This window comes from Petromyzon marinus, chromosome 82, assembly GCF_048934315.1.
Source record: "Petromyzon marinus isolate PM22_M1 ecotype Great Lakes invasive population chromosome 82, UKy_Petmar_22M1.pri1.0, whole genome shotgun sequence".
NCBI classification, from domain to species: Eukaryota; Metazoa; Chordata; class Hyperoartia; order Petromyzontiformes; family Petromyzontidae; genus Petromyzon; species Petromyzon marinus.
Genome location: NC_133747.1, coordinates 3,781,316 through 4,069,673, shown reverse-complemented (window position 1 = coordinate 4,069,673; position 288,358 = coordinate 3,781,316). Strand labels below are relative to the sequence as shown.

Genomic DNA, 288,358 nt, shown 5'->3' with positions numbered 1-288,358 from the left:
GTGAGCTCATTGCATGTCACTTTCAAGTGATGAGCTCACTGCATGTCACATTCAAGTGTTGAGCTCACTGCATGTCACATTCAAGTGATGAGCGCACTGCATGACGTTCAAGTGGTCAGTGCACTACATGTCACATTCAAGTGTTGAGCTCACTGCATGTCACAATCAAGTGGTGAGCTCACTGCATGTCACATTCAAGTGGCGAACTCACTGCATGTCACATTCAAATGATGAGCGCACTGCATGTCACATTCAAGTGGTCAGTGCACTACATGTTACATTCAAGTGTTGAGCTCACTGCGTGTCACATTCAAGTGATGAGCTCACTGCATGTCCCATTCATTCATGTGATGAGCTCCCTGCATGTCACATTCAAGTGATGAGCTCACTGCATGTAACACTCAAGTGATGAGCGCACTGCATCTCACATTCAAGTGATAAGCTCATTGCTCGTCACATTCAAGTGGTGAGCTCACTGCTCGTCACATTCAAGTGATGAGCTCCTCCTCCTGCACGTAGCGTGGCAACCCATGGCACCTGTTGGGTCTGGGTTCCTGCGAGGAGGTGGGAGGTGGAGGAGGTTGAGGTGGAACTGGTGGTGGAGGAGGTGGACCCCTGACAAGGCCATTTTACCCCACCCTACCTGGCCATTATAACCCCACTCTCACTGGCCATTATAACCCCACCCTACCTGGCCATTATGAACTGACCCTCCCTAGCCATTATAACCCCACCCTACATGGCCATTATAAACCCACCCTACCAGCCTATTATAAACCCCAGTGACACGACAAATATGGACCCAGAACCCACACATCACTGACAATTATCACGATTGGTAATACCCCTAGACAACAAAGCTGAGCCTAATTAGCGTAATTGCATAAATTGACATAATTACCTAATTTTGTAAAATTACACCTTTTGCATTTTTCATTTCATTTTTATTATTTTTCAAGACAATATATATACAACAATCCTGACCCTGATGCCTGTTGTATATTTGGAGTTCGCATGTTTCTCTCACTCTCTCCTTCGTTGTGTGAATTTTTGTCCAGCTCCTGTTTGTCACTCCACATTTATAGTTGCTGATATAAATTGACACGTAAAATGCCACTTAATTGGGCAATCATATGTGGCCAGGTTACGTCTGAAAAAGAGATATATATTATGGGCCTTACCTGGTAAAATAAACAAATAAGCAGGTGGCTAGGTGAGTGATTGAATGAGAGAGTGGCTGAGTGATTGAGTGGTTGAGGGAGTGAGTGGCTGAGTTAGTGAGTGGCTGAGTGAGAGGCTGAATGAGTGAGTGGTTGAGTGAGTGGGTAGCAGAGTGACTAAGCAGCTGGGTGAGTGGCTGGGTGAGTGAGTGATTGATTGAGAGCTTGAGTACGTGAGTGGTTGAGTGAGTGGCTGGTGAGAGGCTGAGTGAGTGAGTGGCTGAGTGAGTGAGTGGCTGAGTGAGTGAGTGGCTGAGTGACTGAGTGGTTGAGTGAGTGGCTGAGTGGGTGGCTGAGTGAGTGGCTGAGTAAGTTAGTGTTTGAGTGGCTGAGTGAGTGAGTGGTTGAGTGAGTGGCTGAGTTGGTGACTGAGTGGTTGAGTGATTGACAGGTTGAATTAGTGGCTGAGTGAATGAGTGGCTGAGTGAATGAGTGGCTGGCTGAGTGAGTGGCTGCGTGAGTGAGTGGCTGTGTGAGTGAGTGGTTGAGTGAGTGGTTGAGTGAGTGGTTGAGTGAGTGAGAGGTTGAGTGAGAGGTTGAGTGAGTGGCTAAGTGAGTCAGTGGCTGGGTGATTGAGTGGCTGAGTGACTGAGTGGTTGAGTGGCTGATTGAGTCAGTGGCTGGTGATTGAGTGGCTGAGTGACTGAGTGGTTGAGTGAGTGGCTGAGTGGGTGGCTGAGTGAGTGAGACACAGGAAGCAAGAGGGAGACAGGGAGAGATAGAAGAGTGAGACACGGGGAGAGAAAGGAGACACGGGGAGAGAGAGGAGGGAGACAGGGGGAGGTTGGAGAGGGAAAAGCGGGGAGAGAGAAGAGACACGGGGAAAGATAGGAGGGAAACGCGGGGAGGGAGAGGAGAGAGACACGGCGACATAGAGGAAGGAGACACGGGGAGAGAGAGGAGGGAGACCCTGGGGAAAAGAGAAAGGGGGAGACACGGGGAGGAGGTGAGAGGTAGGAGGAGAGTGCGTGGAGGTGAGAGGGGAGAGATAGGAGGAGAGTGCGTAGAGGAGGCGAGGGCTCCTATAATGATGACTTCAAGGCATGCTGGGAGACAAGTTCATGTGACCCACATAGCACAGGGAGCCATCGCTGTTGGAACCGCATGGGCAGGGAACGTGGCCTCCAACCCACCACCTGCACCAGCCTCACCACCACAAACCAACAACCACAACTAGAACTACAAATTCAACCACAAATGTAACCACAAATGTAACCACAGCCACAACCATAACCAACAACCATAACCACTATAACCACAACTATAACCAAAACCAACTACAATTATAACCACACCCACAACTATAACCACAATTATAACCATATCTATAACCACAACTCTAAGCACTAAAACCAGACACAACTATAACCACAACCATAATATAACCACTACACCTATAACCGCATCTCCGGTTATCACAGGTGGCAACATATGGTTCGAAAGAAGTTCAACACACATACAACAACAAAAGACAAAAAATTATTCTATAGCCTATAACAGACTGTTGGGGCAAGTTCTGTTAGGGAGCACCTATGGAGGCCCGCAGTGTGGAACACAAGCAGGTGGGTGGCCAGCACTACACCCGACCGTCTTTGTCTCCCGAGTGGCGATGTTTATTACACACCACAACAGGTACTAATTTCAGGCAGAGTCGACGTAGCGGAAGCCCTGGACTGGTTCAGATGATCGTCACTGGTGTTGGCCGTGAGCGGGAATCGAACTTCCTCGGGTCCGTGGCGTGGCGTTCAACCGCTACTCTACCGCTCCCTACACATACAACAACCATGAAAGCCAACATAACCACCTTCACCACAACTATAACCACAAAAACATAACATAACCATCACAACTTTGACCACAATCACAATTATAACCACAACCCCAAGTATAACAACAACAATAACATAACCACAACTGTAACTATAACCATGAAAACCCCAACCCCCACGTACACAACTATAGCCACAAAAAATATACCCCCCACAACCGCAATTATTACCACAACCAAAAGGACCATAACAACTAACATAACCACCTACACCACAACTAAAACCTGAACCACCACTACAACCAGCGATACAACCACAACTATAACTGCAGCCACCACATCCAAAACCACCACAACCAACATCACCTCAACCACCACAACCATAACAAGCAACATAACCACAACAACCACATTGATGCTGATACTCTAACACCACCTACACAACCACTTTATCAAGGCTCTATGTATCCGTGTGTCCATGTGTCTCCGTGTGTCTCCACATGTCCCTGTGGGTGGGTGGATAGATGGGTTAGTGGGTGAGTTGGTGAGTGGGTAAGTGAGTGGGTGGGTGTGTGGGCGATGGAATCGAACCTGCACCTCTGCAGTGCAAGTCTAGTGAGCTAACGACCCGCATGTGGTGGGGTAAAGTGGGGGTACGCCCACCTTGCTCCAAAACGTGGAGATCAGCGTGGAAGAGTAGACCAAATACCCTAATTAGCGGCGTCTAGTGGAGGCCTCCTCCGCCAGCACGCGATTCGCCTCCTTCACAATAAACCCTTCCTTGCAAAGATGAAAAAGTATATTTGACTGATCCCATCAGCCTCTCATCAGCAGCAATGGCTCAACTCGAGCGCGACTCTGGGCCGCTTTCCACCTTCAGTGCCTCAGCAGCAGAGCCGGGCTCTGCTTGAACCGATGCCGTGAGCCCAGCAGCTGTTTAGAAGCCTAAGGCTGTGGGCCGCCTTTGTCTCTCCTCCACCACTGCTGAGGTGTCCACACCATGCGAAGTTCTCACCTTCAGGCTGAGTCGACCCAGAGGAGGCCCAGGCAGCAAACCGCTTCAGAAGTTGGGGCCACGTTCACCGGCGGAAGCGGAAGTAGAGAGAGCAGCAGAAGCATCGCGTGTGGGGAGCAGCTGAGGAGTGGATCAGAACTGTGTATTAGTGGTGGTGTGGTAGTGGTGGTGGTGTTAGTGGTGGTGGGGTTGTTAGTGGTGGGGTTGTTAGTGGTGGGGTTGTTAGTGGTGGGGTTGTTAGTGGTGGGGTTGTTAGTGGTGGGGTTGTTAGTGGTGGGGTTGTTAGTGGTGGGGTTGTTAGTGGTGGGGTTGTTATTAGTGGTGGGGTTGTTATTAGTGGTGGGGTTGTTATTGGTGGTGGGGTTGTTATTGGTGGTGTTGTTAGTGGTGGGGTTGTTGTTAGTAGTGCTCTGTTAAGGCTAAATACGCGGGAGCTTTGTCTTTGGTCGTGTTAGTGGGGGGAGCGGGCGTAGGGGGGGGGAAGGTGCTGGGGGGAAGGGGCTCACAGGATATTGCGTCACTGAGGGCGTGATCACCAAGCCCCGCCCCCACTTGCTTCTGCCGATCTTTTTTCTCACATGTGGCGGGAGAGAAGCACCGAGACGACAGAAGCAGCGACTCTTTGGAGGAACTGTAGGTGAGTGGTGATGTGAGTGGTGAGGACGTGTGTGTGTTTGTGTAGTGTACTGGCAGGAGGAGTGGTGGCGTTAGTGGTGTTACTGATAGTGGTGGTGGTGTGTTGTGAGTGAGCCGTGACGATGTGAATTCATGTCAGAATCAGAATATTTATACTGGAGTCAGATGAGCTATACAGCTCTTTCTCACAGATGTCCAGTGTTGTGGGTGAGTGGTAAAGATGTAACCTCGTGTTGATGTGAGTTTCTTATTAATGATGTGGGTCCGTGTTAATGATGTGGGTTTGTGATTTAAAGCTTTCGTGACTGCAGTAATTCATATTCTTAGTTCTTTCGGTAAAGTCACGTTGAAGGGAAACAATAAAATAATAAAATATATATAAAACAATAAAAATTCTCAAGACGTTTCGACCATAACACAAACGGTCGTCATCAGGTGTGTCGGTTTGCATAAATGTATTTATTTTTAAACGGTGTATTTATTTATTTATGAAAACGTTAGCGCCACGCGCAGCGATTTGGCAGTTTATTTAGAAGGACAAGTCCATCTATGTTCTGAAAAGAGGAGGGGGGAGACGAAAAATTTAATGTATGCTGTCTGAACGCCACTGTAAGCGTGAACAATCAATTAAGACCTGAAATGGTTTATCAAATCTTTCCAATGATTGCTAAGCCAGAATCCATCTTCTCGGTTGAAATTGTCTCTGTGCTTGTATATGTGGATAGCCTCATGAACGAATCTCTCATGGTAGCCAGATGGCTTACAAAGAACCTCTGTCTTGGAAAAGTCAATGTCATGTGAGCCTACTGAATTATAACAATGATCTGCCACGGCCGAGGTGTTGGTCCTACCGTGATTAAGGTCTGCTTTGTGTTCACGAATGCGGTCCGAGACATGGCGTTTGGTTTCTCCAATGTAAATACTACCACAGAGACAACTTAGTTTGTAGAAACTAGGGTATTGTATGTCTGGAATCACATCTTTTACAGACGGAACCAGATCACGGATTTTATGTAATGTGTTGAAATGGACCTGGATCTTGTGTTTATTCAAGATTTTGGAGATCTTTTTTGTGATCCCCGCAATATAGGGTAAAGTGATGGTTTTGAAAGGCTCCTCAAGAGGGTCCTTCTTCATGGTTTGAGTGATAGCTTTGCGGATTGTATAGTCGGAGTAACCATTAGCCTTAAGAGCTTGGTGTACGTGCTTGAGTTCACTGCCTATGTGTTCCTGGTCGGATATGCATTGGGCTCTATGATACAGAGTCTTGATGAGAGAATTCTTCTGTGATGGATGGTGGTGGGAATCCGGTTTCAGATAAGCATCCGTATGGGTAGCTTTCCTGTAGACAGAGTGGCTCATTGAACCATCAGGTCTCTTTTTAATTAGGACATCCAAAAAAGGTAGCTTGCCATCTTTTTCGACTTCCATGGTAAATCTGATGGCTGGGTGTATGGAATTGATGTGGTCGAAGAATTGGTCTAGAGCAGGCCGGCCATGTGGTCAGATGACAAAAGTGTCATCCACGTACCTCTTCCATAAGGTTGGGCGCAGAGTGGCAGTCTGGATGGCGTCAGTCTCAAATTTCTCAATGAAAATGTTAGCTATAACCGGAAATAGGGGGGAGCCCATTGGGATGCCCTCAGTTTGTTTGTAGAAAGTTCTATTCCAAGTGAAGGGCTATCCACATATACAAGCACAGAGACAATTTCAACCGAGAAGATGGATTCTGGCTTAGCATTGGAAAGATTTGATAAACCATATCAGGTGTTGTGAGTGAGTCGTGATGATGTGAGTTCATGTCAGAATCAAAATATTTATACTGGAGTCAGATGAGCTATACAGCTCTTTCTCACAGATTTCCAGTGTTGTGGGTGAGTGGTAAAGATGTAACCTCGTCTTGATGTGAGTTTCTTATTAATGATGTGGGTCCGTGTTAATGATGTGGGTTTGTGATTTAAAGCATTCGTGACTGCAGTAATTCATATTCTTAGTTCTTTCTGTAAAGTCACGTTGAAGGGAAACAATAAAATAATAAAATATATATAAAACAATAAAAATTCTCACGACGTTTCGACCATAACACAAACGGTCGTCATCAGGTGTGTCGGATTGCATAAATGTATTTATTTTTAAACGGTGTATTTATTTATTAAAAACGTTAGCGCCACGCGCAGCGATTTGGCAGTTTATTTAGAAGGACGAGTCTGATTTAAAGCTTTCGTGACTGCAATGATTCATCTTCTTTGGTTCTTTTGGTAAAGTCACGTAGAATGAGAATAAAATAATAAATTGATAAAATAAAATAACACAATAATATTCTCACGACGTTTCGGCCACAACACAAGCAGCCTTCATCAGGTGAAGGGACGAGACTGTCTGGTAGGACAGCGCTGGAGTGAAAAAGCCACGTTCAGATCACGACCTTTAAGCTGTGTGAGAGGAAACAAAGCGCCTTGACAAAGGAATTAGCATATAATTTAGCATTGAAATGGCTGAGTGATTAGCTTGTGACTGGTCACAGAAATGGCTATGTTAAAAGTTAAAGCATACACATCCGCAGAGGCACCCCTTGACAAAGGAATTAGCATAGAATTTAGCATTGAAATAGCTGAGTGATTAGCTTGTAACTGGTCACAGAAATAGCTATGTTAAAGTCAGAGCATACACATTCACCGAGGCACTTAGTACAAAACAAACAGGATAATTTATCATTGAAATAACTAGGCGAATTTAGCATTTAAATAACTGAGTGATTAGCTAGTGACTGGTCACAGAAATGGCTATGTTGAAGTCAAGGCCTACACATCTGAGCTATTCACAGTACTATATAGTGAACCAATAAAAAACTAAAATATAAATTACCTTAATGTTATCAATAAACTCTATATTCTCCAATCAGCTAAGCTACCAACAATAAGTCGTTATATATCACAATGCTATATGGCGAAAAAATGGGTGGATTCTTACCCTCAACTTTAGCAACACGGATAGCTACGGGCCCCGTTCAGACAGACGAGTTCATCCATGGTCGGAACAGAGGAGGGGGAGAGAGACAGCTGCGAGGCGCTATTATACTCCATGTTGTAAACCATACCATTTACCGTGGTGTGAGAGGTATTAAGAGTCAATGCTGGCGAAAGAGCTGCGGTCTGAAGGTCATCGTAAAATACAATTAATTAAGAACAGAAATGGTTTAAAACATCTTTCCAATGGTTACTAAGCCAGAATCCATCTTCTCGGTTGAAATTGTCTCTGTGCTTGTATATGTGAATGGCCTCATGAACGAATCTCTCATGGTAGCCGGTTGATTTGCAAAGAACCTCCGTCTTGGAGAAGTCAATGTCATGTGAGCCCAATGAATTATAACAGTGATCTGCCACGGCAGAGGAGTTCGTTCTACCGTGTTTCAAGTCTGCTTTATGTTCGCGGATGCGGTCCGAGATATGTCGTTTGGTTTCTCCAATGTAGCTTCTACCACAGAGGCACTTTAGTTTGTAAACGCCCAGGTACTGTATGTCTGGAACAGCATCTTTTACAGATGGAACCAGATCACGGATTTTATGTACTGTGTTGAATCGGACCTGGATCTTGTGTTTATTCAGGATTTTGGAGATCTTTTTAGTGACCCCTGCAATGTAGGGTAAGGTGATGGTTTTGAGTGGCTCCACAAGAGGATCCTTCTTCATGACTGGAGTGATGGCTTTGCGGATTGTGTAGTCGGAGTAACCATTAGCCCTGAGAGCCTGGTGTACGTGCTTGAGTTCACTGGTAATGTGTTCCTGGTCGGAAATGCATTGGGCGCTATGGTATAGAGTCTTGATGAGGGAGTTCTTCTGGGATGGATGGTGGTGGGAATCCGGTTTCAAGTAAGCATCTGTATGGGTAGCTTTCATGTAGACAGAGTGGCTCATTGAACCATCATGTCTCCTTTTAATTAAGACATCCAAAAAGGGTAGTTTGCCATCTTTTTCGACCTCCATGGTAAATCTGATGGCTGGGTGTATGGAATTGATGTGGTCGAAGAATTGGTCTAGAGCAGGCCGGCCATGTGGTCAGATGACAAAAGTGTCATCCACATACCTCTTCCATAAGGTTGGGCGCAGAGTGGCAGTCTGGATGGCGTCAGTCTCAAATTTCTCAATGAAAATGTTAGCTATAACCGGAGATAGGGGGGAGCCCATTGGGATGCCCTCAGTTTGTTTGTAGAAAGTTCCATTCCAAGTGAAGGGCTATCCACATATACAAGCACAGAGACAATTTCAACCGAGAAGATGGATTCTGGCTTAGCATTGGAAAGATTTGATAAACCATATCAGGTGTTGTGAGTGAGTCGTGATGATGTGAGTTCATGTCAGAATCAAAATATTTATACTGGAGTCAGATGAGCTATACAGCTCTTTCTCACAGATTTCCAGTGTTGTGGGTGAGTGGTAAAGATGTAACCTCGTCTTGATGTGAGTTTCTTATTAATGATGTGGGTCCGTGTTAATGATGTGGGTTTGTGATTTAAAGCTTTCGTGACTGCAGTAATTCATATTCTTAGTTCTTTCTGTAAAGTCACGTTGAAGGGAAACAATAAAATAATAAAATATATATAAAACAATAAAAATTCTCACGACGTTTCGACCATAACACAAACGGTCGTCATCAGGTGTGTCGGATTGCATAAATGTATTTATTTTTAAACGGTGTATTTATTTATTAAAAACGTTAGCGCCACGCGCAGCGATTTGGCAGTTTATTTAGAAGGACGAGTCCGATTTAAAGCTTTCGTGACTGCAATGATTCATCTTCTTTGGTTCTTTTGGTAAAGTCACGTAGAATGAGAATAAAATAATAAATTGATAAAATAAAATAACACAATAATATTCTCACGACGTTTCGGCCACAACACAAGCAGCCTTCATCAGGTGAAGGGACGAGACTGTCTGGTAGGACAGCGCTGGAGTGAAAAAGCCACGTTCAGATCACGACCTTTAAGCTGTGTGAGAGGAAACAAAGCGCCTTGACAAAGGAATTAGCATATAATTTAGCATTGAAATGGCTGAGTGATTAGCTTGTGACTGGTCACAGAAATGGCTATGTTAAAAGTTAAAGCATACACATCCGCAGAGGCACCCCTTGACAAAGGAATTAGCATAGAATTTAGCATTGAAATAGCTGAGTGATTAGCTTGTAACTGGTCACAGAAATAGCTATGTTAAAGTCAGAGCATACACATTCACCGAGGCACTTAGTACAAATCAAACAGGATAATTTATCATTGAAATAACTAGGCGAATTTAGCATTGAAAAAACTGAGTGATTAGCTAGTGACTGGTCACAGAAATGGCTATGTTGAAGTCAAGGCCTACACATCTGAGCTATTCACAGTACTATATAGTGAACCAATAAAAAACTAAAATATAAATTACCTTAATGTTATCAATAAACTCTATATTCTCCAATCAGCTAAGCTACCAACAATAAGTCGTTATATATCACAATGCTATATGGCGAAAACATGGGTGGATTCTTACCCTCAACTTTAGCAACACGGATAGCTACGGGCCCCGTTCAGACAGACGAGTTCATCCATGGTCGGAACAGAGGAGGGGGAGAGAGACAGCTGCGAGGCGCTATTATACTCCATGTTGTAAACCATACCATTTACCGTGGTGTGAGAGGTATTAAGAGTCAATGCTGGCGAAAGAGCTGCGGTCTGAAGGTCATCGTAAAATACAATTAATTAAGAACAGAAATGGTTTAAAACATCTTTCCAATGGTTACTAAGCCAGAATCCATCTTCTCGGTTGAAATTGTCTCTGTGCTTGTATATGTGAATGGCCTCATGAACGAATCTCTCATGGTAGCCGGTTGGTTTGCAAAGAACCTCCGTCTTGGAGAAGTCAATGTCATGTGAGCCCAATGAATTATAACAGTGATCTGCCACGGCAGAGGAGTTCGTTCTACCGTGTTTCAAGTCTGCTTTATGTTCGCGGATGCGGTCCGAGATATGTCGTTTGGTTTCTCCAATGTAGCTACTACCACAGAGGCACTTTAGTTTGTAAACGCCCAGATAGTGTATGTCTGGAACAGCATCTTTTACAGATGGAACCAGATCACGGATTTTATGTACTGTGTTGAATCGGACCTGGATCTTGTGTTTATTCAGGATTTTGGAGATCTTTTTAGTGACCCCTGCAATGTAGGGTAAGGTGATGGTTTTGAGTGGCTCCACAAGAGGATCCTTCTTCATGACTGGAGTGATGGCTTTGCGGATTGTGTAGTCGGAGTAACCATTAGCCCTGAGAGCCTGGTGTACGTGCTTGAGTTCACTGGTAATGTGTTCCTGGTCGGAAATGCATTGGGCACTATGGTATAGAGTCTTGATGAGGGAGTTCTTCTGGGATGGATGGTGGTGGGAATCCGGTTTCAAGTAAGCATCTGTATGGGTAGCTTTCCTGTAGACAGAGTGGCTCATTGAACCATCATGTCTCCTTTTAATTAAGACATCCAAAAAGGGTAGTTTGCCATCTTTTTCGACCTCCATGGTAAATCTGATGGCTGGGTGTATGGAATTGATGTGGTCGCGGAATTGGTCTAGAGCAGGCTGGCCATGTGGCCAGATGACAAAGGTGTCATCAACGTACCTCTTCCATAAGGTCGGGCATAGAGTGGCAGTCTGGATGGCGTCAGTTTCAAATTTTTCCATGAATACGTTGGCTACAACCGGAGATAGGGGGGAGCCCATTGGGGTGCCCTCAGTTTGTTTGTAGAAAGTTCCATTCCAGGTGAAGTATGTGTTGGTTGAGCAATGTCTCACCAAGGGGGGTACACCAGTATGCAGTCCTTGATGAACCAGGTTTTCAATGATAGCGATGGTGTCAGGTACCGGGACTTTGGTGAACAAGGACACCACATCAAAACTGACAAGCAGGTCGTCTGGGGACAGGGAAATGCCTTTGATTGTCGATACCAGGTGAGTAGAATTTAATACCGCAGAGGTGGTTTTTCCAGTGAAAGGTCGCAGTATATCAGCAAGAAAACGTGCCAGTTTGTAGGTGGGGGAGTTGATAGTAGAGACGATGGCACGAAGGGGTGTATCTTCTTTGTGTATCTTTGTAAGGCCATATAATCTTGGTGGTCTGGCAGCAGAGGGTTTCAACGAGAACTGTTTGATCTCATCAATTAATGCTGTTGAATCAGAGATGATTTTGTTCGTTTTGGTGACCAGGCTGTTGGTGGGATCTCTTTTTATTTTTGTATAGCTGCCATCGTTGAGTAGTTCTCAATTAAAAAAGAGGGATGATATTGTCGTCCTCTCAGCCGACAAGGGCAATGCCACTGTCATCATGGACAAAACAGAATATAACACATTGCCTTACTCGAGACTTTAGTTGTTATTTTTGCTGTGATCTGCTCCATTAACGGATGTAGAAAGTAAAATAACTTGTAGCGTGTTCAACTTCTTTCAACGTAGCCAACTGTGCTAATCGGAGTGTTGGGAGCAAGGGCAACACTAAAACACAAGCGCATGACTAAACAGTTTAACACGCAGGCTGTGCTATAAACTGTTTAACACGCAGGCTTTCGCGACAAATATTATCCATAATACACGTTTTTTTGGGTTAGATCACGTAAAATTGTACCAAAAAAACTGTATTATGTGCTATAAACCTGTATTGTGTGCTATAGACAATTACCTTTATGTTCCTGTTCAGGAAATGACGATACAGTACAGAAAATTACGAGCACGCGGTACACCACCAGTGGCTTCCGCGTCTACTACCGCGTGTGCAGGCGGTGCAACTGCACGGGCCCACACGAGCGGGGAGCGGCTGCATTGCCACGCCACGTGGAGGAGAGGGGGACATTGGCAGGCTCCATTTTCTTGTTCCTTGCACCAGGCCCAGAGACCCTCACACAGAGACCCAGACCCTCACACAGAGACCCAGAGACTCGCACAAAGACCCAGAAGAGACCCTTACAGATAGCCAGCGACTCGCACACAGAGTCACAAGAGACCGACAGACGCTGGACACGAGAGGCCCAGAGACCAATGCGGCAGCGACTCCGTGAGCAGGGATGGTGCGAGACCGCGCTTTGGGTGACACCACGTGGTGATGACACCACGTGGCGAGTGCGCGCGCCGAGTCACGTGGAGGCGGGCGGCCATCTTACCTGGGGACAGTGCTGTACTGTAACAGCGGAAGAGCGGTGGTGCAGCGGTTAGCGCGGTGCTGTGTGTAAACATCGCCACTAGGGAGAAAAAGGCGGCCGGGCGTGGTGCTGGCTGCACACCCCCTCGTGTGCCATGCATAGCTGCTCGCTAACAGCACTTGCCCCAAAAGTCTGTTCAGGATATACGGGGGATCTTTGTGTCAGTCTGTGTGTGTGTCTGGTTGAGTGTGTGAGTGAGTGTGTGAGCGGCAATATCTTTTCATCGGTTGCGTAACGCTGTGTGGAAGCTACCTGGTCTGTCGCTTCGCATTAAGCTTCAGGTCTTCTCGGCCACGGTCATTCCCTTCCTTCTCTACGCTTGCGAAACGTGGACCCCCCTAATGGAGCATCTTCGCAGGTTGGAAACATTTAGGCTGGCCTGCCTACGATCTATCCTGGGTTTAACCAGGCTGGATTGTGTGAAGAGCTCACAAATCCTTGAAAGATCTGGACAAGGTCCCATCGGTGAGCTCCTCCGGCAGGCAAGGCTGTGTTGGCTGGGTCATGTAGCCCGCATGCCCAGCCACCGCATGCCGAAACAGCTTTTGTTCGGCCGGATCGAGGGGGCTAAACAGGCGCGGCATGGGCTAGAGAAGAGATGGAGTGATGTGGTACAGGAGGACGTGGAGCTGAGTGGACTTGCCGATTACTGGTACCAGCGGTGTCAAGATCGGCCTCTGTGGAGGAGGCTCGTGAAGGACGCTACTGGGCAGTTGGAGGCAGTCGCCCTCCAACAACAACGGAGGGCGGAGGAGCGACGCTCACAACAACGAGCGGAGCGCCGGGTGACTAAGGCACAGCAGGTTGGCACAGTAGGGGGCACAGGTGGTGCATCAGCCAGTCATCTCAGTCGACCCGTGGCACCTGGGTCTGCCCCATGACCTCCTGCCAGCAGGCGTTCGACACTTCACATGGCCTCAAGGTGCACATGGCCTGGCACAAGCGTCGTGGTGACGTCACCGCCACTTAGTGGCGAATGGCGGTTGCTGTTGAGTGAGTCTGTGAGTGAGTCTGTCTGTGAGTGAGTCTGTGTGTGTGTGCGTAAGTCTATGTGTGTGTGCGTGCACGTGTGGATCGCCACACAAATTTGGAGAAACTCCTTCCCCGTGGTCGCTGAGGTCGCCATCTCCTGGCCTAGCCAGGGTCTGGGCAGCGCAGCAAGCGGAGACATTTCCAGCTCTCGGGGATTGAATGTTTCCCCCTCACACGCGTTGGTTCTCTCCCCTCACATGTATACTCGCTCTTGAATGGAGCTGGGCAAACATATGCCATGCAGTGGGGCCCATTGCCTGAAACATCGCCCATGATATATTTTCGTCTTAAGGCAGCCGTTGTATTAACGAATGAGTTCAGTGATTTGTGTTATTTGTGCACCACTGCCAACGCGGTATCGACAAATAATCCCAATGTAGGACCACAGAGCTTGGGGATATTGTTGGTCGCGCCGGTTTCTGGCTGGCTGCAACACCAATGCACAAAATACAGCACTAACATACATGTATGTTGAACTTCTATCGCACCGTACGTAGCCAACCGCGCTAATCGAAGGTGCTGGGGAAGGACAACAAACTAAGCACAAAAAGCGGTTCTAAAAAAATGAGTTGTCAAAGACATTTAAAAGTGCAGAGCTCCAATGGCTTCCAAATATCGGAAGGAAGAGCGTTCCAGATGGCCGCAGAAGCGCATCTGAAAGCAGCGCGTGATGCGGTGATTGCACCCCAGAGCCCCCCCCCCAACCCCCCTTGGACCCCCTCCGCGAAGACAGCGCAGAATGCCGCAGCTGCCTTGTGCCCAGGTGGCTTCTGAAAAAGAGCTACATGGATCAGTGGGCCTTCCCTGGTAAGTAAAAATAGTTTAGTTCGGGCCACCTCCCGCACCACGCTTGTGAGCATGGGGACACCGCGTGTTCACCTCCAGATCGCATCTCCAGCTCACATCACCAGCTTATACCTTGAGCTCATACCTTGAGCTCACGCCTTAAATGCGAACTTTCAGTTCACACCTCCGCCTCACCACCTGCTGAGCTCCACCAAGCACGCTCGTCTCAGGTTCTTTAATCACGAATACAGCAGCCGCGTTCTACAAAGACTCCACCGCCACTCAGGGACATCACCACTACTCAAGGACATCTCCGCCACTCACTGCAGGGGCAACGGACACCACCGTTGACATTTCACATATGTGATTGAGATGCTCAGCAGTGGTTTCAGGTGCATTTTGATGACTCCATGAGAACCGTTCTTGATCTGCTGAAGTAGCAGCCATAATCCTCGTGCCTCTTTTTTATTTCGTCCCAGAGCACCCTGCACCGACTGGGTCGTGGCAGTGACAGCAGCAGCAGCAGCGACATCACTGACACGGCTAAACACACATGAGCGGAGACGCTGTGGCGGCGGCAGGCAAAGCGCATCCCTCACATGAACACTAAATCAAGCTACACTCTAGCCCACAGATGTGTCAGTCAAAGACAAAGATCCCCCGTAAGACTTAACAGACTGTTGTGGCAAGCGCTGTTAGCGAGCGCCTTATGAAGGCTGACATGGCATGCGAGGTAGCCTAAGCTAAATGCGCACCAGGCACTAATTTGAGACTGAGTCGACCTAGGGGAGGCCTAGTACCGATTTGGATAATCATCACTGGTGTTGGCCATGAGTGGAAATTGAACTCGGGTCGCCGGGTTCGTAGCGCAGCACGCTAATCTTTACACTCCCGCTTACCACAGATCTGTCAGTCACAAGCACACACATTGGAAGCAATCATCAACATCGGGCATATAAATGGTTCTGTTTAAACAACTTTACCAGTCCATCCAACTGCTGGTGGTAAAGGTAGGTCCACACCTTCTTTTAGCCGAAAATATCACTCGTGTCCTTGAGCATGTGATTGAGTCACCAAGGTGCATGTCGGCAAGGCGAGGCAATCATCCAGAAATGACTGACAAAGGATCTACAATATCAGGGGTCTCAAACTCGCGGCCCGCGGGCCAATTGCGGCCCGCGGAACGATATTTTGTGCCCCCCTACTTGACATCAATTTTTAATTCATTTTTTTATTATATTTTTTTACCATAGCTCAGGCTCGTGACAGCTTCCGGTGTTTGTTGACAAGTTATCCAACGCGAATTAGCAACGTTAGTCACTTGGTTGAAACGTGATTCCGGAGTGACACCAAGTGGAAGGAATATATATCCTGTCACCCAGTGCAAGGTACAGAGGACTTAGGAAGTGGGCGGACTCAACAAGAGTAATCAGTGACCTAATAAAGACAACAGAGTGTTGCAATAGGAAAGGGAAAATAATTGCATGGATAGCAAGTAGCATGAGATGGGTGGCAAGAACAAAAGCCAAATGGTGGTTAGAACCTGAATATTATAAAGAAGAAGTTATAGATTATTATTACAAGAGAAACAAAGACAAGGAAAAAGGACAGATATGTGCAATCGCAAAAGAAAGTTAATTTACCAAGAACAATTTAATAAAAAAAAGAGCAAGAAATTAAAAGATATAAAACATGAGGCAATGCACTTGATGTTAAGAATTAAGACAGGTGGAGTAACATGGACACCAGAGTTAGCTCAATGGCATCCAGAGAGATTTGTTAGAGCAGAAGGATATGTAAGATGTAAACAAAAAGAAGAAAATCTAGATCACTTTATTTATGAATGTGAAAGGTATAAACACCTGAGAACACGATTGATAAATTTAATGATAAGAAAAACGAAGTGCTCAAAAAAAGCTATGAACAATGATAAAGTTTTCAAATACCTCAGAATATATAGAAAGGGCATACTAAATAAGATCCCAAATACTCAGGTATTGGGATAAAAAATGTAAATATATCACAATGGAAAGCCTGCCTTAAGGGTGACCAAAGCGCTGTAAAAGTGTATGGTAGGCAGAAGCCAAAGCATTGATAGTACCGTAATTTCCGGACAATTGAGTGCACCTGATTATAAGCCGCACCCACTAACTTTAAAAAGAAAGTTATACATATATAGGCCGCATTTGTCTATAAGCCGTAGGTGTCCACGTTGTAACATGATATATTTACACAGAAAATATTTTTTTTTACTTTTAATTAAATAGTACCGGTAACATACACAAATACGTACTGTAAATGCTTTTTTTTCCGCACCGTAGCCAACCAGGAACAGACCATCCATTTTCTATCCCCGCTTTGTCCTAATCAGGGTCGCGGGTGGGGGCTGCAGCCTATCCCATCTGCTTTTTTTACCTCTGAAAGCTTTTGTTGTCTTTTTTCATTGAGTCAGTTCTTCACGCTGCCATCTCCAACGTCTCACCATTGATTCATTGATGCCAAGTTTACGTGCAACAGCTCTATTTCCTTCTTTGACAGCCAGATCTACCGCCTTTAACTTAAAAGCTGCATCATATGCATTTCTTCGCGTGTTTTCCATGATGACGGTGTGTGCATGAAGCGCAAAATGACTGATCTGAAGAATTTAGTGTGAGTGCATTTGATTGGTCCACTGTGGCCTGTTCGGTAATTTAATTGGTCTGATGTGACGGTAAATGTTTTGGCGGCATGAAGCTTGTGTAAAAAACATAAATTAGCCGCATCATTGTTTAAGCCGCAGTGTTCAAAGTGTGTAAAAAAAAGTAGCGGCTTATAGTCCGGATATTACAGTAGTTTTTTATTAACTTTTTTCTATTTTCTTTGGTTCTTTCGGTAAAGTCACGTAGAATGAGAATAAAATAATAAATTGATAAAATAAAATAACAATAATATTCTCACGACGTTTTGGCCACAATACAAGCGGCCTTCATCAGGTGATTCAATGCTAAATTCTATGCTAATTTCTTTAACAAGGGGTGCCTCTGCGGATGTGTATGCTTTAACTTTTAACATAGCTATTTCTGTGACCAGTCACAAGCTAATCATTCAGCCATTTCAATGCTAAATTATATGCTAATTCCTTTGTCAAGGCGCTTTGTTCCTCTCACACAGCTTAAAGGCCATGATCTGAACGTGGCTCTTTCACTCCAGCGCTGTCCTACCAGACAGTCTCGTCCCTTCACCTGATGAAGGCCGCTTGTGTTGTGGCCGAAACGTCGTGAGAATATTATTGTTATTTTATTTTATCAATTTATGATTTTATTTTCATTCTACGTGACTTTACCGAAAGAACCAAAGAAGATGAATCATTGCAGTCACGAAAGCTTTAAATCGAAATTTTTTTTCTATTATTAAATGTTTTTTTTTGTCACCCAGCCCCAGTCATGTCTTTCTCAAAACTTGCCGTGAAGAGAAAGGTTGGCGACGAGCGCAGACAATTTCAGGAAAAGTGGGAGACGGAATGTTTTTGTTGAGCACAGGGGCACCCCGACGTGTCTTATATGCACAGAGAAAGTTGCGGTGCACAAGGAATACAACATCAGACGTCATTACTTAACTAGACATACTGAGGAGTATGCAAAATACCAGGGGGGTGAGAGAGGACTGGGTCGCCAATCTTAAACCATGTCTACTGAGGCAACAAGATTTTTTCAAGAAAGCAAGCAAAGAGAGTGATGCAGCAGTCGAAGCTAGCTACGTGGTGAGTGAGATTATCGCTAAGCCATTCAAAGACGGCGAGTTCATCAAAAAGTGCATGTTACAGGCTGCAAGTATAGTCTGTCCAGAAAAGAAGGGTCAGTTTAGCAACATCAGCCTTTCAGCCAACAGAGTGGCAGAGCGCATTTCTGACCTGTCGGGTAACATATACCATCAACTGCGTGAGAAAGCCAAACATTTCCGTGCATACTCAGTTGCTGTTGATGAGAGCACAGACATCACTGACACTGCGCAGCTCGCAATGTATGTCCGTGGTGTTGACGACAATTTTGAAGTGACGGAAGAGTTGCTCACAGTGAATCCAATGCATGGCCAGACCACCGCTCAGGAGATATTCTGACAGCTGTGTGATGCCATTGTGGATGCCGGTTTACCATGGAAGAGGTTTGCTGGAATATCAACCGACGGAGCGCCATCAATGACAGGGAGGAGACATGGACTGGTGGCACTTGTTCAAATAAATCTGGAAGAGGAGGGTGTGGAGGAGGCCATTGCTCTGCACTGCATTATCCATCAGCAGGCTCTTTGCAGCAAATGCCTGAAGTTTAACAATGTGATGTCTGTCGTTTAGAAATGCATCAACCATATCAGATCCAGGGGCTTAAAGCACCGGCAGTTCTGCGCCTTTTTAGAGGAAATAGAGTCAGTATATGAGGATGTGCTCTATTTCACCGAGGTACGTTGGCTCAGCAGGGGAAACGTCTTGAAGAGGTTTTTTGAGTTGAGAGCAGAAGTGAAAGCCTTCATGGAGAAGGATGGGATGGCTGTTCCTGTGCTAAGTGATCCCAAATGGCTCATGGACTTAGCTTTTCTTGTTGACATCACACAGGAGCTGAATGTACTGAACAAGAAGTTACAAGGCCAGGGGCAGCTTGTCAGTGCTGCCTATGACAAAGTCAGAGCATTCTCCACAAAACTTGTGTTATGGAAAGCCCAGCTCTCTCAGACAAACCTCTGCCATTTCCCAGCATGAAAGGCACTCATGGACGCGGGCACACCATTCAGTGGTGAGAAGTATGCTGATGCCATTGTAAAGCTACAGGAGGAATTTGATCACAGGTTTGCAGACTTCAAGACACACAGAGCCACTTTTCAAATTTTTGCTGACCCCTCCTTCGATTTGCAAGATGCCCCTCCTGTGCTTCAAATGGAGCTAATTGACCTGCAGTGCAATTCTGAACTCAAAGCCAAGTTCAGGGAGGTGAGTGCAAAAGCAGACAAGCTTGGAAATTTTTTGAAAGAATTGCCCCCCACCTTCCCTGAGCTTTCCAGGATGTTCAAGTGGACCATGTGCCTTTTTGGGAGTACATATCTGTGTGAAAAGCTCTTCTGCACCATGAACTTTAATAAGTCAAAGTACAGGTCCAAACTTACTGATGAGCATCTTCAAGCCATACTAAGGGTCTCAATTGCTTCCTCCTTCAAGCCAAATGTGGCTCAGCTGTGTAAGAAGAGGAAGCGCTGCCAGGTCTCTGGCAGCAAGGAGTAGGTAAGAGAAGCCTATGTTCTGAAGAACCGTTCATGTTCTGAACTGTTATTAATAAAGATTGAGAAGATTGGATCAGTTGTACTTTTTTTGGAATACTTGATGCGGCCCAGCCTCACCCAGACGTAGAGTCTGGAGGTAGACTCCAGCGGCCCCCAGGTAAGTTGAGTTTGAGACCCCTGATCTACATGAACCAACTTTTACAACTTTATTATGACTTCACTTAATACAAAACAATATTCTTAGTAACTATTATTCTTAATAAATAACAATAACTTATTTTAATGGATGACGCGTAAACAAAGGAGGGAACATGGAAAGGGTGCAGCGATGTTGGAATGTTATTTATTTTGTATTATTTCTTATTTGGGGTGGTGGTGGTAGTGTTGGTAGAGGTCAAGGTGTTTATAGAGTTGGCATTTGTAGGATAGGTAGCATTGATAGGGCTGTTGTTGGGAAGAGTGATGGTGTCGGTTGGGGTAGTCGTATTGGTAGGAGTCATTGTGTTGGTAGGATTGGTGCTGGTAGGGTTGGTGTTGGTAGGGTTGGTGTTGGTAGGGGGAGTGGTGTTGGTAGGAATAATGGTGTTGGTAGGGTTGGTGTTGGTAGGGTTGGCGTTGGTAGGGTTGGTTTTGGTAGGAGTGGTGGTGTTTGTCGGAGTAGTTGCGTTTGGTAAGGGTAGCGGTGTTGGGAGGGGTGGTGGTGTTGGTAGGTGAGCGGATTCTAAAGGTGGTGGAGTTGGTAGGAGTGGTGGAGCAGGCATTGATCCGGGCCATGAAGAGTGGTCTCTTTACCCTCATGATCACGAGGCGGGACTCACGCTCAGCTTGGGTGATGATGTGGGAAGGAGTGGTGGTGAGAGTAGAGGAAGTGATGTTGGTCAGGGTTGGGTTAGTAGAGGAGGGAGTGTTAGTAGGTGTGTGGTTGGTAAAGGTGGTGGAGTTGGTAGGAGTGGTGGAGTTGGTGATTGAGCTGGTAGGGGTAATGGAGCTTGTTGTAGTGCGGCGGGCATTGGTGCGGGCCATGATCATGAGGTGACACCACTCACGCTCAGCTGGGGTGATGGTGTTGATCCGGGTGGTGGTGAAGGTGGAGAAGATGTTGTTGGTAGGGTTTGTAGGGGTGGAAGGGGTGGTGGTGTTAGTCAGGATAGTATTGATAGAGGTGGTGCTATTTGAAAGTGTGATGGTGTTAGTCCAGATAGCGGTGTTTGTCGGGGTGGGGTTTGTCATGGTGCTGTTGGTAGGAGTGGTGGTGTTGGTAGGAGTGGTGCTGTTGGTGGGTGCGCTGGTAAGTGTTGGTGAGCGATTCATCATGGAGCAGCTATCCAGCTGAGTCTTGAAGGATCTGTGGGTCTTCTTGATTTTCATGGGGTGGCGCTTGCCCCAAGCCAATTTCCACATGGATCCTCTCATGTAGTGGCTTCGGTAAACTCGTCTGCGCTGCGATGACTTCTGTTTAAAACCGGAAACAAAATCATTATGAGAGGCAAGAAATTGCAGTCTCCTTCCCCTGTTGGTCACTCCACTCAAATATTTTTTTCACTTGCCATCTGCCACACCACCACCATTGATTGACCACGAGTGTTGTACCTGCCTTTCAGTGGCAAATATCGAACAACTATTTGTAATCCACAACATGAACAATGTGTGCTTGTAATAAATGTGTGCGACTTTGTCGAGAATGTGTGTGATTTTTTTTATAGTTTTTGTTGTAACGTTCTAACCTGCCTCTCCTGGACATATGTGAAAAATAGCTTAATAGCTCTTCGGATTCCTCCAGTATAAATATTCTGATTCTGATTTGTGTCATCTATGCATGTGAGATTATGACATTTGCCTGAGTGATCTATATCCATGATGCCTCTCTGGGTGTGGTGTCTCTGTGTGTGTCTATTGTGGTGTCCTGCTAATGTTCTATGTGACAGTGAAGCCAGCATACTCTCTCTCTCTCTTACCCGTTTATTCTTCAGCCAGACTCTTAGGCTGGTAATGGTGATCCCCGCCCACTGTGCAGCATCTTCATCAAGGTCGTCCACCTTGAGGGAGAGGGGTATTCTCCATCTTGGGAAACCGTCATCCAACAGCCTGAAGAGGAAGCTGCTTGAGGCACCCTCTCGACCAAGTTCGACCAAGCCTTTTGTTTCGGGAGTTTGGTGGTGTGGACGGCCATCGCTGGCATGGCAAGAGGTCGCGGACGCCATTGTTGAAAACATTGCACAAGTTTTTGTAATGTACAGCACGACAACAAGTATCTTTCCCTTTCTGTAGTTCAGCCTTGACCAACAGCTGGATTCTCGGCAATAAACAAAAGTCATTGGTCGCGTACCATGGCCCTGCGTAGTTTGATCCTCCGGGTTTTCCCTCCACATTTAGAAACATGTATTTCGATAATTTCGATTATTTTGCTGCTATGAATGTCCAAAGATATCACTTTGCTAAGCTATCATTTGTGACCAGGTTCCGTCTGAAAAATGAGTTAGTACCTCAGTGGACTTTGACTGGTATGGTGGGGGTGTTCTTGATTTGAAGCTTTCTTGACTGCAGGAATCCATACTCTTTGGTTCTTTCAGTAAAGTCACGTAGGTATAAAATTGAATAAATCAGTCTGCCTCAGCAGCAGACCATGCTTTCCCACCTCCACCCACCCCATGATACCCACCACACACAGCATGCACCCACCCACCCCGTGATACCCTCCACCCACCACACACATCCTGCACCCACCCACCCAGTGATACCCTCCACCCACCACCCACACTGTGCACCCACCCACCCTGTGACACCACCCACCCCGTGATACCCACCATCCACCACACACACGCTACACCCACCCACCCTGTGATACTCGCCACATACGCTGCAACCACCCACCTCATGATACACTCCACCCACCACACACACGCGACACCCACCCACCTCATGATACCCTCCACCCACCACACATACGCTGCACCCACCCACCCCGTGATACCCTCCACCCACCACCCACACCGTGCACCCACCCACCCCGTGATACCCACCACACACACGCTGCACCCACCCACCCCGTGATACCAACCACCAACCACACACACGCTGCACCCACCCACCCCGTGATACCCACCACCCACACTGTGCACCCACCCACCCTGTGATACCCACCACCCACCAAGCATACGCTGCACCCACCCACTCTATGATACACACCACCCACCAGCCATCACCCACACCCTGCACCCACCCAGTGATACCCTACACCCACCACACACACGCTGCACCCACCCACAGCGTGATACCCAGCACACACACACTGCACCCACCCCATCATACCAACCACACACCACACACACACTGCACCCACCCACCCTGTGATACCCACCACACACCCACCCACACCGTGAAACCCTCCATCCACTACACACACGCTGCATGCACACACCCTGTGATACCGACCACCCACCGCACACACCCTGCACCCACCCACCCTGTGAAACCCACCACCCACACACTGCACCCAGCCACCCTGTGATACCCACCACACATACGCTGCGCCCACCCACCCCATGATACCCACCACCCACACCCTGCACCCACCCACAGCGTGATACCCACCACACACACCCTGCACCCACCCACCCTGTGATACCCTCCATATACTACACACCCTGTACCCACCCACCCTGTGATACCCTCCATCTACCACACACATGCTGCAGCCAACCACCCCGTAATACCCACCACACACCCACCTACAGCGTGATACCCACCACACACACCCTGCACCCACCCACCCTGTGATACCCACCACATGCACACTGCACCTACCCACAGCGTGATACCCCCTACCCACCACACACACCCTGCACCGACCCACACCATAATGGCCACTACCCAACATACTCCACACAGAGGGTTAGAGGTATAGGGGTTTGGGTGCATAGGGGTTTAGAGGGTTATGGGTTTAGAGGGTTGGAAGTTTAGAGGGTTAGATATTTAGTGGACTAAGAGTTTAGGGTTTACAGGTTTAGAGGATGATGTGTTTAAGCGTTTAGAGGGAGGGTTTTAAAGTGTAAGGGGTTTAGAGGGTTAGGGTTTTAAGGGTAAAGATGTTTAGAGGTTTTAGGCTTTAGAGGGTGAGGGTTGTAAAGCAAAAGGGATTTGGAGGGTTATGTCTTGAGATTGTTATTGCTTTAGGGGATTGGGAACTTAAAGGGTTAGGGGTTCAGAGGGTTAGGGTTTTACGGGTTAAGGGTTTTATTTGTAGAGGTTTAGTGGTTCAGAGAGTTAGTAGTTTAGGGTTTTAGAGTTTTTGGGGTTTCTAGGGGATTAGGCTTTAGGCGGTTAGGGTTTTAGTGTCGGAAGTTTTAGGGGTATAAGGGTTTTGAGGGTTATAGCTTTAGAGGGTTAGGTATTTAGAGGGTTAGGTATTTAGAGGCTTAGGGCTTTACGGGTTTAGAGGTTAAGGTTTAGGGTTTTATGGTATCGGTGCGAAGAGGGTGAGGGGTTTAAAGGGTTAGGGGTTTAGAGGGTTAGGGGTTTATTGGGTTAGGGTTTAGAAGGTAGGGGTTTGGGGGTTTAGAGGGATAGGGGTTTAGAGGGTTAGGGCTTTAGAGTGTTAGAGTTTTAAGGGTAAAGGGGTTTAGAAGTTTAGGTTTTTAGAGGGTTAGGACGGTTAGGTGTTTTGAGAGTTAGGGTTTTGGCAGTTTATGGGTTAGGGTTATAGATGCTGAGGGGTTTAGACGGTTAGGGGTTTAGAGTGTTAGGTGTTTAGAGGTGTAGAGGGTTTATGGATTTCGATTGTTCGAGGCTTAGTGGTTTAGAGGGTTCAGAGTTGAGTAGTTTGTAAGGTTATGGGTTTATGAGTTTAGATATTTCGGGGTGTTTAGGTGATTAGGGATTTAGAAGATTATGGGTTTGAGGATTTTCAAGGGTTAAGGGTTTAACGGATTTTTTTAAAGGAGGGTTTAAAACATAAGCTTAATAATATTATCCGTAATAAAGTTTTTTTTTGGATTAGTCTCCAACACACTGGTGTCCTAAAGTAGAAACAAATTGGCACTTTTTGTTGACATGAAAAAAACTTTACTAATTGGCTGTGTCGGGTGGTGGCAGGTTTAGGACACATTTGACACTAGCGGTAAGTACCCGGCGTTACCCGGGTCAAAACAATATTTTAGAACTACTCTTAAAAACCTTACATATACATAAACAGATACTAAGGTATTGTGAAAGCCCGGTTGGTCATTTGTCCATTTCACCACCAACAAAATTATAAGAGGCTTGCACAAGTCCAAAAAGTAATAGAAAGTGTGGGGTAAATAGTTGATCTAAAAGGTTTCCAAAAATTGTGGACACCCCCCTCAAAAAATATATGTACCCCCGCATACGTATCTATACCTACACACCCTACACACAACAGAGTAAGTAGTATCTCTTGACTCTGTATTTGTATCTACTGACTGTACAGTAGTATCTACTGAGCCAGTAGTAGCTACTGATTGTGTAGTAGTATTTGCTGATTGTAGCAGTAACTACTGACCGTAGTAGTATTTACTGGGCCTACAGTATCTACCGACTCTATAGTAGTAACGTCTAACTGTATAGTAGTATCTCCTGACTATAGTAGTATCCACTGACTATAGTAGTAACTACTAACGCTATAGCAGTATCTACTCACTCTAGAGTAGTAGCTACTGACTGTAGTAGTATCTACTGACTGTGTAGTCGTATTTTCTGACTGTAGCAGTATTTACTGACCGTAGTGGTATATACTGACTGTTTTAGTATCTACTAACTCTATATAGCATGATCTACCAACTGAATAGCAGCATCTACTATGATCACAGCAGTTCATACTGACTGTGGTGGGACCAGCTATGATTACAGCAGTGCATATTGTGGTGGTACCTGCTATGATTACAGCAGTTCATACCGACTTTGGTGGTACCTATGATTACAGGAGTGCATACTGACTGTGGTGGTACCTGCTATGATTACAGCAGTGCATACTGACTGTAGTGGTACCTGCTATGATTGCAGCAGTGTATACTGATTGCGGTGGTACCTGCTATGACTACAGCAGTGCATACCTACTTTTGGTGGGACATGCTTTCCCTAGACCAGTGCATACTCACTGTGGTGGTACCTGCTATTACTAAAGCAGTGCATACTGATTGTGGCACCTGCTATGATTACAGCAGTGCACACTGACTGCAGTGGTACCTGCTTTCACTACAGCAGTGGAAACTGCTGTGGTGGTACGTGCTATCATTACAGCAGTGCATACTGACTGGTGATACCTGCTATGATTACAGCAGTGGATACTGTGGTGGAACCTGCTTTCACTACAGCAGTGGAAACTGCTGTGGTGGTACGTGCTATCATTACAGCAGTGCATACTGACTGGTGATACCTGCTATGATTACAGCAGTGGATACTGACTGTGGTGGTATTATATGACTACTGCTGTGCATACTGTGGTGGTACCTTCTATTACAGCAGTGTATACTGACTGTGGTGGTACCTGCTATGATTACAGCAGTGCATATTGTGGTGGTACCTGCTTTCACTACAGCATTGCATACTGCTGTGGTGGAACCTGCTGTAGTCATAGAATACCACCACTGCTGTGGTGGTACGTGTTATCATTACAGCAGTACATACTGACTGGTGATACCTGCTATGATTACAGAAGTGGATACTGACTGTGGTGGTATCCTATGACTACAGCTGTGCATACTGACTGTGGTGGTTCCTGCTATGATTGCAACAGTGCATACTGCTGTGGTGGTACCTGCTATGATTACAGCTGTGCATACTGTGGTGGTACATGCTATGATTACAGCAGTGCATACTGCTGTGGTGGTACCTGCTTTCACTACAGCAGTGCAAACCGACTGTGGTGGAACCTGCTATGATTACAGCAGTGCATACTGACTGTGGTGGTACCTGCTATGATTACAGCAGTACATATTTGGTGGTACCTGCTATGATAACAGCAGTTCATACTGTGGTGGTTACCTGCTATGATTACAGCAGTGCATACTGTGGTGGTACCTGCTATCACTAAAGAAGTGTATACCGACTGTGGTGGTACCTGCTATCACGACAGGAGTGTATACCGACTGTGGTGTTACCTGCTATCATGACATCAGTGTATACCGACTGTGGTGGTACCTGGTATGATTACAGCAGTGCATACTGCTGTGGTGGTACCTGCTATGATTACAGCAGTGCATACTGACTGTGGTGGTTCCTGCTATGATTACAGCAGTGCATACTGACTGTGGTGATATCCTGCTATGACTACAGCAGTCCATGCCGACTGTGGTGGTATCCTGTTATGACTACAGCAGATGCATACCTACTTTTGGTGGAACATGCTTTCCCTAGATCAGTGCATACTGACTGTGGTGGTACCTGCTTTCACTACAGCATTGCATGCTGTGGTGGTATCCTGCTATGACTACAGCAGTGCATACCTACTTTTGGTGGGACATGTTTTCCCTAGATCAGTGCATACTGACTGTGGTGGTACCTGCTTTCAGTACAGCAGTGGAAACTGCTGTGGTGGTACGTGCTATCAATACAGCAGTGCATACTGACTGGTGATACCTGCTATGATTACAGCAGTGGATACTGACTGTGGTGGTATCCTATGACTACAGCTGTGCATACTGACTGTGGTGGTTCCTGCTATGATTACAACAGTGCATACTGCTGTGCTGGTACCTGCTATGATTACAGCTGTGCATACTGTGGTGGTACCTGCTATGATTACAGCAGTGCATACTGCTGTGGTGGTACCTGCTTTCACTACGGTAGTGCAAACCAACTGTGGTGGAACCTGCTATGATTGCAGCAGTGCATACTGACTGCGGTGGTACCTGCTATGACTACAGCAGTGCATACCTACTTTTGGTGGGACATGCTTTCCCTAGACCAGTGCATACTCACTGTGGTGGTACCTGCTATTACTAAAGCAGTGCATGCTGATTGTGGTACCTGCTATGATTACAGCAGTGCATACTGACTACAGTGGTACCTGCTTTCACTACAGCAGTGGAAACTGCTGTGGTGGTACGTGCTATCATTACAGCAGTGCATACTGACTGGTGATACCTGCTATGATTACAGCAGTGGATACTGTGGTGGAACCTGCTTTCACTACAGCAGTTTAAACTGCTGTGGTGGTACGTGCTATCATTGCAGCAGTACATACTGACAGGTGATACCTGCTATGATTACAGCAGTGGATACTGACTGTGGTGGTATTCTATGACTACAGCTGTGCATACTGTGGTGGTACCTTCTATTACAGCAGTGCACACTGACTGTGGTGGTACCTGCTATGATTACAGCAGTGCATACTCCTGTGGTGGTACCTGCTTTCACTAAAACAGTGCAAACCGACTGTGGTGGAACCTGCTATGATTACAGCAGTGCATACTGACTGTTTTGGTACTTGCTATGATTACAGCAGTACATATTTGGTGGTACCTGCTATGATTACAGCAGTGCATACTGTGGTGGTACCTGCTATCACTAAAGACGTGTATACTGACTGTGGTGGTACCTGCTATGATTACAGCAGTACATATTGCGGTGGTACCTGCTTTCACTACAGCATTGCATACTGTTGTGGTGGAACCTGCTATTACAGCAGTGCATACTGACTGGTGGTACCTGCTATGATTACAGCAGTACATATTGGGGTGGTACCTATTATCACGACAGCATTGCATGCTGACTGTGGTGGTACCTGCTATGACCACAGCATTGCATGCTGACTGTGGTGGTATCCTATGATTGCAGCATTGCATGCTGACTGTGGTGGTATCCTGCTATGACTGCAGCAATGCATGCTGACTGTGGTGGTATCCTGCTATGACTACAGCAGTCCATGCCGACTGTGGTGGTATCCTGCTATGACTACAGCAGTGCATACCTACTTTTGGTGGGACATGCTTTCCCTAGATCAGTGCATACTGACTGTGGTGGTACCTGCTTTCAGTACAGCAGTGGAAACTTCTGTGGTGGTACGTGCTATCATTACAGCAGTGCATACTGACTGGTGATACCTGCTATGATTACAGCAGTGGATACTGACTGTGGTGGTATCCTATGACTACAGCTGTGCATACTGACTGTGGTGGTTCCTGCTATGATTACAACAGTGCATACTGCTGTGGTGGTACCTGCTATGATTACAGCTGTGCATACTGTGGTGGTACCTGCTATGATTACAGCAGTGCATACTGCTGTGGTGGTACCTGCTTTCACTACGGTAGTGCAAACCAACTGTGGTGGAACCTGCTATGATTGCAGCAGTGCATACTGACTGCGGTGGTACCTGCTATGACTACAGCAGTGCATACCTACTTTTGGTGGGATATGCCTTCCCTAGACCAGTGCATACTCACTGTGGTGGTACCTGCTATTACTAAAGCAGTGCATGCTGATTGTGGTAACTGCTATGATTACAGCAGTGCATACTGACTACAGTGGTACCTGCTTTCACTACAGCAGTGGAAACTGCTGTGGTGGTACGTGCTATCATTACAGCAGTGCATACTGACTGGTGATACCTGCTATGATTACAGCAGTGGATACTGTGGTGGAACCTGCTTTCACTACAGCAGTTTAAACTGCTGTGGTGGTACATGCTATCATTGCAGCAGTGCATACTGACTGGTGATACCTGCTATGATTACAGCAGTGGATACTGACTGTGGTGGTATTCTATGACTACAGCTGCGCATACTGTGGTGGTACCTTCTATTACAGCAGTGCACACTGACTGTGGTGGTACCTGCTATTATTACAGCAGTGCATACTCCTGTGGTGGTACCTGCTTTCACTAAAACAGTGCAAACCGACTGTGGTGGAAGCTGCTATTACAGCAGTGCATACTGACTGTGGTGGTACCTGCTATGATTACAGCAGTACATATTGCGGTGGTACCTGCTTTCACTACAGCATTGCATACTGTTGTGGTGGAACCTGCTATTACAGCAGTGCATACTGACTGGTGGTACCTGCTATGATTACAGCAGTACATATCGGGGTGGTACCTATTATCACGACAGCATTGCATGCTGACTGTGGTGGTACCTGCTATGACCACAGCATTGCATGCTGACTGTGGTGGTATCCTATGATTGCAGCATTGCATGCTGACTGTGGTGGTATCCTGCTATGACTGCAGCAATGCATGCTGACTGTGGTGGTATCCTGCTATGACTACAGCAGTCCATGCCGACTGTGGTGGTATCCTGCTATGACTACAGCAGTGCATACCTACTTTTGGTGGGACATGCTTTCCCTAGATCAGTGCATACTGACTGTGGTGGTACCTGCTTTCACTACAGCATTGCATGCTGTGGTGGTATCCTGCTATGACTACAGCAGTGCATACCTACTTTTGGTGGGACATGCTTTCCCTAGATCAGTGCATACTGACTGTGGTGGTACCTGCTTTCAGTACAGCAGTGGAAACTGCTGTGGTGGTACGTGCTATCATTACAGCAGTGCATACTGACTGGTGATACCTGCTATGATTACAGCAGTGGATACTGACTGTGGTGGTATCCTATGACTACAGCTGTGCATACTGACTGTGGTGGTTCCTGCTATGATTACAACAGTGCATACTGCTGTGGTGGTACCTGCTATGATTACAGCTGTGCATACTGTGGTGGTACCTGCTATGATTACAGCAGTGCATACTGCTGTGGTGGTATCTGCTTTCACTACAGCAGTGCAAACCGACTGTGGTGGAACCTGCTATGATTACAGCAGTGCATACTGACTGTGGTGGTACCTGCTATGATTACAGCAGTACATATTTGGTGGTACCTGCTATGATAACAGCAGTGCATACTGTGGTGGTTACCTGCTATGATTACAGCAGTGCATACTGTGGTGGTACCTGCTATCACTAAAGAAGTGTATACCGACTGTGGTGGTACCTGCTATCACGACAGGAGTGTATACCGACTGTGGTGGTACCTGGTATGATTACAGCAGTGCATACTGCTGTGGTGGTACCTGCTATGATTACAGCAGTGCATACTGACTGTGGTGGTTCCTGCTATGATTACAGCAGTGCATACTGACTGTGGTGATATCCTGCTATGACTACAGCAGTCCATGCCGACTGTGGTGGTATCCTGCTATGACTACAGCAGTGCATACCTACTTTTGGTGGGACATGCTTTCCCTAGATCAGTGCATACTGACTGTGGTGGTACCTGCTTTCACTACAGCATTGCATGCTGTGGTGGTATCCTGCTATGACTACAGCAGTGCATACCTACTTTTGGTGGGACATGCTTTCCCTAGATCAGTGCATACTGACTGTGGTGGTACCTGCTTTCAGTACAGCAGTGGAAACTGCTGTGGTGGTACGTGCTATCATTACAGCAGTGCATACTGACTGGTGATACCTGCTATGATTACAGCAGTGGATACTGACTGTGGTGGTATCCTATGACTACAGCTGTGCATACTGACTGTGGTGGTTCCTGCTATGATTACAACAGTGCATACTGCTGTGGTGGTACCTGCTATGATTACAGCTGTGCATACTGTGGTGGTACCTGCTATGATTACAGCAGTGCATACTGCTGTGGTGGTATCTGCTTTCACTACAGCAGTGCAAACCGACTGTGGTGGAACCTGCTATGATTACAGCAGTGCATACTGACTGTGGTGGTACCTGCTATGATTACAGCAGTACATATTTGGTGGTACCTGCTATGATAACAGCAGTGCATACTGTGGTGGTTACCTGCTATGATTACAGCAGTGCATACTGTGGTGGTACCTGCTATCACTAAAGAAGTGTATACCGACTGTGGTGGTACCTGCTATCACGACAGGAGTGTATACCGACTGTGGTGGTACCTGGTATGATTACAGCAGTGCATACTGCTGTGGTGGTACCTGCTATGATTACAGCAGTGCATACTGACTGTGGTGGTTCCTGCTATGATTACAGCAGTGCATACTGACTGTGGTGATATCCTGCTATGACTACAGCAGTCCATGCCGACTGTGGTGGTATCCTGCTATGACTACAGCAGTGCATACCTACTTTTGGTGGAACATGCTTTCCCTAGATCAGTGCATACTGACTATGGTGGTACCTGCTTTCACTACAGCATTGCATGCTGTGGTGGTATCCTGCTATGACTACAGCAGTGCATACCTACTTTTGATGGGACATGCTTTCCCTAGATCAGTGCATACTGACTGTGGTGGTACCTGCTTTCACTACAGCAGTGGAAACTGCTGTGATGGTAGTGCTATCATTACAGCAGTGCATACTGACTGGTGATACCTGCTATGATTACAGCAGTGGATACTGTGGTGGAACCTGCTTTCACTACAGCAGTGGAAACTGGTGTGGTGGTACATGCTATCATTGCAGCAGTGCATACTGACTGGTGATACGTGCTATGATTACAGCAGTGGATACTGACTGTGGTGGTATTCTATGACTACAGCTGCGCATACTGTGGTGGTACCTTCTATTACAGCAGTGCACACTGACTGTGGTGGTACCTGTATGATTACAGCAGTGCATACTCCTGTGGTGGTACCTGCTTTCACTACAACAGTGCAAACCGACTGTAGTGGAAGCTGCTATTACAGCAGTGCATACTGACTGTGGTGGTACCTGCTATGATTACAGCAGTACATATTGCGGTGGTACCTGCTTTCACTACAGCATTGCATACTGTTGTGGTGGAACCTGCTATTACAGCAGTGCATACTGACTGGTGGTACCTGCTATGATTACAGCAGTACATATTGGGGTGGTACCTATTATCACGACAGCATTGCATGCTGACTGTGGTGGTACCTGCTATGACTACAGCATTGCATGCTGACTGTGGTGGTATCCTATGACTGCAGCATTGCATGCTGACTGTGGTGGTATCCTGCTATGACTGCAGCAATGCATGCGGACTGTGGTGGTATCCTGCTATGACTACAGCAGTCCATGCCGACTGTGGTGGTATCCTGCTATGACTACAGCAGTGCATACCTACTTTTGGTGGGACATGCTTTCCCTAGATCAGTGCATACTGACTGTGGTGGTACCTGCTTTCACTACAGCATTGCATGCTGTGGTGGTATCCTGCTATGACTACAGCAGTGCATACCTACTTTTGGTGGGACATGCTTTCCCTAGATCAGTGCATACTGACTGTGGTGGTACCTGCTTTCAGTACAGCAGTGGAAACTGCTGTTGTGGTAGTGCTATCATTACAGCAGTGCATACTGACTGGTGATACGTGCTATGATTACAGCAGTGGATACTGACTGTGGTGGTATCCTATGACTACAGCTGTGCATACTGACTGTGGTGGTTCCTGCTATGATTACAACAGTGCATACTGCTGTGCTGGTACCTGCTATGATTACAGCTGTGCATACTGTGGTGGTACCTGCTATGATTACAGCAGTGCATACTGCTGTTGTGGTACCTGCTTTCACTACAGCAGTGCAAACCGACTGTGGTGGAACCTGCTATGATTACAGCAGTGCATACTGACTGTGGTGGTACCTGCTATGATTACAGCAGTACATGTTTGGTGGTACCTGCTATGATAACAGCAGTGCATACTGTGGTGGTTACCTGCTATGATTACAGCAGTGCATACTGTGGTGGTACCTGCTATCACTAAAGAAGTGTATACCGACTGTGGTGGTACCTGCCATCACGACAGCAGTGTATACCGACTGTGGTGTTACCTGCTATCATGACATCAGTGTATTCCGACTGTGGTGGTACCTGCTATGATTACAGCAGTACATATTGTGGTGGTACCTGCTTTCACTACAGCATTGCATACTGCTGTGGTGGAACCTGCTATTACAGCAGTGCATACTGACTGGTGGTACCTGCTATGATTACAGCAGTACATATTGGGGTGGTACCTATTATCACGACAGCATTGCATGCTGACTGTGGTGGTACCTGCTATGACTACAGCATTGCATGCTGACTGTGGTGGTATCCTGCTATGGCTGCAGCAATGCATGCTCACTGTGGTGGTATCCTGCTATGACTACAGCAGTCCATGCCGACTGTGGTGGTATCCTGCTATGACTACAGCAGTGCATACCTACTTTTGGTGGGACATGCTTTCCCTAGATCAGTGCATGCTGACTGTGGTGGTACCTGCTATGACTACAGCATTGCATGCTGACTGTGGTGGTATCCTGCTATGACTGCAGCATTGCATGCTGACTGTGGTGGTATCCTGCTATGACTACAGCAGTGCATACCTACTTTTGGTGGGACATGCTTTCCCTAGATCAGTGCATACTGACTGTGGTGGTACCTGCTTTCAATACAGCAGTGGAAACAGCTGTGGTGGTACGTGCTATCATTACAGCAGTGCATACTGACTGGTGATACCTGCTATGATTACAGCAGTGGATACTGACTGTGGTGGTATCCTATGACTACAGATGTGCATACTGACTGTGGTGGTTCCTGCTATGATTACAACAGTGCATACTGCTGTGGTGGTACTTGCTATGATTACAGCTGTGCATACTGTGGTGGTACATGCTATGATTACAGCAGTGCATACTGCTGTGGTGGTACCTGCTTTCACTACAGCAGTGCAAACCGACTGTGGTGGAACCTGCTATGATTACAGCAGTGCATACTGACTGTGGTGGTACCTGCTATGATTACAGCAGTACATATTTGGTGGTACCTGCTATGATAACAGCAGTGCATACTGTGGTGGTTACCTGCTATGATTACAGCAGTGCATACTGTGGTGGTACCTGCTATCACTAAATAAGTGTATACCGACTGTGGTGGTACCTGCTATCACGACAGTAGTGTATACCGACTGTGGTGTTACCTGCTATCATGACATCAGTGTATACCAACTGTGGTGGTACCTGGTATGATTACAGCAGTGCATACTGCTGTGGTGGTACCTGCTATGATTACAGCAGTGCATACTGACTGTGGTGGTTCCTGCTATGATTACAGCAGTGCATACTGACTGTGGTGATATCCTGCTATGACTACAGCAGTTCATGCCGACTGTGGTGGTATCCTGCTATGACTACAGCAGTGCATACCTACTTTTGGTGGAACATGCTTTCCCTAGATCAGTGCATACTGACTGTGGTGGTACCTGCTTTCACTACAGCATTGCATGCTGTGGTGGTATCCTGCTATGACTACAGCAGTGCATACCTACTTTTGGTGGGACATGCTTTCCTAAGATCAGTGCATACTGACTGTGGTGGTACCTGCTTTCAGTACAGCAGTGGAAACTGCTGTGGTGGTACGTGCTATCATTACAGCAGTGCATACTGACTGGTGATACCTGCTATGATTACAGCAGTGGATACTGACTGTGGTGGTATCCTATGACTACAGCTGTGCATACTGACTGTGGTGGTTCCTGCTATGATTACAACAGTGCATACTGCTGTGCTGGTACCTGCTATGATTACAGCTGTGCATACTGTGGTGGTACCTGCTATGATTACAGCAGTGCATACTGCTGTGGTGGTACCTTCTTTCACTACGGTAGTGCAAACCAACTGTGGTGGAACCTGCTATGATTGCAGCAGTGCATACTGACTGCGGTGGTACCTGCTATGACTACAGCAGTGCATACCTACTTTTGGTGGGACATGCTTTCCCTAGACCAGTGCATACTCACTGTGGTGGTACCTGCTATTACTAAAGCAGTGCATACTGATTGTGGTACCTGCTATGATTACAGCAGTGCATACTGACTACAGTGGTACCTGCTTTCACTACAGCAGTGGAAATTGCTGTGGTGGTACATGCTATCATTACAGCAGTGCATACTGACTGGTGATACCTGCTATGATTACAGCAGTGGATACTGTGGTGGAACCTGCTTTCACTACAGCAGTGGAAACTGCTGTGGTGGTACGTGCTATCATTGCAGCAGTGCATACTGACTGGTGATACCTGCTATGATTACAGCAGTGGATACTGACTGTGGTGGTATTCTATGACTACAGCTGTGCATACTGTGGTGGTACCTTCTATTACAGCAGTGCACACTGACTGTGGTGGTACCTGCTATGATTACAGCAGTGCATACTCCTGTGGTGGTACCTGCTTTCACTACAACAGTGCAAACCGACTGTGGTGGAAGCTGCTATTACAGCAGTGCATACTGACTGTGGTGGTACCTGCTATGATTACAGCAGTACATATTGCGGTGGTACCTGCTTTCACTACAGCATTGCATACTGTTGTGGTGGAACCTGCTATTACAGCAGTGCATACTGACTGGTGGTACCTGCTATGATTACAGCAGTACATATTGGGGTGGTACCTATTATCACGACAGCATTGCATGCTGACTGTGGTGGTACCTGCTATGACTACAGCATTGCATGCTGACAGTGGTGGTATCCTATGACTGCAGCATTGCATGCTGACTGTGGTGGTATCCTGCTATGACTGCAGCAATGCATGCTGACTGTGGTGGTATCCTGCTATGACTACAGCAGTCCATGCCGACTGTGGTGGTATCCTGCTATGACTACAGCAGTGCATACCTACTTTTGGTGGGACATGCTTTCCCTAGATCAGTGCATGCTGACTGTGGTGGTACCTGCTATGACTACAGCATTGCATGCTGACTGTGGTGGTATCGTGCTATGACTGCAGCATTGCATGCTGACTGTGGTGGTATCCTGCTATGACTACAGCAGTGCATACCTACTTTTGGTGGGACATGCTTTCCCTAGATCAGTGCATGCTGACTGTGGTGGTACCTGCTATGACTACAGCATTGCATGCTGACTGTGGTGGTATCCTGCTATGACTGCAGCATTGCATGCTGACTGTGGTGGTATCCTGCTATGACTACAGCAGTGCATACCTACTTTTGGTGGGACATGCTTTCCCTAGATCAGTGCATACTGACTGTGGTGGTACCTGCTTTCAATACAGCAGTGGAAACAGCTGTGGTGGTACGTGCTATCATTACAGCAGTGCATACTGACTGGTGATACCTGCTATGATTACAGCAGTGGATACTGACTGTGGTGGTATCCTATGACTACAGATGTGCATACTGACTGTGGTGGTTCCTGCTATGATTACAACAGTGCATACTGCTGTGGTGGTACTTGCTATGATTACAGCTGTGCATACTGTGGTGGTACATGCTATGATTACAGCAGTGCATACTGCTGTGGTGGTACCTGCTTTCACTACAGTAGTGCAAACCGACCGTGGTGGAACCTGCTATGATTACAGCAGTGCATACTGACTGTTTTGGTACTTGCTATGATTACAGCAGTACATATTTGGTGGTACCTGCTATGATTACAGCAGTGCATACTGTGGTGGTACCTGCTATCACTAAAGACGTGTATACTGACTGTGGTGGTACCTGCTATCACGACAGCAGTGGATACCGACTGTGGTGTTACCTGCTATCATGACATCAGTGTATACCGACTGTGGTGGTACCTGCTATGATTACAGCAGTGCATACTGCTGTGGTGGTACCTGCTATGATTATAGCAGTGCATACTGACTGTGGTGGTTCCTGCTATGATTACAGCAGTGCATACTGTGGTACCTATGATTACAGCAGTGCATACTGCTGTTGTGGTACCTGCTATGATTACAGCAGTGCATACTGATTGTGGTGGTACCTATGATTACAGCAGTGCATACTGACTCTGGTGGTACCTGCTATGATTACAGTAGTGCATACTGCTGTTGTGGTACCTGCTATGATTACAGTAGTGCATACTGCTGTGGTGGTACCTGCTATGATTACAGCAGTGCATACTCCTGTGGTGGTACCTGCTTTCACTACATCAGTGCAAACCGACTGTGGTGGAAGCTGCTATTACAGCAGTGCATACTGACTGTGGTGGTACCTGCTATGATTACAGCAGTACATATTGCGGTGGTACCTGCTTTCACTACAGCATTGCATACTGTTGTGGTGGAACCTGCTATTACAGCAGTGCATACTGACTGGTGGTACCTGCTATGATTACAGCAGTACATATTGGGGTGGTACCTATTATCACGACAGCATTGCATGCTGACTGTGGTGGTACCTGCTATGACTACAGCATTGCATGCTGACTGTGGTGGTATCCTATGACTGCAGCATTGCATGCTGACTGTGGTGGTATCCTGCTATGACTGCAGCAATGCATGCTGACTGTGGTGGTATCCTGCTATGACTACAGCAGTCCATGCCGACTGTGGTGGTATCCTGCTATGACTACAGCAGTGCATACCTACTTTTGGTGGGACATGCTTTCCCTAGATCAGTGCATGCTGACTGTGGTGGTACCTGCTATGACTACAGCAGTGCATACCTACTTTTGGTGGGACATGCTTTCCCTAGATCAGTGCATACTGACTGTGGTGGTACCTGCTTTCAATACAGCAGTGGAAACAGCTGTGGTGGTACGTGCTATCATTACATCAGTGCATACTGACTGGTGATACCTGCTATGATTACAGCAGTGGATACTGACTGTGGTGGTATCCTATGACTACAGATGTGCATACTGACTGTGGTGGTTCCTGCTATGATTACAACAGTGCACACTGCTGTGGTGGTACCTGCTATGATTACAGCTGTGCATACTGCTGTGGTGGTACCTGCTTTCACTACAGTAGTGCAAACCGACTGTGGTGGAACCTGCTATGATTACAGCAGTGCATACTTACTGTGGTGGTACTTGCTATGATTACAGCAGTACATATTTGGTGGTACCTGCTATAATTACAGCAGTGCATACTGTGGTGGTACCTGCTATCACTAATGACGTGTATACTGACTGTGGTGGTACCTGCTATCACGACAGCAGTGTATACTGACTGTGGTGTTACCTGCTATCATGACATCAGTGTATACCGACTGTGGTGGTACATGCTATGATTACAGCAGTGCATACTGCTGTGGTGGTACCTGCTATGATTATAGCAGTGCATACTGACTGTGGTGGTTCCTGCTATGATTACAGCAGTGCATACTGTGGTACCTATGATTACAGCAGTGCATACTGCTGTTGTGGTACCTGCTATGATTACAGCAGTGCATACTGATTGTGGTGGTACCTATGATTACAGCAATGCATACTGACTCTGGTGGTACCTGCTATGATTACAGTAGTGCATACTGCTGTGGTGGTACCTGCTATGATTACAGCAGTGCATACTGCTGTTGTGGTACCTGCTATGATTACAGTAGTGCATACTGCTGTGGTGGTACCTGCTATCACTACAGCAGTGTATACCGACTGTGGTGGTACCTGCTATGATTACAGCAGTGCATATTGACTCTGGTATTACCTGCTATGATTACAGTAGTGCATACTGCTGTGGTGGTACCTGCTATGATTACAGCAGTGTATACCGACTGTGGTGGTACCTGCTATGATTACAGCAGTGATCCTATGCTGAGTCACTCACACATCATGCACTGACTCATCATACGCTGAGTCACATCATACACTCACTCATGTGCCGCCATTTTGTTTTTAATTAGCCACGAGCGAAAGTGTAAAAAAATATAAACTAATAATGAATAAACTTACGTGACCTGTAACTATGTCCAGATGCACACAAATAAACCCGAATTAACATAATATCACTGACCAACCCCCGCACAGAGGGGGAAAGTGTGAATAAGCTGGAACCAAAGCATAACCAGATTTATTTATTTAAATAATAACAAAGTCTAAAAGGAGCAAATTTGGTATCGTTAATAAACACTGTGTAACAAAAATGTGATTATTTATTTAGTCCCTGCGTAGTGTTACTCTCCATATGCTTATGCCTCAAAAGTACCAAAAAGCTATAATTCCCCTCAAACTTAGCTTTTGTGTCAAGGACATATTTAGAAATGTAGCTATTTTCAATGATAATACGTGGTGTGCATTTGTGTCATTCCCTCACATGAAGGCCTGGTTACAAAAGCAATGTTTGTGGGGAATAATAAGACATTTTCCATAAATAGTAGGCTTAAGCAAATTAAAAATAACACTTACTACCCAGGGGGGGGAACGTGTTACATTGTGCACATGTACGATCATCAAACATTGCTCAACCTCTATCATCTGACCTAATAATTAAGAGTAATACAAATTAGTAAAGAGTAATATCTACGTTTTAACGGAGCTGTTTAATATGCGCGACTCACCTTGTAACGTGCCCACGGTAATGAAAATCGCCCCTCCACCGCGTGCGCGCGTTGCCAGGGGCAACCCCCGGTCAGCGTTTCGCGCATGCGCAAACGTGCGCTGTCGCGCGCTGAGCGGTAAAAAAATAAATAAAGATAATTCGCACTGAATCGTTAAACTACCTTATAGTTTAGGGACGGGTAAAACGGAATAGCCTATGCCAAGCAGGGGGCTTAGGGCATGCCGCCCGGCAATTTTTATTTCTCCGCGAACCCCGCGGTTAGAGAGCCAAATCCCTCGCAAGCGAGCGTCGTCACTTCAAGACGATTCTAAACAAATCTACAACCTTCGATTCCTTTGCACGATTTAAATAATCGATTCTTGGCGCGCTCGGGTTTTATTTTAATTTAACGAGTCATTTTTTCATTTGTATGTTATGTTTTTAAGTTTTCAGACGTTTTAAAAAATATATATATTTCCCCGCTAGTAGCAGTATATATTTTGACGTTATTAGCACAAAGTACTCGCCTGACAGATTGCCGTGACGAGGCCTGGTCGCGTGCAGAGCCTCCGGCCTCGCCTAGATTGCCCGGCCGGCCGACGCTGTGGGCTGGGCCGCTACCCCGCGCCCCCCCCCCCCCCCCCCGCGCTACAATAATCCTATTTAATTTTAGTATCTACCGAGCCTATAATAGTAAGTGCACACATTGGGGTGGAGGGGGAGAGAAGAGGACGTGACACTTTGATGAATTTACCTCAGCGTCGCGTGTAAATTTGTTTGCATTTTGAATGAGCAATGGCGTCCCCCCCTGCAGCGAAGGCGTCTGTGCGTTGCCAGGGGCAACAACTCGCGTCGGCGTTTCGCGCATGCGCAGCAGCGAGCCGGGCGGCAAAAATAAATAAATAAAGAGGTATCACACTCAATCATTAACTTAACTACTTTAAAGGTGACGGACGGAAAAAACGGAATAGCCAATGCCAAGCAGGGGGCTCGGGCACGTACCGCCCGGCAATTATTTTTCCACGCGAACCCCGCGGTCCGAGAGCCAAATCCCTCACAAGCGAGCGTACACAGACGGACAGACAGACAAAAAATGATGTTAGGGTCGTCGGCCCCCGGGATCTCTCCTGCCTGCGACCCTGTCCGCGAAGTACCGACGCCCCCAGACTCTCCACTAGTGTGGGAGCTGCCGCCGCTGCACTCCTCACCGGGCGGGGAAAGGTCGCCGCGCTCCTGTTCCCCCCCCTGTGCTGTCCCCCCCCGAGTCCGGGTTTCCTGCCGGTGAGGCATCACCCTCGACCGCCCTGGGACCCGCTAGCGCTTCGCCGGCACCCGAACGCGACGCTCCCCACCCGCGCAGTCCCACGCACCAATCACACGCGGGTAACAGGGGGTTAGAGGTCGGAGGGTAAGCGACGTCGTTCGTACCCACTCCGGCGATTGGGGGGATTGGATTAAATGGGTTTAAAGGGCTATGCGATGGGCATGCGTGCGAGATGGGTATCCGCTCGCAACGTGGGAGCCCGCAGCCGACGGTTTGTAGCGCACACACCCCACGCGGCGCCGCTCCACACACGCGGCGACCACCGCGAACAGCAAGCGCACCCACGCTTCCACTCTCTTTCCACACCCTCGCAAAAACCACACCAGTCCGTTATTTAATCGCCGACGATTTATTCCACCGGGTCGGCGAGCCCTTATTTAACTGAGTCAGTCGGGATCAGCGGGGCAGGACCAATCTATCTCTCGATAGTCGGCACTATACTCTACCTGTCCTTCTCCCCTTAACCCTCTCAGGATTTCTTTTTAAGCTAAGTCCCAACTCCCTCTTTCTCTCCCTCCCTTACTCACGGTTCATCGTCACTGTCGGCTGGTCCTCGCGGCGCGTCGATACGTCCCACGGACGTTTGCGCGACTGGACTCGGGAGTTGACGGGCCTGGGGTTGACTCGAGTAGCCAGAGACCCTTTTCCCTTCGCCCTGACCCGCTTTATTCTTTCTACATCAAAGGGGCTACCTGGTGCCGACTCGTGGGCCAATCAGCTCGCTGGGATCACCCGCCAATCGGTAGGCCCATCTGTATCCCAGCATCCCCCGGGCCGTTGCTTTCAGCGACGTCTGCATCTAATTTACCTGCTCAGTGGCCATCCAACCAGAGGGCGACCCTGCTTTCCTGCCGCTCGTGGCTCCGCCCTCCCCCCTACCTGCCCTGCCGACCCGTGTGCGTGAGGTGCGTACTAACCGCGGTGGCGGGGCAGCCCCGCCGTGAACATGTCATTTCTACTCAAGTCACGGCGCCACGGTGTGTGTTAGCGTCGGAGGAGACCGTCCAATTCCCTGGCCGCAGGAAACCGTGAAGATTATCCCTTTACGAGGGCTTCTGGGTGAAAACCTGTCGGCCAGGGTGTCTCCCCACGCGCTCTAATGGTGGGGGGAGTGCGTGCGTGTGTGTTTCGGTGGGGGGGGGGGGGGTGGGGGGTGGTGAGGTGGAGCAATGTCGGCCTCGCCGCTCGGGGCCGGCGAGATCGCAGGTGGGCCACCCGCCGATCGGCTCCGTGGCGGCGGCATCACATAGCCCCCCGAGGTGCCAGTCCCCGTCCCGGGTTGACTGGAGCACCTCGCCTGGGCCGCGCCCACGAGGTAGCGCTGCGGGGTCCGGGGGATCCGCCCGGATCTCGTGGCTGGCCTCGGGGGAGGTGGCTCCGTCCTCGGGGTTTCCTGCGGCGGTCTCCTTCTCCACTCCAGTGGCTCCTCTTGTCCCTCGGCACCTGGGGGCTGGGGAACAAACTCCGCGGCAGCGGGGTTTAAGGGGCGGCGTCCCCGCCGTCCTCTGGCGGGGCCGGGACGCCTCGGGGCTGGGGGCCCGACGGGGCCCATGTAGTGCGCGAGGCCGCCGAGCACGGGTGGCGCGGGGGCCCCGGGATTTCGCGGTACTCGGGCGGCGAGGTTCTCCCCCGCCGGGGATGCCCTCCATGGTTTTAGGCGGCGGACGTTAACCACCGTTTCTCGGCCCCTCTCTCCACCCTGGATTAATACCGTCCAGGGAGAGATCTGCCGTACCATGGTCCAGGGTCCCCGCCAGTAGGTGGTCAGCTTCCCCACCTGTCCGGCCCCGACGCGAGGGGTGTGTAGCCACACCTTGGTGCCTGTCAAGAAGAGGGGGGGCTCCACGCGGGGTCGGGTGCTCTGCTCCTGTCGCCGATGCGCGGCCTCCCCTTGCGGGTAGGCCCGGTCTCGGACCCCTCGTAGGGTCTCCATCAGGTGCTCCACGGGGCGACTCGCTTCCTCCGTTTGGGGTGGAGGAATGCCGAACAGCAAGTCTGCGGGTAGACGAGACTCACGACCAAACATCATTAAGAACGGGGTTTGTCCCGTCGATGTGTGCACCGTGGTGGCGTAGGCGAACAGGGCGTAGGGGAGGTGTTCGTCCCAATCCCGTTGGTTTGCGGCCGCCATACGCTTGAGCTTTCCGGCCAGAGTCTGATTCATACGCTCAACCATACCGTTCGCCTGGGGGTGGTACGCCGTGGTTCGGTCTTTCTGGATTCCGAACTCCCGGCACAGTGCCTGAAACAACTTGGCCTCGAACTCGCTACCCTGGTCGGTAAGGACTCGCTCCGGGATCCCGTGCTTAAGTACATAGTGCTCCACGAACGCCCGGGCCACTACCAGGGCCGTTTTATCAGGGATGGCCACCGCCACGGGGTAGCGGGTGAAGTATTCCACCGCTACGAGGATATAGCGGTTGCCCCGGTGGGATCGTGGGAACGGCCCCTGGAGATCGATGCCGACCAGCTGGTTCGTCCGACTGACGCGGAACGGCCTTAGGGGTACCTGGTATCGTGCCGGTTTCGGTCCGCACTGCTGAAAAGCGCGGCAGCCCTGTACCCAGGCGGCCACATCTTGCGTCAATTTGGGCCAGAGATACTGGCGACGCAGAGTCTCCCGAGTGCGCCGTTCCCCGTCATGGCCCCCGAGCGGGTGGTCGTGTACCAGCCGTAGCAGCTGGGGTCGCACCTGGGCGGGAACACAGATGCACCCCGGCTGGCCGGCCTCGGTTAACTCCCGTACCACCCCGTTCTGCACACACAACCGGGCATACAAACCGCTCCAGGGCCCTGGTAGGGTGCTTTTCTCCTCCCGCAGGGCCGCTTCCACCACCGCCAGATCCGGATCCCGCTTTTGGGTCTGCCTCAGCTGCTCGTCGTTCAGGCCCGGGAAGGCGCAGCCGACGTCCTCCTGGATCCGTCCGATCGGGGCGGGGTGGTCCGCTGGGTCCCGAGTCGTGGGCCCTGCGCTCGCCGGGCGGTCGACTGGGTCCGCGCCTCCACCTGTGGGGGTCTCTGTGGCGCATACCGCACTCTCTCTCGCCGGGGGGGGTTAGGTTCAGCGGGTTCCCGGGGGTCCGTTGCCTGTCGGCAACGTCCCCCCGTGAAGCACGGGCAGGCCTCCTCCGCCCTCGTCTCGGCACACACCGCGGGTCGCCGTGATAATGCGTCCGCGTTTGCATGCATCCGCCCCGCCCGGTACTCGATCTGCAGGTTGTACTCCTGCAGCTGCGCCAGCCATCGGGCCATCTGCCCCCGCGGTTCCTTGAAGGTGAAGAGGAACTGCAGAGCATAATGGTCCGTGCGCACCCGACATTTCCTGCCGTACAAATACGGCCGAAACTGTTTACACGCGAAGATCACAGCGTACAATTCCTGACGGGTCACACAGTAGTTCAGCTCGGCCCCGCTCAGGGTCCGGCTGGCGTACACAATCACCCGTTCCATCCCTTCCTGCACCTGTGACAACACCGCACCCAGCCCGCTGCTGCAGGCGTCGGTGTCCAAAATAAAGTCGATGGTAAAATCGGGGAAGGCCAGTGTGGGGGTGTGTGTGAGGTGGTCTTTGAGGGTGGTGAAGGCCATCTGGCAGGCCTCCGTCTACTGATAGGGGTTCTTGGGGGAAGTGAGTTGGGTGAGGGGGCGTGCAATCTCGCTGAATCCCTTTACAAATCGACGATAATGGGTGGCGAGCCCCAAAAATGATCTTATCTCCGTCAGGTTTCTTGGCTGTGGCCAATCCACTACGGCGCGTACCTTGTCCGGATCGGTGCGCACCCCCGCCTCGCTGACGCGATGTCCGAGGTACCCCACCTCGCGCTTCAACACTTACGCGGCTTGAGCTTGAGATGAGCCACTCGCAGTCGCTCGAACACCTCCCGTAACCTGGACCAGTGCTCAGACAGATCTACTGAACACGATCACATCATCCAGGTAAATCAGGCATTGCTCCCACTGCAAGCCCCGCATCACCAACTCCATCAGCCGCTGGAACGTCGCGGGCGCGTTGGTGAGCCCGAACAGGAGTACTCGAAACTCGAATAGTCCCATCGGGGTGGTGAATGCGGTTTTTGGCCGATCCTCCTCCGTCATCTCCACCTGCCAGTACCCGGACGCGAGATCGAGGGTGGAAAAATACCGCGCTCCGGCGAGGCTGTCAAAGGTGTCGTCGATGCGCGGTATGGCAAAGGCGTCGCCGAGGGTGACTGCGTTTAGTTTGCGGTAATCAACGCAAAACCGGGTTGACCTGTCCTTTTTCGTTACTAGTACCACCGGGGCAGACCAGGGGCTCGCCGAGGGCTGAATTATGTTATCGCGGAGCATGTCCCTGACCGCCTCTTTGATCTGGGCACGTTCGGGTGCGCCCACGCGGTACGCGGGGAGTTTTATGGGTCGGGCGGCCCCGGTGTTGATTTGGTGCTTAACGAGATCTGTGCGACCCACGTCTGAATCGTGTTCGCTGAACACGTCGGCGTACTCCCGCAGTAACCCGCGTAGCTGATCGGCCTCTCCCTTGGGTAAATCTGCCCAAGGTACGTGTACCGCGTCAAGAAGGGGGACGACCTCGGCGTGGGGAGTCGGGCCGACTCGCCAGGCCAGGTCCTGGTGGTCCTCGGGGCGACCGGGGTCCTCTGCCCAGAGTGCGAATACCGAGTCGCTGGAGTGGCGCGCGTGTAGGGGGTGCACGGTGGCTACTGTGGTGCGCCGTCGTAGTATTGCTGGGGTGCCGTGGGGGTTAAACACACGCATAAACAATCGGCCCCCATCGGCGTTTACCGACGTGGCTGACCCCACAACCCCGTATCGTTTTAGCCAACTCCGGGTGAGGAGTTAGCATTACCTCCCCCGACGGTCGGTGCGCGGGGTCGGTGGAGGGTGTCGCCACAGGCACCAGCATCTCGGCGAGCGGCCCGATGGTGACGGCCGTCGTCAGGGTAGCGGCTGATCCTCGCGGCGCGTCGATACGTCCCACGGACGTTCGCGCGGCTGGACTCGGGAGTTGACGGGCCTGGGGTTGACTCGAGTAGCCAGAGACCCTTTTCCCTTCGCCCTGACCCGCTTTATTCTTTCTTTCATCAAAGGGGCTACCTGGTGCCGACTCGTGGGCCAATCAGCTCGCTGGGATCATCCGCCAATCGGTAGGCCCATCTGTATCCCAGCATCCCCCGGCCCGTTGCTTTCAGCGACGTCCGCATCTAATTTACCTGCTCAGCGGCCATCCAACCAAAGGGCGACCCTGCTTTCCCGCCGCTCGTGGCTCCGCCCTCCCCCCTACCTGCCCTGCCGACCCGTGTGCGTGAGGTGCGTACTAACCACGATGGCGGGGCAGCCCCGCCCTGAACATGTCATTTCTACTCAAGTCACGGCGCCACGGTGTGTGTTAGCGTCGGAGGAGACCGTCCAATTCCCTGGCCACAGGAAACCGTGAAGATTATCCCTTTACGAGGGCTTCTGGGTGAAAACCTGTCGGCCAGGGTGTCTCCCCACGCGCTCTAATGGTGGGGGGAGTGCGTGCGTGTGTGTTTCGGTGGGGGGGGGGGGGGGGTGGGGGGTGGTGAGGTGGAGCAATGTCGGCCTCGCCGCTCGGGGCCGGCGAGATCGCAGGTGGGCCACCCGCCGATCGGCTCCGTGGCGGCGGCATCACAATGACGTTTATAGGTTAGAAGACATATATGGCCTTTTTCCAAAATTGATATTAATGATTTGCCGATATTTTGTTAATCACTCGCGGGGTCGCTGGGAGCACAAACAAACGGAACCCCCCCCCCCCCTTTTCGAGCAGCTGTCTTGTCACCCTCGCAAAGATAATGACACCCTCCCCTCCCAATAACGGAAAGGGTCAGTCATAAGCATAAGGTCAAATAAAAAACACACACACGCCCCCCCACCCCCCGGAGGAAGGATAACAAATAGGCGTTTCGTTTTAGTTAACTTTTTCATGCTTCTGCTAACAAATGACAAAAATTCCAAAACTTAGCGACCAAAGATGAAGCTAACATTATCGATCCTCACACTCACTCCAATTAAAAACCAGGCCACAATCTACATCACTGAATCATTACTCATTTATTAATTCAATACTAATGTTATTTTCACCTTTTATCATTTTCTACACGACCTGACCGAAGCATCAAGAATAGTTCTGGCAGTCAGGGTTATTCCTAAGCCAAAACGAATTCTCTAACCTCGGGATATCTCTGACCTCGAGAATAAAAAGCATGGATCCCTGGATGCAGACGGGGAGCAAAAGTTAATAAAACCCTTGAAATACCGGAGGTAACATCTAATGATGACAATGTTAAATCACAAATCTTGGGAAACAGTTGTGCAGTGTTAAACCGAGGGTTGTCCAGAAGGGATGATGCGAAAGAGGTCAAGCTTACACAACCAAGATAGACTGTGTTTCATAGGGAAGGAGCCTCCCAATCGTATTCGTCTTCCCGCAGCACGGGAGAGCAAGGAATGTAACACTCAGAGCGAAGGAAATTACTATTTTTATTGCAATGAGGCATGTGTTCCACGGATGAAAAGATGGCTTGGGGAGAGACACAGATGGCTTGATAAATTACGCAACAACCGCCATTCGCCACTAAGTGGTGGTGACGTCACCACGACACTTGTGCCAGGCCATGTGCACCTTGAGGCCACGTGAAGTGTCGAATGCCCGCGGGCAGGAGGTCACAGGGCAGACCCAGGTGCCACGGGTCGACTGAGATGACTGGCTGGTGCACCACCTGTGCCCCCTACTGTGCCAACCTGCTGTGCTTTAGCCACCCGGCGCTCCGCTCGTTGTTTTGAGCATCACTCCTCCACCCTCCGTTGTTGTTGGAGGGCGACTGCCTCCAACTGCCCAATAGCGTCCTTCACGAGCATCCTCCACAGAGGCCGATCTTGACACCGCTGGTACCAGTCATCGGCAAGTCCACTCAGCTCCACGTCCTCCTGTACCACATCACTCCATCTCTTCTCTAGCCCATGTCGCGGCCGTTTAGCCCCCTCGATCCGGCCGAACAAAAGCTGTTTCGGCATGCGATGGCTGGGCATGCGGGCTACATGACCCAGCCAACGCAGCCTTGCCTGCCAGAGGAGCTCACCGATGGGACCTTGCCCAGATCTTTCAAGGATTTGTGAGCTCCTCACACAATCCAGCCTGGTTAAACCCAGGATGGATCGTAGGCAGGCCAGCCTAAATGTTTCCAACCGGCGAAGATGCTCCATTAAGGGGGTCCACGTTTCGCAAGCGTAGAGAAGGGAGGGAATGACCGTGGCCGAGAAGACCTGAAGCTTAGTGCGGAGCGACAGACCAGGTAGCTTCCACACAGCGTTACGTAACCGATGAAAATATATTGCCGCTCGACTGATTCGGAGTGAGACCTCTGCTGTTAAACTGGAGCTGGTCATAAGCACACTGCCCAGGTATGGGAAACTCTCCACTCTCTCCACAACTGCCCCATCACCAATTGGGAGTTGTGGGGGTGGAGTGTCCAATGGTACAAAATACCCAGGCAGGTGCTTAGTTTTGGTGGGCTGATGGTAAGGCCCCATCTCTTAGTGGCACACTCCAGTCTCAGCAGCAGCGTCTCCAACTCCTCCTCTGAATGAGCAGCTATTACCAAATCATCGGTATACATAACGTGGTTGAGCAATAGGGAGCCATCCCTTGACCGCACCCGGGCATCGATCAGCCTCCCATTATATCTGTACCAAATGTCGATTCATCCGGTACAGCTATTGAAGGCTTCACGAACTACTTGGTCAAAATACATGTTAAATAATGTGGGAGCCAGAGGACATCCCTGTCGCACCCCAAGGTGTACAGGGAATCGCTCTGACTCCCGGCCACGTAGTTTTACCCGGGCTCGCTCACCATCATGAAGGTCCTTAATGATCGTGAGCAGAGGGTCAGGGAATCCAAAAGCACGAAGAACAACCCAGAGCCCAGGCCTACTGATGGTATCATAGTCCTTGACCAGGTCAATAAAGCAGAGATGTAGGTCTTGTTGGAATTCCCTACACCTCTGCTGTAGCAGACAGACAGAAAATATGGCATCTGTGCAGGACCACCCTTTCCTGAAACCGCATTGGGGCTCCGCAAGCCTCTCCTCAGCGTGCCTGGCGAGGCGATGTTGAATAATCCTTGCCAGGACCTTTCCCGGCACACTGAGGAGTGAGATGCCCCTCTAGTTGTTACAGTCTGTGCGGTCCCCCTTCTTAAAGAGGGGGACCACCAGGGCATCCTTCCAATCCTGCAGAACCCGTCCAGTGGTCCAGATTGTTGCTATGATGCCATATAGGGCAGTCTGTGCACAAACGCCACCCTCCCTCAGCATTTCGCTTGGGAGATCATCTCTGCCCGCTGCCTTTCCTGATCTCAGACTCCAGATCGCCTTCAGTACTTCCTCAACAGATGGTTCTTCAGCCAGCCACTCACAGGGGGTGACTTCTTCCAATATTTGAGGCACCACAGCCTCAGCTGGGTCATCCTCACTTTGTGCCACGATGTTTTCCTGGCTGAGGGATTTACCCTCCCCCAGGACCTCACAGAAATGCTCAGCAAATATGCAAACCTGTTCCTGGGGGTCGGAGATTGGATCACCGTTTTTTCCCCTAATGATGGTAATAGGTGTGGCGCTGCAGGTTACTTTTTGGATGGAGTTAAATAGAGATTTGTGATCGCGGGCCACTGAGGCAGACTCCATCTCCTCAGCAACCCGCGACCACCACCCATCCTTGCAGCGCCTCATGGCTCTCCGAACCTCCGAGCGAAGGCTGCGGCAAGCCTCCTCATTCTCTGACGTGGGATTCTGTAGCCGATGACAGTGGGCCTGTCGCTTTTTCTCAACCATCCTGAACACCTCCTTTGTCAGCCAGGGTCTCTGGGGAGGTCTGGACTACGTACCCAAAAGCAGACATTGCAGCTGCATGAGTCACAGTCCTAAACCTCGCCCATTTACCCTCGATATCAGGAGGAGTGGGGGACGATGCCAATCCCAGCCGCAAGCGATGATGAAATTCTCGCTTGCAACTTTCATCAGATAACTGAGACCAGGCCACTTGAGGTTGGAATGGGGTCCTGGGTGTACACCCACCACCGGAGTGGAAGAATGGCAGGCGCATCTTACAGATGACTAGTCGATGGTCAGAGGGCAGATCAGCTCCACGGTAGGTCCTGGTGTCAAGGACATGGGCTCGCATCCACTGGTCCATCACTATGTAGTCCAGCAGATGTTCTTGCTTGGACCCGGCATGCATCCATGATGTTGTGTGGATGCGCCGATGCCGGAACAGCGTGTTGGTAATTACAAGCCCATGGGCTGCACAAAAAATCTAGCAGCCTCCTACCGTTGTTATTGATCTGATCTGGCCCATGCCCTCCAATCACTCCAGACCAGGTGCCAGCATCATGACCAACTCGGGCATTGAAGTCACCCAACATGCCTCGAGTAGAGGACTGTCCACCCCTCATGGTGGCAGGAGCCAGAACCAGTCCACCGGACCTCCTGAATGCCACAGAGGTCTAGGCGGTACCGGTCCAGCTCCCGTCAGAGGAGTGGCAGCCTCTCCTCCGCAGTGAGCATTCGAACATTCCACGTGGCCATCCGTAGTGGCTTTTCGTTGTTTCTGGAGGCACCCCGAGGGTAGAGATTCAATCTCCTGGCTCTGCCAATTGGGGTTTGGCCAGGAGACGTCATAGACGCCTGTCCCCCCGGGGCCTCCGGCACAAGCTTATTAGTTACATATTTCAGTTTAACTCGTGGTTTAGTGGTAATTAATTGAAGGTGGAGGGGTTACCAGCCCCGCGCACCTGTCCAGAGCCCCCGTTTAGCCACTGTGGTGGACACAGACGTCATGAGGGGAGGAGCCAATCAGAATTGGCCCTCCCTCCACAGCACTGTCCAGGACAGAGTTGCCCGTCCGGCACCACGAGGATGTAGGGGGTTGTTTTGCCACAAAATAAATGACACACACACACACGGACACACGTACAACCCCCCCCCCCCCCCCCCCCACAATGCAGAGCGAGATCAAAGGAAGTTCCGGTCCTTTGTGAGAGCATGACGGAGTAAGCATTTTTTTTTTCGCAAGAGACGCGCAGAGGGGAGTTTTTTCGGATATAAACAGCAACACGACACACACAGTTCAGCTCGACAATTCAGCTCGACATCACAGCTACCAGCGGCAGAAGATGACGACCAACTATCGAAGTTGCTCAACCCCCGAAGATAACAGCCAGCCACCGACGCAGAAGACTCCCCAACTCATCCAGGATGGCGAGACTCGCTGAGTAGCGACATGCTACGCCGTGCAAATTCAGCACCATCAGAAGAAGTATCGCTCGCAAAGCATTCCGCTCTGAACATCGACTCACAAGAGTCACTGCAGTTCGAGCTAAGCTGACGAGAATTCCAACATCATCCACGAGAGAGGGCGGAAAGCGCCAAACGTCGACCAAGCCTGCCATCAACGAACGGAAGCATCGTTCATCACCAGAGAGCCGGAGCAGGAGAGAGCACGCCGCAGTGCCAGCATCCTCCACCAAGCAAGGGTGCCAGCTGCCAGCGGACAAGCATTGTGCCGACTCGGCTCATCCAGCAGGGGAAAGAGCCTGGCCAGCGCCACTGAGCATGGGTGTCAGCTGCCAGTGCATGAGCGACCGAGCATCTCCAGGACGGGCATCGTGCCGACGCAGCCCATCATCCAGCGGCGGAGAGAACCGGCAGCCAACGTCAGACGCCGAGCGAGGGAGCCAGCCATCGTTCGTATACCCTCCCCCACTCACAAACCCACGACGCTAGCGTTGTCTGCTCACACAAGAATTTACCAAAGAGACAACCCAACTGTTGTATATTAGCCTTTTCCAAAATTTATATTAACAATAATATCTGCTGATATATATTTTAATGATAAAGGAAATAATGCATAAAAACACACAAACCAAAAAACACGCAAACACAGATGGAGATCATAAACAGGCCATAAATAAATAAATAAACTCTCAAGGCGAGGATGTAACAGCTATCGGCGAAGATCTCCAGATGAACAAGTTTGATGTGCCCTAAGGGAGGTCACGCAGAGGGAAGCCCTCCGCAAGCCAGATACGAGGACGCCCACGGGTTAAACCATATTTTTTTCCTTTGTCATTAAAACAACGGTTAAAATTTAAAATGCAATAACAAGAATAAGCTAAAATTAGCGATCCTCACGATCACTCCAATTAAGACCAGGCCACCAGATGCATCAGTGAATCCTTATGCAATAATTAATTCGCTATCAAATGATTTTCACCTTTAATACTTTTACTGTTAAATCACAAGCTTGGGTATAGAATACCGAGTCACGTCAAAGATTTTCGAGAAGGAATGAGGCGAACGGGCAAACTTACGAAAGAGTTTAAACAATATCCTAAGCAACCCCGACCACCTTTGTCTCTCTCGCAGCGCGGAGAAGCAGGAACCACACCTTATCGCAAGGGGCCATCTGGAGCGAGCCAGACGGGTTAATGAGAAAACACACCCCACCCACACACAACAGCCAGCGAACAAGTTTTAAGTTAAAGGAATTGCAATACATCTATATGGTGATAAGACACAGAATGACGAAAATAAATAAACTAAGTAAGAGCCGGGGTAACGGGGTGGATCAAACTGATTGAATCAAAGGTTGGAGGGAGAGAGAAAGAGATCCCGTCCGCCTTTGTATCTCCCGCAGTGCGCGAGGAAGGAATTTCACACCCTAGTGAGGAACGCTTGTTGTTACAAAGAAGGTCGCCCCCTCCCCCCCCCCAGGGGTGTGGCAGATGGCACACAAACACACACACGAACGCACACACACAGACCACGTGCCCCCCCCTTTTCACTGCGCGGAGATAATTATTTTTGAATATAACGTCTTCCAGTCTTCCAGTCAAGGCAGTCAAGACAGATTAGCGATTCAAGACGTCCACAGGACGAGCAGTCGCATGGAGCGGCTGGCTCCGAGCCTCGCTGAGTCACGATGTATCAACGAAAGTGAGTCATACAGCAGTGGCGAGAAACTGCTGTCAGCGAACCTGCGCGGGCGCATTCGCACACTTCAACAGAGAGAGCAAGTGCGACTCAACTCACTCAACAGAAAAATAAGCTTGGCCAGCCGCCAACAAAGTACCAGCGAATCAGCGCTGAGAGCGCTCGAGCATCTCCACAGAAAAAGCACGTGCCACGTGGCTCAACCAGCAGCGGAAAAGCACGAGCAACCGCCAACAACTTCAGCAGACCAGTGACCAAGCGCGTGCGACTTGAGTCATACAGCAGTGGAGGAAACCTGTTGTCAGAGAGCCGCCAACAACCTCAACAAAGAGAGCGTGTGCGACTCGGCTCACTCAGCAGAAGAAAAACTTGACCTGTAGCCCGCGAGCGCAGCGTCAGATACTACAGCAGCGGAAAGAGCGCGCGCCGGCGCAGCTCATCCAGCAGTGGAGGAAACTGCTGTCAGCGAACCAGCACGGGCGCGTTCGCGCATCTTCAAGGAGAAAGAGCGCGGCCAGCAACGCCAAGCAAGAGCGTGCAGCAGCTCAGCCAGCAGTGGAGAGAAACTGCTGTCAGCGAACCAGTACGGGCGCGTTCGCGCATCTTCAAGGAGAGGGAGCGCGCGCCACCAGCGTGCCATCAGCACCAGCATCAGCACCAGCGCGTGCCAACAGCGTGCCACCAGCGTGCTACAGTGCGCAACTTCGCGTCACCAGGGCTGAGAGGAAGCGGGCCCGCACTCAACACCCATCGGCGCGACGACGGCGAGCGTCGTGCTGACTCATCGAGCCAGCGGTGGACAGAAACTATGACAAGCCGTTCGTATGCCCCAACCCCTCCCCCACACTCTCCCCCTCACTCCCCCACCTCGCCGCAACACACAGGAGACACATTTTGGACACCAGAGATGCTAACCTCGGCGTCTGCTTTACGCAAAGAATTGAACCAGTGATAAAGGAGACACACGATACGCATATCAGGATAATCAAGAAGGGTTGCCACTCCAAGGTGGTGCATTAAAAATCAATTCATAACGAAAAATACTGCTATCATTGAGTTGCATAATAACGAATCGTCCTACTGTTAACGTGATAAGAATTGACTTGAAGGTCTATGAATGGATGTGGTACTGTGTGGGCAATGTTTAAACACGAATTTACATATTATAAGGTTAAGGTTTTGATAGAATAGTTATGCATGTTTTAATCTCTCTCTCAACAACCGATCGATTGCGTTACGCGTCGGAAATTAACCACAGGTGCTGTTATCAAAGTGAAACAACGCAATCGTGATGGTATCATGTTAACGCTGTGTTGAAATTCCAAGATCGAGAGTTTTCATATTATCCAAAAATTAAAGTTAGCTAGGAAATAAAATTGATTAAAGCAGAATGTTTGTGCGATTCTTCCTGAAATTCTGCATAAGATTGTTCTGCGTATGAGATCTGAACCTTGAGGGGACCTATCACCACACATAATCCATAACACACATAATTCATAATGTTCAATTGAGAGTAATCGTATCCTTATCGATAATACGGAATTAAAGAGCAGAGTCGAATCGACTCTCTCTCATTCACGCTCACAACACCTACAGAACTGCATACGATCAATTGCGTTATTGCAATTCATAACCAAACCTCGTCACCGAGGCTGGACCTAATTATCATAACGACCTGCATTGTCACAACCACGCCCACTCGCATAAACTAATACAATTATCTCTCGAATCAGCATAATTTATGTGCATACTTACACTGATTAACATAATTACGGATAAATTATGCGAATTTCAAATTTCATTTAATTTTCATTATTGTCATCAAACCTATATATACAACACAATGCACCCACACAATAATAAGACTAATTATAAAGTGCATGAACCATCAGCTGGCTGTTAAGGCATCGCGGCTCATCGAGTGATAAGAACACGTCGTTTATAAGTACATTCATATTTTTTACCATACATTTTTTTACGTGATTTTACTTCCAATCGCATAAATTACCAATAGATTCATCGATACAAACTAAACATTTTGAAACCTTCGTCACAATTCTATACACTCACAGAGAGAATATCGTGTTAAGCCTGTTTTTTTATCATGTAACCTTGTCCACGAATTAATTAAAGCTTAGCCAGAGATAAGACTCTCCCGTGGGAGAGCACGCACCCCGTCGCACACCCTTATTCCAAGACATTTTATTAAGTATATAATCTTGCCGATGAATCTATTGACGTATACTTTTGTCTTTGGGGTATAATTATTTGCTTTATTGCCTTTCGTGAATATCGTCGCATGAATTTTTCAGGACTTTTTATTCCTATTTGCCGTATATGCTCGCGTACTCTGAGGAAGTAATCAATTGTTCTGTTACCCAGTTAACAAACGTGATCATTGAGGGTTAAATGTATGGATCAATGAGGGGAACATCTCCTGGAGTACTGTGTTGACAATTTCAAGCATAAGAATTCACATATTAGAGTGTAAAGGTTTTGTTTAGAAATTAAAATTGCTTAACACAGAAGTGTTAGAGTGTTTCTTTCCTGAGTTCATGCTTAATACTCTTAATTATAAGAAGTGTATCCTGCGGTGAGATTTGAATATGGAGACCTGACATAACACAATAATACAATCAGTAAATGATTAAGTGAGAACAATTGTATTATACCGATTGATAATACAACCCTAGACAACGAAGTAAAGTTTAATCTAGCATATTTAGAGCACACCTGCATAACCTCATGCAATTCGTTGTCTTATCCAGATTGATGATACGACCCTCATCAGCGAGGCGGGGACTAATTATCATAACGGCTCGCATTATCATAACCGCGTACATTCGCATTAATTAAAATGATTATCTCTTGAAATAGCATAATTTATGCGCATAATTACATAAATTTACATAATTTCGGATAATTACGTATTTTTCCAAATTTCAATTAATTTTTATTGTTTTCATAAAATTTTCAAGACCCAACATATACAACACTTATCTCCCGGTGTCTCTCCCTGTGTCCCCGTGTCTCTCCATGCGTCTCCACGTGTCTCCATGTGTCTCCGTTTCTTCGTGTCGCTCTGTTTGTCTCCATGTCTCCCAATATATCTCAGTATATCTCAGTATATCTGTGTCTCTGTGTTTCCTTTTTTCTGTGTCCTCCATCTCTGTACATGTGTCTAAATCACTACGTGTCTCTCCGTGAGTCTGCATATCTGTCCTTGTGTCTCCATGTGTTTCGGTGTATCTCTGTGCCTCTGCAAGGTTCTCCGTGCCTCTCGTTCTGTCTCTGTGCATGTCTCTGTGTCTTAATGTTTCTCACCCCTGTGTGCATTTCCTCCTCCTCCTGCTGCTGCCAGATGGGGGTCCTCAAAGCTCGCAAACTCCACCATTAAATCTGAGATAAGGGGAGACACAGCCCGAGGCCGGACCGCTCTTTTGGGCCGCCATGGTGGCGAGCTCTTTGCCCTCGGTGAGCCTTGCCACCGTGGACGTGCGAGCCGTCTCCTTCGTGCGAGCCATGGCTTGGTGAGAGCAAAGATTCTCACGGGCGGGGAGGCGGCTTATGGAGCGCAGAGCGCGCACTCATTGGTCAGCGGAGTCACAACACGCGAAGGGAGCATGCTGATTGGTCGGCAGCGTGCACTGAACTCAAGTCGTGGAATCCACATCTCAATCAATAAAATGTTCACAGTTGGAAAAATTTCAGAATCCCGCATCGCAATACAGAACCTTTGAGCTGCGTTGGTGTCTTCAACAGATTATGTCCTCAAGCAAATATCCTTCCGAAAGTGGATGGTGAAGGGGTGAGCGTGGATGTTGAAGGGGCGAACGTGGATGGTGTTGGGGTGAGGGTGGATGTTGTAGGGGTGAGGGTGGATGTTGTAAGGGTGAGCGTGGATGTTGTAGGGGTGAGCGTGGATGTTGTAGGGTTGAGGGTGGATGGTGTAGGGGTGAGGGTGGATGGTATAGGGGTGAGCGTGGATGTTGTAGGGGTGAGCGTGGATGTTGTAGGGGTGAGAGTGAATGGGGTTGGGGTGGGCGTGGATGGTGTCGGGGTGAGTGTGGATGTTGGCGAGGTGAGCGTTGATGTTGCAGGGGTGAGCGTGGATGTTGCAGGAGTGAGCGTGAATGTTGTAGGGGTGAGCGTGGATGGTGTACGGGTGAGAGTGGATCTTGTATGAGTGAGCATGGACGGTGTAGAGGTGTGGATGGTATAGGGGAAAGCATGGATGGTGTAGTGGTGAGCGTGGATGGTGTAGGGGTGAGAGTGGATGTTGTAAAGGTGAGCGTGGATGGTGTAGGGGTGAGAGTGGATGTTGTATGAGTGAGAATGGACGGTGTAGAGGTGAGTGTGGATGGTATAGGGGAAAGCATGGATGGTGTAGTGGTGAGCGTGGATGGTGTAGGGGTGAGAGTGGATGTGGTGGGGGTGAGCGTGGATGTGGTAGGGGTGAGCGTGGATGGTGTAGGGGTGAGCGTGGATGGTGTAGGGGTGAGCTTGGACATTGTAAAGGTGAGCGTGGACGGTGTAGGGGTGAGCATGGACGTTGTAAGGGTGAACGTGGATGTTGTAGGGGTGAGCGTGGATGTTGCAGGAGTGAGCGTGGATGTTTTAGGAGTGAGCGTGGATGTTGTAAGGGTGAGTGTGGATGTTGCAGGAGTGAGGGATGTTCTAGGGGTGAGCGTGGATGGTGTAGGGGTGAGCGTGGATGGTGTAGGGGTGAGCGTGGATGCTGTAGGGGTGAGCGTGGATGTTGCAGGAATGAGCGTGGATGTTGCAGGAATGAGCGTGGATGTTGTAGGAGTGAGCGTGGATGTTGAAGGAGTAAGCGTGTATGGTGTAGGGGTGAGCGTGGATGGTGTAGGGGTGAGCGTGGATGTTGAAGGAGTAAGCGTGGATGGTGTAGGGGTGAGCGTGGATGGTGTAGGGGTGAGCGTGGATGTTGTAAAGGTGAGCGCGGATGATGTAGGAGTGAGCGTGGATGTTGTAGAGGTGAGCGTAGATGGTGTAGGGGTGAGGGCGGATGGTGTAGAGGTGAGCGAGGATGTTGTAGGGTGAACGTGGATGTTACAGCGGTGAGCGTGGATGGTCTAGGGGTGAGCGTGGATCTTGAAGGGGCGAGCGTGGATGGTGTGGAGGTGAGCATGGATGTTGTAAGGGTGAGTGTGGATGGTGTCGGGATGAGCGTGGACGTTGTTTAGGTGAGCGTGGATGGTGTAGGGGTGAGCGTACATGGTGTAGGAGTGAGGGTAGATGTTGTAGCGGTGAGCGTGGATGTTGTAGGGGTGAGCGTGGATGTTGTAGAGGTGAGCGTAGATGGTGTAGGAGTGAGGGTGGATGTTGTAGAGGTGAGCGTGGATGTTGTAGGGGTGAGCGTGGATGGTGTAGCGGCGAGCGTGGATGGTGTAAGGGTGAGCATGGATGTTGTAGAGGTGAGCGTAGATGGTGTAAGGGTGAGCATGGATGTTGTAGAGGTGAGCGTAGATGGTGTAGGAGTGAGGGTGGATGTTGTAGCGGTGAGCGTGGATGGTGTAGGGGTGAGGGTGGATGGTGTAGGGGTGAGCGTGGATGGTGTAGGGGTGAGCGTGGATCTTGTAGGGGTGAGCGCGGAAGGTGTACGGGTGAGCGCGGATGGTGTAGGGGTGAGCGTGGATGTTGGAGTGAGCGTGAATGGTGTAGGGGTGAGCGTGGATAGTGTAATGGTGAGTGTGGACGTTTTATGGGTGAGCGTGGATGGTTTAGGGGCGAGCCTGGATGTTGAAGGAGTGAGCATGGATGTTGTAGGGGTGAGCGTGGATGGTGTAGTGGTGAGCGTGGATTTTGTCGGGGTGAGCGTGGATGGTGTAGGGGAGAGCGCGGAGGCTGTAGTGGTGAGCGTGCATGGTGTAGGGGTGAGGGTGGATGTGGTAGGGTGTTGGATATATAAGCATTTTCCAATATTGATATTAATAATATTTGCTTATAGATATATGTTTTTTTTTAAAATAAAGAAACACATAAGCCCAGCACAGAAAACCAGATGCCCATCGTAACAGGGCCATTAAACCAGAAAGTCCAGGAGATGAGTAATAAACAACAATAAAACCAGTCAGGGAAGGAGGGTTGCCACCTCCCCCCCCAGGATTGTATAACGCAGATGGCTTGTGGAATGCCACACACACGCACGTACACACACATATACACAGGCCACGCCCCCCCCCCTTTTCACTGCGCGGAGCGATGAATTCTTTTTTAATATAACGGTCAGCCGCATTTCAAAAGTTCAGTCAAGACAGATCAACAGATCAAGGAGTTCGACAGACACGAGCAGTCGCAGCGAACGGCTGGCTCCGAGGAGCACGAGTCTCTCTGAGTAGCGAAGATCGCTGAGTCGCGATGTATCAACGAAAGTGAGTCCAGGGCAGGGAACAAAGTATCACTCGAAACTTTATTCCTACATCAAGTGCCAGCCATCCAGCAGCGGAAAAGGCTTGGCCAGCCGCCAACAAAGTGTCAGCGTCTCCATAGATAGACCGCGTGCGACGTGGCTCAATCGGCAGCGGAAAGACCGCGGCCAGCACCGCCAAGCAAGAGCGTGCAGCACTCATCCAGCAGTGAAGAAACTGCTGTCAGCGAACCAGCACGGGCACGTTCGCGCATCTTCAAGAAGAGCGCGGCCAGCACCGCCAAGCAAGAGCGTGCAGCACTCATCCAGCAGTGAAGAAACTGCTGTCAGCGAATCAGCGCTGAGAGCACTCGAGCATCTCTACAGAGAGAGCGCGTGCGACTTGGCTCATCCAGCAGCGGAAAGAGCGAAAGCTTGCAGCGACTCGACTCATCATACAGCAGAAGAAAAGCTTGACCTGCCGCCCGCGAGCGCAGCGTCAAGATACTACAGCAGTGGAAAGAGCCCGCGGCCACTACGGACCAATGCTGAGCGAGAGCTCCTTACCCCGCGGCATGAGAGACGCCGAGCAAGAGAACAAAGCCGTTTGTATGACCCCCCCCCCGCACTCACACCCTCACGACGCAACCCCGGCGTCTGCTTCACGCATAGAATTGAACCAGTGATAAAGAAGACATACGATACGCATATCGGGATAATCAAGAAATCTTGCCACTCCAAAGTGGTGCATTAGAAATCAATTGATAACGAAAAACACTGCTGTCATCGAATTGCATAATAATCAAACGTCCTACTGGTTAACAACGTGACGAGAATTGCATTAAGGGTCGCGTATGATCAATGACGGAGTGCCGTGTTGTGTAACAATTCAAGTATACGAATTTGCATATGATCAAGTATAAGGTTTTGGTAGAATAGTTCTGCATGTTTTAATCTCTCAACAACCGATTAATTGTGTTACGCGTCGGGAATTAACCACAGGTGCCGTTATCGAAGTGAAACAACGCAATCGTGATGGTTACCGTGTTAATGCTGTGTCGAATTTTCCGAGATTGAGAGTTCTCATATTATCCAAAAATTCAAGTTTAGCTAGAAAATAAAATTGATTAAAGCAGAAGGGTTGTGTGATTCTTTCCGAAATTCCGCATAAGAATTGTTCTGCGATTGAGATCTGATTCTTGGGGGACCTATCATAAGCACACTAACACACATACATTCAGTACATGTTAAAGCGAGAATAATCGTATTCTTATTGATAATACGGAGCCGAGTTGACTGGCATTCACGCTCACAACACCTGCATAACTGCATACGATTAATTGTCTCATCCCGATTGATAACCCAACCCTCGTCACCGAGGCTGGACCCGATTATCATAACGACCTGCATTATCATAACCATGCCCACTCGCAAAAATTTGGTTCTATTCGGTAAAGTCACGTAGGTAAAAAATAAAACAACAAAAATCACGACGTTTCAGCCACAACACAAGCGGCCTTCATCAGGTGAAGGGACCAGACTGTCTCGAGGACAGCGCTAGAGTGAAACACAGCCAAGCTCAGACCGCGACCTTTAAGCTGTGTGAGAGTAATTAAGGTGCCTTGACAAAGGAATTAGCATAAAAATTTGCATGTAATAGGCGGACTTAGCATGATGAAAGGTAGGGAGGGGGTCGACTTGTGCAGGCTGGCGAGGGGGCAAGGTAGCGTCCACATGCTGGTGGTGTGAAAAGGGGATTTTAAGAAGCTGCGAAAGTTTGGGTACCACTACTTGAAAAATATACTGTACCATTGAAAATTAGTTTAATGTTTGGTTCGATTTAGAACATCTTTCCAATGGTTGCTTAATTTGAAACCATCTTCTCGGTTGAAAATTGTGTCTGTGTTTGAAGATCTGAATTGCCTCGTGAACAAATCTATGATAAAAACCCGTGGGTTTGTAAAGAACCTTGGTATCGGAGAAAATTATATCGTGATCACCCACAGCGTTGTAACAGTGATCAGCTATGGCAGAAGAATTCGTTCTGCCGTGTTTCAAATCTGATTTGTGCTCGCGAACTCAGTCAGAGACATGTCGCTTCATCCACCCGATATAGCAATCACCACAGGTACAACTCAATTTGTAAACCCCGGGGTACTGTAAGTCAGGAATGACATCCTTCACGGATGGGATTAGATCACAAATTTTGTGTACTGTATTGAACCGGACCTGGATCTTGTGTTTGTTTAGAATTTTGGAAATCTTTTTTGTAACGCCTGCTATATATGGTCGTGTGATGGTTTTGACCGGAGTATCAAGTGGTTGTTTCTGTATGGAGGGAGAAACAGCTTGGCAGATGGTACGGTCAGAGTTATCCATTCCTTTTGAGCTGGGTGGTGGTGGGAATCAGGCTTCAAGTAGGAATCCGTGTGAGTGGGTTTCCTGTAGACAGAATGCCCCAACGAGCCATCAGGTCTCCTCTCAAACAGAACATCCAAGAATGGTAGCCTGCCATCCTTCTCCACTTCCATGGTGAATTTGATGGTGGGATGTCTGGAATTGATGTGGTGTAGGAAAAGGTTCAGAGCTGGGAGGCCATGTGGCCAAATGACAAAAGTGTCATCCACATATCTCTTCCACAGGGAAGGTATGAGAGTGGAAGTCTGGATGGCGTCCAATTCAAATTTCTCCATGAAAACATTGGTTATCACTGGTGACAAGGGGGAACCCATGGGCATACCCTCATTTTGCTTGTAGAAGGAACCATTCCAAGTAAAGTAGGTGTTGGTGAGGCAGTGCCTGACCAGAGTAGGTACCTCGGGGTTTAGTCCATGTTGTACCAAATTTTCAATTATATCAATGGTGTCAGGTACCGGGACCTTGGTGAACAAGGAGACCACATCGAAGCTGACAAGGATATCGTCAGGGGACAGTACAACGTCCTTGACCATAGAAACCAATTGGGCCGAGTTAAGGACTGCTGAGGAGGTCTTGCCAGTGAAAGGTAGCAAGGTATCCGACAGAAAACGTGCCAGCTTATAGGTAGGGGAGTTGATCGTGGATACGATGGGTCGTAGTGGAGTGCCTTCCTTATGAATCTTTGGAAGACCATAGAATCTAGGTGGTCTTGCAGCAGAAGGTTTTAGGGAGGGACGTTTAGTTGGTTCGATTAGGGAGGTCGAACTTGTGATGATCTTGTTGGTTTTTATAGTTAGGCTATTAGTAGGATCATTTTTGAGTAACTACCATCATTGAGTAGGTCCTGCATTTTATTGTTGTATGAGTTTTTATCCATAATTACAGTGGCATTGCCCTTGTCGGCTGAGAGGATGACTTTATCATGTCTCTCTTTTAATTTCGCGAGTTCAGAGCGTTCATCTTTGCTGATGTTGCTAACGGGTTTCTTAGCATTCTTAAGAATAGTAGCCATTTCAGCTCTCGCGACGTCTGCTTGGATGTGTCCTATACCTTTGAGGTCTACATCGACTTGAGAAATGATATCATCTTATCAGTATATGTTTTGGGGTGACAGCGAAATTTAGTCCTTTAGCCAATACTGTTTTCAGATTGTTCGAAATCGGGGTGCTACTCTGATTGATAACAATTTTGTTAACATCTAGTTTTGTGATCTGTGGAACCGGGTTTTTCTTTGATAGGTGGTTGAATTTAGCAATTAGGTTAGCTTTGCATTTGATTGAAAGTGAATCGGCAGAAGAAGCAGTTATGTTGTCTACGTGGTTCCAATCAGAAGGTGACATTTTTTTGTGTTAACATTAAATGAGCTTGTAGGAGAGTCCTGTCTAAAGTATCGAGTTCAAAACGGAGTAGTCTTATCCTCTCTGAGATTAAAGAGAGGCTGGCCTTAAACAGAATCTGTTTAGAATTCAGTGAGGACACAGCAGCAGAAGTGAGTGTGAAGGCGATGGGTATTACCTTGTGGTCGCGACATCTTTTGAGGAAGGTTAGTGTCTCGATGAGCTGTGACTTCTTGTCCCGTTGTCTGTTAAAAGCTCTAACAGATAGGTGAAAACCCTCCCCGTAGAGGCTATCAATTCTAGATTTGAAGCTTTCGTGACTGCAAGGATCCATACTCTTTGGTTCTATTCGGTAAAGTCATGTAGGTGTAGTGTTGTAAGGACGAGCAGACTTCTTTAGGAGGCACACTCTGTTTATTGTATTATTTCCTTATACAACGCTTAACACACACAGAGGGATATTCGGTCCCCTCACCCGATACCCTAGGGAGGTACAGCCTCCGGACCTGGCGGGACTCACACGTCTACCGCTATCCTAGTCCTCCGGCTAGGACCTAGGAGAGGCTATCTGACCCACCGCTGGCCCGGTGGGTCCTGACCACTGGGTATGCCGAGCCTTAGCCCTTAGAAGGGCTGGGAGGCTGGTCCAGGGTCCTAGCTAGGCTTCAGCCCAGTCTTCTGTCTTCGTGCAGGGAGAGAACTCCTCGAGGTCCGTTGAGTCACCCGTCTTATACCCCTTCGTGGCCAGGTAGAACCAATCATACATTCCCACGTGGAACCGTCTGATTGGTTCGCACCAAACCCTGGCCACGATCCGTTTCACCTCGACTGACCCCAACCGTTGTACCCAGGGGTAATGCTGCACTGCCCTGGTGGCAACGCAGGTTACGCAACAGCGCGTAGTTAACACCTCTACATCACCCCCTCCTTCGGAAGCTCCAGCCGTCCCGGCTGCAACAATGGGAACTCCGAAATTACCAACGGTAGAAGAATTGTGAGTGTGCCTCACGAACAATGAGAACAATTAAACCCCTATAAATACCCTCCTTAACAACATAACGTATGTACAAGGCACTAGACATGCCAAAAAAACATTATAACAACCGGCGAGATTTCGCGCGCGTGCGTTTCGCGGGACCATCGTAGGGGATGGCAGGCTTTGTCGGCGGCACAAGGGAAGGAGGAGGATGAGCCAGAGCATCCGGTGGGCCTTTATGCATCTCCACGGGGACACCTGCTGCTCCACGGTCCATTTAGGCCGAACGTGGCCTGCATGGAGCCGTCACTCCCGCGTCATCTGCAGGAGGAATGACACGCCTGCGCTGCGGGTTAGGCACCAACGGGGCAACATCCGGCTCGTCGGACGCGTCGCACACTCGGCCCCCATGTTGTGTGTGTTGTGGAGGGACGCGTGGCGTGACGAAGGGTTTTAACCGAGAGGGGTGAACGCACCAGCGACGCCGTCCCCAGCTAATTTTAACACATTGGGGACGCAGGACTTCCACTATCTCAACCGGGCCTCGCCATGGTCTGAGGAGTTTGGCCGACGTGGACACCGGCACCTGGGGGCAGTGGAGCCATGCCCTGTCTCCCGGTGCCCACCGATGCGTGTACGACCGAGGGTCCCGCAGTCGCAAATTCGCCCGTTGGCGGGAAGCCGAATTTTCAATGGCGGCCTCCCGTGCCTCGGCCAACTTACGGAAGTTGAATCGCAAGTGGTCAACGAGCTTTGACTTTTGCGGTGGCTGTTCGATTTCCAGCCGAACGTCGGCGGGAGGAAAGGCATCCCTGCCGTACATTAGAAAGAACGGGGAAAATCCCGTCGCCGCGTGAGGTGCCATACGGTATGCGGCGAGGACCCCCGGAACCTGCAAGTCCCAATCGAGGTGGGATTCATCGACCTGATGGCATAACATAGCGGTGAGAGTTCTATGAAGGCGCTCCACCATGCCGTCAGTCTGGGGATGGTAGGGCGAAGTGCGCACTTTCTTAGTGCCCAACAGGCGGCACACATCAGTCAGCAAGGCTCCCGAAAAATTTCTTCCCTGATCGGTCAGCAACCGTTCTGGTGCGCCCTTGTCCAGGACGTAGCCTTGAACAAAGGCGTCCACAACGGCCGCCGCCGACTGGTTGGGGAGGGCCCAGGCCATAGGCCACCGTGTAAAATACTCTACCCCAATCAGAAGGTACTTATTACCCCGTGGCGTAGTAGGAAAAGGGCCCAAAATATCGAGAGCCACCAACTCATTTATACGAGAGACCGAGATGGGTTGCAGGGGTGGACATGCCGGTTTAGCCGGCGGTTTACGTTGCGCACAATGGGTGCATCCCAGCAAAATGTCAGTGACGTCGCGCAGCATGCCCGGCCAGAAAAATTGCAACCGCAACAACCCAATGGTCTTATGAACACCCAGGTGCAATAAACGCTCATGCGCCACCCAATACGGCCTTGCATCGCAAGGCGGATGGCACGACGATTTTATGTTGACACGAGTCAGCATCCCAATGCATCAACAAGCCGCGCTTCATGACAAATGAATTAAATTTGCCCTGTCTTGGAACCGCATTATTCGCGTGGCGACGCAACCTCAATAACGACATGTCCTCACCCTGGTGCCAACCCCATTCGGCCAAAGTTAGCCCCAGCAAATCGTCACTGGCCATTGGATCTGCGTGATCCAACATCGGCGCTGAGGCGGCGGGAAGTGCAGCTGACACCGTTATGAGAGGCGCGACCTGCGCAGGCAGTGGCGGCTTACAACGGCCCGAGCCCAAAAAACACGCACATTTTTGAGCCGGCGGAAGGCGAGACAGCGCATCGGCATTTGTGTGTTGTGCACCCCTACGGTAAGTGACATTGAAATCGTAGTCCTGAAGGACTTCGAGCCACCGAGAAAGCTGCCTGGATGGTTGGTCAACCCGCAGAGCGTACTGTAAAGCCGAATGATCAGATCGCACGGTAAAATGCTGACCATACAGGTACGGCCTGTATTGCTGAATAAAAAAAACAATGGCCAGCAGCTCACATCTGGTCACACAGTATCTTTGTTCAGCAAGAGACAAGACTCTGCTACCATAGGCAACAACCCTTTCAATGCCATCAACTTTTTGGGACAGAACACCCCCAATCCCCGTATTGCTAGCGTCGGTGTCCAACACGAATGGCACGGAAAAATCGGGGTACGCAAGGGACGGTGCCATCACGAGCGCGTTCCGCAAGGAGTCGAACGCAGCCTGTTCTGCGTCCCCCCAATGAAACGCCACCCCTTTTGACATAAGGGCGTGGAGCGGCTTGGCAATCGTCGCGAAGCCAGCAACAAACCGGCGGTAGTACGACACAAAACCAATAAAACTACGAACATCGCCCGCAGATGTAGGGGTCGGCCAATGTTGAACACATTTGGTTTTTTCAGGGTCGGTAGAGATGCCCGAGCGGCTAACTATGTGGCCCAGATAGCGCACAGACTCACGCAGAAGGTGACACTTCTGCGGCTTGAATTTCAAGTTAGCGGCCCGCATTTTCAAGAAGACAGCACGCAACCGTTCGATGTGTTCGCCGAACGTGCGGCTAAAGACGATGACGTCGTCAAGATAAATGAGACATGAGTCCCACTGGAGCCCAGCGAGGACCAGCTCCATGAGCCTCTGGAACGTCGCTGGGGCCGAGTGGAGACCCATGGGCAATCTATTAAACTCGAAAAGGCCCTGTGGTGTCCGAAAAGCAGTCTTAGGTTTTGACGATTCGTCGAGGGGGAGTTGCCAAAACCCCGACAGAAGGTCTAAGGTGGAGAAATAGTGCGCCCCTGCCAGGGCATCCAATGACTCATCCATACGAGGGAGAGGGTAGGCGTCCGCTACCGAGATTTTATTTAGGCGCCGAAAATCAACGCAAAAACGGAGACTGCCATCGTGCTTTTTGACCAGCACTATTGGAGCACCCCAGGGACTAGTGGAGGGAGAAATTATATCGGCCTTCAGCATGTCATCCACAGCCGATTTAACATGCTGTTTCTCCGCCGGGCTAAGCCGAAACGGGTTTTGTCGAATCGGGGCAGCGTCACCAGTATCAATGTGGTGACGCAGCAGCTTGGTGCAGCCAATATCAAATTTAGATTTACTAAAGACATCGGAAAATTCTCGCAGAAGAGCGCGCAATTTAATTCGCTGCGAATGAGACAGATCACCCGTATCTGTGCAGAGCGCGTCCAACCATCTCTCATCCGATTCGGAAGGAGGTGGGACCTGCGGCGTGTCATGCACGTGTCCCGCGACTCCGGTCCCCAACGGCACCGGGGTCGCGTGAGCGAGCACAGTTCCTTGCGGAATGACGGTTGTGGACAATCCGACATTCAAAACCTGCAAGAACGGCTCCCTGTCGGGTGCTACGAGGGTCTGTGCAGCCCAAATCTAACCCCTTAGCAGCTGCGTTTGAAGGCCCCAGCAAAATGCCATGTGCCGAGGCCTCCGGGGCTAGCGGTTTTTTAAGTTGCAAGGGCACGAGCATTTGTGTCCCTGGCGGAATGCGGACTGTGCTCGCAACAAATGCCTGCACCGAGGCACTAGCCATGCGCGGATGTGAGGCTGTGGGCAAGAACGCCATCCGTCGACCCGACGGGAGTTCGATGCAGCCTTGATCTACAAGGATCTTAATAGGCATTTTCGCAAGAAAATTAGTGCCTAACAAACACGGCACGGCGAGGGAAGAAGAGACCAAAATAGGCCCTGCCAATTTAATGTCTCCAATCGAAATTTGCGCCCGAATTTGCCCAATAATGCCAAGTGAACTGCCATTAGCGGCGAAACACGGGATAGAAACCCGTTCCAAGGGGCGGCATCGTACGGGCAGTATATTGTAAATCAGATCCGAAATGATCGTAGCCGACGCACCAGTATCGACCAACACGCGAAATTCCACACCCTCGATTGATCCGACAACCACGGACGAACCTGCCGTCGCCGCGACTACCCTATGGGCCAACTCAGACCACTGCCCAGGTCCGAGTGGCCGCGAACAAACGCCAGAATACCCCCCATCACACGCCGAATCGCGAGCCCTTCTTATGGTGTGTTGCAGTGTGTATGGTGTGAATGAGGGCCGAGCGTGAGAGGCGTCGCGACTTGCCTGGTTTTGCCGCGATGCTGTGGACGTCCTGTAGTCCTGGCCCCGGGATGCGGAGGGGCGTCGTCGAGGCGCACAGCAGTCAGAGGAGATGTGGCCTCGTCGGCCACAGTTGAAGCACGTCACGTCGCCACGTGGAGCAGGCCGTCCCCGCTGCTGGTCGTTGCGGCGACCAGCGTGGTCGGATGATCGCCGGCCCGTTGACCTGGTCGCCATGAAGGCCCGGTCGGGGGAGAACTCGGCGTCCCTGCTGGCAGGCTCCGACGTCGAAGCCGAGGCGGCGATGGTCGATTCCGTGTGGAGCAGCAGATGTGCGTGGATGCACCGAGCGGCTCGTAGCGAGCACATACCGTCGTCGTCCACCGCTTGGATGACGATGCGCAGCTCGCGCGCCAGCTCCAGCATCTTCTGGAGAACGATGGCATCGATGGCCTCGTCGTCCATGCGAGGGTAACCCGCTCTTGCCATCGCCAGTAGAGCGGTCCGGAATGCCAACGGAGACTCTTTAGGGCGGCGTCGCCTGTCGTAAAATCGGCTGCGGACGTCGGATGGAGGCCCGTACACGTCGGACATACGTCGGAGGGCCGATTGAAGAGTCGCCCTTTGTTGCCTGGGGATGGTGAGGAGCGAGGCGAGAGCGTCGTCATCCAAAGTGGCCGGTAGTGCTCGGAGCGCCTGTGCGTCCGACCAGCCCACCATCTCTTGGTGGCTCAGGAAGCGACGCTGGAACGCCGCCCAGTCGCCCCCTTCAGATGTGAATTCTCGGAAGATGGGCAGGCGTTGTTGGAGGGCGGACGTCGTCTCCCCCTCAGCTTGTACCGTCTCGAGCCGGAGATCGGCGATTTCCCGGCCGATAGAGTCTACTGTACCGTGTCGGTACAGTGATGACGCGGCGTCCGCTGAGGAACTTGAATCCGCAGCGTCGCGTGCTGATGACGTTGCGGGTTGTGATTGGCCCCCCGCGTTCCCAGGATGGCCCTGGCTTCCGCTTCCGGCGGAATCACGTGGTTCCCCGGCGGGAAAATCAAAATGTCTGCCCCGGCCGATGGCGGGAACGTCTGCCGGCGGTTGACTCGGCCTGCCCGCAACCTCCAAGTTGATCTCTTCGAGAATGGAGGCCGTGGCGTGTAGGAGTTGAGCGAGACGGCCGTGTGCTGCCCTGAGTCCGTCCCCCATGGCAGGGGGAGCAACCGGCTGCTCAACCGGTGGCTGGGCGGCCGTCAACACGGCAGCGTTTTCAGCGGAGCTGGCGGTGCTTGCAGGTGAGACAGCGTTATCTTCGTTCTGGCTCCGTGCGTGGGCTGAACTTCCGGTTTCCATTTCCAACCACTTCTGACTCCAGTTGTAGTGTTGTAAAGACGAGCAGACTTCTTTAGGAGGCACACTCTGTTTATTGTATTATTTCCTTATACAACGCTTAACACACACAGAGGGATATTCGGTCCCCTCACCCGATACCCTAGGGAGGTACAGCCTCTGGACCTGGCGGGACTCTCACGTCTACCGCTAACCTCCTTGATACCTAAGGAGGTACAACCTCCGGACTCGGCGGGACTCACACGTCTACCGCTATCCTAGTCCTCCGGCTAGGACCTAGGAGAGACTATCTGACCCACCGCTGGCCCGGTGGGTCCTGACCACTGGGTATGCCGAGCCTTAGCCCTTAGAAGGGCTGGGAGGCTGGTCCAGGGTCCTAGCTAGGCTTCAGCCCAGTCTTCTGTCTTCGTGCAGGGAGAGAACTCCTCGAGGTCCGTTGAGTCACCCGTCTTATACCCCTTCGTGGCCAGGTAGAACCAATCATACATTCCCACGTGGAACCGTCTGATTGGTTCGCACCAAACCCTGGCCACGATCCGTTTCACCTCGACTGACCCCAACCATCGTACCCAGGGGTAATGCTGCACTGCCCTGGTGGCAACGCAGGTTACGCAACAGTGCGTAGTTAACACCTCTACATAGGTAAAAAATTAAACAACAAAAATCACGACGTTTCGGCCACAACACAAGTGGCCTTCATCAGGTGAAGGGACCACACTGTCTCGAGGACAGCGCTAGAGTGAAACACAGCCATGCTCAGACCGCGACCTTTAAGCTGTGTGAGAGTAATTGAGGTGCCTTGACAAAGGAATTAGCATACAAATTTGCATTTAATAGGCTGTTCTTCCAGTTTAACAGCAGAGGTCTCACTCTGAATCAGTCGAGCGGCAATATCTTTTCATCGGTTGCGTAACGCTGTGTGGAAGCTACCTGGTCTGTCGCTCCACACTAAGCTTGAGGTCTTCTCGGCCACAGTCATTCCCTCCCTTCTCTACACTTGCGAAACGTGGACCCCCTAATGGAACATCTTCGCCGGTTATAAACATTTAGGCTAGCCTGCCTACGATCCATCCTGGGTCCCAACGGTGAGCTCCTCCGGCAGTCAAGGCTGGATCATGTAGCCCACATGCCCAGCCACCGCATACCTAAACAGCTTTTGTTCGGCCGGATCGAGGGGGCTAAACGGGCGCGGCACGGGCGAGAGAAGAGATGGAGTGATGTGGTACGGGAGGATGTGCAGCTGAGTGGATTTGCCGATGACTGGTACCAGTAGTCTCAAGATTGGCCTCTGTGGAGGAGGCTCGTGAAGGACGCAACTGGCCAGTTGGAGGCAGTCCTCCAACAACAACGGGGGGCGGAGGAGTGACGCTCACAACAACGAGCGGAGCGCCGGGTGGCTGAAGCACAGCAAGTTGGCACAGTAGGGGGCACAGGCATCAGCCAGTCGTCTCAGTCAGTCAACCTGTGGCATCTGGGGCTGCCCCGTCACCTCCTGCCAGCGGGCGTTCGATACTTCACGTGGCCTCAAGGTGCACATAGCCTGGCACAAGCGTCGTGGTGACGTCACCGCCACTTTGTGCCGAATGGCGGTTCTTGTTGTTGTATGGTATTGTGATATTCTTTACACTTTTCATTATTCTTCTATCTGCGTGACTTTACCGAAACACACAATCAATGTACATTAATAATGTTTGTGTGCAAACAACTAATTTTTGTATTCCATGCTTCGTTCGGTCAACTCTTGTACACACAAACCTGTTTTTTTTATCATCACCTTCTAAATATTCACATATTTGCGTTTGTGTGCTCACAACTATTATTTGATTATTAACTTGCTCTGCATTCATTTTTTTTGGTGTCAAATCACCTTCATAGAAACCTATTTTTTCAATAATCACCTTGCTAATATTACAATCATTATATTTGTGTGCGGACAAATTATATTTCTGTTCCTTGCTTCTGCCACTAAACTCATGTACATAGAAAGTTTGTGTAAGTCGATGTGTGTGTCTGTCTTTTTCGCCCGGGCAACGCCGGGTACTTACCGCTCGTTCAATCATAAACGATTGCTTGAGCTCGCCGTGCGTGTCTGCACGGCGGATTAACGTGCGAATGTTATCATCTACACGATCGTCATTGTCCCCGGTGCATGCGCTTGCGTGCGAGTGAGGCTGCGCTGCGTAGTGACTCCTTCGCTGCGCCCGCATGAGCAGTAGGGAGCCACATGAGCAGGCACGCGCGTACACGCAGCCACCACAGCGTAAGTCGGGGCAAGTAACCTGAGCAGGTACGCGCGTGCCCACAGCCACCGCAGCAGGTACGGGTGGCTGTGCGTGCACGTGGTGAGCAGCAGGTATGGTTGTGCGCGTGCACGCAGCCACCGCAACGTGAGTGGTGGTTTATGCGAGGAAGGGAGTCAGGATAACGCGAGGCAGTGGAGAGCCAGCCACGAGTCATGCCCCACAGAGAGGACGCGGATGCGGGGAGACCGATCACCCGATCGGCGGCAGCCCGGCGGGAAGAAGAGGAGGAAGGGGGAGAGGAGAAGGGGAGCATCGGTCCCCACATATGTTTTCTCATTCATTTGTACCTGATGATGGTTGCTTGTGTTGCAATCGACACGTCGTGTTCTACTATTATTTAATTTCTTTCTACCAAAAAAAAGTAATTCCTGCAGTTACGAAAGCTTCAAATCTAGTTTGAACCACCTCTAACGGGGAGAGTTTGCCGTGCTTGTTTGTGTCACACTTAACTTCGAATTTAGCAATACAGGTAGTCCCCGACTTACGATACAGGGTAGTCCCCAACTTACGATAGAGATGCGTTACGACGACCCCATCGTTAGTCGAAAATATCGTAAGTCAAAAATGGCCTAGCCTACCCAGGAGTCTTAAAGAATGGTGATAATTTAGCAAAACAGAGCAATTAACAGTACCGTACTGTATAAACTATATACTGTATTTATTAATTACAATGCTGTATTGCACAGTAAATTTTTAAGTAGAAAACAAGGTAAATTCTTAGCCTACCTATATGAACTGCAATTTCATAGAAAGTTTTTTCAGGAAACAATCCTATCTGCAATAAAAACTTTTAACATGCATTGAACGTATGTATCGTATCATGGTAACCCTAAAATGAAATCGCTAAAGCTATGTATCATACATGCATTGAACGTATTGTAACGTATCAATTCTACTGTACTCACCAAGATTATGTCTGTCGTCTGCATACTTGAACGATGTTAGGTTGTTGATGGCTACATTAACTTAGTTGTTGGAAGAGGAGGATGGCGATGATAAAGCAAAGTATCATACCTCGTACGCTGCTGCGTTTGGCTGCCGCGCGAAATGAAAAATATTTTACAATTTTGTCATATCGCTATCGCCACCGTAAGATCGAAATATCGTAAGTCGGACCATCGTAAGTCGGGGACTACCTGTGTTTGGAAGAACTTAATCAACCAGGCTATGCGTTGTGTGCTGACCGACTCTCTGTGCTGCATTGCATTACATTTCCAAATTTTACTAAGTTTGTTTTATTGAGCTTGTTTTCTCTCTCTTTCTCAACCCCCCCCCCCTCGTCACACATCGTCACAAATGTCTGACCCCCTTCCCCCGCCTCTAGGTGCGTGATGTAATTTATGGACGGACCCTATTGCATTATATTTCTGAGTTTATTACGTTTGTTTTTTTTCTAATTAATTCGTACCTGATGATGATTGCTTGTGTTGCAATGGAACGTCGTATTCTATTATTTAATTTATTTTCTTTCTACGTGACTTTACCGAAAGAACCAAAAAGTAATTCCTGCAGTCACAAAAGCTCCAAATCAAGTTTAACCCTCATTAACAAAAATGTTAACTTCGACCCTACTTGAAAATATTAGACCCTCAGGGAAAATATGTGTTCGTCACTGGTAGAATGCCAGACAGAGATATTACCCTCTTAAATGTGTTCAATCCTACCCCACCTATCAGTTCAGAACTGAATAATCGCAGCACTAGTAGGAAAAAGGGCAAGTGAGTGAGTTAATTCCAGTGCTGCTCCAAAAAGCCCCACGGTTTCTAGGATTACGGCTCAAAGGTAAAATGTCTGTACCGAAAGACCCAATGAATATGTACAAAACCTCTCTTTCTCTCTTAACTCTGCGATAGCACTGTCTCCACTCTGCACAGTGATCGTTTGCCGGATTAAATCCGCGAAGACACCACAGTGCCACAGCTGCCATTAACGCACATAGTCTCACAGCTGCCATAAACGCACTGTGACACTTCCCTATGTAGCACTTCAGATTTACAAACACAGACACAATTTCAACCGAGAAGATGGTTTCTAATTAAGCAACCATTGGAAAGATCTTCTTTGGTTCTTTCGGTAAAGTCACGTAGAATGAGAATAAAATAATAAATTGATAAAATAAAATAACACAATATTCTCACGACGTTTCGGCCACAACACAAGCGGCCGAAACGTCGTGAGAATATTATTGTGTTATTTTATTTTATCAATGTATTATTTTATTCTCATTCTACGTGACTTTACCGACAGAACCAAAGAAGATGAATCCTTGCAGTCACGAAAGCTTTACATTGGAAAGATGTTCTAAATTGAACCAAACATTAAACTAATTTTCAATGGTACAGTATATTTTTTCAAGTAGTGGTACCCCAAACTTTTGTGCTTCCCTTTTCTTCCCTTTCACACCTCCCCCCCTCGCCGACCTGAACCTGTTCACCTTTGATCATGCCAAGTCCGCCAATTAAATGTTAATTTTTTATGCTAATTGCTTTTTCAAGGCACCTTGATTCCTCTCACACAGCTTAAAGGTCGCGGTCTGAGCTTAGCTGTGTTCACTCCAGCGCTGTCCTCGAGACAGTCTGGCCCCTTCACCTGAAGAAGGCCGCTTGTGTTGTGGCCGAAACGTCGTGATTTTTTTTTACCTACGTGACTTTACCGAATAGAACCAAAGAGTATGGATCCTTGCAGTCACGAAAGCTTCAAATCTAGAATAGCACCGCGTCCACAGCGCGTGGCTTTCATTGCGAGTCGGCGGTGTGGCTAGGGCAGTGGTTCTTAACCTGGGTTCGATCGAACCCCAGGGGTTCGGTGAGTCGATCTCAGGGGTTCGGCAGAGCCCCCGCCACGGAGGTCCGGACACACTTGAATTATTGTGTAAATTTGTGATGACACACACGGCCCGCTTGGCCATCACTGGCTGCAGATGATCATGCTACACTGCTTGGCCAATCAGCGCTGCGGGGAATTTAGTGCGTACTCAGTAGTCAACGTGTGACTGTTGTTGTCGTACGTCGTGTGATTTCTTTAATATTTTATCCATACTAACTATGTCGGGCAAAAGAAGAAAGTGGTCGGACGAATATGTACAACATGGATTCTCATGTATCACGGAACGTGATGGGAGTGAGCGTCCTATCTGCATGATTTGCAACGCCAAGTTGAGCAACTCTAGTCTTGCACCGGCAAAACTAAAGGAACACTTCTTGAAGCTGCATGGAGACGGGGGATACAAGAACACAACACTTGCTGAATTCAGGGTGAAGAGAGCCAGATTCAATGAAAGGGCCACTCTGCCTGTTCTTGGATTTGTACCTGTTAACAAACCGATCCTGACAGCATCGTACGAAGTTGCTTACCTGATCGCAAAGCAGGGCAAGCCACACACCATTGGTGAAACACTTGTGAAACCAGCTGCATTAAAGATGGCGAATCTGATACTCGGAACAGCGGCCGAAGGTAAATTATCCCAAATTCCCCTTTCAAATGACACCGTCAGTGACAGAATAGAAGACATGAGTAAAGACATCTTGGCTCAAGTAGTCGCGGATCTGATTTCAAGCCCGGCAAAATTCAGCCTTCAACTCGACGAAACCACAGACGTTTCTGATCTAAGCCAGCTTGCTGTTTTTGTACGCTATGTGAAAGACGACATGATAAAAGAGGAGTTTTTATTTTGTAAGCCTCTTACAACAACAACGAAGGCAGCCGATGTGAAGAAGCTTGTGGATGACTTCTTCAGAGACAACAATCTTTCATGGGATATGGTTTCTGCAGTTTGTACGTACGGAGCTCCAGTCATGCTGGGAAGAAAGTCTGGTTTTGGTGCGCTAGTAAAGGCCGATGCACCACACATCATTGTGACGCATTGTATTCTGCACAGGCATGCGTTGGCAACAAAAACCTTACCTCCAAAAATGACAGAAGTATTAAAAACTGTGGTGGAATGTGTGAACTATGTGCGAAAAAGTGCTCTGAGGCACCGCATCTTCAGTGAGCTGTGTAAAGAAATGGGCTCTGAATTTGAGGTACTTCTGCTCCATTCTAATATTCGGTGGTTATCCCGGGGACAGGTGCTGAATCGTGTTTTTGCCATGCGTGTGGAATTAGCCCTGTTTTTGCAAGAGCACCAACACTGCCATGCAGATTGCTCCAAAAATCCTGAGTTCATTCTCATTTTAGCGTACATGGCTGATATATTCGCAGCTCTCAATCATCTCAATCAGCAGATGCAGGGTGGTGGAGTCAATATCATGGAAGCGGAAGAACACCTGAAGGCTTTTCAAAAAAAGCTACCGTTATGGAAACGACGAACAGAGAACAATAACTTCGCAAACTTCCCGCTTCTGGACGACTGTGCAAGTAAGATCGAAGATGTGTCTGGAATCGGAGATATTTCTGTATCCACGGAACTGAAGCAAACAATTGCCACGCACTTAGATGAGCTTGCAAAGTCTCTCGACGGATATTTCCCTACAAGAGAGTCATATCCAGCATGGGTGAGACAGCCGTTCACGTTTGCTGTTGAAACAGCAGATGTCAATGATGAATTCCTCGACGAAATCATTGAAATTCAGCAGAGCCAGGTTCAACAGCAACTCTTCAGAACAACAACGCTCTCAACGTTTTGGTGTCGACAAATGAACAAGTATCCAGTTATTGCTAAGAAAGCCCTGGATTTTTTTATACCATTTGTTACAACATATCTTTGTGAGCAATCCTTTTCGAGGATGCTGGACATAAAAACGAAGAAAAGGAACAGACTTTGCTGTGAAAATGACATGAGAGTGGCACTTGCCAAGGTGAAGCAACGCATATCTGAACTGATCTCTCAAAGGCAACAGCAGAAGTCACATTGATTTCCAGGTATGTAATTTGTTGTGAGTTTATGCATTGTGTTGGTTTTATTCTTTGAACAAGGTAATGTTCATGCACGGCTCATTTTGTGTACCAGTAAAACACATATCTATGTCTTGAATTTGAAAAAAAATCACATTTTATTTTTCACTAAAGAGGGGTTCGGTGAATGCGCATATGAAACTGGTGGGGTTCGGTACCTCCAACAAGGTTAAGAACCACTGGGCTAGGGTCATGCTATGCCCACAGACCATTTCAAGAGGCGCCGATGCATGTGAATGTGAAACGGTCCTTAATAAATAACGTCACGACACAGTCCTTAAAAAGCCGCATGCGACTCCGGAGCTTCATGTTTCCAATCTCTGCCAGACACTAGAGGGACTCTACAGCAATGCGGTTTCTATGTCCGCCGCGTCTCATTGCCACGAACGACTGACCCCACTGAAACAAACACCTACCGAGACCACGCAATTGTTTAGGTTAATTGGTTTATTTGCACATCGATGTTAGTTATGTTGTTTAGCAGGGGTCCATGTTGGTTACGATGTTGTGTGGATGCGCCGATGCCAGAACAGCATGTTATTGATTACAAGCCCATGATCATCTTAGTGGGGGCGTAAGCCACCACCACTCTTCCTCACGTCCTGTTAATGAAGGGGAGCTCACAAGAGGCTGGGACTCACAGCTGCCCACACCTCACATCCACACTCCAACGCCCCCTTAATTATTTTGTTCAGAAGGGTAATTCCCTATAGTTTTGCAGTTTCCTACTTAAGAGTGGAGGACTGTCCACCCCTCAGAGCGATTGACGCGAGAACCAGCACACCAGACCTTTATTCCATAAATATCCAGGCGGTACCAGTCCAGCTCCCAACAGAGGAACGGCAGCCTCCCATCCACATTTGAGTCTTCGAACATTCCATGTGGTTTTCCTGTTTCTGTAAGAACCTCGAGGGAAGTCATAGGTATTGATTCCCCCATTTATTGGCAAAACCTTATTTTGGTGTTTTCACCGTGGTTATTTTGGCAAGTAAATTATGGTGGATTACCAGCACCTCGCACAAACACCTCTGATTCGCATGGTTGTCTATGTACGGTGGGAAAAAAGTTCAACATACATCAAAAACAACCGGCATTCGCCACTAAGTGCGGTGACGTTACCACGACGCTTGTGCCAGGCTATGTGCATGTTGAGGCCACGTGAAGTGTCGAACGCCCGCTGGCAGGTCATGGGGCAGACCCAGGTGTCACAGGTCGACTGAGATGAATGGCTGATGCACCATCTGTGCCCCCTACTGTGCCAACTTGCTGTGCTTTAGCCACCCAGTGCTCCACTCGTTGTTGGGAGCGTCGCTCCTCTGCCCTCCGTTGTTGGAGGGCGACTGCCTCCAACTTCCCAATTGCGTCCTTCACGAGCCTCCTCCACAGAGGCCGATCTTGACACCGCTGGTACCAGTCATCGACAAGTCCACTCAGCTCCACATTCTCCTGTACCACATTACTCCATCTCATCTCTAGCCCATGCCGCGCCCATTTAGCCCCATCGATCCGGCCAAACAAAAACTGTTTAAGCATGCGGTGGCTGGGCATGCGGGCTACGTGACCCAGCCAACACAGCCTTGCCTGCCGGAGGAGCTCACTGATGGGACTTTGTCCGGATCTTTCAAGGATTTGTGAGCTCCTCACACAATCCAGCCTGGTTAAACTCAGGATGGATGACAGGCAGGCCAGCCTAAATGTTTCTAACTGGCAAAGATGTTCCATTTGGGGGGTCCACGTTTCGCAAGCGTAGAGAAGGGAGGGAATGACTGTGGCCGGGAAGACCTGAAGCTTTCTACGGAGCGCCAGACCAGGTAGCTTCAACACAGTGTTCCGGAACTGATGAAAAGATAATGTTGCTCGACTGGTTCGGAGTGAGATCTCTGCTGTCAAACCGAAGCCGGTCATGAGCACACTGCCCAGGTATGGGAAGCTCTCCACTCTCTCCACAACTATCCCATCACCAATTGGGAGTTGTGGGGGTGGAGTGTCCGATGGTACAACATACCCGGCAAGTGCTTAGTTTTGGTGGGGCTGATGGTAAGGCCCCACCTCTTAGTGGAAAGCTCCAGCTTCTGCAGCAGTGCCTCTAACTCCTCCTCTGAGTGAGCAGCAATTACCAGATCATCGGCATACATAACATGGTTGACCAATAGGGAGCCATCCCTTGACCGCACCCGGGCATCGATCAGCCTCCCATTGTATCTGTACCAGATGGAAATTCCTCTGGTACAGCCATCGAAGGCTTCACAAACGACGTGGTCGAAATATATGTTAAATAATGTGGGAGCCAGAGGACATTCCTGTCACACCTCAAAGTGAACAGGGAATGGCTTCGACTCCCAGCCACGTAATTTTACCCGGGCCCGCTCACCATCATGAAGGTCCTTAATGATCGTGAGCAAAGGGTCAGGGACTCTGAAAGCATGAAGAACAATCCAGAGCCCAGGCCTATTGATGGTAACATTGGCCTTGACCAGGTCAATAAAGCAGAGATGTAGGTCTTGTTGGAATTCCCTACACCTCTACTGTAGCAGACAGATAGAAAATATGGCATCTGTGCAGAACCGCCCTTTCCTGAAATCGGATTGGGGCTCCGCAAGCCTCTCCTCAGCGTGCCTGGCAAGGCGATGTTGAATAATCCTTGCCAGGACCTTTCCCGGCACACTGAGGAGTGAGATGCCCCTGTAGTTGTTCCAGTCTGTGCGGTCCCCCATCTTGAAGAGGGGGCCACCAGGGAATCCTTCCAATCCTGCGGAACGCGTCCAGTGGTCCAGACTGTTGTTATGTTATGTGGGGCAGACTGTGCACAAACGCCACCCTCCCGCAGAATTTTGCTTGGGAGCTCATCTCTGCCCAGTGCCTTTCCTGGTCTCAGACTCTGGATCGCCTTCAGTACTTCCTCAACAGATGGCACCTCAACCAGCCACTCACTGGGGGCGACTTCTTCCAATATTTAAGGCACCGCAGCCTAAGCAGGGTCATCCCCACTTTGTCCCACTTTGTTTTCCAGGCTTAGGGATTTTCCCTCCCCCAGGACCTCACAGAAATGCTCAGCAAATCTGCAAACCTGTTCCTGGGGGTCGGGGATTGGATCACCGTTCTTTCCCCTAATGATGGTAATAGGTGTGGCGCTGCAAGTTACTTTTTTGATGGAGTTAAAGAGCGATGTGTGATCGTGGGCGATTGAGGCAGACTCCATCTCCTCAGCAACCCGCGACCACCACCCATCCTTGCAGTGTCTCACGGCTCTCCGAACATTCGAGCAAAGGCTGCGGTAAGCCTCCTCATTCTCTGATGTGGGATGCTGTAGACGATGAGAGTGGGACTGTCGCTTTTTCTCAGCCAGCCTGAACACCTCCTCTGTCAGCCAGGGTCTCTGAGGTCTGGACCGTGTACCCAAAGCAGCCATTGCAGCTGCTTGAGCCACAGTCCTAAACTTCGCCCATTGCCCCTCGACATCAGGAGTGGGGGACGATGCCAACCGAACATTCCACGTAAGGATTCAGTCTCCTGGCTCCGCCAAATGGGGTTTGGCCAGGAGACGTCATAGATGTCTGTCCCCCCGGGGCCTCCGGCACAAGCTTATTTAAAGTGTAAATTAGTGGTTTAGTGGTAATTAATTGAAGGTTGGAGGGGTTACCAGCCCCTCGCACCCATCCAGAGCCCCCTTTGCCTTGCTGTGGTGGCTACAAATGCCATGAGGGGAATGGCCAATCTAAATGTGCCCTCCTCCCATGGCACTACTCACCACAGCATTGCCGTCCAGCACCAACGAGGAGGTAGGGGGTTGTTTTTCCGGACTCAACATACATACAAATAGAAGCACATACACACAAAAACTCTAATTTAATAAAGCACTCAGATATGTCCATAGACATACAGCCACAAATACCCAGGCTCACACATAGATCCACACACAGCCACATATGTGATTGGCGTTACTTTATTTTTAATCACAATTGAGCACAGGAACAAATTCCCAAAACGCCCAGTCGCCAGCAAAAAACAGCACTGTAAAATGTTTAATTAGGTAACTGACAAATTCCTTAAATTGTGCAAGGTTACATACTCATATAGAAACCCAAAGATTCTAAAGTGAGTCTATGGGTCTATGTGACCCTATGGGTCCTCATGTAAGTCTATGGGTTTCTGTGTGAGTCAATGAGTCTCTATGTGAGTATATGCATCTCTGTGAGTCTTTGGGGTCTCAAATGCAAGTTTATGGGTCCCTATAAAAGTCTATGGGTCTCTGTGATTCAATGGGTCTTTATGCAAGTCTATGGTTCTCTAAGTGAGTCGATGGGTCTTCTACATTCGTATATAGGTCTTAATGCGAGTCTGGTCTCTGTCAGTCTATATGTCTCTGTGAGGCTATGGGTCTATGTATAGATGTTGCTGGGTAAGGCCGGTGGCTTCATCAACATCTGCAGCTGCGGAAGGCTTGGTGCTGAGAGCTGCAAGAAGTGGTGAAGTATGGGGACAAAGACAAACATCACACACACACTCTTTGGTTCTATTGGGTAAAGTCACGTAGGTGAAAAAAAATTTTTGTTATTTTATTTTCACCTACGTGACTTTACCCAATAGAACCAAAGAGTATGGATCCTAGCAGTCACGAAAGCTTTAAATCTAAAACATCACACAGTATGATGAGTGTGTGACAGCATGAGTGTGAGTGAGGAGGGGAGGTGTAGCAGTTAGTGCACTGCACTACGAACCTAGACAGCCGAGTTCGATTCTCACTCACAGCCAACACCAGTGACGATTAATTGAACCAGTCGTGGGCCTCCCCTAGGTTGACTCAGCCTCATTTGAGGACCTGGTGCGATGTTTAAATATCATCACTAGGGAGACAAAGGCGGTCGGGGGTTGTGGTGGTCACGGGTGGTGCTGGCCCCCCCACCCCCACGTGATGTGCTTGCTTTCATTGATGCTTGATAACAACACTTGTCCTAACAGTCTATGAAGGCTATATGGGGGATCTTTGTTTTGTACGAGGATAACAACAACCACCGTTCGCCACTAAGTGGAGGTAATACCAACAGAAGAGAGGGTGAATGGTTGCGAGGCAGAGGGACATGAATGCCAAACCTTTGTGTGAGGTAGTGAGATGTGGAGTGCAACCCCTGCGTACAACCATGAGCCGGGCTGGCACTCCACAGCAGTCGGAGGGGGGTATATGGTTCTCTGCTCGGGGCTAGTGTGGCAAGGGGCCGTCCCTCCACTCCCCCGTTGCCCATCAAACCCCGCTCTGGGGCTCCGGCCACAGGGCTGATGTATTTCACACGCTTGGGAAGGAGTATTCCTCATTTTGGGAGATGGAGACGTGGATAAAGATTCAGAGGCATGGGCGAGCGACAATGGCATGCAAGGACCAGCCAGAGATGGGAGCTACCTCAGGCCAGCCCCCGCTGACCCGGGGAGATTTCAGACTGCGCCAGCTAACCAATTTTGCCACCCTGCTCGCACAGGCTTTGCATCGCGTGGCATCTTTCCGTTGATGGGGAGGTGTTCTTCTTTGATATGGCTGATGTAGATGCAGAGCAACAACTACATTTTCACATTCAGGTGGTCAAGCCAGATAACCACGTCAGGAGTAGCGGAGTGTATCGCTGTGATGTCCCCTTCATATTTGTGGATCGGGCATTGCATCATTATGTTGTATGGTCTGTTCTGGGTGACCAGTCACACACTGGAGAGTTTTTTATTTATTTTCCATTTGTGCATTAGGTATCCGCATCTGCTGCCATGGTTTGTGTGGATGCGGTTTAGGGTGGACCTTATCTTCAGGGATCACTGACGCGACCAGAGGGCTGATTCTCCGGATGATGCGTTCCAGGAGTTTATAGGTCGTGCACAGGAGTGATATTGGCCTATCCCTTCCCGGGTCATTGGTTGGCTTTCCCAATTTGGGTATGGTGATAACCATTGCTTTCCAACATGCATTTTGGATGCATCTGGTTTTCATGTTTGTGTAAAGCTTTGCCAAGCATTGGAGTCCCCTAGGACCTAATTGGTGAAGAAATTCTGGAGGATTCCATCTCTGCCAGAAGCCTTGCCTTCATTGCAGCCAGACTGTCCCTCACTTCCTTTGTGCTGATAGCGGTGGGGTCTTGTGAAGAAATTGAGGCCATTGTCTGGTGTAATTGGCTAAGGATCTCTCGCTTGATGTTTTTGTCAAGACGTCCTTTTGTGTTCTCCACTAGTTTGGAGGCTATAGAGTTGGGCAGGACTTTTGAGGTCTGGTATTGTTGGATTAGCAGCACCCAGGCATCATAGTAGGGCCCAGGCACGGTGGCTGGAGTGTGTGAAGTCCAGGGCTTCAACGCACTCAATCCTTTGCATCTGGCTGAGTCTAAAGACTCTAGCAGGGCCTTTCCAACCTGTGGACTGCCTAACTGGTTGTTGCTTTCGGAGCAGGTCCTGGAAATCCTTTGTCCAGCATGGAGAGTATTATTTCCAGAAGCCTCGGGTGGGGATGCTCTTCTTGGTGACTGCTGTAAAGAGGCCAATAAAACGGTGATAGCATTCCAGTGTGATGGGAATTCTACTCACCACTCTCTCTACAGCCTCCGTATAGTGGTTCCAGTCATATTTGAGCAGGTTCCACCTTGGAAATTTTTTTTACACAATCACAGGGATTTTTATGCCAATGTGGGTGATGATGGGCCTATGTTGACTTTTGGGGAAGCTTGGAAGTATTTTGTGGGATGCATGCAGTGTGCTTCCACTTTGATATTTGGAAACTATGGTGAGGTCCGGGTTGTAGTGGTGATGCCAGCAAGCAGAGTGGAAAGTTGCTTGTTGCTTGGGATCGAAAACCAGGTGCAGATTTTCAGTGGATATCCAGTTAGTGAGGTCTTCGCCGTCAGCATGATAAATGTATAGGGCTGGGATTGGTACACTTGGGAGTGCTGGCTTTGGCCATTTTGCATTAGAGGCTTTGTACACTATGGTGATGTGCGGCTCCCCTATTTTGATACTGGTGGTGTAGGTGGCTTCTTTTTCAAATGGTGGGAAGGCGTATAACTTTGATGATGGGGAGGTGAGCCTAGGGCAGCCTAGTCTGGCACCTAATCTGGCACAAGCGCCACGGTGATGTCACCGCCACTTAGTGGCAAATGGTAGTTGTGTGACTGAATGTGAGAGTGTAATCGAATGTGGGTGTAAGAGTGGGGAGTGGTAGTGTTGTGGTTACCATACTGTACTATGACCCCGGCAATCCGAGTTTGATTCCTGCTCATGGCAAACAGTGACAATTATGTGAATGGGTTTTGGGACTCCCTTAGGTTGATTCAGCTTCAGTGTGAAAAGGCGGTCAGGTGTGGTGCTGGCCATCCACCTCATCATGCCTTCACAGGTGATTGCGAGCAGCATTTGCCCATAGAGTGTTAAATTAATTAAGGTTACACGGGGGATCTTTGTGTATGAGGGTGTGTGAGGAAGTGTGGCTGTGTGTGTCTGAGTGCGAGTGAATGAGAGTCGGTGACAGTGCGTGATCTCACCGGAGTGAGGCCTGTGAGAGGTGGGAGACTCAGGACCGGCAGGAAGGCACGGGTGCTGGGGAGGTCGGGGGCAGGGGCCTCCGAGTAGAGGAGATACAGGGCGACTGGCACTGCCCTCAGCACTGCCTCGCTCACCACTACAACCAGCATCACATCAAGCAAAATCACAACCACATCAAACACCTCCACATTAACCAAAACAACATGAACCACAACCACATCACCATGGAGCTTATTCCACATAACCCACCACATCAACCACAACCAACACCACATTAACCATAAACACAACCAACCACAACAGCCGCCATTCGTGACGTCACCACGTGGCTTGTGTCAGGCTAGGTGCACTTGAGGCCACGTAAAGTGTCGAAATCTCACTGGCAGGTCACGGGACAGACCTAGGTTACATGGGTTGCCTGACTGAGATGACTGGCAGATGCATCACCTGTGACCTCTACTGTTCCAATTTGCTGCATTTTAGCTGCATGACACTCCAATTGCTGTTGTGAGCGTCGCTGCTGTGCCCTCCACTGTAGCTGGAGGGCGACTGCCTCCAACTGCCTAGTAGCATCCTTCATGAGTCGCCTCCATAGATACCAATATTAACATCGCTGGTACCAGTCTTCGGCAAGTCCACTTCGCTCCACATCCTCCTGTACCACATCAGCCCACCTCTTTTCTAGCCTGTGCCGCGTCCGTTTCGCCTGCTCCATTCAGGCAAACAGAAGCAGCTTAGGTTTGCGGTGGCTGGCCATGTGGGCTACATGACCCAGCCAATGTAGCCTTACCTGATGGATGAGCTCACTGATGGGACTGTGTCCAGATCTTTCAAGGGTTTGTGAACTCCTCACACAATCCAGCCTGGTTAAACCCAGGATCATAGGCAGGCCAGACTGAATGATTCTAACTGGCACAGGGATCCACAACCACCACAACAATATCTACAAATTGAGCCGACGTCAGGCACCTGCAGCAGGCAGCCCAGTTGCATGCATGGGGGGAGGGAGGAGGGGCCATGCCAAGGGGTCCTTCCAGGGGGCAGAGCTCAGGGTCCTTCCGAGTGGTGCAACCAGTAGCTCCGATGCCCGCAGTCCAGACAGTACAAGGACCCGGCCCCGCACAGGGTCAGCCAAAGTCACCAACTACACAGGGCAATCCTGTTATCTACAAACCCAAAAACCACAATCCTCTTTGGTTCTTTTGGTAAAGTCACGTAGAAAGAAAATAAATTAAATCATAGAATACGACATTTCGATTGCAACACACGCGGTCGTCATCAGGTAGAACTAAATTTGAGAGAGAGACAAAACACAGACACGGAGACACACAGACAGACACACAAGCAGAGAGAGACAACACAGACACACACAGAGAGAGACACACAACATACACACACAGAGACCCAATGCCTCTGTGTCGTGGCCTTAAATAACGAGAGAGGGGGGGTGGCAGAGAGAGAGGTGGGTCTGCTGGAGTAGAGAAATTAGCACGTCAATGAGAGAGCTGTGTGGAAATCCACTCCGCGGCGGCAGAGGGAGAGAAAGACCCAGCAATTCTTGTAAATTTTAGAGAGAGTTGTGTGGAAATCCACGCCGAAGCGGCCGGGGGAGAGAAAGAGCAAATGGACCTATGAGAGCCTGGAAAATTTTAGAGAGAGAAATAGGCAGTTTGAGAAAACAAGCTGAGCAAATGTTTGGAAATGTAATGCAATTCAACGCAGACTTCAACAACATTCACCAATATTCTGACACACTCCTGGCCCATGGGAACACATGGTCACCAAACCTGGCTTGTGATTAGTTGTGCCACTTACCTGCTTCGCCCAATCATGAAGCAGCTCCTCTGGGATGGTGTAAGCACACAGTGCCACCCACACCTGGACAGAGACCAGGAAGCATAGGAGTGAATCAGTACCACAGTGGACATTGCTGCCTAATGTGTAACTTCGCAGCACTACGACAACGTGCCGCTGTGCCTTCAGTCCCTGTGTCTCCGGTCCCCGTGTGTCTCAGTGTCCACATGTCTCCGTGTCCCCATGTCTCCGGTCCTCATATTCCATGTCTTGTATCCCCGTGTCCCTGCGTACCTCTGGTGAATCTCTGTGTTGGTAGACGCGACACGTCTGCACCCCCCACTTTTCCCCGGGGGGTGCAGGGGGGGCAGGGGTCGTGCCCTGTGGGTGCAAGGACCCCCTCTGCACCCATGATTGACCCCCCAAACCCAGCACAAATACTTGCACGAACCCTGAGGGCACAGCACATGGACAAGCAGCCAGCAACAAACAGCGCTATTAGAGTGTAAAACGTTTATAGAAATGAGGCGATTATGAGAGCTTGTAAAAAGAGAAAATGGAAGGGATGCCTAGAGTGAGTGGGTTAGTCGGTAAGTGGGTGAGTGGTTGAGCAAGTGACTGGAGTTAATAGTTAATAAGTGAATGCTGGATCATTAATCATCCTGACTACTGCTGCTTCACTCTGGATGGCAACATGATTCAAACTTCAGCCAAATGTGTGCTTTGCATAGCAGTCACTGCAGTGTAAAGTATAATATTCTGGTCACTGTGCAGCGTAGCAAACGCTAGTCATTATGTAAACGTGGTGTAAGGACACATTGGGGTGATGCAAGGGCCCAAAGGCACACCATAACTATTCAATCAAAGGTGGCTGGAACACACCTGTGAAGGAAAAAGCACGGAATTGGCTAAGGACTGGGAGAGAGATTTGAAGGGGAAAAAAGGGAGAGCGAGTGGCGGACAGACAGGCCAAGGGACAGGTTTGGTGGAGAAAAGGGGATGGCGGAGATTAGAGGAACTAGCTGGAGGGTTCCTGTGAGATCGGGGAGAGTGTATAGAGATGGGATGTGACGGATGTGAGTGATCCTGAAGCAGCGGCTCCCTTACCAGTGCATGTGTTGTAGTGCAACGGATTTTTAATAAAGCCTGAAGACCACCTGGTGTGGACTCCCTTTCAATTAAACAAAATATATCTTGTGATGCTGCTGCGTTAGAAGTGGTGCTTGAACACAAAACTCAACACGTCTGTCAACAACACTGTGAATAAGAGCCATTATATGAAACGTCACAGATTTTTTTAGATTGTCTCCTTGGTAATCCTGGCATGTCCCGCATGATTATCATCTTGTCCTCATGACGGTGAAAATTGTGATAATGATGGCGATTGGTGGTGGTGATAACTGTGTTAATGATGGTGATGTTGGTGATGGTGATAATGGTGATATGATTGTAGTGCTGATGGTGGTGATGGTGTTCATGATAGTGGTGATAAAGGTGATGGCGGTGATAGTATTAATAGAGGTAATGGTACCGAGAGCGTGTTCTCCTGTAGCGAGGATGAGTGTGCAGCAGGAGGATGGGATTGCGCCATCACTCCACGACATCACCACACGACTGGAAACATCAAAACCACCACCATCATCACCATCACTCCCATCATCACCAACATCATCATTATCACGACCATTGACATCACCATCATCGATCACATTATAACAACCACCATCAACATCACCGCCACCATCATCACCATTATCACTATCACCATCATCTCCCCCATCACCATGTGCGAGTCTATATGTCTCTTTGTGAGTCTATGGGTTTCTGTTGGAATGTATATGTGTGAAACTGTATGTCTATGTGAGTGTGTCTGTGTATGTCTGTGTGATTATATGGGTGTGTGTGAGTCTCTATGTATATGTGAATGTTTGTGTGAGTATATATTCTGTGTCAGTCTATGGGTCGCTCTGTAAGTCTGTATGTCTATGTGAGTCTGTTAGTCCGTTTGAGTCTATGATTCTCTGTGCGAGTCTGAGTCTACGAGTCTCGAGATGGTACCTGTCCTCCTCTTCACTCTCCTCGTCATCTCCGCTCTCGTCGTCGCTCCCCGCTCGTGAAAACACGGGCAGCACCTCTCCAAAGAACGAGGCCATGGCCACTCACCCGACTCACCCCTACTCACACTCCAAAGACAAAAAGACCCCAGTATCGCCTTAAATATACTGTAGAAGCAAGTGTTGTTATCGAGCACCTATTAAGGCCGTAACGGCACAGGAGGGGTGGGTGGCCAGCACCACGGCCGGCCGCCTTTGTCTCCCTAGTGGCGATGTTTACTTCACACCGCTACAACAGTTACTCATTTGAGGCCTAGTGCATCTAGGGGAAGCACAAGACCGGTTCACATATTCGTCACGAGCGGGAATCGAACTCAAGCCGCCAGATTCGTAGCGCAAGGTGCTAGCCACTGCACTATTGCTCCCCACTCACTAACCCCTACTCACCCTCACTCAACCCTACACACCCCCACTCACCCTCACCCCTACTTACCCTCACTCACCCTCACTGCTACTCACCCTCACTCACCCCAACTCACCTCACCCCTATTCACCACTACAACAACATCCGCCATTCGCCACTAAGTGGCGGTGACGTCACCACGACGCTTGTGCCAGGCTATGTGCACCCTGAGGCCACGTGAAGTGTCGAACGCCCGCTGGCAGGAGGTCACGGGGCAGACCCAGGTGCCACGGGTCGACTGACTGAGATGACTGGCTGATGCACCACCTGTGCCTCCTACTGTGCCAACCTGCTGTGCTTTAGCCACCCGGCGCTCCGCTCGTTGATCTGAGCGTCACTCCTCCGCCCTCCGTTGTTGTTGGAGGGTGACTACCTCCAACTGCCCAGTAGCGTCCTTCACGAGCCTCCTCCACAGAGGCCGATCTTGACACCGCTGGTACCAGTCATCGGCAAGTCCACTCAGCTCCACGTCCTTCTCTAGCCCGTGCTGCGCCCGCTTAGCCCCCTCAATCCGGCCGAACAAAAGCTGTTTCGGCATGCGGTGGCTGGGCATGCGGGCTACTTGACCCAGCCATCGCAGCCTTCTCCGCCGGAGGAGCTCACCGATGGGACCTTGCCCAGATCTTTCAAGGATTTGTGAGCTCCTCACACAATCCAGTCTGGTTAAACCCAGGATGATTCGCAGGCAGGCCAGCCTAAATGTTTCTAACCGGCGAAGATGTTCCATTAGGGGGGTCCACGTTTCGCAAGCGTAGAGAAGGGAGGGAATGACCGTGGCCGAGAAGACCTGAAGCTTAGTGCGGAGCGACAGACCAGGTAGCTTCCACACAGCGTTACGCAACTGATGAAAAGATATTGCCGCTCGACTGATTCGGAGTGAGACCTCTGCTGTTAAACTGGAGCCAGTCATAAGCACACTGCCCAGGTATGGGAAACTCTCCACTCTCTCCACAACTGCCCCATCACCGAATGGGAGTTGTGGGAGTGGAGTGTCCGATGGTACAAAATACCCAGGCAGGTGCTTAGTTTTGGTGGGGCTGATGGTAAGGCCCCACCTCTTAGTGGCACGCTCCAGTCTCAGCAGCAGCGTCTCCAACTCCTCCTCTGAATGAGCAGCTATTACCAAATCATCAGCATACATAACGTGGTTGAGCAATAGGGAGCCATCCCTTGACCGCACCCGGGCATCGATCAGCCTCCCATTATATCTGTACCATATGGAGATTCCCCCGGTACAGCTATTGAAGGCTTCACGAACTACGTGGTCAAAATAGATGTTAAATAATGTGGGAGCCAGAGGACATCCCTGTCGCACCCCAAGGTGTACAGGGAATGGCTCTGACTCCCGGCCACGTAGTTTTACCCGGGCCCGCTCACCATCATGAAGGTCCTTAATGATCGTGAGCAGAGGGTCAGGTACTCCAAAAGCACGAAGAACAACCCAGAGCCCAGGCCTACTGATGGTATCATAGGCCTTGACCAGGTCAATAAAGCAGAGATGTAGGTCTTGTTGGAATTCCATACACCTCTGCTGTAGCAGACGGACAGAAAATATGGCATCTGTGCAGGACCGCCCTTTCCTGAAACCGCATTGGGGCTCCGCAAGCCTCTCCTCAGCGTGCCTGGCAAGGCGATGCTGAATAATCCTTGCCAGGACCTTTCCCGGCACACTGAGGAGTGAGATGCCCCTGTAGTTGTTAGTCTGTGCGGTCACCCTTCTTAAGGGGGACCACCAGGGCATCTTTCCAATCCTGCGGAACCCGTCCAGTGGTCCAGACCGTTGTTATGATGTCATATAGGGCAGTCTGTGCACAAACGCCACCCTCCCTCAGCATTTCGCTTGGGAGACCATCTCTAACCGGTGCCTTTCCTGGTCTCAGACTCTGGATCGACTTTAGTACTTCCTCAACAGATGGCACCTCAGCCAGCCACTCACAGCCTCAGCAAGGTCATCCCCACTTTGTCCCACGATGTTGTCCAGGCTGAGGGATTTCCCCTCCCCCAGGACTTAACAGATATGCTCAACAAATCTGCAAACCTGTTCGTGGGGGTTGGAGATTGGGTCACCGTTTTTTTCCCCTAATGATGGAAATAGGTTACTTTTTTGATGGAGTTAATTAGTGATTTGTGAACGCGAGCGATTGCGGCAGACTCCATCTCCTCAGCAACCAGTGACCACCTTGCAGCGCCTCATGGCTCTCCGAACATCCGAGCGAAGGCTGCGATAAGCCTCCTCATTCTCTTACGGGGGATGCTGTAGACGATGAGAGTGAGCCTGTGGCTTTTTCTCAGCCAGCCTGACCACCTCCTCTGTCAGCCAGGGTCTCTAGGGAGGTCTGAACCATGTACCCAAAGCAGTAATTGCAGCTGCATGAGACACAGTCCTAAACCTCACCCATTTCCCCTCGACATCTGGAGGAATGGGGGAAGATGCCAACCCCAGCCGCAAGCGATGATTAAATTCTCGCTTATAACCTTCATCAACTAGCTGAGACCAGGCCACCTTGGGTATGAATGGGGTCCTGGGTGTACACCCACCACCAGAGTGGAAGAATGGCAGGCACACCTTACAGATGACAAGTCGATGGTCAGTGGGCAGATCAGCTCCACGGTAGGTCCTGGTGTCAAGGACATGGACCCGCGTTCGCTGTTCCGTCACTACATAGTCCAGCAGATGTTCTTGCTTGGACCCGGCATGCATCCATGATGTTGTGTTGATGCGCCGATGCCGGAACAGAGTGTTGATAATTACAAGCCTATGGGCTGCACAAAAATCTAGCATCCTCCTATCATTGTTATTGAGCTGATCTGGCCCATGCCTTCCAATCACTCCAGACCAGGTGCCATCATCATGACCAACTCGGGCATTGAAGTCACCCAACAAGATGACTATCCCGAGGGGCCACTTTAGCTAGCACCTGTGACAGGTCATATTAGGAGTCTGACTCATCAGCCTGGCCTGCATCCCTCCACGGATGTTCGTCTTTGGTGGGGGCATAAGTAACCATGACCACCACTCCTCGCCTTCGGTAGATGGGAAGGCGAGCTCAAAGTAGTATGGGGCTTACCGCTTCCCACACCTCACCGCCATGCTCCCATCCCCCCTTCATTCCTTTGTTCAGAAGAAGAGCCACTCACTGTTGTTTGGTAGTCTCCTGCCCCGTGTAGACGACTGTCCACCCCTCATAGTGGCAGGACCCAGAGCGGTCCACCGGACATCCTGAATACAACAGAGATCCGGATGGTACCAGTCCAGCTCCCGACAGAGGAGTGGCAGCCTCTCATCTGCAGCGAACGTTCGAACATTCCACGTGGCCACCCTCAGTGTTTTTTTGTTGTTTCTGGAGGAGCCCCGAGGGTAAATATTTAATCTCCTGGCTCCGCCAAATGGGGTTTGGCCAGACGTCATAGACACCAGTCCCCCCTGGGCCTCCGGCACAAGCTTATTAATTAGATATTTTATACGTTGTGTTGTGGTAATTAATTGAAGGTGGATGGGTTACTATCCCCTTGCACCCATCCAGAGCCCCTATTTAGCCACTGTGGTGGTTACAAACGCCATGAGGGGAATGGTCAATCTAAATTGGCCCTCCCCCCACGGCACTGCCCACCACAGCGTTGCCGTCCAGCACCACGAGGAGGTAGGGGGTTGTTTGTGGCGGACCACTCACCCATACTCACCCTAACCCACCCTGACTCACCCATACTCACCCTCACTCACCCCATCTCACACCTACTCACCCTCATTCACCCTATCCCACCCCTACTCACCCTCACTCAACCCTCCTCACCTCACTGACCCTCACTCACTGCTACTCACCCTCACTCACCCCCACTCACCCTCACTCACCCCGTCTCACCGTCACTCGCCCCCACTCACCCCATCCCACCCCTACTCACCCTCACTCACCCCCACTCACCCTCACTCACCCCCACTCACCCTCACTCACCCCCACTCACCCCTACTCACCTCACTCACCACTACTCACCCACACTCACCCACTCACCCCTACTCACCTCACTCACCCCTACTCACCCTCACTCACCCCTACTCACCCTCACTCACCCCATCTCACCCTCACTCACCCCTACTCACCCTCACTCACCCCATCTCACCGTCACTCGCCCCTACTCACCCCATCTCACCCCTAATCACCCCTACTCACCCTCACTTACCCCTACTCACCTCACTCACCACTACTCACCCCCACTCACTCACCCCCACTCACTCACCCCCACTCACCCTCACTCACCCTCACTCACCCCCACTCACCCTCACTCACCCCCACTCACCCTCACTCACCCCACTCACTCCCACTCACCCCCACTCACCACCACTCACCCCCACTCACCCTCAATCACCCCCACTCACCCCCACTCACCCCTACTCACCCTCACTCACCCCCACTCACCCCAACTCACCCCCACTCACCCTCACTCACCCCCACTCACCCCCACTCACTCCTACTCACCTCACTCACCCCTAATCACCCTCACTCACCCCTACTCACCCTCACTCACCCCTACTCACCCTCACTCACCCCATTTCACCCTCACTCACCCCATCTCACCCTCACTCACCCCATCTCACCCTCACTCACCCCATCTCACCCTCACTCACCCCTACTCACCCTCACTCACCCCATCTCACCGTCACTCGCCCCTACTCACCCCATCTCACCCCTAATCACCCTTACTCACCCTCACTCACCCCTACTCACCTCACTCACCACTACTCAGCCCTACTCACCCTCACTCACCCAATCTCACCGTCACTCGCCCCTACTCACCCCATCTCACCCCTAATCACCCCTACTCACCTCACTCACCCCATCTCACCCCTAATTACCCCCACTCACCTCACTGACCACTACTCACCCCTATTCACCCCCACTCACCCCTACTCACCCTCAGTCACGCCATCTCACCGTCACTCGCCCCTACTCACCCCATATCACCCCTACTCACCCTCACTCACCCCTACTCACCTCACTCACCACTACTCACCCCTACTCACCCTCACTCACCCCTACTCACCCTCACTCACCCCATCTCACCGTCACTCGCCCCTACTCACCCCATCTCCCCCCTACTCACCCTCACTCACCCCTACTCACCTCACTCACCACTACTCACCCTCACTCACCCTCACTCACCCTCACTCACCCCCACTCAACCTCACTCACCCCATCTCACCGTCACTCGCCCCTACTCATCCTCACTCACCCCTACTCACCTCACTCACCACTACTCACCCCCACTCACCCTCACTCACCCCCACTCACCCCCACTCACCCCCACTCACCCCATCTCACCGTCACTCGCCCCTACTCACCCTCACTCACCCCCACTCACCCCTACTCACCCTCACTCACCCCTACTCACCTCACTCACCCCTACTCACCCTCACTCACCCTCACTCACCCTCACTCACCCCATCTCACCTCACTCACCCCTACTCACCCTCACTCACCCCATCTCACCGTCACTCGCCCCTACTCACCCTCACTCACCCCTACTCACCCCATCTCACCCCTACTCACCCCTACTCACCCACACTCACCACTACTCACCCCCACTCACCCTCACTCACTCCTACTCATCCCATCTCACCCCTAATCACCCCCACTCACCCTCACTCACCCCCACTCACCACTACTCACCCCCACTCACCCTCACTCACCCCCACTCACCCCTACTCACCCCTAATCACCCCTATTCACCCCTACTCACCCACACTCACCCTCACTCACCCCATCTCACCTCACTCACCCCTACTCACCCTCACTCACCCCTACTCACCCCCAATCACCCCCACTCACCCTCACTCACCCCTAATCACCTCACTCACCACTACTCACCCTCACTCACCCACACTCACCCCTACTCACCTTCACTCACCCCTACTCACCTCACTCACCCCATCTCACCCCTAATCACCCCTACTCACCTCACTCACCCCTACTCACCCTCACTCACCCCTACTCACCCTCACTCACCCACACTCACCCCTACTCACGTCTGTTGCGGGTGAGGGGGACGAGAGAAATGGAGTCGCGAATCCTTTCGTCGTTCTAATTGAAAATCGATTTTCGTAGAGCCCCCAACGGTCACGGAATCGATAAAGTTTGTTAAGCAGCGCGATTAAAATCGCCAAATCCTCGAGCCATTCAGATGTTTTCGGAATCAAGATTCAGTGTAAATGATGCTATCAGTCTCCATTCATTCTTATTCCAGCTCCGATTTGCACGGTTGGCTACGTACGGTGCAAAACAAGTGTTCTGTGTTGTACATACAGCACATGGCATCGATGCGCGTCTGAGAATGAATCTCGATAAGGAATCGCTACTGCTCGTGGCACTCACGCTGCGAATCGATGGGGATTCGCGACTCCACGCCCGTCGACTCACAACGTTGTGAGTCGTTGAGCAGCGGTAGGAGTGGAGTCGCGATTCCAGAATCTTGAATATCCGCATTGCTTCCATTGTGGTGATTCCACCGCCCTCTAGCGGCTGGCGGTGGGGGCTCATGTAAACCTATTTTCAGTTTCAGTTTCATTTATTTGGTAGAGCCCTGTGAGCCATTCGGCTCTTGAATCGGGAGCAACCGCAAAAAAAAACATGAGCAAGAAAACATCTTAAAGTGATTATGTGACTGTGCAAACAGAAAATCCAGGAAAAAACACAGCAAAATATTCCTGAAAAGCACCATACACCAACGCTGTGTGCAAAAATCCCAGTGGGATGCAAGTCAAACAACAACAACCACAAGACAACTAAGATTAAGGCCATCAGTATAACTCCGTACTACAACAAACAAACATGGCCAAACCAAAAAACTTTTCGACATCACCAAAATAAAGCCATGAAAGCAATGTAACACTGATCAATTGGAACTGACCGAATTTTCACAATAAACGACATAAACAACATGTAACACCAAACCCTAGAGCCATAGCTGGCTGCATGAGTCACTCCACAACAACAGGAGCATCAGTCGGAGTATCAAAATTTGCAATGCACCTGTGATGCCGCCGCCACGGAGCCGATCGGCGGGCGGCCCACCTGCGATCTCGCCGCTCCGAGCGACGAGGCCGACATTGCTCCACCCCACCACCTCCCCACCCCCCCCCACCGGAACACACACGCACGCACTCCCCCACCATTAGAGCGCGTGGGGAGACACCCTGGCCGACAGGTTTTCACCCAGAAGCCCTCGTAAAGGGATAATCTTCACGGTTTCCTGCAGCCAGGGAATTGGACGGTCTCCCCCGACGCTAACACCCACCGCGGCGCCGTGACTTTGGTTGTAATTACATGGTCACGACGGGGCTGCCGAGCCACCGCGGGTAGACAGCACACACAACACACACGGGTCAGCAGGCAGGTAGGAGGGCAGAGCCACGAGCGGCGGGAAAGCAGGGTCGCCCTCTGGCTGGAGGGTCGCTGAGCAGGTAAATTTAGATGCGGACGTCGCTGAAAGCAACGGCCCGGGGGATGCTGGGATACAGATGGGCCTACCGATTGGCGGGTGATCCCAGCGAACTGATTGGCCCGCGAGTCGGCACCAGGTAGCCCCTTTGATGTAGAAAGAATAAAGCGGGTCAGGGCGAAGGAAAAAGGTTCTCTGGCTACTCGAGTCAACCCCAGGCCCGTCAACTCCCGAGTCCAGCCGCACGAACGTCCGTGGGACGTATCGACGCGCCGCGAGGACCAGACGGCAGTGACGACGAACCCGCTAGCGGGTCCCAGGGAGGTCGAGTGGGATGCCCCACCGGCAGGAGACCCGGACTCGGGGGGGGACGGCACAGGGGGGGAACAGGAGCGCGACGACCTTTCCCCGCCAGGGGAGGAGTGCGGCGGCGGCAGCTCCCACACTAGTGGAGAGTCTGGGAGCGTCGGTACTTCGCGGACAGGGTCGCAGGCAGGGGAGATCCCGGGGGCCGGCGACCCTAACACACCTTTAAGATCAGCACACAATCAAAATACAGATAATACTTTGCAGCGGTCATCCGGGGCGAAACATTTTATTATATTTTAGGCCATTGAATAGCAGTGGCAGCTAGGGGTGTACAACTCCTCTAGAGCAGTTTTGAGTGAAGATCTTATAGGTAGTGATTCAAGTTGCAGTTTATTGGCAATAGCATTCCAGACCCTGGGGGCATCAATAGCAAAGGCCCTTCCTCCAGTTTTTGTACGGCAATAGGGAATGTGAAGCTGGTAAATGAGCGAAGACCTGAGGTCAAATTTGTTCTTTGACACAGAGAGGAGATCCAGCAGTTAGTCTGTGGATTTTTTTGTAAATACATCGTGAATAAATAAGATCTGGTGCACAAGCCATCGAACATTAAGAGACGTTAAGTTTGGCCCAATAGTGGAGAGTCTGGGAGCGTCGGTACTTCGCGGACAGGGTCGCAGGCAGGGGAGATCCCGGGGGCCGGCGACCCTAACAATATGGTGTCAGAAGCGGTACGAACCCCCGCGTTACCCCACGCGAAAATAAGGCATATATTCACTGGCCGGGGTACACCTTCGTGGAGAGCATTTGCCCGCAACGTCCTAGGGGCTAAGGAAATTAATGGGTGGACGGACGCGCAGACGCTATGTCAACTTAATATGAATCTGGATGGGCGGGCAGCCGATTTTGTGGAAGCCCTACCCGCAAGCGCGCAGACACAGCTAGAGGAGCTGATGCGCCGACTTGATCTGCGCTTCGGTACGCGCGATGAGGAGGAGGCAAAAGCGGCCTTAGAGGCACGCCGTCGCCAACCCGGCGAGGACCTGCGCGATTATGCCGAGGATGTGCGTGAGCTAACAAAGATCGCACGCCCGAGGCACACCACGGAAGCGATTGAGGAGCTGGCCACAGAGAAAATCCAGCGATACTTAATGCGCACGGCGTGGTGGCAGCCAGACGTGAACTGTACGCGCCTCTCCTTTGATGCCCTTGTCGAGCGCGCGCGCAAATGTGAAAGAATTTCTAGCGAACGCGCACAGCTCCGAGGACTGGGACGGGAGCGCACCATCGCAAGTCTGTCCACCGAGGAGGAAGAGGAGGAACAGGAGCTCACCAGGATGGTAGGGGGTCGGGAAAGGGGGCCTCCGGTATCCCGCCCAGGTGCGACCCCAGCTGCTACGGCTGGTACACGACCACCCGCTCGGGGGCCATGACGGGGAACGGCGCACTCGGGAGACTCTGCGTCGCCAGTATCTCTGGCCCAAATTGACGCAAGATGTGGCCGCCTGGGTACAGGGCTGCCGCGCTTGTCAGCAGTGCGGGCCGAAACCGGCACGATACCAAGTACCCCTAAGGCCGTTCCGCGTCAGTCGGACTAACCAGCTGGTCGGCATCGATCTCCAGGGGCCATTCCCACGATCCCACCGGGGCAACCGCTATATCCTCGTAGCGGTGGAATACTTCACCCGCTACCCCGTGGCGGTGGCCATCCCCGATAAAACGGCCCTGGTAGTAGCCCGGGCGTTCGTGGAGCACTATGTACTTAAGCACGGGATCCCGGAGCGAGTCCTTACCGACCAGGGTAGCGAGTTCGAGGCCGAGTTGTTTCAGGCGCTGTGCCGGGAGTTCGGGATCCAGAAAGACCGAACCACGGCGTACCACCCCCAGGCGAACGGTATGGTTGAACGTATGAATCAGACTCTGGCCGGAAAGCTCAAGCGTATGGCGGCCGCAAACCAACGGGATTGGGACGAACACCTCCCCTACGCCCTGTTCGCCTACGCCACCACGGTGCACACATCGACGGGACAAACCCCGTTCCTAATGATGTTTGGTCGTGAGTCTCGTCTACCCGCAGACTTGCTGTTCGGCATTCCTCCACCCCAAACGGAGGAAGGGAGTCGCCCCGTGGAACATCTGATGGAGACCCTACGAGGGGTCCGGGACCGGGCCTACCCGCAAGGGGAGGCCGCGCATCGGCGACAGGAACAGAGCACCCGACCCCGCGTGGAGCCCCCCCTTTTCTTGACAGGTACCAAGGTGTGGCTACACACCCCTCGCGTCGGGGCCGGACAGGTGGGGAAGCTGACCACCTACTGGCGGGGCCCCTGGACCGTGGTACGGCAGATCTCTCCCTGGACGGTATTAATCCAGGGTGGAGAGAGGGGCCGAGAAACGGTGGTTAACGTCCGCCGCTTAAAACCATGGAGGGCAGCCCCGGCGGGGGAGAACCCCGCTGCCCGAGTACCGCGAAACCCCGGTGCCCCTGCGCCACCCGTGCTCGGGGGCCTCGCGCACTACATGGGCCCCGCCGTGCCCCCAGCCCCGAGGCGTCCCGGCCCCGCCAGAGGACGGCGGGGACGCCGCCCCTTAAACCCCGCTGCCGCGGAGTTTGTCCCCCAGCCCCCAGGTGCCGAGGGATCGGAGGAGCCACTGGAGTGGAGAAGGAGACCGCTGCAGGAAACCCCGAGGACGGAGCCACCTCCCCCGAGGCCAGCCACGAGATCCGGGCGGATCCCCCGGACCCCGCAGCGCTACCTCGTGAGCGCGGCCCAGGCGAGGTGCTCCAGTCAACCCGGGACGGGGACTGGCACCTCGGGGGGCTATGTGATGCCGCCGCCACGGAGCCGATCGGCGGGCGGCCCACCTGCGATCTCGCCGCTCCGAGCGACGAGGCCGACATTGCTCCACCCCACCACCTCCCCACCCCCCCCCCCCACCGGAACACACACGCACGCACTCCCCCACCATTAGAGCGCGTGGGGAGACACCCTGGCCGACAGGTTTTCACCCAGAAGCCCTCGTAAAGGGATAATCTTCACGGTTTCCTGCAGCCAGGGAATTGGACGGTCTCCCCCGACGCTAACACCCACCGCGGCGCCGTGACTTTGGTTGTAATTACATGGTCACGACGGGGCTGCCGAGCCACCGCGGGTAGACAGCACACACAACACACACGGGTCAGCAGGCAGGTAGGAGGGCAGAGCCACGAGCGGCGGGAAAGCAGGGTCGCCCTCTGGCTGGAGGGTCGCTGAGCAGGTAAATTTAGATGCGGACGTCGCTGAAAGCAACGGCCCGGGGGATGCTGGGATACAGATGGGCCTACCGATTGGCGGGTGATCCCAGCGAACTGATTGGCCCGCGAGTCGGCACCAGGTAGCCCCTTTGATGTAGAAAGAATAAAGCGGGTCAGGGCGAAGGAAAAAGGTTCTCTGGCTACTCCAGTCAACCCCAGGCCCGTCAACTCCCGAGTCCAGCCGCACGAACGTCCGTGGGACGTATCGACGCGCCGCGAGGACCAGACGGCAGTGACGACGAACCCGCTAGCGGGTCCCAGGGAGGTCGAGTGGGATGCCCCACCGGCAGGAGACCCGGACTCGGGGGGGGACGGCACAGGGGGGGGAACAGGAGCGCGACGACCTTTCCCCGCCAGGGGAGGAGTGCGGCGGCGGCAGCTCCCACACTAGTGGAGAGTCTGGGAGCGTCGGTACTTCGCGGACAGGGTCGCAGGCAGGGGAGATCCCGGGGGCCGGCGACCCTAACACACCTTTAAGATCAGCACACAATCAAAATACAGATAATACTTTGCAGCGGTCATCCGGGGCGAAACATTTTATTATATTTTAGGCCATTGAATAGCAGTGGCAGCTAGGGGTGTACAACTCCTCTAGAGCAGTTTTGAGTGAAGATCTTATAGGTAGTGATTCAAGTTGCAGTTTATTGGCAATAGCATTCCAGACCCTGGGGGCATCAATAGCAAAGGCCCTTCCTCCAGTTTTTGTACGGCAATAGGGAATGTGAAGCTGGTAAATGAGCGAAGACCTGAGGTCAAATTTGTTCTTTGACACAGAGAGGAGATCCAGCAGTTAGTCTGTGGATTTTTTTGTAAATACATCGTGAATAAATAAGATCTGGTGCACAAGCCATCGAACATTAAGAGACGTTAAGTTTGGCCCAATGTAGAGATCACAGTGGTGAGTCCTATATGGGCAATTCAATGCAAATCTTAAGGCCGAGTGATAGATGGAATCAAGCTTCTTCAGTACAGTACTTGGGGCTGATTTATACACGATGTCACAGTAATCAAGTAGAGGCAGTATGGTAGCTTTTATCAATTCCAAACGGAACATAGGGGGGAAGCAGTGCTTGTGTCGATACAGAATTTTTTTTTTGTCTTTTTACCAATATAATCGATGTGATGTTCAAAATTGAGTTTTGAATCCAGGATGACCTCAAGATACTTGATAATTATTTAAGGAACGTAAGTGGGGAAAAATAACTTCCTGCTTTAGTCCTGGTGAGAAGCATAACACCTTGGTTTTGTAGGTATTCAGGACTAGTTTAAGAGCAACTAGCTGATGTTGTAGTTTGTTGAAATCACCCTGGAGCTTAGTAATGGAATGATCCAGGTCAGTGCCCAAGTCATTGACATATAGAGAGAACAAGAGGGGGCCGAGGATGGAACCCTGTGGAACCCCTTTTGTTATCTTAACACTGTTTGACCTCCAACCATCTGTGAATACAGTTTGGGTGCAAGAAAAGAGGTAATTTTTTAACCATTTTACTGCGTTTTCGGAAAAAACCGAGGCAACTTAGTTTACTAAGCAGGGTGTTGTGTTCTACTGTATCAAAAGCTTTGGACAGGTCAAGAAAAAGACAGGCACAGTACTGCTTATTATCAAGGCTACTGTAAATGTTATTCAGAGAGTCTAATGCAGCAGATGTGGTGCCGTATTTTTTTCCGGAACCCAGATTGTTTTAGATGTAGTAGATTGCTGGTGGACAGGAAACTGCTAATTTGGTAGGTCAATAATTTTTCAAAAATGTTCATCAACGGGAACAAAATTGAGATAGATCGGTAATTATCCTGATCATCTTTAGGGCCCCCTTTGTGAAGTGAACGGACATAGGAATGTTTACATTCTAGAGGAACTGATGCTTCTTTGATGGACAGGTTGAAAATATGGGCTATAGGCTTGTATATTAGGTGACCAACAGTTAGTAGAGCAAAGACGGGAATACTATCTGCTCCGGTAGAGGAGGACCCTTTGAGGTAGGACAGTTGTTTCAGAACATTACTTTCGTGGATTGGCTGGAAACTAATTTCCTTTAATGTTTGGACGGAGGTGTAGGAATTTGCATGAGCAGGGGTGACTCCCAATACATTATCAAAAATATTACCAGCTTCAGAAAAATGAAGGTTAAAATTGTCAACTATTTTTTGGGGATCTGAAAAATATTCCCCATTTCGGTTTTTTTTACACATCTATTCCTTCAAATCCTATATTCTAGCCAGTTATTGACCAAATTACTTTTCTGAGCCTTGTCCCTAGTTTTCATGAGCTTTGTAATCAAAGGATCAAACCATGGTGGGTGGTTGCCTTTAGTTTTAAATCTAACCAACGGAGCATGTTTGTTACGAATTTGGAGAAACGTGTACCTGAAGGTCTCCCAAGCCGTAGTCAGGTTAAGGATATCACAGGCCTTGTCAATATCTGAGTGAAGCACATCATTAGTAAATGCCTGAGTGCTGAAGTGTCTCATCGAGTGCTTCTCAACCAATTTAGGGGAGGCTTTGGGTCTGGCTGATGATCTCACCCCAAAAATGAAGGAGTGGTCACTAAGGTTATTACCCAGAACACCAGTCAGTGCGAAATTGTGAGGGGCATTTGTCAATAGGACGTCAAGCAGAGATGACTGTCCCGGATTTTTTAGGTTGGGTCTTGTGGGAACATTTATTAATTGAAACAGGTTAAATTCATCTGCAAAATTTGTGGCCACGGCCGGTGGGTTTAGCCAATTCCAATTTAGATCACCCACTAAAACTATTTCACCTTTAGGGAGGCCCCCAAAAAGCTCTCTCAGTGCAGATGCAGCTTCAACATCCTTCCCACTAGGCGGTCTATAGCAGCACACTACCAATATCTGTTGATTATTTGGGAGAGTTATTCTGAGAGCCAAACCTTCAAAGCAACATTGTTTAAACAAGGAGTGAGCTGGTGAACATGCAATAGTGTTACGAACATAGATGGCAATTCCACCTCCTTTAGATCCTCGGTCAAGTCAAAAAAGGTTGTAGTTGTCAATCGTAATCTGCAAGTCATTGACGGCAGGAGTGAGAAATGTTTCTGTTAGGCAAAAAATGTCCGGGTCAAGATTTGCCACTTCTAGTTTTAGTTGACTTAATTTAATCACAAGCCCTCTGATGTTGACATGTAAAACACCAACACCCTTTCTGTCAGAAAAATCTACAGAATTATACGAGTTCTTTACATTTGGGGCAGGATGAAGCTCAATACCACCCAGAAATACGAAAAGTAGAATAAATAGTTTGCACAAGTATATTATGTGAATGGATGAAGAGCGGCAAACCTTGGACGAATAGCAGCAGCTCGCAGATGGTGTTATTTTCAAGAGCAGAATGAAGTTTGGAAGGAGTGCTGGTGAAGTAATGGGACACAGATAGGGTTTAAAAGGATACAATGATGGAATGTAGAAGTGTCTATAAGTTATTTCATTTGCAGGTGTAGTGGCAAATCGAGCAACAAGTATGGATGCAAAGTAACGAGGGTAGCCGTTTGTAGAGTTGAGTTTGGCACTAGATATGGCCGGGAGGGACAGCAGTAGGATACAAAGCAGGAGAATTGCCATCTTTAAAATATCCGGGGTACACACAGATTAACGCACAAGTGGAAAAAAATATATATGTAGTGTTCGATTTCACTCGGACAACTTCTGTCTTTCTCCGAACACCGCTTTATTTACAACTCTCAGCATGTCCTCAATATTCCACAGTATCCTGGTCGCCACGGCTCGCTCGCCGTGCTTCACTCGACTCGCTCGCCACCTTTGTCTCTCCACTCCCCACGATTACTTCGCTTACTCCTCACGATTAATTCGCTTACTCCACCGCTAACTTCTTCGTCTCCGCTCTCCGCTATCACCGTCGCTATGTTCTCTCCACTGCTAACTTCTTCGTCTTTGTTCTGGTCGAAACGTCGTGAGAATTTTTTATTGTTTTATATATTTTTTATAATTTTGTTGTTTCTCTTCAACGTGACTTTACCGAAAAAACTAAGAATATGAATTACTGCAGTCACGAAAGCTTTAAATCAAAATTTGCTTCATCTCTGTTCACCGCTATCACCGTCACTATGCTCACTCCACTGCTACTGCTTCATCCCTGTACACCGTTATCACCGTCACTGTGCTCACTCCACTGCTGGCTGTTCTCGTCTTCAGCTCCACTATCGCTATGCTCTCTCCACTGCGGGCTATTCTCGTCTTAAGCTCCGCTATCGCTATGCTCTCTCCACCGCTAACTACTTCATCTTTGTTCAGCTTCGCTATCACTATGCTCTCTCCACTGCTAACTACTTCGTCTTTGTTCAGCTTCGCTATCGCTATGCTCTCTCCACTGCTAACTACTTCGTCTTTGTTCAGCTTCGCTATCGCTACGCTCTCTCCACCGCTAACTACTTCGTCTTTGTTCAGCTTCGCTATCGCTATGCTCTCTCCAAGTTCCGTCTCCAACTCCGTCTCCCTTCCACTCTGTCTTCCAAACTCTGTCTCTCAAACTCTCCACCCTTCAAATCCCCCTGTTGACTCCAAGCTCTCCAAACGCCAACTCCCCCAAGCTCTCCAACTTCAACCCATCTCCAAGCTCTCCGCTCTTCAACCCCCCTGTGTTGACTCCGACTCCCGCTCTTATACCCGCTCTCATTACACCCCCAATTAATTAACCCGCATCCCAACGGCTCTCCGCGTGACCGTCACCTGTTTCTCGCCAGACTTCCAGATGCCCCTCCGGCCCTGGCAACAGCACCAACCAATCACAGCCGTCCACGGCTCACTCAGCTTAATTGCCCCAACATAACCTGCACTGTATTCGCCTTCGCTACGGGCTGACCCAAGAAAACCCGTACTGTCTGTGTGATCATATAATCACGCTGTTTCCACAACGCACCTTCGTACTCCACTACATATATAATTGTAGGCCGAGCGCGAGAAAACGTCTTGCCGCACTCGTCACACATGCACGGCTTCTCGCCCATGTGCTAGGGTTGAACAGCACCCCACCCCCTCCCCCAGACAGGGATAGCAGATTCTTGGCTGCTATGGGCTCGGCTGTACCGCTTTAATCGTCGCAGGATGGTGCTCGAGCTAGCCCTCCTTGAGCTCAGCCCACTACTACTGGAATGTCGTTTCTCGGCGTCTCGTTGTTCTGCTGCCCGACCAGAGGGCCCCACTGAAGCCCACACAGGGGGCTCTTCATTCACGACCCTTGGCCGTCTTGACGATCTCTGTGAAGTTTTCCAGGATGGAGCGCACATCGTCCTTGAGCCGCTTGTTACAACGACTGCAGCAGCGCCTCCTTGCTCTGGGGCAGCGCCCGCGACATCTCGGGGCAGCCGCAGTGGAGAGACCGTGACTCTCTCTCAGGGCAGCAGTGGACAGAGCGCGTCTCTCCCTCAGGGCAGCAGTGGACGGAGCACGCAATAGGCCGCTACAATAACTGGAAGCCTACGGTCTTACCTAGTTTTTCCCGCCGGGTAAAGCTCACCTTACCTGGTAAAGCACGAGGCCGTTATGGTAACTGAAAGCCTACGGCCTTACCGAGTTACGCCCGCCGGGAAAATGCTCACAATCACCAAAACACAAAATAAGCGACACCGTTACACCACAGTAGCAAATCACTACTGGATAATCAATTGGCCGCAACCACAAAAATACCACCCACTAACAAAAACCACAACAGCAAGCATAATAACCATAATAAAACCACTGCACCTCTCACCCCGATCTTCCAACCTTGAGAGGCAGGACAGAGAACAGTGTAGATTCCATGGAATACAACGCAGAAGTCCCTCTCGTCACGGCCATGAAGCTGCTGAACTACATTTGCTGAAGGTGGCTTCTAAATTAAAATCCAGAATAGTTGACGTTTCGGGCAATGGGCCCTTACAACACAAGTATTATCATCACGTCTCACGCTCACACGGCTCACTCACACACACTCACACAGCTCATTCTCAGTCTCATTCTCACACATTCTCACGCACAGTTTAAACTCACGCAGAACAACTCACACGCTGCTACACATACCGTCGCCATCAGACGTGGTCTATCCACTGCTGCATGAAGATCAATGTGATGTCTCTACCCTGTGTGGGTTCTCTAATGCACGTGTAAAGGAGAGCCGTCACAAGGTTGCAGGGGGTTCATCTTTTAATCCTTTTCTCCCATCCACACCTGTCCCCAGCCGTCTCAATCACGTTCCCGCCAAGCTCCCCTTCTTCCCGCCCGTTCTCCCCTTATATCTCCTCGCTTACTCCTCCCCCTTCTCCTGTCACCGTGCCACTAACCCTCCTATTGGTGGGAATCCTTACCCTGACACCCCCGGAGAAGAAAAAAACCCGTCCTCGGTTCTGCCTACCCCATGGACCATTTAAGTCTCCCCATGAGCCTCCCCCCCCCCCCCCCCCGACAGTGGCGACCGCCCTTAACCCCCCGCAACCATACAATTCAAGATAATCACAACAACATCAATTGAACGGTCTGCCCGGGTCTCCAGCCAGAGCCCCGTAACAGCCCGGACATCCACAGGCAGCAGATGACCGCGGCGGCCCCTCCGTCGGAGGCCGCTATGGTGCGGTTAAGCCGCTCCACCATCCCATCGGTCTGGGGATGTTCGGACCTTTTTAGTGCCCAGGATAGAGCAGACGTCCTTCAATAGCTGTGAGGAGAAATTCCTGCCTTGATCCGTGAGCAATCGCTCCGGTGCCCCCTTATCAAGGACATAGCCCCCCATGAAGGCATCAGCGATGGTCTGTGCCATTTGGTCCGGGAGGGCCCACACCATTGGCCACCTCGTGCAGTACGCTACACCAACCAACAGGTATTTATTTTCCCGTGGCGTGACCGGCAGTGGTCCCAGGATGTCCAACGCAACCAATTCGTTGACCCTGGTCACCGTGATGGGCTGCAGGGGCGCCCGGGTTACCCGCGGTGGCGGCTTCCGCCATGCGCATTCAACGCAGGTAGCGACCCATCGGTGCACATTAGCGGTCATGCCTGGCCAAAAGTAACGACCCTGTAATGTGCACAATGTCTTCCACCCTGCAAGGTGCAGCAGCTGGCGGCAATGTACATCCATGATCAATTGTCGACGTAGCGACTCCGGAACCACCAGGCATCGCCGGCGTCCAACCGGGTCCCATCGCATGAGGAGGTCCTCCCATACGATGTACTCCTCCCCCCTGCCTCCGCTGAGGCACGTAGCGCTTGCAGGGGGGCTTCCTCCAGCTGTAGACGTCTCCAATCGTCCAAGGTCAGCCCCAGGTAGTGGTCGGTCAGCTGGACCTCACCCTGTGCGCCCTCCGCCGTGTGTATTGGAGCGATGACCGTCCCCTCCGGCCACGCCTCCTTGCAGCGTGTCGCGCCTGTGGTGCATGCACAATGGCCCTGGGGCGCCAGCCAGGACAATGCGTCCGCGTTGGTGTATCTGGTTCCCTTGCGATGCACCACTTGGTACCTGTACTCCTGCAGGCGCTCTATCCATCTGGCCAGCTGGCCTGAAGGCTGGTCGATGCAGAGCGAATACTGCAAGGCCGCGTGATCAGTGCGGACAGTAAATTTGCGACCATACAGGTAGGGCCGAAATTGCTGCATGAAGTGAACGACCACCAAGAGCTCCCTACATGTGACGCAGTAGCGCTGCTCCGCTGATGAAAGCACGCAACTACCATAGGCGATAACCACCTCCCAACCCTTGTGACAAGACGCTGCCGATGCCCACATTGCTGGCGTCCGTGTCCAGGGTAAATGGGAGGCCAAAATCCAGAAAGGCCAATGGTGGTGCATCTGTCAAACGCGAGCGCAACTGCTGGAATGCCTCCTCCTCCAGAGGGCCCCAATTAAACCTCTGGTTCTTTGCCATCAACACATGCAAGGGCTTCGCAATGGTTGTGAAGTTGGGTACAAACCGGCGGTAGTAGGACACGAAACCCACAAACCTGCGTACCTCTGGAACCGTTGTGGGGACAGCCCAGGCCCTCACGCAGGCCGTCGTTTCCGGGTCTGTAGCCACTCTAGACTCACTGATGACGTGGCCCAAGTAGCGTACCGACGACTGCATAAGGTGGCACTTCGATGGCTTGAGCTTCAAGTTCGCGTTCCGGAACCGTAGGAATACCTGACGTAATCGGCCAATGTGTTCCTCAAATGATCGGCTGAAGACAATGACGTCGTCCAGGTAGATGAGTCACGTTTCCTACTGGAGGCCTGCTAAGGCCAACTCCATTAAGCGTTGGAACGTCGCCGGTGCAGTCTGGAGGCCCATAGGCAGGCAGTTGAACTCAAGCAGGCCCGGTGGTGTCCGGAATGCTGTTTTAGGCCGGGAGTCCGCATCTAGTGGGACCTGCCAGAAACCGGACAATAAACCCAGTGTACTGATCATTTTTGCTCCTGCCAATGCATTGTGAGTCGTCGATACGTGGTAGGGGATATGCGTCGGCAAGCGTGACGGCATTGAGGCGTCGGAAGTCCACGCAGAATCTCAGTGACCCATCTGACTTCTTGACTAGGACCACCGGTGCCCCCCAGGGACTCCAGGATGGGGAAATATTGTCGGCCCGCAGCATCTCCTGCACCGCTTGTTGAATGCGCCCGGTCGCCCCGAGGACAACCAGGACCTGGCCTGGCGAGTTGGCCTGACTCCCCGAGCCGAGGCCGTCCCCCTGCTTGATGCGTTACACGTGTAGTGGGTTCCAGTGACACGGAGACGGTAGAGTAGAGGCAGCACTTATTTATTTATAACAAGGGGTCACACAGAAGGGGTAGCGGCCCCTTCACCCGAATACACTTAGGAATATCCCCCTAGGCTATCTAGCCTAAGCCTATGTTCCCCGATTCCTCCAGCTAAGGGCTCTAGGGGAGGATGTCTGATCTGGCCCTGGTTAAGCGCAGATCACGGCACCCCGCCAACCAGACCGGCCCTTAGAAGGACGTCGGCTCTGTGGCTCCTGGGGCCGTACCACTGGCTTGCCCTGCCGATCCTGAGAAGGACAGTGGTCAGGGGAGTCCCAGGGTTCTACTTAGCTGGTCTTCCTTCTTCCCTGGTACTTCATTCTTGGCCCCAACACTCTGCCCTGAGCTTCCTCACTCTCCGCCCTTTATACCCATAACCCACTGGGCGGGGCTGTAGAAGCGGACGTCATTGTCGCCACCTAGGATCACACCAAGGTTCGGCTGTACCTTTGTATCACACAACACCCTACATCACCCCCTCCCGTACAGCTCGCAGCCGTCCCGGCTGTAACAACATCAACAATAAAAATATAACAAAACCCCAACTGTGCGTGCCTCATAATAACAAACACCCCAACAAATAACCAAACCCGCCTATACAAAATTTCCCTATGTAGATACTTCCCCCCCCCTTCCCCCCCCCCCCCCCCGCATTAAACCCGAGCCACCCGTCCGTGCAGAAAAGGAAGAACATAACAAGTGTAACAAGAAGTCACAACAACCGGCGCGTTTTAGCACGAGTCCGTTTTGCGGTCCCATCGTAGGGGGAGAACCCGGCCGTGCCAGCGGTGGGCGCTGTCCATGCGGGTGCACAACCCCCCGACGTCCCGGGAGAGCAGCCCTCATCCCCGCCAGGTGGCGCAAGCGGCCCGGAGGCCGTCATCCTCGGGGCACCTGAAGATGGCACAGTTAGTGGTACATCAGGGCCAGGCGGCGGAGTTGCCGTCCCGGGGTCAGTGGACACATCGCATGGTCGGCCTGTGTAGTGTAGTGGAGGGGCGCGAGGTGTCGCAACCGGCTTCAGCCGCGAGGGGTGGACGTACCAGTGGCGTTTTCCCCACTGAATGCAGATGCATTGTGGCTGCATGACCTGTACAATTTCCACCGGACCCCTCCATGGCCGCAACAATTTTGCCGAGGTTGCCAATGGCACTTGAGGGCAGTGCAACCAAGCCTTGTCCCCGGGCTTCCATGCATGGGTGTGTGACTTGTGCGACCGCATCCATTCGTTGGCCTTCTGACGAGAATGAGAGTTTTGGGTGGCTGCCTCCCGTGCTTCGGTCAACCTCCGGATGTTAAATTTGATGTGGTCGGCCAATTTTGATTTCTCGTTTGGTTCGGAGACCCGTAACTAAGTTGTAATAGGTGGGTCAACATCGCGACCATACATCAGGAAGAACGGCGAGAAACCGGTCGCCGCGTGAGGAGCCATCCTGTAGGCCGGCAAAACACCCGGGATCTGAAGGTCCCAATCGGTCTGGGAGTTACACACTTGGTGACACAACATAGACGTGAGGGTCCTGTGCAGGCGTTCTACCATACCATCAGTTTGCGGGTGATAGGGAGAAGTTCGAATTTTCTTTGTACCCAGAAGCATACACACCTCGTGCAGAACGACACCAGAGAAATTCTTCCCTTGGTCAGTCAGCAGCCATTCGGGAGCACCTTTGTCGAGGACGTAGTCCTGGACAAAGGCCTCGGCGACGGCCGCTGCTGACTGGTTGGCGAGGGGCCATGCCATAGGCCAGTGTGTAAAGTATTCCACGCCAACCAGCAGGTACTTGTTACCCCTAGGGGTCGTAGGGAAGGGCCCCAATATGTCAAGTGCAACGAGTTCATTAACCCGAGAGACTGTATTTGACTGTATCGGTGGACGGGCGGCTCTCGCTGGTGGTTTCCGTTGGGCGCATCGATTGCATGCACCCAGGAGGTCATCCAAGTCCCTAGCCATACCCGGCCAGAAGAAGTTCAGCTGGAGCATGGCAAGGGTCTTGTGGGTCCCCAAGTGCAAAAGCCGCTCGTGAGCAGCCCACACAGCCTTACCCCGCAGAGCAAAAGGCACCACCAGCCTGTGCCAGTGCGCCTTCCCGTCCCAATGCAGCAGGAGCCCCTGGCGCAATCCGAACGAGTCAACGCCCATCACTCCCTTCAAGGAATCCCCCGCACGACGACGCAACGCGAGGAGGGATGCGTCCTCCATCTGTTGGCGCCCCCATTCTATAACGGACAACCCCCGCAAGGAGTCCTTACCCCCCTGCTCGATAGGACCCACTGACAAGCGGTCCTCGGTGGTGTCAGCAAGGACTGGAGCGTCAGACGCGGTGCCATCATCTGGCGGCTTGCAACGCCCCGAACCCGTGAGGCAAGCGCAATCGGAGGCGGGTGGCAGACGAGACAGGCATCCGCATTAGCGTGTCGAACACCCTTCCGCTACGTGGTAGGAAAATCAAAGTCCTGAAGGACCTCGAGCCATCGGGACAATTGCCCCGAGGGCTGCTCTACCCGCAAGGCATATTGTAATGCCGCATGGTCTGTACGGACGGTGAAATGCCGCCCGTACAGATATGGCCGATATTGTTGTATGAAATATACAATGGCCAACAGCTCCCGACATGCGACACAATATCTCTGCTTCGCGGGAGACAGGACCCTACTGCCATAAGCCACCATGCACTCCACACCATCGATGACCTGCGAGAGCACACCCCCGATACCCGTATTGCTGGTGTCAGTATCGAGCAGGAAGGGTTTGGAAAAATCGGGGTAGCTTAATGGTAGAGCCTGCACGAGAGCGTCGCGAAGGGAACGGAAAGCGATCTCCTCGGCCTGGTCCCAACCAAACCTCGCTCCCTTTGCCATCAGGGCATGCAAAGGTTTGGCAACGGTAGCAAAGTTCGCAACGAACCGCCGACAATAGGATGCAAAACCAACAAAGCTCCTGACCTCAGCCACCGAGGTGGGGGTCGGCCAGGAGCTGACACACTGCGTCTTCGCGGGATCGGTAGAAATGCCCGATCGGCTGACGATGTGTCCTAAATACCGCACGGATTCCCGGAGCAGGTGGCATTTTTGCGGCTTGAATTTCAAATTTGCAGCGCGCATTTTGAGGAACACGGCACGCAATCACAACAGGTGTTCGTCAAATGTTTTGCCGAACACGATGACATCGTCCAGATAGATGAGACAAACGTCCCATTGCAAGCCAGCCAAAACCAGTTCCATAAGGTGCTGAAACGTCGCCGGAGCGGAATGTAAGCCCATGGGTAACCGGTTAAATTGAAATAGGCCTTGAGGTGTACGAAAGGCAGTCTTCGGTCTGGACTCATCATCCAATGGGAGTTGCCAAAATCCGGATAACAAGTCCAGCGTGAAAAAAACGTGCGCCTGCAAAAGCATCCAGGGAATCGTCCATCTGGGGAAGTGGATACGCATCGGCCACAGAGATTTTATTTAGGCGCCGAAAATCCACACAGAATCGCAAGGACCCATCGTGCTTTTTGACAAGCACTATGGGTGCTCCCCATGGGCTGGTGGACGGAGATATGATATCTGCGGCCAACATGTCATCTACAGCCAATTTGACATGATCCTTTTCGGCGGGACTCAACCGAAAAGGATTTTGGCGTATCGGGGCATTGTCACCCGTGTCGATATGATGTCGCAATAATTTGGTGCATCCAATATCATACTTATGTTTGCTAAAGACCTCGGAAAATTCGATCAGAATGGTGCGTAAGTCGGCGCGCTGGGAGTCGGAGAGATCGCTTGTTTTGGAACATAGCGCATCTGCCCAACCCTCGTCCTCAAATGGGACGTGGGTAAGTTGGAGGACCCCTCCCCTCCCCATTTGCCCCACAACCGTTTCTACTACGGGTACCGGCGTCGCGTGTGCAAGCACGGTGCCTTGGTTAACTACGGCCGTCTGCGCTCCGACGTTAAGGACCATGATGAATGGTTTATCGCTCCCCTTATCGATCGTTTGCGCAGCCACCAAATCCAATCCGTTCTCCCCAGCCCTCGAGGGCCCCAACAGGACACCGTGATCCGTCACACCCGGAGCGAAAGGTCGACGCAACCGGAGAGGCACGAGCATTTGCGCGCCCGGTGGTACCCGCACTGTATGGGTGACGACTGCCTGTACCGTTGTGCATGCTGCCCATGAGACGGGAGAGGACAGGAAGGGTACACGTCGGCCCGAAGGGAGCTCGATGCACCCCTGATCAATTAATATTTTAATCGGCATTTTGGCCAAAAAGTCTGTCCCCAACAAGCACAGAACCGCTAGCGAGGAAGAATCTGGCCCAGACAATTTTATATCCCCAATGCAAATTTGTGCTCGGATTTGGCTTATGATACCCAACGAACCCCCGTTTGCTGCACAACATGGAACATCAAATGGCAGCAAGGGGCGGCTCTGCACAGGAAGTATATTATAGATCAAATCCCAGACAATAGTCGCCGACGCACCCGTATCGACGAGGACCCGCACCTCAACCCCGTCTATACACCCCGCGACCACGGACGTACCCGCCGACGCAGCAACAACACGGTGGGCCAATTTGGTCCACTGGCTCGGCCCTAGCGCCCTCTCGACCCCGCCGCAACCCGACGAACCCACGGTCGAACCCCGGGGTTTGTGCACTGGAGCGCGCGAGGTAGGGATATGTGTGTGCACAGGCTGAGCATGTGTGGTGCCGCGACTTGCTGGAGTTAGATACGGGGGTGGGTAGGCTGGAGCACCGTCCGGCTGTGGTCCCGGCTGTCGCTGTCGCGGTGCCCGGCATCCCGCAGCCACGTGGCCCCTGAGGCCACAGTCGTAACAGGTGATGAGCACACCCGATGCTTTAGGTTGCTCCTGGCGGCCCGATGATGGTGGAGCCGTCCTCCCCCCGGACTTCCACTCCGTAGGGCGACCCAGCCGCTCCGTTGGGGACGAGAGGTGGTCGACGCTGTGACAGATGTGCGTGGATGCACTTCGCCACCCGCAAGGAACACATGTCTGCGTCGTCCGCTGCGACGATAACAATCTGGAGCTCTTGAGCCAGCGCCAGAAGTTTCTCTATCACCATAGCGTCCACCCCTTCACCGTCCATGCGTGGGAAAGCTGCCTTTGCGAGGGCCAGGAGAGCCGTGAGAATAGAAAAGGTGTTTCCTCTGATGTCTTTGCTACTTATATTCCCAAGGGCAACACGTGATTATATCCACTTCCTGGGGGCTGTGGGGCAAATGGGAAGTGCAAGACATGTTTATTTTTAGGTGAAAGGACAGATATATTGAGGGGCAGATTCGTCTGTTTTTGTTGCTTAAATTCTCCATGGTGATGTGAATAATTAGTGGTGTGTTCTTCTCCGGCAGGGTACGAGCAAAATTCCTAAACTTTTATTCTCTCTTACCCTCATAAAACAAGGCCATTGTCTCCTCGCTCTATCAACAACTTAATCCAAAATAATCAGTGAAGCAGATTCCATGACGAAAGAAATCCAGTCTGCTGTTCAACAACACGATTGGACTGGAGTCAGAATGCAATCAGATTTTAAAAGGTCAGAGGTTTCTCAGGACAAATATTAAATCCGCACAGGCTTTCTACAGGATTGAAGAAGTCTGAAAAACCTCTAACTCATGCATTTCAACCACATTTCGCATTTATATTCTGTAGATTTCGAGTCCAGCACATGAAGAGCACCATTCAAACAGAAATCTCGACTCAATGTGGCTTGTGTTGCGCACTGTCTTGAAAATGTCTGCACAGTTGTGATGGTGGGATGAAACTGGGGTGTTTGGGCCGTTTGGGGTAATTATGCAAATTAACTGTGTAATGGAAGAGACAAACCCAATTAATAAATACAAATAAAATAACCAATTCTAAAGGCTCATCTTACCTAAAGACATTGTTTTTTGTCTATCCGTCTGTGTCCACGCCTTCCTTGTAATGCCTTTAAGTAACAAACTATTGGGTTTACATTTCAACAAAGTACAAAAATACAACTAAGCCCCCCGGTGAACACTTGCAATTTATTTTTGACCTTGGTCAAATGTAAACTAAGAAAATCTAACTTTGTACAATGCACACTGATCTTAATAACTTTGAGCCACGCGCCAAAGTACACATCAGCGCATGCCTAGAATGCCAACATTGTATTGACCTTGGAGGGTTGATATGCCGAGTCAACCCCTCAAACAGGATTTGAACTCGCAACCTTCCCATTGCAACCCGTTCGCTCTACCGCTGTCGGGTCACTTTGTGTGACGGCTACTCAAGGGGCCAGCGGCACAATGAGAATTTGTGAGCCTAGCATGTGGATAGCCCAGGTCCTGGCTATTTCAGCAGAACCTTTGTCCATCACGTCCCACGATGGAGGACCTACCACGGCTGCCCGCATCGTCTCTGGGCAACGGTGTCATGCGGACTGGGTCCCTAGGGAAGAGCCCGCATGTCTTCCTGCTCTAGTCATAATGCATTTGCCATTTTTACTTTGCTTGATCCAGCCTGTGGTGTCCATCAGCTAAGTCAGGGACTAATGGCTGCAGCAACTCTGACAGCTGGAAGTAGATTCCGTAACTGTCGGGCCATACACGGCTGAGCAGGCAATAGCTTGCAGCTCTCAAGCGGTGTAGTTCTGTGGGTAGCGGTGACACAGCGGTTAGTGCGACTCAGCATCAAATGCGTAACTGTGCAAACATTGCCACTGGAGAGACAAAGGCGATCGAGTGTGGTTCTGGCCACCCACCCCATGTGCCATACCAGCCTTTATAAGTTCCCTCTAACAGCACTTGCCCCAACAGTCTGCTATAGGCTATACGGGGGATCTTTGGCTCTCTAGTATGTGGGAAATAAAAACGCCAGAAAGGCAGCCGAGTAGGGAATCAAACGAAGAACCTTCTTGCTGAAAGGCACTGTGTCACTCTGCTGCCCGATATCAGACCTCTTGTGAACTGTGAATTAAGATTATGCTAACGTTGACAAAAGTGATTTAAGGATCAAGTATTGGTTTTGTATGTGCCAAGTCGTCTAGCACTGTGAAGTCACTGGACTATGTAGGATCAAGATTATTTTCACTCTGCATCTTGAATACGGTAAATGGGCTAAACCAGCCACAAAACAGCAGCACATTTTTAGATTTATGTTTATTTGTTGAATTGATTTTACAATTAATTGTGAAATTATACAACTGCGATGAATGATTATCATGGGAAGTTTTCAGCTTCGTGATCCATACTAAAATAAAACTCATGACAAGGTGAGAAATTACTTTCAGTACTTCCAATTGAGGTTGTGCTTCGGATTACATTTTACATTTTCTCAAAACTTTAACTTCAAATTTTCATGTTGCTGTTAAATTGCTATGTATTTTATAACATCTAATTTTAGTTTAGTTCCTTCCATTCATTAAAAAATAACTTCGATTTCAATGGGAACATCTCTTGCTAAATTTGGTTGTGATAATTTTAATTAAACTCACAGGTGCGGTGAAACAATTGGCGCGTAAATCTCTTGGATGTGTCGGATAGTAGAGGCTCTTAAAAAGCACAAATTTGGCCAGATCATCATTGTGGACAAACAGAAATATATCATGAATCATTACTTTGGCTGTTAAAACCGCCCCATTAATTATATTAACCGTTGTAGAGCATAAAAATAACATACCTGTCTGAATGTATGCGTGAATACAGTAGCATACGTTTGTACATAATTTTGCCCGAAAATTTTAAATGTGCATCAGTGAAAATGAGTCGATACCAAATTTACATTTCTCAGTCCACCTCATTTTCTCGTTGAGCTTCCACCTTCGTGAGAACACAAACTTCAGTGACGACGTCTTCATCCTCGTCCTGATGCTGATGGATGAAGCCATCACCCACTTCACCGTTTTGTGTTAAACTTTGGACAGAATTAACTTTACCCTCTGCCTTCAGGGTATGGACTTCGGAATCAAGACCTGGTGATGCTGTTTAAAACAATAAAACATATCAGCAAACAAAATTCATCACCTTAAATAAACTCCTTAAGTTTTTTTAAGCAACGGTTTTATTCACAACTGGCGTGCCCGAGACACGTGGCGCCTGGTTCTTGGGCGAGGCTATTTGAGAGTTTAGGGACCGCGGCGTTTTTGACCTATACAAATATATATGTAAATAATAAGGCGTCCATACAAAATGTAAATTGCTTTAAAGTAGCGAATTAATTGATTAATTGATGCCGATTTTGATACATGCATGATCACCGGATCTGAGTGTGTGCAAAATTTGGAATTGATTGGACAACGGGAAGTAGACTAAATTTTGATTACAAGATTTGACCACGACACAAGAGTCAAGTTAAGTAAAACCGTTGAAAAAAACTAAGTGTTTGTGTGGTGCCGCCGCAGCGCAGCCGCTCCAGCGGAACCGCGCCCACTACCGCGGCGCCATCACCTATGCCGCAGATTTCCCGCCACTCTCCCAGGGCCGGTGCCTTCTCAGACGTCCGCGTTTTGGCCCCTGCACAGTCGTGAGGCCGCTGCAGCAGGGCCACTCTGCCGAGGTCGTGCTCACCGCCGCAAAGCCGCCACCGGGGGATGTCGACGCCGACGCTGCGCACCCTCACCACCCCCCCCCCCCCCCACACGAATGTACACACGCCCCACGTAGAGCCAGGAGGGGAGGTCACCCGGCTGATAGGTTTTTGTCCAGAAGTCCCTAGTGGGATCGAACTTCATGGTTTCCTGCGGCCGGGAAATTGGGCGATCTTCCCCCCTGTAGCTGACATGCACTGCGGCGCCGCGACCTGATATTAAAGTTGCATGGTCGCGGCAAGGGCCATCGAACCACCGCGAGTGGAGCCTCACACATGCACGGGTCAGTGGACTGGTAGCGGGAGAACAGAGAGCGGACGTCGGTGAGATCACTGCGGCGACGTCATCTGAGCTGGGATCCGGACATCGAAAGGGCGGGAGAATCCGAGCCCCTGATTGGACGGGAGGCCAAGGGTCGGAAAGAGCAAAAATTCCTTTGTTGTAGGTAGGATAAAAAGGAGGGGGATTGGGGTAGCAGGGGGGTTCTTCTGGTTCAAGATCATCGCGGTCCCGGGAGCAGGAGAGTCAGCCATCCGAGACGTCCGTGAGACGTACTCCAGCATCGGCAGGCTCGTCGCCTCATTCCCTCACAGCGGTCAGTACATCGGGGAGAAGTAAGTACGAGTGAGAGAGGCGTAAGTTCAGCCGTTTTACATCCAGGATAGAGAGCGGGGCGAGCGGTAGGGGAAATCGACTCGTAGACCTCCGACCATACCATCACAGGTAAATAAAATTCGCTAGTGGGGGGAAAAAAACTGTGTTGCGTGGTCTTTTGGGAGTGTGAAGTGGAGGGCAGTGTGCGCTGGGTGTCTACGTGTATGCGCGGCTGTGCACCTCGAGACGAAGCGTGGGGTGTTTACGTGCCCGCACGATTGCCCACCATAGTGCTTAGCGATCGCGTACCTGGGTGGCGGTGCCGCGGTCACGCACCCGCACACGGGTCTGGTCGCGAGATAGCGAGTTAGAGCGCCGAGCGCGCGACTGTTTGAGCGGGACCTTTAACTCAGAGCCGAGCGAGCGTCCCCAATCAGCGGCGCGCGCACGGCAGAAACCCCGCCCGCCCGTCCCCCGGCTCCAACCCCCTCGCGTGCGATTGGTCTGTTTACGGGCAGAGGGTAGGGGGCGTGTTTGTTATTGTCGGCACACGTGGAGCACGGGTGGGAGGGAAACACGCGCCGCGCCTGTTTGTTTACGGGCGGGACGGAGATTTACTTTGCGAGCGCGCTTACAGCCCGACCCCGCCTTTGCACAGTGTAACGCATCGCAAGCGCGGAGCGTACGAGCCGCTAATTAAACTATGCAAACGCGGTCTACATCCCAGGCAGAGGGTACAGGGGGGCGAGACGTTAGGGGTCGTTAGTCTGGACCTGACGGAGCAGCCGGGGGGTAGCGGTGTGAGTGGAACGGGGGAGTCGATGGGCAGCGGCCCCGACAATTCAGTGATGGCGGGGGACGGTAGCCCCCACAACTGCTGTGTCAGCCGAGTTTCTGCGCTGTGTTGCATTATATTTCTAAGTTCACTAGGTTTGTCTCTTTCATTTGTACCTGAAGATGATTGCTTGCTTTGCAATCGAAATGTCGTATGATATTACGTAATTTATTATTTTCTATTTCTACCTGACTTTACCGAAAGAACCAAAGAATAATTCCTGCAGTCATGAAAGCGTCAAATCAAGTTTGAATTCACCTCTACGGGGAGGTTTTAAGTTTGTTTTTTCCTCTCTCTCTGTCTCGTTGTTGTCTCTCTCTGCTTGTGTGTCTTTGTGTCTCCATGTCTGTGCCTTGTCACTCTCCCAAATTTCACACTTAACTTCTAATTGAGCAATCTTTGGAGAGGCCTAATCGACCAGGCCATGTGTTGACCGACTCTGTGTCGCATTACATTACATTTCCAAATTTTACTAAGTTAGTTTGATTTAGTGTTGCCTCCGTCTGTCTCCCCTCAGCGTTGGCGGTGGAGCTCTCATTGTGGGATCTCCCATTGACATGCTAATTCTTCTAACCCCCCCCCCTCTCTCTGTACCCCCTCTCTAGCTATTAAGGCCTCGACACAGACGTTGTTTCTCTGTGTGCCCATGCATGTCTCTCTCTCTGTGTCTCTGTGTTAACTCTTTCCGCTTGTGTGTCTGTGTATGTCTCCGGTTCTGTGTCTCTTGGACGTAATCAACCAGGTAGGGTATTGACTGCTGTGTCAGCCGACTTTCTGCGCTGTGTTGCATTATTTTTCTAAGTTCACTAGGTTTGTCTCTCTTTCATTTGTACCTGATGATTGCTTGGTTTGCAATCGAAACGTCGTATGATATTATGCAATTTATTATTTTCTATTTCTACGTGACTTTACCGAAAGAACCAAAGAATAATTCCTGCAGTCACGAAAGCGTCAAATCAAGTATGCAACCAATTAGGCTATAGGAAAGTACCCCAAGGCCTCCTATTGGTACAGAGAGGCCTCCATAGCGATTGATCGGGGAGGCAAGGTTTGAAGGGATTGAAGGAGAAGTTAAAACTGAAAAAGGTGGGAAGCGATGGTTGAGTGTTGAGGTGACGTTTAAGAACCGTTGAGGAAGAAGGATGGGGATTGGCTGAAAGGAGGACAGATAAGTTTTGAGAGAAGGGGCTGGAAAGGGGAGGAGACGTTCAGGGAGAGTAGTACACAGGTTGCAATACAGAACATTATTATAACTGCATGGACCAAAGGATGATCTCTGCGAGATTGGATGCAGATATAACGTTCGACCACACTGCCAGATAATGATTATTCAACATTGGCTTGCGAGACATGCTGAGTAGAAACTTGCAGAGCCCCATTGTGATTTTAGGCGAGGGCAGTTCTGCACAAATGCCACTTTTTCTTTCCATCTACTACAGCAAAGATGGATGGATTTTCAGCAGAATCTAGATCTCTGCTTTCTTGATATAATCAAGGCCTACATTACCGTAAAGAGGCTGATGATCTGGTGATTGCTGCTCACTCAGAGAAAGAGTTGGAGGAGCTGCAGCTGAACCTGTTGGGTGCCAAAAAGAGGCGACTATGCTCACAATCATTAAGGCAGTCCCAGGTTAAACTACGTGGCTGAGAGTCGGAACCATTCCCTGTTCACCTTGGGGTGCGACAGGGATGTACTCTGGCTCCCATATTATTTAAGATCTATTTCGCCTGGGTTTGTTGTGCCATCAAACACTCAACCCCCACAACTCCCAATGGGTGATGGGGCAGTTTTGGAGAGAGTGGAGCGTTTTCCATACCTGGGCAGTGTGCTCATGACCGGCTCCGGTTTGACAGTAGGAAGTCTCACTTCGAATTAATCGAGCGATATATCATTGGCTGAGTAATGCTGTGTGGAAGCTACCTGGTCTGTCACTCCACACTGAGCTCCGGGTCTCCTTGGCCACAGTTATGCCCTTCTCTATGCTTGTGATGCATGGACCTATCTAATGAAACATTTATGTTTTTCTTGTCAACATCTACCGTCAGCAGTGTGGATGTGTATAGCGAGGTGCAATGCCCCCCCCCATCTCTTCCCCCCTCTCTCCCCCTATCTCTACCCCCCATCTCTACCCTCTTCCTCCCCCCATTGTCTAACACACTTGGGCTGCACCTTCGCCTTCAGCTCCACCTCTATCTCTACCCCCCTCTCTCTCTCCCCCTGTCTCTGCCCCCTCCCACACCCCTTTGTCTCCAACATTTGCGCTGGCTGCCCCGCCCATGCACTTTGAAAGCCCTTATAAGCAGTTGCATTTGGAGGCTTGCCCCCTCTTTTCTCTCTGCCTGATGAAGACCGCTTGTGTTGCGATCGAAACGTCGTGGGTTTTTTGCGTTAATTTATTTCAATTTATTATTTTTCATTTTATTGTATCTGTTATTTTTTTTATTTTCTATCTACGTGACTTTACAGAAATAACCAAGAATACGATCCTGGGCCTCCCCTAGGTTGAATTAGCATCAAATAAGTACCTGGTGCAATGTGTAAAGATCGCAGCTGGGGAGATAAAGGCGGCCGGGCGTGGTGTTGGCCAGTCATCCCCTTGTGTGCCGTGCAGGCTTTCATAGGTGCTCGCTAACACCACTTGCCCCAACAGTCAGTGAAGGTTATATGGAGGATATTTGTCTTTTTGTATAGTGGTATGTATCTAGGTGTGTTATTAGTGTAGGTTAATATAGGGTTATTGATCGTTTAACATTTATTGGCGGTTTGTTTGTCCACACGTTTTTTCGTTCGCGTCTGTGTGAGACAACGTGCATCTGTGTCCAGTATTTGTGTTATGTGTCTATTATTTGTCCTCGTGTCTGTGCGTTTGTTTATCTTTGTGCGTGTGTTCGTGTCTGCGCATGTTTATGTGTGCATACTGTAGAGTGTGGTGTACTGTGGCTTGGATAGCGATGTGTTTGGTGTACTACAGTGTTTACAGTGCGGCCCAGGTAGTGTGCGTGTTGTGCAGGCTCTATGTGTGTATGGTACAACATCTGCTGGACTATATAGCCTTGATACCTGGTAGTGCAGGCTGTGTTTAAGTGGTGAAAGCTATGTATAATTGTGGGCCGTGGTGGTGGGAGTTTGAGTCATGGATGTCTATGTAGCTTGGTTAGTGTGTGCGAGGGGCTGGTAGCCCCTCCACCTTGCACTTCTTGTACCAAGTACCATGGTGGAAACACCGAAATAAGCTAATGCTGGAGGCCCCAGGGGACAGGCTTTTTGACGCTTCTGGCCAAACTCCATCTGGCAGATTCAGACTGAATCCACCCTCTCGGGGTTCCTCCAGGAACAGGAGACTGCTGCAATTGGCCACGTGGTATGTTTCGACTCTCGTGGAGAAGAGGCTACCACGTCTCTGTCGGAAGATGGACCAGTACCACCTGGATCTCTGTGGAATACAGGAGGTCTGGTGGACTGGTTCTGCCTCCAGTCATCATGAGAGGCGGACAGCCCTTTACTTGGGGCAGAAGACTGCCAAACCACAGAAAGTGGCACTTATTTTGAACAAAATAGTTCAGGGGGTGTGGGAGCATAGTGGTGAGATGTGGGAAGCTGTAAGTCCCAGGCTGCTGTGAATTTGCCTCCCCATCAACAAAGGGCAAGGAATGTTGCTGGTGGTTGCTTACACCCCCACCAAAGATAAACATCAGTGGAGGGATGCAGACAAACCCGATGCATCAGGTGCCTGTCCCAGGTGCTAACCACAGGGGACCCTCAGGATAGAATTATCCAGTGGTGGGTGCCTGAATGGGTCATGATGCAGCACCTAGGTTTGAGTGATTGGAAGGCATGGGCCAGATCAACACAATAACGATAGAAGGCTTCAAGACATCTGTGATACCCATGGGCTTCTAATTACCAACACACTGTTCCGGCATCGGCGCATCCACGTAACATAGATGCACACCGAGTCCATGCAAGAATATCTGCTGAACTATGTAGCGACAAACCATTGGATGCGGGCCTATGTCCTTCACACTAGGATCTACCATGAGCTGATCTGCCCCTGACCACCGGCTTGTCATCTGTAATATGCACCTGCCATTTTTCCACTCCGATGGTGGGTGTCCATCTAGGACCCCATTCAAACCCACAGTAGCCTGGTCTCAGCGAGTTGAGGATAGTTGCAAGTAGGACTTGCTCATGCATTGCTGCATTGGATATGCAGTCTAAAACTCTCGGGATGACCCTGGCTGAAGGAGGAGGTGCTCCGGCTGGCTGAGACAAAGCGACAGGCCCACTCCCAGCATCTACAGCATCCCACGTCAGAGGATTAGGATGTTTACTGCAGCTTTCGCTCGGAAGTTTGGAGAGCCGTGCGGTGCTGCAAGGATGGGTAGTGGTCACGGGTTGCTGAGAAGATGTATGCCTCGGTAGCCCGTGATCGCAAATCACTCTTGAAATCCATCAAAAGGAAAGAAAGGTGATCTGTTCTCCAACACCCAGGAACAGGTTTGCAGATGTGCTGAGCATTTCTGAGGCCTTGAGGGTGGGGAAATCCCTCAGCCTGGAAAACATCATGGAGCACAGTAGGGATAATCCTGTGGAGGCTGACATGTCTAGAAATTTGGAAGTATCCCACCCCCTGTTGGAGGCTGGCTGAAGTGCCATCTCTTGAGGAAGTACAGAAGGCGATCCAGAGTCTGAGACCAGGAAGATCACCAGGCAAAAATAATATCCTAAGCAAAATGCTGAGGGAGGGTGGCGGTTGTGTGCAGACTGCCCCATATGACATAACAGCCTGGCCCACTGGATGGGTTCTACAGGATTGGAAGAATGCCCTGGTGGTCCCTCTCTTTAAGAAGGGGGGCCGCACAGACTTTAACTACAGGGGCATCTCCCTGCTCAGTATGCCGGGAAGAGACCTTGCAAGGATTATTCAACATCGCCATGCCAGGCACGCTGAAGAGAGGCTTGCGGAGCCCCAATATAGTTTCAGGCCAGGGCAGTCCTCTACAGATGCCATATTTTCTGTCCATCTGTTACAGCAGAGGTGTCAGGAATTCTAACAGGAACTACATCTCTGCTTTATTGACCTGGTCAAGGCCTATGATACCATCCACAGCTCGGCCACAGTTATGCCCTTCCCTATGCTTGTGATACATGGACCCATCTAATGGAACATCTATGCCGATTTGAAACTTCAGGCTGGCTTGCCTATGAGCCATCCTGGATTTAACCAGGCATGATTGTGTGATTATCTCATAAATCTTTGAAAGATCTGGACACATTCCCATAAGTGAGCTCCTCTGTTGGGGAAGGCTGCGTTGACTGGGTCATGTAACCTGCATGCCCAGTCACTGCATACCCAAGCAGATTATGTTTGGCTGGATGAAGGAGCTAAAGGGGTGTGGTATGGGCTGGAGAAGAGATGGACCGATGTGGTCCAAGAGGAAGTCGAGCTGGGTGGACTAGCTGAAGACTGGTACCAGTGGTATCAAGATCGGCGTCTTCTGAGGTTGCTCGTGAAGGATGCTACTGGGCAGTGGAAACAGCTGCCCTTCAACAACAGCAGAGGGCAGAAGAGTGATGCGCACAACAATGAGCAGAGCACTGGGTGGCTTAAATACAGCAAGTTGGCACAGTATGGAGCACATATGATCCATCTGCCAGTCATCTCTGTCAGTCCGTGGCACCTATATATGTCCTATGACCTCCTGATAGCGAGCCTTCGATGCTTCACGTGACTTCAAAGTGCACGTAGCCAGGCACAGGTACTCTGGTAAAGGCATCACCACTTAGTGGAGAATGGTGGCTGTTGTGTTGTGTTGTTAGTGCTCTGCACACCAATAAATTAGCTCAAAATATAACGCTCTTGTGAACAACCAAATGGTATTTAGGGACAAGGTTTTCCCATATAGACGGAATTGTTAATGAAAGGTCAGTGCGCATATTTATCTAAACCTAACCAAACCATAACCATCCAAAGAAATCTAAGGCACGAAACAAAGCTATCTAGGGCACGGGTCAAAACACGAAGCCAATTGTCATCAGGCTGGGTTCTGTATGGCAACAGACTGAAGCTTCGTGTTCAGCTGCTCCTAACATTCGTCTTCTGATTGCTTCGACATCACGATAACTAATTTTGACGCACCCCGGAATATTTCATCACCAGGTTTGCGAATTGCGGTAAAATAAATAATTATTGTGGAAAATGTGCTTTTTTCATTACACTCACCAGTGTACCGCCAATACGTTAATTTGTTGCTTTTGCTTTGCCTTAAATATTCTAGGAAGTAACCACACCCTGTGAGTGTTTTGCTAATGCGCCATCTGTTGAGGAAGTGCAAGGGGCGATCCAGAGTCTTAACAGGAGTGTTAATGCCAGGCATTATTAACCTCTAAAGAAAGAAGCTCAGAAAGGGTGGTGATTTTACGCAGGTTGTAATACAGAACCTTATTTTAAATGCATGGACCAAAGGATGATCTCTGCAGGATTAGACGCAGATCTAACCTTCGACCACACTGATTTCCAGATCATGATTATTCAACATTTGCTTGCCAGACATGCTGAGAAGAAACCCGCAAAGCCCTAATTTTGGTTTCAGGCCAGGGCAGTTCTGCACAAACGTCATATTTCCTGTCCATCTGCCACAGCAAAGATGTATTGATTTTCAGCAGAAACTAGATCCCTGATTTCTTTATGTAATCAAGGCCTACAGTACCATATGGAGGCTTGAGCTTTGGGTTGTTATTTGTTTTCGATTACCCTGCCCCTCTGCTCACATTCGTTATGGATGTTTATCATTTTTGGCAGGCCTGGATACTGCTGAATGACCAGAAATCAGAACCATTTCTTGTTCAACGTGGTTTGTGACAGAAATGCCCTCTGGCCCGATACATTACATAGCATATGTATTAATTACGTAGTTTGAGAAGCTCACAATGGTCCTACACAAAATTGCTTTCGGTACAATTACAATGAGAGGCTAATCGATGCCTGAATATAGTTAAGGAGTCGTTCCCTGCTGGTCAACCATGTTATGTATCCTGATGATCTGGTAATGGCTACTCAATGAGATGGAGTTAGGGACTGTTGTTCTGTACCTGGATAATTCCATCACGGGGCGGGGCCTTACATATGTTCTACACATATAAAGCACCTGCCTGGGTATTTCATGTCATCCAAAACTCCACCTGCTCAACTCTCCATGAGTAATCAGGCAGTTCTACAGGTAGTGTAGGAGCTCCCATACCTGGTCAATGTGTCCATAACCAGCTCTGGGTTGGCAAGATAAAGGAACAACTGTGGTGACTTGAAGGCTGGTCTGCCTATAACCCATCCTCTATTGAACCAGACCAGATTGTATTAGACAGATCCCTGAGATATCGGTATGGAATATAATCAGTGAGCCTCTTTGGCTGGCGAGGTTGCGTTGGTTGGGTCATGAATCCCACATGGCCAAATACCACATGCGAGGGGCTAAACAGGCATGGCATTGGGTTACAGTAGAGATTGTAGGTTGTGGAGGCGATTGGACTTGCAGATGACTGGTACCAGAGTGTCAAGATCGGCCTCTGTGGGGGAGGTTCGGGAGGAATGCTGCAAGGCAGTTGGAGGTGTTTGCCGTGCAACAGCAATGAGATCGGAAGAGTGATGCTCCCATCAATGGGCAGAGAGCTGGGTGGCTTAAACGCAGCAAGTTAACACAGTGGGGATCACAGGTAGTGCATCTGCCAGTAATCTCAGTCATCCCTTGATACCTGGATCATTCCAATGACCTGCTGGAAGGCATTCCACACTTTGATGGCCCCAAATTGCACCTATCATGGTACGAGGACTGTGATGCCGCTACTTCCAATTAGTGATGAATGGTGGTTTTGTTTATATAATCTATTACTGATCCATGTGAAATGTATATGTATGAGTGGATCAATGTGGGGAGCGGTAGCACGGCATGAACCCATCAATTTAGAGTTTAATTATTGCTGAAAGTAAGCATTATTGCCAAGTGATAGCTGAACTTAATGTGGGTCACTTTCCCACCAAATGCGTGTCTTACCACCCCGTGTAATGAATTGGAAAGTTTTTTTTTCAATATATCATGAATATATGACTAAGTATAAACGTGTATGTCATGTGTGATTGCATATATGCATTCTTGTATGCCCCTATGCTGATGTCAATGGTTTGGATATTGGTGTATTCTGCCTGCAGCTGACACTTTCTCTGCTACATTACTCTGCAGCATTGGTCAGATGGATTGAAGACACTCAGCCCAGCTTTATTTTAAAAGGCACAATTGCGACCAATGTCTGTACAGCACGGATCGGAATAGCCACTTTAAGCAGCACCAGAGAACACACACAGGAGATAAACCCATCAAGTGTACTGTGTGGCAAGGTATTTTCACGATCACCACATCTTCAAAGACACCAGAAAACAGAGGAGAGAAACCCTTAAAATGCACCGCGTGCGCAAAGGCATTTGGACACTTGGAGAGCAGAAACAGGCATCAGAAGACCTACTAGGAGCGGAGTTTGAAATCGACGTGTGAAGATCAAAATGCTGCAATAAACGCATCCCTCATGAAACAAGAACCAGAAAAAATCCAGATATGAAAACTGGCCAGGAGTGAAGGTGAAATATCAAGAAGTGAAAATGAATAGTTAAGGTGAAGAGTGAATAAGTGAAGGTGAAATGTGAAGAAGTCAAGGTGAATAGTGAGGATCAAGATTAATCTTCAAAATCTGACTTTCACATCGATGGAGGCAGCGTGAAGCAGGATGAGAATTCTAACTCTGAGGCAGAGCGAGGCAACTTTCAGCAATTTGTGGATGTGGAGGTTTGGGTGGACTTTTTAGGCTGCAACAAGATGAAAACAAAATCTAGATATGAAACGGGGCCAGGAGTGAAGGTGAAATGTCAAGAAGTGAAGATGAAGAGTGAAGAAGTGAAGGTGAATAGTGAAGATCAAGATTCAACTTCAAAATCTGACCTTCACATCGATGGAGGCAGCGTGAAGCAGGAGAAGAATTCTGACTGAGACAGAGCAAGGCAACCACCAGCAATTTGTGGATGTGGAGGTGTGGGTGGAATTTTAAGGCTATACAGAGTCAATTAGAGACCAGGTAGACGTGTAACCTTGAGACAAACAAGTCCCATTGCATTCACCTTATTCGCAGGACTCTCATTATGAATATATGGAGTTGAAGACTTGCCTCCAAGTTTCAACCTCCAAGTCGCCAACGAAGGCAGTATATTGTGACCATTGCCAGCATGCAACGGCCTACTTTTTTGGAATTACGTAATGTGATATTTAATATCTGCCGTTAAGTAGACTTGCTTGTTTTTTGGTTGATTTTCCTGCAGTAATGTCCAAGGCTGCCTCCCGGTTTTTAACCATTAAGTTCTGCATCAAGTAGTGAATGCGCCACCACCTAGCTTCTTTCATTCCGAGAATGCATGCAGCTGTATGCCTCATCCAGTCAGAGATCAACTTACAGTATGTGCGATGTAACGTGTTGCAGTACATTTCAGTGTCATAATGCAATATTGCCAATATGCCTATCTATCATTTGGAATAATTGTTTAATAGATACTCATCTGATGTTGTGCATACATGTAATGTTTTGCCTGGAAGGGTCAAAAATGAAAAACGCGATGACTGGACAAAAGTGTGTTTTTGGTATTAACCTGTAAAGAAAACTCATTTGGCAGCTGTTGTTTTTGTAATACAGGTCAATAGGTATATTTGTGATTCCGGAAGCATTGGGCTCTGGAGCAAGTCATTGTCTTTGAAATAAGAAACATAGGATCGTTCACCAGTTACACAGTAGAACACTTAACAGTTAAGTGTAGGATATATATTATCCACAACAACACTAATTACACTGGTCTGCAAGTTTTTAGACGTCGTCTGCTTCAGAGATGAAATGTGCTGTTTATTATGGATTTTTACGTGCTGAATTCAAATATGACAATTAAAACAACTGATTGGCTTCTATTCCTATGTTTTTACATTTTACGTCTATAGTTATTGAGTAGATAGTAGAGTTTCTCATAAATTGTAAACCTAGGCCTTTTTAATGTGTTGATGGTTGCTTTACATGATAACATGTCACCTGTCCTGTTTACGTAACACTTAAAAAATCAGCAAAGGGGTTATATAAAGTGCATTATGAAACAGAAGGCAAAACACTATTATGTATATATAAGTACATAGTTTAGTCCTTATTGAGTGTCTACTCGGCGCTTCTTGGCTTGTCTCTTGTATTAATTAAATGGAGCATCTCTTGTCACTGTCCAGCAAAAGTCTGCAAGCATTGATGGGCTCCATTTGCCCTGATAGCGTTTCTACATTGTTGTAATGTCCTGGTGAAATTGCTCGCCATGCTTGTAGCTCACTGCTCCGCAGTTCGGTGGGAAGAAATATAGACGAGCGCAAAAATGTATCTTTAATGACGTTGCAACCAAGGCTTTTGTATGCCTTGAGGTTTTCCACCAACTCCCTGTAGTTGTCTGCCTTGTTGTTTCCGAGAAAATGTGTTGCCACTAACTGGAAGGCGTTCCATACCGTCTTGTCGATGCCACGCAGTGCACTGTCAAATGCATCATCTCAAAGAAGTTCACGAATCTGAGGACCAACAAAGACACCTTTTATCTTAGCTTCACTTAACCTTGTAAATTTTCTACGGAGGTACTTTAAAGCACATTTTGTTTTTTCCATCGCTTTGACAAAGTTCTTCATCAGACCCAGCTTGATGTGTAATGGTGGTAACAAAATCTTCCTTGATTTAACAAGTGGTGGATGCTGAACACTTTTTCTCCCAGGCTCCAATGACTATCGGAGTGGCCACTATCTTGATGTAGTGGGAATCTCTCACACGACTCCTCTCACCACGGTTAAAATACGCTGCCAAGCTTAGCAGTATTCATTGGAGCGCTGTCTTTCCGACAGTTCTGTTTCTTCACCTGAGGACGGCTGCTTGTGTTGTGGCCGAAACGTCGTGAGAATTTAATTTTATTATGTTTTATTTGTATTATTTCCTTCTACGTGACTTTACCGAAAGAACCAAAAAGATGAATCCCTGCAGTCACGAAAGCTTTAAATCGAAAAATAAAACAGCAGTATTTTGTGTATCCAGTCTGCAGACCATGCAAGAGAGCAACAACCTTAAAATCGCCAGAATGCTGCCACTGATGTTGGTCATAGTTTATGCACCTCAAAAGTTGTTTCATGTTGTCATAGGTTTCCTTCATATGAACTGCATGACCAACCGGAATTGATGGCAAAACATTGCCATTATGCTGCAAAACAGCTTTAAGACTTAGCTTCGATTAATCAATGAAAAGTCTCCACTCATCTGGATCATGAACGATGTTGAGGGCTGCCATCACACCATCGATGTTGTTGCAGGCTACAAGATCACCTTCCATGAAGAAGAATGGGACAAGATCCTTTTGATGGTCACGGAACATGGAAGCCCTAACATCACCTGCCAGGATATTCCACTGCTGCAGTCTGGAGCCCAACAACTCTGCCTTACTCTTGGGTAGTTCCAAATCCCTGACAAGGTCTTTCAGTTCACTTTGTGTTATAAGGTGTGGTTCAGAGGAGGAGGTTGGCAGAAAATCTGGGTCATGTGACCTTGATGGTTCAGGACCAGAAGTTTCTTCCTTGTCTGACTCAAGTTAGAATGATTCTGGTGCATCAGGAACCGGGTACTGGGTGTATAGCTGATGGAATGTTTGGATAATGCACAGTCCACTTTTTCTTCTTTGACACACCTTTCCCAACTGGAGGCGCCATGCAGAAGTAACAATTGCTGATATTATCTGTTGGCTCTCCAAATCATTGGTACTGTAAAAGGCATAGATTTCCTTTTCCTGTTCAACCACTGGCGAAGATTTGTTGCACAAGTGTTGCACCATATGTGTGGGGCCCACATCTTGTCCTGATCTCCAATTTTGCAGCCAAAACAAAGGTGATATTTTTCTTAACGATAGTGGTTATACTGCGTTTTGGGATGCAAACGTCACCACCACCACAAACATAGCAGAAGTTATCTGCTTTGTTCACACAAGTACGAGGCATCTCTGCTCACTTTTGCTAAACAGAAATGTCTCCTTTTGATTTAAAGCTTTCGTGACTGCAGGGATTCATATTCTTGGTTCTTTCGGTAAAGTCACGTAGAAGGGAAACTTCTACGTGACTTTACCGAAAGAACCAAGGAGAGAAATGTCTCCCTTTGCAAAATCAAACACTGGCAATTAAGAGAGCACGACACTGCATGATTTCTCGAGCTGATATAGGGCAATTTGTTCAGCAGAGGAATGTAAGCCTGGTTATGGTTGCATCATCCATGACTTCTAGGAATAACATGATGCAATTCATATCATGTATGTTGCAATACCAGGTTCAGATTGCATCATTTATTGTTTTGCTCAAAAACAAGTTCTGTCCAAACTCAGTGATAGATTTATTCATAGATCCAGTCAAATATGTATTTTAGTAATTCCTGGTTTAAATTGAGATCCCTTCCCTTTATAACTCACTTATCCTCCGCCATTCAAGTCAAGGGTCATATATACTGACCCAGTAGCATATCTTGAAAACATTTTCATTCTAAGTGACCCAGAATTAGTAAAGTTGGACTACATTTATTTCGGAAGCATTTTGGCTGTAGACCAGTGTTATTATCATGTGTCACGTGTTATAGAGGTTGTCGAACTACGACTCCTATATAACAGATGGTCGTTGCTGATAAATATCTGGATGTTTGCAACCATCGGTTAAAACACGCCTGACTACACCAAAACCGGTCCACAGTTATCTCATCCCAAATATTCGACGGCCACCCTCATGTTTTCATTGTCCCTGTGCTGCACAAGTTGACTCTGCTCTGGTCTGTGAGTGGACATTAGTCTGCCAGTAGTAGCCAATGTTTGGTACGTGTAATCTTAGGGTTGTTGCTTTTGGATACTTTTTTCTAATTTTGTACATTTAATTAATGACATTATTATAACTCCCGTCTTATTTACCCTTCAGTGGCTAGCCCATCTTTACAAATCAATTTTCAGATTGCTCTGATGGTTTACAACTTTTTTATATGACTTGCCTCGACCTATCTATCCCCCTAAACCCCATCCAGGGTACTTCGTTCATCCACTATGGAGCTGCTCATTAAAACTAACATTAAATGCAAGAGTGGGTGGACATGCCTTCGTATCTGCAGCTCCCGCTGTGTAGAATGCACTCCCACTCCAAATTGGCCAAATTAAGACCCTTTTACTATTTAAGTCTCAAAAACGTATTGTTAACTTCGGCCATATTTAAATTAATCTTAGTTTGGGTGATTTGTATAGTGTTGTGAGATGCAATTTTGTGCAAACCACTCTAGATTTTAAAAAAATATGTTTATTATTTTACTCGTTGGACTGCCCACTTGAGAGTTCCACCAGGTTTATGCAACCAACTGCCCAAGTGAGGTAGCAGTGGACCAGCTACTCTGTACATAAAAACGTCCCCTATAAACCACTCCTCTTTCTGATGCAAGCTCCAATGAGTTTGCAACACCCCGAGGTGGAATGCTGCCCTCCTTAGTATTACCGGCACAAGAATACATTTAGCCAAATATGTTCTGCATACAACTACTGTGGGTAGAAACGTGAAGGCAGACTTCTTACAGCTATGGCCCTGTAACACTACGGGGTACGGTCCCGTCACCTGGTAACGTAAGGGAGGTACAGCCTCCCTTCTAGCGTGCCCTACACACTTCGGGCTAAGCTCTCATGGGTCTTCTGCTACAGGAGCTAGGGGAGGCGAGCCTGACCAGACCTAGCCAGGGTACGGGTCCCACCACTGGTTTGCTACAACCCGGCTCTGACAAGAGCCTCGGTTGAGGGTCCCAGGGTGCTAGCCTAGTCTTCAGGCGTCTTCAGGTCTTGAGTGGATAAATACTGCCGGTCCCGTTGAGAGGGCCGGCTTTTATACAGAAGTTGGGGCTTACCCTGCCCCTAACCACACCTTCTCCAGAACTTTCCAGAAGTTTCTGGAAGGGTCTGGAATGAACCGTTGGCCCTTATCCCCCAGCACCCACCCCTTGGGGGTCTGGGGTCTCTACCTCCCGTCACGGGGTACCCGGTGGTTACACCAGGTCAACCACCACACCTCCCTCTCTCGGCCGCCCCCTATCGGCCTGTGAGGGTGGTGACCACAGGAATACCCACAGCGCCTTTGGATGGCGCAACACAACCACCATGACAGTGCAGGGACGTGCGGTCAGGGGAGGCAGGGGAGGCAGAGCCTCACCTGTCATGCTCCAATGAAAATAGCTGTTACGAAAAAAAAATCAAATTAAATAAATACAGATTTTGCCACTAATCTGTGTTATAAATGTCATTTCTGTACGATTCCAATCATTTTCAAAGTCAAAATCGCCAAATTTACGGAGCTCCGCTGCAAATACAGGGAGAGACGAGAGGTGAGGCAGCGACGAGATCAGCCTCCCCTCTGATTGCGCAACCCCTCAGTAATTGGATGGAACGTGGGCAATGAGCGCGTGCCTGTTATTATCTCAGTATGTCACCAATGTAATGTGTGTTAACACGCCCCCCTCAGTGAGGCCACGCCTCCTCCGTGAGGCCACGCCCCCCTCAGTGTGTGAATCTGGCTCTGACGCTAGCCAGTTCCTCCCCAGCCATTGACATCACCGCACGTCACTGGCATGTTGTCACGTTGACATCCTGCCATCACGGCTCCACAATTCAGATAGGCACCCCAGCATTACCCCTGTCGAGCAGCTAATGCTTTTAAACGTGACTTTCATGCAGTTAGAGCACCAGATACAGGAGATAAATATATGTAAATAAGCGTGCCAATTTTCTGAGTTTACATCAGCCCAGATAGCCACGTAGCCATGCGTCAGCTTCCTCTTCCAGCACGTGCAAGGCAACCAATCCGCCTGGCACGCCCTGACACACTTCACAGCCAAAGACGATGTGCGCTGTGGTCTCCTGCTCCCCGCATTCACACACCGGGCTCTCACGTAGTATGACCCACCAATGTTCGGAAGCAGCACATACCACCTGGTCGCACTGGAAGCAGTTCAACTGAATCGCTGGCGCCTTAGAAGGTTGAATCCAGGAATCTAGACAGAGGGGTCTCTGATGAGTTACTTGTTAGACACATCCATGCATTTCCATTCCCCAGGCAGTGCGAGTATCCAGCATACTCAAGTCTTCGGGCTGTGGTAATGCCCACACTGGGTTTCGGGACTTGTATGTATGTTGGAACTTCTTTCGCACCGTACGTAGTCAACCGTGCTATTTGGAGGTGTGGAGGAAGGAGAACAGGTGGAGGCTTTAAGCTATCGACGTGAAGGGACCATAGATTGAAAACTAAAGTCAACCGCCCACCATGGGTTTGATCCTTTGATTACTAAGCTCATGAAAACTAGGGACAAGGCTTGGCTCAGAAAAGTAATTTGGTCAATGACTGGCTAGAATACAGGATTTTAAGGAATAGATGCGTCAAAAAAATACGGCATGCAAAAAATGCCTACTTTTCCTCCACTCTCCTGGAATCACATGGAAATGCCAGAATCTTCTGGAAAACAATCAAATGTATCGAAAAGGCATCCAAAACAGATAATTTGCCCATTGAGCTTCACCGAAATGGGGAATAATAAATGGGGAATATTTTTCAGAGCCCTAAAAAAATAGTTGACCATTTTAACCTTCATTTTTCTGAAGCTGGTAACCTTTTTGACAATGTATTGGGAGTCACCTCTGCTCATGCAAATTCCTACACCCCTGTCCAAACATTAAACGAATTTAGTTTCCAGCCAATTCACGAAAGTAATGTTCTGAAACAACTATCCTACCTTAAAAGGTCCTCCTCTACCGGAGCAGATAGTATTCCCGTCTTTGCTCTACTAACTGTTGGTCACCTAATATACAAACATATAGCCTATATTTTCAACCTGTCCATCAAATAAGCATCAGTACCTCTAGAATGGAAACATTCCTATGTTCGTCCACTTCACAAAGGGGGCCCTAAAGATATCCAAATAACTACAGACCCATCTCAATTTTATTCATAATAACGGTTTTGGGGTTAGATCGCGTTTATTTATTTTGTCCCCGTTGATGAAAATTTTTGAAAAATTATTTAACTACCAAATTAGCAGTTTCCTGTCCGACTACAATCTGCTACATCTAAAACAATCTGTGTTCCGAAAAAAATACAGCACCACATCTGCTGCATTCGACTCTCCGAATCACATTTACAGTAGCCTTGATAATAAGCAGTACTGTGCCTGTCTTTTTTCTTGACCCGTCCAAAGCTTTTGATACAGTAGACCACAACACCCTGCTTAGTAAACCAAGCTGCCTCGGTTTTTCCGAAAACACAGTAAAATGGTTACAAAATTACCTCTTTTCTCGCACCCAAACTGTATTCACAGATGGTTGGAGGTCAAACAGTGTAAGATAACAAAAGGGGTTCCACAGGGTTCCATCCTCGGCCCCCTTTTGTTCTCTCTTCATGTCAATGACTTGGGCACTGACCTGGATCATTTCAGGGTAAATCTTTTTGCATACGACACGATACTGATTACTGCTGGCCGCTCTCCGGATGAGGTGATTGCTAAGCTCAAGGATGATTTCAACAAACTACAATATGAGCTAGTTGCTCTTAAACTAGTCCTGAATACCTCCAAAACCAAGGTGCTATGCGTCTCACCAGGACTAAAGCAGGAAGTTATTTTTCCCCAATTACATTCCTTAAATAATTATCAAATAGAGCAAGTCAAGATCTGTCAGTATCTTGGGGTCATCCTGGATTCAAAACTGAATTTTGAAGATCACATTGATTATATTAGTAAAAATACAAAATAAAAATTGGTTTTCTGTATCGACACAAGCACTGCTTCCCACCTATGTTTCGTTTGGAATTGATAAAAGCCACCATACTGCCTCTACTTGATTACTGTGACATCGTATATAAACCAGCCTCCAGTACTGTACTGAAGAAGCTTGACTCAATTTATCACTCGGCCTTAAGATTTGCATTGAACTGCTCATATAGGACTCACCACTGTGATCTCTACATTGGGTCAAACTTAACATCTCTTAATGTTCGACAGCTTGTGCACCAGATCTTATTTATTCACGATGTACTTACAAAATCCATCTGCAGACTACCTACTAGATCTCCTCTCTGTTTCGAAGAACAAATGTGACCTGAGGTCTTCGCTCATTTACCAGCTTCACATTCCTTATTGCCATACAAATACTGGGGGAAGGGCCTTTGCTATTGATGCCCCCAGGGTTTGGAATGCCATTGCCAATAAACTGCAACTTGAATCACTACCTATGAGATCTTCACTCAAAACTGCTTTAGAGGAGTTGTACACCCCTAGCTGCCACTGCTATGAAATGTTTCGCTCCGTTTGACCGCTGCAAAGTATGATCTTGTGTTTTGATTTAGTGTGTTTGTCGTTTACTGTGAAATTTCGGTCACAGTTCCTATGATCACTGTTATATTGCTTTTATGGCTTTATTTTGGTGATTTCGAAAACGTTTTTGGTATGGCCATGTTTGTTTGTTGTAGTATGGAGTTAGACTGATGGCTTTAATATAAGTTGTCTTGTGGTTGTTGTTTGACTTGCATCCCACTGGGATTTTTGCACACAGCGTTGGTGTACGGTTCTTTTTCTGGAAGATTTTGCTGTTTCTTCCTGGATTTTTTTTGTTTGCGCATAGTCACTTTAAGATGTTTTCTTGTTCATGTTTTTGTTTTTTGTTTGTTGCGGTTACACCCGATTCAAGAGCCGAATGGCTCACAGGGCTCTACCAAATAAATGAAACTGGTGCCACATGTACCTTGTCCAGCATCTTGTCCACTGCTGCTTGGCAGTATATTTTTGGAGGGGGGATGTTGCATAATACTGGCAACCACGGTAGTATAGTCCTGATTGCACCAGAGATGGTTCTCACGGTGACATTCAGCTGAGTGTCCACCAATCTGGTGTGAGTTGATTGAGTCCATACGGATGCACAGTATTTTGCTACATAGTGGCCAAGCACCAGCGCCCCATGTTAAGCTAGTCAGCCGGACCAGCAGACAGTTCTGTGAGCGCAGATTGCCGGATATCTTCAAGGTAGCTGACCCAACAGATACCCATTGAATATTCCCGTCTCCACCTAATTATGCGGACGGTGTACCAGGTGGTACACCCCACGAGTCATTTGGTGTTTTTTATACATTGCAGATAGAATCCCCGCCAATGCATACAACATTGCAGACAGAGTGTGGTAGCAGCTCGACATCAACCAGTTCACGTTTTACTACTGTTTACCTATAGGAATGGGTTTTTACCCTTTTAAAAATACTGTTTACCTATTCTTGGTTCTTTCGGTAAAGTCACGTAGAACAAAGAATATAAATCCCTGCAGTCACGAAAGCTTTTCATCAAAATTTACTGTTTACATCTTATTTCTTACCAGGTAAGGTACACTGTGCTATATAGCTCTTTCTTAGAAGCGACCTGGCCATTAATGATAGCTCAACGAAGTGAATTATCCCGTGCAAATGTATATCAGCCAATTGCTCTACACGCATGTGTCCCGGAGGACCTGGGAAAAATGCATGCGACCACGGGAAGAACATGTGAGCTCCAAATATGCAGGCGTCAGGTCGGAATCGAACCTACGACCTCCTGTATACCACGGCTATATTTGGGGTGAAGTGAGTAACAGACAAGGTCATTTTCAGCTATCTGGATGCCCTGCCTGGTCATCTGAAATACGTGTCTCCTGTAAACAGACAACGTCGATATTGTGTGAAGTGGCTAATTCATAAATGACATCACGTATAGCCGCACATAGTTATTCCACATCGAGCTGAAGAATAACAGCTCTGGAGCCGAAGGCCAATATACAGGTCTGTGATATATAGGAATGTCTCGGCCCTATACCATAAAGATTATTATTTGTTTATTCTAAAAAGGCACGTCTCGTTGGATCAAGTGTCTCAGTTAGGGTGATGGCTGCTGAAATCACCCACGAAGATAGCGAGACGAACTTGGTATGGCTGCACTTGTTGGTCCCAGTTCACTCGATTTCGATCTCTCCATGAAACAAAATAAAGACTGTTGTATTGGCAGTGGTGCACAAGTACCATTAACCAAAACTCACATTAATCAATAACGCTGCATATGGCCTTGAAAATATATATCATCGGTGATGTTTAGATGTTTCTTCATAGCACATACATAAAGATGCCAGAGAATAAATGACAAGAGTTGGAGACTGCACTTAACACCAAGGGGCTTGATGACAATTTAGTTTTTAAATGTTTTCTGATTACTATTGTTTTAATAGGCATGTGAATAGTTACTGAATAGAAGCTATTGACTATCAGATAACTTCAATAATTACTAAAGAATGACAACAGTATTGCTATATACATTAATTGATATTGGAAACGATAGCAGCAGCCTTCTGTCTTGATTGTGGGTCTCATTGCCACCAGAGATCAAGACTCGACCACACACAGACGCGTCGCTGCTGGGGCTGTGGTCCCCACCGTTGACGTGACGAGCCACTGGTTTGGACACGAAGTCTGCACGGTGAGCTGACAGAACATGTTGGGCATAAGCTGTCGCCAACGCGATGTAGTGAAGGACACAGCGTGTACATGTGATGCAATTAACCAGATTGGTGGAGGTGAATGCAAACCTACGGTGTATCACACATTTGTTATCAGCTTCGGATGCACTCATCATACATGTGTAATGACAATAGTGCCTACGTGCGGTGTGAGGTGACTAGTGGCCACGGGAGGTAATGATGGGGGTATCAGTTGTGAGTGTGAAGGGACTGGTGGCTACGGGAATGTTCAAGAAGGGAGTGTGGGTGGTCAGGTGACGGAAGAGGACGATAGAGGGAGCGTCCAGTCAGCGATAATGATCGAGAAGGGGGGCGTGGCCTCGTCTTGATATATAAGGGAAATGCGCGGGAGACTCAGGGCTGTTGCAGTGGAATCTCCGCCTGATGTCAAGTGAATGTCTTCAATGAAGTGCCATCTCAAGAGAAGTGTGTCGTCATTATACATGTCAACCCGACAGGTGGTTAAAATTGGTGAATTTGGTCTTGAAAACCCTTGAGAAACCTCTATTAACTGAAAGACACCCAATAACCTCAGGCACATAAACATTTCAATGTCGGGCGAGCCTACAATTGGAGAAACTACGGGCAGGGGTTACTAAATGAGTTTGCATAGGAGCGGTAGGCTCATGTACAACACCATGTATTGAACACCCCACGGAGTAAATTAAATAATAACCTTGGATAGTTTCTAATGGGTTCCTGCGTTTGTCTCAAAGAAAGGCTTTGAGTAAATAACTATTGGAGCTGTGACTCACAAAATACCTGAGGCATTGGCAGGCAAACAGTAAAAAAACGAGAATACATTGCACTGCAATGGGACACTCGACATTGTGAGAAATAGTGAATTTAATGGGAAATCATTCAGACATAGCATGTATGCTATGTGCAGTTCCTACACCACCGTAAATGTCGTTACATTGGGATGCTGGGCCGAACTGGTTGGGAACCGAGTCCTTCAAAGGAGGGGCTGGCACGCAGATGCCTGAAAGATGCCCGGAGAGGCCACTGGAGATGGAAACCAGAAAGGCTTAAGCAGTGCCTTTGACCAGAGGTTCAGCCTGAATATTTAAACTAAAACTATATATATTTTTTATTTTACCATGTAAGGCCCACTAAGTTTTTAGCTCTATTTCAGAAACGACCTGGCCACAAATGATAGCTCAACAAAGTGGCTTTATGCAGAAATTTCTAGCAGCAGCCAAATACTCGAAACGTATGTTAATTCTGAATGTGGAGGGAAAACCGCAGGTTCTGGAGAAGAAAAAAAATCACATGACCAATGGAAAGAGAGAACGAGAACATGCGGACACCAAATATACAAGTGTCAGGGTCGAGATCGGGATCGAATCCACGACTTCCTGTATACCCGCTGAGGGAGTTAGAATCTCACCACCATTGCGAGTTCGAGTAGGGGGGCTTCTCTAACCTGCTTGGACCGATTGATTTTTCTGATGTTACCGTTTCCTAACGGGGCTTGTTGCTGTGGGTTAATGTGGTTTTCATTGAGTTCATTCTATGCATGGGTGCTGCCCTAATATTTATGTAGTGTTCATGGCTTCCCACTATACCCAGAAAGAGGTTTTCTTTGTTGTAGGGCATATAAAGTGACAGGACGCTTACACCCGTATTTCTCCTCTTCTCGTGCTTTTTTCCATGATGGATTGATAGTGGTACCCTGCAGGTTTTTTTTTTCTCGTGCATTACAATTGTGGGTGCAGGCGAGTTTAATCGTGTTACCTTATAGATATAGTTAAAGCCACCTGCATTGGAGCAGGCACCGTCGTAGATTTCTCCCGTTTCCGAATTCCCAATTTAGCAATAGCCGGCGCTTCTGGTTCCCGTCCATACATTAGAAAAAAATGGCGAGTACCCCGTTGAGGCATGCGGGGCCAATCTTTACGCAGCCAGCGTCGCTGCAACATGCAGGTCCCAATCATCTTGAGCGGTGTTTACTTGGTGACAAAGCATGGATGTCAGCATCCTATGCAGCCGCTCGACCATCCCGTCAGTCTGCGGGTGGTATGGGGACGTCCGGATCTTTTTGGTCCCCAGCGAGTCACACACGTCTTTAATCAATTTCGATGAAAAATTTCTGCCTTGGTCGGTAAGCAATTGTTCCGGGGCCCCCTTATCCAAGATGTACCCTTTTAAGAACGCCTCAGCGATCGACGTCGCTGACTGGTCTACTAGCGGCCATGCCATCGGCCAACAAGTTAAGTATTCGACCCCGCCGAGCAAATATTTGTGCCCACGGGGGGTGACGGGGAACGGACCCAAAATATTTAGTGCCACAATTTCGTTCACTCTCGAAACTCGAATCGATTGCAATGGGACACGATATGGCCGTGCCGGCGCTTTCCTCCGTGCACATTCCTGGCACGCTTTTACATGCTGTTTCACATCATTAAACATTCCCGGCCAGTAAAATTCATTCCCCACTGTCAACGCGGTCTTCTTCTCCCCCAAATGCATCAATTTCTCATGTATCTCGTTAATCAGTTTCCCCCGCAACACCCTCGGGACAACAATACAAATTTTTTGTGCTTCCACATCCCAGCGAACAAGCAACCCCTCCGTCAACATCAAAAATGGGCGATCCTCCAATCCCCTTGAACGAGAGGCACGCAGCCTCATCCTAAGGCAATTCCTTCTTTAACCGTAGCGGTACCAATATTTGCGATGCAGGTGGGACGCGCACGATGTGGCTCACCACGGCCTGCACCACAGCGTTCGCCACCGCAAACTTCGAAGGCGTCCAAAAATTTCATACATCTCCCCGACGGTAATTTCAAACAACCTTTTTCCACCGAAATCTTACTCGGCATCTTTTGCAAAAAAATCCGTGCCCAATAAACACCGTACTGCCAAGGCCGTTGAAACCAAAACACTTCCCGTCACAATCACCTCCCCAAATTGAATCGTCGCAACCACGCAGCCCATAATGCCCAAACTACCCCCGTTTGCCGCTACGCATGGCCCTTCCACCGGCCCCAAAGATCCAGGCGACGTCGGCAGCGACTGAAAAGTTTGCAACGAAATGAGAGTCGCCGACGCCCCGGTATCTACAATAACCCGTACCATAACACCTTGAATGCATGCCATCACATCCCCAACACACGATGTACCAACGCACCCCACATATCCCGGCCATGCATACTATCTGAACCCGATGAATACGGGTGAGATGACGCGGATGAATGATGTGGATAGGGCGGCTCTGTATTGAATGCATCTCGACTCACCCGGGATCCTTGGCCTTGGGGGAACCGCCCACTGTAGTTGTTCGGCGCCCATGGAGGACCACCTCTCCGTCTCCAGCAGTCACGGGCGAGATAACCCCTCCACCCGCACTTGTAGCATGTCCGATGCATGCTGTCTCCAAATACCCCGGGACGACGCCGTCGTTCTCCGGTCGACATCCCGGCCGCCGCTGCCATCGGCGGCGTCTCGTCCACCACCACCGCCACCGTGCTCCCGGCCCCGGCAGGGGTCGTCAGCAACGGCTGCGCCACCGCCGCCGCTGGTTCGTCTCGTATGTTAAGGTTGACTTGTATGTTCCTGGCGATCAGCAATGACGACACGTCGTCGTCATCATCCTTGTCCGTGAGCAACAAGACGACTTGCAGCTCCTTCGCCAGCTGTAACATCTTCTCTTGCAGCAGGGAGTCCCAGCCCTCCTCGTCCATCGCCGGGTACGCAACCTGGGCGAGGGCCAGCAAGGCGCTGCAGAATGCCAGGGGGGACTCCGTGGCCTCCCGTTTCCTCTGTTGAAATCGACGTTTGGCGACCGACCGCAGCTCGTAGACTTTCCTCATTGCCGCAATAGCACCATCCAATGTTTTTCTGACAGCGGCAGGGAGTCCGGTAAAGGTCGCCAAGGAGTCATCATCCAATGCCGTCGGCAGTGCTCGTAACGCGGCACTCTCCGTCCAATTCAGGGACTCGTAAGCCGCACGGAATCTTCGTATGAACGCCGTCCAATCTCCCACTTTGGCCTCAAATCGTTGTACGTGTAGCCGTCATGGCGGTTCCGCCGACTGGTCGCCTTCGTTGTCAGAGTCCTCCACCCGCTCCGGCTGAGCGGCAACCTCCGGCAGTAGACCCGGTACAGGTAGTTGAATGCGGTTCTCCGTCAAGAAGTTCCGGAACTCCTCTGACAACTTCTCCATCCTGGCCTCCCACTGGGTCATGAGGACTCGCCAATCCTCTGGCGATCGCGGCCCTTCAGCACCACCCGAACCGCCGTCCCGGTCAGGAGTACTGCCGGCCATCTGGCCGGACTGTACATTGTCGTTGTCGCTGTCGCCGCCCGAGTCCACTGGCACATTTGTTTTCTTTGCCGCTTTTTTTTTTACATCGTGGCGTGCTCCGTACTTTTTCTGACACCAAATGTAGTGCCGTGGCTTCACTTGGACGACAATCGCCTTTCTTCCACCGTCATTTTTATTTCCATCGTTCCCCACACACACACACACTATATAATTTCTCCTCTCCGTGCTCCGCCAACTCGAACACTCGAATTCCCCTCAGCACCGTCCACTCATACTCCTGGTCTCTCCACACAGTCTCTTCTTCACTTCCCGCACACAGTGGTTCTCTCTCTATCTCCTCACACACAGTGACTCGTCTATCTCTTCACACGCAGTGACTTTTCCATCTCCGCACACACACTGACTCGTCTATCTCTTCACACACAGTGACTTGTCTATCTCTTCACACACAGTGGCTCGTCTATCTCTTCACACAGAGTGACTTGTCTATCTCTCACACACAGTGGCTTATCTATCTCTAACTCTCCCTGTACCTATCTCTACCGTAACTACCACTCTGCTAACGCTAACTCTCCCTATCGCTATTTATTGTCCTCTGAGTTCGGCTCTCAATGTATTCTTCACTAACATTTGCCGGCTCCCCTCTTCGCATCTCTCGCTGCTCTCTCCACCTCTCGCCAACAACTCCCCAACAACAACTCAACTCCCCGTCCAAATCACCGAGTTGTATCCCCTTTCCAATCAGCCTTAATGAATTGCCACGTGCCTCGCTGGCATTTTTTTTGCAGCTCGCACCTGTCCAACGGCCCAGACTTCGTGACGCCGCCACTTAACGCTAACAGCCTCTCGACCAATCACAGCCCTCGTGCCTTGACTCCCTTAATTACTTTGGTTTGTTTACGCCACCCGTGACTTCACCACCTGCTCGACCTTATGTGACCCACACTGTTTGTATGTCTGTATGTACTGTATATGGCCAATTTACCCATGCGTATCTTCTACTCCACTACATCTATACTGTGTTGTGTTTTTTTTTGTAATTAATTGTAAAATATAAATAAAAATACATATGCAATTATGCACATTTATGAAAGCATGTAAATGTTATGCAAATTAGGCTAAATTCATAAAAGAATTAAACGTGTGTATGTGTTTTATGTTAATTGAGTGTAAGTGTAATATAATCAATCGTGTGTGATTAAATGTGTATAAAGTATTACGTGGAATATATGTTTATGGTCTATGTATGTGTGTTTAGGAGAGTAATATAGTATGTGGTTGTTCGGAGGCGCCTGCGGTGCACAGCCTGCGGCGGCCCCCAACAGACTGGTCAAGTAAATCCCTACGATCCACTCGCACAGCGTGCGGTGGGCGTTCATCCAGCAGTGGATTTAAGCACCAAAAAAACTACAGTACTAATGTAATTAGAACCGTGTGTATATGTCCGTACGTAATACATGTGTGTGTAGTGCACATGTGTTTTACCGTCAAAACTATTATTGAAAAGTATTATTGTAGAGTACTGTAAAAAGAATGCGAACGGCTTTGATGTAAATTTCGATTTAAAGCTTTCGTGACTGCAAGGATTCATCTTATTTGGTTCTTTCGGTAAAGTCACGTAGAATGAGAATAAAATAATAAAATAAAAGAATAAAATTCTCACGACGTTTCGGCCACAACACAAAGTGGCCTTCTTCAGGTGAAAGGAACAAACATGTCGGGATGACAGAGCTACAATGAACAATTGGCAAGTAGGACATCAATTAATTGGTGGGCAAAATTGCGTGATTAAATGTAATATCTCGAAACAATAGTTATCATGTGAGTGTGTAGATTCGCAGCATAGATGCTTATAAATGTGTAGTGTGACATCAATGAATTCATTGGTAATTTATGCAATTAACGAAATGTCCCAAAACAATAGTGTACGCGCCAGTGTGTAGGTTTGGCTAACAGATGCTTATCAATTGGATAATGGGGCATCAATGAATTCACGGGCAATTTTGTGTGATTAAACGTAATGTCTCAAAACAATATTATTTGTGTGAGTATGTAGATTCGTAACATAGACGCTTATAAATGTTTAGTGTGTCATCAATTAATTCATTGGTAAGGCTATGCGATAATGAGAAAACGAATGACTAAAATACTTCTAAACGACCGTATTCATGCAACTCAAGGGACAGAATACTGCTTTTCACGACCAGCTAATTGTTAACACACTACCTTGGAATGGCAACCCTTTGCAAAAGAAAAACAACTTATTGGAACAATCTTATTCTTACTGATATGCGCGTTGTGTGTTTGTGTGTTGGTGGGCAGTGACCAAGAGGTCCAATAATTATAGCGGGCAGTATGGTTTGAGTTGTCCACGTATTATTTCTGCTGTGGTTCTGACGAATCAATGGCTTCCGTGGTGCAGTTCCTTGTACCGAAAATACCTCAGATCTCCAGCAGGGGGCACTGGGTCGGTGTGTGTGTCGAACACACGGCGCTCTCGGCTGCGCATCAGTCTCTCTCCACCGCTGGGGTGGTTGCTGAGTCAGCACGCTGCCCATGCTGGCGGCGGTTTCCCGTGCTGGCAGAGATGATGTGCGTGATGGTACCGTCGCCAGATAGCGCTCGCAGCCCGTCCGCTGGGCGGCAGTGCGTCTTCCTCGTTGGCACCAGACACTGTTGATCGTCCCTCGAGCTCAACTTTTGCTGGAGTGTGCTCGGGGCTTCCAATTCAGCACGTCTGCAGATTGTCTGCGCGCCCGGGTCTGTTATCAGTCGGAAGGCCTGTGGCCGCGCAGCTTCCCCCTCTCTCAGCAGCTTGCTTTGCGCAAGCACCCTTGGCGCTCCCAGCCCTTCCCCCAGGAGGGCTCCTGCTGTGAGCTGCTCGTCCGCTGCTCCTCACTCACTCTCCAAAACTCATAAAATGTATTCGCACACCTCTTAGCTTCTCACAACTCTTATAGCTTAGTACAATGCAACTTCTCGCAGTCCTTGACTCTGAAAGTGACTCAAAACATAAGGATAAATGTAGATTACAACTTTCAGCGATACTCCGTCTTCTTTGGTTCTTTCGGTAAAGTCACGTAGAATGAGAATAAAATAATAAAATAAAGCAATAAAATTCTCACGACGTTTCGGCCACAACACAAAGTGGCCTTCTTCAGGTGAAAGGAACAAACATATCGGGATGACAGAGCTACAATGAACAATTGGCAAGTAGGACATCAATTAATTGGAGGGCAAAATTGCGTGATTAAATGTAATATCTCAAAACAATAGTTATCATGTGAGTGTGTAGATTCGCAGCATAGATGCTTATAAATGTGTAGTGTGACATCAATGAATTCATTGGTAATTTATGCAATTAACGAAATGTCCCAAAACAATAGTGTACGCGCCAGTGTGTAGGTTTGGCTAACAGATGCTTATCAAGCATCGTCTCGGTTCTCAATGAGACGCTGCTGCGCAAAGTACAGCTCGTAGTGGCACCACTCGCTCTCCACGAAACTTTGTGAGATGACAAAGAGAGTCTTGCGGCTCTGCTCGATGCAGTCAATAATGTTGTCCATGATGTGGTGGCTGGGAACAAAGTCCCGCTCGTGCACGCAGAGTCGAAACGGTGGTACTGAGTGTGACTCCAGCTCAGACAAAAGTTGCTCCATTACCCAGGCAGCGTCGTTCTGGCTGTATGACACAAACGCATCGTAGTCTTTGTTTCCATCTGGATCTGAGAGGAAATTCCGCCGCTTGGCTTGGAGCCAAGCCCACGTCATGCACAGGTACCAAAGCGCATCTAGGTACCAACAGAGCCCGACCAGGAGAGCAGTGCACACGAATGTGGTAACACAAGCTATCACGCTCTTCATTGTTGTGTCACAGTAGAGTGTGGGGTAGGAGACCGAGGACAGCTGTTTACCAACTTCATTCTCTGGATTGGAGCATTGATAGTTAGCTGGCCATCCTTCAATGTACAATCTTGAGGAACTCTCACAGAAGGTGACAAAGTGGCGGATGTCGCACATGCAATGGAATGGGTTTCCCCTCATGTCTAGCAGGGTAGGATTACCCAGACCTTGCAGGACAAAGGGATCCACTGTCCACAATATGTTTCCATGGATCGTCAGCACCTTCAGCCAGGGCAGAACCTGGGGCAGCTGAACTGGGATGGTGCTCAGCTTGTTGTTACTCAAGTACAGCTCTTTCAGGTTTTCAAACTTCATTATTTTTTTGCCAACGTTTTGGATCTTATTGTTACGTCGAGTGACTGCAGTGATGTTGGCAAGCAGTCAAACACGTCATCTGTCAGTAAATTGGACGAGATGTTGAAAACTTGCAAATTCAAAGGCCACTTGCAATTGGAATTCCATCCACTGACGATCTGATTTTCAGAAACATCAAGTAGCTTCAGCGAGGGACACATTGTTAGCATGGCACCGACATTCTGTATATGAGTCAAATAGTTTTTCCTAAAAATTAGTTCCATAAGGTTTGGTAGTAGTACTCCAGAGCATGTCGCGAATTAAGTATATTCTTATTCTTAGTTTTTTCTATCTTAGCAATCATTGGAAAGATTTGATAAATCATTTCAGTTCTTGATTGATTGTTCACGCTTACAGTGGCTTTCAGACAGCATACATAAAAACAAATTTCGTCTCCCCCCTCCTCTTTTAAAAAAAAAATAGATGGACTAGTCCTGGCAAACTGCCAATCGTTGCGCGTGACGCAAACGTTATTTTTTATATATATAAATAAATATGCCGTTTTCAAAATAAATTTATGCAAACCGACACACCTGATGATGACCGTTTGAGTTATGGTCGAAACGTCGTGAGAATTTTTTTATTGTTTTATATATATTTTGTTATTTTGTTGTTTCTCTTCAACGTGACTTTACCGAAAAAACTAAGAATATGAATTACTGCAGTCACGAAAGCTTTAAATCAAAATTTAAGTATATTCTGTCAACAAATTACCTGAAATATCAAGGGTAAGGATATTTGTTTAGGCCTCTTAAAATTCCACAAGGTAAATAATAGAGGTTTACAAAAATTAAGGCCAGTGATTGAATGTTAACTAAGAAAGGTTGGAGATTTTAAAGTGAATAAAACATATAAAAATGTTTATTCTCCAAGCTTTCAATCAATATATGCCGCATATGGGCAGCATACTTGAAACCATCTCGTATAATAAAATTACCAACGCCCTCATATGCAATGTGTCGTAGATTCAGAGATCTCAGTTTTTGTGCTTCTATTACTTCATTTAGCAGTAAATTGGCAGCAGATTCTTATAAGCAGGTCTGTGAAATAGTCAACACTTCTAGTATGCTGTTTGGCTTTGAAATACATTGAAAAAAGTTTACGTCGCCAGAGTAATCAGTAAAATCAAGGAACTACAATTGCAACTGCACACTGTTCCCGGAGACATCACATATGATGTCAGTGAGCAGCGCAATGTTTTTGCACAAGGTTAAGCTTAGAGTCACACTTTGTAGACTGTGGAATGCCGACAAGGAGCTTGGAGTATAGACGATCAGGTCTCCAGTCACAATGGAGAGATGTTCCAGTTCCATCGTCTCGTTGACACTTTGATATATTTTGGTGACATTCAGGTCTCCAACCTTCAGATGATTCAGAATCTTGAGAGATGTGAAGGAACCTGGAATATTTAAAGACACGTAGGAGTTGTTTCTGACATCCAGAGACCTTACAGATCGACTTGAGAACAGCAAATGATTCATCCCATGCTCCTGGTAATCTGTTATTACTCAAGTCAATGTCTTGTAAAGCAGAGTTGCTTAAGAAAGCTAAGGGGTCAATGCTTGATATTTGGTTGAAGGCCACATTTAGAGTTTTTAGCCATAAAAGTGCTGACAGGTGCTTTCTCTGAATGCTAGAGATCTGGTTGTAGGACATGTCCAGAGAGGTTATGGTGACTGGGAGGTCTTCAGACACAGATTGCAGGCCCAGGCGTGAGCAGTTGGCTTTGTCTCCTCTTATCTGGCAGCCGCTGAAGATAGAAGCCCCATGGCTCCACGCAACTCCCGCCATTAGGCCGAACATCACCAGCAGAGCCACGTGCATCTTCGTTGCACTCCCACAGCCTCCTGCCCAACACTGACGCCACAGAGAGGTACAAACGGAGGGTTATGCACGGTGAGAATTGTCTTTGTCTCAGAAATCACTCATATAGCTGCACATGGAAAGAATAAAGTCCATAATATCGGGGATTGGTGACACATCATGCTCAATAATACCAGGACTGGCAATAAGAGCACATATCACAATACCAAATTGGTCATGCTTGAAGAGCATGGTATTTATTACAATAGTTAAGCACGAATAGGCTATGCATCCAGCCAAGTGGCTCAGCAGGATAGTGAGCGGCTCCCAATGGAAGGTTGAGAATTCAAACAATGGTTGGTGGTTGACTTTGCCGATCATATCTCTGGTGTCAATACAATTATTCTTGATTTGTTATACTATTATTATTACTTTGTGGGGACATCAACAGTGGTTAATGTCGTCACCGTCATATGAATGTGGTATTTATCCCCCTGGCTGCCACTGTGCCAGGAAGGCGATTACGAATCAGTGCTTTTTCCGCTCAAGATAAACTACGTTGGGAAAACCGTTCCAAGTCGTGTCAACCTCTGATCAAATACACCTAGACATAAGAGCCGACCACAAGATCGCTCATCGCAGATCGCAGCACGCTATCCGCTACACCATCACTCCTCACCGCCTTCAACACCTACAAACAAACACATCTGAGAACACGCACTGGTTAAGGTTAAAGGGTTTATAATCCATAATATAAGTTTTTTGGGGTTATTAAGCTGATGCCCATTTGATTTGGTTGTTTATCCTGAAACGTCGCCTGTACATGTTGTTCTGTTAAGGTCACACTCCCTGGAAAAGAATCGAGACTCCTTAGGTAAGCAAGTCAGATGCCTCAAAAAGCAACATGGTTTATAAAATAATTCGTTCTCCAGAAAATGACTCCAGAAACACCTAACCTGCTTAGAACCCATCCCTGACCCACCGCGGGCCCACCCCGGACTCACCCTGGACTCCAATCGGACCCACCCCGAAAACTACAAGACATTCTCCGATCCGTCACAATTGATACATACAATGGATCAACTGCGACTTCCACAACCACTACATTATTTAGACAGCTGATGTGGAGAGAATGCAATCCTAACAAGGTTGTAGAGCAAATCAGATTTTTAGTCGCACAAATGCAAATCAATATTAATTCCTGCAAGGAAAGAGCGTTATTAACGAATGTATACTCTTTGGTTATTTCGGTAAAGTCACGTAGGTATACAATAAAATAAATCACGACGTTTCGGGCGCAACACAGCGACCATCAGGTGGGAAATCTTGGTCTGCTGCTGCCTCAGCAGCTGTTATGCGTTCGTCCACATCACGTGATTTTTGCAGAACCTATAGTGCATATACAATATATCAAGGCCATAATTATAATATAAATTGGGGGGGACATATCCCCCCCAATGTTCAAATATGCTCAAAATGTCCCCCCCCCCAATATATTGCTATAAAAATAGAATTGCTATGCTATGTAAATAAAAATAACAATTTGATCAATCTTGGCCACAATATCTGGACTTGTCTTCATATAAATCAATGCATAGATTTCTGTTCATATGATTGTGGTTATGGTTGTTCTTTATTAATCCCTAATCTCTGCCATTACATGCAATGAAACAAGAAATAGTAAAAAAGTAAAAACAGAGCAATGTAATACAATACACTATTCGACATTATTGTAAAAAATAAATCAAAAGTCCATCCTTTGTGTTAGTGACTTTTTATATTTTAGGCAGGAAATTAGTTTTCAAATTTAAATATTTTTTGGGGTTTGGACCCCCAGACACCCTGGAAGATTTGGTCCCCCCCAATGTTGACTCCATGGCTACGGTCTTGCAGTATATCTACCACAACACTGTAGTCCTAACCCTATAGCCCTGTCAACCTTATAGCCCTAACACAAATACTTTTTTTATCCGAATTCCATGGCGTTGGAATTTGGATTCTGGGAAGTGTAATTGTAATGCTTTGATTCGGAATCCGGACTCCCACTATGGAATCCATACTCCCTGGAATAAAATGCGGACTCCCTGTAATTTAATCTAGACTCCTTAAGTTAGCATGTGAGATGCCTCACAAAGGAGCATGGTATATAAAGCAATACGTGCTCCAGAAAAATAGCTCCAGAAATTCCAAACCTGCTCAGGACCCACCCGTGACCCATCACGGACTCACCCTAACCCACCCCTGACCCACCACGGACTGACCCGGACTCACCCTGGACTCCAATCGGACCCAACCCAAATATTACAAGACATGCTCCGTTCCGTCATAATTGATACATATGTAGTATCGTAGGTCTCTTCTTCCTTCTCCTCGAGGCTTGTGTGTGTGTGTGCGGGTGGCGTGTGTCACACACACACTCAGTCGGAGACGAGGTAGTCGCAGGAGGCACCGTCCTTCCCTTTTATTGTGTTCATGCCACCAACTCCAGTCCCCTCTCTCATGACCACGCTGCCGTACGACCTGGCCCAGACACGACCCTGTCTGCGTTGCACTGACGGCGTCGACCGAGACAGCCAACTCCTGTTCGGCCGTGCAATGATCGGGCGAAGGCGGCAGCGACGAAGGCGGCGACGAAGGCGGCGACGACGACAGCGATGACCAGACGAGTCCACTCCCAGAACCGGCAGCCCGGAGCTTTCACTCTCTGCTGCTTATATTCCCCTCGGCGCGGCTTGGCTCTGCCCTAGCCACGCCTCCCTTCTCGAACCCACCAGAGGGTTCCAGCGGCCACCCCACACGGTCTACCTTTGCCCCAGTTCCTCCAGCCTGCTGGCACACCCGTGTATATGCTCAACGGCGTGTGCGCTAAGTGTCTACCTGCAGTTGCAGCTGTTGTATAACAGTCAGCGCTGTCACTAGACATACAATGGATTAACAGCGACTTCCACAACTATTCCATTATTTAGATAACTGATGTGGAAAGAATGCAATCATAACACGGTTGTACAGCAGATCAGCTTTTTTGACAAGAATGCAAAACAACATTCACTTCCACAAAGCCAGCAGTAAATGTTCTGCCCATGTTTTATTTAAAAAAGAGGCTCAAAATCATAAACATTAAAGCTGTGCAAAATATTGGGCTTACAAATGTCAAAGCAATGGAATAGCAGTAACGTGATGCTTGGTTCAATATTGTGCAACAATCATATTTGACACTATCCCCAAATGTAACGTATATAAAAACACAGTCTTAAAGAATATTTTACATTTAAGCTGGACAGTCAAGAACAGGCTAGCATAGGCAGTACGGTAAATTCTCGCTTAAAGCGTGTTCACACAACGCATTTTCGCTATAATGCAGTTCTTCCATCAGGGAACCCTTTTTACACAACGCAGAATTTTCCAATTATAACGTGGACCGTTTTAATGCGGAATACATACCGTAATTAGACAGAACTTACCCATTATAACGTGAAACATTAATTATCACATGGATGGCGCCCATTAGAGCACCGACGATTACGGTAACTACTTTCTTGAACTGTGCGGCTGAGCTGTTTGATACAGTATGCAGAATTATACTGTGAGGCAGCAGCAAGCATACTCTCAGAAATTATCGCTTAAAGCATTGTTAGCTTAACGCGCCACCTTTAAAGCGTGCATCTATCACATTAAACGAGGGCTTCCTATATGTTACATTTTCAAAGGACGTTGGGTGAATACCCTTGAAGTAAATTCAAATTCCCTAATGTGAGGCGTGGCTTTGCAATTGTAGGGAGTTTAAGAAATTAAGATGTATGTGTCAAAACGCCAGTTACTCCATCGTAATACAATAGAGATAATTTCAAACAGAAAGTAATTTTTGAAATCAATTACTCCATCCTATTATCCAAAGTTCTACACCTCTATACTCTCTGGTTCTTTCGGTAAAGTCACGTAGATAGAAAAAATAATAAAAGAAACACGACGTTTCGGTCGCAACACAAGCGTCCGTCATCAGGTGAGAAAATGATCTGCTGTTGTGGCTTTATATAGGCACGGGAGGGGGGGAAGGGAGGGAGGAGTTTCGTAGAGTCGTGGCTGCAGGTGTTCACGGGGGAGAGGGTTTGTGGCGTGCAGGGACGGGTGGGGGCTGGCACGGGGGGGAGAGGGGGTAGGGTTTGTGGTGTACAGGGACGAGTGGGGCTGGAGAAATTACCATGTCAATGAGCTTGAATTAGTAACCGAAAACAAAAACTGCACGGGTGGGTGAGTGAAAATCACAGCAGTTAAAACTTGACGTGCTTTATGACATCCTTCCAATGTTTGCTCAATCTGAATCCATCTTCTCGATTAAAGTTTTTTCTGTGTTTGTATATCTGTATGTCTTCATGAACAAATCTCTGATGGTAGCTCGAGGGTTTGAAGAGCACCTTGGTCTTGGAGAAAACAATGTCATGTGTGCCCACAGCGTTGAAACAATAATCCACCACCGCCGAGGTGTTGGTTCTACCGTGTTTCAAATCCGCTTTGTGTTCGCGAACCCAGTCTGAGACATGTCGCTTCGTTTCACCAATGTAACTGCTGCCGCAGACACAACTCAGCTTATAGACACCAGGACAATGCATGTCCAGAATCGCATCATTCACCGATGGGATTAAATCATGGATTTTGTGTACTGTATTGAACCGAACTTGGATCTTGTGTTTGTTCAAGATTTTGGAAATCCTTTTGGTAACCCCTGCTATGTATGGCAAGGTAATGGTTTTGATTAGCTCCTCAGATGGTTCTCTACCCATGGTTGGGGATGCAGCTTTGCGGATTGTGCCGTCAGAATATCCATTCCTCCTGAAAGCCTGGCATACGTGCTCAAGCTCACTGGCTAGGTGGTGCTGGTCGGAGATGCAACAAGCCCTATGGTGTAGTGTCTTGATGAGGGAATTCTTCTGGGCTGGATGGTGGTGGAAGTCAGGCTTTAGATAGGAATCCATGTGGGTGGCTCTCCTATAGACATAGTGTCCCAACGAGCCATCAGGTCTATTCTCGATCAAAACATCCAGGAATGGTAGCTTGCCATCATTTTCCACTTCCATGGTGAATTTGATAGGTGGGTGTATGGGAATAATGTGGTTGAGAAATTGTTATAGTGCCGTCAGGCCATGTGGCCAGATGACGAACGTGTCATCTACGTATCTCTTCCACAAGGAAGGACGTCGGGTGGATGTTTGGATGGCATCTGTCACAAATTTAGCCATGAAAATATTCGCTACCACTGGTGATAGAGAGCCCATTGGGGTACCTTCATTCTGTTTGTAGAAAGTACCATTTCAGGTGAAGTGTTGGTAAGGCAGTGCCTTACCAAGGCAGTGCCTTACCAAGGCAGTGCCTTACAAGATCCAAGTTCGGTTCAATACAGTACACAAAATCCGTGATTTGATCCCATCGGTGAAGGATGCGATTCTGGACATGCAATGTCCTGGTGACTATAAGCTGAGTTGTGTCTGCGACAGCAGTTACATTGGTGAAGCGAAGCGACATGTCTCAGACCGGGTTCGCGAACACAAAGCGGATTTGAAATACGGTAGAACCAACACTTCGGTGGTGGCGGATCATTGTTGCAACTCTGTGGGCACACGTGACACTGTTTTCTCCCAGACCAAGGTGCTCTGCAAACCCTTGGGCCACCTTCAGAGATTTGTTCATGAAGCCATCCAGATATACAAACACAGAAAAAACTTTATTCGAGAAGATGGATTCATATTGAGCAATCATTGGAAGGACGTGATAAAGCACGTCAAATTTTTACTGCTGTGATTTTCACTCACCCACCCGTGCCGTTTTTGTTTTTGGTTATTAATTCAAGCTCAAACTTTATTTGAAGCTTTACCAGGCTCTCATAGGGCCATTCGATCTTCTTTCCCTCGGTTGCTTCAGGATGGATTCATTGACATGCTAATTTCACTGCTCCAGCAGGTACCTCTGCCCAACCCCCCCCCCCCCCCCCTCTCTCTCTATTTAAGGCCTCGACACAGAGGCATTGGGTCTCTGTGTGTCCATGTTGTGTGTGTTGTGGTGCCATGGCAGCGAAGCCGCTCCATGGGAGCCATACCTGCGGTGGGGGGCGGGGAGGCTGCAGCAACGAAGCCACCCGGCTTCCGTCACAGCGCTTCCCCCACCACCCCCCACATGAACACACACACACACACACCCCCACAAAGAGCCCCGAGGGGAGGTCACCTGGCCAGCAGGTTTTCACCCAGAAGCCCCCTTATGGGACGAAAACTTCACGGTTTCCTGCGACCAGGGAATTGAGCGACCTCCCCCGAGGGTGACGCGCACCGCGACGCCGTGACCTGAGTAGTAATTACATGGTCACGATGGGGGCTGCTGAAGCCACCATGGGTAGAAAGCATCCACACTCGACACGAGTCAGCAGGTGGGTAGGGGGGTGGGGCAGAGTAGCGAGTGACAGGAAGGCAAGGGGGGGCCCTTGTCTCCGCACCACGTGTGCAGGGACCTCGCCCTGGCACCACGTGTGTTGGGGCGGTAGTGGTGGAGGATCCCTCGGCCGTGCACTTGGTTAAACAATGGAGGGCGGGCGTCGGAGAGGGGACTAATTTGATTGGCCAAGAGTGGGAAATCTGAGACTCCGGATTGGATGAGAGGCCAGCGGGTTCGCGGCACGTTGGCTTTGATGTAGGGGGATAAAAAGGGATAGAGATCAGGGAGCAAGCTCTCTTTTGCTCAGGGTCGTCTGGAGTGACGGACCGAGGAGTGATCGTCCATTGCTACTCGAACGTCCGTGAGACGGGTCGCAGAGCAGCCAGGTCCAGTTCCCAGCAAAAGCCACGTGCAGCCTCGCCTTTCTGCGACTTCCTACACCTCGAGATCGGATCTTAAGTACAGAGGAGAGAGGTAAGGCCAAGGGGGAATATCCGTTAAGGAGAGTGAGTAGGGAGAGACCAGGCAAATTGGGTCCTAGACCCGCCGGGAGATAGGTTAGACCTGCCCTGCTGACCCACACTGATACGGGTAGATTAACTTCATTAAACGGAGAATAAATCGCCAGTAGACATTAAACCTTGTTGTGTTGTCTCTGCAAATACGGAGAGGGGTGCATGGTGTTGAGCCTGCGTGTTGTGGTGTCCTGTGTTTTCGCACGAGCATACATCTTGCCTGCGCGTGCACGCTCGCACGCGCACGTTAACTTGTGAGCCTGCGCGTTGTGGTGTCCGGTGTTCTCGCACGAGCGGGTATTCTACCCGCGTGGGTGCTCTCGCCACTGCGCAGCTCGTGGTTAGCATATACGAAAGGGGCACAGCGGCGTATTCGCAAGGTGGTTCGTACAGCCCCTCATGGCATGATTTAAATAAATCATGCCACGAGGGGCAGCAGCGAGGGGGGGAGAGTCGGAGAACGGTGGGTCACAGGTGAACGGGGAGGCGGGGGGCAGCCTCCCCGACAGTGTCTCTCTGTGTGTCTGTGTTGTCTCTCTCTGCTTGTTTGTCTGTCTGTGTGTCTCCGTGTCTGTTTTGTCTCTCAAATTTAATTCTACCTGATGACGGTTGCTTGTGTTGCAATCGAAACGTCGTTCTCTATTATTTCATTTATTTTCTTTCTACGTGACTTTACCGAGAGAACCAAAGAGGAATTCAAGCTCATTGACATGCTAATTTATCCAGCCCCACCCGTCCCTGCACACCACAAACCCTCTCCCCCGTGAACTCCTGCAGCCACGACTCTAACCCCCTCCCCCCCATATCGTGCCTATATAAAGCCACAACAGCAGATAATTTTCTCACCTGGTGATGGACGCTTGTGTTTCGACCGAAACGTCGTGTTTCTTTTATAACTTTTTCTATATACGTGACTTTACCGAAAGAACTAGAGAGTATGAATTCCTGCAGTAACGAAAGCTTCAAATCAAGACTTCTACACCTCTGTGCATAATAGGATCAGCAATGTAATTTGCAGGCGGGCTTTTATGGAGGTGCCAAAGCAATGGCTTCGTTCTTGGGTTCCTGTTGTTTCTGTCGACCAAGCGTGGCTCGCAGGTTGGCCCAGAAGAGGGCCTGCTTCCCGCGGTGTGCAGGCCACTCCAGGTAGGTCTTGCGCTTCATGAGGCAACGCAGCCGGCAGAAGCGGCTGGGCACCGAGTTGTGTGGAATGGGCTCCAGCAGAACGAGCACCAGAGCGTCGTCTCGGCTCTCAATGAGGCGCTGCTGCGCGAAGTACAGCTCGTAGTGGCACCACTCGCTCTCCACGAAACTCTGTGAGATGATAAAGAGAGTCTTGCGGCTCAGCTCGATGCAGTCAATAATGTTGTCCATGATATGGCGGCCGGGAATAAAGTCCCGCTCGTGCACGCAGAGTCGGAATGGTGGTACTGAGTGTGACTCCAGCTCAGGCATAAGCTGCTGCATTACCCAGGCTGCGTCCTGCTGGCTGTACGACACAAACGCATCGTAGACTGAATTTTCATCCGGATCTGCGAGGAAATTCCGTCGCTTGGCTTGGAGCCAAGCCCACGTCATGCGCACGTACCACAGCGCATCCAGGTACCAACAGAGCCCGACCAGGAGAGCAGTGCACACGAATGTGGTAACACAAGCTATCACGCTCTTCATTGTTGTGTCACAGTAGAGTGTGGGGTAGGAGACCGAGGACAGCTGTTTACCAACTTCATTCTCTGGATTGGAGCAGTGATATTCAGCTGGCCATCCTTCAATGCGCAATGGTGAGGAATTCTCACAGAAAGTGACAAAGTGGCGGATGTTGCACGTGCAATAGAATGGGTTTCCCCTCATGTCCAGCAGGGTGAGATTACCCAGATGGTGCAGGACAGAGGGCTCCACTGTCCACAATATGTTTCCGGCGATCGTCAGCACCTTCAGCCAGGGCAATGCCTGGAGCAACTCCACTGGGATGGTATTAATCTTGTTGTTACTCAAGTGCAGCTCTTTTAGGTTTTTAAACTTCATCAATTTATTGTTAACGTTTTGGATCTTATTGTTGCTCACGTCGAGCGACTGCAGTGAGGTGGGCAAGCAGTCAAACACGTCATCTGTCAGTAAATTGGACGAGATGTTGAAAACTTGTAAATTCGAAGGCCACTTGCAATTAGAACTCCATTCACTGACGATCTGATTTTCAGAAACATCAAGCAGTTTCAAAGAGGGACAACTTATTAACATGGCACCGACATTCTGTATATGAGTCAAATGGTTTTTCCTAAAAATTAGTTCCATAAGGTAAGGTAGTCGTACATTAGAGCATGTCAGGAATGAAGTATATTCTGTCAACAAATTACCCGAAATGTCAAGGGTAACGATACTTGTTAGGCCACTTAAAACTTCACAAGGAAAGTAATAGAGGTGTACAAAATTTAAGACCAATGATTGAACGTTAATTAAGAAAGGTTTGAGATTTAGAAGTGCATAAAACGAATTAAATACTTTGATATTAAAGTTTTCAATAAATATATGCCGTACATTGGGAGCAGATTTTAAACTATCCTTTAAAGCAAAATAACCATAGCCTTCATATTCAATGTGTCGTAAATTCAAACATCTTAGTTTCGTAGATTCTATTACTTCATTTACCAGAAATTTGGCAGCAGAATCTTCGACGCAGGTATGTGATATAGTTAACACTTCTACCATGCTCTGTGGCTTTGAAATACATTGAAAAGGGTTTACATCACGAGAGTAATCAGTAAAATTAAGGAATTCCAATTGCAACTCCACACTGTTACAGGAGACATCACAGATGATGTCAGTGAGCAGCTCAATGTTTGTGTGCATGGTTAAGGCCAGAGTAACACTCTTTAGACTGTGGAATGCCGACAGAGAACCTCTAGTGTAGATGGTCAGGTCTCCAGTCACAATGGAGAGATGTTCCAGTTCCATTGTCTTGCTGACACTTTGGTACATTTCGGTGACATTCGCACCCCCAACCTTTAGATGATACAGAGTCTTGAGAGATGTGAAGGAACCTGGAATATGTAAAGAATTATAGGAGTTGTTTCTAACGTCCAGAGATCTTACAGACTTGAGAACAGCAAAGGAGTCATCCCACGCCCCTGGTAATCTGTTATTACTCAGGTCAATGTCTTCTAAAGCAGAGTTGTTTAAGAAAACCCAGGGGTCAATGCTTGATATTTGGTTGAAGGCCACATTGAGAGATTTTAGCTGTAAAAGTGCTGACAGGTGCTCTCTCTGAATGCTAGAGATCTCGTTGTAGGACAGGTCCAGAGAGGTTATGGTGACTGGGAGGTATTCAGGCACAGATTGCAGGCGCAGGCGTGAGCAGTCGGCTCTGACTCCTCTTATCTGGCAGCCATTGAAGATGGAAGTCCCATGGCTCCACGCAGCTCCCACCATCAGGACGACCATCACCAGCAGAGCCACGCCCATCTCCATTGCATTCCCCTACCCTCGTAGCCAGCACTGACGACACACACAGTTACAACTGGAGGGTTATGCACGGTGAGATTCGTCATCGTCTCAGAAATCAGCAATGTGGCTGCACATGGATCAAATGAAGTCCAGAATATGGAAGCTTGGTGACACCTAATGCCCCATAGTACCAGGGCTGGCAATATAAGCACATATCGAGATACCAAATTTATATCGAGATACCAAATTTGTCATGCTGGAAAAGCATGGCATTTTTTACAATAATAGTTTAGCACAAATAGGCTACGCATCCAGCCAGGTGGCTCAGCAGTAAAGTGAGCTGCTTACAGTGGAAGATTGCGAATTCAAACAATGGTTGGTGGTTGACTTGGCCTATAATCTCTCTCGTGTCGATAAAATAAATATCACTTTGTCGGGACGTTAAGAGTAGTTAACGTTACCACCACCATAGGAATGTGGGATTCATCCTCCTGGCTGCTACTGTGCCAGGAAGGCGATTATAAATTAGCACTTCTTACGCTCAAGAAAGACTCCGCCTATAACAAGACTGCTAATCGCAGATCGCACTTTCAGCGATGCAGAAATGGTCATCTGGAATTCGCTTGGTTGGGGCCTTCCACCAATTACCAAGCAACCGGCATCTGTCCAGGCCAGCTTCCAAAACAAACTTAGAACGAGCATCTTTCACCAAAGCGTTTGAAAAATGACAAGTGGACAGGCGAGCGCCACTGCGAGTTCTATGGTACTCTATAAATATGGAGTATTATTATTACAATAATCAAGGCAATGGTGTGGAGTGTAGCTTTTTACAGAGTGGAAACGTGGACACAGAAGCGGAAGAAAGTGAGACAGTTAGAAGCTTCGAGATGTGCAGGATGGAGAGTACGATGGGCAGAGACGAGGACCAATGAAGGAATCCTGAATGGCATCAATGAAAGAAGAATGATCATGGAAGTCATCGGAATGAGAAAGAAGTGGATTGAACTCGTAGTACATGGGATGATGGACACGAATGTTGTGGATCAAATGGAAAACAAAATAGTGAGAGGAGGAGGACAGAGAACAGAGGAGCACGGAGAAGATGGCAGCCAAGGAGCTGCCGCACAGACAGAGCAGTGCCAGAGAAGATCACGATCCAACTCCTCTCTGTCTGCTTCTTCCCCCGCATGGCTCCACTGTGGAATTCTCTACTCCCAGCATCGTCCCATCCGCCAAGCTCTAACCTTGCTCTATTCAAGACACGTGTTAACTCTTACCTCTGACGGTGCTGTTTGTTGCTGACCGCTTGACGTTTTGGGGCCCGTGCTCAGCACCTGTTTAAACAAAATCCAGATCACAGCGCAATAAAGTCAAATATCCCTCTATAGTCTTTAGCAACACCGATTTAGACCGGCAAGGCACACAAGGGGCTAAGTGGCCAGCACCACGCCGGGCCGCATTTGTCTACCCAGTGCCCATGTTTACAGACTGCAACTAGTACTCATTTAAGACTGAGTCGACATAGAAGAGGCCCAGCGCCGGTTCAGATATTCCTTACTGATGTTGGCAATGAGCATGAATCGTAGCGCAGTGCACTAACCAAAGTGCCACCGCTCCCATTAGAGAAATAATGGTGTGGGTATATCATTGAACAAATTAGTTTAGCCGACTTGAGATTACAGACCCCAGTCAAATTGACCTTAAGTCACAATACAAATACAGCATTGCAAGTATGTGTGTATGTATGTTAAACTTTTACATTATGAGACCTCCTTTGCCAGTAACAAGATATAGGAATAGGTTTTACCCTTTTAACTGGCACAAAAACTGACACCTTTATTCAAGGCATCATGTTTGCAATAACCACAACACAAGCAGTCAAAATGCAAACAAAAAAGACAACTCTGATAATAATATGCACTGTCCTTGAATTTGATTGGTCCACACCCGAGACAGCTTTTCTTAGAGCCTAGTCTCCATTGGTGTTGGACCAGAAGACGCCAAAAGGCGTACAACTAAAAAACAGCGCACTATCAGAGTATTGAGGGCTCGGGGTGAGCATTTACATTATGAGACCTCCTTTGCCAGTAACAAGATATAGGAATAGGTTTTACCCTTTTAACTGGCACAAAAACTGACACACTCTGATAGTGCGCTGTTTTTGCTGGCTGACTATTATAACGACGATGACGATGGGAGCTGTGCAGAGATCGGCCATGCAGCTGGACGCTGAAGAGAGATGATGATGAAGACAGCGACAGGAGCAAAGACCCGGACCCCACGACAGCCCCGAACCTTCGGCCATGCCCCCTTATAGAACCTTCAAGCAGGTTCCTGGAGCTTCCCCGACTGACCCCGCCCTTTACCATTACCCCAGTTATGCCCCACTTATAGTTGGTTATTATATAACGCACCCATACTCGTGATTACCCCTCCTGGTCAACAGATGGCACCCTGTCATTACATCACCACCCCCCCCCCCCCCCCCCCCCACGCCACGTTTAAAAGATAGCCATCCCAGCTAATACTAACAAAATCAAACAAAAGAAGCAGAAGAGTTCCGCAAAAAAACAGTTAAAAAAACGAAGACAACAACAATGTTTTTGTTAAGGCGGAACAATCTGCAATGAAAAAGGAAGACCCAAGCAACAACTCGGGAAGGTAGAGGGAAGACCCAAGCTACAACTCGGGAAGATAGAGGGAAGAGGTGAGAAGAGAAAGAGGGAGGGAGAGAGAAAGGCATTTTTTTCCCCTCAGCATAACGCGTGAGCACGACCCCAAACCCCCCCCCCCCCTCATACACACACACGGGGACATTCCTATTACCGGAATCCAAAACATTTTGACCGAGTCCTCCATGCATGGGGGAAATCTTTGCATTCTTTACAGGGGATGTGGGCTCGAACAGAAGACCCGGAGAAGTTAGTTCCATCCCTGGCTTCAAAGGTGAGGTGGGCCGGGTCGCAGCCGACGGCCCCTCGCATTCGGCGAGACCTCGTAACCCACCAACCTTCAGGGGCTCGGAAACTGTGGGCGGCACAACACAATCCTTCTGATGCACCCTCTCTGTGGCCACTTCCCCTGGCTCGTAGGACACATTAGACACCGACCATACAAAACTTGGAGATGAGGTGTCAGTTTGGGGAGGAACATAAGGCTTCAACCACGATGGATGGACAAACGAACGGCGACGGCCCACTCGTATACGCACGCACTGTGGCTGATTGACCTCCACCACTTCCACGGGACCTTGTCACAGCCGATGCTTTTCAGGGACGTTCCCAACGGCACCAGTGGGCAGTGCATCCATGCCCGGTCCCCTATGGCCCAATGCAGCACATAGTCATGCCGCCCCGCATTTCTTTCGTTAGCCGTCTGTGCTTTGGCGGTGTTTGCCTTGGCCGCTTCGCGTGCTGCTGAAACGCGCTTTAGCATAATATGCAGGGGTGTAGGCAAGATCGTTTTACCCTTGTTCTCTGACAGACCCAATTGAACCTCCATGGAAGGTTCATTTTCTCTTCCATACATGAGAACAAACGGTTAAAATCCCGTGGAAGCATGGGGAGTCATCCTTTATACTGCCAGGACACCCAGAACATGCATATCCAAATCAGTTTGAGCCACACTAACCGCCTAACGAAGCATGGATGTCAGGGTTCTATGCAGGTGTTACACCATCCCGTCTGTTTGGGGATGATATGGCGACGTACTAATCTTCCTAGTGCCCATTGCGTCACAAACTTCGTGCAATAGCTTCGATGAAAAATTCCTCCCTTGATCCGTGAGAAGCTGCCTGGGGCCCCTTTTATCCATTACATAATCTCTGCAAAATTGCCTTGGCAATGGAAGCTGCCGACTGGTTGGGCAACGGTCAAGCCATCGGCTACTGTGAAAAATATTCAACACCAACCAGGAGAAACGTATTCCCACTCTGCTTGGCCGGAAAGGGTCCTAGAATATCGAGCGCAACCAACTCGTTAATCCGCGATACTGAGATGGGCTGCAGTGAAGGCTGGGACTTCCTTAGCGGCAGTTTTCTGCACGCATAGTTCATACAACCCTTAAGTGATGCACGTCGATCAACATTCCCGGCCAATAAAAGTCGCGCTGCAACGTTAACAACGTCTTATGCACTCCAAGATGTAACAATTTGTCCTCGTGCACCACTCGAGTCAATTTTCCTCGAAGGGTGGTAGGAACCACAGTGCGATGACGGTGCAGCCCTTCATCCCCCAACATCAAAAGGTAGTCCCGAAGGACCGGTCGTGGGGCGTCAGAGGGAGCAGACTCTTTGTGCCCCGATTCAGCATGATGCCGCAAAGCCATAAGGGACACATCCTCCATCTGCAACTGCCCCCACTCGGCGCACGTAAGGTGCAAAACGCTGTCACCCGGCGCGAACCCCCCGGCGGGCTACCCTTCATCAAGTGCCGTTATGACAGCTGCAGGTCCTGCCGCCGGGCGTTTACAATGACCCGCGCCGGATGAGCACGCACAGCTCACCCCTTGGGGCAGGTGGGATAATGCGTCAGCATTGCAATGCTGCACCCCTTTACGATATATCACTCGGAATGAGTACTCCTGGAGAATTTCCAGCCAGTGTGAGAGCTGGCCGGAAGGTTGGTCCACTTGCAGGGAGTACTGAAGGGCCGCGTGATCGGTGTGAACAATAAATTATCTGCCGTAGAGTTAAAGCCTATACTGTTGTACAAAGTACACCATGGCCAACAGTTTCCTGCGGGTAACACAGTAGCACTGTTCTGCAGCGGACAAGACGCGGCTGCCATACGCAACTACCTGGGACAGGACGGCTCCTATACCTGTGTTACTACTAGCGTCCATGTCGTCGAAAACTAACGGCAGGGAGAAATCCAGATAGTCGAGTTGGGGCACGTTGGATAGGCGCTCACAAAGGGCTACAAACGCAGCCTCCTCCTCTACCTCCCACTTGAATCACTTGTTCTTGGCAGTCCGAGCATGTAGGGGCTTAGCCACCGTGGCAAACTGCGGCACGAATCTGCGATAATATGACGCAAACCCAACGAAGCTGCGCACTTCACCCACGGACTTGCGGGTCGGCCAATCTCGCACGCATGCCGTTTTCTCAGGGTCCATGGCTATTCCATTCAAACTAACGATGTGACCCAAGTAATGCACGGAAGTTTGCAGCAAATGACATTTAGCAGGCTTCAATTTCAGATTAGCTGATCGAATCCTAACGGACATAGATCGCAACCACTGGAGGTGTTCTTCAAAAGTGCGACTGAACACGATAATATCATCAAAATAGATGAGTCCCACTGTAGGCCAGCCAAAACCAGTTCCATAAGCCGCTGAAAGGTGGCCAGGGCCGAATACAATCCCATCGGGAGACAATTAAATTGGAAGAGTCCCTGGGGTGTGCGGAACGCGGTTTTAGGCTTCAACGACTCCTCAAGGGGAAGTTGCCAAATCCCCGATAATAAATCGAGTGTAGAAAAAAAATGCGCACCGGACAAGGTGTCCAGGGAGTCATCCATGCGTGGGAGCAGGTACGCGTCGGCCACTGAGACCTTATTTAATTACGAAAATCTACATAGAACCTAAGACTGCCATCATGTTTCTTAACCAGCACCATGGGCGCTCCCCAAAGGCTGGTAGAAGGAGAAATTATATCCGCGGCTAACATCTCATCCACCGCCTGTTGCACATGCTCTTTCTCCCGTGGACTCAACCGATACAAGTTCTGACGAATCGGTCCGGCCTCCCCCTTATCAATGCAGTATTGCAACAGAAAGGTACGGCCGATAAACTTACTTTTACTAAATACATCCGAAAACTCGTGCAGCAGTGACCGTAATTCTCCTCACTGCACCGGAGACAACTACGGGTTTTCCTGACACAACGCCTCTGTCCACGTCTCGTCTGATCCAACACCCTGTTCCACTGTGCCAACAATCCCGTTGTGTGCAATCCGGGCACCTCGCAACATGTGGCCGTTGCGTGGGCCAGCACCATCCCCGCCTGAACCACAGCCATTCCCGGGCCCGCATTGAGCACCTGTAAGAATAGTTCCTGGTTCAGGCGAAGGATTATCTGTGTGCCGACCAGCGCTAGGCCACGGGTCACTGTATTGTACGAAGTCAAAAGGACTCCCGCCTCCGGGTCAGTAATTCGCAATTGCTTGCAGTAGCACAACGGTATTAACATCTGTGAGCCTGGCGGGATTTCCACCGAGTCCCTGGCAAGGGCCTGGACCGTGACACTCGCCACCGCACTTTTGTGTGGAGACTGCAAGAAAAACAGTCTATGGCCCGATGGCATCTCCACACAGCCCTGATCAATCAGGATCTTGAGGAGCATCTTACTAAAAAAATCAGTGCCCAAAAGGCAGGGCACCGCCAGCATCCTCGAGATCAACACAGACCCAACCACCGCGATCTCGCCAATTTCGACGCGAGCCTCTCTCTGCTCTATGATATCCATACTCCCTCCATTCGTCACGAAGCATGCATTTACCACCAGCTTAACATGCTGGTTCCTTGTTGGCAACAAATAAAGAAATCACATCAGATATAATGGTGGCGGAAGCACCTGTGTCCACCAGAACATGTACCTCGATCCGCTAGATGGAGCCTGACACCACCAAGGAACCCTATGCGGCCACGATCCCCCGACGAGCCAACTTCCTCCACTGTGTACCTGAGCTAGGCCACCCTTGTGCAGCTAGTCCCGGCTTGTACACCTCCGCCATCTTGGCATATGCCCCTTGAAGAGTGGTATTTTTCTCAGTGGGGATGGCTCGGAACGCTGTGAGGGCGTCGTTGTCCAACGTTGTCGGCAGAGCCCTCAATGCCTCCTCTTCGGTCCAGTTCACTGACCGGAAATCCGCTTCAAAATGCCAGGTAAAAGTGCTCCAGTCACCCCCTGCAGCGACGAATTCCATGACAGGAGGTAATCAGCGGGTCTGATCAGTCCCTTTTTCACATTTTTCTGTAGCGGGAGTCGCTTTTAGCGATTCACGCCCGTGTCGTAAAATGGCGGCCTCCTGCGTGTTTCTCCCGCACAGTGCATAATGGCATCTCCCGGACGTGTTTCTCCCGTGTGTTGCATAATGGCGGGCCGCCGACCGCGTGTCCTCACGCCACATGTAATGGCGGCCACCGCACCCGTGGACGTTTCCGCCGGAACGCCGATCAATGGCGCCTGTTCCCTTCTCTCCGGCGAGGTCCATGCAGCGTTACAAGCTGCGAGACCATCGCCCGCAGGAGCGCAAGCTGCGCAGTCACCTTGTGCCATCCGTCTTCGGGCTGCGGCTGCGGGAAGATTGCTCCCATCTCCCCCGCCTCTGCCGCAGCCAATCCTCCAGCCGCGGTGTTGGTGACTGGGACTGCAGTTCCCGGGGCTGCCGGGGGGCTCTGCGTGTAATTTTCTTCCTCGTCGGAAGATGGTTGGACATTCTTCCTTTTTCCAAGCACTTCTGACTCCAAATGTAGTGAGCAACTTCCAAGACACAACGTGTAGAGGACTTCTTATTTATTTATCATACTTTAGGCACAATCACTGGGCGACATATATATGTAGTGATTGTAGAATCACTACTGTGTACACACGCACAGGCGTGACGTCACTATGCGGGGGAGCGTCATGACCACGCGGGTCTACACACACGCATGACGTCATCCCGGCTGGAGGCGGGAATGACGTCAGGGCTGGTTCTGGGCTCCGGGAGGCCACGAGGGTGGTGTGAGGCTGTGGCACTCTCTGTGACCCCGGCTGGACACGTGACTGGACCCCAGTGGGGGCTGGGGGCCTAGGGGGCACCCCGGAGGGCACGTGGACAGCAGGGGGGCTTCGAGAGGGTTCTCGAAGGGAAGCGTGGCCGGGGTGGGGCCCGGGCACGCCGAGGCCCATATAAGCAGCCGCCTCACGAGGTTCGAGGCTGCCCGTATCAAGAACGAAGATGCATCATGAAGACGCCAAGAGGAGTCAAGCCTCCAGTCAGTGGACCTGGCAGTAGCCTACCTGGCTGGATTAACGCTAGAGTATTTGAGAAGTATGTGTTAGCTAGAGTAGGTCGGTGGTCACCATCTTATGTGCAGTGTTATATTACTTACCGTTCTAATAAATCAGCGTTGCCTCCCAAGGAGTCGTGTGTGCACCTAATTCGAACCCACTACATTTGGTGTCAGAAGTTGCGGAAAAATAAATAACGTTAGGTGTTATCCTAGTCAGTATAATATGTGCACGATTACTACAACTTACCTGCTCGCTTTCACACGACGAGGAGGCGAGACGATCATCTTCGGGGCAGCCCCGGGGTTCTGCAGCCTCGGTGAAGGAGGGAGATGGCGCTGCAGGCGGGGCAGCAGCACGCACATCACGTCGCTGCTTCGCCGCCATCGATGGAGAGAGAGCGACGGAGCTGTAGGAGAGAGGCCGCCGCCGCCGCTGCTGCGGGTGCCTGGGCGGGAAATTCGCGCGCGCATGGTGCACGCGCGGCCGCCATCTTGGCGGGCGGTCGGGATGCGGTTCCCGCCAAAACGCCGTTCCCGCCATTCTCAACGCCTGTGGAGGGAGATCTTGGGCCGTCTTGGTGGCATCCTGTGCTCACCATCCAAGAGTCTTCAAGTTCCACAGTGCAGCCTCCGTTCCTCACAGCCTCTCAGGCGAGTCGTGACACAATGCACCCGGCCCTAAAAACACACTTCACCCATCTTGCGTGCGCCGGGTTGCGATTAGGTGTTTTTTTTACTCGCTGGGTTGCGAAGCGTGTTAGTTGGGTTGGGTGCGTGGCAGATTGACGCGGCGCCCGTGCGTGTGTCTGCTTTGTAACAGTGTTGTTAAGTACGGCGTCGGGATTGTTATCTTAAGGAGCCAGTTAATGATTAATTCGGCTATGTGGGGGGTCTCGGGCTCCGTTAAGATCCAGTGAATTGCCGGGTTAATGATTTGTTGACACTTTGTTTGATTGCCGTTGCGGAGTCGCGATTGTTTTTGGGTATACAGTATGGCGCTTCGCTTGTGAATGTTGTCAATGTGTGACTGTGCGAAACTTTGCTTGTGAGTGTTAACAATGTATGCTTTGTATGGAGCTTTGTTCGTGATTGTTAATATATAGCTTGTGCCACATTTGTTAACGAAGTGTTGATTGTATGGGATTTTTCTCGAGATCGCGATGTGTGGACTGTGTGTACTGCATAGACTCTCTCTGCACTGATACGGGTTGTGACGTACATTGTTGTGATCCTTGTTGCGGATCGTTAAATTGTGATGGTGACATATGGTGCCAGTGATTTGGATTGTGCTGCTGGCTGTGTCTAATCAGGGCCAAAGATCCTGACCAGAATGCCCCCTGTCATTGTTGCGTGTTGACACGAGTGTGGTCCCGTCATGGTGTGGCTGACGGCTTGACCTGACAGCCCAGAGATTGAGACACTCCGTGGCGTGTCTATCCTAGTGGGCAGTTCACTCACATGGCTCGGAGAGTGTGGTCCCGTCATGCTGTGGCTGATGGCTTGACCTGGCGGCCCGGAGATCGAGACACTCTGAGGCGCGTCTGAGACAGTGAGCCAGAGGCTCAGGGAGCTTGTGGTGAGTTGCTCTCTCAGCTCGGTTGGTACAGCTAAATGCTGCAATGCGAGGCTTGGAGAGAGGGGTTGGTGTGTCCTCTCAACCCGGTTGGGACAGCTGATTGCTGCAATGCGAGTCCTGGAGAGAGGTGTTCTTGTGTCTTCTCAGCTCGGTCGGAACAGCTACATGCTGCGATGCGAGTCTTGGAGAGAGACTGGGTTATAATTCCCCCGATACGGCCGACACGTGCGCGTCGGAAAGGTGGGGGGTGCTACCGAGTGGCATGAGATGTCTGGGTTGGCCTTCAAGGGAGGGGTTCTGAGTTGTGCGAGCGCGGGAAACCGCAGGGGATGCGGGTCGTGCATGCGGCCGCCATTTTGTGCGTGCATGGGTATTTGTGTGAACCATTTCTGGGCAAGAGCAGGCATTTTTTTTGTCACGTCGATTTAACATTTTTTTTACAAAAAATGTAGATACTGAGGCAACGCTGAAGTGCGACTTCTTTGCCCAGTACATGGGTCAACCTGGAAGCATGACTTCCTTGACCCGGGATGTTGTACAACATCCAACGGTTGTACCTTTGGTTGCAGCATACTGGCTCGACCTTGAAGAGTGACTTCCTTGAGCCAGTACATGGGTCGACCCTGAAGTGCGACTTCTTGACCTGGGACGTAGGGAGACGTCCGGAATGTTAAGTGGTGTTTGTAGGTGGGTGTTAGACTTTCGGTCTTCGCCCTATTGCCACCTGTGGGGTGGAACGGTAACAGGGCGGTGTGAGACCCTGCCATCTATGGGGTGGTTGTGTGGTTTTGGTTTGATTTACCGGTGTTGGTTGTGCATCCAACGCGTCGGAATCTATGTATTTTTGTTTTTATTTCTTCCGCTGGGCGGAATACGATCATCTCCACTTCCCTGGGCCGGGTGGCTGTCGTGTCCGACGAGCTGAGGCGTGGGCTTGTGGTGCTGTGCCTCAGGAGGTGGTTTCTTCTTGTCACAGGATTCCTGCACCTGCCGCCGTTGGAGTCGCCGGTTGTGCTGACCGGATGTGGACTTGAAGGGGAGAGTGGAGCGCCCGTACGTCACTCCTGCTCATCCTGTTGCCCAACTCCTGGGGAGGGGCCGTGCCCTTTTTGGGCCTTTTTCAAGTTCCCCCAGGACCTCCAGGGAGAGCGTGCTCGCCTCCCCTGGAGGCTCGGCCACGCGAATTCGTTTGAAGACTGGCCGCTGTCCATGACTCTCACACCTTGTTGATTGCCTACACCGTTGTCAAGCAGCCACATTCATATGTCGGTGCATGCGTACAAATTCACACGGATGGGCTGTGCTGAGGGATAAGTGGGTTGACGAGTTCTTTTGATGTACATGTTGTTGTTGGTTCCCCTCATTCCATACATTCTTCCCTTCCCCCCCTCTCGGTGTGTGTACGTATGTTTCTCGGGGTGATTATTGTCGGTCGCCGGTTGTTTGTTGACGTTGTTGTTGGAGGCACACTGATTTTTTTCTGTATTGTCACAGCCGAGACGGCTGGTTTTTTTTAGATGGGGGAGGGTGATGTAGTGATTGTAGAATCACTACTGTGTACACACGCACAAGCGTGACGTCACTATGCGGGGGAGCGTCATGACCACGCGGGTCTACACACACGCATGACGTCATCCCGGCTGGAGGCGGGAATGACGTCAGGGCCGGTTCTGGGCTCCGGGAGGCCACGAGGGTGGTGTGAGGCCGTGGCACTCTCTGTGACCCCGGCTGGACACGTGACTGGACCCCAGTGGGGGCTGGGGGCCTAGGGGGCACCTTGGAGGGCACGTGGACAGCAGGGGGGCTTCGAGAGGGTTCTCGAAGGGAGGCGTGGCCGGGGTGGGGCCCGGGCACACCGAGGCCCATATAAGCAGCCGCCTCACGAGGTTCGAGGCTGCCCGTATCAAGAACGAAGATGCATCGTGAAGACGCCACGAGGAGTCAAGCCTCCAGTCAGCGGACCTGGCAGTAGCCTACCTGGCTGGATTAACGCTAGAGTATTTGAGAAGTATGCGTTAGCTAGAGTAGGTCGGTGGTCACCATCTTATGTGCAGTGTTATATTACTTACCGTTCTAATAAATCAGCGTTGCCTCCCAAGGAGTCGTGTATGCACCTAATTCGAACCCACTACATATACATGGCTATGCATAGCTGACCCATTACACAGCCCATCGTCGGCGTCTAACTATATAGCTGGCTGACTAATATAGCAATGATGACGATGGGAACTGTGCAGAGAATTGGCCATGCGGCCGGATGCTGAAGAGAGATGACGGCGAAGACAGCGACGGCAGCCAGGACCCAGACCCCACGAAAGCCCCAAACCTTCGGTCACTTACCCCTTATATACTTCCCGGCGTGGCCAGGCCCCGCCTCCGGCCACGTCCCCTTCTAGAACCTTCGAGCAGGTTCCCGGAGCTTCCCGACTTACCCCGCCTTTTACCTTTAACCCAGTTACGCCCCCCCCTTATAGTTGGTTATTACATAACACACCTAAACTCGTGATTAACCCTCCTGGTCAAAAGATGGCACCCTGTCATTACACATGCAACAATATCAAACGAGTCTGGTTTCAAAAGGATACTGTCATTATTCAAATATACCCTAGACAACGAAACACCCAAACAATTGACTGATACCAATTGAAACAACAGCTGTCATTGCCACTATGTGGCTTTGCCATTCCCATGGCGCTTGTGCCAGGCTGGGTGCACTCCGAGGCCAAGTGAAGTATCGAAGGCTCACAGGCAGGAGGTTATGGGACAGACCCAGCAGCCATGATTTGAGTGACTGAGATTAATAGTAGATGCATCACCCCCACTGTGTAAACTTGCTGCGTTTTAGCAACTCGGCACTCTGATAGCTGTGACTGTCGATCTTCCACCCTTCGTTTTTACTGGAGGGTGACTGCCTCCAACTGCCTAGTAGCATTCTTCACGAACCTCCTCCACAGAGGCCGATCTTGACACTGGTTATCGGCAAATCCACTCAGCTCCAAATCATTTTGTACTTTATGAGTCCATCTTTTCTTTAGCCTGTGTCACTCACTCACCCACACACTCTCCTACTAACTCACTCACTCACCCCTCCACATTCGTACACCCACTCACCTATCAGCTCATATCTTTTCCATCCTCTACCGCGCATGCTTTGGCAGCATGCGGTGGCTGATCATGCGGGCTACGTAACCCAGCTATCGCAGACTTGCCTGCCAGAGGAGTTCACCGATGATGGGGACTGTTTCCAGATCATTCAATGATCCATTAGCTCCTCGCACTGTGATCTAGCCTCGTGGTTAAACCCAGGATGGATAATCAGAGGCACAGACGGCACACACACGCAATAGAGACAATACCGCTGCTGCTGTTGAGGTCTGCGCTGCTCGCTGTGCTGGCGCTGGGTTTCTCGCTCTGTCTCCTGCAGCTGCTACGGAGAGAGGATGGAGAGAGAGCAAGAGAGTGTGGGGGTGGTGGAGGCGTGGTAGAGATGAGTGTACTAAAGAGAGGGAGGGGTGTATGGAGAGAGGAGTGTATATATAGAGAGAGGGGTGTATGGAGATAGTGACAGGCGTGTATGTAGAGAGAGGGGGGGTGTATAGAGAGAGGGTGTATGGAGAGAGAGAGAGAGGGGGGTGTATGGAGAGAGCAAGAGGAGTGTATTGAGATAGAGAGAGGTGTATGGAGAGAGAAAGAGGGGTGTATGGAGAGAGTGAGAGGGGTGTATGGAGTAAGAGGGGTGTATCGAGAGAGAGAGAGGGGGAGTAGGGAGAGAGAGTGGGGTGTATGGAGAAAAAGTGGGGTGTATGGAAAGAGAGTTTTAAACCAATTTCATTGTTACTCTTTGGTTCTTTCGATAAATTCACGTAGGTATAAAATCAAGTAAATTAAATCACGACGTTTCGGGCGCAACACAAGCGTCCGTCATCAGGTGGGACAACCACAGCAAGAACCAAAGAGTATGGATCCCTGCAGTCACGAAAACTTCAAATCTAAGAAGAAATTTCCATTGTTTTGTTGCGGATTTTTACCAGTTAAATCCTGTTAAATATGGCTGTTTCTATTGTCTATGGGAAAATTCAATTTTATTTTTGCCAGCAGCATAAGCACCTAGAACCAATTTCGATAGAAATCAAATCCAATACAGCATCGTGTGTGCATGTCACAAACAGGTAGGTTCGTCGGGCCCTCAAAATGCAGCGCCTTCACGCAGCACATGTAGAGCGCTCTCTTTGGCACGCTCATTAGGGACACGTTCCTGCAGCCTCTAAGTTTCTGTAGCTTCCAAGAGTCAATGCGGCCAGGAGGCTTAATGCAGGTAGTCGCTACTATCCTCCGGCGCCTCCAGTTTCAAACATAGCGCCTGCATAACTCGGAGCACGTCCCGCAGCAGCTTCTCCCCGGCTAGCGTGGAGTGGAGTCCCGCAGTGCTGGTGATCTCAGCTGCCGTCTTCGACTTCCACTGGTGGCCATTCACGAGGTTGCTGACTGTCCCCACCTCTACTTAGGTGAAGCGTAGGGGCAAAGTCTTTTCTCCTCTGATCCATTTGAAGAGACTATTGCAGAACAAGAGTTCGTTCAATAAATGTTTGATGTCATAGTGTGTGTGTGTGCCCTTGCTCCACTAAAAGCTCTGCCATGCGTCAAAAAGTCTCTGGTAATAAGATGTCAGCCTCGTGTAGTTAACCAGGCCCAGGTCTAACAGGAACAACAGAGACATCCTGCGTCTCTCAGCAGGCTGAGGGCCAGCGACATCCAGGGTAGCTCCTCTTCTTCGTACAGCAGCAGCCTCACGGCCAGAAGAATTAAGTTCATCACCCTGGCAGAAACATCCGCCAGTCCCTAACCAACCTAACCTACTAGCAGGCAGATAAATCCCAGCCTCAGCCAGTGCTTCCCGTTCCATACAAAGTGCATGGGTGACCGGTTCACTCTGGTGAGTAGGCAGCCCGGAGGCTGGAGGGCTTTGGTCTTGTGTCGCAGCACATATGCTGCCAGGTTATTAACGATGAGCACTCGCCCCCGAAAGGACATTTGCAAAGCGAGGCATGCCCATGCCAGCAATTTACTCTCAATTATGTCGACCAGGTCCCATTGTTAGCGACGAGTGGTTTGCCCAGGTAGACTCCCAGGTACTTGATACTGTCAACCTGTCAACTGAATTTTCCTGGGAGAAGCACAGAAAGTACGCCGCACTGTGACCCCAAGCACAGAGCCTCACACTTGGACAAAGTTCACCCTGGCACAAGAGGCCTTCTCATACACTCCCACCACCCAGCAGAGTGTGGACATGTCCTCACATCGTTAACCACGATACATATGTTGTCTGTGTACGCAGAGACCTTGATGGCTGCATCTTCAGGTCCTGGAACCTTGAAACCAGACAGAGTTTGTTTCAAGTGGAGTAGGAGTGGCTCAATAGACAGGGTGGAAGTCGCCCAATAGAGGGCATCCCTGTCTGACCCCCCTTGTTATGGGAAAAGTGCTGCTGAGCCGCTGGTTGATTTTCATGAGGTGTGTACAGGAGCCTAACGTGAGAGATAAATGCCTGGCTGAAGCCGAAAGACGCTAGCAGTTTACCCAGCTACTCATGGCTCACTTTATCAAAGGCCTTCTCCTGATCCGAGATGAGGAGTCCATGTTGTGCGTTTCTGAAAGGGACATTGTATCTCTGACCATATTGATGTCATCATATATGCACTGGCTTGGGATACAATATGACTGTTCAGGCCGGATCAACTGACCCAACACCATCTTGAGACGGTTGGCCAGCACCTTGGAGAATATTTTACAATCGGCGCACAAGAGGAACACGGGTCACCAGTTTACAATGAGGCGCAGGGTGACCATCGCTCTCCTGCAGCTCTGTGAGAGTTCACCCTTCCGCAGGCTCTCTGTCAGAATTTCGATTTAAAGCTTTCGTGACTGCAATGATTCATCTTCTTTGGTTCTTTCGGTAAAGTCACGTAGAATGATAATAAAATAATAAATTGATAAAATAAAATAAAATAACACAATAATATTATTATTGTGTTATTTTATTTTATCAATTTATTATTTTATTATCATTCTACGTGACTTTACCGAAAGAACCAAAGAAGATCTCTGTCAGAAACTCAAGTAGGCAGGGGCCATGTTCATCCGAAAAGGCCACATAATACTCTACTGGCAGGCTGTCAATTCCCAGTGTTTTACCGGCTGGGAGCCGTTGCACCGTGGCATGGAGCTCCTCCAGGGTGACTGGGCTGTCAAGACGCACCCTCTCAGAGTAACCTAGGGTAGGGCATCGTCCAGAAACTCCTAGACAGCCCCGTCTTGTATGCCTTCGGCAGTAAATAAATCAGAATATAACTCCCTCGCAATCTTAGCGATCTGCCTCTTTAGATGTGACTGTTTCTTCATCTGGGGTTTATAAACTGAAAATATTGTTATTGCTCGCCGGTTTATTTTGTGAGCGAAAAAAAATATTTCGAGGGAGAATCCATTTGAGACAAGTGCTGCATCTTTTTGCCCACTAAAGACCGATGCGCTTGCTGGTCTGTGACTGTCCTGAAAAGCCGCTGCTTCTCCGGCAGCATCTCAGCCTCGTGTGTGCTCTGGGATGCGCTCAGCTCCGCCTCCAGCAGCAGCAGCAGCTCGTTCTGTAGGTGCTGTACCACCTTCTTTCTGGCGGTGGTGTGCTGGCTCAGAAATTGACAGAGAACCCGGACCTGTGCCTTTGTGTTGTCCCACCATTGCTGCCAAGAGTTGAAGCTGCTTTTGGCAGTCAACCAGTGAGCCAAAAAGGTATCCTCAAATTCCTTGTTCTCAAGCAGCTGCACGTTGAGTCTCCAGTAGGTTCTGCACTGCTCCGCTCAAATCTGGGAATTTGTAGCAGCACGGAGATGAAGTGGTGATCAGAAAATCCGGAAGGGACAATTTTACTGTCACCAAGCAAGTTCACACTGCTGGAGCTGACATACTGTACAGTCGATCCAGCTTGGCAAGGCTTATCCTCCTTTGAGAGCACCAGCAGCACCAGGAGTACTGCCGACGGGTGGGATGTTGTAGCTGCCACACATCAACCCAATCCAGTTTCAGCAGTAGTTCGGCTAATGGCCATGCAGATTTCAAATGAGGCTTGGTGGTGTTGTAGTCGAGAGCCGGGTCCAGGATGGAGTTGAAGTCTCCCCCCATGACCGTGCACACATCTTCTGTATTGTCTGTCGCCAGGGCATCCCGAAGCATGCCAAAGAAAAGCTTCCTCTCGGAATCTGTGCTCGGCGCATACACGTTAAAAAGCCTCAGCCTAGAATTATTGAAAACAAAGTCAACTGAAATTAAGAACCCTTTAATTATCTCTTTGAAGACCATGCTCTCTGGTACCAACCGCGAACTAAACACAATTGCCACTCCAGCGAGGTTGTCCTCAGCATGGCTGAAGGCCTGGCCATCTGGAATGTTCTCTAATTGGGCCTCCAGAGTGGTATCTAGGTGAGTTTCCTGGAGGAGAGTCACGTCTACCTTCTGTTCCTGAGGGAGCAGCAGATCTGGTCCCACATCTTGTCGCCACGAGCACTGTTGCAGTTCAGACTGGCTACCTTAATACTTGAAGTCATGATGGTGAGTGGTAGCAGTAGCTGTGTAGAATGAATTGTGAAGCCCATCATATCCGGGAAGAAGGCCTCGATCTTCACCCCACACTTCCTGTAGGTAGACTGCAGAAAATGGTGGATCTCCTTGGGCACATATTTATGCTCACTCTTGATTTGTGAAAAACTCATCACACTCGCATTGTCGCATAAGTTGGATGCTGACAACTCATTGTCAGAGTCCCCGTGTGTGATCGCTTGTGGCTGGGCAGACTCCTCTTGAGGCGACACAAACACCAGGGCCTCATCGAAATGGGGTGGCTCTCCTCTGCAGACTGAGTCTCTACAGCTACCTCTTCAGGTGAGGTGAACTGGCTGGTGCCCTCCAGCACTGTGGCACCAGCAGACACTGTGCCAGCCTGCAGCCCCTTTATTAGAGGCAGCCGAGGCAGCGTCCATTGACCAGGCCTCTTCCACCTCGCCAACCCCCCCCAGGCCGCAATCAACTGCTCTTGCTGGCATCGCTCTCCCTTCAGAGCCATCTGAGATGGCGTCCACTGGGGGTCGTTCCTCGGCCTCCACTGCATCTGGTGGGTCGGGCTTGTCGGCGGTGGCTACGCACTTGGACCTAGTGGCAGCGCGCCCTCCTCCGGCAGGGCTTCCCTTTGTGCTACGCTTTTGTGACTCGACCGTGGTGAAGCTGTCTTCACTTTCAGTCGACGGCTTAGTGTGTTCGGCCACCAAGTCAGTGGCCAGCTTTTGCTGCTGCACTGTCTAGCACCAGCTATGCAGCCTTCTATTTTTCCTTGGCATGGCAGTTTCTCTGAGCATGGCCGACACCACCGCACCTGAAGCACCGCTGCACCTCAGTCGACACGTACACGGTGTAGACGTCGCCGCCCACTGTGTATTTGATATTCACATCCAGCTCACGGTTGTGGGCGTTTAAAATTATGAGCGTTTGGTGCTGAAAAGACATGTGTTCCAGCTTCTGCTGCCACCTCCGCGATTTTCCCAAACCGCTGTAGATCTCGTTGCAAGCCGGCGTTTTTCAGGAAGGGTGGGGTGTTGGAGATGAGGACTTTTACAGCGATGGAAGCCAGAGGAGTGCACTGCAGAAATAGCTTCCCCTTAATGTTCAGACCCGTTCCCGGAACGTGCACCACCAAATCTTCCTTGGCCAGGAGCAAGACCACGCCACAGCTCATGTGTGAGGTGGCGAGGACACTTGCCAGACACAGGTCCCTCCAGCCGCAGCTACGTCCTCTATATTGACCTCTACTAGAGGAAAGCAGATGAGGCCATTATGCCGAGTAAGAGCCTCGTAAATATCCTATTGCCATTGTTGATATAGGGAGCAGCAACAATAAAACTAACGTGATAAGAAAAAGATATTTGAAAAAAATTACTGAAGCGAGGTGAGTGCCGTATGGGCAGAAAAGCACCAGGAAAACAGAAATGAAGAACACCACATGCATTAACAACTGTTTACAGTGAAGGGGAGAAGATTTGCGGACACAAGCCAACTCCGAGAGGAAAATAAAAGGTGCATAAAACTCTCTCAGGCGAGGTCAGGATAGAGGAAAAACTAGGCCCCTATGTGCGGATAGCAGGTTAGCAGGAGTGGCATGAGAACACACCCATTTCCCGGCGTGCAGAGAGAGAGAAAATAGAGAGCGAGAGGGGTGTATGGAGAGAGAGAGAAACACCGGTGCCAACCAGTTAAGGATTGTCGTACATTTACCAATGCCTCGCATTAAGTGTAAGAACTTTTATCTCAGAAACATAAGGGCTGTCGTGGGGAAAGATACCGCACAGGCTTTGCAGTGCGGAGGTCACTGGTTCAAGCCCATCTCCTGGCCAGGAAGGCGGTTTCAATAATGGGGCAAGTGCTCCTAATACCCCGCTCTATCCACTCAACAATATGGGGGCCCTCACAGTTGGTCAATAAGCACTAAGCAGGTACCGTGTGTGGTGAGGTAAAGTGTGGGAACTGTTAAAAGACAAGCAGAGGTGTGTTGCACATTTTTAGGATTGTCTAATGGTAATTAAAAAAAAAGCTTAAACAAATAAATAGCTTATCTACGGATGGTAGCCTTGTGAATGAAAATGGCCCTGCAGTTAAAATGTCTTCTCACGTCCAAGGACATATGCCCAGCCATGGCATAGGAGGTCACAGTGGCGCATTCTCCTGTACGGAGCATCTTCTGCAAATCGTAACGCAGCTCAGAAAACCAGGTTAGCTTTGTTTAAGTGACCCGACGAAGCAACCCAATACACTGCTACATGACTCGCTTGAAATGTTTATCACATAATTCACTCTTACTGGCCACATCAAGAAATCGGAACCAACACAGCTCTGTCACCATAAGTGGTACCAAGATGGGCAATGTCTGGCCTGAGCTGAAGGACAACTTTCGGGCTGCCTTTCATATTGGCCATCAACATCGTTCAAACAGCTTCTCAATGCGTGCATACACATGCACCACTCTAAAAACGCACTGGCCCTCTGCTTCACGGAGGATTTCAAAGATCCCGTGATATTGATTGAACAATTAAGCCATTGTGTGCTGGCGCTATTGTCAAGATTGTATAAATTCGTTAATAACACCACAGAGTACTCAATTGGGATTACACCTAGCAGCATCGCCCCCTACTGTGAACCTGATGTAGACTGTGTCTGCGACACACAGCAGTGCCTTCCTTTGTGATCGCCCTGCACCACAGGGATGGGAATGGACTGAATAACAATTGTGTAGTGGGTTCAACTGAGTCGCAGACGTAGACTTTGGAGGCAGCGCATTTATTTAGTTCCAACACACTCGTAGAACGGAGATATTAGACGAAGGGTTTCTTTCCCGGGATGAACAACCACGATCCCTCTCAGGACTCAGCTTATATTTTCTGCGGCGTGGCTGGCTCCGCCCTTGGCCACCTCCCCCTTCCAGACCCATCGGGAAGGACCTGGGTCCCCATCACGTGACCCCCCTAGCCCCCTCTTGGGGGCCCCCCTGTCATCTTAACCGGTCACGTGTCCTCCCGGGTCAACCAGAGTACCATAGCCTCACACGACCTTCATCTTAGGTCGGCACCCACACACCGTCTCCTGTAGAGCTGGCACTGCACTTACAACATGGTGCTATCCAGTGATGTTACTCAATGTACACCGTACCCCTCTAGGGCTGGTACTGCACCCACAACATGGTGACAATCCAGCGATGTCACTACAATTGTATTAAATCATAATTCTTAACATTCCTCCCACAACTCTCATGATCTCTCACCAGCCTTCACTAGGGTATTCACAGGACAATGCCAAGACATTTATGCTTCCCTATTTGCATCATCTTTGTGATGTTTAGCATTGTTCTCTGGTCTAACACTGGTGGAGAGACAAGGCAATAAAGAAGGCAGTCTCTGGTGTAGGCCAATCCATTTAAAATATAATGTGTACATTAGTAACAAAACATGTCTGTTTGCATGTTTTACCACACGTGTGATGTATCGTTAATGTTAAACTGATGCCTTGCTATAGGTGTCTATTTGGTGTATATCTTAACACCTCCTGTATTATTGCCCGGTAATGAAAAATAACTGATTTTAAAAACACGATCATACGTGGATTATTTAGTCGTGCTTATCAGTAGTGCCATTCAATACTAGAGTCATATAGGAGTTGATCTATAGTAGATGAATAACTACATAGGGGATGATTAACAACTTCACAGTTGAGTTGCTTGGTCAACTTCTGCAGTGATATCTAAGCCACAACCACGTGTCCAACACATGGCTTAGTTTGGTCTGCTGCCTTGCTTTGGGGAATTCCCGCTCCTGGCTGCACGTGTGCCCAGGGTAAACACCAGGACCGAATTGCGACATTGCTGGGGTCCTATGCTATGTCAAGCTAAATAGGCCCCATATGGGTCTTTTCATGTTGAACTTATGGATTTCTGTGTGGTGAGTCCATGGGTCTCTATATATATTGAATATATGGGTCTCTGTATTGTGAATCTATAGGTCTCCGTGTGTTGAGTCTACGGCTCTCTGTGTGGTGAGCCTATGGTTATCTGCATAATGAGCCTATGGGTATCTGTGTGGTGAGTCTATGGTTATCTGTGTGATGAGTCTATGGGTCTCTAAATGGTGAATCTATGGGTTTCTGTATGATGAATCACTGGGTCTTTGTGTAGTGAGTCTAAGGGGCTGTATGGGGTAAGTATATGGGTATCTGCATGGTGAGCCTATGGGTCTCTGTGTGGTGAGTCTGTGGCTCTGTGTGTGGCTATTCATTGGGTTTCTGTACAGTGAGTCTTTGGGTTTTTGTGTCCTGAGTCTATGGGTTTCTGTATGGGGAATCTATGGGGTTCTTTATGTTGAGTCTATGGCTCTTTGTGACGAGTCTATGGGTTTCTGTGTGGTGAGTTTTTAGCTCTGTGTGTGATGAGTCTATGGGTATCTGTGTGGTGAGTCTATGACTCTCAGTGTGGTGAGCATATGGTTATCTGTATGTTGAGTCGATAGCTCTGTGTGTGGCGAGTCTTTGGGTTTGTGTGTATTGACTCTATGGGTATTCCGTCTCGTGAGTCTATGGCTCTATGTGTGGTGAGTCTATATCTCTCTGTGTGATGAGTGTATGGGTTTCTGCATGACGAGTTTAAGGGGGTCTGTGTGGTGAGTCTATGACTATCTGTGTCCTGAGTCTATCGGTTTCTGTGTGGTAAGTCTATGGTTTCTGTATAGTCATTCTATGGGTCTCTGTATGGTGAGTTTTTAGCTTTGTGTGATGAGTCTATGGATATCTGTGTGTTGAGTCTAGTTTTCTATGTGTAGTGAGTCATGGTCCATTGTGTTGATTCTATGGCTTTCTGCGTGTTGGGTCTATGGGTATCTGCGTGGTTAGTCTATGCCTCTCTGTGTAGTGAGTCTAGCGGTATCTCTATTGTGAGTCTATTGGTTTCTGTGTGGTGAGTCTATGGGTCTCTCTGTGGTGAGGTAATGGGTCCCTGTCTACTGAGTCTATGGGTCTTAGTGTAGTGTGTTTATGAGTCTGTGTGGTGAATCTATGGGTCTGTTGTGTGATGAGTTTATGGGTCTCTGTGTGGTTAGCCTATGGGTGGTGAATCTTTGGGTATCAGTATGGTGACTACACGGGTCTTTGCTCGTTGTAATTACTGGCAAAACGTCGTACTCAGATTGTAAATGTTCTGGCTTGGCTCTCCAACACACCGGTGTGCTGTACTAGACTAGTGACGAATGGGCATGTTCTGTTTACGTGACAACCCTTACCAGTTGGTTGTGTTGGGTGGTGGCGGGTTTTAACGACACATTTACATATTTACGCGATCTAACCCAGAAAACTCTATTATGGAAAATTGCGGTTTTAGAGTGTAGTTTTTCCCTATCTCCTTTATTTTCCAACTCACTGTGTAACGCCTCTTGATACACTGAGTTTTCTTTTACGGAATTCGAAAAATACGGCTGTTTTTATTTTTTGTTGCCCATCCCTGCCCTAAGCTGTATCGTATGCCTAAATATGGCACTCTGTATGATGATGAGTACGAGTACACGCGTGTACACAGGGTATACACAAGTATGAAAGAGTACACACGTTTACACAGCAGACAGTGGGAGTCTTTTCGAGGCTTGTGCATAAATGATGTGGCTGATGAGTGTTGCAACAGACGAGACCCGCGTTCTTTTCAGTATTATAAAAATAAAGATAACCATGCAGAGATTGTATGTGGGCGGCTTCTGCATCCAGGCGTTTCGTTCTTGTTACCAAAAAAGAAAGAGGATATCTTACTTCTTGTTGGTTTTGTGATGGGTTCCGCTTTTTATTTCCAATACAATTAAAAAACACCACAGAGACAAAGATATCCTGTGTAGCCTAAATAATCTGTTGGGGCAAGTCCTGTTAGCGACCATCATATATGAAGGCCTGCACTGTGACACACGATGGAGTAGGTGGCCAGCACCACGGCTGGTCACCTGTCTCCCCAGGGGCGATGTTTCACTACACACTGCACAAGGAATTCGTTTGAGGCTGAGCTGACTTCGGGGTGGCCCAGTACCGGTTCAAATAATCGTCACTTATGTTGGTGGTAGCCGTGATCGGGAATCAAACTCGGGTAGCCGGGTTTGTAGAGTAAACCGCTCCCTATACTATGGCTCACACCGACGCACGAATCACACAGTTCCCCCGACAGTCAACACAACCTTGAAGGAGCTGCCCCACATTATTTAAGAACGCGATTCAAGGCTTTCATCAACAAAATTCTAGCCTCGACCAGCCAGTCCCTCATCGGAGGTTGCTATTTCAAAACCCTCTTTGTTCAGTTGACTCAGCGCATTATCCCCGTGGGGTAAAAAAATATATAAGTTGGGTACTGTACTACTTTGTATGGAAGTCAACAGTGGTTGTCCAATTGATACGCTCACCTTACCGTAGGATTGTAGAATGTTCAGGACTGTAAACAGGACATGAGCACAACGCCTCAATGCTCATTTTGAGTACGAAATCACTTTTGATGTTGACGCTCATTCTCGCCCCGAGCTACTCCTGCCACAATTTCAGGGTACCACTTGCAAGTAATGTTTCAGAATTCCGATATTTGCCAAGACGAGTCACGTGTATTGTCATTTTATCTGCGGGAGAAAAATCCGTGAACCCAACGGAAACCCCTGCAGAATGGTGCCTGGAGTCAGGAATCAAAACCCAGAGCTCTTATTTTTTCACAAAGCACAACAAGCGTTACCATTGTGCCACTACCAGGGCCTTCCATGAGGGGGGGGGGAGGTGCGAGGCCGGGGAAAACCCCCACTGGGGGCCCCCCGACACCTTAAAACTAAACCAGAAGTATTATTTATGATTAATTTATCTATGTGACTTTACCGAAAGAACCATAAAATATGAATTCCTGCAGTCACGAAAGTTTGAAGTCAAAATTTAACCGCCTCTGTGGGGAGGGTTTCCACATAACCATAAGATATTTTAACGAACTCCAAGACAAGAAAGCTCATCTGATCGAGTCACTCACATTTCTGAAGAGATGCCGCGACTCTAAGGTAATACCGATCTCATTTACACTGACTTCTGCTGCCGTCACATCTTCCAATGCCAAATGAATCTTGTTCAGGGCTAGCTTGGCCATGATCTCAGAGAGAATTAGACTGCTCCGTACTGAACTAGATCATTTAGACAAGACACTCTTGAAATCACACTTAACATTGACATCTGATTGGGAACATGTAGATAACCTGACTGCTTCATCAGCTGCTACAATGTCAGCTAAATATAATAATAACCTGAATTCCAAGTTTAACCTCCTTTCCAAGAAGAAATCAGACCCACATGTTAAAAAATTAGACGTTGACAAGGTTGTTATTAATCTGAGTAATAGCCCAATTTCCGATGGTGTAAAGTCGGTTTTAGCTCAAGGGTTAAACTTTGCAGTCACCCCCACACACATACCAGTGGATGACATCATTTCCCAGGTCGATGTAGCTCTTAAGGGTTTGGGACACATCGCTGCAGGCATGACAAGATCTGAAGTCGCTGCAACCCTCAAAAGCAATAAGATACCAGTCAGCAACATCAGTAAGGATGAGCGTTTTGAGTTATCTCAATTGAAAAGAGAGATATCGTCATCCTCTCGCCGAGAAGGGCAATGCCACGGTCATCATGGACAAAACAGTGTATAATAACAAAATTCAGGACCGTCTTAATGATGGTATTTACACAAAAAATAAAAGAGATCCCACCAACAGCCTCGTTACAAAAACGAACAGTATCATCACTGATTTAGCTTCATTAATTGAACAGACCAAACTGTTTTCCTTAAAACCTTCTGCTGCTAGACCACCCAGATTATACGGCTTAGCAAAAATCGATAAAGAAGGTACACCCCTTCGTCCCATCGTCTCCACCATTGGCTCACCCACCTACAAACTGGCCTGATATCTGAGACCTTGCAGCCATTCACTGGTAAGACCACCTCTTCTGTACTTAACTCAGCTCACCTGATATCGTCAATTAAAGACATCTCACTGTCCCCAGGTGATTTGCTCGTTAGTTTCGATGTAGTTTCTTTGTTAACCAAAGTTTTTGTGCCTGATACCATTGCAATAATTGAAGATTTGGTTCAACAAGGATGGAATGCTGATGTACTGGCCCTGGTGAGGCACTGCCTCACAAATACATACTTCACCTGGAATAGAAAATTCTACAAACAAACTGAAGGCCCCACAATGGGTTCTCTCTTATCTCCGGTTGTAGCCAATATTTTCATGGAACATTTTGAGACGGACGCCATCCAGGCATCCACTCTACACCTGTCCTTGTGGAAGAGGTGCGTAGATGACACGTTTGCCATCTGGCCACATGGCCGACCGGCTCTGAACCAATTCCTCAATCACATCAATTCCATAGACCTAGCCATCAAATTCACCATGGAAGTAGAAAAGGATGGCATGCTACCTTTCTTGGATGTCCTAATCAAAAAGAGACCTGATGACTCAATGAGCTATTCTGTCTACAGGAAAGTAACCCATACTGACGACTATCCAAAACCTGATTTCCACCACCACCACCCATCCCAGAAGAATTCCCTCATCAAAATACTACACTTTAGAGCTCAATGTATCTTCGACCATGAACACCTAACCAGTGAACTCAAACACGTATACCAAGCTCTCAAGGGGAATGGATACTCTGACTACACAATCCGCAAAGCCATCACCCCAACCGTGAGAAAGCAGCCATCTGAGGATCCAACCGAAATCATCACCTTGCCATACATAGCAGGGGTAACCAAAAATATTTTCAAAATCATGAACAAACACAAGATCCAGGTCCGATTTAAAAGAGTACATAAAATTCGTGATCTGATCCCATCTGTGAAGGACAAGATTCCTGACATGCAATATCCCGGCGTCTACAAACCAGGCTGTATCTGCAGCAGCAGTTTCATTGGGGAAACTAAGCGACATGTCTCGGACCGTGTCCGTGAGCTTAAGGCAGATTTGAAACATGGTAGGACCAATATTCCTGCCGTGGCTGAGCATTATTTTAATGCAACTGGCTCGCACGAAATTTATTTCTCTAAGACTATGGTACTTTGCAAGCCTACTGGCTATCAACAAAGATTCGTTCATGAAGCCATCCATATTTACAGATACAGACACAATTTCAACCAAGAGGATGGTTATAAGCTAAGCAATCATTGGAAAGATGACATCAACCACTTTGGGTCATGACTTCATTTGTGTTTTCTTGTCAACCTCCACCGTCAGCAGTGTGGGTGTGTGGAGCGAGGCGCAATGCTTTGATTGGTGTAGACTGTAGACCGACTGCCGGTGTGGGGCTTTCTCCTACATTAACATTAGCTGCCCCGCCCATCTCTAAACCTTTATAAACAGTTTGCCTTCAGAGGCTAATCTCCCTGTTCCTGATGACGACCGCTTGTGTTGCGATCGAAACGTTGTGATATTTTTTAATCACTTTATTTTTTTTATCATTCTTTTTTTTTATCTACGTGACTTTACCGAAAGAACCATAGAACAGCGTGACGTCAAAGCCTTGGGCCCCCCCAAACGGGGGGCCCGGGGTGGTCGCCCCAATTCGCTATGCACCCTTAAGGACGGCTGTAGCCACTAACCTGCTGCCCAATTGGGCTGGAAGATGGATGCGTGCAAAGGGAAGAGGGGGTAGAGAGGGGTGGGTTTTCCCGGAGAGTGCAGCTGCGAGTTGCTGTGGGGGATGGTAGACGCCGCTGGGTATTTGTCCAGAGGGAAGTACACACCGAATGCATGGCGTAAAGTTACACCCCACAAGGCTACATACGGGCTTTAGCATATGAGGCACACATTCACAAAAAACGGCCAGCAATCAAATTTATTTTCAGAGCATGTTTGTTCGCATGTTTTACCACAAGCATATGTGGTTAATGCAGACTCCATGCCTTGTGATAATCGGTGTCTATTTTGTCGTTGAACATCTTAACATCCCCTGTATTATTGCTAGAAAGGGAGAAGCATGTTCGATTTTTTTTAAATAACCAAAGTAGCATTTCATTATTTATTTGCAATGTGTTGTTACTCTTGTTTACCCAGGAATGCCTCACTGAGTCTGGATACTATTTTTCTGGAAAGTCCTATCGAATTTTTTTTTTTGCGGAAGGGAGTTGATGTTGCCTCTCCGTGCGTATTTTTTTGCTGAATACTTTTGGAGGAATTTTTTTCAGCATTGGAATGTGTTTTAGTTAAAGCAGGAAATCGCAGAACCCAGAAATCATCCATGCAGTGCAGGGGAGAGAAAACACACTTCACTCGCACACTCTACATAACAGGGGGGGTGGAGGGACCATGCAAACTCCACACAGAAGGGTGCCCCAGTTGTAAATTTAACCCAGGTGCTCTATTGCTATGAAGCATTGAGTGTTATGAAAAGTTTCTCTATATAATAAGATTCTGGAAAATACCGAATATTACAATGACCATTCAAATCAAGAATGACCATTGTGCCTGATCTATGGAGTCATCCAAGCTCTCACAAACCAAGGCCGAAATAATGTACATATTTAAGCATAATGAAAACACTCACTCTTTCTTCCGCCTGATGACGATCGCTTGCATTGCGATCGAAACGTCGTGATCTATTATTTTTTTCTACTTACATGACTTTACCGAAAGAAACAAAAATTATGGATTCCTGCAGTCACGAAAGTTTCAAATCAAGGTAATAACAATAATTTACAAAAATAGATCAGCACATAAACTCAACACTGCCCATAAACCAAACGCTGCCCATACAGTGAGGGAAAAAAGTGTTTGATCCCCTGCTGATTTTGTACGTTTGCCCACTGACAAAGAAATGATCAGTCTATAATTTTAATGGTAGGTTTATTTGAACAGTGAGAGACAGAATAACAACAACAAAATCCAGATAAACGCATGTCAAAAATGTTATAAATTAATTAGCATTATAATGAGGGAAATAAGTATTTGACCCCTCTGCAAAACATGACTTAGTACTTGGTGGCAAAACCCTTGTTGGCAATCACCAGGTTTGCACACATCTCAGGAGGGATTTTGTCCCACTCCTCTTTGCAGATCTTCTCCAAGTCATTAAGGTTTCGAGGCTGACGTTTGGCAACTCGAACCTTCAGCTCCCTCCACAGATTTTCTATGGGATTAAGGTCTGGAGACTGGCAAGGCCACCCCAGGACCTTAATGTGCCTCTTCTTGAGCCACTCCTTTGTTACCTTAGCCGTGTGTTTTGGGTCATTGTCATGCTGGAATACCCATCCACGACCCATTTTCAATGCCCTGGCTGAGGGAAGGAGGTTCGCACCCAAGATTTGACGGTACATGGCCCCGCCCATCGTCCCTTTGATGCGGTGAAGTTGTCCTGTCCCCTTAGCAGAAAAACACCCCCAAAGCATAATGTTTCCACCTCCATGTTTGACGGTGGGGATGGTGTTCTTGGGGTCACAGGCAGCATTCCTCCTCCTCCAAACACGGCGAGTTGAGTTGATGCCAAAGAGCTCCATTTTGGTCTCATCTGACCACAACACTTTCACCCAGTTGTTGTCTGAATTATTCAGATGTTCATTGGCAAACTTCAGACGGGCATGTATATGCACTTTCTTGAGCAGGGGGACCTTGCGGGCGCTGCAGGATTTCAGTCCTTCACGGCGTAGTGTTACCAATTGTTTTCTTAGTGACTATGGTCCCAGCTTCCTTGAGATCATTGACAAGATTCTCCCATGTAGTTCTGGGCTGATTCCTCACCGTTCTCATGATCATTGCAACTCCACGAGGTGAGATCTTGCATGGAGCCCCAGGCCGAAGGAGATTGACAGTTCTTTTGTGTTTCTTCCATTTGCGAATAATCGCACCAATTTTTGTCATCTTCTCACCAAGCTGCTTGGGAATGGTCTTGTAGCTCATTCCAATGTTATCAATAAACTCTATATATTCTCCAATCAGCTGAGCTACCAACAATAAGTCGTTATATATCACGATGCTATATGGAAAGATGTTTTAAACCATTTCGGTTCTTAATTAATTATTTTATGGTGACCTTCAGACCGCAGCTCTTTCGCTGGCATTGACTCTTAATACTTCTCACACCACGGTTAATGGTATGGTTTATAACATGATTATAAAAGCGCCTCGTAGCTGTTTCTCTCCTCTGTTCCGACCATGATGGACTCGTCCGTCTGAACGGGGCTCGTAGCGGTCCGTGGTGCTGATGTGGAGGGTAAGAATCCACCCATTTTTTTCGCCATATAGCATCGTGATATATAACGACTTATTGTTGGTAGCTCAGCTGATTGGAGAATATATAGAGTTTATTGATAACATTGAGGCAGTTTATATTTTAGTTTTTTATCTGTTTACTATATGGTATTCATTATATAGTGTAGTGTATACCCAGTTGATGTTAATAGCTCTGCTTATTGAAGAATATATTGAGTACATTTGTTATATTGATGTAATTTAGACTTAGGGTTTTTTTCATATCGGTTTACTGTATGATAGTTGAGTTGTTGCAACCCCTTTGGCGTCCATGCACGAGGTGCCTCTGTAGGTGTGTAGGCCTTGACTTGAGCATAGCTATGTCTGTGACCAGTCACAAGCTAATCCCTCAACTGTTTCAATGCTAAATTCTCCAGTTTGATATGTAAACCCCTTTGTCAAGGTGCCTCACTTCTCTCAACCAGCTTAAAAGACACTGCGAATCTTAGCGGCGTTCATTGAAGCTCTGTCGTCCCGACAGGTTTGTTCCTTTCACCTGAAGAAGGCCACTTGTGTTGTGGCCGAAACGTCGTGAGAATTTTATTGTTTTATTTTATTTTATTATTTTATTCTCATTCTACGTGACTTTACCGAAAGAACCAAAGAAGATGAATATGAATGATTAAAAAAAACATTCAGCATATATCATATTTGCTGGTGGCAAAGTCATAACTTCTAATGTAAATTAAGTGTAGGAAATATTAAAACTTAATTTAAAAGGCTGCCAAGATAGGCTTAGGATAAAAGGAGCTCATGCATTTTTTTCTTCCATGGGATTCTTTTGCCAGTATCAAGATGATGAAAAAAGGAAAAGCCTTTACCCATGCCGGATATCATACAGGAGATATTAAGATGAGCAAACACCAAAGTCTGCATTCACCATACATGCTTGTGGTAATACATGCAAACAAACATGCTATGATAATCATGTATGCATTGTCCTTGAAACTGATTGACCTACACCAGACAACCTCCTTTACGGCCTTGTCTCACCGGTGTTAGACCAGAGAATGCCAAAAAGCGAACAGTACAAAGACAATGGAAATCTAAAAGCATTAATAGCTCGGGTGGAGCAGTTTGCTGGTATCAAAATTATGAAAAAAATAGATTTTATCATTTCTGGTAAGAATACAGGAGGTGTTAAGATGTTCTAAATCCAAATAGACAGCTATTGTATTAATGCAGTGAACATTATCTTCATCAAAGATGTTCATCAAAGATTATGTCCACTGCACTGACGCCAGTGGGCTTACAAAGAAGACGCATTGTTCCATTTTAATGACCAAAATAAAGAACATCACTCAAGTTAGAGGAATAAAAACAATACAGTTTTGATTGTAATTAGTAATTTTACTTAGATTCGAGGTTTACAGTGTCACAATCGAGTGAGCATTGCAGCAATAACAGCAGTAGGAAGTACCTGGGCTCGATTCCCAACTCGCATGTTCCTCTGTGTTTGTTCTCCCCCGGTTTTGCAGGGGTTTCCTCTAGGTTCTCTGTTTCTTTTAATAAATTACAAAAAGCATAGCATTTAATGGGTGTTGGTCAAAACGTCCCAATGCTTAAAAATGTTCCTACAAATTATTCAATTGGGATCACATACAGCAGCAGCAACATCGCCACCTGCTGCAAAAACCTGGCAGGACCCTCCTGATGAAGAGTTGAGACTCAGGAGGGAGCACAGGTGCTGCTATGTCAGTCATCTCAGTGAGTCAATCCAAAATATCTGGGTCTGCCCTGTGACCTCCTGACAGCGAGCTTTCGGAACTTCACATGGAATCAAAGTGGACCTAGTCTGGCACAAGCGCTGTGGTAATGTAACCGCCACAAGGTGGTGAATGACGGCTGTTGAAAAATGTGGAGAGCCAAGAGCAAAGGCAGCCCGAATTTTAAGAATAATCGTCCTTCAGCCCAGGCCAGACATTGCCCTTGTTGGTACCACTTAAGGTTGCAGAGCTGTATTGGTTCCGATTTCTTGATGTGGCCAGTAAGAGTTAATTACGTGATAAACATTTCAAGCCAGTGATGTAGCAGCATGTCGGGTTGCTTCTTCGGGTCACTTAAACAAAGCTAAACCAGGTTTGCCGAGCTGTGTTACAATTCGCTGTGGGAACTCCGTACAGGAGCACGCACCACTGTGACCTCCTCGTCTGTGCCATGACTGTACAAATATCCTTGGAGTGTGAAGACATTTTCACTGCAGGGGCATTTTCATTCACAAGGATACCGTCCGTAAATCTGCTCTTTATTTGTCTAATCTGTTGTTATTACCATTAGACAATCCTACAAATCTGCGACGCGCGTCTGATTGTCTATTAATAGTTCCGAGATTTCGCACACAATTTGCATCAAAAGTTTTGTAACCACCGAGTTTCATCTATTTCCATCTCAATTCTAACATCTCTGTTCTCATTTAAACTGTCTGATTAAAATCACGGGTTATACACTTCTGATGTCTGATGGTTATCAAATCGTATTCTTTCGTGTGGTTGATGTAGACGCAGAGAAACAACTATAATTTTACATTTAGGTGGTCAAGCCAGACAGCCACGTCAGGAGCAGCAGAGTGCATCGCTGTAATGTTTCCTTTGTATTTGTGGATTGGGCATTGCATCTTTATATGTTGTACAGTCTGTTCTGGATGACCACAGTCGCACACTGGGGAGTTTTTTTATTTCTATTTCGGCATCAGGTATCCATCTCTGCCATGGTTTGTGCGGATGTGGTTTAGGGTGGATCATGAGCTTCATGGAAGATCAAAACCAGGAATCGTCTGCGTTGGGTTTTTCACAAGGTGTTTGTGAGTTCTTTTGAATTTCATTCAGATATCCAAGCTTCATTGGGGTTGAACTCACATCGTTGACGGTTAAGTGGATGGGTCCAATAGGGATTGCATGACTTCAAGCAATGACGAGGGACGTTATTGAGGTCCTGGTGAATGGGAAGGCATCTGTTTTCTTGTATTCGTTGAAGGTAAAGCCCATGGGTCCAAAAGGCCTTGCATGACTTCAAGTGGTGATGAGGGATGTTATTGAGGTCCTGATGAATGGGAAGGCAACTATTTTCCTGTAATCCCAGGATTTCCGGAAGGGTTGCAGCTTTTCTGCAGATAGATGCGGGAAAGATTTGTGACAGCACGGGCAGCCAGGGTGTTGGGGTCAACTTCAGGATTACAGTGATACACCGCATTGCAGTGTTCAGTTGGACATCAACAAATCGAGTGTTACTACGTCTGGTCCATACTGGTCTTGGCAGTTACCTTTTTCAGGTGGTTGGTCCAGCTTCACTCCGAGATAGATTTCACTGGGGTTGTGTCGCACATTATTGCCGTAGAAGGTCACTTTCACAGTATACTTGGCGCTTCTACTATCAAGATGAAAAGCGGTGACTGTTAATTTTTGGGGTTTTGGTTTAAGCCATGGTGTTTAGGTTTTGGTTCGGAGTGGATTCGATGTTGTTGAAAGTGGCAGCTTGTGTTGCCAGAGCAAGGTCATTCACATAAACACATTTGCGCGACCTGGTTGGCTGCATGTCATTGTAGACATTGAAGAGCGTTGTCAAGAGTAATGAACCTTGTAGTAATCCATTGCTGAAGAACCATGATGAGCTCGATTTGTTGACCACATAGACATGCAGTCGCCTATTTCTCAGCTTTGTTTTGAGGCAGAGAATGGTTCTTGCGAACTTCAACATTAAGCCCTTAATCCAGTCGTAGGCCGATTACAAGTCCAAAAAGGCTGCACCGATTTTGGATTTCTTCTGGAATCTGGCATTGATGTGCGTTGCAAGGGCCACAACTTGGTTACAGCAGCTGCATCCAGGCCGGAATCCCACTTGTTCTTCAGTGATCACTGGCTCAACGTGGGGGCTGATTCTCTGGAGGATGATGCGTTCCAGGAGTTTATAGATTGTGCACAGGCGTGATATCATCCTATAGCTTTCCGGGTTGTCAGTTAGCTTGCTCAGTTTGGGTAGAATAATGACTGACTTAAAACTTTTGTGACTGCACGAATTCATATTCTTGGTTCTTTCGGTAAAGTCACGTAGATATCAAGTATTTTTTTTTCATTTATTAGGTATAGCCCTGTGAGCCATGCGGCATTTGAGTCAGGTGCAACCGCAACAAACAAAATATGAACAGAGAACATCTTAAAGCGACGACGCGCAACAGAAACATCCTGGATAAACCAGCAATTTTTCCAGAAAAAAACACCGTATTACAAGGCTGTGTGCAAAAATCCCAGTGCGATGCAAGTCAAACAATAACAACCATAAGACAATTTAGATTAAAGTTATCAGGCCAACTCCGCACTTCTGCAAGAATTGCGTGACTTCAAGCAATGACGAGGGACGTTATTGAGGTCCTGGTGAATGGGAAGGCAACTGTTTTCTTGTATTCCCAGGATTTTCCGAAGGGTTGCAGCTTTTCTGCAGATAGATGCGGGAAAGATTTGTGACAGCACGGGCAGCCAGGGTGTTGGGGTCAACTTCAGGATTACAGTGATACACCGCATTGCAATGTTCAGTTGGACATCAACAAGTCGAGTGTTACTACGTCTGGTCCATACTGGTCTTGGCAGTTACCTTTTTCAGGTGGTTGGTCCAGCTTCACTCCGAGATAGATTTCACTGGGGTTGTGTCGCACATTATTGCCGTAGAAGGTCACTTTCACAGTATACTTGGCGTTTCTACTATCAAGATGAAAAGCGGTGACTGTTAATTTTTGGGGTTTTGGTTTAAGCCATGGTGTTTAGGTTTTGGTTCGGAGTGGATTCGATGTTGTTGAAAGTGGCAGCTTGTGTTGCCAGAGCAAGGTCATTCACATAAACACATTTGCGCGACCTGGTTGGCTGCATGTCATTGTAGACGTTGAAGAGCGTTGTCAAGAGCAATGAACCTTGTAGTAATCCATTGCTGAAGAACCATGATGAGCTCGATTTGTTGGCCACATAGACATGCAGTCGCCTATTTCTCAGCATTGTTTTGAGGCAGAGAATGGTTCTTGCAAACTTCAACATCAAGCCCTTAATCCAGTCGTAGGCCGATTACAAGTCCAAAAAGGCTGCACCGATCTTGGATTTCTTCCGGAATCTGGCATCGATGTGCGTTGCAAGGGCCACAACTTGGTCACAGCAGCTGCATCCAGGCCGGAATCCCACTTGTTCTTCAGTGATCACTGGCTCAACGAGGGGGCTGATTCTCTGGAGGATGATGCGTTCCAGGAGTTTAAAGATTGTGCACAGGAGTGATATCAGCCTATAGCTGTCCGGGTTGTCAGTTAGCTTGCCCAGTTTAGGTAGAGTAATGACTGACTTAAAACTTTTGTGACTGCACGAATTCATATTCTTGGTTCTTTCGGTAAAGTCACGTAGATATCAAGTATTTTTTTCATTTATTAGGTATAGCCCTGTGAGCCATGCGGCATTTGAGTCGGGTGCAACCGCAACAAACAAAAAATGAACAGAGAACATCTTAAATCGACGACGTGCAACAGAAACATCCTGGATAAACCAGCAAATTTTCCAGAAAAAAAACACAGTATTACAAGGCTGTGTGCAAAAATCCCAGTGAGATGCAAGTCAAACAATAACAACCATAAGACAATTTAGATTAAAGTTATCAAGCCAACTCCGCACTTCCGCAAGAAACATGGCTTAACCATATGTTTTCGAAATCACCAAAATAAAGCTATAAAAACAATGTAACAACAGTAATCATAGAAACTGTGATTCAAATGTAAAAATAAACGATACACATAACATGTACGACCAAACTTGCAGCCATAGCTGGCAGCATGACACTCCCAGTGTATCATGAGTGAATGGGTCAGTGGTTGCGTGAGTGAGTGTATGATGTGTGAGTGAGACAGTGTATGATGTGTGATTGAGTCAGTGTAAGATGAATGAGTGTATCACGGAATCCTCCCCACCATCACGGCCTCCTCCCCGCCATCCCGGCCTCCTCTATGCCATCACGGCCTTCTCCACGCCATCACGGCTTCCTCTCCGCCATCACGGCCTCCTCCCCGCCATCACGGCCTCCACACCATCACGGCCTCCTCCACAAGCGATCGTAATCAGGTGGAAAAAGGGGGCTTTTTTCCTCCTGATGACGATCGCTTGTGTTGTGATCGAAACGTTGTAAGTTTTATTTTTATTTTATTTACTTTAATTTTTTCTATTTTTTATATCTACAGTTTTCATGGTGTTTGTGTTCAGTTGTATCAGAAATTGGAGTCCCATAGGACCTAAGTGATGGAGGAATTCTGGAGGGATACCGTCTCTGATGGTAACTCTCACTGAACAAAGTGGACCGCGTGAAGGCTGCCATCTTCATACAAACACATGCTTACAAGTCAGGCTTTGCCCATGAACCAGACCAGTAATCGTTTCCAGTGAAAGTTTATGAGGAAGAGGTGGGCGTACCTACACTTTACCCCACCACACGCGGTATCTGATGGTTGAACAACTGTGGGGGCCCCCATTTATTCTGCTGGGTGAACAGAGCGGGGCATTAGGGACACTTGCCCCATTATTTAAACTGGCTTCCCGGCCAGGAGATCGGCTTAAACCGGTTACCTCCACACTGAAAACTGGCACCACGGCAGCCCCTATGTTTCTGAGCTAAAAGTTATTACGCTTAATGCGAGGCATTGGCAAATGTAAGGAAATCCCTTAACCGGTTAGGACCAGTTTTTCCTCAGTTACTGTGAATGGAAATTACATCTATTTTACCCCCCCTCTCTAAATACACTCTCTCCCTCCATACACCCCCTCTTTCTCCATATACCCCTCTCTCTGCATAAACCTTTTTACAAGAGCAGTTTCATATATGCCTTGCCTGGCTAATAAGCGCCACGATTTTACAAACTTCGTCTATGCCCAAGCAAAAATGGCAGTTTACAAGACCAGGAAAAAGATGCTTCAAGGCGACACTGACGGCTGCTCTGCAGTGTCAATGTTCAGGGGCCTGCTTAAGGCACGGAGCCAGCTGGAGCACGCGTACCACTTCAATGCTGACGACGCGCGCATGTTCTTTGAACAATGGAGGGCCGGTCAAGCCCTCTGCACCAGTGCAAACGGCATTCTGCATTTAATGGCGTGCGTAATGACGTGTTGTTTGTGTTGCGCCTGCAGCGCACGTGCCGCGGGTAGTGTTTGGTGACGTGAGGCTGTATTCTGTGACTTTTATCGAAATGGGCTCCATCGCCTTTGCTGCTTGCAGCAAAAAAAGTGGTTTGAAAGTCAAACACCCCTCTTACTCTCTCCATACACCCACTGGCAGAGCCAGTCGGGATGGAGTGGGGCACGTGCCCCCCCCAATGATCCGATTGAAATCCTTAATTTCGATCGGATCATTGGGGTTTATTTGTAATAAAACGGCATTTTGCGACCCCCACTGCCAATGTGTAGCATATTATTACGTACCAGCGACTCTATGATATGATAGAGCAATAGTCTGAGTCCATAATTGGCAATAAGCAACGGAAAAGCAGTTATAAGTGACTCAGAATTGTGCGCATTTGCGTATACAGTACACGACTTCCCTGAAGGCATTCACCTTCAGCGAGCGTGATGCCGATCACACACGTCGAATAAAAAGCAAGGGACAAGTCTTCACTTACTAACGACTGCTATATTTTTTGGTTGCTGGAGGGGTTGCCCCACCTACCTGAAAATCCTGGCTCCACCATTGCATACACCCCTCTCTCCATACACCCCTCTCTCCATACACCCCCCTCTCCATACACCCCTCTCTCTACATATGTAGTGTTGTAAGGACGAGCAGACTTCTTTAGGAGGCACACTCTGTTTATTGTATTATTTCCTTATGCAACGCTTAACACACACAGAGGGATATTCGGTCCCCTCACCCGATACCCTAGGGAGGTACAGCCTCCGTACCTGGCGGGACTCACACGTCTACCGCTAACCTCCTTGATACTTAAGGAGGTACAACCTCCGGACTTGCGGGACTCACACGTCTACCGCTATCCTAGTCCTCCGGCAAGGACCTAGGGGAGGCTATCTGACCCACCGCTGGCCCGGTGGGTCCTGACCACTGGGTATGCCGAGCCTTCGCCCTTAGAAGGGCTGAAAGGCTGGTCCAGGGTCCTAGCTAGGCTTCAGCCCAGTCTTCTGTCTTCGTGCAGGGAGAGAACTCCCCGAGGTCCGTTGGGTCACCCGTCTTATACCCATTCGTGGCCAGGTAGAACCAATCATACATTCCCACGTGGAACCGTCTGATTGGTTCGCACCAAACCCTGGCCACGATCCGTTTCACCTCGACTGACCCCAACCGTTGTACCCAGGGGTAATGCTGCACTGCCCTGGTGGCAACGCAGGTTACGCAACAGCGCGTAGTTAACACCTCTACACATACACTCCTCTCTCTCTCTCCATAGACCCCCCCCCCATCTCTCTCCATACACCCCTCTATCTCGTTGGTACACTCATCTCTTCCACCCCTCCTCCACCCCCACACTCTCTCGCCCTCTCCCCATCCTCTCTCCGTTGCAGCTGCAGGAAACAGAGGGAGCAGCACAGCGAGCAGCGCGAGCCTCAATAGCAGCAGCAGCGGGAGCGTCTCCATTGCCCGTATGTGCCGTGTGTGCCTCCGATCATCCATCCTGGGTTTAACCACAAGGCTAGATAGATCACAGTGCGACGGGCTGGAAAAGAGATGGGCTGATGTACAAATAACCTCCTGCCTGCGAGGCTTCGACACTTCACGTTGCCTCAGAGTTGTGATGTCACCGCCGCTTAGTGGGGAATAGCGGCTGTTGTCATTCAAATTGGTATTTGTCTGTTATTTGGGGCTTTCGTTGTCTAGGGTATATTTTAATAATGAAAGTAACCCATTGAAATCTGATTCGTTTGATATCATCACATGTGTAGTGGAGTAGGAAGGTGCGTAGTGCAAACAGTGTGATTGCATGATAACAAAGATAATACGGATTATGTTGGGTCAGCCTGTTGTGAAGGCAAAGTCATTACGGGTCATGTTGGGTCAGCCTGTAGCGAAGGCAAACACAGTACAGGTTATGTTAGGGCAATTAAGCTGGGGGAGCCAAGGACGGTTGTGATTGGTTGGTGTTGTTGTCAAGGCTGGAGTGGCGTCTTGAAGTCTGGCGAGGTGACAGGTGCAGAGGGCACGCTAAGCACCGTTGGGACGCGGGTTGATTAATTGGGGTGTGATGAGAGCGGGGATAAATTGGGGAGTCGGAAATTAGAGTGGGGAGTTGGAGTTGGGAGCTGGACGAGGCAAGACGTGGAGTTTGGAGGAGAGTTTGGAGACAGAGTTGGGGACAGAGTTTGGACACAGAGTTGGAGACGGAGTTTGGAAACAGAGTGTGGAGCAGAGCTGAAGAAGAGAAGCAGCTAGCAGTAGAGAGAGCGTAACGATAGCGGAGCTGAAGAAGAGAAGCAGCTAGCATTAGAGAGAGCATAGCGTCGGTGATAGCGGAGAGCAGAGACAGTTAGCAGTGGAGAGAGCATAGCGTCGGTGATGGCGGAGAGCAGAGAAGAAGTAGCTCGCAGTGGAGAGAGCATAGTGACGGTGATAGCGGAGAACAGAGACAAAGAAGTTAGCATTGGAGAGAGCATAGCGTCGGTGATAGCAGAGAGCAGAGAGAGTTAGCAGTGGAGAGAGCATAGCGTCGGTGATAGCGGAGAGCAGAGATGAAGTAGCTCGCAGTGGAGAGAGCATAGCGACGGTGATTGCGAAGAGCGGAGACGAAGAAGTTAGCGGTGGAGTAAGCGAAGTAATCGTGAGGAGTAAGCGAAGTAATAGTGGGGAGTGGAGAGACAAAGGTGGCGAGCGAGTCGAGTGAAGCACGGCGAGCGAGCCGTGGCGACCAGGATACTGTGGAATATTGAGGACATGCGGAGAGTTGTAAATAAAGCGGTGTTCGAAGAAAGACAAAAGTTGTCCGAGTGAAATCGAACACTACACATGTAACAGAATGGTTGAACCCACTGGTAAACCACACACGTGGTAAACATTACCTTAATGCAAGCAAGTCTTTGCTAAGAGCCAAAGTACCAGATATTAATATGCAACCGGTGTTCGGTACTACTTATAATTATATTGGTACGAATGTTATTGGCATAGTTATCAAAAAGCAGATCAAATAGGCAATGCTCTGTATGTGAAAGCAATGAATATACAACTATCCGACATCAAAAGCAGTAAATATGTATGCACAACTGGAACTTGCTGACCTGCCCCTACTGGACATCTGTGAAAAATTGCTTCATGGCCCGACCGATTCCTCCTATCTAAATTAAAGATTCTGAAAATTAGTAAGGACTTGATACCACATACTCGAAGTATAGTTGTGATTCTTTAGTGATTAATTTGACTTTGAGCAATAGTCTAGTATTCTTAGTTTGCAGTTGATTAATAAGCGCTTCTCTCGGCTGTAGATCGATGTCGACAGCGCGATGGTGATTGACACAGCCACACACCAGCAGTGGGGACATGAACGAAGGACCCGCCATGACGATGACGCGGGTAAATAATGACAGCACCTCCGATTAGCATGGTTGGCTACGTATGGTGCGAAATAAGTTGAACAAGCATACATACGACAGCACAGCAGCTGTGCTCTCAATGCTCAACTCTGACGATGTGCAGACACGATCTCCTCGTGGGTATAGACAGCACAGCTCTCTCTCCCCGTCAGGCGACAGCTTGACATACATTTTCACCGTGATAATCGTCCATGAACTTGTAGCTATAAAGTCACTCTAGAGCTCATGTTGGTTACTGCTTGCCACTTGATGCCGGTGTTTTTTGTGGGTCTTCTCCGTGAGCCGTACTTATCTCCACTTAGTCACCAACGACCCTTTACATGTGTAGTAGTCACTCCAGAGACATTAATAGTAGCAGGCACACACGTTTATTATATATTTAGTACAGGGGATAACTACACATGGGTCAGGACAGCCGGCATACTGCCTGACCCACAACGCCAAGGAGGTGAAGACGGGGACGAAGACTTGCGTAGACGACGGGTTCCATTCCAAACGACAGCCCCGACCCAGCGTCGGGACCTCCCTTTAATCCTCCCCAGCGTGACCTGGCTCTGCCCTCGGCCACGCCCCCTTATAGAACCTACCAGAAGGTTCTGGGCTTCGCCCCACGTGTCCCCTCTGTCACCTTTACCCTACATCCCTTACCTCGGCATATCACGTGCCCTGCTGGCAGACTGGTTGCTGTGCCCTCAGATCCCCCCTCTCTGCCAGCAACCGGCGCTACGCGCTCCAGTGGCACATTTTACCTGCCCTGTTGGTAGGCCGGGATACTACACCCACAATCACACTCTGTACCAGTTCCCAGCGCTACGGGCCCTAGTGACCCATTCTATGTCACTACACATGTTCACTCTTCAACAACGGAAAATCTACAGATCTGCGTTATATATTGTTTCAGCCTCTCAACTCCTGAAAACCCCTCTATAGCTTACTGCTTTGAACTTACTACAGCTGTGTAACAGCTTCTCCTCTTCTGCTTATCCACTGCTTTCCACTACACGTCCAGTGGTGGCTCTGTCTTGACCGCATATGGTCGAATCTCGTGATGGAGCGACCTTCCAAGGGTGCGAGCTGTTGCACTCGGCAAATATGGACCACGAAGAGCCACAGGCACTGCTGATCTGCCCACAGTTCAGTGGTGGTATGTGTGGATATACTAACATCATGAACTGAGCAATGTATACCGAATATTTATTTAATTTATGGGATTATGCCTATAAGAAAGAGCTGCCTCGGTTTTCCAAACAATTAAAACTTTAATTCTAGATTTGAAGCTTTCGTGACTGCAAGGATCCATACTCTTTGGTTCTATTTGGTAAAATCACGTAGGTAAAAAATAAAACAACAAAAATCACGACGTTTCGGCCACAACACAAGTGGCCTTCATCAGGTGAAGGGACCGTCCTGTCACGAAGACAGCGATGGAATTAAGAAAGTCAAGCCAGGTCGCGTCCTTTAAGCTGTGTGGGGGGAAACCAAACGCTTTGACAAAGGAATTAGCATAAAGTGTTGATAGAACACTTAAAGTGCTGATAGAACACTTTACACGGGGGGGGGGGGGGGGAGGGGGAGGGGAATTTGACAATGCAAACGTTGTTATGAAGGAAAATAAGCTGCCGTGAAAGTTTGGTATATCACTACTTGGATAAATATACTGTACCATTGAAAATTAGTTTAATGTTTAGTATGATTTAGCACATCTTTCCAATGATTGCTTAATTTGAAACCATCTCGGTTGAAATTGTGTCTGTGTTTGTAAATCTGAATTGCCTCGTGGACAAATCTCTGATGATAACCTGTGGGTTTGCAAAGGACCTTGGTATCGGAGAACACTATATCGTGATCACCCACAGCGTTGGAACAGTGATCATCTACAGCAGAAGAATTCGTTCTGCCGTGTTTCAAATCTGATTTGTGCTCACGAATTCGGTCAGAGACATGTCGCTTCGTCTCCCCGATATAGCAATCACCACAAGTGCAGCTCAATTTGTAAACCCCGGGGTAATGTAAGTCAGGAATGACATCCTTCACGGATGGGATCAGGTCACGGATTTTGTGTACTGTATTGAACCGGACCAGGATCTTGTGTATGTTTAGAATTTTGGAGATCTTTTTAGTAACGCCTGCTATATATGGTAGTGTGATGGTTTTGACCGGAGCATCAAGTGGTTGTTTCTGTATGGAGGGAGAAACAGCTTGGCGGAGGGACGTTAAGTTGGTTTGATTAGGGAGGTCGAAATTGTGATGATCTTGTTGGTTTTTATAGTTATGCTATTAGTAGGGTCATTTTTTTATTTTTTTGAGTAACTTCCATCGTTGAGTAGGTTCTGGATTTTGTTGTTGTGCGAATCTTTATCCATAATTACAGTGGCGTTGCCTTTGTCGGCTGAGAGGATGACTATATCACAAGTTCGACCTCCCTAATCGAACAAACTAAACGTCCCTCCCTAAAACCTTCTGCTGCAAGACCCCCTAGATTCTATGGTCTCCCCAAGATTCATAAAGAAGGCACTCCACTACGACCCATCGTATCCACGATCAACTCCCCTACCTATAAGCTAGCACGTTTTCTATCAGATACCTTGCTACCTTTCACTGGCAAGACCTCCTCAGCAGTACTTAACTCAGCCCAATTGGTCTCTATGGTCAAAGACGTTGTACTGTCCCCTGACGATATCCTTGTCAGCTTTGATGTGGTCTCCCTGTTCACCAAGGTCCCGGTACCTGATACCATTGAAATAATCGAAAATTTGGTACAACATGGACTAGACCCCGATACACCTGCGCTGGTTAGACACTGCCTCACCAATACAGACTTTACTTAGAATGGCTCCTTCTACAAACAAAATGAGGGTACCCCATGGGTTCTCCCTTATCACCAGTGATAGCCAATGTTTTCATGGAGAAATTTGAATCAGACGCCATCCAGACTTCCACCCTCAGACCTTCCCTGTGGAAGAGATATGTGGATGACACTTTCGTCATTGGGCCACATGGCCTCTCAGCTTTGAACCTTTTCCTACACCACATCAATTCCAGACATCCCGCCATCAAATTTACCATGGAAGTGGAGAAAGATGGCAAGCTACCATTCTTAGATGTTCTGTTTGAGAGGAGACCTGATGGCTCATCGGGGCATTCTGTCTACAGGAAACCCACCCACACAGATTCCTACTAGAAACCTGATTCCCACCACCACCCAGCTCAAAATAATTATCTCATCAAAACGTTATACCACAGGGCTCATTGCATTTCGGACCAACACCACCTGACCAGTGAATTAAAACATGTACACCTGGCCCTCAAGAGAAACGGATACTCTGACCGTACCATCCGCCAAGCTGTTTCTCCCTCCATACAGAAACAACCACTTGATACTCCGGTCAAAACCATCACACTACCATATATAGCAGGCGTTACTAAAAAGATCTCCAAAATTCTAAACAAAATAAGATCCTGGTCCGGTTCAATACAGTACACAAAATCCATGACCTGATCCCATCCGTGAAGGATGTCATTCCTGACTTACATTACCCTGGGGTTTACAAATTGAGCTGCACTTGTGGTGATTGCTATATCGGGGAGACTAAGCGACATGTCTCTGACCGAATTCGCGAGCACAAATCAGATTTGAAACACGGAATAACGAATTCTTCTGCCGTAGCTGATCACTGTTACAACGCTGTGGGTGATCACGATATAGTGTTCTCCGATACCAAGGTCCTTTGCAAACCCACAGGTTATCATCAGAGATTTGTCCACGAGGCAATTCAGATTTACAAACACAGACACAATTTCAACCGAGAAGATGGTTTCAAATTAAGCAATCATTGGAAAGATGTGCTAAATCATATCAAACATTAAACTAATTTTCAATGGTACAGTATACAGTGAGGGAAAAAAGTATTTGATCCCCTGCTGATTTTGTACGTTTGCCCACTGACAAAGACATGAACAGTCTATAATTTTAATGGCAGGTTTATTTGAACGGTGAGAGGCAGAATAACAACAAAAAAATCCGGAAAAACGCATGTCAAAAATTAAACAAATTGATTTGCATTTTAATGAGGGAAATAAGTATTTGACCTCCTCTCAATCAGAAAGATTTCTGGCTCCTAGGTGTCTTTTATACAGGTAACGAGCTGAGATTAGGAGCACACTCTTAAAAGGGAGTGCTCCTAATCTCAGCTTGTTACCTGTATAAAAGACACCTGTCCACAGAAGCAATCAATCAATCAGATTCCAAACTCTCCACTATAGCCAAGACCAAAGAGCTCTCCAAGGATGTCAGGGACAATATTGTAGACTGGAATGGGCTACAAGACCATTGCCAAGCAGCTTGGTGAGAAGGTGACAACAGTTGGTGCGATTATTCGCAAATGGAAGAAACACAAAAGAACTGTCAATCTCCCTCGGCCTGGGGCTCCATGCAAGATCTCACCTCGTGGAGTTGCAATGATCATGATAACGGTGAGGAATCAGCCCAGAACTACACGGGAGGATCTTATCAATGATATCAAGGCAGCTGCGACCATAGTCACCAAGAAAATAATTGGTAACACTACGCCGTGAAGGACTGAAATCCTGCAGCGCCCGCAAGGTCCCCCTGCTCAAGAAAGCACATATATATGCCCGTTTGAAGTTTGCAAATGAACATCTGAATGATTCAGAGGACAACTGGGTGAAAGTGTTGTGGTTAGATGAGACCAAAATGGAGCTCTTTGGTATCAACTCAACTCGCCGTGTTTGGAGGAGGAGGAATGCTGCCTATGACCCCAAGAACACCATCCCCACCGTCAAACATGGAGGTGGAAACATGCTTTGGGGGTGTTTTTCTGCTAAGGGGACAGGACAACTTCACCGCATCAAAGGGACGATGGACGGGGCCATGTACCGTCAAATCTTGGGTGAGAACCTCCTTCCTTCAGCCAGGGCATTGAAAATGGGACGTGGATGGGTATTTCAGCATGACAATGACCGAAACACACACGGCCAAGGCAACAAAGGAGTGGCTCAAGAAGAAGCACATTAAGGTCCTGGAGTGGCCTAGCCAGTCTCCAGACCTTAATCCCATAAAAAAAATCTGTGGAGGGAGCTGAAGGTTCGAGTTGCCAAACGTCAGCCTCGAAACTTTAATGACTTGGAGAAGCTCTGCAAAGAGGAGTGGGACAAAATCCCTCCTGAGATGTGTGCAAACCTGTTGGCCAACTACAAGAAACGTCTGACCTCTGTGATTGCCAACAAGGGTTTTGCCACCAAGTACTAAGTCATGTTTTGCAGAGGGGTCAAATACTTATTTCCCTCATTAAAATGCCAATCAATTTATAAAAATTTTGACATGCGTTTTTCTGGATTTTTTTTGTTGTTATTCTGTCTCTCACTGTTCAAATAAACCTACCATTAAAATTATAGACTGATCATTTCTTTGTCAGTGGGCAAGCGTACAAAATCAGCAGGGGATCAAATACTTTTTTCCCTCACTGTATTTATCCAAGTAGTGATTTACCAATATTTCACAGCAGCTTATTTCCCTTCAAAACAACGTTTGCATTGTCAAATTCCCCTCCCCCTCCCCCCCGTGTTAAGTGTTCTATCAGCACTTTAAGTGTTCTATCAGCACTTTATGCTAATTCCTTTGTCAAAGCGTTTGGTTTCCTCCCACACAGCTTAAAGGACGTGACCTGGCTTGACTTTCTTAATTCCAACGCTGTATGCGTGACAGCCCGGTCCCTTCACCTGATGAAGTCCACTTGTGTTGTGGCCGAAACGTCGTGATTTTTGTTGTTTTATTTTTTACCTACGTGACTTTACCGAATAGAACCAAAGAAAATGAAAACTTTCACAGTTATGTTGAAGCCTTCCTTTTCGGAGGTAGATCGTGTTTCGTTTATATTAACAAAGCTGCAAGCAATTCATTGTATGGTCGGAAAAGGGGGGAGTACTCTCCCTCTCAGTTCCCAAGTTAGCTGTCAATGCTATAATTGTGTTCTGACTCCAAGGTCAGTTTGACAAGGGTCTGTAACATTAGATCTGCTGAACTAATGTAGTCAATGGTATTCCCACATTCTTGCTCTAAGGGGAGCAGTGGCACAGTGGTTAGCACATTCCACTATTAATTCCTATCACGGCCACCATCGGGGACGAATATGTAAACTATTCCTGGGCCTCGCCTAGGTCGACTCAGCCTTAAATGAGTACCAGTGGTGGCGGTCACCAACAGACAGCACAATCAGAGGTAAGAGTTGACACGTGTCTTGCATTGAGCAAGGTTATTATTGTAAGAGCTTGGGGGATGAGACGATGCTTGGAGGAGAGAATTTCACAGTGGAGCCGTGCAAGGGAAGAGGCAGACAGAGAGGAGTTGGATCGTGATCTCTTGTGGTGCTGCTCTGCCTGTGCGGCAGCTCCTTGGCTGCCATCTTCTCCATGCGCCTCTGTTCTCTGCCCTTCTCTTTTCGCTCTTCCATCCTTTCCACAACATTCGTGTCCATAATCCCATCCCCATGTACAACGAGTCCAATCCGTTTCTTTATCCTTCTGATTGTACTACACCACCAGGACTACATTAGTACGACAATACCAGTACTACAATACCAGTACTACAGCACAGTGACGAGCGGTGAGGTCAATGGCTGGGGAGGCACTGGCTAGTGTCAGAGCCAGAGTCACACACAAGAGGGTGGCGTGGCCTCACTGAGGGAGGCGTGTTAGACACGTCCCCATCAGTGTGGCAGATGTGATAGCTGCCTCCCCTGGTGCTTTTTCATTGCAGTTTCATGACGAGACCAGCGAGCCTAAATATCTTTATACATATACGTGAAATAAGTATGGAAGGCGAGGACATGAAATGAAGGGGTCTACAAACATTACATTGGTGACATACTGAGATAGTAACAGGCACGCGCTTATTGTCCGTGCTCCATCCAGTTACTGAGGGGTTGCACAATCAGAGGGGAGGCTGAGCTCATCGCTGCCTCGCCTTTTTGCAGCGGAGCTCCACAAATTTGGCGATTTTGACCAAAAAATATATTGGCATCGTACAAAAATTACATTTATAACACAGATTAGTGGAAACATCTTAATATTCATTTTATTTGATTATTCTTTGTCTACTTTTCGTAACAGATATTTTCATTGGAGTATGACAGGTGAGGCTCTGCCTCCCCTGCCTACCCTGACAGCACGTTCCTGCTACAGTAATAGTACTACAGTACCAGTACTACAGTGCTAGTACTACAGTATCAGTACTACATCATCAGCTCTCAACATCACCGAATAATGCTGCCAATACTCACGCCACTCAGAAAAATATTCCGTCACACTATAGGGAGTAGTCTGTCACGTGCTAGACTTGCGTTATCGCGAGTAGTCCGTCACGCGCTAGACTCGCATTATTGCGAGTAGTCCTTTACACACTTAGACTCGCGTTATAGTGGGTACAGTGCGTGTTAAACGAAACCTGTTTCGTAAAAGAAAAACCGTGTTCAAGCGAAAACGTGTCGTCTGAACGCCGAACGTGAAAAGGGATTTACTATGTTTGAAAAGTGGGTGACGCAGCTTGGAATGTGATCAGTTCTAAGTGCTTTGAGATTAGTTAGATGCCAGGTTTCCCAGCGGAGTCTATCTTGAACATAAGAAGCATCATCATCACATTCCATGGGTAGATAGTCCGTAGGTGTCCATTGCACACTTTGTAACTTGTTTCCACATTTCTCTGTCTTGTGGCAATATACTTGAGTAGTGCCACGTCTTTCTGGCACCAAAAAAGATTAGTTAGATGCCAGGTTTCCCAGCGGAGTCTATCTTGAACATAAGAAGCATCATCATCACAATCCATGGGTAGATAGTCCGTAGGTGTCCATTGCACACTTTGTAACTTGTTTCCACATTTCTCTGTCTTGTGGCAATATACTTGAGTAGTGCCACGTCTTTCTGGCACCAAAAAAGATTAGTTAGATGCCAGGTTTCCCAGCGGAGTCTATCTTGAACATAAGAAGCATCATCATCACAATCCATGGGTAGATAGTCCGTAGGTGTCCATTGCACACTTTGTAACTTGTTTCCACATTTCTCTGTCTTGTGGCAATATACTTGAGTAGTGCCACGTCTTTCTGGCACCAATATCTCATGTCGTTGTCAAGCCATTCTCTATTAGGTCTTCCTCTCTTTCCGGTTCCTTCCATTTTTCCGGACGCATGTTTTTCCCTATTGTTGTCCATCCTACATATGTGTCCAAATAGTGCCAGTTTCCTTCTTATCACTGCCTGCATCGGGTATTTTTCTACGTGCAACCTTTTTCCTTCCTTCTACGTTGGTCCCTCTTTGGGTCAAGTTTAGATAAAATTTCCTTCTACAGCAATACATTTCGAAAGCCCATATCATATCTCAATCAATCCATTTCAATGTCCAAGTCTCGAAGAGACTAGACACCCATATCCTTAAGATGTTCTGTTTGGTCTGGTAGCTGATTTTCTTGCTTCTCCAGGTGTGATTGAATCTTGCCATTGCTCATTTTGCATGAGATCCTCGCTCTTATGTCTTTCGTGTAGTCGTTGTCTCATATCGGTAGACTTCCTAATTATGCAAATTCCTTTATATTCACAATATTGCTGTTTTCTAGTAATACTTTTTTCTCAATGTCCTCCCTTACAAACATCATAGTATATTTCTTTTCCACGTTAATTCTGAGTCCTGAATGCTTTCCTGACTTATTTAGCATAGAACACTTTCCTGCAGTACTATACTGCTTTCTTCTACCATGTCTATTGTTGTATATGCCGGGTCTTGAAAATTTTAATAAAAACAATAAAAAATTAATGAAAATGGGAAAACTCGCAGTTATCCGAAATTATGACAATTTACGTAATTATGCACATACATTATGCTAATTGGGGAGGTGTAATTGTATTCAGTTATGTAAATGAATGCGACTATGCTGATGCATGCCGTTATGATAATTAGGCTCTACCTCGTTGTCGAGGGTCGTATTATCAATCGGGATAATACAATTAATTGTATGAAGTTATGCAAGTGTGATGTAAGTATGCTTATTTAAGCTTGGCTTCGTTGTCTAGGGTTGTATTATCAATCGGGATAATACAATTATTCTCGCTTTAACATTTACTGATTATGTCTTAGTGTGTTTATGTCAGAAACATAACTACTAAAATACTTCTAAACAACCACGTAACCCAATGGCAGCCATGTTCTTCGTTATCAGCTAATAGTTGACACACTTATCACGAGTCTTCTTTTTATTAGTCCGGGTATGTGCTATGTGTGGTTTGTCTCCTTGATCAATTATTTGCGTCAATCAGATGCCAGGCGATGCGTTGTAATGTGTGAGTGTGGGCGTATCATACAGACAGCTTGGCTCTCCCTCTTTCTCACGGGCGGCCGCAGTTTCTGTCCACGACGCTCGCTGTCGGTGCGCGATAATCCAGTCGTCAGATAGCGCCCGCAGCTTGTCCGCTGGCAGCTGACACCCTTGCTTGGTGACGCTGGTTACACTGCCGCGTGCTCTCTCCTGCTCCGTGCTCTCTGGCGGTGCCGATTGCGTGTGAATCGGGTTCTCTGCGATGCTGGCTTGGTCGATGCTTGGCGCTTTCTGCCACTTCTTGAGGTTGATTGCTTGACGTTGCTCGCCATCGCAGAACTCTTCTGTAGCTGGCGGTTGACTTCTGTAGCTGACGGTTCTCTTCTGTGGCTGATGGTTGTCTTCTGTAGCTGATGGTTGTCTTCTGTAGCTGATGGTTGTCTTCTGTCTCTGGTCGCAGTCTTCTGTAGCTGATGGTTGCAGCTGTAGCTGATGGTTGTCTTCTGTCGCTGGTCGCAGCTGTCGCTGGTCGCAGTGTAGCTTGTTGCAGACTTCTGTAGCTGATGGTTGTAGTGTCGATGTATGGGTCGTGTCTCTGTTTTTAGGTGAAATTCTCTCCCCTCGGCTCGCCTTCTCACAAAGGACCAGAACTTCCTTTGATTTCGCTCTCAGCCTGTGGGAACAGCTGTTTTTTCCGGCCTGTGTGTTCTAATTTTATTGAAGTAATATAAGTTTCATCAAGGCCTGGTTCCTGTCGCCTTCCTCAAGCCATCCCGCCATCAAATGGAAACAGATGCTCCAGATTGCCCCCAAGTGTGTCCTTCTTATCCAACCCTCTGCAATAATTAATCTGGAAGGAGGGGGTGGTTCCGGTCGCATTCTCCCCCCTCTTCTCTTCCCTCCCGGTGTTACATTCTTTTGCCTCTCACAAAGGGGTGTGTTGTGGCTTTTGAAGTTGTATTCTGTTGTATGGTTTGGAAGTTAAACATTTTATTTTACCTCTTATAGCTTGATACCGTACCACTTTGTAGTTCTGATTCTGCAAGTGACTCAAGGTATGTTTGTAGCAGTGTTTACAGTATTTCCATTGTGGTGTTTGATTCTTATTTTTAGGGGAGATGCCCTCTGCATGCGTATGCAAATTTCTATCACGTGCTGCTGGGAGACAAAGGCGGTTGGGAAACTCTCTTTCTCCATGGGATACATTTTATCTTGGTTATGTGTGTTTGACCTATTTTGCCTCATCTCTTCTGGATAACCCTCGGTTTAATACTTCATCATTATTATTATTTGGTTTATGTTTCCCAAGATTCGTGATTTAGCATTGTTATCACCACGTATGTTCCTAGGGTTTTAACAACCTTCGTTCCCCCGTCTGTATCTAGGGATTTGTGCTGTTTATTCTCGAGTTATTATTATTTTTATTATTTTGTTATCCCGAGGTTGGAGATGTAACTAAGTTTCGGCTTAAAACATCCCTGACTGTCAGAATTCATTTTTTTTTGGTGCTTAGTAAAGTCGCGTAGAGAAAAGAATAAAAAAAATAATGGTGAATAACTTTAGTATTAAACTCATATGAGAAATAATAATCCACTAATGTAGATTGTAGCCTGGTCTTTAATCGGAGTGAGTGTGTGGGTCTATGATGTTCACTTCTTCGTGTCGCTAAGTTTTTGGACTTTCTGTTAATTTAAATAACCTAAAACTCGTCTGTTTGGTTTTTGCTGCCCGGGAAGCTGGCGAGCTTGTTGTTTTGTACGGGCTTTGAAACTGTGTAGGGATTTTCCCAGAATCTCATTAGCAATTCCACCCCCCCCCCTTCTCTTATGTTTTGGGTTTTTATTGTCTTTTATGGCTTATGTCCTTCTTCCTATCCAAACTTTACTGCCGACTTTGAACTTTCACCTATATCCTGGAGAATCTGTGTTAGCCTATTCCCTGTTCCATATTATCTTAATTTTGCCCGCGTTATAACTTGCTTAGTCAAATTAAATGCTACCTGGAAATATATGAAATAGTTGAATACCAGCCTATTATTTATCCTTGCTTTCTCTGCAATAAGCCTTAATAATAAGATGTTCTGTACTGTGTTCCTTTCTTTACTAAACCCTGAGTGTTCATCCACCAAATAATATATGTAATTGTACCTTCCCTATGTAGCTCATGAGTGCGATGGTTCTGTATTTTTTACAATCGGTGGGATCTCCTTTCTTGGGTATTGTGACAAGTATGAATTTTGTCCAATCCTCCAGTATTTTCTCTTCCCTGCATACTTGTTAGCATAACTCTTGCATTTATTTTATAAGTTCCCTCCCTCCAGTTTTTCTCATTTCTCCACCATTTGCCATCCACTCCAGGACTTTAGTTTTTCTTCAGATGTTTTATTGCCTTTTCTACTTTAACATACAATAGGTTATCATTTCCATCATCCCTTGGTGGTGGGAATATCTTTTCTAGTTCATCCAACAGCTATATAGTCTCTTGAGCCATATCCCTATACACATTGCTGCAATACTGCTTGTCTTGGTTGCCACTTCCTATTTGTGCTCTTGATCAGTTTGTACACCCCCCTGGTCTTGTATTCTCCAACGTAGTATAAAATGTCACGACATTGCTTTTCCAGCCATTCTTGCATATCTTTTCTTGTCCTTACCTCATTGTATATATTTTTGAACTTAGTTGCCATCTCATCCGATTGCTTTACCTTTTGCCTTATTTTTCTCTTTTCTTGTGCTAGCTTCAAAGTTTTCTCAGTTCCATTTTCTTTTCGATTTTACTACTCAGGGTATTGTTGCTTCTGCTGCCTACTCCACTATCTTATTCAGTGTTAATGTCTTGCTGCCTATGTTAAGGTTTTATATATTTCCCCCCCTGATTCTACTCGATATTTCCTCTTCATATTTACTCATCTCCTCATTATCAATTGGCTCTATATTATTCTTGCTCTCATATTGCATTCTGGAAACACTTTTAGTTTGCAAAGTGCCAAGGGGTCCAATGACATATTGGCTCCTTGGAATCTTCTGCATAGTCAAACTGATATTTTCCAGCATCTGTTGATAATTACCAGATCTATCATATTCGTATGTTTTCCCTCCATGTCTATTTTCTGCAGTACTTTTGTTTGAAATTAGTATTACATTTTGGCATGTCATGAAGCAAATTATAGCAGTTTATCACCTCCTTCGTTTCTTTATCCATATCCATACCTTTACGGTGATCTCCTTTTTCGCCATTTTCTGCCTCTTTGTTGCTTCGCAATTTGGCTGCATTCTTTCCTGATAGTGTCTGCTGCTGTTTTCCGGGAGCTAAATTTTCGACCCAATCCTGGTTAGTCAATTGGGAACGCGGATCTTGTTGACCCAGGCGACGTCCAAGCTGGTGGTCATCATGTACATTGGATTTCTTTCGTCTTTTATCTTCACGGCCGAAGTATCAGTACCCTTTCACCTGACCCCTCATCCTTTTTCTCCAGGCTTGAGACTGGATCAGATATCCACTGAACGTAAGCAAAATTGATTTGTATTTGCCTTCCTGGCGCAGTGGCAACCAACGGAGAGATTCCTAGATGGGTTCCACTGATGCTTGACTGGGAAAATGCATGTCGACCCTAGCCCAGATGTTCTGGACCACGTGACGTTAGTCTAGGTTCTTGCCAGAGCGCCGCACTGCACGTGAGCATTTGCATGGTTTCTGGCGTGATGAGACAGTGTGTGTTGCTAGCTGTGAGCCACTCAGAGTACTACTGAGCCACCTGGCCGGATGCATAGCCTATTCGTGCAAAACTATTATTGTTGTGCAACTACATCATGGGACCGCCTCTGCCAGTACCAATAATATGAGAATAGTCTTGATTTGAAGCTTTCGTGACTACAGGAATCCATACTCTTTGGTTCTTTCGGTAAAGCCACGTAGGTATGAAATAAAGTAAATCACGACGTTTCGGGCGCAACACAAGCATCTGTCATCAGGTAGGATGCAGCAGACCATGTTTTCCCACCTGATGACGGACGCTTGTATTGCGCCCAAAACATCGTGATTTATTTTACTTTATACCTACGTGACTTTACCGAAAGAACCAAAGAGTATATGAGAATAGGTTTTCCTATTTTTTCTGGCAACAAAACAGGTGTTAAGATGTTAAAACACCAAACTGAAACTTTTTACAAGGAATCATGTCTGCATTAACCACAATACTTGTGGTCAGAATGCAAAGAAAAAACGTACTCTGATAATATATGCATTGTCTTTGAAACTGATTGGTCCACACCAGAGACCGCTTTCTTTTGAGCCTTGTCTCAAAACTCTGTTAGACCAGAGGACGCCTTTTGGTATTGTGGTTAATGCAGCCATGATTCCTTGTAAAAGGTTTCAGTTTGGTGTTTTAACATCTTAACACCTGTTTTGTTGCCAGAAAAAAGGGGAAAACCTATTCTCATAGTATTGTTGCATGAAATACATTGCTCTTCCTGCATGACATAGTTGGTATCTAGATATTTGCTTATACTGCCAGCCGTGGTGCTAAGAACATTAGGTGTCACCTAGGTCCCATATCCTGGACATCATTCTTTCCATGTGCAGCCACATGCGTGATTTAGGGACTAAGACAATCTTCACCATGCATAACCCCCCGGTTGTAACACTGTGTGTCGTCAGTGTTGGCCAGGAGGGTGGGGGAGCGCAATGGATATGAGCGTGACTCTGCTGGTGACATTCGTCCTGATGGCAGGACCTGCGTGGAGCGATGGGGATTCCATCTTCAGCGGCTGCCAGATAAGAGGAGTCAGAGCCGACTGCTCACGCCTGCGCCTGCACTCTGTGCCTGAATACCTCCCATTCACCATAGCCTCTTTGGACATGTCCTACAACCAGATCTCTAGCATTCAGAGAGAGCACATGTCAGCACTTTTACAGCTAAAATCTCTCAATGTGGCCTTCAACCAAATAGTAAGCATTGACCCCTTGCCTTTCTCAAATAACTCTGCTTTAGAAGACATTGACTTGAGTAATAACAGATTGCCAGGAGCATGGGATGACTCATTTGCTCTTCTCAAGTCTGTAAGGTATCTGGACGTCAGTAACAACTCCTACATTTATTTAGATATTCCAGGTCCCTTCACAATTCTCAAGACTCTGCATCATCTGAAGGTTGGGGGTCTGAATGTCACTAAAATTCAGCTGAATCGTGCGTCACCTCAAATGAGTATGTGGGGGCTGACGCCCCCCCTCCTCCTCTTCCCCCTGCTCCTCCGCCCCTTCTCGCTGGGCTGCCGCCGACCAGGTGATCGGCCTCCCCGCACCAGCGTCCTCTCTGAGGGACATGGCTCGTGGCTGGCTCCCCACTGCCTGGACTTATTCCACACACTCCCTAAGTAAAGCACCACTAATGCCGAGGTGGCTGCTTGCACGCGTGTACCCATGCAGGTTGCTCAGCTCTGTACTCGATTTGCAGGTTATACCCCTGCAGCTGCATCAGCCACCGGGCCATGAGGAGAAACTGCAGAGCAAAATGGTCAGTGCGCACGCGACATTCCCTGCCGTACAAATACGGCCGGAACTGCTTACACGCGAAAATCACGGCGTATAATTTCTGATGGGTCACGCAATAATTCAGTTTGGCCCCGCTCAGGGTCCGGCTGGCGTATGCGATGACCTGCTCCGTCCCATCCTGCACCTGTGACAACACCGCGCCCAGCCCACTGCTGCAGGCATCGGTGTCCAAAATAAAATCGATGGAAAAGTCAGGGAAAGCCAGGGTGGGGGTATGGGTGAGGTGGTCCTTGAGGGTGGTGAAGGCTGTCTGGCAGGCCTCCATCCACTGATAGGGGTTCTTAGGGGAAGTGATTTGGGTGAGGGGGCATGCAATCTCGCTTAATCCCTTCACAAATCGACGATAATAAGTTGCTAGCCTCAAAAATTACCTGATCTCCATCAGGTTCCTCGGCCGTGGCCATTCCACTACGGCGCGTACTTTTTCCGGGTCGGTGCACACCCCTGCCTCGTTGATTCAGTGTCCGAGGTACCCAACCTCGCGCTGCGCAATATGACACTTATGCGGCTTGAGCTTGAGTTGGGCTGCTCGTAGTCGTTGGAACACCTCCCATAACCTGGACCAGTGCTCAGACAGGGACCTACTGAACACTATCACGTCATCCAGGTAAATTAGGCACTATTCCCATTGCAAGCCCCACATTACCAACTCCATCAACCGCTGGAATGTTGCAGGCGCGTTAGTGAGTCCGAACGGGAGTACTCGGAACTCGAACAGTCCCATCGGGGTGGTAAACGCGGTCTTTGGCCGATCTTCCTCCGCCATCTCCACCTGCCAGTACCCGGACACTAGATCGAGGGTGGAAAAATACCATGCCATCGCGAGGCTGTCAAAGGTGTCATCGATGCGGGGATGTTGCTGAGCTTACGCACCCAAGGGGTCTCTGTTCAAGGGAGAGAGCAATGGAAAATGAATCTAAATCAACTTAAACTGTGACGTCACCACTCAGCATTACCTCATCGGCCTGAAACGCCAGGGGGAGGTGTACCTCGCTATTGACGTCATGTCACCAAAGTATTCACCCCACTCCGTCCACCGCGCCCTTGAGCGTGACGTCACCTCTGCCTGGGACACTTCCGTTATCTGTTCAAGTACAATCCTTATTTGGGCAAAGCAACGCCCAGTGTTCAGTTTCAGTTTATTTATTTTGGTATAGCCCTGTCGACCCATTCGGCTCTTGAATCGGGTGCAACCACAACAAACAAAAAAACAAAAACACGACCAAGAAAACATCTTAAAGTGACTATGTGTGACTGTGCAGACAGAAAATCCATGAAAAAAACACAGCAAAATATTCCTGAAAAAAAGCACCGTACACCAACGCTGTGTGCAAAAAACCCCAGTGGGATGCAAGTTAAACAACAACAACAACAACCACAAGAAAACTTAGATTAAGGCCATCAGTCTAACCCCGTACTACAACAAAACAAACATGTCCAAACCAAAAAACTTTTCGAATGTGACTGGCGGCTCATTAACATAATGTATTCGTGAAAGCCGTCGCGAGTTTATTACGACGGGTTCAGCACCCACGCCCCATCCCTCCACGTATGGGCCAGGCTCATTAACATCATTTATTAATTTATAATAATTTATTCAAGTTACGGAGCCGCTCGTTGTGGTCGGGGAGTGTTATCGTACGCCACAAGTGACGTCATGTCACCTGCTGCCGCGTGACGTCGCGAGGTAGCTAGAAGCTGCCGCTCTGCCCGTGCACTGAAATCCGAGGTGAGAAATTCTCATCGCGGTTGTCGTGGTGGTTGTTGTTGTTTACCGAGGTAGAGCCTCGCTCTTTCTCTCGTAGGGATGTCAATTGAGTAGCAGCGAGCATGGAAGCGATGTCCAGGTTGAAACTTTACAACGCGGGGCCTTGCCTCCTGCTCTCGCCTGATCGCGTTTGCTTCAATTATCTCGCTTAAGTTTAATTTGGCTTCACACAACTCGCCACTTTGTAACTTTGATTTACTTTAAATATTCACACCGGTTTTTTTTGTTTGTTTTTTACCAGGCCCAGCCCGCTTGAGCTGCTACAACACTCTTGTTTTCAGAAGCGACCTGCCCACAACACAAGGTGAGGCTTGTCAACAGCGTGGCGGTGTTCACTCTCTACATGTGAGGGGAATCCGGGGGATCGGGAAGGAAATCCACGGGGAGAGAGAGACACGCAGCCTCGGCTGTGTTGATTGATCCGCAAGCATTAATACTGAGCAGGTGAAGGTGGCCAGGCGTGGGTCTGGACACACCGCCACCTGTGAACCATGCCAGTGTGTGACAGTGGCGGAGCTAGTGGGGCGGGGTTGCACGTTTCCCCCCCAAACGATCCGATCGAAATCCCTAATTTCTTATTGGGGTTTATTAGTAACTAGCTTCACTACCCGGCTTCGCCCGGGACTTGGATTCTAGTCTTGGATTAATTTCATATTCCCTCATATTTGACTGAAAAACCCTGAAAAAATGTATGCTTGCAAGAAAAAAAGCCGAAACGAATCAATTTACCTAAATCGGATGTTTGACTCAAGGAAATTCAACCTTAACCCACTTCTACGTAAGGTCGATTTTGGCCACTCGGGAAGGGAATGACGTGGCGAGCTGAAAAAAAGTCGCGTTCATTTCGAAATTCCAGACAGCATAAGCTGTGCAAATTTCATGACGCCAGAGCTCAGCGTTGGAGAGATTTTGCTACTTCACACAAACAAACATGTAATTTCTGCTTCATATTTAGATAGCAGTTGTACCCGTTCTTCGCACGGATATGTATTGAAACTCCGAGAAGCCATTGACTTCATCGGCCAAGAGCGAAGCTCCACCTAAAATCTCCCGGCACGCTGTTAACAGCTCTAGAAGTACGGCGCGCGAAGAGCCATATGGTAGGAGTAAGCATTACAGACCGCTTACCTCAGGTGTGATGTGGGTTGATGTCACACACTTCATGGTAATTTCCCCCCCTCTCCCCCCCAAAATACAAAAGTCTATTTTTATACGTTTTACATTGTATACAGTATGGAACCTACCCATATGCCAAATTTTAAGTGTGTGGCACGTTAGGAAGTATGCTAAACATTTCGAACAGACACGTATCCACACATTTCCCTTTTATATGTAGATAAATCGGCATTTTGCGACCCCCACTGCCACCATGTGGCATATTATTACGTGCCAGGGACTCTTGAGAGGACAACAGTCCGAGTCCATAATTGGCAATAAGTAACGGCAAAGCAGTTACAGTGAGGGAAAAAAAGTATTTGATCCCCTGCTGATTTTGTACGTTTGCCCACTGACAAAGAAATTATCAGCCTATAATTTTAATGGTAGGTTTATTTGAACAGTGAGAGACAGAATAACAACAACAAAATCCAGAAAAACGCATGTCAAAATTGGTATAAATTGATTTGCATTTTAATGAGGGAAATAAGTATTTGACCCCCTCTCAATCAGAAAGATTTCTGGCTCCCAGGTGTCCTTTATACAGGTAACGAGCTGAGATTAGGAGCACACTCTTAAAGGGAGTGCTCCTAATCTCAGCTTGTTACCTGTATAAAAGACACCTGTCCACAGAAGCAATCAATCAATCAGATTCCAAACTCTCCACCATGGCCAAGACCAAAGAGCTCTCCAAGGATGTCAGGGGCAAGATTGTAGACCTACACAAGGCTGGAATGGGCTACAAGACCATTGCCAAGCAGCTTGGTGAGAAGGTGACAACAGTTGGTGCGATTATTTGCAAATGGAAGAAACACAATGGAACTGTCAATCTCCCTCGGCCTGGGGCTCCATGCAAGATCTCACCTCATGGAGTTGCAATGATCATGAGAACAGTGAGGAATTAGCCCAGAACTACACGGGAGGATCTTGTCAATGATCTCAAGGCAGCTGGGACCATAATCACCAATAAAACAATTGGTAACACTACGCCGTGAAGGACTGAAATCCTGCAGCGCCCGCAAGATCCCCCTGCTCAAGAAAGCACATATACATGCCCGTCTGAAGTTTGCCAATGAACATCTGAATGATTCAGAGGACAACTGGGTGAAAGTATTGTGGTCAGATGAGACCAAAATGGAGCTCTTTGGCATCACCTCAACTCGCTGTGTTTGGAGGAGGAAGAATGCTGCCTATGACCCCAAGAACACCATCCCCACCGTCAAACATGGAGGTGGAAACATGCTTTGGGGGAGTTTTTCTGCTAAGGGGACAGGACAACTTCACCGCATCAAAGGGACGATGGACGGGGCCATGTACCGTCAAATCTTGGGTGAGAACCTCCTTCCCTCAGCCAGGGCATTTAAAATGGGTCATGGATGGGGGTATTCCAGCATGACAATGACCCAAAACACACGACCAAGGCAACAAAGGAGTGGCTCAAGAAGAAGCACATTAAGGTCCTGGAGTGGTCTAGCCAGTCTCCAGACCTTAATCACATAGAATATCTGTGGAGGGAGTTGGAAGGTTCGTGTTGCCAAACGTCAGCCTCGAAACGTTAATGACTTGGAGAAGATCTGCAAAGAGGAGTGGGACAAAATCCCTCCTGAGATGTGTGCAAACCTGGTGGCCAACTACAAGAAACGTCTGACCTCTGTGATTGCCAACAAGGGTTTTACCACCAAGTACTAAGTCATGTTTGCAGAGGGGTCAAATACTTATTTCTCTCATTAAAATGCGAATCAATTTATACTATTTTTGACATGCGTTTTTTGTGAATGTTTTTGTTTTTATTCTGTCTCTCACTGTTCAAATAAACCTACCATTAAAATTATAGAGTGATAATTTATTTGTCGGTGGGCAAACGTACAAAATCAGCAGGGGATCAAATACTTTTTTCCCTCACTGTACACGCAAATCACAGAATTGTACGCAGTTGCGTATACAGTACACGACTTCCCTGAAGGAGGGGTTGCCCCCCCCTACCTGAAAATCCTGACTCCGCCTCTGAGTGTGTGACAGTGTTGATTGATCCTCAATGAATTACTTGGTGGAGTAAGGAAGCATTAATACAGAGCAGATGAAGGTGGTCAGGCATGGGTCTGGACACACCACCTGTTAACCATGCCAGTGTCAAGTTTGTATTTGCAGTAAAGTCTATTAACTCTATTGAGCACGTAGGTTATATCAAAACAGTAGTAGTTTTTTTGTTTTCCTCTGGAACTCTTTGTAAGAATGGAGTCAGGAAGTTATCACAGCACACGTGCAGCTGAAGTTGGAACTGTTCATCCCAGCATTCAAGGACATCTGTGCCTGGCTTCACACTTCTAAGTTGCGATTGAACATTAATTTATGCATTTCTGCATAACACAAATGGTATTATTGTCAACACTCTTTGCTATGTCAGCTGAAATTAGCTTTCATAAATATTCCTTTTGAAGCCGGACAGCCGAAATTGTGTGCTCGGAGTTTTTGGTTAACATTCATTTTGAAGGTACGAGGGCTTCCAGGCATGTGTATGACCATTTGCCCTCTCATTGTATGCCATAACAGCCCGTGTGATGAATTTGGGACATTTTTTCACTATATAATAAATATATGAATAAGTATAGACGTGTACGTAATGTGTTACTGTGTATATATGCATTCCTCTGCATCGATACTGACGCGCAGATGGTGTGGATATCATTTTTTTCTGTCTTTTTTCTGTCTGCAGCTGTCGCTTTTTCTGTCGCTTCCCCTGCAGAATTGGTCTGATGGAGCAAAGGCACTCGGCACAGTTTGGTACAACAAGGCAACAATGCGACCGGTGTGCATACAGCACGGATCATCCTGGAAATTTGACACGGCACCAGAGAACTCACACAGGAGAGAAACCCTTCAAGTGCAGTGTGTGTGGGAAGGCATTTTCACAGTCATCTGCTCTTGAAAAACACCAGAGAACACATACGGGAGAGAAACCCTTCAAGTGCAGTGTGTGTGGGAAGGCGTTTGCACAGTCATCTGCTCTTGTAGAACACCAGAGAACACACACGGGAGAGAAACCCTTCAAGTGCAGTGTGTGTGGGAAGGCGTTTACACTTTCATCTACTCTTATAACACACCAGAGAACACACACGGGAGAGAAACCCTTCAAGTGCAGTGTGTGTGGGAAGGCGTTTGCACAGTCATCTGCTCTTGTAGCACACCAGAGAACACACACGGGAGAGAAACCCTTCAAGTGCAGTGTGTGTGGGAAGGCGTTTGCACATTCATCTCCTCTTGTAGCACACCAGAGAACACACACGGGAGAGAAACCCTTCAGGTGCAGTGTGTGTGGGAAGGCGTTTGCACATTCATCTCTTCTTGTGGCACACCAGAGAACACACACGGGAGAGAAACCCTTCAAGTGCAGTGTGTGTTGGAAGGCGTATGTACGTTCATCTGCTCTTGTAGAACACCAGAGAACACACACGGGAGAGAAACCCTTCAAGTGTACTCTGTGTGGGAAGGCGTTTTCACAGTCATCTGCTCTCAAAAAACACCAGAGAACACACACGGGAGAGAAACCTTTCAAGTGCAGTGTGTGTGGGAAGGCATTTGCACGTTCATCTGCGCTTGTAATACACCAGAGAACACACACGGGAGAGAAACCCTTCAGGTGCAGTGTGTGTGGGAAGGCGTTTACACTTTCATCTACGCTTGTAATACACCAGAGAACACACACGGGAGATAAACCCTTCAAGTGCAGTGTGTGTGGGAAGGCGTTTGCACGTTCATCTGTTCTTGTAGAGCACCAGAGAACACACACGGGAGAGAAACCCTTCAGGTGCACTCCGTGCAGGAGGGCGTTTGCGCTTTCACCAAGTCTTCAAAGACACAAGAGAACACACAAGCATCAGAAGATCCACAAGGAGTGGAGTCTGAAATCAGCTTGTGAAAGTCAAAGTGCCGCAATGAGCCCATCCCTCATCAAACAAGAACCGGAAGAAAATCCCAGCTTGAACACTTTTAAAGGTATCAAGTTCAAATATGAAGAGGTGAAGGTGAAATGTGAAGAAGTGATGGTAAAATGTGAAGATGATTCAACTCCAAAATCAGACCTTCACATCGATGGAGGCAACGTGAAGCAGGAGGAGAATTCTGACTGCGAGGCAGAGCGAGGCAACACCCAGCAGTTTGTGGAAGTGGAGGTGTGGGTAGACTTCCTCCGAGACAATACAAAGTCAAATGAAGACCCGGTAGATGTGTAAGCCTGAGATGATGTCGCTCCAATAGATGTACCTTTGTCACAGGCCTTTAATGACAAGCATGTGAAGTTGAACACTCAATACCTAGGTTCAACCTGCAGGGTAAGAGCGACCAGTCTTTGTGGACCTGTGGGATGGGTATATCTCTAACCTGGAGCGAGAGCCAATAAGCTCCCAAGCATTCATGTTATCAATTGCATTTATATGGTGCTTGCTTAATCGCCTCTGGTAATTCGTAGTTTTGTATAATATCTCGTTTCAAACACTCGAAGAGCATCCCCAAGTATCAGCTGCCCCTGTGTGGCACAAGGTGGTGGCCCTGCACCGGCCTGCATGTGTACAAGAGCCTGTCAGTAGGGGGCGATGGTTGATGTGGCATCCCAGATGTGTAGTGTGTTGGTAATACTCTTTGGTTCTTTCAGTAAAGTCACGTAGATCTAAAATTAAATCATGTTTCGGGCACAGCACAAGCGTCCGTCATCAGGTGGGAGAACCACAGCAGCCCTTTTGCCCACTTCAGCATTTGTTTCTTGCTGTGGTTGTCCCACCTGATGACGAATGCTTGTGTTGCACCCGAAACGTGATTTAATTTATTTTATATCCACGTGACTTTTCCGAAAGAATCAAAGAGTATGGATCCCTGCAGTCACGAAAACTTCAAATCTAGATTTGTAGGTAATGTTGAGAATTTGCTCAATTTTGACCCAGAAGCCAGCATGCAATGGCCTACTCGTTTTGAATGGCGCAATAGTATGTTGTACATACACTGTTAAGCAGACGGTGGTATTTTTTTTATTTCTTGTTAATACGATGTAACCTGATGCAGTATATTTCAGTGCAATAATTAAATTTAAATTTCGATTTAAAGCTTTCGTGACTGCAGGGATTCATCTTCTTGATTCTTTCGGTAAAGTCACGTAGAAGGGAAATAAAATAATAAAAATAAAACAAAATAAAATTCTCACGACGTTTCGGCCACAACACAAGTAGCCTTCCTCAGGTGAAGAAACAACTGTTGGAAAGACAGCGCTCCAATGAACACTGCTAAGCTTGGCAGCGTATTTTAAGCTGGGTGGGAGGAGCAGAGCGCCTTGACAAAGGAGTTTACATATCAACAGAAGAATTTAACATTGAAGTAGCTGTGTTAATGTGATTGATTAGCAGGATGTTAAAGTCAGATATTAGCATGTAACTGGTCACGGAAGTAGCTATTTTAAAGTCAGAGTTTACACATCAACAGAGGCATTTAGTATATTGACGCTAAATAACTACAACTACCCAACTATCATACAATAAACCGATGTGAAAGAACTAAATGTAAACTACATCAATGTACTCAATATATTCTCCAACAAGCTGAGCTATTAACATAAAGTAACTGGGTATACACTACACTATATAAAGTCGCCGTAAAATAAATCAATCAAGAACCGAAATGGTTTATCACGTCTTTCCAATGATTACTAAGCCAGAATCCATCTTCTCAGTTGAAATTGTCTCTGTGTTTGTATATGTGGATGTCCTCATGAACGAATCTCGTGGTAGCCGGGTGGCTTGCAGAGAACCTCTGTCTTGGAGAAGTCAATGTCATGTGACCTAAGCACACATATGGACTTAGATATCGACTTAGAGACACACACATGGACTTACAACATAGACCCACGCACACACATCGACTTACACACACACATGGACTCACATATGTTGAGGTGCAAATGACGACACGGAGGCAGGTCTTCAATTAAGGGCTTGCGGCAGTTATTTATTAAGGGTTTCGGATAACTTTCCCAGGGGTAGGGATCCTCTACTCGGTCCTTCACCTTCACTCTGTTCCTAGCTCGGCTAGTTCCAGGGCTCTCTCCCTCATCGTACTGGACAGCGCGCATGACGTCACATCCCCATATTACTCCTCTACACATAGACTCACATACATTGGCCTACACACACATACGGACTCACACAGACATGGACTTTAGATACACACATGGAGTTACACACACATGAAGCCATGCACACACATGGACTAACACAACAACAACAACGGCCATTCGCCACTAAGTGGCGGTGACGTCACGACGCTTGTGCCAGGCTTTGTGCACCTTGAAGCTACGTGAAGTGTCGAACGCCCGCTGGCAGGAGGTCACGGGGCAGACCCAGGTGCCACAGATTGACTGAGATGACTGGCTGATGCACCACCTGTGCCCCCTACTGTGCCAACTTGCTGTGCTTTAGCCACCCGGCGCTCCGCTCATTGTTGTGAGCGTTGTTCCTCCGCCCTCTGTTGTTGGAGGGCGACTGCCTCCAACTGCCCAGTAGCGTCCTTCATGAGCCTCCTCCACAGAGGCCGATCTTCACACCGCTGGTACCAGTGTTGTATATGTAGGTGTTATGGAAATTGATGAAAATAATGTAAATTAAATGAAATTTTAAATTTGCATAATTTATCCAAAACTATGTTAATTAGTGTAATGCACATTAATTATGCTAATTCGAGAGATATTCATATTAGTTTATGTGAGTGGGTGTGGTTATGATAATGCAGGTCGTTATGATAATTATGTCCAGCCTCGGTGACGAAGGTTGGTTATTTATTGGAATAACGTAATTAATCGTATGAGTGATGCAGATGTTGTGAGTGTGAATGAGAGAGAGTCAACTCGACTTTGTTATTTAATTCCGTATTATCGATAAGGATACGATTATCTTCGATTTAACGTTTATTGATTATATTATGGATTAGTGTAATTATGATAGGTCCCCCAAGATTCAGATCTCAATCGCAGAACAATTCTATGCAGAATCACGGAAAGAATCGCACACAACCTTTCTGCTTTACTCAATTTTATTCTCTAGCTAAACTTAAATTTTTGGATAATATGAGAACTCTCAATCTCGGAATTTCAACACAGCATTAACACGGTAGCCATCACGATTGCGTTGTTTCACCTCGATAACGGCACCTGTGGTTAATTCCCGACGCGTAACGCAATCAATCGGTTGTTGAGAGAGAGATCAAAACATGCAAAACTATTCTACCAAAACCTTGACTCTATCATATGTAAATTCGTATACTTGAATTGTTACCAACACAGCACTCGGTCATTGATCATACGCGACCCTTAACACAAATTCTTGTCACGTTAACCGGTAGGACGATTGATTATTATGCAACGCTATTCATGTGAAAAGACACTCGGTCATTGATCATACGCGACCCTTAACACAAATTCTTGTCACGTTAACCGGTAGGACGATTGATTATTATGCAACGCTGTTCATGTGAAAAGACACTCAAACCATTATTATTCCTAAAGGCACAAATATGCGTTCATAGATTCGTCATGTTCGTTCATGGATACCGGCAAGATTATGCAATAGGAAAAAACGAACGACTCAAATACTTCCAAGTGACCGGAACCACGTAACTCAAATGTTTTCCTTTGAGATTCTCATCTTGGACCAATCTTTTAATGAATTGTTTCCGGATCCCTGACAGGGAAACCGGTTGAACACGCTATTCACCCCCCCCCCCCCCCCCCCCCCCCCCCCCCCCCCCCCCCGTGAGCTGCGCTCCGTTGAAGGTAACTTATGCGATTAGAAATACAGCCCCAACAAAATATTAACGAGGGAAATTATGAACACTTATAAACGACGGATTGTTCACTCGGTCGTTGCGATGCTCTCACAGTTACGGACGGTTTACTGGCTTGAGGTTCTAGGCTTTTGATAATGACTCGTGTGTGTTGAGTGGTATGAATGATGAAAGAGTAGGCCAATGTTCAGAATCGATTCTTTGCTTCAAGCAGACGTCTGGTTTGTCGTGTAGTGGGGGACAGTGTATCATACGTATCAGTTGATTCTCCTTTCAGTAGTTGGTTCGGACTCGGCTGACGTCGGTTGACGAGTTGACAGGTTGATACGTTGTTGTAGCTGCGATGACCGTCCGGTAGATGATGCTAGGAGCATGCCCGCTCGCAGCGGCGCGGTTGTTGGTGGGGTTGCTTGTCGTGGGCGTCCCCTCCGTCGGTAGATGATGCTCGCAGTACGTCTGCGAGCAGCTGGCACGCTGGTGCGCCGTCGTCGGCGTGGTTGTAGATTGCAAGCTCACGATTTGCTCGTGGTTGCGCTGGCCGCCAACAGCGGGCAGCGTGTCGCCAATCGGCGACACTCGCAAATTTGGCGAGTTTGTAGAGGCGCCTCCGGCGTCGGTGGTGGCTGGTCTTCTGCTGAGATGAGTTGAGATGAGTCTTTTTCTGTTGAGCTGGCCCCGCGGGCTGATGAGTTGAATTCAATGCTGGAACGGCTCATTTTTACGCCAAAATCTCTCCTTTTTGGCTCCTCACGAGGCGGAGCTACCTTTGATCTGGTTGTGTGTCGGCGGTGGGGGTTCATGTGTCAGTGTGTATGTTTGTGTCATTTATGACATGGTTCTGTTCGGGTCTTCCTCAAGCCATAAACCATCAAGGGAAACGGACGCTTCGATTCATCTCGAAGGCGTCTGTCTGTCTACGCTGTCCATCCAGAGGGAGGGGCGGGTTCCCCCGCGGGTCCCCCCCCCCCCTTTTTGTACACGTTTCCGACGCACAAAGAAATGGTTAGTTTTTAAAGTTTAACATTTCTCATCTGACAGCGTATCGTACCATTCGCATATATAATTCTGTTTGTGATTTGGGGTATTTGATTTTATTTCCAAATGAAGATGCTCTTTCAAGCGTATGTATATTTTATCACGTGCTGCGGGGAGAGACAAAGGTTGCCGGGATCTTTTTATATATACCTTGAGTTAACATCGCTCAAATATCATTTCGATTTTATATTCAACCAGTTTGATCCACCCCGTTATCTTGGCTCTTATTCAGTTTTATTAATTTTCGTCATTCCGTGTCTTATCATATAGATGTATTGCGATTTTCTTTTAACTTAAAAACTTGCTTGCCAGGCTTTGCTGCGTAGTTGTGGGGTGGGGTCATTAATAAGTCCTGCGTCGGGTGTGCAGATGGCCTTTGCGATAATGATCTCCCGCTCTGCGGGAGATACAAAGGCGGCCGGGAGTACCTTTCTCTCTGGCTGCTTTCGGTTTAATGTTTCTCAAGTACCATTTGGTCTTATGTTCACCAAGGCTCGTGGTTTGTAACTCTGCCCTCCCGACGCACCTCTTGGTTTACCGAGATTCGCATTGTTATGATGGAGTTATTAAAAAAAAATATTATCCTGAGCTTAAGAGGTCCGTTTCTTGATTGTCTGTGACATGCCCCTTGGTTCTGTAAGGTTCTATAATGGAATATCGTTTAAGGTGAACACATTATTAATATTTTGTGTGAATTGTGTATTGCAATTTCTTTAACTTAAAACCTGCTCGCCTGGTTGTTGTGTGTGGGGTGGGGTGTGTTTTCTCATTAAACCCGTCTGGCTTGCTCCAGATGGCCCCTTGCCAGGGTTGTAATTCCTGTATCCCCGCGCTGCGAGAGAAACAAAGGTGGTCAGGGTTTCTTGGAATATTGTTTACTCGTTTCGTAAGTTTGCCCGTTCGCCTCATTCCTTCTCGAAAACCTTTGATGTGACTCGGTATTTCTGTCCCCAAGCTTGTGATTTAACAGTGAAAGTATTAAAGGTGAAAATCATATGATATCGAATTAATAATTGGATAATGATTCACTGATGTATCTGGTGGCCTGGTCTTAATTGGAGTAAGCGTGAGGATCGCTAATTTTAGCTTATTCCGGTTATTGCATTTTAATTGTAACCGTTTTAACGTCAAAAAAGGAAAAAAAATGGTTTAACCCGTTGGCGTCGATGTGTCTACCTGCCTGGCAGATCTGACCTCTGAGAGACCCTTTCTTAGGGCACATCAAACACTTGTTCATCTGGAGATCTTCGCAGATAGCTGTTGACATCCTCCTTCGAGAGTTTATTATTTCATTATTTATTTGTGGCTTTTTTATGATCGACATATGGTTTTCCGGTGTGCCTGGCTGTTTTATTAATTATTTTTTGTCATGAAAGAAAAAAATCTATATGTATATATCAGCAAATATTCTTATGGATATTAATTGTGGGAAAAGGGCCGTATACAACACCAGTCATCGGCAAGTCTACTCAGCTCCACACCCTCCTCTGCCATATCACTCCATCTCTTCTCTAGACCATGCCGCGCCCGTTTCGCCCCCTCGATCCGGCTGAACAAAAGCTGTTTGGGCATGCAATGATTGGGCATGCGGGCTACATGGCCCAGCCAACGCAGCCTTGCCTACCGGAGGAGCTCACCGATGGGACTTTGTCCAGATCTTTGGAGGATTTGTGAGCTCACAATCCAGCCTGGTTAAACCCAGGATTGATCGTAGGCAGACCAGTCTAAATGTTTCTAACTGGCGGAGATGTTCCATTAGGGGGGTCCACGTTTCGCAAGCATAGAGAATTTAGAGAATGACTGTGGCCGAGAAGACCCGAAGCTTTGTGCTGAGCGACAGACCAGGTAGCTTCCACACTGCGTTATGCAACCGATGAAAAGATAATGGAGCTCGACTGATATGGAGTGAGACCACTGCTGTTAAACTGTAGCCGGTCATGAGCAACCTGCCCAGGTATGGGAAACTCTCCACTCTCTCCACAACTGCCCCATCACCGATTGGGAATTGTGGGGGTGGAGTGCCCGATGGTACAAAATACCCAGGCAGGTACTTTGTTTTGGTGGGGCTGATGGTAAGGCCCCACCTCTTAGTGGCACACTCCAGTTTCAGCAGCAGCGCCTCCAACTCCTCCTCTGAGTGAGCCGTAATTACCAGGTCGTCGGCATACATAACTTGGTTGACCAATAAGGAGCCATCCCTTGGCCGCACCCTGGCATCGATCAGCCTCCCATTGTATCTGTACCAGATGGAAATTCCTCCGGTACAGCTACTGAAGGTTTCACGAACTACGTGGTCGAAATAGATGTTAAATAATGTTGTAGCACCCCAAGGTGTATAGGGAATGGCTCTGACTCCCGGCCACGTAGTTTTACCCAGGTCTGCTCACCATCATGAAGGTCCTTATGAGCGTGAGCTGAGGGTCAGGGACTCCGAAAGCATGAAGAACAACCCAAAGCCCAGGCCTACTGATGGTATCATAGGCCTTGACCAAGTCAATAAAGCAGAGATATAGGTCTTGTTTGAATTCCCTACACCTCTGCTATAGCAGACGGACAGAAAATATTGCATCTGTGCAGGACCGCCCTTTCCCGAAACCGCATTGGGGCTCCGCAAGCCTCTCCTCAGCGCGCCTAGCAAGGCGATGTTGAATACTCGTTGCCAGGACTTTTCCCGGCACACTGAGGAGTGAAATGACCCTGTAGTGGTGACAGTCTGTCCTTAAAGAGGGGGACCACCAGGGCATCCTTCCAATCCTGCAAAACCCGTCCAGTGGCCCAGACTGTTGTTATGATGCCATATAGGGCAGTCTGCGCACAAACGCCTCCGTCCCTCAGCATTTCGCTTGGGAGATCATCTCTGCCCAGTGCATTTCCTGGCCTCAGACTCTGGATCGCCTTCAGTACTTCCTCAACGGATGGCACCTCAGCCAGCCACTCACAGGGCGTGACTTCTTCCTCCAATATTTGAGGCACTGCAGCCTCAGCAGAGTCATCCCCACGTTGTCCCACGATGTTTTCTAGGCTGAGGGATTCCCCTTCCCCCAGGACCTCACAGAAATGCTCAGAAAATTTACTAACACACACAGCGACTGACACACACACATGGACTGGCATGCACATTTTGACTTACACACACACAGCGACGTACACACACAGACATCTGGCGTTACCCGGGCAAAAAATACACAGACACACCGACTTACACACACACATGGACCTAAACGCACACACATATGGACTCAAACACACACACATCGACTCACACATACACATCGACTTACACAGCAATCCCCGATGAAGCCACAGCTAGACTAATTTTCTCTCTCTGGCGAGCTTTTGCGAGGAGCAGTTTGAAAACAAAGGTCTTCCCAGTACTTGCAGGTGCATCAAGGATAAAAATGACTCGATTTGTAGTATTCCAAGATTTCTGTGTAGGCTTCTATTTGTGCATCCATCAGCTTTGGTAAATTTTCCTAAATAAATTTAAGAATCTGTAAAGCATAATAGCATATTTCACGTGGGATCTCTTGAGCAAGAGCATGCAGGTTGTCCCTGTAGGGCATTGGTAGTCCAGTAATGAAGTGCAGTTTGTCGTGAAGGAGAATGAGGGCCTAGTTGAAGATGACATCAAAAAAATTGACGTCGAGGTTTGGATTTTGTCATTGAGCTCCGTGGAGGATGTCCTCACTCATGCCCTCTTTGTATTTTTGGCAGAGTCCTATGGGGTTAGATGGGCTGCAAACTTGAAGATTCATGCAGAAGAGCAATGTCAGTTGGAAAGGAGACTGACCAACAGACGTTTCTGTCATAGCTTTATGAAGATGTTGATCATGCCCAAGAATTGCACGAAGATTGCAAGCTTCCCTGTATGTTTGACAGACAACGCGTTTCACTGTTTATAGGTCTTTGGAAATATTTGTGCCCTTTGGCAACATGGAGAAACATTGGGAGAAAGTAGCACTACTGATTGTTGGGATGAACTGTGTAGACTCGTCCTAAGGCATCCAATTCATGGTCAGCAGCACTTCACTTCCATTTTTTTTAGCAGTCCATGTATAGTAGGAGGGAACTTAATGGTAGAGTAGGTTGGCAGCAAATGGGTCATTTGGGCACAAAACCAAGAACGCCATAAGGGTGGTATCTTGTGGTGCCACAGCAACGGAGCAACTTCGCCGGTGCTGCGACCCCCTCGCACCCCTCCACACGAACGCACGCACACCCCCACAACACACACACGCACCCACGTAGGGTCTCGTGGGGGGGTCACCTGGTACCATGAGTTTTTACCCGAGGGGCCCCTAGCGGGGATGTCCCACGGTTTCCCAGTGCCAGGAGATTGTCCGACCCCCCGCAGGCTGAATTGCATTGCAGCCCCCGTGAATTAGCTTACAATTGTATGGGCACAACGAAGCTCACCGGGCAATCATAGCATAGATAGATGGGGCCTCGGGGGCAAACATCCAGCGAGCAGCGCATGAGAGGAGGTGGGAGGGAAATTCCTGAGCCGAATGAAGCTGGACCTCCATAGGATGGCCACCCTGGCTGGGCCGGGTGTGGCGGGGGTGGGGAGGGCGGGTGCGTAAACAATGGGTGAAGGCGCTCCAGAGGCACCACTTCAGGCAAGGGCGGGGCATTGGTTTAAAATCGAAAGGTAGGCGCCCGATTGGCCGCGCAGGGTCACACCACGTAACTCTAGATTTTTTGACAAAGGGAGGGAAGAGAGGAAATGTTAGTGTTTCTGCAGACGTGCTACCCGGTCGGACTCCCAGCCGCTCACAGCGTCCGAGGGATGCTGGCGAGTGCAGCTACAACTCGACCCCAGGCAAAGGCCTCTCGTACCCTCGTCTTTCCGACTCCTACCACGTCTGTGAGACACCGTGAGTACGTCTGCGAGGTGAGAAGTAGGGGGGGAGAGTGCACTCAGGGATTGAATAGGGATAAGCTCGGCACTGTTCGGTGGGTATTTACTCCGGGCCACCCAGGGCTTGCTATAGATGCGCCATCAATAAACTTTAGCACAGGGGATCCGTGTGGTGTGATTTCTGTGGGTGTGGGGAAAGTGTCGGCGTGGTGTGTAATTCGAGCGTGTGTGTGTGTGTGAGGCAGCGCGGGTAGTAATTCATTAACGGCTCCCGTGTCCGTGGAGCCGCGTGATTCCTGTGTGTGTGGGGAGAGCGTAGATGTGGTGCTAGTGCGGGCGTGTGAAGCGCGCATGTATTCCATCATAAACAATCGCTGACGCTCGCGTGCGTGTTTACACACCGCATTAATGGTGGGGGGCGCACGTACATTATCATCAATCCGGCCACCGTTTTGCCCGCGTGCCCGTGCCCGCGTGCGGATTTGCACAGGGGATTAAAGCCGACGCACAGGAGGGGGGGGGGAGAGGCGTGTGCTTGCGCTCCAGCCACCGCGGCGGAGTAAAGCTGACCCCACGGGAGGGGCGTGTGCATATTCCTATAGCTATTTTTAGCGCGAGCCGTGGAGAGCGGAGGTGCGGCTCTTTCGGCACTTGCGCGCACGCAGCCACCTCCGGACTAGTGGTGGTGTTTGGTGCCACAGCAACGGAGCCACTCTGCCAACGCTGCTGTCCCCTCGCAACCCCCCACACGAACGCACGCACACCCCCTCTAAAACACACATGCACCCACGTAGGGTCTCGCGGGGGGGTCACCTGACACGATGGGTTTTTACCCGAGGGCCCCCTCGTGGGGATGTCCCACGGTTTCCCAGGGCCAGGAAATTGGTCGACCCCCCCCCCCCAGGCCGAATTGTATTGCAGCCCCGTGTATTAACTTAAAATGGTATGGGCACGACGAAGCTCCCCGGGTAAATCGTGATGAAAACACACCCAGCACAGGGGAATAGGACCTCGGGGGAGCAAAGCCCCCATCGAGCAACGCAAAAGGAAGGCGGGGCAGCGGTTGGAAGTTCCTACACCTGAGGCACGCGAGAGAGGAGGGTGGGTGCGTAGCCAATGGGTGAAGGCGCTCCGGAGGACCCCGCTCTAGAGATCAAAGGAGGGAAGAGGAGAAACGTGGGTCTCTTCTCATCGAGTCGGTGAGGGAACCAGCCAGACTTCCAGCCGCTCGAGCGTCCGAGTGACGCTGGCGAGCGCAGCTAGGACACGACCCAGGCAGAGACCTCCTGGACCCTCCTCCCTCCGACTCCCAGCACGTCCGTGAGGAAACGTGAGTACGCCCGTGGGGTGAGGAATAGCGCGAAGGGTCCCCGAGGGTTTGGATAGAAATAGGTTGGAAGTTGCTCGCTAGGTATTTTGCTCCGGGCCACGCATGGCTTTTCGTCAGGTTAACCAAATAAACTTTGGCACAAAGCGACGACGACGCGTAATTTCTGTGTGTGTGTGGAGAGAGCGTGGGGTGGTGTGGGTACACGCATACGTGTGAAGCGCGCGTGTAGTCAGTCCTAAAACGATCGTTGGCGTTCGCGTGTTTGCGCTCGCCCGTGCGTGTTTGTACAGGGGATTAACGCGCGAATATTATCATCAATTGGATCGCCTGTGCCCGCGTGCGTGCGTGCGATCGCGTGCGTATTTCCCTAGCGCGTTTTATGCAAGGTGTTTACGTGGCGACGATCGCATTAAGGGGTCGGTGTGGTGCGTAATTCGGGTGTGTGTGCGAGTGAGGCTGCGCTGTGCAGTAACTCATTACCTGCGCCAGCGCGCGCAGGAGCCGCGCTATTTTTATCGTGTGTTTGGGGGCTAATGCCCCCCTCCCCACTCCCCATTAAGTGGGGGCTCATCTCCCCCTCCCCACTCCCCGCGAGCGGGTGGGGTGCGACGTCTGCTCCCTCCACCCTCACAGGTGCGTCCTAACCGCGCGGATTACGTAATATTGTTTGACTCGCCGCTCGCGGCTGTAAAGAATTAATTAATTATTTCCACTAAGCCGTTGTGTCAACAAGCCAACGGCGCTCGGAATCAATTAATTAATCTCCGTGCGCTACGCTCGCGGTACGGTCAAGTGTCCCTCTATTTAATTATTTATTTGTATGTGCGCGCGCGTCGTGCATATACTGATTAAAGTCACCCACACACCGTCGTGCGCCGATCACTGTCCCACCGCTCTTCACATACACACTTGGAGCGAATAGTGACTCCCTGTTTATGGCCCCCTCCAGCCAGCACCCTTCGGACAGCGCCTAACCTCCTATCACCTAGCCGTTGCAGAGTGCTTCTATCCTCCAAGCTCGAGCTGACTGCGAGCTGGGCTGAATTGGCCCCCTCCCCCCGTACTGACCCACCTTTCCAGCTGCACGATGGGGATTGGGGAAGATGCCCGCCTCGGAGACTTTGCCTGGGCAATCGTTTTCAGCTGCACCCTGCAGGTGTCCCACGAACGCTGAGGGCGGCTGGTATTATCCGCCACTCGAGAAGAACTCTGATTCCATCCGCCCCTCCGGCCCCCTTATGTCCCCAAAGCCCCTTAACCCCCGGGTCATATGACGTCATCCTGCGCATCCAATCGAATCCTCTTTGTGGCCGTTTTGAGTGCTCTGGGCGTTGGGGGGTGGGGGGGTCGCGTCATCCCCCCCCCCCTTCCCATTGTCTCTGTACCTGCGTTCCTCGCTGTTGACTCATCGATAATCCCCTTGCTCCCTCCAATTTAAATCAACTCTTATCTGACTAGGGTTTTTTTCCCTCCCACCCCACTGTTTACCCTGCCGCTGGGTGCTAGCTGAAGATCCCATCCCCCCGTGTTATGTATGTTTCATCGCGGCCGGCCTGTAAAGCTCTATGCCCCCTTTTTGGGGGGACCGCCATGTAATCCGGTCTGGGGGGCTCAGCCAATTTTCTGGTCTGGGGAAACCGTGGAACGTCCCTGCTAGTGGAGTCCTCGGGTGAAAACCATCGTACCAGGTGATTCCTCCTCGAGACCCTACGGGGGTGCATGCGAGTGTTTAGTGGGGCGTGTGTGCGTTTGTGGGGGGGGGGGGGGGGTGTGAGGAGAGGGTAGCACCAGCCGAGTTGCTCCGCTGCGGTGGCATCACATAGCCCCCCGAGGTGTCCGTCCCCATCCCGGGTTGACTGGAGCACCTCGCTTGGGCCGCCCCCACGAGGTAGCGCCGCAGAGTCCGCGAGACTTGCCCGGCCCTTGTTGTCGGTCTCGAGGGTGGCGGCTCTGTTCTTTGGGGCTCCCGCGGCGGTCTCCTTCTCCACTCCAGAGGCTCCTTCCGTCCCTCGGCATCTGCGGGCTGGGGAACAAACTCAGGGGCAGAGGGGTTTAGGGGCCGCCATCCCCGCTGCCTCCTGGCCGAGCCAGGGCCTCCCGGGGGTTGGGGTCCCTCGGGGCCCTACCCTCGAGTATGGGGGGGCGCGGGGATCCCGGGGTTTTGGGGTACTCGACTGGCGGGGGTCTCTCCCGCCGGGGCTGCCCTCCATGGTTTTAATCGGCGGATGTTGACCACTGTCTCTCGGCCCCTCTCCCCGCCCTGGATCAGAACCGTCCAGGGGGAGATCTGTCGCACCACGGTCCAGGGTCCACGCCAGTAGGTGGTCAGTTTCCCCACCTGTCCAGCCCCTATGCGCGGGATGTGCAGCCACACCTTAGAGCCAACTGAGTAGAGGGGGGGTTCCATGCGGGGCCGGGTGCCCTGCTCTTGCCGCTGATGTGCGGCCTCCCCCTGTTGGTAGGCCCGGCCGCGGGCTCCTCGCAGGGTTCCCATCAGGTGCTCTACGGGCTGGCTCCCTTCCTCCGGTTACGGCGGGGGAACGCCGAACAACAGATCTGCTGGGAGGCGAGACTCACGACCAAACATCATTAGGAACAGGGTCTGTCCCGAGGATGTGTGTACCGTGGTGGCGTAGGCGAACAGGGCATAGGGGAGGTGTTCGTCCCAATCCTGTTGATTGGCGGCCGCCATACATTTGAGCTTCCCAGCTAGGATCTGGTTCATACGCTCCACCATCCCATTCGCCTGGGGGTGGTATGCTGTAGTTCGGTCCTTCTGGATTCCGAACTCCCGGCACAGCGCCTGAAATAGCACCGTCTCGAACTCACTACCCTGGTCAGTAATGACTCGTTCGGGGATCCCATGTTTAAGCACGTAATGTTCGACAAATGCCCGGGCGACCACAAGGGCTGTTTTATCTGGATGGCCACCGCCACGGGGTAGTGTGTGAAATACACCACCGCTACAAGGATGTATCGGTTGCCTCGGTGGGATCGTGGGAATGGTCCTTGTAAGTCGATCCCGACTACCTGGTTCACCCGGCTGATGTGGAACGGCCTCAGGGGTACCTGGTACCACGCCGGTTTATACCCACACTGCTGACAAGCGCGGCAGCCCTGTACCCAGGCGGCCACATCTTGAGCCAATTTGGGCCAGAGATACTGGCGACGCAGGGTCTCCCGAGTGCACTGTTCCCCATCATGGCCCCAGAGCGGGTGGTCGTGCACCAGCTGTAGCAGCTGGGGCCGCACCTGGGCGGGAACACAGATGCACCCCGGCTGCCCAGCTTCGGTTAGTTCCTGCACCACTCCGTTCTCTACACACAACCGGGCATACAAACCACTCCAGGGTCCCAGTAGGGCGACCTTTTTCTCCCACAGGGCCGCCTCTACCGCCGCCAGGTCCAGATCCCGCTGCCGGATCTGTCTCAGCTGCTCGTCATCGAGGCCCGGGAATGCACATTCGACGTCCTCTTGGGTCTCTGTGGCACATACTGCACTTTCTCTCACCGGAGGGGGGTTAGTCTCAGCGGATTCCCGGGGGGCGGTTCGCTGTCGGCAGCGTCCGACCGTGAAGCACGAGCAGGCCTCCTCCACCCTCGTCTCGGCGCACACCGCGGGCCGCCTCGACAAGGCGTCCGCATTTGCGTCCGTCCGCACAGCCCAGTACTCGATCTGCAGGTTGTATTCCTGCAGCTGCGCCAGCCATCGGGCCATCTGCCCCCGCGGTTCCTTGAATGTGAGGAGGAACTGCAGAGCATAATGGTCAGTGCGCACGCGACATTTCCTGCCGTACAAATACGGCCAGAACTGCTTACACGTGAAAATTACGGCGTGCAGTTCCTGACGGGTCACGCAGTAATTCAGCTCGGCCCCGCTCAGAGTCCGGCTGGCGTATGCGATGACCCGCTCCGCCCCATCCTGCACCTGTGACACCGCGCCCAGCCCACTGCTGCAGGCATCGGTGTCAAAAATAAAATCAGTGGTGAAATCGGGGAAAGCCAGGGTGGGGGTGTGGGTGAGGTGGTCTTTGAGGGTGGTGAAGGCCGTCTGGCAGGCCCCCGTGCACTGATAGGGGTTCTTAGGGGATGTGAGTTGGGTGAAGGGGCGTGCAATCTCGCTGAATCCCTTCGCAAATCGATGATAATAAGTGGCTAGCCCCAAAAATGACCTGATCTCCGTCAGGTTCCTTGGCCTTGGCCATTCTACTACGGCGCGTACCTTTTCCGGATCGGTGCACACCCCTGCCTCGCTGATGTGGTGTCCGAGGTACCCTACCTGGCGCTGCGCAAGGTAACACTTGTGCGGTTTGAGCTTGAGTTGGCCAGCTCGCAGTCGCTGGAATACCTCCCGCAGCCTGGACCAGTGCTCAGACAGAGATCTACTGAACACTATCACGTCATCCAGGTAAATTAGGCACTGTTCCCACTGCAAGCCCCGCATCACCAACGCCATCAACCGCTGGAATGTTGCAGGCGCGTTAGTGAGTCCGAACGGGAGTACTCAGAACTCGAACAGTCCCATCGGGGTGGTAAACGCGGTCTTTGGCCGATCCTCCTCCGCCATCTCCACCTGCCAGTACCCGGACGCTAGATCAAGGGTGAAAAAATACCGTGCCCCTGCAAGGCTGTCAAAAGTGTCATCGATGTGGGGGATGGAGAAGACGTCGCCGAGGGTAACTCCATTTAACTTTCGATAATCGACGCAAAACCGGGTTGATCCATCCTTTTTCGTCACTAGTACAACCGGGGCAGACCAAGGGCTCGCCGAGGGCTGGATTATGTTATCACGGAGCATATCCACGACTGCCTCTTTGATCTGCGCCCGTTCAGGCGTGCCCACTCGGTATGCGGGGAGTTTGATGGGTCGGGTTGCACCGGTGTCAATTTGGTGCTTAACAAGGTCTGTCCGGCCCACATCTGAATCGTGCTCACTGAACACGTCGGCGTACTCCAGCAATAACCCGCACAGCTGATCGGCCTCCCCCTTGGATAAATCTGCCCAGGGTACATGTAGCACGTCAAGCAGGGGGACGACCTCTGCCCTAGGAGTCGGACCGACTCGCCAGGCCATGTCCTGGTTGTCCTCGGGGTGGCAGGGGTCCTCAGCCCAAAGGGCAAACACCGAGTTGTTAGAGTGGCGTACGTGCAGGGGGTGTACTGTGGCCACCACGGTGCACCGTCGGAGCGCTGCTGGAGTACTATGGGGGGTTAAATACCCGCATAAACAGTTGGCCCCCATCCGCGTTTACACGCGTGGCTGACCGCACAACTTCGTACCGTGCCGCCAACTCTGGGTGAGGAGTCAGCATTACCTCACCCGATGGTCAATGTGCAGGGTCGGTGGAGGGTGTTGCCTCAGGCACCAGCATTTCCGCGAGCGGCCCGATGGTGACGGCTGACAACAGGGTAGCGGCCACGGGTGTGAAGCAGGGGTGATCTAGGGACAGTCTCTCACGAGATGCCCGCGACGGTCGCATAGGTAACATGCCCGGGGAAGGGTGGCGGCCTCCGTAGGAGGCACCCTGCCCACTCCCTCTTTTCCCCCCAATACGCATCTGCCCAAACTCTGCCTCTAGTTGGGACACCCGCCTGGTTAGCCCCCCTACCGTGGAGCCTAGTCCTCCCACCTCAGACTGGATTGTCTCCACTGTAGACTGTAGCTTGGGCATATGCCCACGTACTTGGGTCACCTCCCCACGTACTTGGGTCACCTCCTCGCCTACGTGGGTTACTTGCACGTTTATTTGGGTCACCGGCCCTGCTATATCCCCTATGGCAGTCTGTATCCTGGCTACCCACCCCAGGGCTGTCTCACGGGGTCCCAGAGGCTCCCTCACCCCCCCCCCCCCCTTACCATCCTGGTGCGCTCCTCCTCCTCTTCCTCTGCAAGAAGGCTCGCAATGGCGCGCTCCCGACCCAGCCCCCAGAACTGCGCGCACTCATTAGCGAGTCTCTCGCATGCACGTGCGCGCTCAACATGGGCATTAAATGGGAGGCACTCGCAGCTTACATCTGGCTGCCACCACGAGTGCCAGCTAGATATCACTGGACCTTCTCGGCGGCGAGGTCCTCAATTATTTCTGCAGCATACCCCGGGCATGTGCTCAGCGTTAACGAGCATAAGTCCTCAGCGTAGTTGTGGAGGTCCTCGCCGGGCTGGCGGTGGCGCGCATCTAATGCCGCCTTCACCTTCTAATTGCGCGCACCGAAGCGTTGGTCGAGTCGGCGTATTAATTCCCCCACTGCGCTTGCGCGCTTGCAGGTAGCGCTTCTACAAAGTCGGCTGCCCGCCAATCCAAATGCATATTCAGTTGTTGTAATGCTTGCGCGTCCATCCAGCTGTTAATATCTTTCGTGTATGTGAGGTTGCGGGCAAACGACTTCCATGACGGAATCCCTTGCCCGGTGAATACCCATCTTACCTTAGCTTGGGGTGGGGTGCCTCTCTCCCTTGGAGGTATGGGGCATTGTACCACTTCTGACGCCATTATGTGGGGACCGACGTCCTCCCCCCCCGCTCCCTGTGAGCGGGCGGGGTGCGATGTCCACCCCATCCACTCCCCAACCTCATCCTCGGCCATCTCTCACCTGGCCCCCGCTGATCGGGTGATCGGCCCCCCCGCACTAGCGCCCTCCCTGAGGGACATGTCTGCACGGCTGGCTCACCACCACCTGGGGCTATTTCACACCCACACGCGTGTAAACACGCGCAAACGACGGCGGCGGTAAATTTAGTAATGCACGCGCGTCCCACCGTTAATTCGATCGTCGCTACGTGAACACACTGCGTAAAACGCGCTGTGTAAACACGCACGCGTCAGCGATCGTTTATCTATTGAATACACACGCGCTTCATACGTACGCACGTACTCACACCATATCTACGCTGCAGCTCTGCAGCTCCCCTAATTACTCACGTGGCTGCAGGCGCACGGTTTCCCCTCTAGATGCTAATGCACTCGTGTTTAAAACACGCGGCGTAACGTCAGCGAACGAGTTTTAACCCACCCCTCCCTCGCCCTCTTAATAGCGCGGCGCTGCTGCACAGACGCGGGGGCAGTTAATGAGTTACTACCCGCGTGCCTCACACACACATGCTCGAATTACACATCACGCCGACACTCTCCCCACACACACAGAAATGACACTGCGAGGATCTTCTGAACTTAAGTTTATTAATGGCATGTCTATAGAAAACCCTGTACGGCCCGGAGTAAATATTCAGCGAGCAGCGCCTAGCCTAGCCCTATACAATCCCTGGGTGTACCCTCACTCTACTTCTCACCTCGCAGACGCACTCACGGTGTCGCACGAACGCGGTGGGAGTCGGAGGGACGAGGGTACGAGAAGTCTCTGCCTGGGGTCGAGTTGTAGGAGCACTCTCCAGCGGACGCTGCTGGAAGTCGAACCGGGCAGCTGAACGGCTGAAGGAGAACTACCCCAACGTTTTTCCCCTGCCTCCTTTTATGCCCTTGGAATCCGAAGATCCAGGGTCACGTGGTGTTATCCTGCGCAGCCAATCGGGGGCCTACCTTTCGATTTTAAAACGATGCCCCGCCCTTACCTGGAGCGGTATCCTCCGGTGCGCCTTCACCCATTGTTTACGCACCCGTCCTCCCCACCCCGGCCACAACCGGTTTGGTCGGGATGGCCGTCCCGCGGAATACACAGATGCAGTCGGTCCAGGAATTTCCCTCCCACCTCCTCTTATGTGCTGCTCGCAGAGTGTTTGCCCTCGAGGCCCTATCTCCCTGTGCTGTGAGTGTCTCATTGCGATTAGCCCGGTGAGCTTCATCGTGCCCATACAATCTTAAGCCAATTAATGGGGGCCGCAACGCAATATGGCCTGGGGGGTTTGCCAATCTCCTGGCACTGGGAAACCGTGGGACATCCCTCGCTAGGGGCCCCTCGGGTAAAAAACCATGGTACCAGGTGACCCCCCACGAGACCCTACGTGGGTGCGTGTATGTGTTCAGTGGGGGTGTGCATGCATTCGTGTGGAGGGGTGCGAGGGGATGGCAGCGCCGACGGAGTTGCTCCGTTGATGTGGCAACACACTGTTGCTGGTGCTGCTGCTAACTCGCTACGAATGGCACTTGCCCCAACAGGCTGCTGAAGCGATACGGCAGGGGTGGTGATCTTTGTCTTTGTGGCTGATTTGGGGACCCGTGTCCAAATCTGAACACAGTCCCTCCGCTCAATCATCAGTGGGCTCCTCCTGAGTGGGTGGGTGGGTGAGTGAGTGAGTGGGTGGGTGGGTGAGTGGGTGGGTGAGTGGGTGGGTGAATGAGTGGGTGGGTGAATGTCTGAGTGGGTATATGAGTGCGTGAGTGGGTGAGTGAGTGAGTGGGTGAGTGAGTGGGTGGGTGAGTGAATGTGTGGGTGGGTATATGAGTGGGTGGGTATATGAGTGAGTGGGTGAGTGAGTGGGTGGGTGAGTGAGTGGGTGGGTGAGTGGGTGGGTGAATGTGTGGGTGGGTATATGAGTGTGTGGGTGAGTGGGTGAGTGGTTGAGTGGTTTGGTGGGTGAGTAAATAAGTGTGGAGGGTGGGTGGGTGAATGAGTGGGTGGGTGAATGAGTGGGAGGGTGGGTGAATGAGTGGGAGGGTGGGTGAATGAGTGGGTCTGTGGGTGGGTGAATAGGTAAGTGAGTCGGTGGGTGGATGAGTGAATCGGGAAGTGGTTCAGTGGGTGGATAATTGAGTGGATGGGTGGGTGGGTGGGTGAGTGGGTGGGTGGGTGAATCAGGACGTGGTTCAGTGGGTGGATAAATGAGTGGGTGAATCAGTGAGTGGGTTCGTGGGTGAGAAGAACCTGGTTCCCATAGGAAGTCTATGGGCCATGTTAAGAGATAGGGAGCCAGTTCCCTATCTGTTAACATGTGCTGTGTTAAGAGATAAGGAACCCGTTCCCATAGGAAGTCTATGGGCCATGTTAAGAGATAGAGAACCGGTTCCCATAGTTTTTTTTCAAGTTTCATTTATTAGGTATAGCCCTGTGAGCCATGCGGCTCTTAAGTCGGGTGCAACCGCAACAAACAAAATATTAATCTACATTGCAGAAAACTATTACACCACAACCAGACCAAAATAAAGCTATAAAAACAATGTAACAACAGTAATCATAGGAACTGTGATTTTAAATTTAACAATAAACGATATACATAACACGTACGACAAAACCTGCAGCCATAGCTGGCAGCACAACACTCCCAGTTTATGATGTGTGAGTGAGTCAGCAGCAGCGTGAGTGAGTGAGTGTATGATGTGCGAGTCAGCGTATGATGTGCGAGTCAGCGTATGATGAGTGAATCAGTATTAGGTTGAGTGAGTGTGTTAGAGCTGCTGCCCCTCGACTCCACGTTCTCCTGTGCTCCCCCTCTCTCCTCTTCTCCCCCCCTCGCTACTGCTCCTCGTGGCATGATTTAAATAGCTGCACTAACCACCTCGCAAATACACCGCGGTGCCCTTCTCGTACACGCCAACCACGAGCTGCACAGCGGCGAGAGTACCCACGCGTACAGAATACACGGGACACCACAACGCACAGGCTCACAAGTTAACGTGCACGGTGAACGCGCACGCGTGGGCAAAATATACGCTCGTGCGCAAACACAAGACACCACACAATGCACAGGCTCACCACACCATGCACCCTCCCCTTTTCCTCCATACTCACAGAGATAACACGACACGGTTTAATGTCTACTGGTGGTTTATTCTCTGTTTAATTAGAGTTAATCTACCCATGTCAGTGTGGACCAGCAGGGCAAATCTAACCTATCTCTCTACGGTCTAATACCCAAGTAGCCTGTCCTCTCTCTACTCACTCTCTCTATTAGAATTTCCCCCTTTGCCTTACCTCTCCTCTTCGTACTTACGATCCGACCTCGTGGTGTTGGAGGTCACGGAAAGACGAGGCTGCACGTGGCTTTTGCTGGGAACTGGATCTGGCTGCTCTGCGACCCGTCTCACGGACATTCGAGTAGCAGGGAACGATCTCCCCTCGGTCCCTCACTTCACAAGATCCCGGGCAAAAGAGGACTTGCTTCCCAAATTTCATCCCTTTTTATGCTCCAACTTCAAAGCCCATGCGCTGCTGATCCGCTGGCCCCTCATCCAATCAGGAGCCTCCTCTCTGACGCCCCGCCCCCCCCCCCCATTGTTTAATTAAGTGCACCTCCGACACTGAAGGTGAGCCTGTGCCGCCCCGCCCCCCGCCTGCCTGTCGGTTCGCGTGTGCCTTGGGTGTTTCTTCATCGCGGTTCTCAGTGAGTTCGCCGTGGCCATACAATTTTAAGTCAGTCCACGGCGCCGCAGTGCCATTTGGCCTGGGGTGGGGCCTGCCAATTCCCTGGCCCTGAGAAACCGTGGAGCACCCCCACGAGAGGGGCCCTCGGGTGAAAACTCAGGGGCAGGTGACCCCCCCCCCCCCACAAGGCCCTATGTGAGTGCGTGTGTGTGTTCATGTGGAGGGTGGTGGGGGCAGCGCTGTGACAGCAGTCGGGTGGCTTCTCGGCTGCAGCACCCCTGTTGCAGGCACGGCTCCCACGGAACGGCTTCGCTGTCGTGGCACCACAAGTGTATGATGTGTGAGTAAGCGCACGATGTGTTAGTCAGCGCATGATGAGTGAGTCAGTATGTGGGAGCGAGTCAGCGGCAATGTGAGTGAGTGTATGATGTGCGAGTGAGCCAGCACACGATGAGTGAACCTGTGTATGATGAGTGAATGGGTCAGTGTCGGCTCCCTCTGCTCGCGCCGTCGCCCCCCGCCCCAGGTCCGTCGCCCCCCCCCCCACCCCGGCTCCGTCGCCCCCCCCCCCAGCTCCGTCGCCCCTCCCCCGGCTCCTTCGGCCCCCCCTGGCTCCGTCTGCCCCCCCCCCCCGGCCCCGTCGGGTCCCCCGGCTCGGTTGGCCCCCTAGGCTCCATTGGCGCCCCGGGAGCACGCGCGCCTCAGGCGGCCATCTTTTGATGTACGGGGCGGGCCACGCGCGGACTCACCGCTCTCAACTCCTGCTGTGTGGCCCAGTTCCTAACAGGCCACAGACCGGTAGTGGTCCGCGGCCCGGGGGTTGGGGACCCCTGCTCTCTAGGACGCGGCGGGTGAGGAGGAGAAGGCGGGGGTGGGGGCTATTGTTGACCAATCATCAGGATGGTGCAGTGCGCAGCGACTTGATGTGTATTTCGGAGGGCTGGTAAAGACGGAAAGGAAGTCTAGGGGCCATGTTAAGAGATAGGAAACCGTTTCCTATAGGAAGTCTAGTGGCCATGTTAAGAGATAGGGAGAGGGTTCCCTATCTTCTTTGGTTCTTTCGGTAAAGTCACGTAGAATGAGAATAAAATAATAAATTGATAAAATAAAATAACACAATAAAATTCTCACGACGTTTCGGCCACAACACAAGCGGCCTTCATCAGGTGAAGGGACGAGACTGTCTGGAGGACAGCGCTGGAGAAGTTTTCCCTCCAGACCCCCCCTGCCCTGCCAAAGAAGAGGGTTTCCCTCCAGACCCCCCCTGCTTTGGCTGAGCAGAGGGTTTCCGTCCAGGCCCCGCCCTGCCTTGTCAGAGCGTTTCAGTCTAGACTCTCCCTGACGTAAATTTTGATTTAAAGCTTTCGTGACTGCAGTAATTCATATTCTTAGTTTTTTCGGTAAAGTCACGTTGAAGAGAAACAACAAAATAACAAAATATATATAAAACAATAAAAATTCTCACGACGTTTCGACCATAACTCAAACGGTCATCATCAGGTGTGTCGGTTTGCATAAATTTATTTTGAAAACGGCATATTTATTTATTTATTTATATAAAAATAACGTTTGCGTCACGCGCAACGATTGGCTGTTTGCCAGGACTAGTCCATCTATTTTTTTGAAAAGAGGAGGGGGGAGACGAAATTTGTTTTTATGTCTGCTGTCTGAAAGCCACTGTAAGCGTGAACAATCAATCAAGAACTGAAATGATTTATCAAATCTTTCCAATGATTGCTAAGATAGAATCCATCTTCTCGGTTGAAATTGTCTCTGTGTTTGTATATGTGGATAGCCTCATGAACGAATCTCTCATGGAAGCCAGATGGCTTACAAAGAACCTCCGTCTTGGAAAAGTCAATGGCATGTGAGCCTACTGAATTAGAACAATGATCTGCTACGGCCGAGGTGTTGGTCCTACCGTGTTTAAGGTCTGCTTTATGTTCACGAATGCGGTCCGAGATATGGCGTTTGGTTTCTCCAATGTAACTACTACCACAGAGGCAACTTAGTTTGTAGACACCAGGGTATTGTATGTCCGGAATCACATCTTTTACAGACGGAACCAGATCACGGATTTTATGTAATGTGTTGAAACGGACCTGGATCTTGTGTTTATTCAAGATTTTGGAGATCTTTTTTGTGATCCCAGCAATGTAGGGTAAAGTGATGGTTTTGAAAGGCTCCTCAAGAGGGTTCTTCTTCATGGTTTGAGTGATAGCTTTGCGGATTGTATAGTCGGAGTAACCATTAGCCCTAAGAGCTTGGTGTACGTGCTTGAGTTCACTGCTTATGTGTTCCTGGTCGGATATGCATTGGGCTCTATGATACAGAGTCTTGATGAGAGAATTCTTCTGTGATGGATGGTGGTGGGAATCCGGTTTCAGATAAGCATCCGTATGGGTAGCTTTCCTGTAGACAGAGTGGCTCATTGAACCATCAGGTCTCTTTTTAATTAGGACATCCAAAAAAGGTATCTTGCCATCTATTTCGACTTCCATGGTAAATCTGATGGCTGGGTGTATGGAATTGATGTGGTCGAAGAATTGGTCTAGAGCAGGCCGGCCATGTGGCCAGATGACAAAAATGTCATCCACGTACCTCTTCCATAAGGTTGGGCGCAGAGTGGCAGTCTGGATGGCGTCAGTCTCAAATTTCTCCATGAAAATGTTAGCTATAACTGGAGAAAGGGGGGAGCCCATTGGGGTGCCCTCAGTTTGTTTGTAGAAAGTTCCATTCCAAGTGAAGTATGTATTGGTTAAACAGTGTCTCACCAGGGGGGGTACCTCAGTGTTTAGTCCTTGATGAACCAAGTCTTCAATGATTGCAATGGTGTCAGGTACAGGAACCTTGGTGAATAAGGAAACTACATCAAAACTGACAAGCAGGTCGTCTGGGGACAGGGAAATACCCTTGATTGTTGATACCAGGTGAGTAGAATTTTGTACCGCAGAGGTGGTCTTTCCAGTGAAAGGACGCAGGATTTCAGACAAAAAACGAGCTAGTTTGTAGGTGGGGGAGCTGATAGTAGAGACTATGGGACGAAGAGGTGTATCAACTTTATGTATTTTTGGTAAGCCGTATAATCTTGGTGGCCTGGCAGCAGAAGGTTTCAATGAAAACTGTTTAGATTGATCAATTAATGCGGTTGAATCAGAAATTATTTTGTTGGTTTGTGTGACGAGGCTGTTGGTGGGATCTCTTTTTATTTTTGTATAACTACCATCGTCGAGTAATTCTTTAATTTTGTTGTTGTATTCTATTTTATCCATGATAACAGTAGCATTGCCTTTGTCAGCTGAGAGAACTACAATATCATTCCTCTTTTTTCATTTATATAATTCAAAACGCTCATTTTTGCTGAGGTTGCTAGCTGGCATCTTAGCGTTTTTGAGGGTTGCAGCGATTTCAGATCTTGCTACGTCTGCAGCGATGTGACCCAGGCCCCTGAGAGCAACGTCTACTTGGGCAATTATATCATTAACTGGTATGTGTTTAGGTGTGACTGCAAAGTTTAGACCTTTAGCTAAAACGGATTTCAGACCATCGGAAATAGAACTGTTACTGCGATTAATTACGACTTTATTAACGTCTAACTTTTTGGTGTGTGGGTCCGGTCTTTTGTTGAATAGGAGGTTAAATTTGGAAATCAGGTTTTCCTTACATTTGGTCGACATAGTAGCAGCTGAAGAGGCAGTCATATTGTCTACATGTTCCCAATCCGATGTGGACATTATTGCCGTCAATGATAAGTGTGATTTGTAGAGTGTCTTGTCTAACTGATCTAGTTCTGTGCGTATAAGTCTGATTTTTTCTGAGATAAGAGCTAAGCTAGTTTTGAAAAGAATTCGTTTCGCATTAGAAGAAGTTACAGTAGCAGAGGTGAGTGTAAATGCGATTGGTATTACCCCAGAGTCGCGGCATCTCTTCAGGAAGGTGAGAGACTCGATCAGCTGAGCTTTCTTATCCCGGAGTTTGTTGAAAGATCTTAAAGTTATGTGAAAACCCTCCCCGTAGAGGCGATTAAATTTTGATTTAAAGCTTTCGTGACTGCAGTAATTCATATTCTTAGTTTTTTTCGGTAAAGTCACGTTGAAGAGAAACAACAAAATAACAAAATATATATAAAACAATAAAAATTCTCACGACGTTTCGACCATAACTCAAACGGTCATCATCAGGTGTGTCGGTTTGCATAAATTTATTTTGCAAACGGCATATTTATTTATTTATTTATATAAAAATAACGTTTGCGTCACGCGCAACGATTGGCTGTTTGCCAGGACTAGTCCATCTATTTTTTTTTTTAAAAGAGGAGGGGGGAGACGAAATTTGTTTTTATGTCTGCTGTCTGAAAGCCACTGTAAGCGTGAACAATCAATCAAGAACTGAAATGATTTATCAAATCTTTCCAATGATTGCTAAGATAGAATCCATCTTCTCGGTTGAAATTGTCTCTGTGTTTGTATATGTGGATAGCCTCATGAACGAATCTCTCATGGAAGCCAGATGGCTTACAAAGAACCTCCGTCTTGGAAAAGTCAATGGCATGTGAGCCTACTGAATTAGAACAATGATCTGCTACGGCCGAGGTGTTGGTCCTACCGTGTTTAAGGTCTGCTTTATGTTCACGAATGCGGTCCGAGATATGGCGTTTGGTTTCTCCAATGTAACTACTACCACAGAGGCAACTTAGTTTGTAGACACCAGGGTATTGTATGTCCGGAATCACATCTTTTACAGACGGAACCAGATCACGGATTTTATGTAATGTGTTGAAACGGACCTGGATCTTGTGTTTATTCAAGATTTTGGAGATCTTTTTTGTGATCCCAGCAATGTAGGGTAAAGTGATGGTTTTGAAAGGCTCCTCAAGAGGGTTCTTCTTCATGGTTTGAGTGATAGCTTTGCGGATTGTATAGTCGGAGTAACCATTAGCCCTAAGAGCTTGGTGTACGTGCTTGAGTTCACTGCTTATGTGTTCCTGGTCGGATATGCATTGGGCTCTATGATACAGAGTCTTGATGAGAGAATTCTTCTGTGATGGATGGTGGTGGGAATCCGGTTTCAGATAAGCATCCGTATAGGTAGCTTTCCTGTAGACAGAGTGGCTCATTGAACCATCAGGTCTCTTTTTAATTAGGACAAGTTATGTGAAAACCCTCCCCTCTACGGGGAGGGTTTTCACATAACTTTAAGATCTTTCAACAAACTCCGGGATAAGAAAGCTCAGCTGATCGAGTCTCTCACCTTCCTGAAGAGATGCCGCGACTCTGGGGTAATACCAATCGCATTTACACTCACCTCTGCTACTGTAACTTCTTCTAATGCGAAACGAATTCTTTTCAAAACTAGCTTAGCTCTTATCTCAGAAAAAATCAGACTTATACGCACAGAACTAGATCAGTTAGACAAGACACTCTACAAATCACACTTATCATTGACGGCAATAATGTCCACATCGGATTGGGAACATGTAGACAATATGACTGCCTCTTCAGCTGCTACTATGTCGACCAAATGTAAGGAAAACCTGATTTCCAAATTTAACCTCCTATTCAACAAAAGACCGGACCCACACACCAAAAAGTTAGACGTTAATAAAGTCGTAATTAATCGCAGTAACAGTTCTATTTCCGATGGTCTGAAATCCGTTTTAGCTAAAGGTCTAAACTTTGCAGTCACACCTAAACACATACCAGTTAATGATATAATTGCCCAAGTAGACGTTGCTCTCAGGGGCCTGGGTCACATCGCTGCAGACGTAGCAAGATCTGAAATCGCTGCAACCCTCAAAAACGCTAAGATGCCAGCTAGCAACCTCAGCAAAAATGAGCGTTTTGAATTATATAAATGAAAAAAGAGGAATGATATTGTAGTTCTCTCAGCTGACAAAGGCAATGCTACTGTTATCATGGATAAAATAGAATACAACAACAAAATTAAAGAATTACTCGACGATGGTAGTTATACAAAAATAAAAAGAGATCCCACCAACAGCCTCGTCACACAAACCAACAAAATAATTTCTGATTCAACCGCATTAATTGATCAATCTAAACAGTTTTCATTGAAACCTTCTGCTGCCAGGCCACCAAGATTATACGGCTTACAAAAAATACATAAAGTTGATACACCTCTTCGTCCCATAGTCTCTACTATCAGCTCCCCCACCTACAAACTAGCTCGTTTTTTGTCTGAAATCCTGCGTCCTTTCACTGGAAAGACCACCTCTGCGGTACAAAATTCTACTCACCTGGTATCAACAATCAAGGGTATTTCCCTGTCCCCAGACGACCTGCTTGTCAGTTTTGATGTAGTTTCCTTATTCACCAAGGTTCCTGTACCTGACACCATTGCAATCATTGAAGACTTGGTTCATCAAGGACTAAACACTGAGGTACCCCCCCCTGGTGAGACACTGTTTAACCAATACATACTTCACTTGGAATGGAACTTTCTACAAACAAACTGAGGGCACCCCAATGGGCTCCCCCCTTTCTCCAGTTATAGCTAACATTTTCATGGAGAAATTTGAGACTGACGCCATCCAGACTGCCACTCTGCGCCCAACCTTATGGAAGAGGTACGTGGATGACATTTTTGTCATCTGGCCACATGGCCGGCCTGCTCTAGACCAATTCTTCGACCACATCAATTCCATACACCCAGCCATCAGATTTACCATGGAAGTCGAAATAGATGGCAAGATACCTTTTTTGGATGTCCTAATTAAAAAGAGACCTGATGGTTCAATGAGCCACTCTGTCTACAGGAAAGCTACCCATACGGATGCTTATCTGAAACCGGATTCCCACCACCATCCATCACAGAAGAATTCTCTCATCAAGACTCTGTATCATAGAGCCCAATGCATATCCGACCAGGAACACATAAGCAGTGAACTCAAGCACGTACACCAAGCTCTTAGGGCTAATGGTTACTCCGACTATACAATCCGCAAAGCTATCACTCAAACCATGAAGAAGAACCCTCTTGAGGAGCCTTTCAAAACCATCACTTTACCCTACATTGCTGGGATCACAAAAAAGATCTCCAAAATCTTGAATAAACACAAGATCCAGGTCCGTTTCAACACATTACATAAAATCCGTGATCTGGTTCCGTCTGTAAAAGATGTGATTCCGGACATACAATACCCTGGTGTCTACAAACTAAGTTGCCTCTGTGGTAGTAGTTACATTGGAGAAACCAAACGCCATATCTCGGACCGCATTCGTGAACATAAAGCAGACCTTAAACACGGTAGGACCAACACCTCGGCCGTAGCAGATCATTGTTCTAATTCAGTAGGCTCACATGCCATTGACTTTTCCAAGACGGAGGTTCTTTGTAAGCCATCTGGCTTCCATGAGAGATTCGTTCATGAGGCTATCCACATATACAAACACAGAGACAATTTCAACCGAGAAGATGGATTCTATCTTAGCAATCATTGGAAAGATTTGATAAATCATTTCAGTTCTTGATTGATTGTTCACGCTTACAGTGTCTTTCAGACAGCAGACATAAAAACAAATTTCGTCTCCCCCCTCCTCTTTTAAAAAAAAAATAGATGGACTAGTCCTGGCAAACAGCCAATCGTTGCGCGTGACGCAAACGTTATTTTTATATAAATAAATAAATATGCCGTTTTCAAAATAAATTTATGCAAACCGACACACCTGATGATGACCGTTTGAGTTATGGTCGAAACGTCGTGAGAATTTTTTATTGTTTTATATATATTTTGTTATTTTGTTGTTTCTCTTCAACGTGACTTTACCGAAAAAACTAAGAATATCTCCCTGACTTGTTAAAGCAGAGCGTTTCCCTCCAGACCCCCCCTGCTTTGGCTGAGCAGAGGGTTTCCCTCCAGACCCCGCCTGCCTTGTCAGAGCAGAGGGTTTTCCTCTAGACTCCCCTGCCTTGCCAGACCAGAGGGTTTCCCTCCAAACCCCCTGCCTTGCCAGACCAGAGGGTTTCCCTCCAGACCCCGCTGCCTTGCCAGACCAGAGGGTTTCCCTCCAGATCCCCCCATACTTTGTCAGAACAGAGGGTTTTCCTCCAGACCCCCCTGCCATGCCAGAGCAGAAGGTTTCCCTCCAGACACCCCCTGCATTGCCAAATCAGAGCGTTTCCCTCCAAACCCTCCCTGCCTTGCCAGACCAGAGGGTTTCCCTCCAGACCCCCGCCCTCCCTTGTCAGAGCAGACGGTTTCCCTCCAGACTCTCCATGCTTTGCCAAAACAAAGGGTTTTCCACCAGACCCTCCCTGCCTTGCCAGAGCAGATGGTTCCTCTTCTTTGGTTCTTTCGGTAAAGTCACGTAGAATGAGAATAAAATAATAAATTGATAAAATAAAATAACACAATAAAATTCTCACGACGTTTCGGCCACAACACAAGCGGCCTTCATCAGGTGAAGGGACGAGACTGTCTGGACGACAGCGCTGGAGCTCCAGACAGTCTCGTCCCTTCACCTGATGAAGGCCACTTGTGTTGTGGCCGAAACGTCGTGAGAATTGTATTGTGTTATTTTATTTTACCAATTTATTATTTTATTATTTTATTCTACGTGACTTTACTGAAAGAACAAAAGAAGATTAATCCTTGCAGTCACGAAAGCTGTAAATCGAAGGTTCCCTATCTGTTAACAATGCCCCATGTTATGAGATAGGGAACCGGTTCCGATAGGAAGTCTAGGGGCCATGTTAAGAGATAGGGAGAGGGTTCCCTATCTGTTAAGAATGCCCGATAGGAAGTCGAGGGGCCATGTTAAGAGATATGGAGAGGGTTCCCTATCTGTTAAGAATGCCTCATGTTATGAGATAGGGAACCGGTTCCATACCTGTTAACATGGGGCCATGTTCAGAGATGGGGAACCGGTTCCCATAGGAAGTCTATAGGTAATGTTAAGAGATAGGGAACCGGTTCCCGTAGGAAGTCTATGGGCAATGTTAAGAGATAGGGAACCGGTTCCCACATGTCATTAATATTAACGACCTCATGAATATTCATGAGTCGTCGTCTTCCTCACCACCGACATCGCCACTTGCGGCCTGCAATGGCGGGCGAGCTGCCTGATCCGCTGTCATTCTTCGTCTTGGCCGCCTCCTCCAACGACAGCGACGGGAGCAGCAGCGACGAGGAGGAGGAGGGTGGAAGAGGTGGACGAGGAGGAGGTGCAGGAGGAGGTGGAGGCGGTGGCGGTGGAGCGAAACGGCTCTGCACGGAGCAGAGGGGAAGTGGTGGTGATGGTGGTGGAGGTACACAGAGCGGTGGTGCAGTGGTTAGCGCACTGTGTGTGTGAGTGGGGAGTGGTGGTGCAGTGGTTAGCGCACTGTGTGTGTGAGTGGGGAGTGGTGGTGCAGTGGTTGGCGCACTGTGCGTGTGAGTGGGGAGTGGTGGTGCAGTGGTTAGCGCACTGTGTGTGTGTGAGTGGGGAGTGGTGGTGCAGTGGTTAGCGCACTGTGTGAGTGGGGAGTGGTGGTGCAGTGGTTAGCGCACTGTGTGTGAGTGGGGAGTGGTGGTGCAGTGGTTAGCGCACTGTGCGTGTGAGTGTGGGGAGTGGTGGTGCAGTGGTTGGCGCACTGTGTGTGTGAGTGGGGAGTGGTGGTGCAGTGGTTAGCGCACTGTGTGTGTGAGTGGGGAGTGGTGGTGCAGTGGTTAGCGCACTGTGTGAGTGGTGAGTGGTGGTGCAGTGGTTAGCGCACTGTGTGAGTGGGGAGTGGTGGTGCAGTGGTTGGCGCACTGTGTGAGTGGGGAGTGGTGGTGCAGTGGTTAGCGCACTGTGTGTGAGTGAGTGGGGAGTGGTGGTGCAGTGGTTAGCGCACTGTGTGAGTGGGGAGTGGTGGTGCAGTGGTTAGCGCAGTGTGTGAGTGGGGAGTGGTGGTGCAGTGGTTGGCGCACTGTGTGTGTGAGTGGGGGGAGTGGTGGTGCAGTGGTTAGCGCAGTGTGTGAGTGGGGAGTGGTGGTACAGTGGTTAGCGCACTGTGTGTGTGAGTGGGGAGTGGTGGTGCAGTGGTTAGCGCACTGTGTGTGTGAGTGGGGAGTGGTGGTGCAGTGGTTGGCGCACTGTGCGTGTGAGTGGGGAGTGGTGGTGCAGTGGTTAGCGCACTGTGTGTGTGTGAGTGGGGAGTGGTGGTGCAGTGGTTAGCGCACTGTGTGAGTGGGGAGTGGTGGTGCAGTGGTTAGCGCACTGTGTGTGAGTGGGGAGTGGTGGTGCAGTGGTTAGCGCACTGTGCGTGTGAGTGTGGGGAGTGGTGGTGCAGTGGTTGGCGCACTGTGTGTGTGAGTGGGGAGTGGTGGTGCAGTGGTTAGCGCACTGTGTGTGTGAGTGGGGAGTGGTGGTGCAGTGGTTAGCGCACTGTGTGAGTGGTGAGTGGTGGTGCAGTGGTTAGCGCACTGTGTGAGTGGGGAGTGGTGGTGCAGTGGTTGGCGCACTGTGTGAGTGGGGAGTGGTGGTGCAGTGGTTAGCGCACTGTGTGTGAGTGAGTGGGGAGTGGTGGTGCAGTGGTTAGCGCACTGTGTGTGTGTGAGTGGGGAGTGGTGGTGCAGTGGTTAGCGCAGTGTGTGAGTGGGGAGTGGTGGTGCAGTGGTTGGCGCACTGTGTGTGAGTGAGTGGGGAGTGGTGGTGCAGTGGTTAGCGCACTGTGTGTGTGTGAGTGGGGAGTGGTGGTGCAGTGGTTAGCGCAGTGTGTGAGTGGGGAGTGGTGGTGCAGTGGTTGGCGAACTGTGTGTGTGAGTGGGGGGAGTGGTGGTGCAGTGGTTAGCGCAGTGTGTGAGTGGGGAGTGGTGGTACAGTGGTTAGCGCACTGTGTGTGTGAGTGGGGAGTGGTGGTGCAGTGGTTAGCGCACTGTGTGTGTGAGTGGGGAGTGGTGGTGCAGTGGTTGGCGCACTGTGCGTGTGAGTGGGGAGTGGTGGTGCAGTGGTTAGCGCACTGTGTGTGTGTGAGTGGGGAGTGGTGGTGCAGTGGTTAGCGCACTGTGTGAGTGGGGAGTGGTGGTGCAGTGGTTAGCGCACTGTGTGTGAGTGGGGAGTGGTGGTGCAGTGGTTAGCGCACTGTGCGTTTGAGTGTGGGGAGTGGTGGTGCAGTGGTTGGCGCACTGTGTGTGTGAGTGGGGAGTGGTGGTGCAGTGGTTAGCGCACTGTGTGTGTGAGTGGGGAGTGGTGGTGCAGTGGTTAGCGCACTGTGTGAGTGGTGAGTGGTGGTGCAGTGGTTAGCGCACTGTGTGAGTGGGGAGTGGTGGTGCAGTGGTTGGCGCACTGTGTGAGTGGGGAGTGGTGGTGCAGTGGTTAGCGCACTGTGTGTGAGTGAGTGGGGAGTGGTGGTGCAGTGGTTAGCGCACTGTGTGTGTGTGAGTGGGGAGTGGTGGTGCAGTGGTTAGCGCAGTGTGTGAGTGGGGAGTGGTGGTGCAGTGGTTGGCGCACTGTGTGTGTGAGTGGGGGGAGTGGTGGTGCAGTGGTTAGCGCAGTGTGTGAGTGGGGAGTGGTGGTACAGTGGTTGGCGCACTGTGTGTGAGTAGGGAGTGGTGGTGCAGTGGTTGGCGCACTGTGTGTGTGAGTGGGGAGTGGTGGTGCAGTGGTTGGCGCACTGTGTGTGAGTGGGGAGTGGTGGTGCAGTGGTTAGCGCACTGTGTGTGTGTGGGGAGTGGTGGTGCAGTGGTTAGCGCAGTGTGTGAGTGGGGAGTGGTGGTGCAGTGGTTGGCGCACTGTGTGTGTGAGTGGGGAGTGGTGGTGCAGTGGTTGGCGCACTGTGTGTGTGAGTGGGGAGTGGTGGTGCAGTGGTTGGCGCACTGTGTGTGAGTGGGGAGTGGTGGTGCAGTGGTTAGCGCACTGTGTGTGTGTGGGGAGTGGTGGTGCAGTGGTTAGCGCACTCTGTGTGTGTGGGGAGTGGTGGTGCAGTGGTTAGCACACTGTGTGTGTGTGAGTAGGGAGTGGTGGTGCAGTGGTTAGCACACTGTGTGAGTGGGGAGTGGTGGTGCAGTGGTTAGCGCACTGTGCGTGTGAGTGGTGGTGCAGTGGTTAGCGCACTGTGTGTGTGTGGGGAGTGGTGGTGCAGTGGTTAGCGCACTCTGTGTGTGTGGGGAGTGGTGGTGCAGTGGTTAGCACACTGTGTGTGTGTGAGTAGGGAGTGGTGGTGCAGTGGTTAGCACACTGTGTGAGTGGGGAGTGGTGGTGCAGTGGTTAGCGCACTGTGCGTGTGAGTGGTAGTGCAGTGGTTAGCGCACTGTGTGTGTGAGTGGGGGGAGTGGTGGTGCAGTGGTTAGCGCAGTGTGTGTGTGAGTGGGGAGTAGTGGTGCAGTGGTTAGCGCACTGTGTGTGTGAGTGGGGAGTGGTGGTGCAGTGGTTGGCGCACTGTGTGTGTGAGTGGGGAGTGGTGGTGCAGTGGTTAGCGCACTGTGTGTGTGTGAGTGGGGAGTGGTGGTGCAGTGGTTGGCGCACTGTGTGTGTGAGTGGGGGGAGTGGTGGTGCAGTGGTTGGCGCACTGTGTGAGTGGGGAGTGGTGGTGCAGTGGTTGGCGCACTCTGCGTGAATGGGGAGTGGTGGTGCGGTGGTTAGCGCACTGTGTGTGTGAGTGGGGAGTGGTGGTACAGTGGCTAGCGCACTGTGTGTGAGTGAGTGGGGAGTGGTGGTGCAGTGGTTAGCGCACTGTGTGTGTGTGAGTGGGGAGTGGTGGTGCAGTGGTTAGCGCAGTGTGTGAGTGGGGAGTGGTGGTGCAGTGGTTGGCGCACTGTGTGTGTGAGTGGGGGGAGTGGTGGTGCAGTGGTTAGCGCAGTGTGTGAGTGGGGAGTGGTGGTACAGTGGTTGGCGCACTGTGTGTGAGTGGGGAGTGGTGGTGCAGTGGTTAGCGCACTGTGTGTGTGTGGGGAGTGGTGGTGCAGTGGTTAGCGCAGTGTGTGAGTGGGGAGTGGTGGTGCAGTGGTTGGCGCACTGTGTGTGTGAGTGGGGAGTGGTGGTGCAGTGGTTGGCGCACTGTGTGTGTGAGTGGGGAGTGGTGGTGCAGTGGTTGGCGCACTGTGTGTGAGTGGGGAGTGGTGGTGCAGTGGTTAGCGCACTGTGTGTGTGTGGGGAGTGGTGGTGCAGTGGTTAGCGCACTCTGTGTGTGTGGGGAGTGGTGGTGCAGTGGTTAGCACACTGTGTGTGTGTGAGTAGGGAGTGGTGGTGCAGTGGTTAGCACACTGTGTGAGTGGGGAGTGGTGGTGCAGTGGTTAGCGCACTGTGCGTGTGAGTGGTGGTGCAGTGGTTAGCGCACTGTGTGTGTGAGTGGGGGGAGTGGTGGTGCAGTGGTTAGCGCAGTGTGTGTGTGAGTGGGGAGTAGTGGTGCAGTGGTTAGCGCACTGTGTGTGTGAGTGGGGAGTGGTGGTGCAGTGGTTGGCGCACTGTGTGTGTGAGTGGGGAGTGGTGGTGCAGTGGTTAGCGCACTGTGTGTGTGTGAGTGGGGAGTGGTGGTGCAGTGGTTGGCGCACTGTGTGTGTGAGTGGGGGGAGTGGTGGTGCAGTGGTTGGCGCACTGTGTGAGTGGGGAGTGGTGGTGCAGTGGTTGGCGCACTCTGCGTGAATGGGGAGTGGTGGTGCGGTGGTTAGCGCACTGTGTGTGTGAGTGGGGAGTGGTGGTACAGTGGCTAGCGCACTGTGTGTGTGAGTGGGGAGTGGTGGTGCAGTGGTTAGCGCACTGTGTGTGAGTGGTGAGTGGTGGTGCAGTGGTTAGCGCACTGTGTGTGAGTGGGGAGTGGTGGTGCAGTGGTTGGCGCACTGTGTGTGTGAGTGGGGAGTGGTGGTGCAGTGGTTAGCGCACTGTGTGTGAGTGGGGAGTGGTGATGCAGTGGTTGGCGCACTGTGTGTGTGAGTGGGGAGTGGTGGTGCAGTGGTTAGCGCACTGTGTGTGTGAGTGGGGAGTGGTGGTGCAGTGGTTAGCGCACTGTGTGTGTGAGTGGGGAGTGGTGGTGCAGTGGTTAGCGCACTGTGTGTGTGAGTGGGGAGTGGTGGTGCAGTGGTTAGCGCACTGTGTGAGTGGGGAGTTTTGGTGCGGTGGTTAGCGCACTGTGTGTGTGAGTGGGGAGTGGTGGTGCAGTGGTTAGCGCACTGTGTGTGAGTGGGGAGTGGTGGTGCAGTGGTTAGCGCACTGTGTGTGTGAGTGGGGAGTGGTGGTGCAGTGGTTAGCGCACTGTGTTTGAGTGGGGAGTGGTGGTGCAGTGGTTAGCGCACTGTGTGTGTGAGTGGGGAGTGGTGGTGCAGTGGTTAGCGCACTGTGTGTGTGAGTGGGGAGTGGAGGTGCAATGGTTAGCGCACTCTGTGTGTGAGTGAGTGGGGAGTGGTGGTGCAGTGGTTAGCGCACTGTTTGTGTGAACGGGGAGTGGTGGTGCAGTGGTTAGCGCACTTTCTGTGTGTGAGTGGGGAGTGGTGGTGCAGTGGTTAGCGCACTGTTTGTGTGAACGGGGAGTGGTGGTGCAGTGGTTAGCGCACTCTCTGTGTGTGAGTGGGGAGTGGTGGTGCAGTGGTTAGCGCATTGTGTGTGTGAGTGGGGAGTGGTGGTACAGTGGCTAGCGCACTGTGTGTTAGTGGGGAGTGGTGGTACAGTGGTTAGCGCACTGTGTGTGAGTGGGGAGTGGTGGTACAGTGGTTAGCGCACTGTGTGAGTGGGGAGTGGTGGTGCAGTGGTTAGCGCACTGTGTGTGAGTGGGGAGTGGTGGTGCAGTGGTTAGCGCACTCTCTGTGTGTGAGTGGGGAGTAGTGGTGCCGTGGTTAGCACACTGTGAGTGGGGAGTGGTGATCCAATGGTTAGCGCATTGTGTGTGAGTGAGTGGGGAGTGGTGGTGCAGTGGTTAGCGCACTGTGTGTGAGTGAGTGGGGAGTGGTGGTGCAGTGGTTAGCGCACTGTGTGTGTGTGAGTGGGGAGTGGTGGTGCAGTGGTTAGCGCAGTGTGTGAGTGGGGAGTGGTGGTGCAGTGGTTGGCGCACTGTGTGTGAGTGAGTGGGGAGTGGTGGTGCAGTGGTTAGCGCACTGTGTGTGTGTGAGTGGGGAGTGGTGGTGCAGTGGTTAGCGCAGTGTGTGAGTGGGGAGTGGTGGTGCAGTGGTTGGCGAACTGTGTGTGTGAGTGGGGGGAGTGGTGGTGCAGTGGTTAGCGCAGTGTGTGAGTGGGGAGTGGTGGTACAGTGGTTAGCGCACTGTGTGTGTGAGTGGGGAGTGGTGGTGCAGTGGTTAGCGCACTGTGTGTGTGAGTGGGGAGTGGTGGTGCAGTGGTTGGCGCACTGTGCGTGTGAGTGGGGAGTGGTGGTGCAGTGGTTAGCGCACTGTGTGTGTGTGAGTGGGGAGTGGTGGTGCAGTGGTTAGCGCACTGTGTGAGTGGGGAGTGGTGGTGCAGTGGTTAGCGCACTGTGTGTGAGTGGGGAGTGGTGGTGCAGTGGTTAGCGCACTGTGCGTTTGAGTGTGGGGAGTGGTGGTGCAGTGGTTGGCGCACTGTGTGTGTGAGTGGGGAGTGGTGGTGCAGTGGTTAGCGCACTGTGTGTGTGAGTGGGGAGTGGTGGTGCAGTGGTTAGCGCACTGTGTGAGTGGTGAGTGGTGGTGCAGTGGTTAGCGCACTGTGTGAGTGGGGAGTGGTGGTGCAGTGGTTGGCGCACTGTGTGAGTGGGGAGTGGTGGTGCAGTGGTTAGCGCACTGTGTGTGAGTGAGTGGGGAGTGGTGGTGCAGTGGTTAGCGCACTGTGTGTGTGTGAGTGGGGAGTGGTGGTGCAGTGGTTAGCGCAGTGTGTGAGTGGGGAGTGGTGGTGCAGTGGTTGGCGCACTGTGTGTGTGAGTGGGGGGAGTGGTGGTGCAGTGGTTAGCGCAGTGTGTGAGTGGGGAGTGGTGGTACAGTGGTTGGCGCACTGTGTGTGAGTAGGGAGTGGTGGTGCAGTGGTTGGCGCACTGTGTGTGTGAGTGGGGAGTGGTGGTGCAGTGGTTGGCGCACTGTGTGTGAGTGGGGAGTGGTGGTGCAGTGGTTAGCGCACTGTGTGTGTGTGGGGAGTGGTGGTGCAGTGGTTAGCGCAGTGTGTGAGTGGGGAGTGGTGGTGCAGTGGTTGGCGCACTGTGTGTGTGAGTGGGGAGTGGTGGTGCAGTGGTTGGCGCACTGTGTGTGTGAGTGGGGAGTGGTGGTGCAGTGGTTGGCGCACTGTGTGTGAGTGGGGAGTGGTGGTGCAGTGGTTAGCGCACTGTGTGTGTGTGGGGAGTGGTGGTGCAGTGGTTAGCGCACTCTGTGTGTGTGGGGAGTGGTGGTGCAGTGGTTAGCACACTGTGTGTGTGTGAGTAGGGAGTGGTGGTGCAGTGGTTAGCACACTGTGTGAGTGGGGAGTGGTGGTGCAGTGGTTAGCGCACTGTGCGTGTGAGTGGTGGTGCAGTGGTTAGCGCACTGTGTGTGTGTGGGGAGTGGTGGTGCAGTGGTTAGCGCACTCTGTGTGTGTGGGGAGTGGTGGTGCAGTGGTTAGCACACTGTGTGTGTGTGAGTAGGGAGTGGTGGTGCAGTGGTTAGCACACTGTGTGAGTGGGGAGTGGTGGTGCAGTGGTTAGCGCACTGTGCGTGTGAGTGGTAGTGCAGTGGTTAGCGCACTGTGTGTGTGAGTGGGGGGAGTGGTGGTGCAGTGGTTAGCGCAGTGTGTGTGTGAGTGGGGAGTAGTGGTGCAGTGGTTAGCGCACTGTGTGTGTGAGTGGGGAGTGGTGGTGCAGTGGTTGGCGCACTGTGTGTGTGAGTGGGGAGTGGTGGTGCAGTGGTTAGCGCACTGTGTGTGTGTGAGTGGGGAGTGGTGGTGCAGTGGTTGGCGCACTGTGTGTGTGAGTGGGGGGAGTGGTGGTGCAGTGGTTGGCGCACTGTGTGAGTGGGGAGTGGTGGTGCAGTGGTTGGCGCACTCTGCGTGAATGGGGAGTGGTGGTGCGGTGGTTAGCGCACTGTGTGTGTGAGTGGGGAGTGGTGGTACAGTGGCTAGCGCACTGTGTGTGAGTGAGTGGGGAGTGGTGGTGCAGTGGTTAGCGCACTGTGTGTGTGTGAGTGGGGAGTGGTGGTGCAGTGGTTAGCGCAGTGTGTGAGTGGGGAGTGGTGGTGCAGTGGTTGGCGCACTGTGTGTGTGAGTGGGGGGAGTGGTGGTGCAGTGGTTAGCGCAGTGTGTGAGTGGGGAGTGGTGGTACAGTGGTTGGCGCACTGTGTGTGAGTGGGGAGTGGTGGTGCAGTGGTTAGCGCACTGTGTGTGTGTGGGGAGTGGTGGTGCAGTGGTTAGCGCAGTGTGTGAGTGGGGAGTGGTGGTGCAGTGGTTGGCGCACTGTGTGTGTGAGTGGGGAGTGGTGGTGCAGTGGTTGGCGCACTGTGTGTGTGAGTGGGGAGTGGTGGTGCAGTGGTTGGCGCACTGTGTGTGAGTGGGGAGTGGTGGTGCAGTGGTTAGCGCACTGTGTGTGTGTGGGGAGTGGTGGTGCAGTGGTTAGCGCACTCTGTGTGTGTGGGGAGTGGTGGTGCAGTGGTTAGCACACTGTGTGTGTGTGAGTAGGGAGTGGTGGTGCAGTGGTTAGCACACTGTGTGAGTGGGGAGTGGTGGTGCAGTGGTTAGCGCACTGTGCGTGTGAGTGGTGGTGCAGTGGTTAGCGCACTGTGTGTGTGAGTGGGGGGAGTGGTGGTGCAGTGGTTAGCGCAGTGTGTGTGTGAGTGGGGAGTAGTGGTGCAGTGGTTAGCGCACTGTGTGTGTGAGTGGGGAGTGGTGGTGCAGTGGTTGGCGCACTGTGTGTGTGAGTGGGGAGTGGTGGTGCAGTGGTTAGCGCACTGTGTGTGTGTGAGTGGGGAGTGGTGGTGCAGTGGTTGGCGCACTGTGTGTGTGAGTGGGGGGAGTGGTGGTGCAGTGGTTGGCGCACTGTGTGAGTGGGGAGTGGTGGTGCAGTGGTTGGCGCACTCTGCGTGAATGGGGAGTGGTGGTGCGGTGGTTAGCGCACTGTGTGTGTGAGTGGGGAGTGGTGGTACAGTGGCTAGCGCACTGTGTGTGTGAGTGGGGAGTGGTGGTGCAGTGGTTAGCGCACTGTGTGTGAGTGGTGAGTGGTGGTGCAGTGGTTAGCGCACTGTGTGTGAGTGGGGAGTGGTGGTGCAGTGGTTGGCGCACTGTGTGTGTGAGTGGGGAGTGGTGGTGCAGTGGTTAGCGCACTGTGTGTGAGTGGGGAGTGGTGATGCAGTGGTTGGCGCACTGTGTGTGTGAGTGGGGAGTGGTGGTGCAGTGGTTAGCGCACTGTGTGTGTGAGTGGGGAGTGGTGGTGCAGTGGTTAGCGCACTGTGTGTGTGAGTGGGGAGTGGTGGTGCAGTGGTTAGCGCACTGTGTGTGTGAGTGGGGAGTGGTGGTGCAGTGGTTAGCGCACTGTGTGAGTGGGGAGTTTTGGTGCGGTGGTTAGCGCACTGTGTGTGTGAGTGGGGAGTGGTGGTGCAGTGGTTAGCGCACTGTGTGTGAGTGGGGAGTGGTGGTGCAGTGGTTAGCGCACTGTGTGTGTGAGTGGGGAGTGGTGGTGCAGTGGTTAGCGCACTGTGTTTGAGTGGGGAGTGGTGGTGCAGTGGTTAGCGCACTGTGTGTGTGAGTGGGGAGTGGTGGTGCAGTGGTTAGCGCACTGTGTGTGTGAGTGGGGAGTGGAGGTGCAATGGTTAGCGCACTCTGTGTGTGAGTGAGTGGGGAGTGGTGGTGCAGTGGTTAGCGCACTGTTTGTGTGAACGGGGAGTGGTGGTGCAGTGGTTAGCGCACTTTCTGTGTGTGAGTGGGGAGTGGTGGTGCAGTGGTTAGCGCACTGTTTGTGTGAACGGGGAGTGGTGGTGCAGTGGTTAGCGCACTCTCTGTGTGTGAGTGGGGAGTGGTGGTGCAGTGGTTAGCGCATTGTGTGTGTGAGTGGGGAGTGGTGGTACAGTGGCTAGCGCACTGTGTGTTAGTTTGGAGTGGTGGTACAGTGGTTAGCGCACTGTGTGTGAGTGGGGAGTGGTGGTACAGTGGTTAGCGCACTGTGTGAGTGGGGAGTGGTGGTGCAGTGGTTAGCGCACTGTGTGTGAGTGGGGAGTGGTGGTGCAGTGGTTAGCGCACTCTCTGTGTGTGAGTGGGGAGTAGTGGTGCCGTGGTTAGCACACTGTGAGTGGGGAGTGGTGATCCAATGGTTAGCGCATTGTGTGTGAGTGAGTGGGGAGTGGTGGTGCAGTGGTTAGCGCACTGTGTGAGTGGGGAGTGGTGGTGCTATGGTGCAATGGTTAGCGTACTGTGTGTGAGTGAGTGGGTAATGGTGGTGCAGTGGTTAGCGCACTGTGTGTGTGTGGGTAGTGGTGGTGCAGTGGTTAGCACACTGTGTGAGTGGGGAGTGGTGGTGCAGTGGTTAGCGCACTGTGTGTGAGTGAGTGAGGAGTGCTGGTGCAGTGGTTAGAGTCATCTTGTTAGGTGACTTTAATGCCTGAGTTTGTCATGATGCTGGTACCTAGTCTGGAGTGATTGGAAGGCATGGGCCAGATCAGCTCAATAACAACTGTAGGAGGCTGCTAGACTTTGTGCAGCCCATGGGCTTGTAATTACCAACACGCTGTTCCGGCATCGGCACATCCACACAACATTATGGATGCATGCTGGGTCCAAGCAAGAACATTTATTGGAGTAGGTTGTGATGGAACAGCGGATGCGTGCCCATGTCCTTGACACCAGGACCTACCGTGGAGCTGATCTGCCCACTGATCATCGGCTTGTCATCTGTAAGATGCGCCTGCCATTCTTCCACTCCAGTGGTGGGTGTACACCCAGGACCCCATTCAAACCCTTAGTGGCCTGGTCTCAGCTAGCTGATGAAAGGTGCAAGTGGGAATTTCATAATCACTTGCAGCTGGGTTGGCATCGTCCCCCAATCCTCCTGATGCCGAGGGTAAATGGGCAAGTACTCTTTGGTTCTATTCGGTAAAGTCACGTAAAAGTATAAAACAACAGAAAATTCACGACGTTTCGGCCACAACACAAGTGGCCTTCATCAGGTGAAGGGACCAGACTGTCTCTAGGACAGTGCTGGAGTGAACACAGCCAAGCTCAGACCGCGACCTTTAAGCTTGTGTGAGAGGAATTAAGGTGCCTTGACAAAGGAATTAGCATAAAAAATTAGCATTTAATTGGCGGACTTAGCATGATGAACGGTGTAGAGGGGGTGAACATGTGCAGACCGGCGAGGGGGGGAGGGGGAGTTTACATATTGATGGTGTGAAAAGGGAATTTAAGCAGCTGCGAAAGTTTGGGATACCACTACTTGAAAAAATATACTGTACCATTGAAAATTAGTTTAATGTTTGGTTCTATTTAGAACATCTTTCCAATGGTTGCTTAATTTGAAACCATCTTCTCGGTTGAAATTGTGTCTGTGTTTGTAAATCTGAATTGCCTCGTGAACAAATCTCTGATAAAAACCCGTAGGTTTGCAAAGAACCTTGGTATCGGAGTAAATTATATCGTGATCACCCACAGCATTGTAACAGTGATCAGCTACGGCAGAATAATTTGTTCTTATTTAATTTTTTTGTTGTTTTATACTTTTACGTGACTTCACCGAATAGAACCAAAGAGTATGGATCCTTGCAGTCACGAAAGCTCCAAATCTAGAATAAATGGGCGAGGTTTAGGACTGTGGCTCATGCAGCTGCAATGGCTGCTTTGGGTACACGGTCCAGACCTCCCCAGAGACCCTGGTTGACAGAGGTGTACAAGCTGGCTGAGAAAACGCGACAGGCCCACGCTCATCGGCTACAGCATCCCACGTCGGAGAATGAGGAGGCTTACCGCAGCCTTCGTAAGGATGGGTGGTGGTCGCTGATTGCTGAGGAGATGGAGTCTGCCTCAATGGCCCACGATCACAAATTGCTCTTTAATTCCATCAAATAAGTAACCTGCAGCACCACACCTATAACCATAATTAGGGGAAGAACAGTGATCCGATCTCCGACCTCCAGGAACAGGTTTGCAGATTTGCTGAGCATTTCTGTGAGGTCCTGGGGGAGTGGACATCCTTCAGCCTGGATAACAATGCGAGAAAACGTGGGGATGACCCTGCCGTGGCTGCGGTGCCTCAGACATTGGGAGGAAGTCACCCCTTGTGAGTGGCTGGCTGAGGTGCCATCTGTTGAGGAAGTACTGAAGGCGATCCAGAGTCTGAGACCGGGCAGAGATGATCTCTCAAGCGAAATGCTGAGGGAGGGTGGCGTTTGTACACAGACTGCCCTACATGACATTATAACAACAGTCTGGACCACTGGATGGGTTCCGCAGGACTGGAAGGATGCCCTGGTGGTCCCCCTCTTCAAGAAGGGGGACTGCACAGACTGTAACAACTACAGGGGCATCTCACTCCTCAGTGTGCCGGGAAAGGTCCTGGCAAGGATTATTCAACATCACCTTGCCATATTTTCTGTCCGTCTGCTACAGCAGAGGTGTAGGGAATCCCAACAAGACCTACATCTCTGCTTTATTGACCTTGTCAAGGCCTATGATGCCATCAGTAGGCCTGGGCTCTGAGTAGTTCTTCATGCTTTTGGAGTCCCTGACCCTCTGCTCACGATCATTAAGGACCTTCATGATGGTGAGCAGGCCCGGGTAAAACTACATGGCCGGGAGTCGGAGCCATTCCCTGTACAACTTGGGGTGCGACAGGGATGTCCTCTGGCTCCCACATTATTTAACATCTATTTCGACTGCGTAGTTCGTGAAGCCTTCAGTAGCTGTACCGGAGGAATTTCCATCTGGTACAGATACAATGGGAGGCTGAACAATGCCCGGGTGCGGTCAAGGGATGGCTCTCGATTGCTCAACCATGTTATGTATGCCGATGATCTGGTAATTGCTGCTCACTCAGGGGAGGAGTTGGAGGTGCTGCTGCTGAACCTGGAGCTTGCCACTTAGAGGTGGTGCCTTATCATCAGCCCCACCAAAACTAAGCACCTGCCTGGTTATTTTGTACCATCGGACACTCCATCCCCACAAACTCCCAATTGGTGAATAAGGCAGTTGTGAAGAGAGTGGAGAGTTTCCCATGCCTGGGCAGTGTGCTCATTACCAGCTCCGGTTTAACAAAATCAGTCGAGCGACATTATCTTTTCATCGGTTGCGTAACACTGTGTGGAAGTTACCTGGTATGCTGCTCCGCACGAAGCTTCATGTCTTCTCGGTCACGGTCATTCTCTCCCTTCTCTACTCTTGCGAAACTTAGACCACCCTAATGAAACTTCTTCGCCAGTTAAAAACATTTAGGCTGGTCTGCCTATGATCCATCCTGGGTTTAACCAGGCTGGATTGGGTGAGGAGCTCACAAATCCTTGAAATATCTGGACAAAGTCCCATCGGTGAGCTCCTCCGGCAGGCAAGGCTGCGTTGGCTGGGCCATGTAGCCCGCATGCCCAGCCACCGCATGCCTATACAGATTTTGTTCGGCCGGATCGAGAGGGCGAAATGGGCGCAGCACGGGCTGGAGAAGAGATGGAGTAATGTGGTACAGGAGGATGTGGAGCTGAGTGGACTTGCCAATGACTAGTACCAGCGGTGTCAAGATCGGCCTCTGTGGAGGAGGCTCGTGAAGGACGCTACTGGGCAGTTGGAGGCAGTCGCCCTCCAACAACAATGGAGGGCGGAGAAGCGACGCTCACAACAACGAGCGGAGCGCCGGGTGGCTAAAGCACAGCAAGTTGGCACAGTAGCGGGCACAGGTGGTGCATCAGCCAGTCGTCTCGGTTGACCCGTGGCATCTGGGTCTGCCCCGTGACCTGCCATCGGGCGTTCGACACTTCACGTAGCTTCAAGGTGCACATAGCCTGGCACAAGCATCGTGGTGACGTCACTGCCACTTAGTGGCGAATGGCGGTTGTTGTGTGTGTCACTGTATGTGTGTAGCGGTTAGCATGCTGCGCTATGAACCTGGCGACCCAGGTTCGATTTCCGCTCACGGCCAACACCAGTGACGATTATCTGAACCGGTCCCGGGCCCCCCTAGGTCGACTCAGCCTCAAATGAGTACCTGGTGCGGTGTGTAAACATCGCCACTAGGGAGACAAAGGCGGTCGGGTGTGGTGCTGGCCACCCACCCCCTCGTGTACCGTTCCAGCCTTCATAGGTGCTCGCTAACAGCACTTGCCCCTACAGTCTGTTAAGGCTATATGGGGGGGGGGGGGGGTCTTTGGTCTTTGTGTGTCACCGTGTGTGTCTAGGCCGCCTCCCGTCACCCGCTCTGCTGTTGAGCCGCGTGCTGGAGCCGAGTTTCTTGCAGAACCCCTACAGGGGACACATCGACTGGGAGCGGCGGGCCGTCAAAGGGCCTGAGGAGGTGGGGTTGTGCACCTAGCCTAGTACCAGGGTATAGTGTAGTGTAGTAGTTTTTTAGTGTAGTGTACAGTGTAGTGTATAGTATAGTGTGTAGTATAGTGTAGTGCGTAGTGTTTAGTATAGTGTGTAGTGGATAGTGTAGTGTATAGTGCAGTGTAGACACTCACTCACTCACCCACACACGCAGCCACTCATTCACTCACCCACCCACCTACTCACCCACTCACTCATTCACTCACCCACCCACTCACCCACACACTCACCCATACACTCACCCACGTACCCACTCATTCACTCACCCGCACACTCACCCACCTACCCACTCACTCATTCACTCACCTACCCACTCACTCATTCACCCACCCACCCACCCACTCACCCACACACTCACCCACCTACCCACTCACTCATTCACTCACCCACCCACTCACTCATTCACCCACCCACGCACCTACACACTCACCCACATACTCACCCCCCCACCCACTCACTCACCCCCCACCCACTCACTCACCCACCTACCCACTCACCTACCCACTCACCCCCCCACCCACTCACCCACCCCCCCCTCCCCCCGCTAGCCCCCCCGAGAGTTCAAGCCATGGCTCTCCACCGCCGCCCGTGCTCCGGCGGCGACTGCGGCTTCCCCCGCCGTGGCCTCGGGAGCGGCGGTGCCGGGGGCAGTGAAGCGGGCGGCCCCCACTGGGCCCGACCTGGCCGTGCGCTGGTCCCAGATGTACCGCGACGACGAGGAAGAGAAGGCCAAGGAGGCCGCCTCCTGCACCCGCACGGATGGATACGATGATGGTAAGCACCAAGGTGGGGTGGTGGTGGTGGTGTTGGTGGTTGGTTGGTGGGTCGGTTGGTTGGTCTCGGAATCGCATTTGGCGTAGTGTATCATGTAGTGTGTGGTGTAGTGTATAAGTGCATAGTGGTGTAGTGTGTGGCATAGTGTGTAAGTGTATAGTGTAGTGTGTAAGTGTATAGGGGTGTAGTGTATAGTGTAGTGTTTTATAGTGTAGTGTATAGTAGTGTAGTTTATAGTGTATTTCATAGTAGTGTCTTGTGTGGTATAGTGTATAGTAGTGTAGTGTCGTGTGTGGTGTAGTGTATAGTAGTGTAGTGTGTAGTCGTATAGTGTGTAGTGTATAGTATTGCAGTGTAGTATCGTATATATTGTAGTTTATAGTAGTGTAGTGTGTGGTGTAGTGGATAGTAGTGTAGTTTATAGTGTAGTGGATAGTAGTGTAGTGGCAGTGAAGGGGCTTGCGTGCTCAGATGAACCTCAGGAGCTGTCGTCGTGAGTTCCATCCACCCGGCGGGGTCAACCCACGACGAGGTGGAGGTTCGGCAAATCTACTTCCGTTCCACTCACCAGCAAAATATTCGCGACCCAGAAATGGGAACCGCGGCGAGTGCAACGGCTCCGCAATGGCTCCGCAGCGCATCGGCTAAAAAGCCGAGAGGAAGAGAGCAAAAAAAACGGCTGTCGCGAGATGCAGAGGCGATGGCCGACGGAAGAGGGAAGACAACGGCCACAGGCGAGCGCAGAGCCCCTCGAGCAAGTTGAGTAATTGAACGTGGAATTGTGGCAACCGAGCGACGGAGAGGTGAGGAAGAAGAACGCGTCGGAGGAGTCCCGTCACGCCTGAAGACGACAGCGGAGCGGGAAGGGATGAGAGGACTCCTTCAAGAAAATCGGAGAGGTCGCTGGAAGGTTTTACCCCAGGAGTTGGTGGCCTTAAGAACGCCATTGGGAGGATCTTCTGGAAGAATACGAAGACAAAGAAGAAGATGAAGGAGAAGGGAGAATACAAAGAATAAATGAAAAGAAGAAGAAAAAGGAGAAGATGAAGAAGGAGAAGACGAAGAAGGGAAAACAATAAGATGTAGGAGAAGAAGACGAATGAGAAGATGAAGAACAATAAGGAGAACGAGGAGGAGAAGAACGAGAAGACAAAGGGAAAAGAAGATGGTGAAGGAGGAGAAGACGAAGGAGAAGAAAAACGAGGAGAAGTAGAATGAGAAGGAGAACGAGAAGATGAAGAAGGGAAAATAAGATGGAGAAGAAGACCAAGAAGAAGAAGGCAAAGACGGCGAAGACGAAATGGAGAGAGAATAGACAGGGACGCGGTATGCGGTAGATGAAAGGATTAACGATAAAATGTGGTGCGGGAAAGTACGAACGAGAACCTCCTGCGACTGAGCACGAAGTGTGCCGAGCCCCGAAGGAGCAGCCAACGAACAGCAGAGCCCCCGGGGGGGTCGGTGGCAGACCCCATTGAGCTCATCGATGGGAGGGGGCAGGAGATGAGGCTATTTTAAGATGCAGCCCACAGTATAGTGCCAACAGATTTGGGTCCAGTGGCGAGTGGCCCAGAGGCTGGACGTGTTCAGCGTCTGTGTAAAATAAAGACCTCGGTCCATACGTAGTCTCTAAAAAGCTGTAGGATACTTTCCCAACAAGGTAGAATGCTGACATTTGGTACGTACGGGTAGCTTTTACGTCACAAACAACAGGGGATAAAAATATATCGGCTATCTATGTATATATAAATACTTTAATTTGTATGTAGTCACATAGGTAGAAATAAAATAAAATAAATCACGTTTCGATTGCAACACAAGCAATCATCATCAGTTGGGAAAACCACAGCAAGAACATTTTTTGCTGAAGTGGGAGAGATATGCCTTGACAGGAGCTTATATAGGTGAGGGAAGGGGGGAGGAGCAAGGGAGGGGGTAGGGGGAGGGGGCATTGTGTGGACGCTCGGAGAGTGTGGGTGGGGCTGCAGCAACAATGCCAATGAAAAAGTACCTGCCAAGCATCTGCCAAAGCAGTAGCAATGCCAAACGCTGGGGATGCAATTGACTCGGCAAAATAGACTAGTGCCCGGCAAATATAATGGAACAACCATAAACAGTAAAGGTTTTACCTGGTTAATAACATCCTTCCAATGATTGCTCAATTTGTCGCTGGTTAATCACGTCCTTCCAGTGGTTGCTCAGGTTAAAGCCATCTTCTCGGTTGAAGTTGTCTCTATGTTTGTATATCTGGATAGCTTCATGTACAAATCTTTGAAGGTAACCAGAAGGTTTGCAGAGTACCTTGGTCTCGGAAAAAAACAATATCGTGTGAGCCCACAGCATTATAACAATGGTCAGCCACGGCAGTGGCATTAGTTCTGCCGTGTTTCAGATCTGCCTTGTGCTCGCGTACCCGGTCCAAGATATGTCGTTTCGTTTCACCAATGTAACTGCCACCGCAGGTACATCTGAATTTGTAGACCCCAGGGTATTGCATGTCAGGAATGGCATCCTTCACAGATGTGATCAGATCATGGATTTTGTGTACAGTATTGAATCGGACCTGGATCTTGTGTTTGTTTAGGATTTTGGCAATCTTTTTGGTGACACCTGCTATGTACGGTAAGGTGATGTTTTTGATTGGATCCTCAGAAGGTTGTCTCTCCATGGTTGGGGATACAGCTTTGCAGATTGTGCGGTCAGAGTATCCATTCATCTTGAGGGCTCGGTGTACGTGCTCCAGTTCACTGGCTAGGTGGCGCTGGTCAGAGATGCAGCGGGCCCTATGGTGTAGTGTTTTGATGAGGGAATTATTCTGGACTGGATGGTGGTGGGAATCAGGCTTTAGATAGGAATCCGTGTGGGTGGCTTTCCTTAGACAGAATGTCCCAAAGAGCCATCAGGTCTCTTTTCAATCAAAACGTCCAGGAATGGTAGCTTACCCTCGTTCTCTACTTCCATGGTGAATTTTATGGATGGGTGTATGGAATTTGTGGTTGGGAAATTCGTTCAGTGCTGGCAGGCCATGTGGCCAAATGACGAAAGTGTCATCTACGTATCTCTTCCATGAGGAAGGACGTAGGGTGGATGTCTGGATGGCATCTGTTTCAAATTTCTCCATTAAAACATTCGCTACCACTGGTGATAAGGGGGAACCCATGGGGGGTACCTTCATTTTGCTTATAGAAAGTGCCATTCCAGGTGAAGTAAGTGTTGGTGAGGTAGTGCCTCACCAAAATTGGTACATCCGTATTCAGTCCATGTTGGACCAAGTCTTCAATTATTGCTAAGGTGTCAGGTACAGGAACCTTGGTGAACAGAGAGACTACATCAAAGCTGACAAATCGTCTGGAGACAGTGAGATGCCCTTGATTAGAGAAACCAAGTGGGCTGAATTAAGTACTGCTGAGGAAGTCTTGCCTGTGAATGGAAGCAAGGTCTCAGAAAGAAATCGGGCTAGTTTGTAGGTAGGTGAGTTGATGGTGGACACGATGGGGCAAAGTGGAGTACCTGCTTTATGGATTTTTGGAAGACCATAGAGTCTGGGTGGTCTAGCAGCCGAAGGTTTTAGGGAGAGCTGCTTGTTTGGTTGGATTAGAGAAGTCGAATTAGTGATGCTATTGTTGATTTTTGTAGCCAGGTGGTTGGTAGGATTTTTCTTGATTTTGGTATAACTGCCATCATTAAGAAGGTCCTGGATTTGTTGTATGTGGTTTTATCCATGATGACAGACAGTGGCATTGCCCTTGTCGGTTGAGAGGATGACGATGTCATCCCTCTTTTTCAATTTGGCGAGTTCAGAGCGCTCGCCCTTGTTGATGTTACTAATGGGTTTCTTAGCATTTTTAAGGATGGTGGCAATTTCAGGTTTTGCCACGTCTGCTAAGATGTGTCCCAAACCTTTGAGGGATACATCTACCTGGGCAATTATGTCATCCACTGGGATGTGTTTGGGGGTGACAGCAAAATTCAGCCCTCTCGCTAGTACTGATTTTAGGCTATCGGAAATTGAGCTGTTGCTTTGATTGATAACAATCTTGTTAACATCCAGCTTTTTAATGTGTGGATCTGGTTTATTTTTTACAAGTTGTTGAATTTAGCAATAAGGTTGACCTTGCATTTGGAGGACATTGTTGCGGCAGAAGAATGTTATTAACCAGGTAAAACCTTAACTGTTTATGGTTGTTATATCATATTTTCCAGTTACTAGTTTATTTCAATTGCATCCCCAGCGGTTGGCATTGCTACTGCTTTGGCAGATGCTTTACCAGGTACTTTTCCATTGTCATTATTGCTGCAGCCCCGCCCACACTCTCTGAGCGTCCATACAACGCTCCCCTCCCCCTACCTCCCTCCCTTGCTCCTCCCCCCTTCTCTCAACTATATAAGCTCCTGTCAAGGTATATTTCTCCCACTTCAGCAAAAAAATATTGCTGTGGTTTTCCCACCTGATGATGATTGCTTGTGTTGCAATCGAAACGTCGTGATTTATTTTATTTCTACCTATGTGACTTTACCGAAATAATCAAAGTATGGATTCCTGCAGTCACGAAAGTTTCAAATAAAGATTTGTACTTGGTCTCAAACAGTTCTAGGTAGAACGCTGACATTTGGTACACACAGGTAGCTTGTAGGGACACAAGCAACAGGGGAGAAAAATATATATAACTTAAGACCTTAATCTCTACGTAATCTCAAAAAACTCTAGGGTACTTCCCGACAAGGTAGAACGCTGACATTTGGTACACACAGGTAGCTTTTGGTACACAAACAACAGGAAATATCTGAGAATCGATTTGAAGTGCCCCATAAACACGTTTGTGTGTGGTATCATTCAGAAACCGTTCAAAATATAAGATTGCGGGGTTTTTTTTTTCGACAGAGCATTAAACAGCAATTAAAATTAAAGCGAGAACCATTGTTCCATATTTTATATTGTATTTGAGATATTTCGGATTCAAGCGTTTTTTTACGAAAAAAATCCGCATTTTATGATGTTCAAATAATTTAATAATGGTAAAATATAGGAGAGCTTTCCCTCGTAGACTATTTTACGTTCATTAATTTTGTTATTTCTCAACAAAACGAACTGAATCTTTAAATCAATCGGATTTTGATGGACACATCTTTAAATAATTATATGAAGTCGAATCAAGTCGTCAATGTTGTAGATGTTAGTGTCTCATCATTGATAAACATTGCAAACAAAATCAGGATTAGGTTAATTATTTCATTGAAAACTTTCGCCTGGCAAAGACACAGATGTTTATGAACTAGTACACCTATACTTAAAACAGGCGATCCCCAGATAACGTTCTAACAACCCATATCCATACCCAAAAATGTTTTGCTGACGATTATTCAACATATCGTGGAGAGGCTGTGGAGCATGAGAACTACTGAATGCAAGGGGGGGGGGGGGGGGGGCGCATTGCGAGCATCAGACGGACAATGCAAAAGGTCAGACGAAATATACTGGCAGCAGCCGTGCCTCTGCTGCATTGACCACAGCAAAGCTTTTTTTTATTTATTTGTGTGGCCCGTGAAGTGACATGGATTATGTGTAAAGAGAGTCCACCAAACGACGGCTTGAGGGTCGACGCTTTTCTTAAGTTCCACCGCACGTGTCCATCCTGCCGCTCCGTTTCCCCTCCCAGAAGCAGCCCCCATTACCCCGCCTCTCCCAATGACGTCACCTCCCTTTCTCTCTCTCCTCATGATGTCATCCTCATACCGTACCCTTACAGCACTGCATCGCGAAGCAAATTACCTCGTGCCTCTTACATGATTGCTACACCAACCAAAAAAGCAACCTTGAGAACAGCATGGGGGAGAGACACACGAGAATTTGACATTGGTGAAGGAGTGAGACGCACAAGGCTGTGTGCCGTCTCCTTAACTGATTTGTATGGTGAGCGTCATGTGTGATAAGCGGGCCTGGATTTCCATCGGAGGAGGGCGTGAAGATTGGAGGCAGAAGAGTAAACGACTCGAGATACACCGATGACACACCGACCCCGCGAGAAAAATAGCCAAGCTGAAATTATGACCTCTGTTGGCGAGTGGCTTAAAGAAGCCGGCGAGGAGGCCGCACTCTCTGCCTAAGTCGCCAAAAGGCGAAGATGATGGCGACAGAACAGCTTGACTCATCCGGCCTGGGCAATGAACCAACTGAAGCCGTGAAGAACTTTGCACTCCCGAGCTCGCTGATTGCCGAAGATGGGAAGTGATGAGGAAGGCGGCCAGATCTCCGTAGAACGGCCACGTCCACAGCTCAATCGGATACGGATATGGAGAGACAAGGGGGCATTACCATGAATGCCAAGAAGAGGCTTTTCAAAGCTCCCCTTTTGCCCTTTATGGATGCGAGCCGTGGATGCCGAGCGAGCGAAAGAGGATTGGCCCGTTTGAGATTTGCGATGCTGGAGAGCGATGCTGCCGATACCATGGATAGCTAAAATATCAAACGCCTTCCGTCCTGAGGGAGATCGGGGTCCCCCCTTCTTACTCGCGAAGCAGAACCTGGACAAACTTTGGGCAACGTTGCGAGGACCTCTGGACGAGAGGAATCATCGGTCCTGCTCGGGAACGGAGAGGGTAGTGGGGAGGGGGGCGCAGAGGTCGACCCCGGGAGGAGGTGGATTGACGACCTCACGATTACCACTGGCTCTGCTCGCTCACCCAGCTATGAGGGGCAGCAAGAGACCGGCAGTGTGGATGGTCGTGGATATGACCAGAGGGCGTACTCGATCTGATGGTACGAGATGACAATGTGAATGTACAGTAAGTAGTGTAGTGTACAGTAGTGTATAGTGTAGTGTATATAGTGTAGTGTATATAGTAGTGTACGTATAGTGTAGTATATAGTAGTGTAGTGTACTATATTATGTACTCCATAGCGTACTATTTCCTGCACTGTGTGGTGTATTATAGTGATGTAGACTGAGTGTATGTGTGTGCGTCTGCGTCTGTGTGTGTGGGGGGAGCGGCGGCGTAGCGGTTAGCGCTAACACTGCACTACAAATCCGGTGGCCCGAATTCGATTCCCGCTCGTACCCAACATCGGTGACGATCATCTGAACCAGTCCTGGGCCTCCCCCATCGGTCAACTCGGCCACAAAATGTGTACTTGGTGCAGCGGTGGTAAACATCCCCACTGGCACAGTCGGCGTGGGGCTGGCCACCCACACCTGTCGTATGCCACAGTGCCGGCCCTCATAGGGCGCTACTCCTCACGAATAGCGCTTGACCCAACAGTCTGATCAGGCCACACGGGGAATCTTTTTGTGCTCTTATACAACAATCCCCCCACTCTCTCCCCGCCCATCTCTCTGCGCCTGCCAAAGTCGTGGTGAGGGGAGACGCCGATGGTGATCACATTGAGGCTTCTACCGCCTTCTCCACCTCTTCACATCGAACGCCGGCTCCACCTCCTCCTGGGTTCCTCACCACCTCGTCTTCATCGCTGCCGTCGTCCCGGCCTGCCGAGAGTTTCCAGGAGAGGGAGCGGAAGAAGCGAGAGCGGGGACAGGCCAACCGCGATGCCAGCTTCGTGGAGGAGGAGAAGCGGATCCTGCGGCACACTCACACAGAGTAGACTTACACACACTAGACTCACACACACTAGACACACACTCACACACACTAGACTCACACTCACTAGACTCACAACACATACACGCACAAAAACTACACTCACCACGCAGGGACCCATAAACTCACGACAATCTGTGCACAAGAGCCTTGTAGATCTTCAGATTTCCCCTCCCCCTCTTGGGTATCAATAAAGATTTTGACAGACGTTGATTCTGACATTGATTCTGACGTTATATACATCTTACCTATAAGCGTACATTTTTTTGTCTATGTCTGTGTGTGGATGCAACTTGCAAAGGATTTGGCTCGCAAACCCATGGGGTTTACATAGCCAGGTACCACACCATGAGCCCCGTGGTGAGCCAGCGCTGTTCCATTTCCCCATCCGTCAACTTTAACGTAGTTAAATTAACAATTTAGTGCTATTCATTATTATTTATTAATTTCCTTGCGCTGCTCCACGGACGCTAAAGCTGACTGGGGGGCACATGCGCCATTGGTGGCGGTGGGGGGGGGGGGGCAGAATTCTCATTCACGTTAAAAATGCAAAACAAACACAACGCTAAGGTAATTTCTTCAAAGTGTTATGCCCCCCCCCCCCCCCAAAATGTGTGCACTTACTACTATAGGGTCGGTAGATACTAAAATAGCGTTTAGATACTATTATTGTAGAGCGGGCTGGAGAATGGTGGGATGGTGGGGGGGGGGTGGCGGGGGTAGCGACCCAGTCTCCTGCCTGCCACCTCGGCTGTCTGGGCAATCTAGGCGAGGATGGGGGCTCTGCACGGGACTAGGCCTCAGGACAGCTGTCAGGTTAGTAGTTTGTGCTGTAGAGTCTCTATACTGCTATAGAGTCAGAATGCACTGCTGTAGTCATAACATGATACCACCACAGTCGGTATGCACTGCTGTAGTGATAGCAGGTACAACAGTCGGTATACACTGCTGGAGTGAAAGCAGGTACCACCACAGTATGCACTGCTGTAGTGAAAGCAGGTACCACCAAAGTCGGTATGCGCTGCTGTAGTCATAGCAGGTACCACCACAGTTGGTATGCACTGCTGTAGTGAAAGCAGGTACCACCACAGTCAGTATGCACTGCTTTAGTGAAAGCAGGTACCACCAGTGTCGGTATGCACTGCTGTAGTGATAGCAGGAACCACCACAGTTGGTATGCACTGCTTTAGTGAAAGCAGGAACCACCACAGTGGGTATGCACTGCTGTAGTGATAGCAGGTACCACCACAGTCGGTATGCACTGCTGTAGTGATAGCAGGTACCACCACAGTAGGTATGCACTGCTGTTATGATAGTAGATACTGCTATCGAGTTGGTAGATACTACTTTAGAGTTGGTAGATAAAACATCCATAATAGAGGTTTTTGGGTTAGATTGCGTAAATATATTAATGTCGTTAAAACCCGCCCCCACCCGACACAGCCAACTTGTTGTCACATAAACAGAACATGCCAATTCATCATTAGTACAGCACACCGGTGTATTGGAGAGCCAAGCCACAACATTTGTCAAACTGAGTGCGACGTTTTGCCAGTAATTACAACTAGCTTCATCAGGCGGCAGCCAGATTTGTGGAGTCTTACGGTTTTGTTCCTTATATAGATGTGATAACCACACTTCTGCGCTCTTGCACAATGTGGGGGGGGGGGGGGGAGATTACTGAGGCAACATAGTTTCATAGTTTATTTATTTGGTATAGCCCTGTGAGCCTCTTGAATCGGGTGCAATCTCAACAAACATAAAAACATGAACAAGAAAATATCTTAAAGTGATTATGTGACTGCAAACAGAAAATCCAGGAAAAAACAATAAAAATATTCCTGAAATAGCACCGTACACTAACACTGTGTGCAAAAATCCCAGTGGGATGCAAGTCAAATAACAACAACCACAAGACAACTAAGATTAAGGCCATCAGTCTAACTCCGTACTACAATAAACAAAAACATGGCCAAAAACAAACAAAAAACGTTTTCGAAATCACCAAAACAAAAGCCATAAATGCAATGTAACAGTGATCATAGGAACTGTGACCGAATTTTTAACAATAAACTACATAAATAAATTATAACACCAAAATCTAGAGCCATATTTTAGGCCACTGAATAGCAGTGGCAGCTAGGGGTGTACAACTCCTCTAGAGCATGTGCATTATGCGAGCCTGGGGCTATTTCTCTCTACCCCGGGTGCCCACTTCCACCTGCTCACGTTCCCGGCTTTTGACGAAAACCTTGCCCACGTGACGGGTTCCCGCTTACATACCCCGGGGGGGGGGGGGCATGTCGTCACTCCCCATGACGCCACCGTACCGGAAGGTCCGGCTGACGTCACTTCCTGTGACATCACTGCGCCCGAGGCGAGTGTGACATGACGTCACCACTTACTCCTCTACACCTGTAATACATTAGATCAGTGGTTCTTAACCTGGGTTCGATCGAACCCCAGGGGTTCGGTGAGTCGATCTCAGGGGTTCGGCAGAGCCCCCGCCACGGAGGTCCGGACACACTTGAATTATTGTGTAAATTTGTGATGACACACACGGCCTGCTTGGCCATCACTGGCTGCAGATGATCATGCTACACTGCTTGGCCAATCAGCGCTGCGGGGAATTTAGTGCGTACTCAGTAGTCAACGTGTGACTGTTGTTGTCGTACGTCGTGTGATTTCTTTAATATTTTATCCATACTAACTATGTCGGGCAAAAGAAGAAAGTGGTCGGACGAATATGTACAACATGGATTCTCATGTATCACGGAACGTGATGAGAGTGAGCGTCCTATCTGCATGATTTGCAACGCCAAGTTGAGCAACTCTAGTCTTGCACCGGCAAAACTAAAGGAACACTTCTTGAAGCTGCATGGAGACGGGGAATACAAGAACACAACACTTGCTGAATTCAGGGTGAAGAGAGCCAGATTCGATTAAAGGGCCACTCTGCCTGCTCTTGGATTTGTACCTGTTAACAAACCGATCCTGACAGCATCGTACGAAGTTGCTTACCTGATCGCAAAGCAGGGCAAGCCACACACCATTGGTGAAACACTTGTGAAACCAGCTGCATTAAAGATGGCGAATCTGATACTCGGAACAGCGGCCGAAGGTAAATTATCCCAAATTCCCCTTTCAAATGACACCGTCAGTGACAGAATAGAAGACATGAGTAAAGACATCTTGGCTCAAGTAGTCGCGGATCTGATTTCAAGCCTGGCAAAATTCAGCCTTCAACTCGACGAAATCACAGACGTTTCTGATCTAAGCCAGCTTGCTGTTTTTGTACGCTATGTGAAAGACGACATGATAAAAGAAGAGTTTTTATTTTGTAAGCCTCTTACAACAACAACGAAGGCAGCCGATGTGAAGAAGCTTGTGGATGACTTCTTCAGAGACAACAATCTTTCATGGGATATGGTTTCTGCAGTTTGTACGGACGGAGCTCCAGTCATGCTGGGAAGAAAGTCTGGTTTTGGTGCGCTAGTAAAGGCCGATGCACCACACATCATTGTGACGCATTGTATTCTGCACAGGCATGCGTTGGCAACAAAAACCTTACCTCCAAAAATGGCAGAAGTATTAAAAACTGTGGTGGAATGTGTGAACTATGTGCGAAAAAGTGCTCTGAGGCACCGCATCTTCAGTGAGCTGTGTAAAGAAATGGGCTCTGAATTTGAGGTACTTCTGCTCCATTCTAATATTCGGTGGTTATCCCGGGGACAGGTGCTGAATCGTGTTTTTGCCATGCGTGTGGAATTAGCCCTGTTTTTGCAAGAGCACCAACACTGCCATGCAGATTGCTCCAAAAATCCTGAGTTCATTCTCATTTTAGCGTACATGGCTGATATATTCGCAGCTCTCAATCATCTCAATCAGCAGATGCAGGGTGGTGGAGTCAATATCATGGAAGCGGAAGAACACCTGAAGGCTTTTCAAAAAAAGCTACCGTTATGGAAACGACGAACAGAGAACAATAACTTCGCAAACTTCCCGCTTCTGGACGACTGTGCAAGTAAGATCGAAGATGTGTCTGGAATCGGAGATATTTCTGTATCCACGGAACTGAAGCAAACAATTGCCACGCACTTAGATGAGCTTGCAAAGTCTCTCGACGGATATTTCCCTACAAGAGAGTCATATCCAGCATGGGTGAGACAGCCGTTCACGTTTGCTGTTGAAACAGCAGATGTCAATGATGAATTCCTCGACGAAATCATTGAAATTCAGCAGAGCCAGGTTCAACAGCAACTCTTCAGAACAACAACGCTCTCAACGTTTTGGTGTCGACAAATGAACAAGTATCCAGTTATTGCTAAGAAAGCCCTGGATTTTTTATACCATTTGTTACAACATATCTTTGTGAGCAATCCTTTTCGAGGATGCTGGACATAAAAACGAAGAAAAGGAACAGACTTTGCTGTGAAAATGACATGAGAGTGGCACTTGCCAAGGTGAAGCCACGCATATCTGAACTGATCTCTCAAAGGCAACAGCAGAAGTCACATTGATTTCCAGGTATGTAATTTGTTGTGAGTTTATGCATTGTGTTGGTTTTATTCTTTGAACAAGGTAATGTTCATGCACGGCTCATTTTGTGTACCAGTAAAAAACATATCTATGTCTTGAATTTGAAAAAAAATCACATTTTATTTTTCACTAAAGAGGGGTTCGGTGAATGCGCATATGAAACTGGTGGGGTTTGGTACCTCCAACAAGGTTAAGAACCACTGCATTAGATATATGTATATAATATATAGATATGTATATCTTACCTATAAAATAAAATTTTCTCTGTCTGTGTGTCACTCTGTCTGTCTCCAAGTCTGTGTGTCTGTCTGCGTACGCCTTTCACTGCTTTTAGCTGACAAACTGTTAGGTTTACGTTTCAACATAGTACACAGATACAACACAATAAGCCCCCCGGACGAAAAAGCACTTTGTTTTTCCCCTCCGTCAAATGTAAACTCCTAAAATCTCACTTTATAACTATTATTATTATTATTACGCTGATCGCGATCCCAAAGCACGCATCTGCGCATGCGCGGAAACGCTGACTCGCGGTTGCCCCTAGCAACACACACGAGCTCGCGAGGTTCTCCTTCGCGTTAGAGAGGCGAAGAGGAAAACCACACAGAGGCACAACACCGAGGTGAATCCTGAACAGAGTTGATGTCCTCTTCTCCCCCCACCCCAGTGTGTGTGCAGTTACTATTATAGAGTCTGTAGATGCTACTGTAGAGTGTAGATTCTACTGTGGAGTCAATAGATACTACTATAGTGTCAAAATATACTAATGTAGTCAGTAGATACTGCTGTTGTGCAGTGGACTCACGCGGAGACGAGGAATACTATAAGGGCTTTTTCCGTTTATTAAAACACTGTCACACTCGACATCCTACACTCACACCAGTGTAGGTGCACTCTATTTTGGTCCTTTATTTTGGACACTGAATACTATTTCGGTCCTACCCTCGGCTACCCTTTGGGCTCTCTCACTTGTCTGCCCGGAGCGGGGATTCAGCCAACACCACTCCGCGATGAGGAGAGAGAGACCCTCTTCAGCCGATCCTTAACCCAGCCCCCTACGACGACTTCTCCTTCATCACGGGGTCCCCCTTAAAGAACCCCTTGGGCGGCTCCTCCCCCCCAGCTCGGCCCCGCCCATGTTCCCGACGGTGCTCTCTGAAGCCCTTTATGTAACCCGTGACGTTACGTTATCCATGACTGTAAACCTGCTCGCACCTCCTTCTGTTCGTCAACTCACTAGATACTCACAATATCCCTCAACATCACCCCCCCCCCCCCATAAAAACCAATCAGCCGTCCCGGCTGCTAACAATAATGAAATTCAACCCGCGGCAGGGTCGACGGCAATTAGCTGGAAAACCATCAACAACAATTATAACAATAGCAATAGCACCAGAGGTGAGGAGACAGAACCGTCTGTGGGGAAATAACAAGGGTATTAAGGCAGAACGGCAAGTGTGAAGGAAGGCCTCCATCCCTCAGTCCATGCAGCCGACCACACCATCGGCGACGACGGACTTCTGTCGATAATGGGGCCAGAAGGAGGAGCTCAGTGGAACAGAGCGCCTCTGGACCATGTACGTGACAGCGGTCCGCTCCCACGCACAGCATCCTGCTTATGCGAGGGCGGTGCGTCCTTGGATGTGGGTTTTTCTCCCAACGAGGATGCAGGGGTCCTGTGGGTAGACAAACAGAGAGCTTTTGCTGCACCGCATCCCGGCCTGGGTCGCCAGGCTCATCGGACACATCAGGCACCGGTCGCTCCGGATGTGGGGATGAATCATCGGGACAGGGAAATACGTTTCTCTTCAACCTGGATGGGTGAACAATCCAGTGACGGTGACCGAATAGGATGCGCACACACGGCCTCAATGGGACCCTGCCAAGGGCGATGTAATTTAGGGGCCATTCCTATGGGTACCTGTGGGCAATGCAACCATGCTTTATCCCCCTTCCTCCACGGAAGCCCAGATCCCTGGTGTTTCTCCAACCATTCATTAGTCGCTTGCCGGTTGGCCAAATTTCCTACAGCGGCCTCCTGCGCTTCCCGCAACCTGTCAAGTGTGACTTTCATCAAAGCGGGCATGGCGGATCCCTTTTTAGATGGGCCCATGCCCAGTTGTATGTGCATCAGGGGTTTGGGCTCCCTCACATACATTCAATAAAAGGGTGAAAATCCCGTTGAGGCGTGAGGGGCCAACATATGCGGCGAGGATGCTCGGAATAAACAGATCCTCCGACTGGGTCGCGTTCACCTTGTGGCACAGCATGGACGTGAGGGTGCAATGTAAGTGTTTTGCCATTCCATCGGTTTGAGGGTGGTAGGGCGAGTTTGTCATTTTCCTTGTGCCCAGGAGGTCAAAGACCTCCTTGAGCAGTCAGGAAGAAAAATTCTGACTCTGGTCGGTAAGAAGCTGCTCCGGAGCTCCCTTGTCTAACACGTAGCTATGCAAAAGGCATCGGTGATGGACGAGGCCTTTTTGCATGATCATGTAAGGGCCACGCCATGGGCCAGCGGGTGAGGTACTCCACTCCGACCAAAAGATATTTGTCGCCCTGCTGGGAAGTTGTAAATGGGCCTAAAATGTCAAGAGCCACAAGTTCGTTAACACATGATATCTGGATCGACTGCATTGGAGGCCGATCGTTAAAAATGGAGGCTTCCAGCGCACACAATCTTGGCAGCCTTTCATGAATAGTGCCACATCGCCTTCCATGCCCGGCCAGTAATAGTCCCGTTTGATTACAAACAAAGTTTTCCGAATCCCCAAGTGCATATATATTTTTCGTGAATTTTGCGAGTTAGTTTCCCTCGGAGGACTGTGGGCACCACAACACAATTCCTCTATAACTCAGCGTCCCATCGCATGAGAAAGCCATCATGCAGGGCAACGGTTGGAGAGGTTGCCAGAGTAGCGTTATGGTCACCAGATTTAACACGGCATCACACTTTCAAAAGAGAGGTATCCTCGATCTGTAGGGGGAACCATTCATTACGAGCGAGACCTAGGTCACAATCTGCGGGCAGCGGCACATCTTGAAGAGGAGCTGTGTTGGCCTTCGCCACCAAATGAGGCGCGGATTCAACTGGAGGCCTGCAACGACTATAGCCCGTCATACATGCACACCCACTGTCCGGTGCCAACCTAGACAAGGCGTCCGCGTTTCCGTACTGTGCCCCCTTTCTGTGAACAACATCTAACAGGTACTCCTGCAACACGTCAAGCCAGCGGAACAGCTGACCGGAAGGTTGATCTAAGCGCAAGGAGTATTGTAAGGCAGCATGATCTGTCCGGACGATAAACCGCCTGCCATACAAGTAGGGCCTATACAGTAAAGTCACGTAAGTATAAAAATAAATAAATTTAATCACAACGTTTCGGGCACAACACAAGCATCCGTCATCAGGTGGGACAACCACAGAAAGAAACAATTGCTGAAGTGGGCAAAAGAGCTGTTGTAACAAGAGGCTATATAGATACGAGAGGGGGGAAGGAGCCAGGGAGGAGTGCAAGCTAAGGCACCTGCATGACAAAATGCCGGAGTAGGGAAGGGAAGTGAGCGGGGCTGGGAGAGATAGAGAGGGTGGGGGTATGGGGTAGGGGGAGTGGAGTGCTGCAAGCTAAGACACCTGCACGACAAAATTCCGGAGTAGGGAGGGGAAGTGAGCGGGGCTGGGAGTGGGAAGCTGAAGAAACTGGAGATGGGGATATGAAGGAAAAAACTATAAAGCAGTTAAGGTTTTACCTGGTTAATAACATCCTTCCAATGATTGCTCAATTTGTATCCTTCTTCCCGGTTGAAGTTATGTCTATATATCTGGATGGCTTCATGAAAAAACCTTTGATAGTAGCCCGAAGGTTTGCAGAGTACCTTGGTCTTGGATAAAACAATATCATGAGAGCCCACAGCGTTATAGCAATGGTTACCCACGGCGGAGGTATTAGTTCTGCCGTGTTTCAGATCTGACTTGTGCTTGCGAACACGGTCCGAGACATGTCGTTTCGTTTCCCCAATGTAACACCGACCACATGTGCAACTTAGTTTGTAGACTCCAAGATATTGCATGTCAGGAATGACATCCTTCATAGATGGGATTAGATCACGGATTTTGTGTACTATACTGAATTGGACCTGGATCTTGTGTTTGTTTAAGATTTTGGAAATATTTTTGGTAACGCCTGCTATGTATGGTAACGTGATGGTTTTGATCGGTGTCTCAGGGGGTTGTTTCTCCCTGGTTGGAGACACAGCTTTGCAAATAATACGGCCCAAGTACCCATTCATCTTGAGGGCCTGGTGTACGTGTTCCAGTTCACTGGTTAGGTGGTGTTGGTCAGAAATGCAGTGGGCCCTATGGTGTAGGGTTTTGATGAGGGAATTCTTCTGTGCCGGATGGTGGTGGGAATCAGGTTTCAGATAGGAATCTGTGGGTGGCTTTCCTGTAGACAGTCTCCCAATGAGCCATCAGGTCTCTTCTCAAACATAACATCCAGGAATGGTAGCTTACCATCCTTCTCCACTTCCATGGTGAATTTGATGGATGGGTGTATGGAATTAATGTAATTTGAAGCTTTCGTGACTGCAGGAATTACTCTTTGGTTCTTTCGGTAAAGTCACATAGAAAGAAAATAAATTAAATTATAGAGTACGACGTTTTGATTACAACACAAGCAACCGCCATCAGGTAGAACTAAATTTGAGAGAGAGACAACACAGACACGGAGACACACAAGCAGAGAGAGACAACACAGACACAGAGTGTGAAATTTGACAAACAGAGACACACAGAGAGATGTGTAGAAATCCACCCCGAAACGGCCGGGGGAGGGAAAGAGCGAATGGACCTATAAGAGCCTGACACATTTTTGTCAAATTTCACACTTAACTTCTAATTTTAGCAATCTTTGTAGATCGTAACCAACCAGGCTATGTGTTATATATGTGTTAGCCGACTCTGTGTTGCATTACATTACATTTCCAAAAGATTTGCTAAATTTAGTTTTCTCAAATTATTTCTCTCTCTAAAAATTTACCAGGCTCTTCTTTCCCTCGGTCGCTTCAGGGTGGATTCATTGACATGCTAATTTCTCTGCTCCAGCAGCAGCCACCAACAGACCCACCTCTCTTTCTGCCCAATCCCCCCCCCCCTCTCTCCATTTAAGGCCTCGACACAGAGGCATTGGGTCTCTATGTCTATGTTGTGTGTCTCTCTCTTTGTGTCTGTGTTGTCTCTCTCTGCTTGTGTGTCTCCGTGTATGTGTTCTGTATCTCTCTCAAATGTATTTCTACCTGATGACGGGTGCTAGTGTTGCAATCGAAACGTCGTACTCTATTATTTAATTTATTTTCTTTCTACGTGACTTTACCGAAAGAACCAAAGAGGAATGAATGTGGTTGAGAAATTGGTTCAATGCTGGCAGGCCATGTGGCCAAATGAAGAAAGTGTAATTTACATATCTCTTCCACAAGGATGTATAGTGGATGTCTGGATGGCATCTGTTTCAAATTTCTCCATGAAACATTCGCTGTCACTGGTGATAAGGGGGAACCCATGATGGTACCTTCATTTTGTTTGTAGAAAGTACCATTCCAGGTGAAGTAGTAAGTGTTGGTAAGGCAGTGCCTAACCAGAGTAGGAACATCAAGATTCAGTCCATGTTGGACTAAATCTTCAATTATTGCCAAGGTGTCAGGCACAGAAATCTTGGTGAACAGAGAAACTACATCAAAGCTGACGAGAAAATAATCTGGGGACAGTGAAATGCCCTTGATTAGAGAGACCAAGTGAGCTGAGTTATGTACTGCTGAGGTAGTCTTGCCAGTGAATGGAAGCAAGGTATCAGACAGAAAGCAGTCCAGTTTGTAGGTAGGTGAGTTGATAGTGGAAACGATGGGCCGAAGTGGAGTGCCTTCTTTATGGATCTTAGGAAGACCATAGAATCTGGGTGGTCTAGCAGCAGAAGGTTTTAGGGAGAGCCGTTTGACTAGTTTGATTAGAGAAGTCGAATTGGTAATTATATTGTTGTTTTTTGTAGTCAGGCTGTTAGTAGGATCTTTGTTGAATTTGGTGTAGCTGCTGTTTTAAATGTTGGTATTGAAAATTTGATGAAAATACAATTATCCGACGTTATGTTAATTATGTTAATGTAATTATGCGCATAAATTATGCTAATTCGAGAGATAATCGTATTCATTGATGCGAGTGTGCGCAATTATGCAATGTGAGCCGTTATGATAATTAGGCCCTGCCTCGCTGACGAGGGTCGTATCGTAAATCGGGATAATACAATTAATCGTATGAAGTTATGTGTCAGATTAAACTCGGCTTCATTGTCTAGGTTTGTATTATCAATCGGTATAATACAATTATTCTCGCTTTAACATTACCGATTATGTATTAGTGTTTATGTCAGAATACAGTTCTTATAAATAAGAGTATTATGCATGAACTCAGGAAGAAACACGCAATCACTTCTGTCTTAAGCAATTTTAATTTCTAAACAAAACCTTAACGCTACAATATGCGAATTATTATGCTTGGAATTATCAACCACATTGATCCATGCATTTAACCCACAATGGTCACGTTGTTAATTGGGTAAAAGATCGATTGATTACTTCAGAGTAACACGAGCATACACGGCAAACAGGAACAAAAAGTCCTTAAAAATTAATCCAACCATATTCATGCGAAAGGCGATAAGCAATGATTATACCCCAAAGGCAAAGTATACGTCAATAGATTCATCAGCAAGATTATGCAATTAAAAAGAAAAGAAAGAATCGAACGAATGACGAAGGTGCTTCTAAATGACCGTATTCACGTAACTCAATGGGCAGCAATGTTCTTCATGATCAGTTGATATTTAATGCACCACCTTGGAATGGCAACCTTTCTTGATTTGTCCCGATATGTGTGTTGTGTGTCTTTGTAAAGCAGACGCCGGGTGATGCGTCGTGAGGATGTGAATGTGGGGGAGGGTCTTACAACTGCTTCGTTTTTTTCTCTTGCTCGGGGCGTCGGCTTAGCTGCCCATGTTGGCAGATACAGGCTCTTTCCACTGCTGGAGGCGCTGCGTTGGCACATTGCTTGTCCTTGTAGATGCGCGATCACGCTTGCCGCTGATCCGCTGACAGCAGCAGGCTCCTTTCACTGCTGGAGGGGCTGCGTTGCACGCGCTCGCCGCTGGTCCACTGACAGCGGCAGGCTCCTTCCACTGCTGGATGGGCTGCGTTGCACGCTCTCGCCGCTGGTCCGCTGACTCTTTTGCTCACGGGCGGCTGGTCAGGCTCTTTCCCCTGCTGGATGAGCCGAGTCGGCACAATGCTTGGCCACTGGCAGCTGGGAGCTGGCACTCGATGTAGAATAAAAGTCTATTAGCGATACTTCATCTTTCAGCTCTGAACTCACACTCGGTGACACATTGCTACTCTGCAAGCCTCGCCATCCTCGGTTGATTGTGGGGCCCACTGGGGCCTGCCGCTCGCCTCCCTCTTCTGTAGCTCGCCAAGCTGTCCCTTGTTGAACTGACTTGTCGAGATGATGGTTGAGCTGTTATATCCCAAAAAAAATCTCTGCTCTGCATTGTGGAGGGGGGTGTGGTCCGTGTCCGTGTGTGTGTGTGTGTGTTATTAGGTCATCACACATCCGTGGGCACAGATGGCCCCCGCGATAAAGAGTAATTTCCCTCGCTATGGCGTTAAATTCCTTTCTCGTGCTGCGGGAAGACAAAGACGGCCGGGAGGCTCTTTCTCTCTGGCTGGCCCTCGGTTTAACACTGCACAAAAATAATTTGGGCTCACGTTTCCCACGATTTGTGATTTAACACCGTCATCACGACGCACTTCCCGGGTTTCATTAATTTCCGTCTACCCGTCTGTAAGCTTGAGTTATCATTTATTTCATTTTATTTCCGATGTCCTGAGTTTAAGAGGTCAGTTTCTTGATTGTTGGAATTCATATCCCTTGGTTTTTGCAAGGTCGTGTTGTAATGTCATTTAAGGTGCATAACGTTAGTGTTAATATTATGTATGTGAAGTAATAACCCACTAGGGAGATTATAGTCTGGTGTTGTTTTTTTGTTTTGTATAGTGTGTGAATTCTTTATGATGTCGACTCATTGTTGCTAAGTTCTGAACTTTAACCGTGGTATTAATAGCAAAGAAGGGGGAAATTGTTTAGGACCTCGCCGTCGTGGCGTCTCATTGTCTGTGAGTTCCAAGATGGAGTCTTTGAAGCCGGGAATTTCCCTCCCGCTTTGTTAGCAATTCCCCCCCCTTTTTCCCTCTGATCTGGTTTATTACTCTTTATGGTTTATCTCCGGGCGGCCTGGTTGTGTGTGAGGGGAGGGGGGGGGTCCTTATCCCCCCTTTTTGCCCCGGAATTTCTTATTTTTTTAATGGCCTTTTACGATCTCCAGCTGCTGGCTGCTGCGAAGAGGTAGCGGGTGTGATGGTGTTCTATTTATTTATTTATTGACTATTATAAAAAAAAAATATCGGCAAATATTATTATTGATATTAATTGTGGAAAAAGGCCCGTTTACAACACTGCCATCATTAAAAAGGTCCTGGATTTTGTTGTTGTATGTGGTTTTATCCATGATGACAGTAGCGTTGCCCTTGTCGGCCGATAGGATGACTATGTCATCTCTCTTTTTCAATTTTGTGAGTTCAGAGCGCTCGTCTTTGCTGATGTTACTCCGGCATTTTGTCGTGCAGGTGTCTTAGCTTGCACTCCTCCCTGGCTCCCCCCCCCCCCCTTTCTTACCTATATAGCCTCTTGTTACAGCAGCTCTTTTGCCCACTTCAGCAATTGTTTATTGGTGTGGTTGTCCCACCTGATGACGGACGCTTGTGTTGTGCCGGAAACGTCGTGATTAAATTTATTTTATTTTTATACCTATGTGACTTTACCGAAAGAACCAAGGAGTATGGATCCCTGCAGTCACGACAACTTCAAATCTAGATAGGGCCTATACAACTGAACGAAATAGACAATGGCAAGCAGCTCACTACGGGTTACACAGTAACGCTGCTCCGTGGAGGAAAACATGCAGCTGCCATATGCTACCACCCTTTCGGTGCCGTGAACCACCTGGGAAAGCACAGCCCCTATGCCCATGCCGCTGGCATCAGTATCTAGAACAAAGGGTAGGAAGAAGTTGGGATAACCCAGGGGAGGCGCGTCAGGGAATCCCGAAGTACGATGAACGACACCTCCTCCGCTTTGCCGCAATGGAAATTTTGGCCCTTAGCGGACAGTGCGTGGAGTGGCTTTGCAATAGTCACAAAATCCCATACAAACCGACGGTAGTACAAGGCAAAGCCTCAACAGACGGTGGGGGGTTGGCCACGCACAGGCACAAGCAGTCTTATCAAGGTCCGTAGCAACTCCTGACACGCTGACCACATGGCCCAAATACTTAACAGAAGACTGCAGCAAGTGGCACTTTTGTGGTTTAAATTTGAGGTTAGCTGCACGCACTTTGATGAAGACTGATTCCAGGCATTGCAAATGCTCGTCAAACGTGCAGCTGAAAACAATAACGACGTCTAAATATATTAGCCATGAGTCCCACTGAAATCCCGCCAAGACCATCTCCATGAGGCGTTAAAAGGTGGCAGAGGCAGAGTGGAGGTCCATAGGAAGCCGATTGAAATGAAACAACCCCTGGGGTATGCGGAACGCAGTTTTAGGTTTAGAGTCCTCATCCAATGGCAACTGCCAGAATCCTGAAAGTAAATCCATCATCAAAAAGAACCGCGCACCCGAGAGAGCATCAAGCGAGTCGTCCATGCGGGGAAGCGGGTAGGCATCTGCCACCGAAATTTTATTCAATCTTCGAAAATCTAAGCAAAACCGGAGACCCCCATCCCATTTCTTAACCAAGACTATGGGGGCCCCCCATGGGTTATTAGAGGGAGAGATGATGTCCG

At 49.1% G+C, this 288,358-nt stretch overlaps 5 protein-coding genes and 1 long non-coding RNA gene across 21 annotated transcripts; 3 read left to right on the top strand and 3 right to left on the bottom strand.

Moving 5' to 3' along the window:
* Nucleotides 1-81,098: 81,098 nt before the first annotated feature.
* On the bottom strand, nt 81,099-96,034 carry PSMG1 (proteasome assembly chaperone 1). Of its 7 annotated transcripts, none has more exons than XM_076057375.1 (9): nt 95,008-95,297; nt 92,127-92,208; nt 88,530-88,645; nt 88,003-88,085; nt 86,766-86,923; nt 86,493-86,555; nt 85,647-85,821; nt 84,677-84,813; nt 81,099-81,625 (listed from the first exon to the last, which is right to left on the bottom strand). In XM_076057375.1, the coding sequence occupies exons 3-9, from the start codon at nt 88,622-88,624 to the stop codon at nt 81,551-81,553; spliced, it is 786 nt and encodes a 261-aa protein (XP_075913490.1). In that variant the 5' UTR covers nt 88,625-88,645; nt 92,127-92,208; nt 95,008-95,297; the 3' UTR covers nt 81,099-81,550. The 7 variants fall into 7 exon arrangements, with proteins under 7 accessions (XP_075913490.1, XP_032835907.1, XP_075913489.1 ...); XM_032980016.2 differs by having other exon boundaries at nt 88,530-88,654; nt 95,008-95,296; XM_076057374.1 differs by lacking the exons at nt 92,127-92,208; nt 95,008-95,297 and adding an exon at nt 96,011-96,034 and having other exon boundaries at nt 88,530-88,654.
* A 12,701-nt stretch (nt 96,035-108,735) lies between these two features.
* LOC142907715 (uncharacterized) lies at nt 108,736-146,098 on the bottom strand. 3 transcript variants are annotated; one of them, XM_076057372.1, is made up of 2 exons: nt 141,640-146,098; nt 108,736-116,698 (listed from the first exon to the last, which is right to left on the bottom strand). In XM_076057372.1, the coding sequence occupies exons 1-2, from the start codon at nt 142,210-142,212 to the stop codon at nt 116,663-116,665; spliced, it is 609 nt and encodes a 202-aa protein (XP_075913487.1). In that variant the 5' UTR covers nt 142,213-146,098; the 3' UTR covers nt 108,736-116,662. The 3 variants fall into 3 exon arrangements, with proteins under 3 accessions (XP_075913487.1, XP_075913486.1, XP_075913488.1); XM_076057371.1 differs by having other exon boundaries at nt 108,736-113,967; XM_076057373.1 differs by having other exon boundaries at nt 108,736-109,646.
* LOC142907716 (uncharacterized) lies at nt 117,805-129,862 on the top strand. Its single transcript, XR_012931225.1, has 2 exons — nt 117,805-117,918; nt 126,969-129,862. It is a non-coding gene; the product is annotated as an uncharacterized LOC142907716 (long non-coding RNA).
* A 5,695-nt stretch (nt 146,099-151,793) lies between the features above and the next one.
* On the bottom strand, nt 151,794-172,367 carry LOC116957696 (toll-like receptor 2). 4 transcript variants are annotated; one of them, XM_032980010.2, is made up of 4 exons: nt 172,033-172,367; nt 161,930-162,130; nt 160,381-160,437; nt 151,794-159,154 (listed from the first exon to the last, which is right to left on the bottom strand). In XM_032980010.2, the coding sequence occupies exon 4, from the start codon at nt 159,125-159,127 to the stop codon at nt 156,689-156,691; it is 2,439 nt and encodes an 812-aa protein (XP_032835901.1). In that variant the 5' UTR covers nt 159,128-159,154; nt 160,381-160,437; nt 161,930-162,130; nt 172,033-172,367; the 3' UTR covers nt 151,794-156,688. The 4 variants fall into 4 exon arrangements, with proteins under 4 accessions (XP_032835901.1, XP_032835900.1, XP_032835903.1 ...); XM_032980009.2 differs by lacking the exon at nt 161,930-162,130; XM_032980012.2 differs by lacking the exons at nt 161,930-162,130; nt 172,033-172,367 and adding an exon at nt 171,788-172,026.
* Nucleotides 172,368-183,089: 10,722 nt separating this feature from the next.
* Nucleotides 183,090-226,312, top strand: LOC142907714 (uncharacterized). Of its 5 annotated transcripts, none has more exons than XM_076057368.1 (5): nt 183,090-183,309; nt 197,064-197,141; nt 213,055-213,910; nt 215,958-216,020; nt 219,615-226,312. In XM_076057368.1, the coding sequence occupies exons 3-5, from the start codon at nt 213,885-213,887 to the stop codon at nt 221,098-221,100; spliced, it is 1,575 nt and encodes a 524-aa protein (XP_075913483.1). In that variant the 5' UTR covers nt 183,090-183,309; nt 197,064-197,141; nt 213,055-213,884; the 3' UTR covers nt 221,101-226,312. The 5 variants fall into 5 exon arrangements, with proteins under 5 accessions (XP_075913483.1, XP_075913481.1, XP_075913482.1 ...); XM_076057366.1 differs by having other exon boundaries at nt 219,585-226,312; XM_076057367.1 differs by lacking the exons at nt 183,090-183,309; nt 197,064-197,141 and having other exon boundaries at nt 212,860-213,910; nt 219,585-226,312.
* A 24,397-nt stretch (nt 226,313-250,709) lies between these two features.
* On the top strand, nt 250,710-274,090 carry C82H1orf52 (chromosome 82 C1orf52 homolog). Its single transcript, XM_032980020.2, has 4 exons — nt 250,710-251,435; nt 265,363-265,478; nt 266,059-266,284; nt 273,631-274,090. Exons 1-4 carry the CDS (start codon nt 251,186-251,188, stop codon nt 273,879-273,881), a joined length of 843 nt encoding a protein of 280 aa, XP_032835911.1. The 5' UTR covers nt 250,710-251,185; the 3' UTR covers nt 273,882-274,090.
* Nucleotides 274,091-288,358: the final 14,268 nt, after the last annotated feature.

What these genes read in the sequence shown, in the direction of transcription:
- PSMG1 (XM_076057374.1), bottom strand. Translation starts at nt 88,624, where the DNA reads ATGGCCTCGTTCTTTGGAGAGGTGCTGCCCGTGTTTTCACGAGCGGGG. An exon ending in TTCATGATTGGGCGAAGCAG is followed by an intron (nt 85,822 to 86,492) that starts GTAAGTGGCACA and finishes TGCCCTGTGTAG; the next exon opens with TTGGTGACTTTGGCTGACCC. An exon ending in CTCTCACAGGCCTCACTCCG is followed by an intron (nt 81,626 to 84,676) that starts GTGAGATCACGC and finishes CACTTCTTGCAG; the next exon opens with CTCTCAGCACCAAGCCTTCC.
- LOC142907715 (XM_076057371.1), bottom strand. Translation starts at nt 142,212, where the DNA reads ATGAGGAAAGTCTACGAGCTGCGGTCGGTCGCCAAACGTCGATTTCAA. An exon ending in CCCAAGGCCAAGGATCCCGG is followed by an intron (nt 113,968 to 141,639) that starts GTGAGTCGAGAT and finishes TTTGCCCCACAG; the next exon opens with CCCCCAGGAAGTGGATATAA.
- LOC116957696 (XM_032980010.2), bottom strand. Translation starts at nt 159,127, where the DNA reads ATGGAGATGGGCGTGGCTCTGCTGGTGATGGTCGTCCTGATGGTGGGA.
- LOC142907714 (XM_076057366.1), top strand. Translation starts at nt 213,885, where the DNA reads ATGAGGAGAAACTGCAGAGCAAAATG. An exon ending in AGAAACTGCAGAGCAAAATG is followed by an intron (nt 213,911 to 215,957) that starts GTCAGTGCGCAC and finishes GTTTTTTACCAG; the next exon opens with GCCCAGCCCGCTTGAGCTGC. An exon ending in CGACCTGCCCACAACACAAG is followed by an intron (nt 216,021 to 219,584) that starts GTGAGGCTTGTC and finishes TTCTGTCTGCAG; the next exon opens with CTGTCGCTTTTTCTGTCGCT.
- C82H1orf52 (XM_032980020.2), top strand. Translation starts at nt 251,186, where the DNA reads ATGAGTCGTCGTCTTCCTCACCACCGACATCGCCACTTGCGGCCTGCA. An exon ending in CCGTCAAAGGGCCTGAGGAG is followed by an intron (nt 265,479 to 266,058) that starts GTGGGGTTGTGC and finishes TCCCCCCGCTAG; the next exon opens with CCCCCCCGAGAGTTCAAGCC. An exon ending in CACGGATGGATACGATGATG is followed by an intron (nt 266,285 to 273,630) that starts GTAAGCACCAAG and finishes CGCCTGCCAAAG; the next exon opens with TCGTGGTGAGGGGAGACGCC.